The sequence below is a fragment of the Panulirus ornatus genome, chromosome 2 (assembly GCF_036320965.1).
Source record: "Panulirus ornatus isolate Po-2019 chromosome 2, ASM3632096v1, whole genome shotgun sequence".
Lineage (NCBI taxonomy): Eukaryota > Metazoa > Arthropoda > Malacostraca > Decapoda > Palinuridae > Panulirus > Panulirus ornatus.
The window spans coordinates 88401353-88646099 of NC_092225.1; the positions used below are offsets into that span (position 1 = coordinate 88401353).

General features: G+C 43.0%; 5 protein-coding genes and 1 long non-coding RNA gene across 26 annotated transcripts; 2 read left to right on the top strand and 4 right to left on the bottom strand.

The window, feature by feature from the left end:
• Positions 1-5381: 5381 nt before the first annotated feature.
• LOC139753085 (uncharacterized) lies at positions 5382-24370 on the bottom strand. The gene is made up of 2 exons (XM_071669174.1): positions 23996-24370; positions 5382-8475 (listed from the first exon to the last, which is right to left on the bottom strand). Exon 2 carries the CDS (start codon positions 8473-8475, stop codon positions 5506-5508), a length of 2970 nt encoding a protein of 989 aa, XP_071525275.1. The 5' UTR covers positions 23996-24370; the 3' UTR covers positions 5382-5505.
• Positions 24371-62434: 38064 nt separating this feature from the next.
• Positions 62435-89338, top strand: LOC139758067 (uncharacterized). Its single transcript, XM_071679144.1, has 5 exons — positions 62435-62585; positions 81662-82518; positions 83019-83175; positions 86286-86453; positions 88437-89338. Exons 2-5 carry the CDS (start codon positions 81663-81665, stop codon positions 88636-88638), a joined length of 1383 nt encoding a protein of 460 aa, XP_071535245.1. The 5' UTR covers positions 62435-62585; position 81662; the 3' UTR covers positions 88639-89338.
• Positions 89339-90356: 1018 nt separating this feature from the next.
• On the top strand, positions 90357-239482 carry LOC139758180 (uncharacterized). 3 transcript variants are annotated; one of them, XR_011714783.1, is made up of 3 exons: positions 90357-90742; positions 238226-238330; positions 238583-239482. It is a non-coding gene; the product is annotated as an uncharacterized lncRNA (long non-coding RNA). The 3 variants fall into 3 exon arrangements; XR_011714786.1 differs by lacking the exon at positions 90357-90742 and adding an exon at positions 227687-227760; XR_011714782.1 differs by lacking the exon at positions 90357-90742 and adding an exon at positions 227762-227900.
• LOC139758074 (uncharacterized) lies at positions 101616-126671 on the bottom strand. The gene is made up of 5 exons (XM_071679157.1): positions 126353-126671; positions 109605-109721; positions 107751-107858; positions 106588-106683; positions 101616-106243 (listed from the first exon to the last, which is right to left on the bottom strand). The coding sequence occupies exons 2-5, from the start codon at positions 109713-109715 to the stop codon at positions 105908-105910; spliced, it is 651 nt and encodes a 216-aa protein (XP_071535258.1). The 5' UTR covers positions 109716-109721; positions 126353-126671; the 3' UTR covers positions 101616-105907.
• Positions 134749-172920, bottom strand: wupA (wings up A). 18 transcript variants are annotated; one of them, XM_071679184.1, is made up of 14 exons: positions 172799-172893; positions 166141-166197; positions 161656-161704; positions 158868-158912; positions 156099-156224; positions 155698-155821; positions 152068-152168; positions 147626-147669; positions 144659-144800; positions 143068-143112; positions 138817-138840; positions 136957-136987; positions 136181-136489; positions 134749-135171 (listed from the first exon to the last, which is right to left on the bottom strand). In XM_071679184.1, exons 2-14 carry the CDS (start codon positions 166164-166166, stop codon positions 135161-135163), a joined length of 1077 nt encoding a protein of 358 aa, XP_071535285.1. In that variant the 5' UTR covers positions 166167-166197; positions 172799-172893; the 3' UTR covers positions 134749-135160. The 18 variants fall into 18 exon arrangements, with proteins under 18 accessions (XP_071535285.1, XP_071535278.1, XP_071535270.1 ...); XM_071679177.1 differs by lacking the exon at positions 152068-152168 and adding an exon at positions 152597-152697 and having other exon boundaries at positions 172799-172892; XM_071679169.1 differs by lacking the exon at positions 152068-152168 and adding an exon at positions 153393-153493 and having other exon boundaries at positions 172799-172890.
• On the bottom strand, positions 232555-240745 carry GatC (glutamyl-tRNA(Gln) amidotransferase subunit C, mitochondrial). 2 transcript variants are annotated; one of them, XM_071679370.1, is made up of 5 exons: positions 240596-240745; positions 239503-239635; positions 239197-239362; positions 237129-237197; positions 232555-232909 (listed from the first exon to the last, which is right to left on the bottom strand). In XM_071679370.1, the coding sequence occupies exons 2-5, from the start codon at positions 239585-239587 to the stop codon at positions 232738-232740; spliced, it is 492 nt and encodes a 163-aa protein (XP_071535471.1). In that variant the 5' UTR covers positions 239588-239635; positions 240596-240745; the 3' UTR covers positions 232555-232737. The 2 variants fall into 2 exon arrangements, with proteins under 2 accessions (XP_071535471.1, XP_071535482.1); XM_071679381.1 differs by having other exon boundaries at positions 240579-240626.
• Positions 240746-244747: the final 4002 nt, after the last annotated feature.

Here is a 244747-nt window from a genome sequence, read left to right on the forward strand (position 1 = left end):
CCGGGTCCTGTCGAGGATGTATGTGTTGACGAGGAACTCACACCTGAGTGTGGGTGGTGGGAGTTGGAAGATGATGCGGAGGGAATAACCTGCAAATTCGTTTGACTGAGAAGGTATAAGTAATATCAGTCGTGGAACTGAAGCGAAAGTATTTAGCAAATATTTCCGAAATATATCTGTGGTACTTAGGTACTGCTTTGAACCACATTGCTTCGTAAATCATTCCATGTGTTTACCAGACTCGAAGAGAATGTACTTTTGCGTCAGTCAACGTAAACATTTTGCCCCCGGGTTTGTATCCATTACTACGAATGACATCAAACGACCCCCGTCCTTAGGAGGTGTTTATATCGAAACCGTCGAAGTCGGATTATTCTAAGCCCCTGCGTCAGATCACCTCTTAACCTTCTTCTCTATTCAGATTTCTATGAGGGTGTGAGCTCTCTCCTTGAAGGGAAGGATGGATCGATTGCATGTTCCTGGACTGCATAGATGGCTGGTGACGATACTGAACCTTCAGGCAGGAATGAGGAAGAGATGTCTTAAGGTACGAGACGTCGTCTGTGGCCAGATGATTAACGTAGTGGAACAGAAAACGTACGTCAGGGTGGTGGGGAGACTTCTTGAGATGGACTCATGCGATCACCGTCACAAAGATCCGTTCTGAGTTCATTGTTTCTTCCTTTCACATGTGTTTGTTATTACTCTCGTGAGCGTGGTAGCGTCAGGAACAGAGAGAAAAAGAATATCCTCCCTTGGCTCCTTCCTGCGTCCCTTCTTTTGGAAAGAAACAAAAGACAAGAAACATTCCATCCATCCCCTATCCACTCGCTCAAGGCTTTCCTAATCACTGGAAATATCAACAGTATCCCCAACGATGATTCCTCTCCTTGGTCTACATAAACCTACATATGTTTGCAGATGATGCTTAGGTCATGAGTGAAACAAAGAGTGACGGGGATTGCATCAAATTACAAGGGGACCCAGACAAACAGGAAAGTTGATCTGATATTTGGTCGATGACGTTCAACTCAGGTAAATACAATGTGGCGAGGATGGAACACGGTTGGAGAAGAACTCTTTGTAAATATAAAACTAGAAAGAAGGAAGTGACGTGAATCTGTGTGAGAGATGTTTGCAAGTCGACATTTTACCTAACATGTCTCCACAGTTTCACCTTAGGGGAGAAAGTGAAGGTAATAGTCTGTCTACTGGTAGATGGTAGACTTAAGTCTAAGTACGAGGATAACTAAATGTTCAGCAAGTAGTTCCTGGCCTATATCAAAGCTAAGACTAGAACATGCTTCGCAAGTTTGGTCACTGCACTTAGAGATGCTGGAAGAAATGATAGAGGATGTACAGAGGAAGGTAACAAAGATGGCACCAGAGATAAGTTATAATAAGGTGTTTGTGAACAGGTATTTAAGGTGAGCAGCTCTGTGATAGATACAAAGATTGAGACGCCAAAAGCCATAGAGAGACAAAAAAAAGAATGTAGCAAAAAAAAAGAATGTAGACAGGTATTTGACTAGTTCCAGGTTAGTGAGAGTTTGTTTTAAGTGATGATTTTGTAGATGTTCACAAGATACAGAAGTTTATAAAGGATTATATGACGATAGAGAATGGTCAAGACATGAGACCCACGAGTCTACAACACTCCCTCCCTGTATTGTGCAAATTGGTGGGTGATTACACACACACACACACACACACACACACACTCACACACATACACACTCCCACACACACTCACACAAACACATACACACACACACACACACACACACACACACACACACACACACACACACACACACACACACACACACACACAAACTTAATAAGAAGTGAAAAATCGAAATGAATGAATGAAAAATGCATTCGATCAGTTGTGAATGCTTCGTTCTCTTCCACTTTAATTCTCTACTACACAGGTGAAAAAATTGTCATACAAAATCCTTTGATTTTGATTCATCATTTAATGCCCATCTAACATCCATTGTAGATATCTAGTTAAAACAGTATGTGAATCCTCTCAACACCTGTGATTAACAATTAATATCTAAGGTTAACAACTTATGTAGCATTTGAAATGTAAGATTAACACGTTTTACAATGATTAACATCTAAAGTTAAAAAGTTACATAGGAATTAATATATAAGGTTAGTGGCTTACACAGAAGTTAACAATGAAGGTTAAAAGGTTTTGATATGTTTACATTTAAGGTTGTGTAAAATAGTAATCAACACGAAAGGTTAACATTTTACACAGCAATTAACAGTTAAGATTAACAGCATATGCAGTGATTACATAGCAATTCACATTTAATGTCAACAAGTTACATAGCAATTAACATTTAATGTCAACAAGTTACATAGCAATTAACATTTAATGTTAACATTACATAGCTACTGATAGTTAAGATTAACAGATTATGCAATTATTGACATTTAAGGTTGTTACATAGAAATTAACATTTGATGTTAACAAGTTACATAACAGTTAACATTTAAGGGTAACAAGTGTTGCAATTTTAAATGTCTAAGAATAAGTTACATAACAGTAAACTTCTAAGGTTAAGAAGTTAAACGAAATTCAATTTTCAAGGTTGACAGGTATAGATATTCAGGGTTAACAAGTTACAGAGCTATTAACATTTAAGGTTAACAGGTTACACAACAATTAACATTTAAGATAAGAGAGCACACCTAACGTTCTTGGTTCTCTAAATGTGATAAATAATTGATGATATCAAATTACGTGTTGGTTTATTTCATGTCAGGTAATTTTTGGCGAAACTTAGAATCATCTATTCTCTTTTCTTTTTTTTCATACTATTCGCCATTTCCCGCGTTAGCGAGGTAGCGTTGAGAACAGAGGTCTGGGCCTTTGAGGGAATATCCTCACCTGGCCCCCTTCTCTGTTCCTTCTTTTGGGAAATTAAAAAAAAAAAAAAATGGGAGAGGGGAGGATTTCCAACCCCCCGCTCCCTCCCCTTTTAGTCGCCTTCTACGACACGCAGGGAATACGTGGGAAGTATTCTTTCTACCCTATCCCCAGGGATAAAATAAAGAGGTATGTTGAAAAAATAATCAAATGTTTTGCTAGCTCAAGCATCATAACTGATTCAGAGCATAATTCTTCCTTTTAAGGTTCATGTTTAGCCAAAGATGGTCAATGTTAAGGGCACCTCAAAGCCTTGTTCCATCAGTAAAAGAATGCTCTGATATTCATAAGGAAGCCACAAGGAAATGCTGAGCATTAAGTATGTCTTTGAAGAGTCTATGCATGAACCCAAATTATGTATAATCTACAAACAGGAAAGAACCCCTTTAGGATTCACAGAGTTAAATTCACTGACCACAAGTCTTTTTTACTCACAAATACTTTCTAAATGTAAATATATGTATATATATATATATATATATATATATATATATATATATATATATATATATATATATATATATATATATATATATATATATAAATATATATATATATATATATATATGAAAAGTTTTTATCGAGGATGTCAGGCATGTGTACGTGTAGGAAGAGAGGAAAGTGATTGGTTCTCAGTGAATGTAGGTTTGCGGCAGGGGTGTGTGATGTCTCCATGGTTGTTTAATTTGTTTATGGATGGAGTTGTTAGGGAGGTAAATGCAAGAGTCTTGGAAAGAGGGGCAAGTATGAAGTCTGTTGGGGATGAGAGAGCTTGGGAAGTGAGTCAGTTGTTGTTCGCTGATGATACAGCGCTGGTGGCGGATTCATGTGAGAAACTGCAGAAGCTGGTGACGGAGTTTGGTAAAGTGTGTGGAAGAAGAAAGTTAAGAGTAAATGTGAATAAGAGCAAGGTTATTAGGTACAGTAGGGTTGAGGGTCAAGTCAATTGGGAGGTGAGTTTGAATGGAGAAAAACTGGAGGAAGTGAAGTGTTTTAGATATCTGGGAGTGGATCTGTCAGCGGATGGAACCATGGAAGCGGAAGTGGATCATAGGGTGGGGGAGGGGGCGAAAATTTTGGGAGCCTTGAAAAATGTGTGGAAGTCGAGAACATTATCCCGGAAAGCAAAAATGGGTATGTTTGAAGGAATAGTAGTTCCAACAATGTTGTATGGTTGCGAGGCGTGGGCTATGGATAGAGTTGTGCGCAGGAGGATGGATGTGCTGGAAATGAGATGTTTGAGGACAATGTGTGGTGTGAGGTGGTTTGATCGAGTAAGTAACGTAAGGGTAAGAGAGATGTGTGGAAATAAAAAGAGCGTGGTTGAGAGAGCAGAAGAGGGTGTTTTGAAATGGTTTGGGCACATGGAGAGAATGAGTGAGGAAAGATTGACCAAGAGGATATATGTGTCGGAGGTGGAGGGAACGAGGAGAAGAGGGAGACCAAATTGGAGGTGGAAAGATGGAGTGAAAAGGATTTTGTGTGATCGGGGCCTGAACATGCAGGAGGGTGAAAGGAGGGCAAGGAATAGAGTGAATTGGAGCGATGTGGTATACAGGGGTTGACGTGCTGTCAGTGGATTGAATCAAGGCATGTGAAGGGTCCGGGGTAAACCATGGAAAGCTGTGTAGGTATGTATATTTGCGTGTGTGGACGTGTGTATGTACATGTGTATGGGGGGGGTTGGGCCATTTCTTTCGTCTGTTTCCTTGCGCTACCTCGCAAACGCGGGAGACAGCGACAAAGTATAAAAAAAAAAAAAAAAAAAAAAATATATATATATATATATATATATATATATATATATATATGGCTTTTCCCTTGTAAGGAGCTTCTCGATTGCTTACTTTCATGATAATGCCCCAGACACCTGCAACAAGACGATTTCAGTGTACGAAACGACAACACATGTACACGACGGATACACAGGGTTGTGTGTGTGTGTGTGTTGAGGAAGCTGTGAAGAATATCTGCGTCTCTCTGATGTAAGTCAGGGATGACGTCAGTTCAGGAAGCAGCTGTCACCATCTGATAATTTCCCCGATTTATGACCTCTCTTTCGTACGATGTGTTGATCACACACCCAACCATCCATATTGAAATGATCAGCGGCAGATCTTAGATGAGGCTTGAAGGAGAGAGAGAGTTTACAGTTCACTGAAAGGAGAAACACATCTTTGGTAACACATTAGAAACCACAGACCGAACCCTGGCGTAGAACATATCCTCGAACCCTGGCGTAGAACATATCCTCGAACCCTGGCGTAGAACATATCCTCGAACCCTGGCGTAGAACATATCCTCGAACCCTGGCGTAGAACATATCCTCAAACCCTGGCGTAGAACATATCCTCGAACCCTGGCGTAGAACATATCCTCAAACCCTGGCGTAGAACATATCCTCGAACCCTGGCGTAGAACATATCCTCGAACCCTGGCGTAGAACATATCCTCGAACCCTGGCGTAGAACATATCCTCGAACCCTGGCGTAGATCACTTCCTCGACTGGCATCATCTGCGCCGAAACCGTGTCAGACGAGTCTGTGGTCTCCGTGCATTAGGTGAGGGGCTTCAGAGGCACGTTATCCACGAAGGCAGCTGTGCGCGGCGGGTCGGTCTCCGGGTTATGGTGGACGTGCAGACGGTTATTGAGGATGACTCGTTTCCTGGCCGACGGCAGCTTCTCCGTCACCTCTCGAACTGCTCCTTGCCGGGTCCCCGTGCCTGTGAAGGTGGTGAGGCCTTCCTGCTGCGAGGAATCGTCGTCTGCCACTTGACTCTCCAGTTCTGGGTCGCTGAGGACTGCGGTTGCTTCCTCCGATTCTTGGGAATGCTTCTGGTTCGTGGAGCTTCGGTCTTGGCCCTCCGGTTCGTTCGGGAGCGATTTGCTATTATTTTTCAGTTCGTGGGAACTCGATTTCTCCATTTCTTCGTGGGATCCGATCGATTGATCTTGTTTCTCGATGCTCGGTGGAGGAGAGGGAGACTTCAGCTGTGAGATGATACTCTTAATTGCTTTATTGTTGATAAGAGAATTTAAGAATGAGTTTGCGACTGATGTAAGGCCGAGAGTTGGCCGTATCACAGACTCGTAATGGCTCACATTTTGTTTGACTTGTGAGGAATTGAAATCATTTGCCTCCTTCTTGCTCGTTGGCATTTCCATGGCGTGTGGCTCTCTATTCACGGCCTTGTGTCCCTCCTCACCATATCTTACTAAGCCGCTCATGACCTGCACCTCTGGAGGGACGATTGTGTTCCATATCCTATGCAGGATGGTGGGGATATCCTCCTGGGTCGTATCATTATCCTCGATGTGGTCTTCATCATCACTTTCTTCCTCCTCTTCGTCCAGATGGTCTTCGTACTCGTCAAGTCCCTGTAGGAGGATGTATAGACCGTTTTTGGCCTCATCCACTGCTTCCTTCAGTGGGGGGAAAGCCCCTCTGGACTCCCTGGACGTCCCTGAAGCAGAATAAAGGAAGTAACCACAGAAGGCCAACAGCAAAGCTAAGCTGGACAAGGCCACGAACTGCCCACCGCCGCTGAGACCCTCGTTCACCTGCTGATGCATACGAATCCTTTCCAGTGAGTTTGTCCAGGGCTCACCCATTCTGTCTACGGCTGGTTGCCGGTACCTCAGGCGGTCTTCACGGATATAGTCCATCACCTGGTCTCTCCTGAAGACCTCGGGTATTCTTCCGGTGTTGATCATCGACTGTAGACTCATCACAGATTGGGGAACGGATTCTACCTGCGACGGTTTATACTTCGTGCTGACGAAATCCAGAAGAGGCCCAAGTTCCTGAGATTGCCACGCGAGAATGGAAGGATCTTCAAGGTCCCGTTGTGCTGCAGGTTCTTCAGTCGTCAGGAAGTGAAGAGGATCTCTGGAGTGCCTGTAAGACTCGGGGGCTGCCGTGATCATCACACGGGTCTGGCCATCTGGGGCCTGGATGAGGGCGGCCGGACGACCGAAGATGATGTCATCAGCAGCTTCACTGTCCAGGATGATGTCCCCACCGCCAGCTTCCCTGTGCTCGGGACCCCTCTGTTGCTCCTGCACGGGGATAGAGTGACCAACCTGAAGCAACAAATCGCCTCCGGGTGACCTCTGCGTCGCGAGGGCGTTGGATATGACGTCGCTAGCTTGAGATACTACAACAGGATGATACGGTCTTCGGGTTGTAGTCCACGAAGTAGGGTATAAGGAATCCTGTCGTGCCTCAGGAGGCGTGTGGGCTTGGGAGACATGAGTGTTTTCTTGTAGACTTAACTGTGGCTGGACATGATCGCTGGGCATGAATCCGTAAATCGGCAAAATTCCTGAGAAAACATCCAACGGTTGAGGCGAAGTGTTTCCATGATGGACACTCTTCATGGAGGAAAGCTCACGCTCATCGGTCTTCGCGGCCTGGAAGATACTCTGGATGGAGTCCAGGATTTCCTTCCCATCTGGTGAGGCTCTTGTGATTGAACGTTTGGTTGGTAAAGGCGTCGTCTTTGTGTGGTCTGTGGTGAGCCAATTAGTTGCTGAAGTCCTGGCAGTCATCTTACCGGAAGACTTTCTGCCCTTTGACTTTTTCAACGCCTCCTCCGGTACATCACCAACTCCAGGAGAAGAGTCGTTGACCTTTTTAAAGTGCATGCTGGTCATGTCGTGTACAGAAGGGATGCTCGCTGTACGAGGAGATACGTACGGGAGCTTTGGCGCTAGATTCTGCGAGGGTTTCTTACTTGTTGTTGTGGCGGTGGCACGAAAGCTGCTGTGGCCCGACTTGGGCAGAGAAGCTGATGTCTGTGAGCCAGTATTTTGGCTCTCACCCACTGTGGCCTCCTCTGTGGTGGGCTCCTGTTCGTCAATGTTGTCTTGAGCTTTGGTTTGACTCCTGCTGTAGGAACTGTGCCACCCGGAGAGGAAATCACTCTCCTTCGACTGAGACGTGGACGACCAAAGAACCGCTCCGTTTTGCAGCGTAGCCCCGTTGTTTAAGACCACGGAGGCGTTCCTCCACTGGTCAAGACTCATCAACGACCCAACAGGACGCCTCCTACGCTTCGGTAGAAGAGGCCCTCCGCTTAACCCAGCCATGCCAGGCCGCAAGCGACGATTACCCACGTTCAAACCTCCCGCGGCTTTCCTCCAGAACCCTGGTCTTCTTCCCTGCATCTGCTGTCGCAGCCTCTGTCTCATCAATCTCGATCCGTTCAGAGGACGGAGATGAGGCGTGGGTCTGCCTAAATGAGGAGTCTGGAGGAGGGCCGCTGCCGTGGGCTTGTCTGACAATTCGTCCTGAGAATTTGAACTTGGGTTAGAGACAAAGACGGGGACGTTCCTGTTGTTTATCCTGTCTGAGGCGGCTGCGCTCACAGACGGCGAGGGAGTGGTCGGTGTGGGCTCGACCAGGACTGCTTGTTGCCACGAAGTGTTGATGCCAGCGTAGCCACGGACGGGGTCACGCACGGGGGAGACCCGGCCAGCCAGGGTCGCCACTAGCGCCACCGTCAGCAGCACCTGACGCCGCATCTGCAACACAAACAACGCTTGATGACCGGGTCTTGGGAGCAGTACATTCTCCTCTGAACAAACACAACATAAACAAATAATACCTCCAAATTCAAGCACAAATTACATTGGGATGTATATATGTGTGTTGCTCCTAGTCTCGTTTCGTATATAAATCATTACACAATTTAGCATTCAATAACTAATAAGTATTCAAGACCAAACAACATATTCTTATACGAAATAGGACAGCCACTATATCTTTCATATAAGATTATGTTCTTAAGTTATTACTTGAACTATTCTTAACTATACAGTAGACAAGAGACTACCCACATCATGACTGTCTAGCAGAGTATATACAGGAATGTCTGGGTATACAGGGCTATGCTTATACATCATGGTATACATCATGTATGTCATAGACGAATGTATCTCTGTTTTCCTCGTTATGTAACACAACGTTAAGCCATCAGACTTCACATTAAACAATGACTTGGGACCAGAAATCTGGCATCTTCGTATTTGTAAGTACAAGTTAAGACGTTAGTTATAATCCTCTGAACTAGACGATGGAGGGAAAAGTGAGGCCTTTCTAGGTGGAATATATATATATATATATATATATATATATATATATATATATATATATATATATATATATATATATATATATATATAAACACTAATGTATATATTTGATTTAATGGGGAGTTGTATGGTATTCTTACCACAACAACGATCATCAAACTGAGAAACCAGAAATATATTCAACTCTGTAGTTTATACTGACACATGAAATGAATGCAAACCCCTGAAACTGATCATAAGCCACTACATGTTCCTCGATCATATTCAAAACCATTTGAATGATATACTCATCAATACATCATCCTGATGCTCAAATAATAGATTCTTGTTTTTTGCTTTTTTTTTTAATTGCCTCTTAGTTTAATTGATTGCACTTGACTGGTGGATATTATGAATTTCATGACCTGTTACTGAATTATCTATAATTTGTATTTCACGTTCATACCAATATGTACATTACTGCTGGCAGAAATATCAGTACAGGGAATACTGAATGAGAAAGGCGAGGAGGAGAGAGAAAATGGCTGTCACAGTGTTTGATAAAATTCTCTCTCTCTCTCTCTCTCTCTCTCTCTCTCTCTCTCTCTCTCTCTCTCTCTCTCTCTCTCTCCAACATGCTCTGGAAAAACCGTAAGAGCAAGCAACTTGCGTCACGTTCTCCTTTTTCCATTTCCAGAACAGTAGATGATTTGAAGCACCATGAATCACACAGTTCGTTGTCTATGAATCACAGTGAATCAGATGGTTTGTTGTGTATAAACCGCAATGAATCAGACGATTATGTTGTCTATGAACCACAGGGAATTAGTTTGTCAAGCGCGACCCATACTGAATCACACGGTTTGTGTATGAACCACAGTGAATCAGACGGCTTGTGTATGAACCACAATGAATCAGATGTTTCGTTGTCTTTGAGCCACAGGGAATCAGACAGTTCGTCGTGTATGAAACATAATGAATCAGACGGTTTGTTTGTGTATGAGCTACAGTGAAGCAGACAACTTGTGGTCTGTAGCCTTCCTGTCCGTCTCACACAGACAATGGAATATTGTTGATGTGTGGAGAGTGTTGTGGCGATGGTTGTGATCCCGTCACCACGTCTCTTGAAGGATCACCTCCACTGAATGGTTTCCGATCCTGAGAATATAGTAATTGGATTAGATTGATGAATATATCATTTATTTTTATAGATATGATCAGAATAAGTGCAGAGGCTGGCTGGAGCATACCTTGGCTACCTCGGTAGGTTCTGAATGGCAGCTTAACACACACACACACACACACACACACACACAGACACACCTGAGGTCACCAAGGGTCAAATTATAATGTTATCGTCTATAAAACAAAGTGGACAGCTCGTACCATTAACGCAGTTAAGAATTCATTGGGAGTGTAGTCCCTTTGAGAAAAAATAGGAATATATATAAATAATATAAATAATATATATATATATATATACATATATATATATATATATATATATATATATATATATATATATATATATATATATATATATATATTTGCCGCTGTCTCCCGCGTTTGCGAGGTAGCGCAAGGAAACAGACGAAAGGAATGGCCCAACCCACCCCCATACACATGTATATACATACGTCCACACACGCGAATAAACATACCTACACAGCTTTCCATGGTTTACCCCAGACGCTTCACATGCCCTGATTCAATCCACTGACAGCACGTCAACCCCGGTATTTCACATCGATCCAATTCACTCTATTCCTTGCCCTCCTTTCACCCTCCTGCATGTTCAGGCCCCGATCACACAAAATCTTTTTCACTCCATCTTTCCACCTCCAATTTGGTCTCCCACTTCTCGTTCCCTCCACCTCCGACACATATATCCTCTTGGTCAATCTTTCCTCACTCATTCTCTCCATGTGCCCAAACCATTTCAAAACACCCTCTTCTGCTCTCTCAACCACGCTCTTTTTATTTCCACACATCTCTCTTACCCTTACGTTACTTACTCGATCACACCATGCCACACATTGTTCTCAAACATCTCATTTCCAGCACATCCATCCTCCTGCGCACAACTCTATCCATAGCCCACGCCTCGCAACCATACAACAGTGTTGGAACCACTATTCCTTCAAACATACCCATTTTTGCCTTCCGAGATAATGTTCTCGACTTCCACACATTCTTCAAGGCTCCCAGGATTTTCGCCCCCTCCCCCACCCTATGATCCACTTCCGCTTCCATGGTTCCATCCGCTGCCAGATCCACTCCCAGATATCTAAAACACTTTACTTCCTCCAGTTTTTCTCCATTTAAACTTACCTCCCAATTGACTTGACCCTCAACCCTACTGTACCTAATTACCTTGCTCTTATTCACATTTAATCTTAACTTTCTTCTTTCACACACTTTACCAAACTCAGTCACCAGCTTCTGCAGTTTCTCACATGAATCAGCCACCAGCGCTGTATCATCAGCGAACAACAACTGACTCACTTCCCAAGCTCTCTCATCCACAACAGACTTCATACTTGCCCCTCTTTCCAAAACTCTTGCATTCACCTCCCTAACGACCCCATCCATAAACAAATTAAACAACCATGGAGACATCACACACCCCTGCCGCAAACCTACATTCACTGAGAACCAATCACTTTCCTCTCTTCGTACACGTACACATGCCTTACATCCTCGATAAAAACTTTTCACTGCTTCTAACAACTTGCCTCCCACACCATATATTCTTAATACCTTCCACAGAGCATCTCTATCAACTCTATCATATGCCTTCTCCAGATCCATAAATGCTACAAACAGATCCATTTGCTTTTCTAAGTATTTCTCACATACATTCTTCAAAGCAAACACCTGATCCACACATCCTCTACCACTTCTGAAACCACACTGCTCTTCCCCAATCTGATGCTCTGTACATGCCTTCACCGTCTCAATCAATACCCTCCCATATAATTTACCAGGAATACTCAACAAACTTATACCTCTGTAATTTGATCACTCACTCTTATCCCCTTTGCCTTTGTACAATGGCACTATGCACGCATTCCGCCAATCCTCAGGCACCTCACCATGAGTCATACATACATTGAATAACCTTACCAACCAGTCAGTAATACAGTCACCCCCTTTTTTAATAAATTCCACTGCAATACCATCCAAACCTGCTGCCGTGCCGGCTTTCATCTTCCGCAAAGCTTTTACTACCTCTTCTCTGTTTACCAAATCATTTTCCCTAACCCTCTCACTTATATATGGAGCGGATTCCTCTCTGTCATTAATATGAGTAATTATGGTGCCACTAATGAAGATAATTATCCAAGAGAAATAATGAGAGAGAATCATTCTACTGGACAGATGGTCATACACAATCCATTAACTTCCCATCACTGCTCAAGTTTCCGTGACCCAACCCAAGTTCCCGTGACCCAGCCTAAGTTTCCATAACCCAGCCTAACTTTCCGTGACCCGGTCTAAGTTCCCGAGACCTAACCTAAGTTCCCGTGACCCAGCCTAAGTTCCCGTGACCCAGCTTAATTTTCCGTGACCCAGCCTAAGTTCCCTTGACCCAGCCTAAGTTCCCGTGACCCAGCCTAAGTTCCCGTGACCTACCCGCAGCCAGTGATCAATCTTTGGTCTCGTCGACAGAGGAACCCACGTCTTGAGGGTGTGTGTGTGTGTGTGTGTGTGTGGCTATGTTAATCAGAAAACCATAACGTACAGGAAACACTATAAACCGTGCCGGGACTTGCTGTGTTCAGAGCAATGTACCAGAGTTTAGCAAAGAAAACGTAAATACATATCCGCTTTATCTATCTATCTATCTATATATATATATATATATATATATATATATATATATATATATATATATATATATATATATATATATATATATATATATATATTACCCTATATATATATATATATATATATATATATATATATATATATATATATATATATATATATATATATATATATATTACCCTACCTCGCTGACGCGGGAAATGGCGAATAGTATGAAAAGAAAAGATATATATATATATATATATATATATATATATATATATATATATATATATATATATATATATATATATATATATATATATATATATATATATATATGAAGAATGTGTGGAAGTCGAGAACATTATCTCGGAAAGCAAAAATGGGTATGTTTGAAGGAATAGTGGTTCCAACAATGTTGTATGGTTGCGAGACGTGGGCTATGGATAGAGTTGTGCGCAGGAGGATGGATGTGCTGGAAATGAAATGTTTGAGGACAATGTGTGGTGTGAGGTGGTTTGATCGAGTAAGTAACGTAAGGGTAAGAGAGATGTGTGGAAATAAAAAGAGCGTGGTTGAGAGAGCAGAAGAGGGTGTTTTGAAATGGTTTGGGCACTTGGAGAGAATGAGTGAGGAAAGATTGACCGAGAGGATATATGTGTCGGAGGTGGAGGGAACGAGGAGAAGTGGGAGACCAAATTGGAGGTGGAAAGATGGAGTGAAAAAGATTTTGTGTGATCGGGGCCTGAACATGCAAGAGGGTGAAAGGAGGGCAAGGAATAGAGTGAATTGGATCGATGTGGTATACCGGGGTTGACGTGCTGTCAGTGGATTGAATCAGGGCATGTGAAGCGTCTGGGGTAAACCATGGAAAGCTTTGTAGGTATGGATATTTGCGTGTGTGGACGTATGTATATACATGTGTATGGGGGTGGGTTGGGCCATTTCTTTTGTCTGTTTCCTTGCGCTACCTCGCAAACGCGGGAGACAGCGGCAAAAAAAAAAAAAAAAATATATATATATATATATATATATATATATATATATATATATATATATATATATATATATATATATATAATCTGGGGGTTTTACTACTCTAAGATGTTGTGTCTATAATTTCCTTGTCATTTCTTGTCAGTATATTTTCTCGTGTGTATCATTACTTCAATGTAGCAATTTGTTTTGATCGTTTTCTTCAATAACCATCAGGAAGTTTGTTCTGTTGTGGAAGATGTGTGGTCTGTTCTCCTATCACTCTCACTTCGGTCACTTTCGTACTGTCACCTGCACGAAGTCACCTTCATGTCTTACCGTCACCCTTCATAGTTATCTGCATTGTACTCATCTTCATGCTATCACTTTCACACTCGTACCTTTAGACTGACACCTTCATACCCACCTGAACACTTCCGTATTCATACTCTCACTTTCACATGGTCACAAATGCGTCATATCATTTTCACTTAGCCACATCCGTACGATCACCTTCACCCAGTTACAACCGTGCAATTACCTTCATACTTCTACATCCATACGATCACCTTCAAACACTACCTCAGCCATAGGATCACCTTCACACACACCTGTCACCAACCCACCATCACCTTCATACCTCTACATACTTACGATCACCTGCTGGCTGACACAGGATCACCATCACACAGCTGTACATCCTCACCATCACTACACCATCAGGACCGTCACACAGCCTCCCACAGACCGTGAACCACAACAGAGCAAACATGAACAGCTTCCCACACACACACACACACACACACACACACCGTCAACAGTTACGTGGTGTCTGGCATGTAACGCATCTCCTCCGTCCAGTGTACACAGGAGCCCGTACAGCGTCATTTTCCCTCACCGCTCCATTACGGGCGATCGCTTAAGCAAGCGCCCTGTTTTACCTCCCACGAACTCCGCGCCGTAACGGGTCTTCCCCCGTCTGTTATACTGTTATTAAGATCCCCTCTCTCTCTCTCTCTCTCTCTCTCTCTCTCTCTCTCTCTCTCTCTCTCTCTCTCTCTCTCTCTCTCTCTCTCCCTTTTGGTTTTCTGTGGACACACGACGTTTTGAGTACCACGGAGTCGTCTGAATGAGGAACGATGTTTCCAGGCGACATCTTCACTAGGTGTTTTGATGAGGTGGACTCGATCTACATCATCCGCTCGTTTAACAGCTCGGTACAAATGGTTTCGTTGTCTCGTTCCCTCCACCGTGGGTGTAACTGTACCTCAGCTCAGCTGGTGAGTATAAGCGAGTTACCTGCCGGTCTGTTATGGTACTGGCTTGGTGTCCCGTTGCCTCCACACCTCCCACCGGTGACTGGTTCACTCTGTGCACCTGCTGGGGTGTAGGGTGGGTCAGTGAGGCGTAAGGTGTGGGGGAGGGTTGCTAGGGTGTATGGTGGGTTACTGAGGCTTAAGATGGATTGCTAGGATGTAGGGTGGGTTGATAGGTTGTAGGGTGGGTTACTAAGGCGTAGGGTGGGTTGCTGAGGTGTAAGTTGAGTTGCTAGGGTGTATGGTGGGTTAGTGAAGCGCAGGGTGGGTTCCTAGGGTGTAGGATGGGTTACTGAGGCGAAGGGTGGGCTGCTGGGGTGTAGGGTGGGTTACTGAGGTGCAGGGTGGGTTGCTAGGATGTATGTTGGGTTACTGAGACACAGGGTGGGTTGCCGGGGTGTAGGGTGGACTGCTGGGGTATAAGGTAAGCTTCTGTGGGTGTAGGATGAGGTGGTGGGGCGTAGAGTGACCTGCTGGGGTGTTGTCGGGTGGTAGAGTGAGTTCTTAGGGTGTAGTGTGAGATGTCAGAATCTGTTAGTGTGAGGGTACGGGATACAGGTCAGCTGCTGGGGTGTAGTGTGGACTACAAGGGTGTACTAGTGTGAGCTGCCGGGGTGTAGTGTGAGTTTCTGGGGTGCAGTGTGAGCTGGTGGGGTGTATCTAGTGTGCGCCGCCGGGATGCTCTTGGTAGCGAAGTTTACTAAGACGGAACACTGCATTATGTTGTCTGTTGTGAGTATAATAACTGGAGTCTTGTGGTCTGTGTCTGGTAAAGCGTGTGTGTGTGTGTGTGTGTGTGTGTGTGTGTGTGTGTGTGTGTGTGTGTGAGTGTTGTGGTTTAAGTGTGGTAATGACTGCTCTCTGTTCTGGGTCCAGCTGCTGATTAGATCTTGTAATTACCACACACAAGATTACAGTTCCTGGCCCACCTCCCCGTTCTCGTGTGAACACATGATATCCTATGGTCTTTCACAGAGTTACTGGATCGTGTCTGCTTGTGGCGAGGAGATGGTGTGTGTGTGTGTGTGTGTGTGTGTGTGTATGGGAACCACTCCGCTGAGAGAACGTTCGAAAAACCTGGACACCACTCGTAGTTCGATCCTCCTCCTCCTCCTCCTGTGACGTTCATCATCATCCTGGTGAGCACAAGCCATTAGCTTCTCCCATGATGTGTACCACAGTCATCCCTTGAGAAGGTTTATCTGCCTGACACCCTGCAACATGTGATGGGTTCGTGCACCCAAACTGCTTCCTTAATGCTGGTGTTTGATATATGTATCTCCAGGGTTTGTGTGGCATGTTGAAAAGTAGTTATCATTCGATGTCTTTTCCCCTTTTATTTTTGGTGTTTGTCTCGTGTATATATGGGTGCTTGCCCCTCATATTTGCCCCGTATACTGGTACTTGCCCCGTCTGCTCGCCCCTGATATTTGCCCCGTATATTGGTGCTTGCCCCGTCTGCTTACCCCGTATATTTGCACTTGCCCCGTATATTGTAACTTGCCCCACATATTTGCTCCGTATATTGGTACTTGCCTCGTCTGCTTGCCCCTAATATTTGCCCCGTATATTGGTGCTTGCCCCGTCTGCTTGCCCCGGCGTTTGCTTCAGTACATTTTCTGGGGAACGGATGTCTAACACATCGTCACCAAGTGAGTGTGTATGTGTGTGTGTGTGTGTTAACCCTGGCGACGAGCGGCACCTGCAACTCACGTGTGTTGCTAGTATCGCTCAGTGATGCTGGGGGTGTGTCTGGTGGTCGTACTCAGGTCTCTCGTCTGATTTTAGTCGAAATATGTGTTTGGAGATTGTGTATATACCTACAAGCTGTTCAACACACACACACACACACACACGCACACACACACACACACACACACACACACACACACACACACACAGTATGCTGTGCATTACCATTTATATTTGTGTAATGAATTTACTGCTTCACACACTAACTTAGAGTCATATTGTTTAATGGTGTTTGTGTTTACTCTCTGTATTTTTACCTCTGACTGATGTTGATTCTGTCATACGTTATCATTTTCGTTAATAGTGTTATCATTAGTAGTAGTAGTCGTACTTTATCATAATTATTATTGTTGTTATATTAATATTGTTATTGTTATCATTATTATTATTATCATTATTATTATTATTATTATTATTATTATTATTATTATTATTATTATCATTATTATTATTATTATATGGGTATCTGGCTAAGGCTTTGGTATATATATATATATATATATATATATATATATATATATATATATATATATATATATATATATATATATATATATATATATATATACACACCCGTAAGAGTAAAATCATGGTACAAATACACGAGGTGAAGAGACGGGGCAACACAGGAGTAGAACTCTCTCCTCGTAACAGACAGCAATTAACCCTACGTCCACCCCCCCCCCCCCACCCCCCCCCCCCACCCCCCCCCACCCCCCCCCCACCCCCCCCACCCCACACACACACACACACACATGCTATTACAAGACCAGTGTGTCACATGATGGTCTACACGAACCACTTAACAGCAGACGGTGATCTTGTATCGGTAACACTCGCTGGATGGCAGCTTTCCCACCGCCACTGAGCCAACACGTTACCTCACCAGGGAGAGCGGGCCGGACGCCTCGGTGACCAGACTCGCGTTGATGACTGATTACGCGGGTGTGGGAGGGAGGCTCCGGCGTAATGGATGGGTGGGAGGGAGGGAGGAAGGGGGGTAGCTGGTGGTGTGGGTAAACCGGTGGGAAGAGAAGGAATAGGCAACAGGTGGGAGAGGAAGGAACAGGTAACAGGTGGGAGAGGAAGGAACAGGCAACAGGTGGGATGGGAAGGAACAGGCAACAGGTGGGAGGAGAAGAAACTGGAAACAGGTGGGAGGGGAAAGAACAGGCAACAGATGGGAAGGGAAGGAACAGGCAACAGATGGGAGGGGAAGGAACAGGCAACAAGTGTGGGAGGAAGGAACGGGCAACAGATGGGGAAAGACGAGTAGCTCTGCCAGAGGGACGAAGAGGATGAAAAGGAGTGGGATGGAACTGAAGGAACAGAGATTGAATGAAGAGACGAATGGAAGAGGAAAAGGGGATGGAAGGGAAAGAAAGGAAGGATGTTTGCAGGTGACGGAGGTGTGAATGGTAACAAGGGTGAGGGAGTAAGAAGAAGAAAGAGGGAGAGAGGATATAGAGGGAAGAATAGGGATGGAATGAGGAGGTTTATCATACGTGAGTCATAGTGAGGGATCCCCTGCAGGGTGGAGCAGGAGACACACACACGGTGAAGGAGAGACAGACGAGAGTGAGGAACGTTAAGTGAGGTGGTGAGAGCGAGGTAGTGGATGTGGCGAGGGAAGGAGCCGGGAGAGAGGGCTGGGTAAGATGTAGGAATGGAAGAAGAGGTACCTGACGAAGCTCGATAACAGACCTGATGGTGTATATAGCATGTTTATCTGCTGCTGGACAGTGTCAGTATCATGCATTGCCAGTACATATAGATTAAGACGAAGATAGTAAGGTAGGAAAGCATGCCAGTATGTATAGATTAAGACGAGGATAGTAAGGTAGGAAAGCAAGTTTTGTTCTTGAGTGGTCTCAATCTGGTAGCTTGACGCTCCCTTGTCCCCACGGGCAGTGTGGGTGTTGGGTAAACAGTATAGAATTCTTGGTGTGATGGATGGGCCACCCGGCGGCTCGTGGGCTGTCAGGATTAATGTTGTTAAGTCGTTGTTAATGACCCGCAGGTACAGGGTGATGCCCCACCTGTGGCAGGACTCATGGGATACGAATTATATTCTTCCCTTCAAAATAGGAAACTAATTTACCTTTCAAAACTCTGAAAATTGTTTAGCGTCTAGTTCTCCAGTGGATCAAAGCTTCTAGAACAACGGTGTTCCATCGTTTCACTTATAGTAAGTTAAATTATTGATTCGAATGGCTTTGTTTTGGTTATTTTTCTGGAGGAACAAAAGATACTACTTATGCTGATTTGTTATTCATCTGCAAGTTGATGATGGTCACCTAAAACTGAGTTATATATAAACTAAAGGTACACGTGAAACATACGTATGTATATACCTTATAGTGTGGGATAACCGTTCATCTACGTTTTCAATGTCCTTCAGGAAGACTAAAGTAAATGTTTCGGAAAGAGGTGGACTGTGTGACTAGAACAAGAGGACAAATATGAGCATCACTGACGGGAACTTATGGGATTATGCCATCAAGTAAAGATCTAAAGAGGAGTATTTTGAAGGACTGTTGAATGCGTTAGAGGATAGCAGATGTAAGACGTTTGAGATGTGGAGGTATACGGAGAGAGACAAGTCTTGGCAAATGGTTTTACAGAAAGAAAGTAAATAGTGAAAGCCTTGCAAGCCTGGCAAGGTAGCTGGAGTGGATGGGATTGCAGTTGAATTTCTCATGAAAGGTGACAGTGTTGTTGACTGGTTAGTTTGGATTTTCAGTATATGTATCGCTCCTGGTGAGGCGTCTGAGGACTGGCTTAATTCCTATATAAAGAATAGTAGAACAAAAATAAATTTTCGAAATCCAGAGGTATATGTCTGTTGAGTATACACAGTAAGTTGTTTAGGAGAGTGGGGATTGAAGGGATGTTGACATGAACTGAGCATTAGACTGGATAAGACCAATGTGGCTTTAAGAATGGAACAAGATTCTACTTTGAAGAATCTGCATGAGAAACATTGAAAGAAAGAGAATGATTTGTACGTAGCATTGTTTGATCTGGAGAAAGCGTAAGAAAGAGTTAAAAGAGATTATTATCGAAAGCGAAGTTAAACAATAAACTAAAGGTACACTTTGTAGAATGTGTCTCTAATAATTGGTGTGGGGGAAAAACTGATGAGTTTTTTCAGGAGGGTAGGGCATGTGTGCAAGTAGGAAGAGAGGAGGATAAGTGGTTCTAGGTGAAGGTAGTTCTGAGACAAGGGTGTCTGATATACTATCGTTGTTTAACCTTCTCATGGATCCGGTGATGAGAGAGGTAAATGCAGGGGTTGTAGAAAGAAGGAAAGGTCCTCCGTCAATTGGGGATGGAGGTGATTCGAAGCTAAGTCAGTTGCTGTTTGCAGCTAACACTCTTCTGGTGACAGACTCAAGTAATTCAAATTAAAAACTACTGAAGATTTTCTGAGAATGAGATAGGATGCGAAAGGAGGAAGGAAAGAGTTGATATCAATCATAGTTAGTCAATGAGATTTACCAAAGGAGAGAGACACATCGATTTAAGCGTGAGTTTGAACTGAGTGAACCTGGAGGAATAAGGGTATACCTGGGAGTGGACATAGCAGCACATTCAACAATGGGAAGGTTGAGTGAGGGAGGGCAAAGGTCCTGGATGCGCTCAAGGGTATGTGGAAGAAGTCACTGTATGTAAGGGCAAAGATGGTTATGTTTGATAGTATAGTAGTTCCGATGGTGTTGTTTGAACGCGAGGCGCAGACTTAAAATAACTAAGTATGAAATAGAGGCATTTGGACGATTTTTGCAGGGAAAAAATGCAGTTGAGTGGGAGATGTATAAAAGAAAGAGACAGGAGGTCAAGAGAAAGGTGCAAGAGGTGAAAAAAAGGGCAAATGAGAGTTGGGGTGAGAGAGTATCATTAAATTTTAGGGAGAATAAAAAGATGTTCTGGAAGGAGGTAAATAAAGTGCGTAAGACAAGGGAGCAAATGGGAACTTCAGTGAAGGGCGCAAATGGGGAGGTGAAAACAAGTAGTGGTGATGTGAGAAGGAGATGGAGTGAGTATTTTGAAGGTTTGTTGAATGTGTTTGATGATAGAGTGGCAGATATAGGGTGTTTTGGTCGAGGTGGTGTGCAAAGTGAGAGGGTTAGGGAAAATGATTTGGTAAACAGAGAAGAGGTAGTGAAAGCTTTGCGGAAGATGAAAGCCGGCAAGGCAGCAGGTTTGGATGGTATTGCAGTGGAATTTATTAAAAAAGGGGGTGACTGTATTGTTGACTGGTTGGTAAGGTTATTTAATGTATGTATGACTCATGGTGAGGTGCCTGAGGATTGGCGGAATGCGTGCATAGTGCCATTGTACAAAGGCAAAGGGGATAAGAGTGAGTGCTCAAATTACAGAGGTATAAGTTTGTTGAGTATTCCTGGTAAATTATATGGGAGGGTATTGATTGAGAGGGTGAAGGCATGTACAGAGCATCAGATTGGGGAAGAGCAGTGTGGTTTCAGAAGTGGTAGAGGATGTGTGGATCAGGTGTTTGCTTTGAAGAATGTATGTGAGAAATACTTAGAAAAGCAAATGGATTTGTATGTAGCATTTATGGATCTGGAGAAGGCATATGATAGAGTTGATAGAGATGCTCTGTGGAAGGTATTAAGAATATATGGTGTGGGAGGAAAGTTGTTAGAAGCAGTGAAAAGTTTTTATCGAGGATGTAAGGCATGTGTACGTGTAGGAAGAGAGGAAAGTGATTGGTTCTCAGTGAATGTAGGTTTGCGGCAGGGGTGTGTGATGTCTCCATGGTTGTTTAATTTGTTTATGGATGGGGTTGTTAGGGAGGTAAATGCAAGAGTTTTGGAAAGAGGGGCAAATATGAAGTCTGTTGGGGATGAGAGAGCTTGGGAAGTGAGTCAGTTGTTGTTCGCTGATGATACAGCGCTGGTGGCTGATTCATGTGAGAAACTGCAGAAGCTGGTACTGAGTTTGGAAAAGTGTGTGGAAGAAGAAAGTTAAGAGTAAATGTGAATAAGAGCAAGGTTATTAGGTACAGTAGGGTTGAGGGTCAAGTCAATTGGGAAGTGAGTTTGAATGGAGAAAAATGGAGGAAGTGAAGTGTTTTAGATATCTGGGAGTGGATCTGGCAGCGGATGGAACCATGGAAGCGGAAGTGGATCATAGGGTGGGGGAGGGGCCGAAAATCCTGGGGGCCTTGAAGAATGTGTGGAAGTCGAGAACATTATCTCGGAAAGCAAAAATGGGTATGTTTGAAGGAATAGTGGTTCCAACAATGTTGTATGGTTGCGAGGCGTGGGCTATGGATAGAGTTGTGCGCAGGAGGATGGATGTGCTGGAAATGAGATGTTTGAGGACAATGTGTGGTGTGAGGTGGTTTGATCGAGTGAGTAACGTAAGGGTAAGAGAGATGTGTGGAAATAAAAAGAGCGTGGTTGAGAGAGCAGAAGAGGGTGTTTTGAAGTGGTTTGGGCACATGGAGAGGATGAGTGAGGAGAGATTGACCAAGAGGATATATGTGTCGGAGGTGGAGGGAACAAGGAGAAGAGGGAGACCAAATTGGAGGTGGAAGGATGGAGTGAAAAGGATTTTGTGTGATCGGGGCCTGAACATGCAGGAGGGTGAACGGAGGGCAAGGAATAGAGTGAATTGGAGCGATGTGGTATACCGGGGTTGACGTGCTGTCAGTGGATTGAATCGGGGCATGTGAAGCGTCTGGGGTAAACCATGGAAAGCTGTGTAGGTATGTATATTTGCGTGTGTGGACGTATGTATATACATGTGTATGGGGGGGGGGCCATTTCTTTCGTCTGTTTCCTTGCGCTACCTCGCAAACGCGGGAGACAGCGACAAAGTATAATAAAAATAAAAAAAAAAAATAAAATGAAATAGGGTGGAACTGTTGAAAATGAAATGCCTAAGGACAATATATGTTGTTATTTGGGCTGTAAAGTAAGAAACGGCAGGGTAAGAGAGAGGTGTGAGTGAGAGAGATGAAGAGCTTGTGCCGATATGGTTTGGACATATGGAAAGGATGAGTGAGGAGAGACTGATTAAGAGAATATATGTGTCAGAAGGAAACGGAACAAGGAGGAGGGGCAGACTGAGGGCAAGATAGATGGATGGAGTAAAGGATGCTTTAAATTTTCGGAGCCTGAATATACAGGAAGGTGTGAGGCGTGCATTGGATAGAGGAAACTGGAGCGATGTGGTATACAGGGGACGACTTACTATCGGTGGACTGGACAAGGGTATATAAAGCGGTCAGAGTTTGGCTATCGATGAGGGCCTTTTGTTTTTGTTCGTTATCAATAACAGTTACAGAGTGGGTATGAGAAAATTAAGCCGTTCTTCGTCCGTTCCTGACGCTACCTCGTCACGAGGGGAAATGGTGAACAAGTACGAAATTGAAAATACTTCTTTTCACATAGTTCAACCATGTCGGTAAAGTCTTGGGAGCACAGAAGGTTGTGTGTGCTCAAATCAACATTGCTTCTTAGCTATTAAGATAACAATGAAATGTCTAAATGATATCTTTACATGTGCTGGATGATCATTGGCTTTATCAGACGTAATCATGGTTTTTTTTCTGCGCCATTACTGAAAACATTTTCAAGATCATTTTACGTATGAAAGAGGAAAGTATAGAGAGGCTCTCAATGTGTCTCACGGGATTTTGACTTCAGTCTCCTGATATTGTCCTCAGGTGTGATGCAAGACACTGGACGTCACGAAATATATTATGCCACAAATTTCGGCCACTGTAACGAAAAATGTATTGTCTGTGTTCAAACTTTGCCTCCACATGAGCCAGTACCTGACTGACCAACCTCCTCCGGCCTCACGCACCTCCTCCTCCTCCTCCTCCCTCCCTCCCTCCGCTCTGACAACACTGAAGGTGACACAGTTCAGGACACCACTAGTGTCAGGGACGGACGTCCTTGAAGCCCAGATCCTCCCTGAGATTCTGCTCCGATATTCAGACAATATCAGGATGTCCTCGTAAGAAAACTGGCAGATTACATAGCGGCTATATTGTCTTTTTTTTCCGTGTAATTCACCAACTTTTTTTTTTTTGAAGTGTTTGCTGGAAAAAAAAAGGATAGATCGTCACTCACCCTTAGGTTGAGGGAACAGCCCTCAGTAGAGTTCGTCGGCCCCCAGTAGAATTCGTCGGCCCTCAGTAGGGTTCGTCGGCCCTCAGTAGAGTTCGTCGGTCCTCAGTAGAGTTCGTCGGCCCTCAGTAGAGTCACCAGCACAACTTGATAATGAGTTTATATCCTCGAGCACAGATTACCAGCACGGAGGTCACGTCACCGAGCACAGGTATGAATCACCAGTTGTCATGAATCACCAGCAGTCATGGATCACCAGCAGTCACGAATCACCAGCAGTCACGAGTCATTAAAAGTCATGTATCACCAGCAGTCATGAATCACCAACAGTCATGAATCACCAGTTCTCATGAATCACCAATAGTCATGAATCACCAGTAGTCACGGTACTGGGCCGTCACTGACGCAGGCCAGACTCAACACTCAGAGGAGGAGCAGCATCGACGCCGGTGCTCGGGCTGGCCTCCCACACACTCACGAGGTCTGCATCAGACTCCTGGCGGCTGGTGCCTCGCGTCGCGTCCAGCAGTGTGTGGGACTGGAGCAACGGGCCTTTGGGGGGGGGGGGGGGGGGGTGTCATGTGAGGACCATCCAGCATGGGGGGAGGGGAGATGGGTGGGTCTAGTTAGTGGTCTATTAAGCAATGAGGTAGTCAGTCGTGAACTGTTCCCAGGGAACCATCGTGGCGTCCGTTCATCGTTCTTCACACCTGGGTCTTCGTTCACAGGTCCTGAGGTCTTTGTGACCTTTCAGGCGACGATGTGTGGCGTTCCTCAACACATCATATGTTCCTCCAGAAGGTAGAGAGTCTTCTAATTGCATTTCTTTTGTTCTACCTCAAGAATATTAATATTTCTGTCGCTGGTTTTGAATAATCAACGAGTCGGTGGTGATTTAGAGACCGTGACGCCAAACGTTGGTGATTGTCGATGTATTTTGAATATTTCTTTCTTGCTGTGGTTTGCTTCTGTTGGCGCTGATCTTGCAAGCTCATGGTCTTGTATTCTACAAAACTATCGTCTCGAGTACACGTCTCTGAGAATAGGATTCTCATGCCAGCTGACGGAATCACTCAGGCTCACTTCCCACACACGCCTCAGACCCACAGTAGCCACTCCTGTGGAAACGAACGTTCCGTCAACATTGCCCTGTTGCTACATCTGCTCTTCCTCCTCCTCCTCCTCCTCCTCCTCCTCTTCTTCCTCCTCCTCTCCTGAACCTGTAGTGGTCACGCCGAGCAGCGGCAACATGCGGTGTTCTGTCACCTGCCTCCCACACACAAGGGGCAGCAGCTGCGGTAAACGTGACGGGAGGGACGCCGATAACTGTATTAAGCCTCAACCTCCATAGCTTGTGCACCGATCGTCGGTGGCTGGCGGTCCCTGGGGAGTACGGGGTCCAGGCCTGTAGGTCAGTCCCGCCCTGGCGGTCGGTGGCTGCTCACTACTTGCTGACTCGTTGATGTCACCAAGAGGATCAACGTCATGGATCATGCTCGTTTAATGGGATGTATTACACTGTGGTATGTATTGTGAAGAGTTGCACCTCGTGATGTATAAGAGATTTAGTATCTGATATCATCTGGGTGTTGACTATGGTTTCCGATCTCGTCTCGATACGTGAAACAAATGTAAAACCGACAGATTGTTTTTGTCTTGTTGAAGCTGACAGATTAGCTTTGTTGAATAGATTTTCGTGAGACGGAGACGTGATGATCAACATCCCTCAGCTCATAACCAGTTCCAGTCAGCTCATCGTCTCGCTCTACTTTTATCTACAAGATGTTGATGAGATGAATGTGTCAAATGTGTAAGCCAAGAGCCCCGCACTTGTCTGAGGTAGGCCTAGAGTGCCAACCAATTCATGTCACCCTAGACTACTACAAGATTACTTCCCTCACACACACTAGTGACACGAGTAGCATCCGTCACTGGCACGTCCAACACTGTTACTAAAGAAATCTTGAAAATATATATTAAACGTGTTTGAAACCGAGCCGTTAGACGTGTCCCCAACGGCCTTCGTGTTAAACAGAACTTCATACAAAGGTAAAAAAAAAAAAAAAAAAGATTGTAAGATGATAAACTCTTCGCTTACCCACGACTCAGACGTTTTTTGGGGGGCTTCCTCTTGAGTTTTACAAGATATCTTCAAACACGCGCGAGGTATGTAACCGTGGAGGCAACAGGTCGTTTCCCTCCTATGTATCAGTAACGGTCAAGATTTATTGATAAGATCTTATCGTGAGGCAAGGTCCTCCCCAGTGTGTGTGTTTGTGTGTGTGTGTGTGTGTGTGTGTGATATCATCCATAACATATTTTGACGAAATATGTGGGTAATCAACAGACAAATATAAAGGACTTAACCCAGATACGAAAACCCATTGCCTATCACAGGATGATAGTTGTTCTGTAACAAGTTATGTCAAGTACCGTCACATATCACAGTTACATTCCCATATACGTCGTTCTCAGTGTAGGGATGTTTACGTGTCCTCACCTGTGTACGACGGCTGACGGCAGACGCGAGTCGTCTCCAGGAAATGCTTCTGTATTTGGCTTTTTGGAAATAGTATTACTCCGTCATATGTAGACCGTCGCGAGGGTCGACACTCGAGCAAAATCAAGATAATTTCGTCTCATTTGTGAAAATTCAGCCTCGAACACTGCCGCAGATTTCTGAGGTACGAGGTGATAAATGTATTGTGTTTCTTCATGCCATAAACTCTGTCTTATATGGCATCTTCCAGTCATTCTTCAGCTTGCAGTACAGTGATGTCAGTGTTCATACACGAGTAGTTAGGTTCCCTTCACCGTGTGGGAGGAAGGTACCGTAATGCTGTGGTGGCTGAAGAGGCAAGAGTATGAAGAGCCGTGGCCAGTAAAGACGATCACCTGCTCCACATGCAAGGACCACTGGACCCCTAAGAACATCACTACAGAGCAAGTGTGACTTGCATCTCTTATCTTCACTCAGACGTGGCACGTCACGTGACCGTCAGCCATGACCCCTCCAGCGCGCGCGCACACACACACACACACACACACACACACACACACACACACACACACACCTGAAGCCCCTGCTGAGGACACCGTCTCTCGGATGACCTCCTGAGGGAATCTGCTGATTCATCCTTTCCGTCTGATGATCCTAACATGGTTATATATATATATATATATATATATATATATATATATATATATATATATTCCTATGAGTCCACGGGGAAAATGAAACACGGGGACTCATATGAATATCTTGATCACGCGCAAAATTGTGATCCTTTCCAATATATATATATATATATATATATATATATATATATATATATATATATATATATATATATATATATATATATATATATAAATATATACCCTAGCATGAGCCAGGTACCCATTTTATCGACCGGCTATTAGTGGTGGATGAACAGCTGGGTTTACTCTGGACCGACTGTGGGATTACGATTCTTAGGTGGGCGGGATATGGTCACCCTCCCTGAGGTGGGTGGGACACACCCTCAGGGTGGGCGAGCCTCAGGTCACCCTCCCTGAAGTGGGCGGGACGTGGCCAGCCTCCTTTAGGTACTGCTGCCTTCTTTCCAGCCCCAAACACCAGCTGAGTTTAACACAAAATCTGTCCTCTCTCTCTCTCTCTCTCTCTCTCTCTCTCTCTCTCTCTCTCTCTCTCTCTCTCTCTCTCTCTCTCTCTCTCTCTCTGTTTCTCACTATCGAGCGTAAGTTCTCAGTCTTCTCTTCAGAGCAGGACCGTTAACGTTCTCCTGTAATATCACCTACTAACCCTCACCTCCTCACCGCTGCTGCTTTAACGCAACACATATGGCGCTTGTGTGTGTGTGTGTGTGTGTGTGTGGAGGGGGGAGGAGAGGTATATCTGCGTTCGCTTGCGACGTTCTCCATCCACCGCAGCCGCGCGCTCATGCAAGGTAGAGCAGTGTGTAGGGAGACCACACGGTGGTCGTACGTCTGGAGGTTAAGACGGGAGAGGCCCGTGCCCGCTGGCCGCCCGTGTCATGGGTGACGGTGGCGTCATGGGCGGCGGTGGGGGAGGAGGACGGGAAAGTAGAAGAGAAAGTAGGCAAGAAGGACGGGAGACTGGAGAGAGTAGAGTAGGAGAGAGAGAGAGAGAGAGAGAGAGAGAGAGAGACAGACAGACAGACAGACAGACAGACAGACAGAAAGACAGAGGGAGAGAGAAAAAGAGAGGAAGAGCCAAACAGACAGGCAGAGGGAAGGGGGAGAGAGAGAGAGAGAGAGAGAGAGAGAGAGAGAGAGAGAGAGAGAGAGAGAGAGAGAGAGAACTTACTGTGTATTAATCGCCCAATTATATTTTAAGCCACCTAATCATTGTGTATCAGCTACCCAGCTATTATTGTGTATCATTTACCCAGTTATTATTGCTCGTCCATTTTCTATGTTTTAGTCACCTACATCTTGTTGATCCATCCAATTACTGTGTAATAATCACCCAGTTATTGTTCGTCACCCAAGAATTGTGCATTGATCACCCCATTATTATTTTCCCATCTAATTATTGTGTACCAGTATCATTTATGTAACCAGATGTTTTTTTATCAATCACTCATTGTTTGTTCAACCATCCATTTATTGTGTATCATTCACCCAGTTATTGTTTACTTATCTAGTTATTGTATATCTGTCACCTTATTCATGTTTATACATGCAATTATTGTTTGTCAGTCATCATATTGATGTTTATCCATCCAGGTATTGTGTATTCATCATCACATTATTGTTTACCCACCCATCTATTGTGTATCAATCACAGTTATTGTTTATCCATCATCCACTTATGATTCATCCATCTTGTTATCATCACAGTGAAGGGTAAGACGTGTGTGATCACCTCACATCCCCCACACCAGCAGTCATGCTTACCTCGGTCTGTGTTGACGGCCACGGAGACGAACCATCTCCCCCACACCCCATCACAAGCTGCCTAACACGCACCCGTCACAAGCTACCTAACACCCCCACCACAAACTACCTAACACCCCCACCACAAACTACCTGGCACCCCCGCCACAACCGCCACCAAATGGTAGTGACCTCCATTACATACGCTACCACGCTAACCTAACCACCTCAGGCGACCCATCACACAAACGTAGAACCATATACTTGGTGATCAAGCCACTCCCTGGCACTCTGGTGAGGTCTGAAGGTGACGGCCGCGACAGCGTCACACCGTGACGGAGGCGTCAACAGTTACGCTAGACGTGACGCTTGAAGACGTCAATAGAGGGAGCCGCCGTGGGAACCGTGGTATGAACGCTGGTAGTGTGTGTGTGTGTGTGTGTGTGTGTGTGTGTGTGTGTGGAGGATGAGGAGGTGGGAGGCAGGAACTGATGACCAGCCCAAACCTGCTCTGCTACACACCCATCCTGACTGTTATCTGCCTGCACTGGCCATGTTGTTACCTCTCTCTCTCTCTCTCTCTCTCTCTCTCTCTCTCTCTCTCTCTCTCTCTCTCTCTCTCTCTCTCTGTATGTATGTCTGTCTGTCCATCTGTCTGTCTGTTACTCTTAAAAACTTACGTGGTGTAATGTCTTCCTCCTGTTTCTTCATTTGTTTGAATAAGTTCTTTATCTTGTTTTTGTTTTTTCTTAAATTGTCGTGTTGATCATATGTCTGACCGTATCGATACTCACTTACATCTTCGACCTTTAGATGTTGTATATATCTTCTCATTTGACATTTTACGATGTATTCTATTTATTCTCCTATTCCTTCCCACACCTTTTTTTTTTATTTATTCATAACAATCTATTGGGATGATATCTGATCTTATGTTTTTGTCACGTGACTTAATTTCTATTGTTGTACTTTTTCTAACCTCACTTTTCGTGTGGATGTTGTAGTCTGTGTACATATATCTTCCTCCCTCTGTGTGATCATATACCCACAAGTCTATTCCTACCCTGATAGATGTCCAGCATTATCTATTCCTCTCGTATTTCCTCAACTTCCTTTACTCGTATCATATGTTTATTACCCTATACTTGAGTACCCCACACTAATGTTTCCGTGTCATATTTTTTATTACTTTATCTACATCCCAGTTTCCCCCACACTCATGCCTCTGTATCATATTTGTTACATTATCTACACCTCAGTTTCCCCCCCACACTCATGCCTGAGAAATCCAATCCTCTACATTATCCTCAACTTCCCCCATAACTCCTCCACAGACACGTCCCGCTCTGAACCTTCCCTAATGACAACGAGTAACCTCAGCCACCTACGTCCACACCAGCAGCGACGTCCTCCGCCATCCATCCATCTTAACACCTCCCTCAAACTTGTAACTTCTTTTCTTTTTTTTTCCTATTTTTCCCTCCTGCCTCATCGTCTCATCTCCCTCTCTTCTTATGAAAGAAATGTTTACCTACAACTCCGACCCACACATACACACACACACATACACATACATACATACATACATACATACATACATACATACATACATACATACATACATACATACACACACACACACACACACACACACACACACACACACACACACACACACACATACATACACACACACACACACACACACACACACACACACACACACACGACCTATGCCAGTAATGGCCCACTAGAAAACGGGCTGTCACCGACAGAACCCCGTACCAGACACAAACATAACCAATAAACAATAAAGAAACATGATATTCTAGACCTTATATAAATAAAAGTGACACATATATATATGGTCTTAGATTCACCTTCACATCTATCACAGGGTGTTCAATACCACTCGACTGATGTTTATAACCTGACGTTAGAGGACTTCCTGCCTGGTAGCCGAGGGGGGCCATAAGCCCAGGCAATCAAGGAAACAACATTCATTTCCCTCAGGGACCAGCAATACAGCGAGGACCTGTATGGTTTTACAATTACCTTCCACACCTGCCGAAGGTGTTGTCGATCCTTCGATGACCGGGTATATCTTGACGCTAACGGCCTCAAATGAAACCCCTGGTGGTTGAGAGGCGTCTAAATCACCAACCCAACCAAACCCACCACACTCCCTTCCCGAGTGACGACTAGTACAGCCCTCAGCCCACACACTCGCCTGCTCACGTGGGTGTCTTAGTTATTCTTTTTATTTCCTCACTTCCTCGCCGTCGATCACGGCTCTTCCATTGATACCTTTTATTTCTATTTTTTTATATATATATGCTGATGATTGTAGTTATACGTATAGCAGTTATGTACCGTGTCTAATCACGTCATTGCCTCATTCATTGCTACGCAAAACTCTGGATATTTTATTGTCCTTTTAGTTTTTGAAATTGCTTTTTATTTTACGTATTAATTGTATCTCTTATCATTTACCTTTATCACTCGCGCATAATGTTTCTTATGTAATATACTTTCTTCTCTAAAACTCTCTCAGCTGCTGGGAAGTGAGTACATCTCAGAACATATTCATACTTTTACTCAGCTAATATATATATATATATATATATATATATATATATATATATATATATATATATATATATATATATATATATATATATATATATATGTGTGTGTGTGTGTGTATGTGTGTGTGTGTCTGTGTGTCTGTGTGTCTGTGTGATTTTGAAATGAGTAGATTTAAGAAGGAAGTAACATAAAAAGAGTAGAAAACATGAGTGTAAATAGAAAGAAAATTATAACTTAAGACGTGACGCAGACAGATGCAGTTGGCCGTAATGTATCGTGAAAACGAACGACACAATTTTCTTATATTTCCCTATAAAGCTTACATTATTGACGTAACCCTTATCTTTCGATTGTTGTTTAACCTATAAACACATACATCATGCGTTGTGAGGTGGAGAAAACAAGGAACAAAGAAAACAGGAAGAAGAAGGCAAGAGAACAAGTATATGAACTCAGAGGAAAAATAGATAATAAAACGGATACAAAGAAAAACAGGTGGTGGTCAGTACCTGTACAACGATAAACAACAGAGAGAACGGAGCCGGAGAGAAACCGAGGAGAAGAGAAAACGAGGAGCGAATCAGTGCTGGAGACGCTGCAAGGAACGGGAGCGGGTAGGGAGAAGGTAGGTGTGTGGAGGCATCCAGCAGCCCCACCCACGCTCCTCCACCCCACCCGCAGCGTCAGCAGCGGCCGGTCCCTCCCACCATCACCCGTAGTTCACACGCGTCTCACAAAACACATGATTATCTTCTGCTTCACCAACTTAAAAGATCTTCACACATTGTTCCCATGATATCGTTCCTTAGTGGGTGTGGTGGAGTGTGGGCGTGGTGGTGGGTGGAGTGTGGGCGTGGTGGTGGGTGGAGTGTGGGCGTGCTGGTAGGTGGAGTGTGGGCGTGGTGGTGGGTGGCGTGTGGGCGTGGTGATGGTGGTGGTGGTGGTAAGGAACAAGGCGCGCCAGTGATGGCTGGTCCAGTAGTTCAAGGGATGGTGGCGTTGGCTGTTGCAAGGCAGCCAGACACTAGAACTTCTCAAGTGCATATTATCTGTAAACATCTATTCTTCTTTACTTCTTCTTCTTCATCATCATCTTCTTCTTCTTCTTCTTCTTCTTCTTCTTCTTCTTCTTCTTCTTCTTCTTCTTCTCCATCATCATCTTCTTCTTCTTCTTCTTCTTCTTCTTCTTCTTCTTCTTCTTCTTCTTCTTCTTCTTCTTCTTCTCCTCCTCCTCCAATGTGTTGTCTGTAGACCATCATAATGACTGGCATACAGTTATATATATCTCAGATGCCTCATTAAGTGTCTAATCTCGGCGGTATTCAGTGCTGGACACATATCATCATGAATGTGTCGTTAGTCAGTTTACGACAGTAACGCATTGTTCCAAAACATTTGATCACATACGCTTTTCGTTATACTTATATACGAACAATTTACGCATAGGAGAGACTGCTCGTAATGTCTGTACATTGAAGTAACTTTAAGTTAATCTACACTGGACTAAGAGGAGATGATCAAGTATCTTGGCACCATATGTGATGTTTCTTGATATTGAACGATTGAAACATTCTGATCATAGCTTCTTAAGATTTATTTGAACTATATGTATGTATATGTAGATATAGATGGATACATAAACAGATGAATAGATAGATGTAAAAGGCGCAAATCAAACAGACGTGATAAACCATATTTAGAATTCTCAAGTCCCCGATTTCTTTGATACGGTGTGTGCGTTTTCTTTGTATTCCTTATGACAGGGACTTTCATAAAGACACACACACACACACACACACAGTGTGTGTATATATATATATATATATATATATATATATATATATATATATATATATATATATATATAATGATATGCAGATTACATATCACACTGGTGGTAGGTTGAGTGTGGGCGTGGTGGTGTCTCATAACATCACATTCCGTATCAAAACCTTTTATATCATCCAACTTATAGTGTTCTGTAGGTGGAACTCTCGTAAAATACTCGTGATTACGGCGCTAAACAAGTGGAGAAATGGACTCTGTTCTAAAAAAATATAAAAAAAAAAAAAAAAAAAAAAAAAAAAAAAAAAAAAAAAAAAAAAAAAAAAAAAAAAAAAAAAAAAAAAAAAAAAAAAAAAAAAAAAAAAAAAAAAAAAAAAAAAAAAAAAAAAAAAAAAAAAAAAAAAAAAAAAAAAAAAAAAAAAAAAAAAAAAAAAAAAAAAAAAAAAAAAAAAAAAAAAAAAAAAAAACATTTGAGGAGGAATTGACTATAGTCCATAAAACGAAGATGAATAGAATCTATTCTACACTCCGGGCTACAGCATACCGTGCTGGGAAGGGACTTCATACCGAAAAAGAAAACGACTGTTTCCATTTTCCTCCACGTACCTGCTGCCCCAATCGGACCATGAGAGGTCATGATACCATGTGCGGACCATGAGAGGTCATGATACCATGTGCGGACCATGAGAGGTCATGATACCATGTGCGGACCATGAGAGGTCATGATACCATGTGCGGACCATGAGAGGTCATGATACCATGTGCGGACCATGAGAGGTCATGATACCATGTGCGGACCATGAGAGGTCATGATACCATGTGCGGACCATGAGAGGTCATGATACCATGTGCGGACCATGAGAGGTCATGATACCATGTGCGGACCATGAGAGGTCATGATACCATGTGCGGACCATGAGAGGTCATGATACCATGTGCGGACCATGAGAGGTCATGATACCATGTGCGGACCATGAGAGGTCATGATACCATGTGCGGACCATGAGAGGTCATGATACCATGTGCGGACCATGAGAGGTCATGATACCATGTGCGGACCATGAGAGGTCATGATACCATGTGCGGACCATGAGAGGTCATGATACCATGTGCGGACCATGAGAGGTCATGATACCATGTGCGGACCATGAGAGGTCATGATACCATGTGCGGACCATGAGAGGTCATGATACCATGTGCGGACCATGAGAGGTCATGATACCATGTGCGGACCATGAGAGGTCATGATACCATGTGCGGACCATGAGAGGTCATGATACCATGTGCGGACCATGAGAGGTCATGATACCATGTGCGGACCATGAGAGGTCATGATACCATGTGCGGACCATGAGAGGTCATGATACCATGTGCGGACCATGAGAGGTCATGATACCATGTGCGGACCATGAGAGGTCATGATACCATGTGCGGACCATGAGAGGTCATGATACCATGTGCGGACCATGAGAGGTCATGATACCATGTGCGGACCATGAGAGGTCATGATACCATGTGCGGACCATGAGAGGTCATGATACCATGTGCGGACCATGAGAGGTCATGATACCATGTGCGGACCATGAGAGGTCATGATACCATGTGCGGACCATGAGAGGTCATGATACCATGTGCGGACCATGAGAGGTCATGATACCATGTGCGGACCATGAGAGGTCATGATACCATGTGCGGACCATGAGAGGTCATGATACCATGTGCGGACCATGAGAGGTCATGATACCATGTGCGGACCATGAGAGGTCATGATACCATGTGCGGACCATGAGAGGTCATGATACCATGTGCGGACCATGAGAGGTCATGATACCATGTGCGGACCATGAGAGGTCATGATACCATGTGCGGACCATGAGAGGTCATGATACCATGTGCGGACCATGAGAGGTCATGATACCATGTGCGGACCATGAGAGGTCATGATACCATGTGCGGACCATGAGAGGTCATGATACCATGTGCGGACCATGAGAGGTCATGATACCATGTGCGGACCATGAGAGGTCATGATACCATGTGCGGACCATGAGAGGTCATGATACCATGTGCGGACCATGAGAGGTCATGATACCATGTGCGGACCATGAGAGGTCATGATACCATGTGCGGACCATGAGAGGTCATGATACCATGTGCGGACCATGAGAGGTCATGATACCATGTGCGGACCATGAGAGGTCATGATACCATGTGCGGACCATGAGAGGTCATGATACCATGTGCGGACCATGAGAGGTCATGATACCATGTGCGGACCATGAGAGGTCATGATACCATGTGCGGACCATGAGAGGTCATGATACCATGTGCGGACCATGAGAGGTCATGATACCATGTGCGGACCATGAGAGGTCATGATACCATGTGCGGACCATGAGAGGTCATGATACCATGTGCGGACCATGAGAGGTCATGATACCATGTGCGGACCATGAGAGGTCATGATACCATGTGCGGACCATGAGAGGTCATGATACCATGTGCGGACCATGAGAGGTCATGATACCATGTGCGGACCATGAGAGGTCATGATACCATGTGCGGACCATGAGAGGTCATGATACCATGTGCGGACCATGAGAGGTCATGATACCATGTGCGGACCATGAGAGGTCATGATACCATGTGCGGACCATGAGAGGTCATGATACCATGTGCGGACCATGAGAGGTCATGATACCATGTGCGGACCATGAGAGGTCATGATACCATGTGCGGACCATGAGAGGTCATGATACCATGTGCGGACCATGAGAGGTCATGATACCATGTGCGGACCATGAGAGGTCATGATACCATGTGCGGACCATGAGAGGTCATGATACCATGTGCGGACCATGAGAGGTCATGATACCATGTGCGGACCATGAGAGGTCATGATACCATGTGCGGACCATGAGAGGTCATGATACCATGTGCGGACCATGAGAGGTCATGATACCATGTGCGGACCATGAGAGGTCATGATACCATGTGCGGACCATGAGAGGTCATGATACCATGTGCGGACCATGAGAGGTCATGATACCATGTGCGGACCATGAGAGGTCATGATACCATGTGCGGACCATGAGAGGTCATGATACCATGTGCGGACCATGAGAGGTCATGATACCATGTGCGGACCATGAGAGGTCATGATACCATGTGCGGACCATGAGAGGTCATGATACCATGTGCGGACCATGAGAGGTCATGATACCATGTGCGGACCATGAGAGGTCATGATACCATGTGCGGACCATGAGAGGTCATGATACCATGTGCGGACCATGAGAGGTCATGATACCATGTGCGGACCATGAGAGGTCATGATACCATGTGCGGACCATGAGAGGTCATGATACCATGTGCGGACCATGAGAGGTCATGATACCATGTGCGGACCATGAGAGGTCATGATACCATGTGCGGACCATGAGAGGTCATGATACCATGTGCGGACCATGAGAGGTCATGATACCATGTGCGGACCATGAGAGGTCATGATACCATGTGCGGACCATGAGAGGTCATGATACCATGTGCGGACCATGAGAGGTCATGATACCATGTGCGGACCATGAGAGGTCATGATACCATGTGCGGACCATGAGAGGTCATGATACCATGTGCGGACCATGAGAGGTCATGATACCATGTGCGGACCATGAGAGGTCATGATACCATGTGCGGACCATGAGAGGTCATGATACCATGTGCGGACCATGAGAGGTCATGATACCATGTGCGGACCATGAGAGGTCATGATACCATGTGCGGACCATGAGAGGTCATGATACCATGTGCGGACCATGAGAGGTCATGATACCATGTGCGGACCATGAGAGGTCATGATACCATGTGCGGACCATGAGAGGTCATGATACCATGTGCGGACCATGAGAGGTCATGATACCATGTGCGGACCATGAGAGGTCATGATACCATGTGCGGACCATGAGAGGTCATGATACCATGTGCGGACCATGAGAGGTCATGATACCATGTGCGGACCATGAGAGGTCATGATACCATGTGCGGACCATGAGAGGTCATGATACCATGTGCGGACCATGAGAGGTCATGATACCATGTGCGGACCATGAGAGGTCATGATACCATGTGCGGACCATGAGAGGTCATGATACCATGTGCGGACCATGAGAGGTCATGATACCATGTGCGGACCATGAGAGGTCATGATACCATGTGCGGACCATGAGAGGTCATGATACCATGTGCGGACCATGAGAGGTCATGATACCATGTGCGGACCATGAGAGGTCATGATACCATGTGCGGACCATGAGAGGTCATGATACCATGTGCGGACCATGAGAGGTCATGATACCATGTGCGGACCATGAGAGGTCATGATACCATGTGCGGACCATGAGAGGTCATGATACCATGTGCGGACCATGAGAGGTCATGATACCATGTGCGGACCATGAGAGGTCATGATACCATGTGCGGACCATGAGAGGTCATGATACCATGTGCGGACCATGAGAGGTCATGATACCATGTGCGGACCATGAGAGGTCATGATACCATGTGCGGACCATGAGAGGTCATGATACCATGTGCGGACCATGAGAGGTCATGATACCATGTGCGGACCATGAGAGGTCATGATACCATGTGCGGACCATGAGAGGTCATGATACCATGTGCGGACCATGAGAGGTCATGATACCATGTGCGGACCATGAGAGGTCATGATACCATGTGCGGACCATGAGAGGTCATGATACCATGTGCGGACCATGAGAGGTCATGATACCATGTGCGGACCATGAGAGGTCATGATACCATGTGCGGACCATGAGAGGTCATGATACCATGTGCGGACCATGAGAGGTCATGATACCATGTGCGGACCATGAGAGGTCATGATACCATGTGCGGACCATGAGAGGTCATGATACCATGTGCGGACCATGAGAGGTCATGATACCATGTGCGGACCATGAGAGGTCATGATACCATGTGCGGACCATGAGAGGTCATGATACCATGTGCGGACCATGAGAGGTCATGATACCATGTGCGGACCATGAGAGGTCATGATACCATGTGCGGACCATGAGAGGTCATGATACCATGTGCGGACCATGAGAGGTCATGATACCATGTGCGGACCATGAGAGGTCATGATACCATGTGCGGACCATGAGAGGTCATGATACCATGTGCGGACCATGAGAGGTCATGATACCATGTGCGGACCATGAGAGGTCATGATACCATGTGCGGACCATGAGAGGTCATGATACCATGTGCGGACCATGAGAGGTCATGATACCATGTGCGGACCATGAGAGGTCATGATACCATGTGCGGACCATGAGAGGTCATGATACCATGTGCGGACCATGAGAGGTCATGATACCATGTGCGGACCATGAGAGGTCATGATACCATGTGCGGACCATGAGAGGTCATGATACCATGTGCGGACCATGAGAGGTCATGATACCATGTGCGGACCATGAGAGGCCATGATACCATGTGCGGACCATGAGAGGTCATGATACCATGTGCGGACCATGAGAGGTCATGATACCATGTGCGGACCATGAGAGAGTACGATAGCTCATGTGGACCATGAATGGCTACGTTATCATATGTCTTGCAGGCCACGAGAAACCATGATAACTCATGCAGGCCACGAGAGACCATGATAACACATTCAGACCACGAGAGACCATGATAACTCATGCAAACCACGAGAGACCATGGTAACATATGCGGTCCACGAGAGACCATGATAACACATGCAAACCACGAGAGACCATGATAACAGACCACGAGAGACCATGATAACACATGCAGACCACGAGAGACCATGATAACACATGCAGACCATGAGAGACCATGATAACATATGCAGAACACGAGAGACCATGATAATATATGCAGTCCACGAGAGACATGATAACACATTCAGACCATGATAACACATGCAGACCACGAATGACCATGATAACACATGCAGACCACGAGAGACCATGATTACATATGCAGACCACGAGAGCAGATCAGGACCTGATGACGGGGGGGGGGTCTATGATGACGGCCCTCCATACACCCACCTGGTTCAGTCGGCCTCAGTCTCGCCAGCCAACAACACCTTCTTTCAGACACCTTCTGCTCACCCTCCTGGTGGTGGGAGCAACGCGTCGCCTTATGGTAAGTGTAAGTAATATCCATCCATGTTTCACCATAAGAGAAGGGAAGGTGTGTAAATAATAATGTAGGGGTTGTATCATTTACCGTCAACAATTGTTTACTGTTTAGTGCTGATTTGCGATATTACCTGATGATGTCATGACTTGATAAATGGGTCATAAGTGTCCTACAATCTTTAGCGTATAGTGAATTATGGTGGACTGATGATTGACGAGTTTATATATATAGATAGATATCGGTCAGCATTCCTGATCGTGACGCATTCACGGGCACCCCAGGATCGAGCGCACATGTTCGAATCTTTGTTGAGGTAGTCGGCTCACAGTCAACCCAGCTGTTCATCCATAATCATAGTCTCGAAGACTCTTTATGAACATTATTGGTCGATCGAGAAGTTTTAGATGGTTTATCATCTCTCACCCTCGAAGTCCTTGCTTGGTAGATAACACACAGACTTCTGAAGGGGTTTACAAGTTGGTATCCGTCGAATGGATGGCAGGTCGTACGTATAACATTGTCAGCCGTGTTGCAGAAGCATTCCTTCTTCTCCATAGGTTCGCTGTGCCTGCCCGACAGTCACATCTACCAGCGGACGGGAGCCAGGAACACTCGAAGAAACCTCTTACCTCAGAGAGCAGCAGAGGAGGCCCTCGACTCCGACAGCAGACGGTCAAGGAGGACTACAGCCACAGCAGTAGACAGTCGAGGAGACCATAGCTACAGCAGTAGACAGTCGAGGGGACCACAGCTACAGCAGTAGGCAGTCGCGGGGACCACAGCTACAGGAGTAGACAGTCGAGGAGACCATAGCTACAGCAGTAGACAGTCGAGGAGACCATAGCTACAGCAGTAGACACTCGAGGAGACCTTAGCTACAGCAGTAGACAGTTGAGGGGACCACAGCTACAGGAGTAGACAGTCGAGGAGACCATAGCTACAGCAGTAGACACTCGAGGAGACCTTAGCTACAGCAGTAGACAGTCGAGGAGACCATAGCTACAGCAGTAGACAGTCGAGGAGACCATAGCTACAGCAGTAGACACTCGAGGAGACCTTAGCTACAGCAGTAGACAGTCGAGGGGACCACAGCTACAGCAGTAGACAGTCGAGGAGACCATAGCTACAGCAGTAGACACTCGAGGAGACCTTAGCTACAGCAGTAGACAGTCGAGGGGACCACAGCTACAGGAGTAGACAGTCGAGGAGACCATAGCTACAGCAGTAGACACTCGAGGAGACCTTAGCTACAGCAGTAGACAGTCGAGGGGACCACAGCTACAGGAGTAGACAGTCGAGGAGACCATAGCTACAGCAGTAGACACTCGAGGAGACCTTAGCTACAGCAGTAGACAGTTGAGGGGACCACAGCTACAGGAGTAGACAGTCGAGGAGACCATAGCTACAGCAGTAGACACTCGAGGAGACCTTAGCTACAGCAGTAGACAGTCGAGGGGACCACAGCTACAGGAGTAGACAGTCGAGGAGACCTTAGCTACAGGAGTAGACAGTCGAGGAGACCATAGCTACAGCAGTAGACAGTCGAGGAGACCTTAGCTACAGCAGTAGACAGTCGAGGGGACCACAGCTACAGCAGTAGACAGTCGAGGAGACCTTAGCTACAGGAGTAGACAGTCGAGGAGACCACAGCTACAGCAACAGACAGTAGAGGAGACCATAGCCACAGCATTAAACAGTAGAAGAGACCATAGCCACATCAGTAAACAGTAGAGGAGACTCACCTTTACCATAACAAACAGTCAAGGAGACTCGTCCTACAGCAGACACAACAGAAGGGTTACGACTCCAGCAGGCAGGAAAATAGAGAGAACGAAGAGACCTCCAGCAGGATGCAAGGATCTGTGACCGCCCGAGCGAGAGACCTGGTCCTCTTGTTAATGGTGAGGCATAATATGAAATATCATTATACTTTCTCCTAAATGTTCTCGCCATCATCTCTGCTCACACTTAACCAGAGGTCACCATGTTCCGTTCTTTCTGTCTACACATTTCATAGTTGACTGAGTTTTGTGTTGATGAAGTTGTGCGACCGTCTTATTTTAATTACTTTTATAGTGTTGGTGTATGACGAAGACTGGCTATAAGGTGGTTGCTGTGGTGTAGGGGTTACAAGTGTTGCCATTCCATTCCTTGTTAAGGTGCTACAACAAAGCTGTGTCTTCCTGTCGCAGGTACTGACGGCGGAGGCGACGAAGAGAGGTATCGAGTCTCAACATTCCCCACCCGAAGTACATGGCGTGGACGTGACTGACGGAGACCTCTGGAGGAATACAGCGAGCGCTATGCGCGGCCTCAACTCCGAGGATTACAGAGATTCCCTTACAGACGCTGGGGCAGGAGCCGTCCTTCTGCAAGGAGGGTTCTCGCACTGTTGTGTTCGGCAGCGACCCTATCATCGGCTTCATGATCCTTACAGCGATTCGTTCTGGCCGCACTTGTGGCTTGGCTCACTTACCACCTCATCCTGTTCGCCGGGAGCTCCTCGCGCAAGCTGACGGAGCTGGCGCCGGGGATGTCCCTGGACACTACCGTATCTGTATTGAGGTGTCTGACGGAGGCGGAGATGCGGCTTTCGTGCCTCGCCTGTATCGCCTCAGCCACCAACCCTGACAGCTGCGGGTAGTGGGAACTTGTGTATCTCCTCTGTTGCCACGACCACACCCCAGCACCCAGCAAGTTGGGTCGTCTCTGTTTGAGAGAGCAGAAGAGGATGTGTTGAGATGGTTTGGTCACATGGAGAGAATGAGTGAGGAAAGATTGACGAAGAGGATAAAATTCTCATCCCATGTGCTTCTGGATTCATATGTAGAATCTTATAGTCTAACCTAGGTTTATGATGTATTGTGAATGGTAACTTGTTAATTAGTTCATATATCTTCTTGTTTGGCGTGTGTATGTCTTATATGATATATGTATATTCACATTCATATATATTCTCTTATTTCATAGCAAAGACCTTCTGTGCGATCTCATTTCACTGGAATCCTCCCTAACGTCTACTTTCCATTTCAATCGTGGATGTCCTTCCCTGTGCAACATCAATGTTCTTCACCTCAACATGAAATTGTATTTGAATGATATTAGTCATATTAGCGTTAACGTTTACCTCCTCTGTCTTGGTATCCGTTTATTCTTGTATGATCCTTTGTCCCACGTGCATCTCCTCTTGTTTGTATGTTTCTTTGCTTCACGTACTACATCTCCTTTTGTTTGTAGGTTGCTTTAGTTGTCTGGGTTTTATGCCTATCGATTACCAGGTTCATTAAGGTCGTCAACGTAAGTTACATCTACCAATCGACAAATCTTTAACACCTTCTTCAGGTGTTAAAGATAATTCTAAGACCACATAATACACTGTCACTGCGCACGTAGCCACGGAGATGTATATGATTGTCATTATTTTTGTTTGTATGTTTCTATGCCTAATATATATAGTATTTGTGTCTTCCTTTATTGTAAATGTCTTTGCCACAATCCACTGCTATGATCGACCATGGAGAATAGTTTTAGAATTTCACTTGTTAAATTTCTTGTTTTTTTTCATATAATTTTGTTCTAGTTTTTCCTGTTGTTTATCGTATGTGACCAGTGGCGGGTGTACCACAGCCGTGTGTATGTACCTGTGTATGAACGCTGTTCATAACACATATCAGGACAATGACACTTTTCTCAAGTCTGTACATTTCGATCCTCTATGTATGCTTCGAAATTCATCATTTGTGATGAGTATTCACAGACTATCGATAGGCTACGTATATACACATGTATGTCTCGACCAGTGGGAGAACTGGAGTGAATGTGATAAACACAAATATGTAGAAAGATTAAGAGTTAGCGAGAAAGGCCCTGGAGTTTGCAGGTCAAGAGTGAGGAGAGGTTTAGAGGTCAGTCCAAATGTTGGGTTCCTGTGATAGTTGAGCCACAACTGAACCAGGGTGATGGGAGGTACGTGTTATTCCCCAGTGGATACATACCACTGAGGAAGAATGAGAAGGTAGAGGTGGCGGAAGACGTGATCCTCCCAACATAGACACAACGGAGGAAGTTTGGAAGGAAAGAGAAGACAGGGGTAGGAGAAGGTCTGGCCCTCCTACCTTGGGGTAACCTAAAGGTTAATTTACCCCTTCTTAGCTTGGGGTAACCTAAAGGTTAATTTACCCTTACCAGCTTGGGGTAACCTGAAGGTTAATTCACCCCTCTTAGCTTGAGGTAACCTAAAAGTTAATTTACCCCTCTTAGCTTGGGGTAACCTAAAGGTTAATTTACCCCTCTTAGCTTGGGGGTAAATTAAAGTCCCAGGAGACAGTGGTGGACGACGGTTCTTTTAGACAGTATATAATCGGGGAGGAGAGGGGGAGCTGTGCTGTGAGAGATGCAGACAATCCCTGGAAAAGATGTCATGACGCAGATCTTATACCTGATGATGAGAATGAAAAGTTACATTCAGTTTGGTGTGGGAAACTCTTAAGAAAAAGGCCAACTCCGTGGTAGATCTTTTTTCATAAAGGATTCAGATAACAGGGAAATCGACCAGGAATGTCTAGAAGCGCGATTTCGGAAAAGAAAACTGGAAGAAGAAAAAGCTCTTAGAAGAAAATGGATGGTTAAGAGAAAGTTCTTCGACCAAGAAGTCAGTGAACACACGAGCCAGGAAGGACCAACACATCAACAGTACTGGGTCTTGCCTTCACGTACGGTGTCCGTTTGATGTACCCTGTCCTTTGTACGTTCGTTATTCTTTTTACGTTTATACGGACATTGTACGCTGAACGTCTGTGTTCCATTATGAGCATGCTGTCAGCACGTTGTGCGTATGCTGTACGCATGTTTGTACGTCCATGCATTATCCGTTGTGGGTGCGTTGTGCACTGTCCGTTATCCGTTCTACGCACGTTTTCCGGTGTGTATATATATATATATATATATATATATATATATATATATATATATATATATATACACGTTGTCTGCTATACGCACGTTGTCCGTACCACGTACGCTTTAGTACGGTGCCCACCCTGTTATGTACGCAGTTTTGCACCAGATACGCATCTTTGTGCCAGTTTTTCTGACTTTCTACAATGTTCAGTTCAGTTCATCAAACGTCAAGGGTAATTGAGGGCGAGTTGATGATATGAATCTCTGTGGCGGACGATAAGTTAATAGTGGTTGTTGGAAGAACACTTGTGGTTGGTTCGAATGCCTGGCGAAATTGTTGGGTTTAGAAAACGAGAGGCGGTGTTGATGTAAGATTGTTGGATGTAGAAAACGGGAGGGATGGTGTTTCAAGGTGTATGGAGTTCTTGGAAGTTTGTTTGTTTTTTTATCATGAAGGGTTATAGTGATGCTTATGATTTATGAGGGTATATGTGTATGTGTGTGTCTGTGTGAAAAATGAATAAATAAAGAACAGTTTATTAAATATAAGCAGCAATTCGGCTGAAAATGTGCAGTTGAGGTGTTACAGATACTACAAAACTTGGATGACATGATTGTTACTTCTCAGGTAATCATACGAGAGTTTTAGAGATTAGGGCGAGCTGGATAGATCCACACTTTGGATAAACAGATGAATGAGATGTTGATAGACTGACAGGGCTGGCGGAATAGATAATATGGTTCATACTTCATGCACTTGTGTGAATATTTAAGTGGTGAATAGTTGTAGTCATACAGTGGTTGACGCACCACACGGCTTAATCAATAGAAAACTGAGCTGTTCGCTCGCAAGCCTCTGAACTTGTTCATGGATTGTGTCTGACGTTCACGTTGGTAGGTACAGGACTGATCTTATATCTGTGTGGACGGGGTTCCTGAGTGCAACAAGTCGATTGTGGTGACGAACGGCGGTCCGTGGTGGAGGGCCGTAGAGGTGGAGGAGGTCTCGGTGACTGGGTGTGTGTGTGTCAGTAGTTTACGGCCAAGCTGCCGTGTGAGCTGCCCACCGCTGATGGTCGGAGAAGGTTGACAGGTTGAGTAAGGTGAGGGCCTCGTAGTAGATGGTGTAAGAAGGGCCAAGGATGATTATGCATGCCCATTTCTGCACTTTTCTGGCTGGTCCCTCTGTGTAGCTGTTAGTGAGGAGGACCAGGCTGGGGAGGCGTAGGTGAGCTTGAGTAGAATGAAGATGTGTATAGACATTCCTGAGCTCAGCTGGTGACCGCCTAGTGATTTCATTGTGCGGAGAAGGTACAGACGGTACGAGGAAGGTTTGGTGATAATCCTGACAGGATTCGTCCAGTTCAAACTGTCGTCTAGAGTGACACCAAGAAGTTTGAAGTCTCTGGCTACCCGGAGGATGTCAGGGCATTAGTGTGATGTCAAGGGGGGGGGGGCAGGATGTCGACCGCATCCAAGTCAATAAGAATCACCACAACCACAGTCTTGGTGTGGTTGATCCTGACGTCGTTGGCCGTAGTTCACTCCTGAAGGTTGTTGTCGTTGAGGTGCTGAAGGGCACTGAGGTCAGGAGAGTTGTTGGTGATGGTGATGCTAAAGGTGGAGTCGTCTCAGTACCTCTAGCAGTGGTTTGTGTCTTTTAATGGCGTCATTGATAAGGATGAGGAGGGAGAGCAGAATTTTGTTCCATGACTGGAGTCTCAAAACGTAAAAAGATAAAAGGGGAGAAACACAAATGTAATACCGTCTTCTTGTATCTAAAACACAAATAGTCATCTCGTGCGCTCACGGAGCAGTAACAAAGTAAACACGCACATACATTCATAAACAATCTTGTTTAGTTGTTTGGAAACATGTTTTGCTGTACTTTTAGATTAATGTACAGATATTTATACAGTACATGACATGTATATAATAACCAGTACATAACCCTGATGGCTTCACTATGACAGGTGTCTGGAGGCGTGCCAGTGTTGACTCTTGGTTTACCATCTGTCATACAGTGAGGCTGCTATATGATAGAACCACTCCGGTCAACGGTCATCACTGGTCAGGTCGTGAAGGGTCATCATGTGAGGCTTTGTATGGCCAGTTTTGAGGTTCCCATGTAAACATATGTCTGAACAGTACGGCCGACCAAGCTTGTGTTTGTGGTATGTGGGTTGGTGGCCGCCCAGGAACCAGACCCATACAGACATTCTGACACCGTTAAACACGAACATATGTGTCCAGGGAAGACTCACGGTGGAACCAACTTCAAATCTCGAGCTGAAAATACCTGTATCGTCTCAGTATTTGAAAAAAAAAAGATGACACACTATCATTGCGCTATTTAGAAACCGCTAATATAAACCTGAGTATTCGTGATTGTATGTTTTATTAGCACTGATGAAGCGTTCATGTACTTCCTGCCACATTACCTTGCGCTGGTGTTACGTGATTGAATAACGCCACCACGTTACTTCTGTAGTAAAATGTTCGTCTTGCATTTTAAGGCTTAAGTTGGGATTTTACAGAGGACTCAGAGTTGGTTCGGATCTCATAAGTGACTCGGTTCGAATCTCACAATGGATGTAGTGTCGGTTCGGATCTCACAAAGGATGTAGTGTTGGTTCGGATCTCACGAGTGACTCGGTTCGGATCTCACATTGGATATGTAATATTGGTTTGGATCTCACAAGGGAGGCAGTGTAGGATATTTATCTCCCAACCACCAAAAAGGTTAGTCATAAGGCAATCCTGTAAAAATTTACGGTAAGAAGAGCGATGATTCCTTTTATATGTTTCTTCAGTTATTCTATTCAAGTGAAATCCTACTTTATATCTCACCAAGATCCAGAAACCAGAAATTTCCTTCGTGAATTAAACCTAAATACAATACCTTTAATCATTTTTCCGCTTATACATATTTTTTGATAAACTTCTTGAATATTCATAGGATTTTTTGCATTGACACTTTGTTTTACATTCATATATTTAGAAATATTATTTTATCCTCTATGTTATATTCATGGATTCCATTTTTTCCTTTTTATTTCTAGTTTTTCTTTGACCAATTAGTCTTCATCGTATTTATTGCCCAGGTCGGCCATTTATTGTCCATGTACAACAGTATATCCTGATATATATATATATATATATATATATATATATATATATATATATATATATAATTTTTCAGTGTAACATCATTTAAACTTGGTCAAATTTACACTTTTTTTTCTACAAATGTTTCATGTAATATCCGATTTTGATCGATGCACGTTGAGGCATCTTTGGCATTCATCTCGCAAAGAAAAAGAGTCACACACCTGGTCTGGGAAACCTTGACATGACATCAGATCCTCCGGAGTTGAGGTGGGAAAGGTTTATAATCTCTTATCTACTAAATGATTACGACTCATTTGCATATTGTTTCATCACTGGCCACCACCTTGTCGCTACATTAAAGATGCCAAGGACGGGAACAACATCAGAAAGGAAAATAATACTAATTTCAGTAAAACATCGCAGTCATATTATTGTAATAATCTGTATTTCTGAAGTGGCAGAAGAATTACATCAAGAGTTCCCATTTTCTTTCAATGCATTCCAAGAGACCTTTCTTCAGACGCATGTTATTGTATCTCTTCCACTTGTAGCGCCCTTGTTTCATATGGGAAGAAGGGGTGAACATCCTGACCCATAAGATATACCCAGTTATTGACCAGACCACCACCGTTAGAGGTCCTGATCATGAACCGGATTCCGTTTTCTGTCGTTTTTTATCGTTCCAAGCAACTACCGTTGTCGATCTGTGTTTACATGATAAAGTTTCAGGGTGAGACCAGGATTTCACTATACATTTGGTTTACACCAGTGTGCCTCGTTATTATACCTTCATACTGACGCTTCGTTCACATTCGCTCCTTTTCCCTCGACACTGTAGAGAGAAAGGAGACACAAGATCACTTTACTGTCACTGTTAAGATTACATTGACTCATGGGGGTAACGAAATCTACATATGTCATTACGTTCGTGAGGTAAATATAAGACGAATATGCACTGACAGATTTCTTGGATGATAGAGACAAGATCCAACACGGAGCAAGTGACGTGATAAGACTCTCACAAGAATTCGAGAGTGTTTGAATTCATTTTGATCGAGTTGTCTTCTAGCATTAAGTAAATGGATTCACTAGCAGTCATCTGAGTTCCTGAGAGTAGACGCTGAGGCTAGCCATGCAGCCAACGTGCAAAGACCAACATCTGGTCAGCGCGGGTAAGGTCAGGCGTCAAGAGAGGCCATACATAAATTCCTAAAGACAATAAGTATTCTGCGGGGGTGAAAAAAATTTACTGCCTGAAGAAGTGGTGCATCCGTGGCAGCCAGCCAGCCAGCCGGCGAGGTGACCGTGTGGGCCAGGAGCCGACTAGGCCATGACTAGCGGACGCTCACACCATAGGGTCTCCTGCTCCTGCCGTCAGCGAACGTTCCTCCTGCCGCTCACCTCCTCCTCCTCCTCCTCGTCGTTCACTTGCTCCCGCACGCCTCCTGTCCCTTCCTTCTCCACGTCCGTATTATTCTCTTTTTTCCCACGTATTCCTCTACTTTTTCCTCAAATTTTATCTCCTCTCTCTCTCTCTCTCTCTCTCTCTCTCTCTCTCTCTCTCTCTCTCTCTCTCTCTCTCTCTCTCTCTCTCTCTCTCTCTCTCTCTCATCCCCTGGCTGCACCGTTTGCCTCCCTCACTCCCTCCCTCCGGCCCTCACTAACCTTGTGAGGTCGTTCGCCTCACCTACCTCCCCCTCCGTGCAGAAGTGTCTGTCTGGCTCAACACCTACCCCCCCTCACCGCTCACCATTTCCCGCGGTGGCTTGGCCCGTGTGAGCCATTAAGGCTTCACGTGTGACTAAGTTAACTGTTGGGGGGGTGGTCTGTGGTGACCGTGTGACGTCTTCCGGTAGTGAGTCACAACGAGGACGTGTTTACCGTGTAAATGATGTAAACCACGGACGATGGAGAGCAACAGTGTGTTACTATCATCGGACCTCCTCCAGTTGGTTACATGCACGTTGCTCTCATTCATCTAGTGTTGACATTATCATAATGATAATGTTTATTATTGTTATTATTGTTATTATTATTATTATTATTATTATTATCACTTATTATTTTATGATCATTCCTGTCAATTGTTATTTCTAATTATTATTCTTATCATTATCAGTTATTAATCACTGTTATCAAGATTATTATTATTATTATTATTATTATTATTATTATTATCATTATTATTATTATTATTATTATTATTATTATTATTATTATTATTATTATTAAGTATTATTTCTAATCATCATTATTATTCCTATCATTATCAATTATTATTATCAAGATTATTATTATCATTATTATTATTATTATTATTATTTTGTGATTATCGTCCTCAGTACTATATTATACTGATTATCATTGTTTTCATTGTTGTTTTTTATGATCCCTTTGTTCAAGTTTCCAGAACACATACAGTTCCTGTATGGCGTGTGTTGTCTGGTTATCACCTCACAGTTATGACCTCCTGACGCCCTCTCTCTCTCTCTCTCTCTCTCTCTCTCTCTCTCTCTCTCTCTCTCTCTCTCTCTCTCTCTCCAGGCGGAGGAGCAGGTCGTGTGGCAGCCCCACCTGCAGGAGGCTGGAGTCTGGTGCTCATCACCTCCCTTCATCATACTGACTATCTATACAAAAATGAATAAAGTTTAGCATTTTAAAATTTTTGAAGATATTCCGATTACAAGTTTGTAAATTCATGATGTTTACTCCTTTTTTGTGTGTACAGATGTAGGAAGTTGTTATGCGCCTCAAACGCTGTCGTGGCAAGGAAGTCCACCACGTCTCCGGTTTCAGTTTTCAGCATACGATGGCCAATAGGAGTGACCTCTCTCATCCAGGTGCTGGGGACATCCCACCCCTCAACCACCTGGATCATTTGTCATCTTATTACCAGAGAATTGTTGTTATGGATCATATGATACACGCGCCCACTGACCTCTCGTGTGTTCTGATACATACTGACCTCTGGTTCATCACACTCGTCTCTGTCCATACTGGCTTCTGGTTAATCATAATGGCCTCTGGTCCATACTGGTTCATTCAGGACTCTGATTCATACAGGCGTCCGGTTCATATAAGTTCATATTGATCTTTAGTTCATATTGGCTTCTTGTTCATACTGGGATTTGGTTCATGCGGGTTCATACAGATCTATGTTGCACAACGGCCTCTGGTTCATATTGGCCCCTGGTTCATACTGGGTTCTGGTTCATACTGGTCCCTGGTCCATACTAGGTTCTGATTCATACTGGCCCTGGTCCATACTAGGTTCTGGTTCATACTGGCCCCTGGTTCATGCTGGTTCATACAGATTTATGTTCCACAATGGATTCTGGTTCATACTGGCCCCTGGTTCATACGGACCTGTGGTGGTTCATGTATGGTAATCTGGTGAATCTCGAGCGTTGACAGTATTGCCTCTACACCACAACTTCCGGGATCGTGTTTCCCCAGCCAGTCATCATGAAGCAAACGAAACGTGAAAGTCTCGAGCGTCACTGGAAGTTATTTGCTAACAAGTCGCCGAGATAATTAGACCCCTCCCCTCGTCATCACAATGAGGGGGCTTGGGTCTGGCGTCTCCCGTTAACATCACCCTCGGCTCTGTTGTTACGTTTCGAGTATGACTTGCGCTTTGGTTCATCGAACTGTTCCAGTGTTTTTTGTGTCGCCCAGGCGGCCAGGGCCGCCCCGTGGTTGAGGGGTGGAAAAGGAGGGGATAGCTGTGGTAGTAACTTGCGTTGGGTCCTCTCCCTCGGGCAGACCCTAGAGAGAAGAGAGAGAGCACACACCTAAGACGAGATATTGCCAATGGCAGGATTTGTACGTAACACTCACCACATATTTTGCTGGTGTTGTTAAGCCAATACACTTCCTTTACCATAAATAACTTTCGTAGGGAGGGAGTCCCGCATGAAGCCAACACAATCTATGGTTAATAATACAGATTCAACGTCTCGTTCAGATTCATTCACCTACAGACCTGGGTGTCCCTTCTATCAGCGCTCAGAGGCACTGGAATCAACAGCCAATTATCCAGCGTTTGCCATTTCCTCTCTTCGTAATAAATCAAGCGGGAGAATGAAACATTAACAACTGTAGCGCGTGACCCAGACCTTCAGGGCGCGCGGAGCTAACGTCTTCGCTGAGGCGTAACAATACCACCCCTGAGGAAGTGGGCGCTGGTGGAAATGCTCGCCAGCTGAGGTTATTATCCACTGCCGAGATCGTAGAAAACGGGAATAAGATGCCTTGAGTACGTCGGGCCTCCGCTAGGTGACGTGTGGGTGGGAGCGACACTTCCATATGTCCGATGTAGATTTCTTCTTAGATTATATGTATACTGTATCTTAAGCTTGCAGGAAATAAGATCAAAATTATAATGGAAATTCGCCATTTTCATTTACCAGTCATCGAACTTCTCGGGAGAGGGGGTTGTGTGAGCTTTCAAACGGTTTAGATACCAATATCCAGACGGTTGATCTCGTACTCCGGACCTTACCTGGTGGAAGCATCGTAATGTGGGCTTAATTTCTCTCCCCCCAATTCCTTTTGATAGACCACAAAACATAGTGCGACCTCATGATAGACATGGTAGTCGTGCATTTCGTTTTCTACCGTTGTGTCCCCCGACGCTGCCCAGTAGCTCGATAACGCAGATCTCCCGTTTTCGAGACGTTTTCTTGAACGACTTTCAATTCAAAACTGTATTCCTTCCATATTGGTAAATAAATGGTGAAGTTAACTGCCTTAATGATGACCCTGAAGCTCAACCAACCAACGGCTGAATGGTTGTACCTTAGTGCTCATGGCGGGGGGGGGGGGGGGAGTTGATGAGGCAATTACCGAACATGAGTTACCGGTATAACAACGGTAAGTAAACAGGTTAAGTTGTGACGGGGAAAAAGTACGTATCGTAACTTACCCATTTTCTATGAATTTGTGGCCAGTTGGTAGCGGGGCGGTGTGTGGTGTGATGACCCACCATGATGTTCAAGGATGACTTGGGGGAGACGATGTCTCCCTGACAGAAGTGCAGGTCTGGTCGCCAGCTGCGGTATTTGCCATGTCATTGTACCTGCCACACACACACACACACACAGTCTCTCTCTCTCTCTCTCTCTCTCTCTCTCTCTCTCTCTCTCTCTCTCTCTCCTAACCAAACGGAGTCATTCGTTTGTCCCAGCGATGGCGCTGAGAGCTCCAACGGTCACCGACTGAGGGAGTGATCCAACGTTCGAACGGCATTTGATGTGTTCTGTGTCACTGATGTAGGTATGTGTGTGTGTGTGTCTGTCTGTCTGTCTGTTCCCAGCAGTGAATTAATGGCCTCAATGAGCCTGGCTTTGATTGATCCATTACGTATAGTAATGTTCAGTGCGTTCACGTATGAAGACATTGTTGCCCTCGTACATAAAACATATCTAAATTATCATGTAAGTTGTACAGAAGGAAAGTACGAGACGCAGTGTGGTTTGTCGTGGTGGGGTGAAGACTGACGAGTGTGTGTACTGTGTGGACGAGCGTAATTACCAGCTGATGAATCTGTTGGCGACGATGTTTGGCAATCGTGCGCTCGCCAGATGGCAGCACACTGAGATAGCAAGCTGATACTTAGATATTACAGGCGAATTCTGCGAGTCGTGAAGAAGGAGAAATAGCAGTTGGCGCGTAGAATGAACTCGTTTGATAGATGTTTATGTAGCGATAGATGAACCAGAAGTGGTGCAGTTACTGTATTTGAGTTGGGTCTTAACATGTGATGTTGTTTTAGTATGCCTGTGTTTCTTGGTAAGCCTGGGGCTGTACACCCAACAGCCCCAAGTCTTCTTTACAATTGAACGTTGGTTATATATTTCAAGTTGAAAAGGATTCCGTCGTCGAAATGTTGTTTAGGGACCACTAAGTCCTGTAATTAATCCCTGAAATGATTACTGTACATGATTTAGATATTTTATGATTACTCGCAATATAGTTATATAGCAATATAGTTATAGCTATGGGCCAGCCCAAAAAAAGGAATTTGATTATGTTTTACATTATGATTTTCAATATAGAAGGCTTTCATTATGTTACAGTCTCATTTCGAATTACTTTTTTTTTTTTTTTTTTGCATTCAAATACCCCGTCAAAATGTTTGTCAGATATTCGTATTATAGATGTGCTTGAAAACCTTCAGTATAGCTCAAAGTTTTTCATGCTGAATGAGAGTCTATGGTCGAATTGTGGATTTGGAGCCATCAGGTCCTATATTTAGGCTTTGAAATGTATAATGATTATTTGTCTTATGATCAATCGCTGTCTGTCGGCCCAAGGAAGCATTATAGATTATTAAACATCATGATTTCATATAAAGAATCCTTTCAATACTTTCTATTCCAATTTTGAACTAAAGTGATTTGGCCTGAATAAATACTATGTATCTTATATTTTTCTGTGGAATATAGATTTGTTGTCATACCGCATTCATTGTCAGATTTTCATACATCGTAAGATTCTGGGGTTGTGGTCCTGTTTGTTGGCATTAGAGACTTGCAATTAAGTTTTGAACTGATTACATTTGTCAACAAAACCTTATTATTCGATTCATAGTTGTTCACGAGCAATTGGCCCACGAAAGCAGAGAATATTTTACGACGACGGTTAGATTTTCATATACAGATTTAATGTTAATAACGATAATTGTCGTACCACAAGTATCAGCAGTGGAAAAATGAAATAAAAAACACAAGAGAAGTTGGTGACATCTGGTTTCGAAACGTAGTTGCAAGAACTCGCCACATCAACTTTTTCTAAAACTTTCACCTTAAAAATCAATCAACTCTGAATGAAATGTACTTTCATTTAAAACGTTAATATTAGACAACATGTAAGTAAAGAAGAGAAATCATATCATAACATATAACACAAGAGAGGTTCATGTCACCTGCTGTGGGGTCTATACGTTATGGCAGACGACGCCGCCACTCAACCGTCAGACGGGCGGGGAGCCGTCTCTCCTCGCGGCCTCTCCCAGTGTCAAGGTCGATCTAAAGACACCAACAGAGTCTTGGACATCAACAAAAAGATCTGGTACGAATAAGATTCGACAAAATAATGTTACTTTGATACTGGCTGGGCAGTGTTCACCCTCCCGTGCGTATTTGTACTGTAGTATTCTGCGGTCATTTATCTCGCAGGTCAAATTTTTCGTCTGGTTGGGACCATGGCTGCTGGTGAAGGACCATGGCTGCTAGTGAGGGACCATGGCTGCTAGTGAGGGACCATGGCTGCTAGTGAGGGACTATGGCTGCTGGTGAGGGACCATGGTTGCTGGTGAGCGACCAGAGGTGAAGTACTGAGGTGAGGAAGATGACTGGGTGAAAAAGTGGATGAGGTCAGCGTGGGTGGAAGGAGGATGATTGTTCACACCTCTCCCTCCCTCCCCAGCCTCTCTCTCTCTCTCTCTCTCTCTCTCTCTCTCTCTCTCTCTCTCTCTCTCTCTCTCTCTCTCTCTCTCTCTCTCTCTCGTTGTGGACGTTGACCTGATGGTTAACTAACGTTCCTGTTTCTTCCTTTCTTATTGAACCTGAGGAAGAAGTTCGTCCCGTCCAACATCAATGAACTGAAATTTCCATGGTCCACTACGATGGAAGAAAATGGATCGCAACAGCAAAAACATGAACTAGACTATAGTGATAAACAAGAACAGGTAACTTATACCATGGTTTACTTGATCAGAATAAAAAAAAGGAATCATTGTATCTTTGTTTTGCTTGTTAGACCAATCTTCAGTATAGAGATTTTTTTTTTGCTTACACTTGTAAATTATAAGTGTAATTCATGTAGTGTTATCATTTTCCGTCTTTCTGCCTGTCATTCTCCTATTTATGTCAGTCTTCTTCATCCTACCTTTATACACTTGTCATTCTATTGTCTTTTTTCATATGTGTGTGTGTGTGTATATGTGTGTGTGTATGCGCGTGCGCCTCTCCTTCCAATCATCGACCCCAGACGGAGCCTGAATGACTTGCACTTGACCCACACACAGCTCTGTCGCCCCTACACAGTCACTGACCCACAAAACCAGTTTTCTTTTTAGTTAACTCTTGCCTGAGGGGGTGGGGGTCAGACCACACGACAGCCCACTTTACGCTGTGTACACCTCTCGCTACACCCTGCCCGTTACACTCTGGTTGCTGGATATGATGTGACTACGGCGAGCATCAACCTTGTGTCCCACGTCCCGCGCCAACACACACACACACACACACACACACGGCAAGAATGACAGGGTTTGATTCTGTTATAACAACAATTGTGTATTGTATTCTTCAGCTTAATGAATGAACTTGGAAGTGTCCGTAAGCCGTTGTGGGTATGTATTTGTAATATATGTTTTTTTCCTTTCGGTATTATGTCTTTTTTAGTGAAGACGCGCCTCTCCACAATACGTACACACGCACCCCCTCACTCACTCCTGTTTCCGTACACTTCTTCCTCGTTCTTCTCCAGAACTCTCACACTCTCCCTCTCAACCTTCGACACACACACACATGTAGCTCCCGTCTGTCTCCTACCTGATATTTTCTTTTCCTTTTTCTTGATCTTGCTTTTGGTTGGCTGGAGAGAGAGAGAGAGAGAGAGCTGGGGCCAGCGTGAGGCTCAACGACTAGCTGCTTGGCCAATGCCCACCTGACGTCATAGGGTCCTCTGATATGACGAAAGGATTTCTGTTTACATGTTTTTCAGGTGGTTGATCGTCGTGAAATGACTTGATGAAGTGGTTGCCAACAGTGGACTGTCATGGTTGAGGCGATCTTGTCACACAGGACAAATGTTTGCATGTTATTCTTGAGACGCTTGACGGAGGGAATGGGTTGGTCTTGTTCTCTGTGACTGCTCATACGAGTCTCCGACACGGTGGAATCACAGTAATTTTTTTTTTGTCGTACAATTTCAATCTGCGCGACAGTGCTTGTCGCTACCTATCATCACACAGTCAGGCAGTGGAACTTTATTATTACTTTTATCTTGTCCCCATATCTCTGACACTCAGAAATCGAGTCTACAGATGTACTGAGAATCTTAAATTTTTATCCCTTTTTTTTTTACATAATTTATTTTGCCAATTCGACCGACGTAGCTTCGATTGAAGTATGATTTTATTATGATGGCTGTTGTACATAAAAAAGAATACGATTGAATCCTTCTTGAATTACTTGTATTGTTCCTATTGCCTGTAAGCGAGTAACACTGTGACTGAGCGATGCTACATTTCGGTAATATGGGTAATGCTGCACTTTGGTAATGATGCTTTACTTTGAGAGAATACTTAACGACCTCGTTCTGTAGTACGTGTGATGCCATCATGATACTGGTGAACATTCTTTAGTACTGCGGTGGATGACTGGGATTATCCAATAATATGGAGGGAGGTTTAGGTACCAGACCTAGTGTAGCATTACAGTGACCTGATGCTGGAAATGCAGAAGATTCCTTCGTGTAAAATCTCAGGTAAATGTTACCAACTCAAAGGTGGTGTTACTACCAATTTTACCGTACCAAAGATCTGTGTTCTGTGAAAAAGACACATTGGGTGAAGAAGGTAGTTGCTAGGGTGTGAGAGAGGGGGGTAGGTCTAAAGTTTGTTGGAGAGAGAGAGAGAGAGAGAATATGATAGGTAAATCAGTTGCTATTTGCGGATGACGCTCCTCGAGAGAGAAATAGCAGAAGTTGGTTTTTGAGTTTGGAATCGTGTGTAAATGGAGGAAATGAGAGTTAATGTAAATGTAAGTAAAATCACGTGGTTAACGAGGCGGAGACAGGTCGATATTAGTGTGAATTTCAATGGAGAGAAATGGAATGATTTCGATACATGGCAGTGGACTTGTCACTAGTAGATGAAACTACCGAAGCTGAAGTGAATCATAAGTTGGGTGTATGGACACAGGTCTGAGGCGCATGAAGGAAGGAGTGTGTGGAAAGAGAGGTCACTGTCTGTCAGGGCAAAGATGAGGACGTTACATGGTAAGGTAGTCCCGTCGGTGCTTAATGGTAGGCGAGTCGTAAGGCCCCAGGTCTAAAAGTACGTGAATGTGTTGGACATATGATGCTTGAGGACAATGTGGTGTGTGAGGTAGGTTGATCGTGTGAGGAGTGAACTACGTTAAGAGAAAGGTGTGGTGGTAAGCTCAGTGTGGCTGAAGGAGCTGATCAAGGTGTTGAAATGGTCCGGACATATGGCAAGGATGAACGAAGAGAGACTAGCCAAGAAGGTGTATGTGTCAGGAATGGATGTAGCAAGGAAGAAGGGGAAGCCGAGAGAAAGATGGAAAGATATAATGAAGGAAGCTTTGAGCTATAGGGGCCTGAACATGCAGGAGGGTGAGAGGCGTGCACAGGATAGAGCAAACTGAAGCGATATGGAATTCAGGGGGCGACTTGTTGTCAATAGACTTAAGTAGGATATATGAAGAGATCAGGAGAAACCTGCAAAGGTTTCTAGGGCTTAACTGTGGATACGGGTCTCTAACAGCTGGAGAGCATGTAGACAAATAAGATGCGACCTTGCTATGCAAGAAACGGCGAACTTGTGTGTGTGTGTGTGTGTGTATTACAAACCCTGGGCTCCTCTCCGTATTATATTCTTATATGATGAAAAAGGTATTGATTCACGTAATGAATTAGAAAGTAAATATCATGAGGCTGTGACTGAAGAGTACCACCACAGGCGGTGGAAACAGAGCAGATCAGAGGTAAGACAGCAGGAGTGAGGTACAGTGTGTGTGTGAGAGCGGGATGATGCACGTGTACCTCACACAGTGGAGAAGTGTATCTTGCCGTAGGTGTGGGAGGTTCATCCAAGCGTCCAGTGACGTGTGTGGTAACCTAGGTGTTAAGGACCAGGCTACTACGTGTGGCCAGCTCGATCCCCACAGACCCACTGGAGGTCGGTATCGACGGTGTCTCTGTGAGACGCACACACAGGCAGGGGTGGGTGCAGGTGAGACGCACACACAGGCAGGGGTGGGTGCAGGTGAGACGCGCACACAGGCAGGGGTGAGTGCAGGTGAGACGCGCAGTTGTGGTTGCTGGGGTGTAATTGGGCAGTTCCTGTTGAAACCAGTTGGAGGGAGGGCCATTTTCACCCGCAGACACGTCAGGTCACTTTCTTCCCCCGAGGCGGAAAGCACAGTGGCCTCCGGCTGGTGGAGCCGCAGGCAGACACTCCGCCATGACGAGATAATGTGTACCACAGTCCCGACCTACGTCTCCCACCTCCTTACTTCCTCCCTTCCTTTGTCTTCTCATCTCCCCTTCTTTTACCTCCGTTTGTCTACCCCCCCCCCCCCCTTCATTCTCTTCTCCCTATCTTCTCTTCTTCCCCTTATCTCCCCCTACTCTGCTTCCTCCTCCTCCTCTTCCTCCACTTCCTCCATCTCCCCCCAGCACCAGGATGACGTCGCCCATATATCCGGTACGAGGACCCGCGTCCCCCGGCTCACTGAGGCAGCTAATGACCCGCCCCGAGGCGCCGCTGGTGACACACATACGAGGACGACTTATGGGGCTTTCTTCCCCGTGAGTCGTCATGGGGGACGACTTATAGGGCTTTCTTCCCCTTGAGTCATCCTGGGGTACAACTTATGGGGCTTTCTTCCTCGTGAGTCGTCATGGTGGACGACTTATGGGGCTTTCTTCCCCGTGAGTCGTCATGGGGGACGACTTATAGGGCTTTCTTCCCCGTGAGTCATCCTGGGGTACAACTTATGGGGCTTTCTTCCTCGTGAGTCGTCATGGGGGACGACTTATGGGGCTTTCTTCTCCGTGAGTCGTCATGGGGGACGACTTATGGGGCTTTCTTCTCCGTGAGTCGTCATGGGGGACGACTTATGGGGCTTTCTTCCTCGTGAATCGTCATGGGGGAATATGTGAAAGACTTTTTTCCCCCGTAAGTCGTCGTAGTGTCGTTGACTCCACGACACATTCCACTTCTGGACGTCATACTTTTCGTTATACTTTCCACATTTTCACTAAATGTATTTTCCCACCACATCTCCCGGTGTCTGACGGGTGGAGAGCAGTGTATACTTTACGTAATGGCACATCGTCTGTAGTGTGCGATTCTTTTTTTTTTTTTCGACAGCGTAACAGACGATCAAATACTGTAGCTCAGTGGGAGAAAATATAATTTTTATGTTGTTATGTGCCGGTATATATTTCACTGCTTGATTTCACTTGTCTATCATGTTTACCTTACTATTGTGATCATGATTAGTATTTGAACCTTCGTATAAAGACTATATATATGTATATATATATATATATATATATATATATATATATATATATATATATATATATATATATATATATATATATATATATATATATATGTCATTATCATTATTTTGCTTTGTCGCTGTCTCCTGCGTGTCTAAGGTTATGAAGCTCTTCTGTATCCCCGTTACAAAAGCATCCTCGTTACAAAAGCAGTTGTCCTCCCTGAAGTCAAGACTCTTCGTATGTATAGAAGATGTGTTGATATAACTCCTACTTCTAGGTCTTCTGGTTCTAACCCAAATGTATCTCCAATAACTTGTGTGATCTAATCTCTCACCTTATCTCTTCCGAACCAATTGTACGTCACCAATAATAAAGCCGCTCTTTGCGATGCTTTGTTCTGCTCTAACTCAACTTTGAATGATTTCTTGTATAGTGGCGTTCCTCCGTCTCCTCCAACAAAACTTCTCCTCTCATAGTTTTCCCTTTGAAGGGTCCCCCGAGTACTTTCCTAGCCTCAGCTGGGCGAGATGTATCGCCCAAATGACACATCTCGAGTCCCAAAAGAGTGTTGCCCTAAGCTCGCTCCGAGCCTTACTAACCTGTTTCGTTTCTGTTTGAAAACCGAAAAGTTTCCCTTCATCTTGGAGGCATCTCCTGGAGCAGCCCATCCGTGGGAGAGAAGATCGTTCTAACTATTGGCCTAGAGCTCTCACTTTTCCTATCCCCAAAGTCTTTGAGACTCGTCTTAATCTCTCTTCATCAAGCACTTAGAATCCCATAGCCTTCTTTCCATTCACGGATAACGCTTTCGCGAAGCATGACTGAAGATTTCCTTTGTGTGATTCGCCTCACTTCTCTCTCTCAGGGAGTTTGGTGAATCTCCTCATGTGGTCCTCAACATCTTCAAGGCATTTGTCAGGTCGAGGCAGAAGTCTTTGGCTTCTGTGTTTTCCATCCTTTGCCTTTTCTGCTTCTATCTCTTCTCTGTCGGATGGCTTCCTCTCAGCTCGGTCCATTGGAGTGACTTCTCTCTGTAATTCCTATCCACAGTTGTGTTCCTCAAGGTTCATCTTATCGACTGCTCTTCGTCTTTTCTATGTGCTTTTCCACTTTGAGGGGGGTGTCATCAGCCACAGTTTGGAGTATTACTCGCATATGTGAGATGGGCTCTTCCTGCACCTCCTCCTCTGCCAGGGGTGGAATCAGAAACCTTATGTCTCAGTGATTCTCCAGGTATCTCTTCCCTCCAACCATCACATCCTCTCAGTCGTGATGTTTGCTGCCATCACCATGCTCTGAAAGCGTTCTGTCAGCCACTGTTCGCGTGACCTGCCGATGTGTGTGTGTGCATGTGTGTCCCTGTCATTAGGGCTTTACCCCGTGACTCGAGTTTGGCTCCTGCTTCCCATAGTTTCCTTGTAGGGACCAGCCACACGAGAGCTGACCGTTATCATATCTCCTTTTCCTCGAAGCTGCTGAATTCTCTTCCTTCTCTTGTCTTTACTTCTTCCTCGTTGAAGATTTAGTATTTCTAATGAGCCCTCGTGATTATCAACAAAAATATTTACTAGAACGCACACATCACTGCGGCATACTGCAATATATATATATGGAGAGAGAGAGAGAGAGAGAGAGAGCGTTCATGGGATGACCTTGATTTAGGCCTCAGATTTCCGTGCCGTCTTAGCTGACATTGTAAAGAAAAAAAAAACGAAAAAACGCATGACTATCCTGGTGTCACGAGCCTTTACAACGACCTTTCCCCAGCGACTGACTGTTCTTGCCGACACCCGGAATTCACACCACGATCAACTGCATGACTTCCCGTTTCACACTGATGCGCTACGTACGTGTGGTGAAGTTATATTGTTCATCAAGGGTGCACCAACCGACCCTCACGCTTATGTTATGGTAAAATCATCATGCTCGATATTTTGAATGTCTTCCAAATATCAGTTATGGCAAATTGTTCATATGCTCTCAGCATTCCTTTGAGGAGGATGAAAATCTAACGTAGATTGCAAGACTAGAAATTTCTTACATTTCTTTTAATATTGCTTTATTGAATGACATCGTTCGTTAAGCAAAGTTTTCATCTTTTTTTTTTCTTTCATTTTCATCTCTTGTCACATACCTGGTTCTTGTATTTTTTGTTCGTACAGCTTTTTAAAACATCTCTCCTAATTCATAACAAAGAATTTCATTTTTTTTTCCAATCTCTATCATGCATGTAGAGTTTAAATGACTTAACTATATTTTAGAATATCATTGATTTTAATCTTAAATTTGAAAGTAATTTATTGTTATACAGCACTGCGGTATTGATTTCATTTATATTCTTTTGAAAATGTTTTCATTTTCATTTGTTAGTTTTTCCTATATATTTTGGTATTTTATCTAGAAAAATAACTTTTATAGTTTGGTACATAACCTAAAGAACCGTTACCTGTTCCATATCTTTTTTTTTTTTTTTTTTACCTCCACTTAGGTCATGAACGTGAGCTCTCTAATGCGTCTCTGTTCCTGATGTTCAAGTCACGATTTCTTTGCACCCCTTTCTCTCCATTAAGCTGAAGCTCCAGCATTTTTTCCCAAGCATATCCACTATCTCCCCGGGAGCGTCGGTGCGCAGGTGGCGATGCGCAGGCGTCTGTTGGTACTGCCGGTGCAGCGTGGTCAGTTGTGGCTCAATCGCTGTAGTGGTGACTTTGGTGACGGGAGGCTCCGTGGTTCACTGGCTCTAGCTCCTACCCGTACTCGGTCAGCAGGTCAGGCCCCCGTGTCTCTGGTGGCATTGTGTATGACAGTAGATTGTGCGTTCTGTGGATCTTGCATATTTCAGGTAAAATAGCAGTGATTTCTGTACATTTATAGACTATTATTGTTCTTTTGTGTTTACACCATCATGAAAGTTATATACATTATTTATCTTTTTCCTTACTGGAACCGCAAGGCTTTGTTTATTAAGAACTGACATGTCTGACATAGCTTTACCATACATTTTTGGTCATCATTCGGTTTTAAGTATGTTGTACGGTTTTCGAACGTTATTTTACGAATGCGAAAAGATACAAAAATACAAATCAGACTTGGTTTATCGTCTGTATAGTTGTATTATGTTTAACAACAATGTAAGGACGGTTGTTTTGCGAACTGTAATACTATAGATTGTAATGATCCATGTCTGCCAAAATCCCCGACGGTTCTGATTGGTACGGCAAATACGGGAGTGCTTTAATGAGCGAGAAGTGATCCCTTGGAAATTTGATTGCAGAAAATATATATATATAAAAAAATACGTTCCCGTTAGAAATTCTACTCCGAATGTAGGGAATGAGGGAACACTCCAGTTGTAGGTGGAGTAGCAAGTGATCAGGAGGACCTCCTGGTGCGGTAAGGCACAGCGATCACCACCAGCAGTAGGACCTGGTGCGGTAAGGCACAGTGAGCACCAACTGCGGTATGACTTGATGAGATAATTCACAGCGAGGAGCACTTGCACCAGTAGTAGGAACTGCAGCTAACCTACTTATCCGCATGTTGCTAAGCACTCGTTCGTTCCACACACTACCATCACCCACCCATATCCCAACGCACACTATCATCCTCAGTGTAGTGCTGCACTAACACCTTCTTTACTACTCCTCTTACTCCTTCAAACTCTCTGATTCATACACTCTTCCACTCACATTTACTGTAGTGTCAGTTACGCTCAAACATTCTCTAGTATACAAACACGTAGTTTCCTCACTCACTAGCCAGTGCACTTTAAACTTCCAGCAGATATACTTGGTGTGACCACGAATTCCCAGAAATTCATAATTCAGTCTCAATCATTCCCGATACTTATATTGAGCAGAGTGGTTACATTTTTTTTCCATAATTGCTCTAATTCCCCTTTTCCTGCAACTCAAAGGCTGAACTATGAATTGCAGGGAAATGATGGACTATGTGGAGTGGGGGGGAGCGGGGAAGTTCTTTGACGAAACTGCTGTCAGTGATACAGCCTCTTCAAAGTGCCTTTTCATTCGTAGTGTAGCCCCGTACCTCATGCAGGTAGAGTCCAGTATCAATCACCATGTACTCGCGCTCTCTCTGTCTATACATGTATCTGTCTATCTATCTATCTATCTATCTATCTATCTATATATATATATATATATATATATATATATATATATATATATATATATATATATATTATCCCTGGGGATAGGGGAGAAAGAATACTTCTCACGTATTCCCTTCGTGTCGTAGAAGGCGACTAAAAGGGAAGGGTGCGGGGGACTGGAAATCCTCCCCTCTCGTTTTTTTTTTTTTTTTAACTTTCCAAAAGAAGGAACAGAGAAGGGGGCCAGGTGAGGGTATTCCCGAAAAGGCCCAGTCCTCTGTTCTTAACGCTACCTCGCTATCGCATGAAATGGCGAATAGTATAAAAAAAAGATATATATATATATATATATATATATATATATATATATATATATATATATATATATATTACTGCAATATCCACACTATCTCGGATACCCAACATCCAGAAATAGTCAAGTGTGCCTTTAGGAAACTGGGCGTCTGTTTAGATATCGAAAATTGCGTTAATATAAAAGATTGATCACTCCTTCCAAAGGAGTACTGTTCTCACATCTGGGGTTTGGTTCTGGCTCCGCACCTGTACTTGACATAGTTGAGTCGAAAGCGCTCCAACTTAGCTCTCCCAGGCTAACTTATGTTCTTGACCCACTTGCCCTACGCCGTAGTGTTGGTTCACTTTCCCTCTTCTGTAGGTATTACATTGGTTTTCGCTCCTGAGAACTGGCTGCTTGTGTGCCCCCGCCACAAGCTATGGTTTTCGCTCCCGGGAGCTGGCTGCTTGTGTGTCTACACTACAAGCTAGACCACGCAATACTCGGCAAGCTGCTGCGTCACATGATTACTGTGTGGCCATTGGCAGCACAAGGGTGGGCCATTTTGATAACTGTTTCTTTTCCTACACCCCGAAGTTTTGAAGTTCTCTACCTACTCGTGTCTATCCCAATATCAATGAGCAGGAACATTTTAAAAGACAGGTTTTTCCCTTACTCCAAAATTCGTAAATACTTTTCCTCGTCTCCTTTTCTTTTCATTAATCTCTATATTTCATTTAAGGCCCGGCCTTGATGTGGACTTTTGTCCGTGGCTGGAGCCTCCTAAGTAGAAGAAAAAGGAAAAATGTACATATATACTGTCCAGTACTCCGAGGGCGCCTTGCATGACCTTAAGTTCTGTTACTGTTCAGCCGTGACACTGTAGAGCACTATATATATATATATATATATATATATATATATATATATATAGAGAGAGAGAGAGAGAGAGAGAGAGAGAGAGAGAGAGAACGATGTAGTACACAGCGAGAGACGTTCTGTCTATGGACTGAACCAGGGGATGTGAAGTGGCTGGGGGAAACCGTGAAGAGAGGTTTGTGGGGCCTGGTTGTGGATTGCATCTGACAGCTAGAGCATAGATGTGAGCGAATTTGGCCTTTTGTCCGTTCCTGGCGTTACCTCGCTAATGTGGGAAAATGCGAACAAGTATATATATATATATATATATATATATATATATTTACCAGGAATACTCAACAAACTTATACCTCTGTAATTTGAGCACTCACTCTTATCCCCTTTGCCTTTGTACAATGGCACTATGCACGCATTCCGCCAATCCTCAGGCACCTCACCATGAGTCATACATACATTAAATAACCTTACCAACCAGTCAACAATACAGTCACCCCCTTTTTTTTATAAATTCCACTGCAATACCATCCAAACCTGCTGCCTTGCCGGCTTTCATCTTCCGCAAAGCTTTCACTACCTCTTCTCTGTTTACCAAATCATTTTCCCTAACCCTCTCACTTTGCACACCACCTCGACCAAAACACCCTATATCTGCCACTCTGTCATCAGACACATTCAACAAACCTTCAAAATACTCATTCCATCTCCTTCTCACATCACCGCTACTTGTTATCACCTCCCCATTTGCGCCCTTCACTGAAGTTCCCATTTGCTCCCTTGTCTTACGCACCCTATTTACCTCCTTCCAGAACATCTTTTTATTCTCCCTAAAATTTACTGATAGTCTCTCACCCCAACTCTCATTTGCCCTTTTTTTCACCTCTTGCACCTTTCTCTTGACCTCCTGTCTCTTTCTTTTATACTTCTCCCACTCAATTGCATTTTTTCCCTGCAAAAATCGTCCAAATGCCTCTCTCTTCTCTTTCACTAATACTCTTACTTCTTCATCCCACCACTCACTACCCTTTCTAAACAGCCCACCTCCCACTCTTCTCATGCCACAAGCATCTTTTGCGCAATCCATCACTGATTCCCTAAATACATCCCATTCCTCCCCCACTCCCCTTACTTCCATTGTTCTCACCTTTTTCCATTCTGTACACAGTCTCTCCTGGTACTTCCTCACACAGGTCTCCTTCCCAAGCTCACTTACTCTCACCACCTTCTTCACCCCAACATTCACTCCTCTTTTCTGAAAACCCATACTAATCTTCACCTTAGCCTCCACAAGATAATGATCAGACATCCCTCCAGTTGCACTTCTCAGCACATTAACATCCAAAAGTCTCTCTTTCGCGCGCCTGTCAATTAACACGTAATCCAATAACGCTCTCTGGCCATCTCTCCTACTTACATAAGTATACTTATGTATATCTCGCTTTTTAAACCAGGTATTCCCAATCATCAGTCCTTTCTCAGCACATAAATCTACAAGCTCTTCACCATTTCCATTCACAACACTGAACACCCCATGCATACCAATTATTCCCTCAACTGCCACATTACTCACCTTTGCATTCAAATCACCCATCACTATAACCCGGTCTCGTGCATCAAAACCGCTAACACACTCATTTAGCTGCTCCCAAAACACTTGCCTCTCATGATCTTTCTTCTCATGCCCAGGTGCATATGCACCAATAATCACCCACCTCTCTCCATCAACTTTCAGTTTTACCCATATTAATCGAGAATTTACTTTCTTGCATTCTATCACATACTCCCACAACTCCTGTTTCAGGAGTATTGCTACTCCTTCCCTTGCTCTTGTCCTCTCACTAACCCCTGACTTCACTCCCCAGACATTTCCAAACCACTCTTGTATGGGAGGGTATTGATCGAGAGGGTGAAGGCATGTACAGAGCATCAGATTGGGGAAGAGCAGTGCGGTTTCAGAAGTGGTAGAGGATGTGTGGACCAGGTGTTTGCTTTGAAGAATGTATGTGAGAAATACTTAGAAAAGCAAATGGATTTGTATGTAGCATTTATGGATCTGGAGAAGGCATATGATAGAGTTGATAGAGATGCTCTGTGGAAGGTATTAAGAATATATGGTGTGGGAGGCAAGTTGTTAGAAGCAGTGAAAAGTTTTTATCGAGGATGTAAGGCATGTGTACGTGTAGGAAGAGAGGAAAGTGATTGGTTCTCAGTGAATGTAGGTTTGCGGCAGGGGTGTGTGATGTCTCCATGGTTGTTTAATTTGTTTATGGATGGGGTTGTAAGGGAGGTAAATGCAAGAGTCCTGGAAAGAGGGGCAAGTATGAAGTCTGTTGGGGATGAGAGAGCTTGGGAAGTGAGTCAGTTGTTGTTCGCTGATGATACAGCGCTGGTGGCTGATTCATGTGAGAAACTGCAGAAGCTGGTGACTGAGTTTGGTAAAGTGTGTGGAAGAAGAAAGTTGAGAGTAAATGTGAATAAGAGCAAGGTTATTAGGTACAGTAGGGGTGAGGGTCAAGTCAATTGGGAGGTGAGTTTGAATGGAGAAAAACTGGAGGAAGTGAAGTGTTTTAGATATCTGGGAGTGGATCTGTCAGCGGATGGAACCATGGAAGCGGAAGTGGATCATAGGGTGGGGGAGGGGGCGAAAATTTTGGGAGCCTTGAAAAATGTGTGGAAGTCGAGAACATTATCTCGGAAAGCGAAAATGGGTATGTTTGAGGGAATAGTGGTTCCAACAATGTTGTATGGTTGCGAGGCGTGGGCTATGGATAGAGATGTGCGCAGGAGGATGGATGTGCTGGAAATGAGATGTTTGAGGACAATGTGTGGTGTGAGGTGGTTTGATCGAGTAAGTAACGTAAGGGTAAGAGAGATGTGTGGAAATAAAAAGAGCGTGGTTGAGAGAGCAGAAGAGGGTGTTCTGAAATGGTTTGGGCACATGGAGAGAATGAGTGAGGAGAGATTGACCAAGAGGATATATGTGTCGGAGGTGGAGGGAACGAGGAGAAGAGGGAGACCAAATTGGAGGTGGAAAGATGGAGTGAAAAAGATTTTGTGTGATCGGGGCCTGAACATGCAGGAGGGTGAAAGGAGGGCAAGGAATAGAGTGAATTGGAGTCATGTGGTATACAGGGGTTGACGTGCTGTCAGTGGATTGAATCAAGGCATGTGAAGCGTCTGGGGTAAACCATGGAAAGCTGTGTAGGTATGTATATTTGCGTGTGTGGACGTGTGTATGTACATGTGTATGGGGGGGGGGGGGTTGGGCCATTTCTTTCGTCTGTTTCCTTGCGCTACCTCGCAAACGCGGGAGACAGCGACAAAGTATAAAAAAAAAAAAAAAAAAAAAAAAAAAATATATATATATATATATATATATATATATATATATATATATATATATACACGAATAAAGTGCATATGAACGCGCACCTTCATAGAACATACAAACCTCCAGCAGCCAGGATCGAATCCGGGACCCCTGTGCAAGAGGCGGGAATGCTAACCGATAGGCTATGGGCCCAAAGCCTATCGGTTAGCATTCCCGCTTCTTGCAAAGGGGTTCCGGGTTCGATCCTGGTTGTTGGAGGTTTGTTTGTTATACATATATATGAAAGATAGATAGATAGACATAGGTGTTACTGGACTCCTGTCCGAGTTAACACCGCGAGGGATGTCATTTTTGGCGAGTCTGTATCTAGGAGTACAATCTAGTCAAAAGAAAATCTCGCTTTAAAGGAGTCTGCATTTCCCTGCCACAGAGAGTAGCGCGGCTTTGGGCAGCAGGAGCCTTTATAAAGAGGTCGTATGTAACACCAGGACTCACTATTTTAAGACTGTGTTTCATTCATTTGTGAATTAGTGTTACCAGGTTGGACATCTTGATGAAGACAAAAGAGACTTCTCATCTGTTCCTTGCACGTCAGGAACCACAGATTATTGATTGTAAGACACTCATGCAAGGTACACATGGACTACAGTCAATAAACAATGTTAGACAGTCAGTACTATTTACTGTATTGAGAGTGAATATTTATTGTGCAATGTTCAATGGGTATTCGTGTATACATTACGGGATGGCTTGGCCGCAGAGGTCAATGAATTCTTTTCAAAGTATTTTCCGGGGACGTTAAGGTCGTCAGAGGACGAATGTGTGTGTGTGTGAGCGACGGCGTCACTAGAGAGGGTAGGGTGGGGTGGAGAGGAGGGGAGAGCCTTCCATGGTCACGGCCACCAGAGGTAACGGGTCAGGACTTCTCCACTCTCTCTCTCTCTCTCTCTCTCTCTCTCTCTCTCTCTCTCTCTCTCTCTCTCTCTCTCTCTTCTCTCTCTCTCTCTCTCTCTCTCAACAGTATCGGCCGACCTTTCTTTGTAGAGGGACGAGGGGGATGGGGGAGGTCATTGACACAGTGGTTACACCAGGTTTTTGTAGAGGTGTTGCGAGGAACCAACGATTATTTCTGAAGAAGAAACCATTGTATGGACACCCATGATTGGCAAGGCGTAAAGTCGAACTTCTGCAGAAGCTTAACTACGCTGGAGCAGCCAGAAGGTGAAGTTTGCTGTGTCGTGTGGGACTAGTAGGGAAGCAGAGGCCTTTCCTCTGGCAGGTGAAGGTGACTAGTAGGTAAGCAGGAGACCCTCCGCCAGCAGGAGAGGTACGTGTTGATATAGCGGAAGTTTGGATCGCCAGACGTGGTTCTTGCACGAGCTGAGCTGCGCCACCACAGTTATTGCTCAGGAATGGCACAGCTGTGTCACTGCAGTACAGCTAAACCATAGCTTTACCGCAGCTGTGCCACTGTAGTACACCGAAACCATAGCTTTATCACAGCTGTGCCACTAGCTGAACCATAACTTTACCGCGTTGTAGTACATTGAGACCATAGAGTTAGCTGTACCACTGTAGTACGGCTAAACCATAGCTTTACCACAGCTGCAACTTCACTACAGCTAAACCATACTTCTACTGCAGCTGTGCCATAGTGACACATTTATCAGTGCAGCAGTCTGCATTTTGTCTCACATTAAGCTTACAATTCCACCACATATGTACCAAATTTATACTGTAAATACACCACAGCCACACTACAGGTGTACCAGAACTGTTTATGTACACCAGTTTAAAAACATCACTGTGAATGGAACAACGACAGATCAACTACAACATAGCTCATAACTTTCCCGCAGTCACACAGATTATAATATAGCACCAATTGCACATCAGGGTTGTGGCAAAAACCACATCATGATCACACACCACACCTGCACGTACCGCGCTCCAGCCGTCACAAGCGTCCGTTCGCGGAAGTCCAGCCAGACCGACCCTTGCCTCCCTCCCCATCACGATGCGAACGCGCGTAGTGATTCACGCGGCGATGAGAATGCACGTTCTGACTCTCCTCATGCGGTGAGGAAGTGGTGGTGGTGGTGATGATGATGATCAGTCCTTACGGTATGGGCTAGGGCGGAGGTGATGGTGCTGAACGGGACTGTGGTTTAAGAGTGTTAATTCCCTATAGAGATGTTGAGAGGTTTTGTTACCTCCTTGGCCAGACGAGTGATGAACTCGTGAACGTGCCAGAGCGTGACTGGCCAGGTATTTCAAGGTCTGTTCGTATGCTGCTGCTTTTCAGTGGAGTCTATCCATGCGTCTGTTGACCTGATTGCCGGTATCAGTCTTGTTAAAATCCATGAATTTCAGTGATATCACTAGCTGTTTATAAATTGTTTATTGTTCAGTGTTGAACTAAGTTCACTAATTCTATGTTAAAGTATTTGCGTTCATTCTTGCCGACTATTTGAGGAGTAAAATATGCGTATTTCATTGTTTTTTGATAGCTTTTGTATGGCTTTCTTCCAATACTTGTCATACGTTATTTTTCCTAAAACACAACAGACGGCATCAAACTACCATGATCGTGCGCGCGCGCGCGCACACACACACACACACACACACACACACACACACACACACACACACACACACACACAGTGCTGCTGCTGTATCTCGTTACAAACGCAAGTGTATGATGGCACCGATGAATTTGGACAGCAGTGTCTCGTGTCTCGTCTGGCAGCTTTGCTATCGTCACCACACCTGCTTCATGTATACAGGAGTAGTGTCGTAACACTTCCCAACCAGCCTTACCTGGCCTCCCTGACCACCACCTCAACCCATCTGACAACCCTCCACTACCTCAACCCACCTGACAACCCTCTACCACCTCAACCCACCTGACACCCCTCCACCACCTCAACCCACCTGACAACCTTCCAACCCACACCCTCCTATATGTCTCCTGCCACACACGCAGCACATCACCGGCTGCACGGCAGCTGTCACTCTCCTGCAATGGCATGTCTCACACTCTTCGCCATGTTCATGGCCATAATCTGTCCCCCGGGAGATTACACCTTACCATAATGTCTTTCTCACGCGCGTCAGTTTCCTCAGTGGCCCATATCTCTCAGCCGCCTCTCCTGCACCAATCGTCATTCCATTTATTTCCGTTCATAATAATTACCCATCATCATTCCATCACCTGTCACTATGACTCATCGTTAACTCGTCCCCCATCACACCTAACCACCACAAACTATGGTCCTCACCACCATTCGTTCTCACCGTCTTCACCTTCATAATCATTACCCTAGCAATCACAGAACTATAAATGTCACAACCAGCTGAGTAATTCACTCGTGCGTGACTCACAGGGGGATGTAGTGAGAAGCGGGACGTAGTGAGAAGCGCTTGCATTCCTGTCCGTTCCTCTTGCGGTTGGCAGAACAGAGGTAAGACCTCCCTGCAGGCACGGTGCGCGCTATCCCGCTGACCTACATCGGTGCTCCCGGGGCGACCAACGGTCAGGTGCACACCAGTCACTACGCGAGTCGCAGGTATACACAGCCTTGATCCCCCGCAGACCACTAGTCAATAATGAGGCATGTCACCCATTCTGTCGCTTGCCCAAGACAAACCGACCAACATTTTACCCAGACAGTTTAACAAGTCAGTTCCTTCATCTAATATAAACCTACATATCAACCAGCCCACATCTCTCTCACCCTGGACAAAAAATATAACCATACCACAGACAGATCATTCTAGTCAACCTCTCATCACAGATATATCAGCGAGGGGGACGGTAATTGTGGAGACAGAAGTAAGAAAGAGCAAATGGTAGTGAAGACGTAACTGGGAAGCGTTGTTGGTGAACACTGAGGTATAGGATATGATCGTGGTGGGAGAGACAGGAAGAAAGTGGTAATTGACACGAAAACACAAGGTGGCAGTAGCGTTGGAAGCGATGGTGTTGGAGTGAGTGGTTGTCACCAATGGCTTGGTAATAGAAGCAGTTCTGAATGACGTGATGTTGTCAGCTGGTCATTCCAGACCAGACTGAGTGCAATATTTTGGTGATAGTAGATATACGTTGGACGCACTAGATGTAGAGTGTCGTTAATTCAGAAGCCATTTGTCGCTGTAACGTCAGCAGTTGACGAAGTACGGGTCAGGAGCTTCGACAGTGTTGCTGGAACGCACATCACAATATTTGTAACTCATAATTACCAATTCCACAAATTGATTTCATAAGGTCGTCGACCCTTGTGCGTACTGTACCTTGCAAAATACTGCACTGGTACCAGTACATTGGTTTTTAGTGTATTACCAGTTTATATGTATTTACGAGGCCATGATGTAACTCCTACCCTGGAGAATCGAGACTGGGTAAGTTGCCACCACTATTGTGTGTTGATTTTTCGTAAATCCACGCGACTGTAACGGGTAAGAAAACTGTTCGACACTGGCACCTTTAATCCCGCTATTATCTCGCGGCTTTCAACAAATACCTGTAGTTAGCTGTTCATAAGAACAAAAACACGTGAAGAAAATTACGCGTCTTTGTTTCTGTAAGATATTATCGTGTGGCGCGATCTCATGCCACAGTTCTCGCCCAGCCTCTAAGAAACAGCATCTCGGCTGAGTCGGTCTGTAACGTGAAGATGATAAGGCCCAGTACAAGTTTTCCGACGTACACTTTAATTAGCGTATCTGTCCTCAGTCGTCTTGGTGAGGAATCTGCAACGCATGCAGTGTTATTACCTTTATAGACACATCAGGAACAAGTTATATTAGTTGCTACTACTAATCAGGCTTAGAATTTGAAATCAATTAAAAAAAACTACAGCTCCGTATCTCATCAAAAAATTGATGAAATTACTAGAATATACAGATGAATAAGCTAAGTACTTGCTTGTAGGTCGCGTTTACGATGGTGAAATAAGACGGACGTTCACATATGAAGAATGAATAGAGCGTGTTTAAGTGAATAGTATTTAGACTAGCTAGGCTGTGATTCAAAAGACCAGACAAACACTAGAGTGTAGTACGCAGTACTACAATAAAGTGGCAGCACTAGAGTGGATTAAGCAATACTACAATAAACTGAAAGTATTAGTGTACTACGCAGTACTACAATGGACTGGACAGTACTAAAAGTAATTAGAATGTATTTACGCTTTGCTACAATAGAACTGACAGCACTGGAGTGTTCTAGTCAATACTACAATAAACGGGAACAATCAGATTGTAGTACGCAGCACTACGATAGATTGCACAGTACTAAAGTGAACTAGGCAATACTATATTAAACGAAGTTATTTTTGTGTATTGCGTATTACTACTATGGACTGACAATGCTATAGTGTTATAGTTAGAGCTAGGGTTAGGCTGTATGGGACTAGGATGTACCGAATAATACTAGGTGAAGAGGTCACTACAAGATTCTAGTGGACGTAGCCTAGCAGTACCCAGTTGGACTCGACGTAGCGGAACTCCATCCAGCCGTTGCACCCGGCTAACGGCTCCCCTATACCCCGCTACTCGGACAGGTCTTACTTGCTTCCAACTCCGGTAACTTAACACCTACCTCGTCGAATGTTGTTCAGGGTCACGTATGGTGGTGTGTGTGTATACTGTAAGTGGTACAGATTCTTAGCTGTATTTTCATAATTTGTATTAGGATGATTTAATTCTCTGAGCTCGATGGTATAACCCTTATTAAGCACAAAGCAACGACTCCTAAACAAGAGAGAATGGCACTAAAGTGCGAGGGTACAGCTTGAGCAGGAAGGTACGACCTTGCAGCACAGAGGCATGACCTTTGAGTAGATGGTCTGACGAATGGGTCTGTGCCTTATGAGGTCAGAGTTAACCCGTCTTCCTCAAGAGTTGTACTATCATACTCAAAGGTCGTTTTGCCATGCTGTAGGATCGTACCGTGCGTCTTGCTCATGATTGTGAAGTGTACAGTGAAACACAAGTCATGATAAACAAAAACAAAAAAATCTCGTGAGTTTAGGAGTGGTTATTGACAAGTTCATGATTAATTCATTTATCCCTTAACCCCAGGACCCCTTTTACGGGAATCCTAGGGCTGCGCTACAGTCTGTAGCAGGGAAATGATGGACTCCTTTATCGTGAAAAGTTCATCGAATGTACTTATTTTAGTGTACTTACGATGATACAACCTCCTGAGTTGACTTTCCACTCTGTTTATCACATGCAAGCGGAGTCCTGTAACACCTCATTTCAGGTGCAGGATTGTAATGATTCATTCGTTTAACAAGATATGGAAACGTAAATACATCAGTGATAGGACGAACACATCTATCAAGACATTACATGACGTAAAACTGATGTAGCATGGGAACATCGTATAGCGTAGTAGGTTAGGCTTCGTGCAGCAAAATACACTCGACTGTAAGATGCTTTTTGTTATTTGTCTAATGAATTTATATACTCCATAACGAAGGCAGTGATATAATGTAGAACAACGAATTCGAGGCAGGTTTAATAACCTGTATATTCATTCGAAGACCAAAACTGCTCATCGCCCTGGGAACTACAACTGTTTTAGATATCTGTGCATTGCAGCCACATATCTGTAGTCATGGCAAAAAAAAAAAAAAAGCCATACTGCAGTCATGGTAAGAATAGAAAAATTCCGTGGCAGAACATATTGAAGCTGTGTTGATGAAAGTTTTCAGTAGTTTTACAAAATCATTCTAAAGGAAGAAAGAAAAGTTCTGATTATTCTTCTGAATTATTTTCCTCGTATCGTCTTTACAAGAGAAATAATGGCGGAGCGGCAACACATCGCTTCTCTCTTCTTTCTTTATAATCGAGTATTCGGGAAGTGGGTCATTGTTCAGTGCAAGACCTGAAGGATAATTACAAGAGCTCTCTTGCACGAAGTTTCTTGTCACCGACATTTAGCCTCATTCCTGGGAGGCGCCAGCTGAACCTGGTGAAACTTTCCTCACGATTTCAGTTCAGTTCCTCAATTAACATCGGCTGATTTATTGTTGTGTCTACGTTCATCCTGTGAGCAGGGGCACCGGAGGATTACAGAGGTCGCGTAGGTTCTTTGTCTGGGTCTTCATTGATTGAGTAGCTGATTCTTTCCCTTAATCGTAGGCATTATCTTCATCATGGTGTTGAAGAACTATATCAAAGGGAAACCACAGCAGGATGACTTGAATCTCGTTATCAGGAATGCACGCGTATGTGCATCTGGCCTCAGATGATCATATATTATAGAAGTAGTGAGTATATTATCCAAAAACTCAAACTGTCTGCGAAATAAATATAGGGTGGGGGAGGGGGCGAAAATTCTGGGGGCCTTGAAGAATGTGTGGAAGTCGAGAACATTATCTCGGAAAGCAAAAATGGGTATGTTTGAAGGAATAGTGGTTCCAACAATGTTGTATGGTTGCGAGGCGTGGGCTATGGATAGAGTTGTGCGCAGAAGGATGGATGTGCTGGAAATGAGATGTTTGAGGACAATGTGTGGTGTGAGGTGGTTTGATCGAGTAAGTAACGTAAGGGTAAGAGAGATGTGTGGAAATAAAAAGAGCGTGGTTGAGAGAGCAGAAGAGGGTGTTTTGAAGTGGTTTGGGCACATGGAGAGAATGAGTGAGGAAAGATTGACCAAGAGGATATATGTGTCGGAGGTGGAGGGAACGAGGAGAAGAGGGAGACCAAATTGGAGGTGGAAAGATGGAGTGAAAAAGATTTTGTGTGATCGGGGCCTGAACATGCAGGAGGGTGAAAGGAGGGCAAGGAATAGAGTGAATTGGAGCGATGTGGTATACCGGGGTTGACGTGCTGTCAGTGGATTGAATCAAGGCATGTGAAACGTCTGGGGTAAACCATGGAAAGCTGTGTAGGTATGTATATTTGCGTGTGTGGACGTATGTATATACATGTGTATGGGGGGGGGGGGGCCATTTCTTTCGTCTGTTTCCTTGCGCTACCTCGCAAACGCGGGAGACAGCGACAAAGTATAATAAAAAAAAAAAAAAAAAATATATATATATATATATATATATATATATATATATATATATATATATATATATATATATATATATGTATATACTGAGGTAAGTGTAATGAACATGAGCAATTCAGTTTTTCAGGCATATACCCAATTATTTATTTTACATTACAGTGGTATGGCTTCAAGTCTTACCAGAGGCAGAAACGAGAGAGAAACTCCTTTATAAGTATTGTTTTACGTTGTTTTCTTCACGACAGCGCTGATATTGGCAAAGATTTGACTTATGATCCTGTGTAAATAGTGTCTTGTGATTGCTGCAAGATAGATGCAGTACGATAATGTCAAAAGGAGTTATGAGCTAGGATGGCAAGAAGTGCTGTTGCTTCCTAGTTATAAAGAGTGGACGTAATAAGAACTCTTTCATGAGTGTCTTTATTTGGTACATTTTTAACAATTATTTTGAAAAAAAAAATGGTTACCAAACAGAAGGTTCAGTCCTATCAGATATTTCAAGCGTTCAGTATTTTACGCGAGATATGTTTAGTATTTTCCTTATATAGTCTTTCAGTATTTTCCGCATAGCAAGCACTCAAGTGGTACTGGGACAGCCATTTAAATTTTGTCGGCTCCATGTTGCGTTATTTGCATTTTTGTCAATATCTTTAATGTTCCCCAAGACCGGATTTGGTGCGGGCTTATCTGTCAACGACTTTATGTCGGTTGACTATATTTCAACCATTCCACAGTTTACATCATGATTAGCGTTGTACCATGCCCCAGTGCTGAGAGCTTTGATTTTATCCACACATTGTATTGTCGGGTTAGTTTCTTCCTTTTTATTTTTTACAGCGGTTAGAGTTCGTGAGACTGAGCTGCCAAGATATTCAAAGGAGAAACATTGTTAGTAGGTTTAATGCTAATTGTTCAGTCGTATGTTGACTTTCTTGGCTTTCTCTATAGATATGATTGATTAAGGTCAGACTACCACAAGGTGTTCATAAGCAGTTACGAATGGTTTGCATTGATCATAGTAATGCATTGATCAGCACCTTCTAAACAATGTGGGACCCAGTATTTTCATCTTGAGGAGTAGCAAGTTGTGCATCTTTGATCACACTTTAGCATCTTTGAAGCCATGTAGCAGATTTGTGTGAGATAATCAAGTATCTAGTGCGACTATTCTGCCCCTCATGTTCCTTTCAGCTAGTTCACACAATATGGCTCGCCTGTTAGCGGTGTCAAATGCCGTTCCCCAGCCAAAAAATAAAAATAAAATAATGTAAAGAATTGTCTGGAAATCCTCTGTACCCATGACCGAACGACAGGTAGTTCAGTTTCCGTGTCCAATCTCTTTGTGTCTCGTAATTCTAGGCCATTTATGATGTAGAGGAAACTTTCCCGAACAGATGACAGTTATGAAAGCAGTGAATAATGTGGAACTGGACGAAAAACTTGCCGTTTTATTACTTCCTATTCTAACGCTATTATAGACTTGGAAGATGATGGAAGCCTTGGGGACAGTAACATATGGATTCCGTAATGTAACGAGTCGTGTTTATCTCTGAATTCATTACAGTAACATTAAAAAACTTCGTTTCAAACATGGACATGAGTTCCAACTCGGACCAATCTACATAATTTCATAGATTTCTCCGTAGACCCACTCGTTTGAGAGAAGACACTAACCTTGTCGTCTCTTCTATTCACATGGTTTAGCTAAAGTCTGGTAACCGTGAGAGACAGAAGTGTACATTCCAGTCCAAGCTGGAGAGATCACTTTGGTGTACATGTTATTCTTCAGCAGAAATTTTTGGTAAGACTTGACGTCTGGCGGTTGCCTGATTAACGTTTTCTATGCCTTTGTTCCTGGCAGTTGTTCTTTCTTGTATATTTATAAAGCTGTTTTCTGACTGGGTCATCTTTGTATAGTGACTCGTTTTTTTGATGGTTAGTTTACGCTTACGTATATTCGATATAATCTTTAGTTGTGTTTTATGTTTTGTCTTTTTTATTTCGGTATAAAATCGCAGTAAGCTGACGAATTCATCAAAAGTAAGAAATACAGAGCAGTTTTTCCTTAAAAATCGTTAAACTTTAATAAAAAGTGATTGTTATGGTTGGAACACACACACACACACACACACACATACACATTGTTTGGTTTCCCTCAGATTATAATGAACGTAACTATCAATTCGTATGGACTTCCGTGGTGTAGCGGTTAACGTCACTGGCCGTCACGCACGTACTGGTCGCCTGGTATGAAAACCCACGGGTTCGAATCCTCGTCGCGGCAGCCGGTTCACAATCCACCTAGCTGCCCATCCTACCCTAGGGGCTGGTCGATGGAATGGGTGCATGTCTGAATGTGTATACATCTGTGGAAGTAAAAGACGTTTATATTCAAGGTTAAGACGGGGCAACACGAGCGTAAAGCACTCTCCCCAAACAACACAGATGGTAATCACCCACTTGGCTTAAGCTGTTGTGTGTGTGTGTGTGTTTGTGTAAATATAGCATAAGAGTAAAGACGTCGTAGGTTAAGAAATGGGATAACGTAACATAAACTTCGCATCACAAATAGTAATCACATACAAGAAGGTCATTTTGTAGTTTTTTTTTAGATAAAGCGCAATTCATTATATATCTTTACCATTACTAAATTTTGATTCTTATGTTATGATGGTTTTCGTGTCAGAAATAGTCATGATTGACGTCGTTACATATCATTTGACCCGTCGTTTTGAAGCTCAGTAAACAAATGTCTTATTTCTAAGCAATGTGCGAGCTTAATTTTCAGTTCATAAAGCCACCACAGTTTTGAAGGAATAACAGTTTAATTTTTTTGTCTGTTGCTATGCAAGTGCTGTTACTCCGTGGAATGATAATCATTTCCTCACTTCTAAGGTTGTCTTGCCCTTTAGCGGGTCACAGAATTATAAAGCGAAAATAATTCTCTTGACTTCATCTGTGTCAACAGTCAAATTATTGGTTGACATCCACATTTTGGAAGATTTTCCTCATTATGTTTTCCGTGACTTTGTTGGATATACTTGACATATACTGACGTGTCTTTAACGGTGTGTTCACCGGAGTAAGGCAAACCCATTTGTTGCTATGGCCTTTCCCGCTTCCATGGTTGTGCATTTACTGTTAGTTAACCACATTTTGTGCATCTCTCGTTGCCTGCCTGCTCTCATTGTTTATTGATGCTGTCTTTCTGCTTTCGTTGTCCATAGATGATGTTTATAAACTGCCAGTATCTGGGAAACACTATGCCGTTCAAAAATACCGTCGCCATAAAAACTGCCTCTCTGTACTATCGCGGTTTTCGCTTGCTTTAAAAACTGCCGCCGTCACCTGTGACTCTGTTTGCAGTCGCCCGTAGTTGCCAATGCTGTTAAGCCTTTTGAGCGTGACGATACTAGATGTGATCTGTCTGATGTCTGATTGATCGTAGAACACCCCAGCGTAACCAAAGATTGTACCTTCATAGTACAGGATCGCACCTTAGCACTTAGAACTGTACCCTTCGTGCTCAAATATCGTTCAGTTGTACCCAAAAATTTTACGTTGAGCTGAAGAATCGCATCTCGGCGTGTCAAGAGACTGTTAAGAGACTGGCTACTTCATCAGTCGATACTGAGTGTTGCTTTCTTGAGTTGTCTTCTAACCTGTTTTTCCTAACAAAGGCAGAGTAGCGAGACGCCTAGTTCTTTCAGCGTCCGTGTTTTGTTGGATTTGATGTTTCATCACAAGTAGTCATTTAGCCAGAGCTCGAGACAAACACATGTATCAACCAGTCCTAGAAGAAAAGATACGTATTTGGGTAGGCTGTGGGCCGACACCCACGCCGAATTGAACCCGAGACGGCCAGTGCATTTGGCAATGAACACTTTGTGTAAACGTTCGTTTGGTTAGTCTAGTCAGTAGCTTGCTCAGTCTTCAGGCGATGGTTAACGTCAGGGACAAGTTCCGTCTTCTGAAACACTCATCGAACCTTGGCTCAAAATATTCTAACATTCTCCAAAATCACTATTGTCATTTTAGGTAATTTAGTCGAACAATGATTTGCACTGAAATGGCTCATGTCTTAACAACTTCCCCCAATATTTTAGACGTGTGTCAGTGGTTCTCGACTCCTCCCACTAATATATAGACTGGATAAATGAAATTTGAGTGTACCTAGATCGGTTTGGATATACGGATCCAGTGTTTGGTACAAAGAGTTTCCTGAAACGTTTTGCAACACCTGAAATCGTGGTGGCAGTTATTTCGCATGAAATCCATTTTCATTGATGAGAACATCTTAAGTCATTATGGTCCATATCATAAGAAACGGCCGCTTTACAATGACAGTTCTAATTCTAATTAGCGCTTCTTGATTGCAGTCATAAGATGTCTCTGTTCCGACAACCTGAGCATGAAGCGTGTTGAGTTGAAGCTTCGTTGAAAGACGACCCCCTGCTCGGTCAGTCATCCCGTCTCGAGAGCTCCTGTCTATCCAAAAGCCCAGGAGATAACTGAGATTGCCTGCCCGCCAGATTCTCGTTGCCGGGTGCCGTTAGAGAACCGGAGTTGAGAATCACTGAGCATATATGTTTGCTGTCTGGAAGCATTTTATTGAGCACTGTTAGGGCTGGTATCAGAGGAGTGTGTACCTCAGAAAATATTCACTGAGAGCCATTTGTGGTTGCCGTTAGATAAGTTTTGCCTCTTGCGTGGACCAGCCCAGTGGGGTCAATGGGTACTGGTTGAGCTGCTGTGGGCTGACGGACGGGGTTTATTTTTTTGATGCTTAACTCTGGTTTCTAACAATAGGATGATCGACTGTGCATCTCATAATGGATGTTCTTCGTCCACACGATTTCCTATTGGATTTTTGAAGCTATGGGAACGTAAATAATTTTCATAGACCTCTTGAAACGAAGGCTGTGATGATAATGTATTTGAGTTTGCCTTGGATTACATATGAATAATTTGATATTTCTAGATAACACACATTTGATGTTGAAGTCCCACTCTCTACTTTCCAAATGTTTTTGTAGTTCAACTATTTTAATCCAGTGATTTTTCCTTATAAAACGGGCCTAACGTTTATTACTGTGACAGGTAACTTGGGTATACTTATATTAGACTTGATGTCATTAGCACAGTTTTCGGCTACATTACCTGAATGATTTCCTCTCTCTCTCTCTCTCTCTCTCTCTCTCTCTCTCTCTCTCTCTCTCTCTCTCTCTCTCTCTCTCTCTCTCTCTCTCAGTTTCAACGTTTACTTCCACCCACAGGATGGTAGGCGGCTGGCAAGTACTAGCGACGGTGGCGCTGCTGAGCCTGCCCTCTGCCCGGGCTTTCAACCTCTTCCAGGACACCAGCGACCAGGTGTTCAACCCTATCGACATCGCTGACCCATTCTTCAGTAACTTTGAATTCTTTCCCGAGGAAGAGAGAGACGAGAATAACAAGTTGCACCCACCAGCGGCAGCCACCAGCGCCCACGAATACGAAAAAAGTCACGAAGCTGATTTGTTTGCAAACCTTCCGAAGACTTCCGCAACAGGGGCATCATCATACACGCCCGACTCCTCTCCCCCCAAGTTCGACATCAACACATTCACCTTCAACCAGGAGAATATTCGAAAAGCCGATGATATTTTCAGCTTACTGGCGGATGTTGAGGGCATAAAACACACCAAGAGCGACAAGTACAGCCACATCAAGCCGCAAGATGTGGCATCGACTAAGAAGAAGCCATTGTCAACAAGCACATCTATCCCAGGGGTCAGTATAGCCAACGACCTCAGTAAGACCATCCTCCAGGCGACTAAGGACATGGACAACCTCTTTTCCGTCGTTCGGCGGATGAAGAAGAAAGTCTATGCGAAATTGGGTTCTAACTCCTCCATGCTCCACACCTCCTCATCCTCTTCCTCCTCCTCCTTCTCCAGCAACTCTTCCTCTGCTCTTGTAGACCTCCTCCTTAATGCTTCAGAGCTCCAGGAGATACAAACGGCGGTTCTGACCTCGAAGTCGGAGGAAGAGTTCCTGGATCACCTGACGTCGGTACTGATGGGGGCCGAGACGAGGGGAGGAGGGTCGGCCCTCACCCTGGACCCCGTCACCATCATCGCCCTCCTCACCCTCGGTAGGTGCTACTGCTACACACACCTTTGTAAAGATGGCCTCGCGGAGGAGAACTCGCAGACTCATTTCATGAAAGTTTGTGATCTGAGATTTGTTTGGAAAAATAGTCATCGAAACTTACATTGAGAATGAAATTAATAGACTAAGCTTTAAGTAGTTACACACAGAGGACTCAAAACTCAAACACTAGAGCTGTTAACGTGTCTTGAATGCTATAAAATTCACAGGATTCCGTTACACTGTAACTCAGGATGGTCCATCATCCACACACTTGTCTTAAGGGAAACAGTCATGGCTGGTAAGGTGTTAACGAAAGATAGATTTGAAAATTTGTCATTCCTACGTACACCCATATCCTTGCATCAGTTTCTGGAAACCTCTTCCCCCCCCCCCCCCCTCTCTCTCTCTCTCTCTCTCTCTCTCTCTCTCTCTCTCTCTCTCTCTCTCTCTCTCTCTCTCTCTCTCTCACTCACTCACTAACTTCTAATGTCGTCCCCTCAGCGACCTACCTGATCCGCGCCGTGTACCAGATCTTGACTGTGACGGGTCGTTCCCTTCTTGTGGACGACTTGATGTTGCCTATGCAGCTGTCCGACCTGCCCTCCGCTATGGTCAACGTCCACAACTGGGTCTCCTCCTCCAACCTCGCCCTCGCCAGGTAGGTCTCTGTGTTCCCTTACAAGTGACTCTAGTGGGAAGGATTGCTCTAAGTCGAGCTGGTTTCCTCCAGATCCATCTAGTCATCCTGGTCCCGCTAAATTCCTTGACCTCATCTCAGGTCATCTTAACAAACCAGATTTCAACAGGTCACCTTACACAAACGGACGGTAATCCTCTTTTGCCAGTGTTGTGACGATAGATCAATGTTCAAGTTATTGTCTGAGAGACAGTGAAATAGAATAAGAAATAATTCAATGTCTTGGTTGAAACTGCCAGGTTTAAATATATATATATATATATATATATATATATATATATATATATATATATATATATATATATATATATATATATATATAGCGGTGAAAAGTTTTTGTCGGGGATGTGGGGCATGTGTGCGTGTGGGAGGAGAGGAGGGTGATTGGTTCTCAGTGAATGTAGGTTTGCGGCAGGGGTGTGTGATGTCTCCATGGTTGTTTAATTTGTTTATGGATGGGGTTGTTAGGGAGGTGAATGCAAGAGTTTTGGAAAGAGGGGCAAGTATGAAGTCTGTTGGGGATGAGAGAGCTTGGGAAGTGAATCAGTTGTTGTTCGCTGATGATACAGCGCTGGTGGCTGATTCATGTGAGAAACTGCAGAAGCTGGTGACTGAGTTTGGTAAAGTGTGTGAAAGAAGAAAGTTAAGAGTAAATGTGAATAAAAGCAAGGTTATTAGGTACAGTAGGGTTGAGGGTCAAGTCAATTGGGAGGTAAGTTTGAATGGAGCAAAACTGGAGGAAGTAAAGTGTTTTAGATATCTGGGAGTGGATCTGGCAGCGGATGGAACCATGGAAGCGGAAGTGGATCATAGGGTGGGGGAGGGGGCGAAAATCCTGGGAGCCTTGAAGAATGTGTGGAAGTCGAGAACATTATCTCGGAAAGCAAAAATGGGTATGTTTGAAGGAATAGTGGTTCCAACAATGTTGTATGGTTGCGAGGCGTGGGCTATGGAAAGAGTTGTGCGCAGGAGGATGGATGTGCTGGAAATGAGATGTTTGAGGACAATGTGTGGTGTGAGGTGGTTTGATTAAGTAACGTAAGGGTAAGAGAGATGTGTGGAAATAAAAGGAGTGTGGTTGAGAGAGCAGAAGAGGGTGTTTTGAAATGGTTTGGGCACATGGAGAGAATGAGTGAGGAAAGATTGACCAAGAGGATATATGTGTCGGAGGTGGAGGGAACGAGGAGAAGTGGGAGACCAAATTGGAGGTGGAAAGATGGAGTGAAAAAGATTTTGTGTGATCGGGGCCTGAACATGCAGGAGGGTGAAAGGAGGGCAAGGAATAGAGTGAATTGGATCGATGTGGTATACTAGGGTTGACGTGCTGTCAGTGGATTGAATCAGGGCATATGAAGCATCTGGGGTAAACCATGGAAAGCTGTGTAGGTATGTATATTTGCGTGTGTGGACGTATGTATATACATGTGTATGGGGATGGGTTGGGCCATTTCTTTCGTCTGTTTCCTTGCGCTACCTCGCACACGCGGGAGACAGCGACAAAGCAAAAAAAAAAAAAAAAAAAAAAAAATATATATATATATATATATATATATATATATATATATATATATATATATATATATATATATATTTTGAGTGGAACCCCGCATCGTGTAATTTATCTTCAAGCACCCGCAAGATGGTTTCTCTGATAAAGTGGACAACCTTCTGAAAGTTAGTTGTAAGAGTAAGTGGTAGTCAAGTGGGATGGTGAATGCAGCTAATTTGTCTTGTGGTTATGAGGTGTGACCCATAGAGACGACTGTTGTTAAGAGGGAGTTGAAAGTTGCTGTGAAGTGGAATGAAGAGTCCTTTCGATGCCATGGTTTGAGATGACATAGCGAGAGAGCGTGTGTGTGTGTGATTCATGATTTTCTTTCTATGAAGTATGCTAGAGTGTGCGTGTGTGTGTGTGTCTGTGTCTCTGTGTGATTCATGATTTTCTTTCTAAGAAATATACTTAATGTAAACACAGCGATCACCGCGCATACACACATAGGTACGCGCGTTCACTCCACCACAACACGTACTAAGAACGTTGGTGAGACGAGAGATAGATTGACGTAAGTCACCTAATATCTGGATGAGAAGAAATACGTTTATCAGTTTTAAAAAATCTTATTCACAAAAGGGACCTTATTAACGTTAAGGTCGGGTGACTGCATGACAGCTGTACCAGTTTCTATTGACTTGGCACATACAGGCATCGACTAACAATTTTTTGTTTACGGTATTTCCAAAGGTTAACATTTTCAGAGGGAAAAGATCGCATTCCGGTAATAAAGGAAAGCACAGAGAAGGAAGTACTGTTGAAATGAGTACTAGAAGCTACAGACATGTTAGCTGCAGGTTTTGAGGGAAAAGAAACAAGCTAAATTGGGAGATACAGTGAGCACATGACGGGGATGACCAGCGATGATTACCTTCAGTATGTATGGAGTTGTGTCCCAGAGGGATACATAGGATGAGAAACATGTGAGGAACTCGGAGGGGCTGTCATGAGAGGTGATAGATATAACGGACGGGACAATCAGGATGTTGTAGAAAGCAGTAAGACATGTACTCCTCAGGGAGGATAGAATTCTAGTAATAAAGGATTTCAACAGAAAAAAAAAGAAAATAGATAAATTGGAGGATCATAAATTTTCACGGAGATAAGGAGTCATAGAGAAACAAGTTCTTAAGAGTAGTGTTATGGGTAAATGTTCTAAATCAGTGTGTCACTGAGTTTACTAGAAATCAATAAGTACTGGTACACCATCATTATTAGATCTTATCTTCACACACACACATACAGTGGACTGCAAATTCAGAGTATGTAACGCTTTACTTAGCGGGGGAAAAAAGGACATAAAGCGATCGGAGGGTTATTAATACTTAAACAACAAATACACACACACACACACACACGTTTACAGATACATATATACGCATGTACTTCCCTTTCACACACACACACGTATATAGGTACATATATAAGTATGTACTTCCCTTTCACACACGCACGAACGTACGATGATTCACGTAGAACGAGACTTGCTGGTCTAGCTAACCAGGTACCTACCCCACAGGGAGGATCGGGCCCTTCACGAGGTGGGGTCAATCCTGGACATCCCCGGGAACCTGGCGGCCATCATCAAGCTGCACCGGGAGGGACATCGCTCCTGCGTCAGGCACTTCCTCTGTGAGCAGCTGCAACACAGGACCCAGCCGGAGGTCACGCTCACAGACATATTCGTGTAAGTAGACCCTGCCCGAGATCACTCTCAGATATATTCGTATAAGTATACTCTACCCGAGATCACACTCAGACATATTCGTGTAAGTAGACCCTGAGGGAGATCACGCTCAGACATATTCGTGTAAGTATACCCTACCCGAGATCACACTCAGACATATTCGTGTAAGTAGACCCTACCCGAGATCACGCTCAGACATATTCGTGTAAGTATACCCTACCCGAGATCACGCTCAGACATATTCGTGTAAGTATACCCTACCCGAGATCACACTCAGACATATTCGTGTAAGTATACCCTACCCGAGATCACGCTCAGACATATTCGTGTAAGTATACCCTACCCGAGATCACGCTCAGACATATTCGTGTAAGTAGACCCTGAGGGAGATCACGCTCAGGCATATTCATGTAAGTAGACCCTGCCCGAGATGACGTTCAGACATATTCGTGTAAGTGGACCCTGTTCAGTATCACCCCCACGGACATATTCGTGTAAGTGGACCCTGTTCAGTATCACCCCCACGGACATATTCGTGTAAGTAGACCGTGCCTGAGATATCGCTCACGGACACATTCGTGTAAGTAGACCCTGTCTAAGCGAGCGTTCAGACATTTTCGTGTAAGTAGACCCCGAGATCACGCTGACATATTCGTGTAAGTAGACTCCGTCTGAGATCACGCCCACAGACATACTCGTGTAAGTAGGGGAAACCTTCGAATAATACTTTAGAATGACTTACGTTATGGTTGCATCTCTAATTTCACAATTGTGGTGCGCATAACGAGCAGCCGTCTTTGCCTTGCCACCACACCGTAAGCGGAGACACACTGGTGGTCCAGGGTGAGGGTTGATGTCACCGGCTGGCGTCAGGACTTGAAGGATGAAGGCCATAAATTCCTACTACATAAAAGGTGTGTGGGATAGGTCGAGGCTGCGCACCGTGCGGGAGCAGGGAAAGAGTGTCTCCTTTTGGGGCAGGAATACTAATGTTGACAGGCTACACTTATATATGAAATCCTAGAGCCTCCTGCAGCTTCAAGGTTGCTCTCCAGTCACGAGGAGGGAAGTGTTGGACCCTTGGAATGAGAAGGCCCTCGACGGATATGTACATTTTTCTTCCTCTGATGACCATACAGCCTCGCCTGGGTGACCTGCTTGCTTGCGGTGTACCACATGTGCATTGTACATAACAGCTAGAGAATGATAGATGTGGGCTGATGCTGTTCTGTTCCTGGCGCTACCTTGCTAATACGGGAAGCGACAGACAAGTATGGAAAAGAAGTTATAAGTGTATGTGTTTGTGTGTGTGTGTTTGTAGCTCATACTTTCCCGCATTAGTAAGATATCGCCAGGAATAGACAAAGAGCCGCCTCATTATTTGCTGAACCCAGTCTGTAGTTGTCATGTATGATTTAATTGTGGCGTATTCTTTCATTAATCATTTTTCCGAGTATTACTGAATATTTCAGATGACTAGCGTTGGCAGTTATGCCATCATTCCTGCAATCCTCGTTCTTCAGTTTGTATTATGAGAAGTATTGTAAAAACCGATTTCTGATCTCCAGTTTATCAATTGATACTAAAGAATAGCTAGGCTTTTAATGATTCAGTTGATCCAGTACTCATATATTCCATTAGACATAGCAACATTACTGTTCATTTTGACATTAGAATCCAACCTTATCATTACTTTTTCAAGGCAGAACTTCATACTGACATCGTCCGTAGAATAACATTTACGAGGGACAGAAACAGATGTCACGTCCATGCGATACAGAGGATGCAAGATAGATAGGCAGTCGTGCCTGCATACACGGGGACTTGGGAGTTTTGGACAGATAATTTTAGATCATTGGGAGACATTGCAAGCCAAACCTCCAGAGTATGTATGGGAGGGTAGTACGAACCAGAGGAGTAGAAATAAATCATCCCGACAGGTTCATTTATCCTCTAATCCTCATTCTCTCTCTCCTTCCGTAGCGCTGCCCTGGGCTTCTACTTCGGGGAGACGGACCTGGCCACATACATCGACTCGACACTGGCCCGCCGCTCATCATGTGACGTCCTCCCGGCTGGCTGCTCTCCACACACGGTGCGCGACGCCCTCTATCTGGAAGACCTCTACACCCGCGCCTCCTACAAGTTCTTCAACTTCTTGGTCACCATCAACAACTTCTTGTAGCCCATCCAGCACCCGACAGCTGGCCTTGGCCTTGCATCTATCTATCAATGGTTAAAAAAGAAAAGAATATCCATGAATATTTTCTAATAAGAGTTGGGTAGAACTGGACGGGGAAAACAGTCGTTTAATTGATGTGACAAACTCGTTTTTTTTTTCCAGTCAAATGACTATCCTTCTCTGAGATATTCTTTTGATTGTCTGTAGTCAAGTACTATGCCAGTCGTCTCCTGCACGACTATGTATCATAATGTTTCTTTGTTTATTATGAGTCTCGACATTGTGACCAATCAGCAGTCGACAGCCATCATATCCAGCGACATACTATATATACATACGGACATTGCTGGTATATGATCAACTGTGCTAACTTTTTTTTATCAACAGGTGACGCCGATGGAACTTGCCGAAGCTAGAGTTAACTGACTTTATGATTGGTGTGGATATTTATCTATAGCAGGGGAAAAAAAAGGAAGTCCGTAATGGGGGGGAGGGAGAGGGTCGAGAGGAATGTACATAGACAAATTCTTTTGTAGAGGTTTTATTTATTTATTTATTTGGGATAAATCTTCATTATTTATTGTTATATCTTACTAGTTTCTGTATACTTGAATAGTTGTAGTATCTATTTTTTCATACCTTTTTAGCAGTAGTTATTTATATACCTGATGTAAAGAACTATATATACGAAATTAAAAGCAACAAAACCACAAGGTCATTTTTTTTATCCATCATATCATGAACCATATATATATATATATATATATATATATATATATATATATATATATATATATATATATATATATATCCCAAGTCCGATTTCTACGAGAGCTGTGGTATTATCACCTAGGATATCTTAGGGGCTCCTGCCGCGCTGCTTCCAGTAGCAAGGAAACCCAGCCGCGGTGACTCGAACTACGAGTGCAAACAAAAACAAACAAGAAACAAAAGCGTAAGATGATTCCTTCAATTGATTATCTGTAGGTCATTTCTAGACTTTCAAAAAATAAAAATTATATGGTCTTCAGTTATCACAAGTGGTCAAACGCAGACCACAAAAATAAAAATTATTAACGAAATAAGATACTGTCCGTTCCTAAAAGAGAGTTGATCAGGTATTCATTGGTTCTCTTGATTTTCTTAATATAATTTTTCCTTATTTTCCGATATGAATTTAATCAAATACTTTTCTTCAGTGCCTGGCCGTTTTCTAGTTATCTAAAGACTATTTTGTATTAAACTTCATGTCCAAAGGAAATTGAATTTTACTAAACAGTAAATAAGTTTACGAGGTTTTCATCAAGTCGTATTTTGATGACCACGTCCGTAGCTTGTGTTGTGAAATTCCATGTAATCCACTGTAATTTACAGCAGTTGTCTATGTAAGTAGGTGAAACAGGTGTCTTATGCCTTCATACACTCCTTCACAGATACTCCGTTTGAATTCCAGTGTAAAATAGTAATGGTAAAAGAAATATGCGAAGTCGTTGTCTGCGGATCTAAATTGTCAGCAGAGGTAAATCAACTTACCGTTCATTAGACAAAACAATATTTACAATTTTTCACCGACTCACCGTTAGAAGAGAAACATCTAAAAGAAAAAAGAAGTAACTCAATTTAATTGAAATTTTTTGTGCCACAGGGATTACTGAACATTTGTTAAGTTCATCGGTCAAATTGTGACGTCACCATGCCAGTTGTTGAGTGTCGTTCCGCAGTTAGGGATGTGTTACTCCGCTGGCTTCCCTCAGGGTTCTTTTTACAGTGTATATCATAAATCTTCGGTGTCTCCCATCTTCGTTTTTTGTCCGTGACCGTACAGAACCGTTCAGTAGGTGAGTGCAAGAAGAACGAAACGAACCACTGTGTCGAAAATGAATCTAGAATTATCCAATTACATGCTGAGCTCGCCATCTGCCTTCTTGATGATCAGCTTGGTAAAACCTTCCGACATTTTACTTAGTCTCGTCCCCCCACGTCTAGTGATGATAATGTTATCACAACTCGCTGGGACAGGACTAAGAAAGTGTTGGAGGGAACAACACCTTGCAGCAAAGAAGTCAAGACAGATGGTGTAGACCCAATTCCTAGCTGTCGTATGATGGTAAGTAGAAACATTATTTTTTTTTATCTCAATTATATGTTAGACTTGTCAGTAAAACATCAGTTCTCTTTGGGACTTTCACTGATCAAAGTCAAGAAAAATGGACGCCAGTTTTATAGATTGATCTTACTTGAAATCATGGAATCTTTTTTGCCAGAGGATTTAAATGTGTAGGATTTTCTTTTTGTGACTTAAAACATCTTTCAGTATCAAATAACTCGTTGGTGGTAGGGTTATGCGGCAGAGGGGAAAATCTGAGGTTATGTAACAATGTAAAATTTCATTAACTATATAGGTTCTGCTATTAACGAAATTTCATTGTTATAAAAACGTATTCCACGTATTTCCGCTATGATTCGTTAGGTCAGGAATGTAAACTTTGAATTCACTAGAGATATGAACCTAACTAATATTATGTTGGACAAAAATTGACGGATGCATAAATAGTAAAATAAGAATAGGCATTCATTCACCACAGCAAGTTTTCTTAATTTCTTACAATATCATTAACTGAATATCGATATACGAACTGAATTAAGTTTTATAGAAACAGAACAAACGCAAGGTGAAAGTCATTATTCAGCCGTATGCATTGATTTGTTGACATTACTAAACTTCCTAAGTTTATTCTTTACCAAACTTCCTAAGTGTATTCTTTTTGCTAAATTTTATCGAAGCATTACGAATGCATTACTTAAACTGAAATATTGATTCTGAGTGTTTATAATCTCACAATTTCCCTCAACTTCAAAGCCCTGCCCACTTTACGAAAACTTGAAATTGATGTTAGATTTGTTACACCGGAAATTCCATGCTTTATACCAACTCTACGCATTGCAGGAATCAATCTGTAACAATTTCGTTGAATTATATCGTTTACAAAACTCAATTATTTTTTTTTTTGACAATTACCCATCCAAGCTAGGGGATGCATCTACGGAACATCCCCTTCTTTTTTCTCGATTAATTTGGTTAGACAAGATTTTATAAACTCATATGTATCAGTTATCTATGATTATGTAGATAAATGGTAAGTAATATGGACTCAAACTCTCACGAACCTTAATGTACCTTACCTCTTATACAATCAGGCGGTAAAGGTCCAGTTTAGGGGCACCAATGTGAAAAAATTTTAGGATTTCGCGAGACCGTATATGAATGAATTCTGTATAACTAATGTAGGTGATTTAAATAAGAGGAGCGTGATTTGTACGATTCATTTTTATCCCGTGATATTGAATATGCGATGGGAGGTACATCTGTGATAAGGGTAAACTCTGGTTAGACAAAGAAAAGGTTGCAATATGTGTGTAGAAATTACTGAAACTTACGTTGATATTTTGGTAAGTTACAACGGGTAATTTCTCTTCATTTTTTTTTACCATCTTGTCTGTTTTATGTACATCGTTAAGTGGATGCAGCAATATAGGCTTTGATAAGGATAGATTCATCAACGTATAAGGAAAGGCATTTTATATTTCAGTTCGTATTTTTTTCATGAACTTGCATTGTCTTTTTGTGAGTCGATTGTTCATCAGAAATGTAATTACGTTCTTGTTTTACCGTGGCTTATATGTGTGACATCTTAAGTATAGAGGTGTTCATAAGACGGTAAAAAGAAATTATGATACTTTTGTTTAGGATTTAGTATTGTCTTTATGGTGATCGAAATCTTGGATTAATGGATTAGTATTCATTGTCTTGTTTATTTTCTTTTTTTTTTCTTTTTTTAGTAGGGGGAGCAATTCTTTGTCTTGATTAAAGAACGCGGGTGTCACGGGTAGAACTGGAAGAATTTGGAGATTATCAACCCACAGGCATGTTATCTTGTTTTCTTTCAAAGCTTTTCTCGGTTTGGAAATCGATTTACAAACCGAATCAAATTCCGAAGAATCGCTTAGTGGATGTCTGTTTTCGTCTGTCCGCAGGTGTCCCTCCTGTTTTAATAGATATGTATTAACAACAGTGGTATCTATACAGTATTTACTCCTCGAACAGTTGGGGTAGAGTGCTTTTACACCGCAGGTTTCCCCTACTTCAAAGCCCTTCTCACTTCGTGAATACCTATCCTTGTCACAATGTGGAAGAGAAACATGGTCTCCCCCGCTTTGAATCCACTGCATAGTGTGTCAGGTGTCTATTGATATGAGTTTTACTACAGTCCAAAAGCATTTTCAGTGGTATCCCTTACCTGCAACATTATCAATGTAGCTGGAAAATGTTAGTCTCTACAAAGGGAAATTTAAAAATATATTATTCGCTATGGAGACGGCGTAATATTAATAATTTACTGATTTTTTTTTTTTTCCGACGGCGCCTCAATGTAAGCCTAGCTCGGTACGATTAGCTGAATTGTTGTGATCAATGCACAAATAATCAAACAAATAACCGTGCTTTAATACTGCTAGTTTAATGTTAAGCTTTTCAAATATGATTTTGATAAACTAACAGTAAGTGTGGTAGTTCGCTGGACAAACTCTCACCAAAATTACCATTACTGTATTATGAAAACTAACTGGAATTTATTCCCTAAATATTTTGGATTTCACTCGACTAATTTCATGAATTTTTAGGCTTTGACCACAGACTCATATTCAGCGTACTTTAGCTAAAAGCATCTATCCTGAAATTCTCAAGAAAACCCGTTTTTTGAAAAAATCAAGAATTTTAACTTCAGATTTTAATGAAAATCTGGGTATAGATGTTATTTTACATGCTGATTAAGTATTTCGAGTCAAATGACTGCATTTAGCATTATCATTACCTTTAATTATTCCTTAGATTGATTATAATAAAATTAGTATGCTAATTACTCGACTAATTACACGAATTTTTTGGGTTTTGACCACAGATTCGTATTCAGCATATCTAAAACCATCTATCCAGAAACTCCCAAGAAAATCCATTTTCTTTTTTTTTTTAAATCAAGAAAAATCCAACGCTGTATAGCCTTGCATTTTGATCAGATTTTCAACTTCTTCAGATTTTAATGAAAATCTGGGTATAGATAATATTTTACATGCTGATTAAGTATTTCGAGTCAAATGACTGCATTTCACATTATTAATGACTTTAATTAAACCCCTTAGATTAATTATAATAGTATTGATATGCTAATTATTCGACTAATTACACTAATTTTTTGTTTTGACCACAGATTCGTATTCAGCATATCTAAAAGCATCTATCCTGAAATTCTCAAGAAAATCCATTTTTTGAAAAAAAAAAAAAAATCAAGAGAAATCCAAGGCGTGTGCATGGTAAGTCTTACTAGTGAACAGCTTTCGTAGAATTAATTTAATCTCTACACTCTGTCGTTGCACCTTATCGTAGTCTGTCGTTGCACCTTATCGTAGTATGCACTGTCATTATATACTAGCAGTATATTTCTGACATACCTTATATTCCATGTTTTCTGGTCATGAAAATGACGTAGGATTGATAACATGCCCGTGAATATTGTTACCTATTAACATGGGGTGTTCAGTGTTGTAAATGGAAATGGTGAAGAGCTTGTAGATTTATGTGCTGAAAAAGGACTGATGATTGGGAATACCTGGTTTAAAAAGCGAGATATACATAAGTATACTTATGTAAGTAGGAGAGATGGCCAGAGAGCTTTATTGGATTACGTGTTAATTGACAGGCGCGCGAAAGAGAGACTTTTGGATGTTAATGTGCTGAGAGGTGCAACTGGAGGGATGTCTGATCATTATCTTGTGGAGGCTAAGGTGAAGATTTGTATGGGTTTTCAGAAAAAAAGAGTGAATGTTGGGGTGAAGAGGGTGGTGAGAGTAAGTGAGCTTGGGAAGGAGACTTGTGTGAGGAAGTACCAGGAGAGACTGAGTACAGAATGGAAAAAGGTGAGAACAATGGAAGTAAGGGGAGTGGGGGAGGAATGGGATGTATTTAGGGAATCAGTGATGGATTGCGCAAAAGATGCTTGTGGCATGAGAAGAGTGGGAGGTGAGTTGATTAGAAAGGGTAGTGAGTGGTGGGATGAAGAAGTAAGAGTATTAGTGAAAGAGAAGAGAGAGGCATTTGGACGATTTTTGCAGGGAAAAAATGCAGTTGAGTGGGAGACGTATAAAAGAAAGAGACAGGAGGTCAAGAGAAAGGTGCAAGAGGTGAAAAAAAGGGCAAATGAGAGTTGGGGTGAGAGAGTATCATTAAATTTTAGGGAGAATAAAAAGATGTTCTGGAAGGAGGTAAATAAAGTGCGTAAGACAAGGGAGCAAATGGGAACTTCAGTGAAGGGCGCAAATGGGGAGGTGATAACAAGTAGTGGTGATGTGAGAAGGAGATGGAGTGAGTATTTTGAAGGTTTGTTGAATGTGTTTGATGATAGAGTGGCAGATATAGGGTGTTTTTGTCGAGGTGGTGTGCAAAGTGAGAGGGTTAGGGAAAATGATTTGGTAAACAGAGAAGAGGTAGTAAAAGCTTTGCGGAAGGTGAAAGCCGGCAAGGCAGCAGGTTTGGATGGTATTGCAGTGGAATTTATTAAAAAAGGGGGTGACTGTATTGTTGACTGGTTGGCAAGGTTATTTAATGTATGTATGACTCACGGTGAGGTGCCTGAGGATTGGCGGAATGCGTGCATAGTGCCATTGTACAAAGGCAAAGGGGATAAGAGTGAGTGCTCAAATTACAGAGGTATAAGTTTGTTGAGTATTCCTGGTAAATTATATGGGAGGGTATTGATTGAGAGGGTGAAGGCATGTACAGAGCATCAGATTGGGGAAGAGCAGTGTGGTTTCAGAAGTGATAGAGGATGTGTGGATCAGGTGTTTGCTTTGAAGAATGTATGTGAGAAATACTTAGAAAAGCAAATGGATTTGTATGTAGCATTTATGGATCTGGAGAAGGCATATGATAGAGTTGATAGAGATGCTCTGTGGAAGGTATTAAGAATATATGGTGTGGGAGGAAAGTTGTTAGAAGCAGTGAAAAGTTTTTATCGAGGATGTAAGGCATGTGTACGTGTAGGAAGAGAGGAAAGTGATTGGTTCTCAGTGAATGTAGGTTTGCGGCAGGAGTGTGTGATGTCTCCATGGTTGTTTAATTTGTTTATGGATGGGGTCGTTAGGGAGGTGAATGCAAGAGTTTTGGAAAGAGGGGCAAGTATGAAGTCTGTTGGGGATGAGAGAGCTTGGGAAGTGAGTCAGTTGTTGTTCGCTGATGATACAGCTCTGGTGGCTGATTCATGTGAGAAACTGCAGAAGCTGGTGACTGAGTTTGGTAAAGTGTGTGAAAGAAGAAAGTTAAGAGTAAATGTGAATAAGAGCAAGGTTATTAGGTACAGTAGGGTTGAGGGTCAAGTCAATTGGGAGGTGAGTTTGAATGGAGAAAAACTGGAGGAAGTGAAGTGTTTTAGATATCTGGGAGTGGATCTGGCAGCGGATGGAACCATGGAAGCGGAAGTGGATCATAGGGTGGGGGAGGGGGCGAAAATTCTGGGAGCCTTGAAGAATGTGTGGAAGTCGAGAACATTATCTCGGAAAGCAAAAATGGGTATGTTTGAAGGAATAGTGGTTCCAACAATGTTGTATGGTTGCGAGGCGTGGGCTATGGATAGAGTTGTGCGCAGGAGGATGGATGTGCTAGAAATGAGATGTTTGAGGACAATGTGTGGTGTGAGGTGGTTTGATCGAGTAAGTAACGTAAGGGTAAGAGAGATGTGTGGAAATAAAAAGAGCGTGGTTGAGAGAGCAGAAGAGGGTGTTTTGAAATGGTTTGGGCACATGGAGAGAATGAGTGAGGAAAGATTGACCAAGAGGATATATGTGTCGGAGGTGGAGGGAACGAGGAGAAGAGGGAGACCAAATTGGAGGTGGAAAGATGGAGTGAAAAAGATTTTGTGTGATCGGGGCCTGAACATGCAGGAGGGTGAAAGGAGGGCAAGGCATAGAGTGAATTGGAGCGATGTGGTATACCGGGGTTGACGTGCTGTCAGTGGATTGAATCAAGGCATGTGAAGCGTCTGGGGTAAACCATGGAAAGCTGTGTAGGTATGTATATTTGCGTGTGTGGACGTATGTATATACATGAGTATGGGGGTGGGTTGGGCCATTTCTTTCGTCTGTTTCCTTGCGCTACCTCGCAAACGCGGGAGACAGCGACAAAAAAAAAAAAAAAAAAAATTAACAATATGGTTTTTTAAAACTGACCAATGCCTTGAATACTGTCATACTCAAGACAGACACCCATCTAAAGATAATTTAGTTTACAAGTGTTTGGTGGGCCAGGTTTTGTTGGTGATATGCTGTAATTGAAGACCCGGTTTTGTTTGATGTTGATGTGCTTTGATTTTATCACCTTTGAGATTATTATTATTATTATTATTATTATTATTATTATTATTATTATTATTATTATTATTATTATTATTATCATCATCATCATCATTATATAGATCATTTAACCCTGTGGCTGCACTCCATTGAGGAGCAGGGAAATGATGACTCCTTTGAAAAGTGAAGATCCTCATGAGGACTGTTTCTCTCAGCTTAGCTCAAGCTGACCCAGCTCGCGGTGCAACCACATGCAGGTGGAGTTCAGTAGCACCATAACATTTTCTGATATTAAATGTGATTATAAAGTTTCATATTTTATATTGAATGCAAAATTTGCCCTTTTCTTAAAAGGAAGAAGTTCAGGATAGAAAAGTATGAACATATGGCATCAGAGATTACGATCGAGATATCCGTACCCGTGTCTACGAATCGAAGCCTTTATAGTAAAGACAGGAATGACTTGATTTCTCAAATTGATGATGAACCTCCCGTGGAATATTTTTTTGTCTTAGATACCTGGATCATATCACTAGCCAGATCGATAGGTTCATGCTGTGCTGCGTGCACTGTTCAACTTAGTAATATACTATCACTTCTGAAAATCACTGTAAGGACCCAGAAGGAGTTGTATGTGCAGCCACTTCCATTAGCTGTGTTCATTAGTGTTTTCACAACCCCATTATGTTTTATTCAAGGAACATGCCACATTTTACCATTTACACCTGTGAATAAGAATACCAAAAGTCGACTCTAATCACATTTTATTCAACATACTTGATATTACAACAGACGTGCATCGCAGAATGGGAAGTTATACAGTGATATATTTTATTCCACCAATCATACACCTTACTAATAACAAGTTATTGTAGAAGTTTGTGGATACATGAAGTGGACTTAAAGTACCACCTTACGGCTTCGTGTAGATGGACTGTATTTTATTGCATACTGTGAATTGCATTTTCCTTCAGCTGATTATTGAATTACGTTAGAATGTCAAGATTTAGGAAGAGGCGTCATACACGTAGTGAAAATTTATATGGCCGTAGAATTATCATGAACACCCGAAGGTGTTCAAATGATCTGATTTGCGGTCACAGAATGACCGTGGTAGCCTTAATGAACTTAACAGTTGATAGGTCTGACGGCAAAATAACCAATCAGCATAGAACATAGAACTCAAATTACCAACCAACCACAAGTGATATAGATTATTGATTATTTTTCATCCGTTAACCTAACAAGTTGTATTGAATATTGCACAGTATCATTATTTTTCATTTGTTAACCTAACAAGTTGTAGAGACTTGCATAGTATCAAATTTTTTTCATTTGTTAACCTAACAAGAGGTTGTAGAGACTATTGCATAGTGTCTTATCATTTGTCATTCATTAATTTATCAATAAATTGTAGAGACTATTGCATAGTATCTAATTATAGCCTAGTATTACTGTCAGAATTCATAGCATAGATAATAAGACTTTTCTCTCGATTTAAAACTCTTATGTTGATGTTTCGGGAATTCGTGCCTTAATGTCAAAATATAGATATATTAACCAGAAAACCAGGATTTCACGATGGATACTTTATCAACACGTTTATATTAATATAAAGGATATTTTTAGGGGGAGAAATGTACAAAGGTATTCAGCAGAAATTTCTGGTTAGGTTAGCTAATGTGACAGGTTTTTGAAGACCTGGGGACATGAGGATGAAAATTATGTACAGCATTTAGTGATACAAATCTTGTTGGTTTGGGGTTTCAGGGCAGTAAGGTTGTATGGACTCACTTTCAACAAAACTTGTCTAAGTTGTCATTCTTCCAATAATACAGACAGAATTCTTGTTTTACACCCACATATTTCTTCCTCCTTAGAATAGACTTATCTCTGTTATGCTTTGTATCTTGAATCTTCATCATACTTCTTGATAGGTGTAGAATAATTTTTGTTCATTTGTACTTCTGTATACAATATATTTCTTAAAACTTGTTTCCTCCTCTTTTCATATTTGTGTATGTTCATTCCAAGCTTTTATACAAATTGCATATGTCTGCTTTATATATATATATATATATATATATATATATATATATATATATATATATATATATATATATATATATATATATATATAGTGTGTGGAAGAAGAAAGTTAAGAGTAAATGTGAATAAGAGCAAGGTTATTAGGTACAGTAGGGTTGAGGGTCAAGTCAATTGGGAGGTGAGTTTGAATGGAGAAAAACTGGAGGAAGTGAAGTGTTTTAGATATCTGGGAGTGGATCTGGCAGCGGATGGAACCATGGAAGTATAATAAAAAAAAAATAAATAATATATATATATATATATTTTTTTTTTCTTTGTCGCTGTCTCCCGCGTTTGCGAGGTAGCGCAAGGAAACAGACGAAAGAAATGGCCCAACCCACCCCCATACACATGTATATACATACGTCCACACACGCAAATATACATACCTACACAGCTTTCCATGGTTTACCCCAGACGCTTCACATGCCCTGATTCAATCCACTGACAGCACGTCAACCCCGGTATACCACATCGCTCCAATTCACTCTATTCCTTTCCCTCCTTTCACCCTCCTGCATGTTCAGGCCCCGATCACACAAAATCTTTTTCACTCCATCTTTCCACCTCCAACTTGGTCTCCCTCTTCTCCTCGTTCCCTCCACCTCCGACACATATATCCTCTTGGTCAATCTTTCCTCACTCATTCTCTCCATGTGCCCAAACCATTTCAAAACACCCTCTTCTGCTCTCTCAACCACGCTCTTTTTATTTCCACACATCTCTCACCCTTACGTTACTTACTCGATCAAACCACCTCACACCACACATTGTCCTCAAACATCTCATTTCCAGCACATCCATCCTCCCGCGCACAACTCTATCCATAGCCCACGCCTCGCAACCATACAACATTGTTGGAACCACTATTCCTTCAAACATACCCATTTTTGCTTTCCGAGATAATGTTCTCGACTTCCACACATTCTTCAAGGCTCCCAGAATTTTCGCCCAATCCCCCACCCTATGATCCACTTCCGCTTCCATGGTTCCATCCGCTGCCAGATCCACTCCCAGATATCTAAAACACTTCACTTCCTCCAGTTTTTCTCCATTCAAACTCACCTCCCAATTGACTTGACCCTCAACCCTACTGTACCTAATAACCTTGCTCTTATTCACATTTACTCTTAACTTTCTTCTTTCACACACTTTACCAAACTCAGTCACCAGCTTCTGCAGTTTCTCACATGAATCAGCCACCAGCGCTGTATCATCAGCGAACAACAACTGACTCACTTCCCAAGCTCTCTCATCCCCAACAGACTTCATACTTGCCCCTCTCTCCAAAACTCTTGCATTCACCTCCCTAACAACCCCATCCATAAACAAATTAAACAACCATGGAGACATTACATACCCCTGCCGCAAACCTACATTCACTGAGAACCAATCACTTTCCTCTCTTCCTACACGTACACATGCCTTACATCCTCGATAAAAACTTTTCACGGCTTCTAACAACTTGCCTCCCACACCATATATATATATATATATATATATATATATATATATATATATATATATATATATATATATATATATATATATTCTGTATCTATTTCATAGCAGATCCTTCTCATTTGCCTTTAGAAATATTTCAATGGACCCGCTCGTTTTTCCTTGAATCAGTCGCTCTGAATTGATGATTACATTGAGTGATATTTCTGTTGCATATCTCACAGAAGTGTCCACCCTATCTATATCCAGCCCATTTAACTCTCCCAGTCAGTTCTCGTAAAGAGGTACATAAATGTTTCATAGTTTCCGTTTTGTAAATTTGGTTTCTTTCCCTGGTATAACTGTCTTTTGCATCATACAAGTCATAAACAACTGTAAATCTAAAACTCATTTTATCTCAAACTCATGACAACATTGTCATTTCGTCTCCATTATATATGTTTTACACCATTCTGGAAAGGAACCCTAAACTCAGACGTTTGAAAGTAAGATAAGAGTGCTCGCTTTTTCTATTCATTCATTACGTCATATTTCTATGTGACTGACGGTATACTATTCTGTTTCAAGAATAGCCTTCTCATTTACTGAAGAGAAATGTATTACGCATAGAAACTGTATTTACCCAGTTCAGTAGTACGTGGAGCATATCAGAAAAGTATTACTTAAAAGTCAGGTCGTGAATTGATTTTGTTATTGTTGTTGTCCCCATATCATAAGCTTTAATGGAAACTATGCAGCTTTTTCCATATGTTATATGGAATCATTTAAGATATATTTCCAAGTAGTTTTATTTTGGCATTAATACTAATACTGTAAAAAGTATCCGACGCAGCGTTGGAATCAGTAATATTATTGTTATCCACTATTATCAAGTCTGTTTTCTATAGCCGTGCATTTTGCATCATAGAAAATGGCAGTAGATAGCTCTTGTTATTAGGATGACTATTATAAATATTCAAATGTATAAAACACCATTTCTGTTGAAATTATAATTCCTTAAGTACATAAATGTGACCCTAATAAAACTATTAGGATCTATGATATGAGTGCTTTTATTTCAAAGGGACAGACATACAAATAATTCTTGATAGTTTCTAAATAATTCTTGATAGTTTCTATTTCATTAGTGACTGCCAATTTGATTAATTTATTCGCAGTGGTTGAGTGTCTGGTCACGCACATGCAGTGCATCACAACCGCACAAAACAGACACGTCCACCGTAAACCTCCCGCTACCCTCACAGTCACACACGGTCAGACCTGTGCCAGTCATAGCGCCTCGAGAACACACATCTGACCTGTTACGGTAATGGCACACCCGTGAACGGGCTGTCATTGGCATGTTCCCGGGCTAGGCTTAGTTTTCTTAACACACACACACACACACACACACACACACACATGCGGTGAGAGCGTGAAACGATTTAGACTTAAGTCATCTGAAGAAGATGACGGCTTCAACGACCCTTGCACTCGATCGGCCTGAAGTCCAAGGACCACCTATCCAATTAAATTACTCCTCCAGCGACACTCAGGCTGATTGGTGGAACTCGACGACCTCATGTAAGTTTCTATGGCTTACTGACAAAAACGGCTGTAGTTAGTAAAGACTTGTTGTCTGTAGGGGAAAGATTTAATTATTTTAGAGATGCTTGAACCTTTAGGTAGAAAGTGTTCATAATGCTGCTTTGTGAGAGGCGTCCATTTCGTCATTATCCATCGTTCAGGACCGGTGGTAGACGAAGGCGACATCCATATGAACGACTGTAAACATTGAAAATAAAAGTAAATCTCTGCCACTTAGGTAAAGTTTTCTTAGGTTTGGTTAGACTACGTGAACTCTGCGTCTGAGATTTACTGTGTTATGTAACTTGACTTGCTTTAAGTGTTCTTATATACCGTAATGTAGATGCGAATGCGTAACACTTTCATATGAAGCTCATTTGACCTCGTTATATATATATATATAATCATCCAGCCGACCAATCAGCGTGAGTGCATGACACGGAACCATATTAGTTGTCCGTGATCGGACAAATAACCAATACTTCATGTATTACTTATAATTAATTTGCATAATAGTACTATGATCTGGAGTAGTATATTCATCTGTGGCACACTGCGGAATGCATACACTGACTTGATATTGCTGAGACTTATTTACATTCTCGCTACCAACAGTTTTCAGAAATATTTTGCATACGCTCTAAGACCATATATACAGAGTGTATATGGCCTGAGTATCATATCCAACACATGGAGAAGATTCATGTGTTCATATTTGGTTGGCGGTTATAATTTGAAAGATCATGGCCTTATTGACCGTGGCAGTCGATAGGCTTTACCCAATTAAACAACCAACCTACATATTTGACGACCGAAACACTCATGATCAGTAGCATATTTGGAAAGGATTTTAGAATCATTACAGATAGAATGTATAAAGTTTGCATTGACGGCATAATAAAATGCCCATGCACGCTTAGACAATTGTGTCGTGAGCGGTATGAGAACCCGTTTATAGTTACGCTTTGTTAGGTTGCCTATGTTGACACTAAAGATAATTGTGTTAATTTTCTGTCGTTATTTGTACAGTACAAATGCAAGGTTGTTACTGCATTATTTGTTTGCCTGTGTTGACACTTCTTAAGATAACCACGTCAGCCGTTATTTATGTAGTACAAAATTGCAGGTGTAATTACAGTACACAAACAGCTAGCCCAGTACGTACGCCTCGGCATGACTAAAGAATACGCCTGAAATGATCGACGCGCTAGAAACATCGCTCTGAACGTGCTTTTTTTTTTTTTTACCCATTTTTCTAACGGAACATCCTGCATTTGTAAAATGTTCAGATGTCACGTGAAACAAAAGTTTTTAGACATAACAAACTATGCGTAGTGATTTTATTTCTTTAGAAAATGTAAATTTTAAACAAGGGGCAAAAAAAAAAGATAGCTTGAAAGATTAATCCTTTAAATCTCAAAAAGTGAGAGCAGCTGGACCAAGTCCTTAAGGAAAAAAGAAAAATATATCGGTTGTCGTCTAGTTTTGACATCTTCAAAGTGGGGAAGAATTTTAAAGCATATTCTTATAACTTCACATTAAGTTGTTAAGGAAAACGATATAGTATTTTTTTTTTCCCTGATACTTTGACTCAGGTCGGTCAATACCGTCTTTTGTCCCTTTGAATAATAAATACGTCGAATCTTCTTTAAACATTCCGTCACCTTAGGCAACGAGTCTGTATCCGATATGGTGGGAGTTAGAGTGCGCATGAAGATGTAATTTACAGTTACACGCCACCATAATCAACTGTATACGTGTAACATACCGACGCTATTACCTTATACCATCTTGCGCTATGTGCATTTGTTTTTCCTTGTAGACGCCGGTATTCCTCGTCTTTGTTTTTGACACCCCCAAATATTTTGAAGGTACATAAAGCATTAGCTGTGAGTATTTCCTCTGTTGTAGATATCTTGTAGTTTTCTTTGTTTTGATAATTTGCTCTTGACCGTTGCCAACACGTGACATTTTTCCATATCACTATTTTGTGCTATATAGTGACAAGCTGTTCAGGGAATATATGAAATTATGAAGTGTAAAACACAATCATTACCCGAAATACATAAAAACTTGAGATGCGTTATTAGACGGCACTACTTGTGTATGCTAGGATTAACATTGTTGACTTTGAGCGTATTTGTGTAATGAAACTTGCTCCCTCTTTATATAGGTCCTTGTTCATAAGACATCGATCTATTGTTTCCAGCCCAAAATTTGATTGAACATACTCTAGTTCACTTGTTAGTTATTTTCTCTTTGTGTAGTGATATGAGTAAAATGATGTCATTGGTTTCTGATCTTGTGCCGACTAATATGTACATCTATGTGCATTCCAAGATGATGTGGAGTGATATCCGCATCATAACTATAAAACTTGTGATGTGTTAGCATCGTGTTTACTTTTTTTCATATATAACGTATTTGCTGCTTTTAATTACAGTGGACGTACTCAAACCAAAGCCTGCCGTCCACAGCCAAACCCCGCAGACTAATTCATAGTGTACCTTGACCGCCTTATATGCTATGGTGCAGCCCAGTGATAGCATGTATCCCCCCCATATACCACATTGATCAAATTCACTCTATCTCATGCACTCCTCTCACTCTCCTGAATGATGCTCAAGCCTAAGTAACCCAATGCCGTATGGAAACGAAGAAATTGTTAGATGGTTCATGACGTCACCTCGCGTAAGCGGGAGAAGCAGTTCGATATAAAGTGAGACGATTTGTGGCAACATTACTGAACCTCACTGCAATATGCTTCGTGAAGAACCATTACCTTCGCTCCATCTTTGGTGTACCTGGTAATCGTTCGGTGTTAGGGACACCAGTGCGAGCAGGTTACTGGCTGGCTGGCTGTCTGTGGACGGGGCACGTATAAGGTTTATCACACATGCATACCGAACTCCCTCACTGTGGTGGCGGGTTTCTAAACCGTGGCCACGGAATTTAGGGTGCTAGTCTGTGGTGTGGTGATTAACGCCTCTGGGAACCAACCATCTCTACCCCTGAATAGCAGACACACCTGCCATACGTCTCAAACATAGATCATTCTCTCTACTATATACACAAGGTTGATGAATCATGTTTGAATCAGGCTATCAAGCTACTTTACTACGGATGCCTTAGAGTTAAGATTTTGAGTTAAGATCTTAGATTCATGAACCAAGAATACTAAGGTAACATTACACGAGTTGTCTCAGATGACAGATGGATGTTACCTCTGATTCTATTGTACTTAGTTTCCAGATGCCACTGTACTTTTTTTTTTTTCATGTCTGTGCAGTTGACTTATGACAAACTTTGAACAAGGGTAATAAATGTACCCCAGGGGACTGGATGTCCATGCCCTTTGCCAGCACATGTGGGGTTGGAATCCCCAATTCTCCAGTATTAACTACCACAAACGTTGCATTGTCTGTATGTAGGTAATGAGCCCAATTGGAAATGATGATGAGAGTTTCTGAAAAGATGATAATAGTTTTGGAGTAATCATATGTGCATTGTGCTGTTATTGTCTTCTGTAAGATACTTCACGTAAGTATCGTAAAATCATACCCTTGTGTTTGTGTCAGATACTAAAGTAAGTTTCTGGTGTAGATCAGAATAGTTTCTGACGTCCTGTTCTTAACGCAAAGCACGTCTACGTCATACCATATACCATAGAACAGACTGAAGCTCCTTCAGAGCACATGGTAGGACTGAACAGCAGATCACCTCGTGTGTGTGTCGTGTCTTCGGTTTCTGGTCACCAGTGTTAGTCGAGCAGCATGGGGTCGTGATAGCAGTCGTGGCAGTTGTAGACCCTGTGGAGGGAGCAGGTCGGGTAAGGGTAGTGGCGGTACAGGTTGCGTAAGGTCATCTGGTGGTTCTGCTTCTCCCGAAGTAGGGCGTGCTGCAGGCGGTCCAAGTCGTGGCGCAGGTGTTGCTTGTCCATGTCGTGGAGGGAGTGAGCCCGTCGCAGCTTCACGTGGCATTTCCTCTCAGCGTCGGCCAAGTCCCGGCTTAGGGACACCTCACTTGACACCCGCCGCCGATGCTCCTCCTCGGCGTGAGTTCGAGCGTTTTCCAACTCCTCCCTCATGACTCGTACCTGGCCGGGTGTTGAGGGCAGAGGCTAAATCCATATATCGAGAAGTATTGAAAGCACAAAACTGTTATCCCAAACACGTGCAATTCCTAAATATTAGGGAACAGGAAGGGCTGTTATAACACATGATATAAGAGAACTGAAATATTGATGTCACGTAAGACACCACATAACACTCTCGATATATTCGTGCATCATCGAAAAACTTATGTACCAGATTTCAAATATCTGCTCACAGCTTATGATTTAACTCTGACTTAGTTATCTACAAAGTAAAACATTTTTTAAAGAGTTTCTGGCAAGTGTAGTTTGGTCACATGTGATATAAAGCTTCGATGGTTACTTACATCCTCCTCTAACTTCTCACAGTTGGTCCTTAGTCGTCTGTTTTCATCCACGAGGTCAGTAGAGTGGTCCTTAAGCCTGATGGTCGTGTCGTTCACCTGGAAGAGCGAGTGAGGTCACCAGGTATCAGGCCAGACTGGCAGCTGTTGCCGCAAAAAAACATGAATATTTTTTCGACTCATAACATTAGATTATCAGGTATCGCACTGACATCAATGCATACTAGTTTCCTAATTAATGGAAAATGTACCGTATTGTTTATTCATTTTGCAAACCTCTCTAAGCGAACCGCACTGTGTCGGCAGAGTGGAATAATGACGCCCAGAACCACAGACTTCGTGGGTTCGAAACGGCGTCAGATTTCTTTGGTTCGTTTTGATAACCGTGTGATCACATTTCGAAACTTTAGCGGAAATGTAGATCAGTTTACTCTAGGATGATTTTGGGTCGACATCAGTGCTTCACTTAGTGGCAAATTGTCGTTGAGGTGAGAGACCTTATGAAATATGTGCATACAAAATGTTATGAGAATATTAATGAACCAGCGATTGACTACGAGAAACATTGATTGGAACTGAAGAATGGGTTGATAAGATATCGAGTTATGCAATCAAGGATTAGGGGATGGATACAAGAATATTTTGAGAATCAGTTAATAAACTGAAGACTGAATGAAAATCTGCGTGTGCATGATAGAATTGCTGATTGAATGAAAAAATTATTTTGTACTGAATAGCGGCTGATTAAACACGGGTAAGAGAATTAAAGAACAACAGAATGTTTGGAACCATCAATTTAATGACAACATGCAAAGATTAGATAAAACTTACGATATCGTTCCAAGAAACAATTATTGCAAGAAACAATTGCAACTATATGAAACAAATGTCATTAAACATTGCTTCAGTGTGCAGAGAAAAAAAACATAAACAACTGAACGAAATACCAAGGATGATGAAAGATTGAGCGAATGAAAAATTATGGAAGTAATTATTTAGTACATAAAAAACTAATAAACGGATAAGATAGATCATTTACAAAAAGAAAAACAACTTAGGTTGTTAGTTCATACATGTATTTAGTTAAATAAAATGGGTGGCAAGAATGAGGTAGTGGTTGTGTTCTTAATGTGTGTGGCGACAGCGGCGGCGGGTGGGAACCTTACCTCATCCAGGGAAGCCACTGTGGTCCTGTATCGTGCCGACAGGTCAGAGTAGCGTCGCTCCAGCTCACCCACTGTGGAGTGTAGCGTCGACAGCTCGTCCCGCAGCTCCTGTGGAGGCCAGACGCGTGACGCTGAATTGTTTTTTAACTAGTTTAATCATAGAATTGAGAAACATGCTTAACTATTTCCCGGCTATATAAAGGGCAGATATGCTTACGTGAAGCTACTAAATTACTTGTCTTGAATTAGCTGAACAAAACAGACGGCAAGCATTTACTTATTTATGATCAAAATCATCTGCTGTCATTGTAAAAACAGTAACTTGGATATAATGTTGGTAAGCAAAGAATAATGATACTTGATATTGGCAAATCCTTCATCTGACATTGTTACCGTCGCGTCTTAAACATGCCACGTAGAACATACTGGAGATACTGGCTAGGATATCACGCAACTGATATAGAGTTAGTACTGTTATTAAGAGTTTGTCGCACTTCCTTTTATCAAAGGACGATATGTCATGAGTTTCATAGTCGAATTATCCATATAAAGATATGTTTCCACTGAGTATGGCTTTAATGTCTCGGGAATTTGCCTGAGGACAAAATACAGCTACTACTTTTGTACCGAACAGTATAACAGGGTTACGTGTCATCTTCAAGAGAGTCTGTACCATGTTTTAAAAGTAGGTGTTCTTTATAGATATCACAAAACGCAGCAAAACTAAGCAAGGACTGAATATGCTTTGATTTCTCTTCGCAAAAGTTGTAAACACGACATGCAAGCTGAACCAGGTTGATTGATTACTTACACGTCTGGCAGCGGTTGGGTGTTTGGTCTATTTTGGCCTTCGTCTATCAAATGCCGGGGTCATTAAGGCCGTCAACGTCAAGCGTAGCTACATCCATGAACCGAAAAATCCGTAGCACATTCTTTAGGTTATATGGATAATTCTAAGACCTTATTTATACCCTCAATATTATCCCAATATGGTCCATGTCTGGCAGTGGCTTTACGCCTGACGAGTCGGTCGCGTGTGTTTCCGGCTGTATATATCATCGGATCTACACAATGTTCCGTGTGTTGTGTCTTATAAGGGTAGCTTATGTACCATATTGTCGCCTGACGCAGACATTTTATTAGGTAGTTGTGGTGGTTGCCAGGAAGGAACCAGGAAAACATCACAAACATGATGCATTCAGGATCACCACTTTGTAATATTTTCAAGATATTATTTCTGATTTACGTTTTTCATTTATACTACCAGAAAATGGCATCTAAACAATATAGGCTACGATTGAGGAGTTATAAAGGCTGAGGGAACTTAAGGGTTGTTTGTTCCTGTACATATAATTACCTGTTAATCCGGACATAATACGTGATTTATGTAGACCTGGTCACGACAATAATCGTTCGCATTCATGTACAGCTGCTGTCCATCGTCCATGGTGTTCATGTCTGTTTACATTACTGTCGAATCGTGATGTTGGTGAGACATTAAAGGCATTCTTTGTAGAAGTAGGTTGGAGAAAAGACGGGCGTGTCTCTACAGCAAGTGATCAAATGATTTATTTTTTTTTTCTTGCAGTTGAAGTTTGGAGCTCTCTCTAGTGATGTGGGATGACCTTGAGAAAGTAGACTCGCTTGTCTAGACCTGCATGTACTTCACTAATTTCATAGGATGCAGAATCACTTGTAGCCTGAACTTACTCCTGTTGGTTGTATTTAATGACAAATGACCCAAGGCTCGACGTATAGTGATACTGTATAACGTAGCTGATGCTTAGACTATGATATGTGGCGCTCGACTTACCTGTTACACGATTTCCCTGACCTGATATGACCTGGACTGACCTCGATGTGCCTCTGGTAGCGGGTGTTCTCTTCCAGGGTGGCCTGGTGGCGGGCCCGCTCCAGCTCCAGCTCGCTGAGCGCCCAGCACCCGCACCGCCGCCCGCACCCCATCCCCGCCTGCAACGGCAAGTGAAGTACAAAGTTGTCATAGAAGTCACAGGAGGATGGTAATTAAATTCAATTTATTAATGAATTATCCAGTAAGTTTCAAGTTGAGGATAATGTTACACATGTATTGAAGAAGGATTCACAGCACAATGATCGCAGGCAAGGGCCAAGTACATGGAGTGAATGTAGTCTAATGATTATTTCTAACGCCTGAAGAAGGCGTTGCAGATTTTCTAGGTGATGGTTATAACCAAACACAGACAAACTTCATTGATCCGTAGCAGTTGATGGGTATAAAACCCCAAATAACCAACCAGCCAATATGGATCGATGATATGTAACTCAGACGAGTAAAAACATTGTCATACGTTTGTACATAAGTCTGGGATCATTTGACGTTTGCTTAACTCGTAGCCCAACAGACCATTGGTATGTACCGTACGTCTGGCAGAGCAGCTTTAGTCGCCGCTGCCGGGGAGGGAGCTAACGGTCTTGCATATAAAAAAGTGTTACTGTTAACGGAATCACGGCCTTTGGTTGATTTGTACATGTTTACCTGTGGCCACAGGAAGATACACCGACCTGTAACACATCCCACCTCCCTAGGGTCGAGATACTGAATGCTAGATAAATGTGTGTACAACAAAAAATGAGTAATTAAAGTAATTCAGTGATGATTTTGACCCAAAAAACACAAAGAACGCTGAAAGTGGTTGGGTAGGTGCTCCTTGCTTGCAGCTGTGGATGAATTTTGCACGTATACCATTACTATATGGTACATGCGTTCGTGAATCAGAGTGCTAAATTAATGATACCGGAGCGTTAGATTGTTTTCGTTAATCACCACAGAACAGAGATTCAATAGTTTGTTGTAGGACTAAGTTGTGGTCATTTATCAGAGCAAGAAGACTGCCCATGAATCACACACTGTGGTAGAAAGATGTTGCGAATCATTGCATAAAGACAGTGAGGTGTGTTCGTTAAACGATGTCTTAAAATACTGTAGTTGTATTCGTTATGCCCAATACTTGGGTCGCTGTCTGCGATATTTGCAGCCTAGGAGTGATGTATTCGGTAATAACATTGCGATATCCGTTCTTATTTTCATTACAGCACAGATGTAGAGTAAATTTGTCGAATAATCACATTCAAACCACAGCCGAATTCTTATATGATAGCAAATACTCAGCTCTTAACTAACTCACATTTCTTTGAAACAAGCAAAATCTTCAGACTTATTTACCCACATTACCATCTCACACAAGGAACTCTTAGGTGATACCTACCCACGTATCATTAACTCATAGAAAGTTCTTTGGACTTAACAAGCGACGTTTCAAAAAAAAAAAAAAAAAATCCATATCCTTATCAACCTTCCTAACATTAATGGGTTGAAAGTATACGGACTAACCCACGCACAGACTAGTAATACATCAAAAATTTTTATGGTCACGAATCATCAAAAAGTTTAGGGACACCACCTCACCTCATGCGTAAACTTCATTAGTGTCTCGCCACTTGTGTCAGTATCTTTACTTTGAAGTTCTAGAGTGAGGAGAAATGGATAGACTAAATCTTATTGGTAAGCTGCGCTTTATGGTCACTTGTGGATTTCAAAGAAACTCCCTTAAGCTCTTCCATCAAGTTTAAAAGCCTTGCAAGCGCTTATCCTTTACTGGGCCATCTTTTTATGTGCATTGTATAAGATCTCTTCCATGGCTCCAGTAAACTTCAGTAGGTCTTTAAAAAGCCTAAGATGTAAGGCTGTAAGACAAATTTTGATTTTGATATATACGACATGTCCAGGATCAAAAAACTCTTGCCTACAGACCTTAGTGATGATTGGAACGATTGACAGGTAACGAATTCTGGGAAAGCATTTTTTTTTTTTTTTTTTCGTATGGAGGGCAAAGAATCTACTTCACCGGTCTGCCACTACAGTTGCCCTATCAAAGGGAAAAGACGCAGCTTCTTACGAGACGTCATGATAAGCTCCTTCAATCGCCCCCCCTCCCCCCCCCCTCTCTCTCTCTCTCTCTCTCTCTCTCTCTCTCTCTCTCTCTCTCTCTCTCTCTCTCTCTCTCTCTCATAAGCAATAATTATCAATAACTCTAACCTCGAGACCACACTGACCACCGTCTTTAATGGTTTAGCTGGGGGAAGGGTGTCCGGTGTGTGCGTGGAGTCAGACACATGTTTATAAACCTCGCCTAAGCTGATTTTGTATGTGTGCTTCCATCATTTGCTAGACCTAGCAATGCTGGGGCAAGCTGTGTATCACATTATTACTGTGTGGCCAACGACGACTCAAGGATGGACCGTTTTGATAATTGTTTCGTTCCCAACCCCTCGAAGCTTTGAGACTCTACCCTATCATATCTTTCCGAATAACGTTGACCTGACACTTTTTAAAAGGCGGGTTCTTCATTTCCTTCAAAACTCTCTAATACTTTTTGACTTTCCTAATTATATTTTCATTATGGCCCTGCCTTGATGTGGACTTCTGTCAGTGACTGGAGCCTCCAGCGTTAAAAAAAAAAAAAAGAATGTCGCAATGTTATTAGCTCACTTTGTTACAGAGCTACCAGACATTCTTATTATTTCTTTCTTTAATTATATGATGTCCCAGTTAGTTGCTAGACTTTCATTGAGAAATCTGAGCCACGCATCATCATAACCTCTCAAAATTTTGTCATTGAATATATATATATATATATATATATGTATATATATATATATATATATATATATATATATATATATATATATATATATATATATATACGTATATATATATATATATATATATATATATATATATATATATATATATATATATATATATATACGTATATATATATACGTATATATATATATATATATATATATATATATATATATATATATATATATATATATCTCACATACAAACCTCCAACAGCCATGGTTCGAACCCGGGACCCTCGTGCAAGAGGCGGGAATGCTAGCCGGTAGGTTAGGCTAGGCCCATAGCCTAGCGGTTAGCATTCCCGCCTCTTGCACATGGGTCCCGGGTTCGATCCTGGCTGTTGGAGGTTTGTATGTTCTATGAAGGTGCGCGTTTCTATGCACCATGTTCATATATGTATGTATATATACCTTTCTTAAGTCTGAACAGAGTTGAAATGAGCTGCATAAGTGTTGTTCTTCAGTTTTACTACAGGTCTTGTAAAACTGATTACTGGGTGGTTACTGTAACTTTTAATCACGTCACCTCGTTCCAGTTAACAGAGTTTATAGAATAATTGTCGTCAAATATATGATAATTTGTGTGGAAATGCCTCACAGGATTATATTTCTGTGGCATAGCAGCACAACTGAAGCATTTTCTTTATCGTCAGGGACACAGCTCCATTGAAATTGAGCATTTATTCATTCCTTCATGGATTGATTAATTGATGTACTTGTCAGTTACTGAAAAAAAAAACTTGTACAGTCAGGATCGTACAGACAGCTAAGATAACCTGTTGCTGTGCAAGTGCATCTGTAGCACAGTCGATCATGATCGCTGGCAGTAGGTAGTGAACGAGTGCAGTACACATTTTCCTACTTTTATGAGAATTTCCAACATTTTTTGGTTTGCTTCTGCGTATATTTTCACCATATTCTGTTTTTTGTTGTAGGTAGTATTGTTCATACTGACATATTCTGTATATTTGATGGTGAAATTGGAATAAGTCTCGAAAGCTTAAATTTCTTTTTTTCTATTTTAGTAACTCCTTGGGTAGTATGGTATGACGTAAGTACGATGGTTCGATCTTTGAGTATGATGGGGTGATCTTGGACTTGATGCTTAAGGATCAGGTCTTAGGATATACCATCATACCATCGTACTCATGAGGATGATGGAAATGTGTGTGTGTGTGTGTGTGTGTGTGTGTGTGTAAATAACAGGCAAGCGACTCGTAAGAGCGTCGAGTGCGTGTGGTCGGCGGCGACCACCTAGTTACAGGGATCGGCGCCTGACCCCCCGGTGATGATGTGAGGCACCACTGCTGGTGTGAGGGGTTGCTGGCAAGAGTAAACATCATCAATAGAGGCCTTTGGTCCTCTTGTGCCTCACGAGAAACGGGTCAAATGAAGACTATATAAGATAAGAATGAACCTACAAGCCTCAACGTCTGCTTGTGTTTTGAAACACCACCTCTCTTCATTGTGGATCATTCCTTCAGTCTCACTGGGTTGTTCCAAACCGCTCTCTTGATATTATGGTCTTCACCGCTTCCACCCTGCTTCCTAACCCCTACCTTCACTTCCCCCCTCCCCTTCCCTACCCCGACAGCGCACACAGACCTGCACTACATCATGTTAATTTGTACGGTCCCCGGTTGTCGCTGTTGATCGTGCCATTTCCCGTATACTAACCACGGATTATTGTGGCCTCACGTCACCATCAGAGTGGCACCAGTGGACCCCTGTCTTTCCCTCAAGTAACGCGGGGACGTCACGCCACCAGTAGAGGCAGACCCCGCCTCAGGGTCTGGAGTGGGTTTCGCAAATCAGTTGTTCACGACGCACACGGGGGGTTGATCCGTGTGTATTTATGGCGTGTACTGCGTCCGAGGCGCGCGTCCTCCACCGTCCAACTGCACCGAGTTTGGTCAAAACCTCTTCACCTTCTCAACGAGCATTTTTCAACCTAATTTCTCTTTGTCTTAATGTTACTTCCCTTGTGTCTTCCTCTAACATGTATTACTTTGGCTTTTCCTCTCAGGGTTTAACTTTTTTTTCGACTTTAGTCCACCTCATGGTCGGACCTACATTGAAATAAATGGAAAGATTAAAGAGAGGACGAAATACAAAGATGAAAAATGTTTTAGGATATTTGGAGGAGGTATAAATTCTGCTTTTCATAATGCGGCAGGACATAGTTTTTTGGTTTTTTTTTCGTAATGATATGAGGGGGTGATGAGCTCCAAGAGCTTGGCGGTGTAAGAAAAGAAAGAGGTACCAGAACGAGCCTACCCTGAGTTTTCATCTGCCACACAGTAACCGTATGACGCAGTAGGTAGCTGAGTATTACGTGGTCCACATAATGACGGGAGCACAAGCAGCCACCTCTCGGAAGCAGTTACCAAAGAAATATCTATGGATGAGGTACTTTGAACCACCACTCCAACGTATGGCAATTGGGTCGTTTCGAGGTCCGACTGGGAGAATTGTTCAAGTCGAATTGCTTTGGACTCGACTGTTTGGTAAAGTATGTTGGCTAGAATCTCCCTAGATGTGAGAGCAGAATTCCATACAGGGACAGATCTCTCCTACAGATCTCTCCTATAATCGGAACAACTGTTCTTACGAAAGTTTACGGCGCCTAAACAGGACTAATTGTTTGTTAGACAGATTTAGGTATTTGTGTGATGCGAGGTTTGTAAGACAGTTGATATGTTCAGCGATACTAAGAATATTTATTGTGTAGAGTGGCGGAATTACAGGTCCATCATAAGAGATAGGGCGGTTTTGAGGGGGTTTTAGAGAGATGGGTCCAAACTGAGTTCCGTAGGCATTAGACTTAGCGAGGGTTTGATACCCCTCTGGGAAGTCCTGTCCAAGTCTGAGTATATTTGACGAAGGTGTGCTATAACGAGACGCAGGTCGAGTAGGAGGAGATGTAGTGGATGTGAAGGAAGTAGCAGGAACTTAAAAGTGATCCTGCCTTAGTTTTGCTGAAGCAGGGGATAACGATGCTGTTTCCTTGTTGGGAGGGTTAGCGACAGGAATAGATGAAGGCAAGCAAGTATGAATGTGTACATGTGTATGTATGTAATGTCTGCGTATGTATGTATATGTTCATATGTATATATGCGTATGTGGGCGTTTAAGTGTGTATATGAGTGGATGGGCCATTCTTCTGTTTCCTGGCGTTACCTCGCTGACGCGGGAAACGGCGATTGTTATGATGATAATAATAGTTACATTTATATATGGATGCTAAATAGCACGTTATATAACACACCGAGGAAGCTACTGAACCGCCAAGGTTACTTGCTGGTACCCGAGGAGGCTGTGACACACGTGCCACAACACCATTGTCCCATGTAAATGTTGACCGACAGCATGCGAGACACGCTGTCTTCTTGATCAGCCTGGCCACGCTCCGTGGCACGTAGCGGGCGGCCACGACCTCCGGCACACACACAAGAGGGCCGAGCACCCACCCAGCAGGTGTCCATGGTCCCAGGGAGGTGCAGTGGTCCGGCAGGTCGGGTGATCAATACCTCACCAGGAGGTAGGTTGTGGAGGGCGGCGACCACCGGTCATCAAGTGTAGCGTCTCATTAATTCACCATCACTCCCCACCGCCGCCACCCACCCTCGCCCTTCCCTGATACTCCCTCCTATTAGCCTCTCCTTTCCCCTACTCTTCTTTCCCTTACTCTTCCTTCTCGGGTGATCTTTCCCTCCTCCTCCTCCCCAGCTCACTCCTTATCAGGACACCACCTCCTTCTCCCATTCTACTCCCTCTTCCTTGAACTTCACCTTCCCTAACTTGTATCTCGCCCTCTTCCTTCCCTCCCCAGGTGTCCGCTGCCCTCCCCACTGCCTACCTCAGCGAGCGTTCTCTCTCCCCTTCCCGAACCTCGTTTTAGTCATTGATCTTGAGGTGTGGGAGGGGAGCGGCTGTTCAGATTTGGGTACACCGTCTCGAGAGCTGGGGCCTCCCTCCTGGCCACAGCTCTCACCCTGGCTCACGGATACGTCCGGTTCCGTCTGGGTGGAAGAGCTGGAACGAATTGGTGTACTTTTTTTTTTTTTTTGGTCGAGTGTGACGTAAACCTCCTTGTGTCCTGAGCCAGTCATACATACAGTATAATTTCCTAAATGCTTTAAAGAAATAAATGTCAGCTCGTATGTCTAAAACAGACAAAGCGGAAGTAAGACACGGCACCCACCTCAGCGTGATACGCATCGCATGTTTGTTTCGTCCAGTTTACCCTCCGTTTATGGTTGGAATTTTGTTAGCGTGACGTTGCCATCGTGAGCTCCAATTATTTCCACCGTAATATATCCGTTTTAGGTAATTTCACGTCATGGATTTCAACCCCCTTCCCCCCCTTCTCCCAAGTCTTTGTTGTATGGTAGCTGTTTATCATTACGTCGGCACGGATTTTTACGGTGGTCGGTTTAATCACCTGTTTAATGTGGTCATCATTTCGGTAACGCGAGGCACGCCGGGAACTCCATGGAAAGCCCACAACAACTTGCCTTACACAGATAACATTACCTGCACCGTATCACGAATCAGACCGTCGCCTGTACGGGTCACGAATGAGAACGTTGCCTCCTCTGGTTCACGAATAAGAACGTTGCTTGCACTGGATCACGATTGAGAACGTTGCCTGCATCGAATCACAAATAGAACGTTGCCTGCATCGAATCACAAATAGAACGTTGCCTGCATCGAATCACAAATAGAACGTTGCCTGCATCGAATCACAAATAGAACGTTGCCTGCATCGAATCACAAATAGAACGTTGCCTGCATCGAATCACTGATAGAACGTTGCCTGCACTGGATCACGAATAAGAACGCTGCTTGCACTGGATCGCTGGATCGCTTCTTCATTTGTTCATGATTTTCACCATGGTAAACAATGATTAGCATGGATGTGTGTTGCTCGATGTGATACAATGGTTAGCAACTCTGAGGTATGTATCAAGCTACAATCCAAATCTCAGCTTATTTTTGATACGTATGGACGGGTTAAACGTGAAGCATAAATCTTGTACCGTAGCCTCCCTTTCACAACACAGATAAAATAGACGTACATATTACACCTTAACAGCATGTTTCAGTATCGGTTCCGGTCCCGGATCTAAGGAAGTCCCCACACGGCCATTCGTGTCAGATGGCCACAAGCAGCAGACTTTTACACAGTTGCTTCTCCAACCGCCCACTCCCCTCCCTCGTCCAAGCCCTCGCCACTAGGCTAGCGTTAGTAAAGATCCAGACATCCCTCCAACCCTTCTTTTTCTTATCAGAAAGATCATTATATATATATATATATATATATATATATATATATATATATATATATATATATATATATATATATATATATATATATATATACTATTGTATTTTATTCGTTGAATCGAATGTTAAAGCATCACTAGTACCCCTGTTTCTGTTGACATGAACCCTTCATTTAGCTCCGATATTTTTAGTCTCCTAAAATTAGCAGCAGCAATTACATGAGGGTTGTTGAGTTCCCCCCTGAAGAAGGAAAGTAACTTGTGCGTTTGGAAACTCTTACCAGACGGACCATATGTATTGTTCCAGTTTTTGTCATCTTGCTGCTTTCATTTTTAGTATCTTTTGACCTGCTGTAGGCACGAGTAAGTCCTCAGTCCGGCCCGTGGTGACAGACTAGTGGTACGTGCTCGACCAATATAACCGGCCGCCATCCGGGCTGTCGAGGTGGACGTGCGGCCGAGGTGGAGTTGTGGGTTATAATCACGGCTCGCGAGGTGGGGAAGGTAAGCTATTTTCGCATCGGTGCCACAGGGAATGGATATTAAGAATGTATGTGTGAAACTGTTGGGTGATGAGACAGAAACAACAGTTTCATTTTGCATTTTAAGAAAAGACATGATTTGTAATATATCCTTTGTTTTTTATATCGATGCTCTTGAATTTACTGAACCAATAGCGTAGTCAAGAAAATACATGATGTAATACATCCTTTGCTTTTCTATCGATGTACAGTGTACTGAACAAGTAGTTTAGGAGACGGCTTTTTATATCGGCTCAATATACCAGTAACCCAGTATGTTCGGTTTAATCCGATCCACTGAACAAGTAGCCTAGTTGCCGTTGGTTTTAATTCGTTCCGGTGTTTTTATAGATCCATAGAACCAGTAGCTTTTTTCTTTTTTTTTTCATCGATACGGTGAATCAGCAGTAGCCTTAATTTTGAAGCTCACCATTGAACCAGTAGCCATTTTCTATGCATCTTTTTATCGATACAGTGATTCAAGCTTCTTCTTTTAACGATACAGTGAATCAGTAGTCTAGTCCAGCTCAACACTGAACTCTTCACGAAAAGCAGGGAACACTGGGTTCTCGTTTTTCTTTTCTAGATCAAGATAAAGTTAGGCCTCTGGGTTGGCTAGGATTGTGGATCAGTCATCTAGTACTGCCACTCTCCGATCCTAACATGCCTCAGAGACAAACTCTTGGTTATCACGACTCTTGTTGGTCATACGTAAAAAAAAAAAAATAAAAGAAGAAATACCAGTATTAGATAATGAAAGGCTGTGGGTATCCGGTACGAGAGACATGGAATGTCATAGGGATTACTTGAACCATTAAGACTGGTAAACCATTTGGACACGTACATAGCCTCTTGTTTTGGTCCAGGCAGGGATGTGTGGCTTATGGTCGGTTGACTTGGGCTGACTGGCTAGCCGGTCGATTGGTTGCCAGACCGTTGGACTGGTTGATTGGTCGGCAGACTGTTGGACGGACTAGTTGGTTGATGGGTTGGGTTGTTAACAGACCTTTGGACTGGCTGGTCGATTCACAGACTGTTGGGCTAAGAGGATGATGACTGGTTGGCTGGGTGACTGTCCCTTGAAGTGTTCCTTTCGTTCAAAAGAAACTCTGTGTAGTTTTGTGTTGATGTTAATGAGGCCGCTTCGTCGATCACGTGTCTGAGGACGACTCTGTCGTAGACGACCAGTGGATTTTTGCGTTGCCTTAATGGCTATGTTTTGCACGAGACGTTTATGGAGTCTTGGTCGAGAGAATGCTATCCTTGACCAGGGACAGTGTACCTGATTCATATATCATCACACGAGGGCGAATATCCGGACTGCTTATTGGTGTCTCGTGTGTTAGTGATTGTAATGGTTATCGACAACTGAATATGAAAATAAATAGATAGATAAATAGGTAGGTAGGTAGAGAGAGAGAGAGAGAGAGAGAGAGAGAGAGAGAGAGAGAGAATTACCCAACGACCTCTTCCGAAAGGCTCCTGTATCCTGAGGCAGCGCTACTTCCAGTTTCAGGGACATGTAGACTCCTTTGGAGTGAAAAATTCTTTGATCTGGGCCTCAGCTGCCCCGTGCCGTCTCAGCTGACATGAAAAGAAAAGGTGGTAGAAGAATTATCCCCGATATTTGAGCAGGACTTCGAACGAATAAATTCCCTAGTGGATATGAAGTAGCTGCTCGAAAGGAAGATTATTAAGGTGTCTATAGAGCATCCCAGGTTTTGGTTATGATGTTAATGATGTGGGATTTCCATGATAGAATGTTGAGTATGGTTATTTCCATGAAGTTTATGTAATTACAGGGTTGAATTGTGGTTTTGTAAATTGAACAGAGGGAAACGAATGATACTTAGAAAGGAGATGTAGAATGAAATCGCGTTTTAGCACCACTGAATTTAACCATGTTACTGATACCCTACCTTGAGATGCTGCACAGGTCGGAGATGAAAAAGAAATATGTTCACTGTAAGAGAACGAGTATTAGAACGAAGAGGGGGAAGGGACATTATGTTGAAGGGTGTAGAGTGGAAACGGTAAAAGTGAACTGGATGAAAATTTGATATTATTTTTTGGGAAGAAGAAAGAGAATAGGCGTGAAGATAGAAGAACCCTGAGGGGTCACACATAGTAATAAGATCAAAGGGAGATGACGCTGTGTCAACCCTGCAGTGAGTCAGGCCGTGAGGAAGCTATGCGTTAGGGAACAGAGAAACAGAAGAAGAAAAAGACTCGTGTCACTCGCTGTCAAACGCATTGAAGACTTCAGGGGTCACTGTATACAAGAGTTTCGCTAGATTCCCGTAGAGGAGGGGACCAGTGTTCACTCAATCCCGTGCACGGCTTTCAACTTCTCCTCCTCCTCCTCCTCCTTCTCTTCCCGCACCAGTGTTCACTCAATCCCGTGCACGTCTTTCACCTCCTCCTCCTCCTCCTCCTTCTCTTCCCGCACCAGTGTTCACTCAATCCCGTGCACGTGTTTCGCCTCCTCCTCCTCCTCCTCCTCCTCCTTCTCCTGCCGCACCAGTGTACACTCAATCCCGTGCTCGTCTTTCACCTCCTCCTCCTCCTCCCGTGTACGTCTTTCACCTCCTCTTCCTCCTCCTCCCGCACTCAAAATATTTTTAACACCATCCCTCCACCTCCAGTTTGGTCTTCCAGGTTTCCCTTGTCCCCTCCACTCTCCCTACACACAGATCCTCTTTGTCAGCCTTTCCTCTCTCATTCTCTCCATATGTCCAAACCATTTCATTACACCCTCATCAGCTGACTCTTTCAGCCACTCTCTTCTCATTACCACACTTCTCTTTTACGGTTTCATTACTTACTCTCCACACATTTTTTTCTCATTGTTCCCCCACCCACCCTATGACTCACTTCCGCTTTCATCGTTCCATTTGCTGCCATGTCCACTCCCAGATATCTAAAACCACTTCACTTCCTCAAAAACAGATTTTCAGTTCAGACTTGCACTGCAGTAAACCAATCCTTCTGCCTTGCTAAACCTAATTTCCCCTGTTTATATTCACACTTACTTTAGTCTTCCTCTTTTCATACACTCTCCCAAACTCAGTGACTGACTTCTACACATTCTCACTCGAAGCTGCCACTAGTGCTGGGCCATTAGCATACAACTAACTCGCTTCCCAGGCCGGCTTTACCCCCTACAGGGTACATCGAGTTGGCCGAGCGTCCACCACAGCAGACTTGGGTCAAGATCTATGTTAAGGAAACTAAACAAAAATAATGGTTCAGGGAGGACGTACAACTTTTGACATCACCAGGTTCCGATTTTTTTTTTCGGCGATTTTTACCATGTTGATGAAGAACATCATCCAGGTCTGATATGAGGGGGTTCTTGTCACCAGACCCGCGCATGACGTCAACCGCGCCCTTAAGGGTGAGGTCAGAGGCCAAGCTAGCGTACCCAAGGGTCGTTAAGGGTGAGGTCAGAAGCCAAGCCAGCGTACCCAAGGGTCGTTAAGGGTGAGGTCAGAAGCCAAGCCAGCGTACCCAAGGGTCGTTAAGGGTGAGGTCAGACGCCAAGCCAGCGTACCCAAGGGTCGTTAAGGGTGAGGTCAGAGAGGCCAAGCCAGCGTACCCAAGGGTCGTTAAGGGTGAGGTCAGAGAGGCCAAGCCAGCGTACCCAAGGGTCGTTAAGGGTGAGGTCAGAGAGGCCAAGCCAGCGTACCCAAGGGTCGTACTGTTGTTGTTGCTGCTGTGTGGCACTACCGTCTCGAGGGATTGGTAATGATAGACTGCGATATATCTCCCTTGTGCAAACATATCTGGTATTATTTCTCGGTAGAGAATATAAATCATAATTTACGCACGCACGCACGAAGGTACGTAGGGTCGCTGTGTGGGGATGGATGGTAGAAAGAACGGTAGACTGATTAATTTATGATGAAAGTTTTTATTTTTTCCGCTAAACTACTTGTTATTTCAATCCGGATTACCTCAGAACCGTAAATCCAACGGGAACTAAATGTTATACAGTAGACTCTGGCTACAGTGACGGTACATGTCTACAGGGCAGTGGTGAGAGATAAGAATCCAGCTAGAGTGACGGTATATGGCTACAGGACTGTAATAAGAGGAAACATCTAGCTACACTGAGTCAGTGACTACAAGACTGTGGTACGAGGAAGAGTTTGGCCTCCCATTGGGCGTGAGAAAGTACTTGGCTAGTGACGTCATTCACTGCCTTGAGGTGACGTCACGCCACGAATGCAGATGGATTGCAACTTGAGGCCCGGGTAAAGCGCTCACCACACCCCTCCTCGACTTCCCGACTATTCACACGTGAAGTTCTTGATCTGTAGTCCATATAAGAGCGTCATCCATAAACTGAGGAGCAGAGCTACAAGAGCTTGTACGAGATAGAACTTTTTACCTGGAATCTTCAACGTACATGTACGTTCAAGAGCAGTTTCATCGATGGCTCTCGTTCCCGTGACACAGACGTTCATTTCCCTCTGAAATACGGATAGGAGACCGGTACACAAGGTTGTGAGGGAGTTGTGAGTGTGGAAGCTTGGAGTCACGTTCCCCGCAGACCAGGGAGGTGGAGGACGCCTTCAGCTGCTAGTAAACAAAGACGCTGACCTTCCGCGAAGCGGAGGAGGATGAGCTCTCGCCTTGCATTGTTGCCACATATCGTCAGGAGTATTGGCTGCCAGTGTGAGGCTAGATATATGTCTTCATTCATTTACAGTCACTAACAGGATCTCTTTTCCAGTGAGTTACCTGGAACCCATTTTTTCCAAGGGCTCCTACAGCTCCAAAGGTGCGATATGCTCAGTTGCAGAGAGGGGATGGACCTCATAAAAGCGAGTGTTCTCTGGCGGGACTGTTTACACTCCTTTTCGTCGACTGACAGTGATCCAGCCTGGCTCAAGGTTACTTTTCATTCGCAGTGTAACCACATGTAGGTGGAGTCCGGTAACAGCAAAGTTTTGAATAGAAAGAGAGAGAGAGAGAGAGAGAGAGAGAGAGAGAGAGAGAGAGAGAGAGAGAGAGAGAGAGAGAGAGAGAGAGAAACTCATAGGAGAGTTTGGTAATGTTTCTTGCTGAATTGCTACCTTTTCTTAGCACGGTGAGTGTAGTTATTGATGCTGGGAACAAAAGTACACTTCACACTGGAAACGGTTGGGGAACGTGTTGCATACTTCATATTGTGGGGAGAAGAGCTTTTTTTTATTGGCGGAGGGGGAAGTGCTAGTTACCATGATGGATAGGGGCGAGGCTAGCTAAGGTAATATAGATGAGAGGGATAGTTATGATGGAGAGGGTCTGTGCTAGTTTGTGTAATATAAAGGTGAGTACGGTTGATATAATGGAGAGGGTTAGTCCTAGTGTAATATAAAGGTAAGTGCCGGTTATAATGGAGAGGGTCAGTACTAGTGTAATATAAAGGTAAGTGCCGGTTATAATGGAGAGGGTCAGTACTAGTGTAATATAAAGGTAAGTGCTGGTTGATATAATGGAGAGGGTCAGTACCAGTGTAATATAAAGGTAAGTGCCGGTTATAATGGAGAGGGTCAGTACTAGTGTAGTATAAAGGTAAGTGCCGGTTATAATGGAGAGGGTCAGTGCTAATTAATGTAATATATAGAGTGAAGTGCGAGTTAATATACTGTACAGAGCTTGGTAATTTAATAACAGGGGAATTGCTGATGAGTGCTCTAGGAAGGGTGTGCTAGAGAGGGCTGTTGGACTAGAAGAAGTGAGTACTTGGCAAGAACTATAAATTGTAAAGTGGAAAAAAGAAACAGACGAAAATAATCCCAAAGAGGAAGTAGAGAGCCAAGTGGCGAAAAAATGGTGGAAGATGGAGCAAACGACGTTGCTCACGAGGAATTAATGTGATCAGGTGCATGATGACAAGCTAGCGACTGGAGTATACGAAGTGTGATGGCTGTAGTGAAGCAGGAGGCTGGAAGGTACGGGTCGGTGGTGACATTTGGGCTGGACGAGGACCACACTCGGGTCTCGTGAGGAGAGGACAGATGAGGGAAGAAAACAGAGACGAGAACATCTATGAGCAACGATCATTGGAAGAACAAGTTCCTGAAACCGAGCGAAGTAAACAGACTACGAGGATATAGAAGTGATAACGACATGAGAAGACTTGAAAAGGTGTCTTCCTGAGCGGAATACGGTATCGACCCAGGCGGTGTTCAGGCTCGTACTGAACTTGCACGTAATCGATTAGAAAAAACAAATCTGGTTATCCTTTGAAGGAGGTAGACCACTGGATGACCCCATGACCAACAAAAGCAAGGAGGCAAAAAGAAGAAGGAAAATGGAGCCATCAGAGACTAGACCATTCATTACAATAACAAGAAGAGGCCAGTGTTGTCACAGTGGGCGAGCAGGTCTGACCAGTTGTGTTATACGAAGGCAGTTGCATCAACAGGAAGAGACAGAGGTGTGGAGTCACCAGGAACTGCAGAAGGTATATCAAACCAAGGAGGCAGACTCACCCCTGCTGGCTCGCAGAGACTTAGACACGTGTCGTCAGAAATAACTGAAAGTTTCAGGAGCTCCTGCTGGATGATGATGCCTGCACACAGTGAGGAACGGTAAACGTAACAACTATAAACTAATTTCTCGTTGAGAGTCCAGGATCAAACGAGAACATTAAGCCATGATAGAACGGCGAGGATGGTACATAAGGCAGTGAAATAATTCCAACTTGGTGATGGGTCACTACTGACAACGTCCGATTTCGACTGCACCTGGATTACCTTGGTATGAACGAGGTTATGAACGTGGAGGAAGGATTTACAAGAATGGCGTCAGAAGAAGGTCCTGATCATCAGCACGTCACGGTCGACACAGAAGCTCATGTGGAACCATCCCTTTCTTGATCTTATCTGCTCGTATAACCGTCTGGAAGCAGAAGTTTCTCATGTCTTTTCCCATAACTGTGATCTGGCACATTTCAAAAGACAGGTCTTTCACTTCCTCCAGAGTTCGTAAACACTTTTCCTTTCGTAGTTCTCCCTAAATTTCAATGAAGGACCGACCTCGATGTGGACTTAGTGTCCATGACTGGAGCCTCCAACGTGAAAGAAATAAATTCCACTTGAGAAAAGCGATCTAGGATTACTCGAGCTTATGTGGCTACTGAAGGAACGGGGAAACGAGAGCAGAGAAGAACTCAAATGCCAGTGTGAGGCACTAGGCCAGTACCAGATACTAGGTATGAAACTTTACAATCCTGAACACCATCATGAGGTACAGTTCCAAGGAACACGGAGTTCCAGTCAGAGTAGTGAAAAGTGTTACCAGTGGTTCGATGAAATCTGCCATAGAGGAGTCAGTAGATTAGATATCATGGATAGCATGTGGAAGCTTATGGTCACAGAGGGAAGATGCAACGCTCAACACATGTCACGAAGTCGGTGGAGGTAGAGATGCACTCGGGGAAAGACGGTACTGTTTTCTTTCGTCGAAACTTAACCATAATCAGTCGTGAAACCTTGTGAACGAATGAGCTCTTACTTAACAGAATATATATCTTTTTTTTTTTTAAGTATGGAGAACTGTGCTACGTTGACTTGGATCTTCTGGTTCCCCTCTCAAGTAGTCAGGTATGTTGTGTTCACTCCAGAGGGATCGGTCCTCGTCTGTCATTTTCCGAGGAAGCGTCATACATTGGGGGGAAAAGTTTCCTGACTCGGGTATTAATAAAACGATCAGAGTTTACACATCGTTGGAGCTATTCTGAAGATTGTATTCTCTTGAAGGCACAGGCTACAGGATGCTTCCAGTATCACGTTCCAAAAACAGGAAGAAATATCCAAACAAACGAAACATTACACGAGTCTTGTGATATGTCATGGTTGACCTTGTGAGTTGGAGCCACGTACTTGTACTAAGATCCTTCAGATACCGTCTCATCCTCAGTATAAACCTATGACAACATTGGATCCGACAGCAGTCGTATGTTATTCCTCTGTACCACCACCGTGACCCCGCCAGGCAAACCTACAGTCCCAGAGGGCTCATTCAAGGCTTTCCTTCCTCCGCCCCACACCAGGTGAACCCACAACCATTATCCTCTCACAGCCCACCACCACGACCCCACCAGACTTACCTGGGCCACCTGAACTTTCCCCAGTGGAGGGTCTTGTGTCACTTGCGAATCAATGGGTTCTCATCACGCATATTACTGGCCAGCCTGACGGCGGATCTTCAGTGGCTAGCTGGACTCACACTCTCATTTCAACATTGATCTACCGATTAGAAACTGGCTCGCATTTCCCTTATGACTACACGAGACAGTGGTAGGTGCCGTCGTCTCCTTTACACGAGCATATCCATAAACACAGTCAGGATGGGAGGGAACGGTGCGTCACCGGTGTACCGCAAGAGGTATCTTCCCCTCGATCGACAAGATTACACTAAGGCAAGAACTCGCCGCTCTCCTCAGGCCCGTCCCTTCTCCCTTGGGCTTGCGCAGGCGCGTCTCGCCTCCTCATGACGTATGTCAGGAGGCGGAATGTCAGCGGAAGTGAAGCTCTGAAACCCCAATTAATTTTGCACATCAAGTCGGTGGTTGGAAACCTCTCTTGTGATCGTGTTGAACACGGTCCCCGACCTCCCGTCACGGTTACCGACGAACGCCGATATTCCTCAGATAACAGACGCCACCTCTCATCGTCGTCGGTCACCCGTCCCTGGCTGGAGTTAATCACTTTATGAGAAGAAACTTGAAATTGCCGTGTGATTATCGGTGTTTAGTAATTACGCGTGCGTGTGGGTGCTCTAATGAGTATCCTGCGCTGGAAGAATTGTGGGATTAACTCAGGTTTGGTGGCTGCCTCGGGGTATTACGTGAACAACCTTAGAGCGCGACGGTACGATTCTTTGACATAACCCCTCGGGGTCAGGTCAGAGGCCAGGCCATCATACCTACGGTTCCTGGCCAGGGGTCATACCGCAGTGCTCAACCCCTCGGGGTCAGGTCAGAGGCCAGGCTATCATACCTACGGTTCTTGGCCAGGGGTCATACCGCAGTGCTCAACCCCTCAGGGTCAGGTCAGAGGCCAGGCCATCATACCTACGGTTCTTGGCCAGGGGTCATACCGCAGTGCTCATGGGATTAATAGCTTTGGTAAGGGATCAGCGACGAGGGCAGGGCCATGGGTCACAGGCGTGGCACCCTGTACGTGTTGTGTAAGCCATGATCTGTGGTGTGTGGTGGTCCGGCATGAGAGTAATGACACACTTCACCGTCAGGAGGAGTGATTCTCCACTGGTCCCCGCCAGTAATGCAGGAGGAAAGGTATGTACATACCTGGACGACAACGTGTTCAGTATTGATCGTGAGGCATTTTTGTTTCTCTCGAGTGACAGGTTTCACACACACACACACACACACACACACACACACACACACACACACACACACACACCACACACACACACAGGAACGAGCAGACTGTACACCGTGTCAGAGCTGTTCTTTCTTGGGTTTATTCTCATAAAGGCATAGGCCAAGGGTACGACAATAGTACTTTCCAAAAACCTGATGAACTTGTGACCCAGCGTCTCGACCGCAATTTCCTCGTGTTACCACTGGTGTTAACACCATGGCATTGACAGAGATACTAGCACCAACACCATACACCGCCAAGACTTACCTACCTCCGCTCGAACGACTACATTGTGAATGTCATAAACTATCCATGAACAAAGCGCACAGGTAAACGAAGTGATAACTGAGTCTTCCCATAGTTATGTCTGCATCAGTGCTATAGTCCTGTAACGCAACCATGGTGAAAATATTCATCACTTAATACTCACAATTCAATCCATACGTCAACACAGTATTACTGGAGTTCAACAGGTATGTGACTTGATATCACATGGTGTTCACCTTTAAATACATAATGTATGTCAACACAATACCAACACAATACTACAGCAATTACGTAACGTTACATCAGTTAATGTTGAGCTGATCACAAAATGTATAATGTATAAATCATGAGATTTGCTCTGTAAAACTTCCTGTGATATTTAGATAGACTTTATTCATTTGCTAATCCCAAGAGTAGACGTGTCCAGCCCCACCTTGATGATCTAAGCTCTTTTTGTAAGTCATTAACGCTTTACTATTATGACCCGCCAATTATGCAATTCTTTAACTGTATATTCTACCCCCACCTGTGGCCTCGACCCCGGTGTCGAGCGAAATATCTGATCTGCGAAATAAGTGACCACAGACCATATGCACAGGCACACGTGAGGGGGTGTGAGAACTGCCCAGTAAGTCGTATTTTTCTCAAGCTGATCAGCTTCATAATGGGTTCAGGGATGATATTTAAGTAAGGAGTCGTTCAGCGCATTTTTGTTGTTGTCGTTCAGCGCATTTATTTTGTCCTGTCGAATTTTGTGTCTGTATGTGTTCATAGCAGAGGTTCTGTTGGTGGCTATTTAGTATCACTGACACTAGGGAAGGCTTTAGAATGATGAGCGATGGCTCGCGTTCCTTGAAGGCTGTGGGTGAGTCTGAGCCACACCATGCTGTTGTGTTTGTCATCAGGAGTTTCAGGACTTGTGTATACATCATACTCTGTCTGATGTACCTTCTCTCCTCGTTGCTTCCATGTCGTCTGATATAGTTTGAGAAGAATGTGGAATGGAAGTATATTTCATGCATATGTGATAGATTTATGAGGTGAGATATCTTCAGAAAGTATATTTGGACATGAATAAAGACGTCTGGAATTACACAAACATCGTGAGGGAACGCTTGTTGTGAATGGTGTAGGTATATTTGGCATTGAAATTGACACTGAACATCATCACTAGCTAGTAATATACAATATAATTCCTCATGAATCATTTAATAAAAATGTATTTTATTGATGGTCATTTATTTCGCGCACGCTCATGTATTTTAGATATTTTAGTCCCAAAATCTCGCAGAGTCAACTGACGTAATACGGCAGGTCAGTAACTTCGACTCCCGCCCCGCGTTGTCTCGACTCCAGCAGGATCTTTGTACTGTACCACGCAGCCTGGACCTCTCTGGCCTCGACCCTGTGGCCCTCTCTCCTGCCTGTCCTATACCCTTCCCCATATACTCCCGTCTCAGTTACTCATATTTCACCTACTCTTTGTTCATTCATTTCATCCTGACTTCTTTCCGTTAATCTCTTATTTCAACGCTCACGCCTTTCTCCTGACAATATACTTCGCATTTTGACGTTTTCTCCGCATTTCGTTCCGTCCTTCCTTCCTTCCTTCAACCATTTAAGTGTGAATCAGACTGAAAACAGTGGTGGTAGTAACTAAAGCCTCACTGTATAATAACCTTCCTGTTGCCCCGCATCCCAAGTGACCCTGGTGACCTTCCCCTAAGCCGTTTTAATGACGCTCCAAGACGCAGGACGATCAAAGCAATAATAAGGCACGAGATATATAATGTATTCGTAAATACTCTTACCCAGTCTTCCACAATATTCATGTGAATACACTCTTCACGTATCTGAATATCCAGGTATGGTGGTATCCAAGTGAAGTGTCTCTAGACTACACAGGATGGTATATGTAGACATGCAAACATGTACACAGATGCGGTGAGGTGTACGTGAATTGGGGCACGCGTGACGTAAGGTGAACCACGCCATGAACGCCCGTCATGCGATGACAGTAACGCGTATGTGACTTTGGCTTCGTGGAAGAACTATATATATATTTTTCACTTATTTTTCACTGGATTGAAGTCTATCCTTTTTTTCACAAATCATTCAGCACTGGATTTAGAAAATAACGCTTTAATATGTCAAAATTTCTCATGCAGGTTTATGTAATTATGATTTGAGTTTGCATCGGGATGATAACCCTAAAGTATGTGGCATTGACCTTTTTAACATTTTGAATGATTTCTGTCGTAAGAACACGTAGTTACTTGAATAATGATGATAAAATAATAAAAACACAGCCTGAAATACAAGAATTCGGTCAGATGTGATCGAAGCCATGATTCGACGAATCGGACACGGTATGATCCCCAGCTGATCAATGTTTTCGTTTTTACCTTGTAGACGACCTCTTGCTGACCTGGATCCTCCCCAGCAGGACACGACATGTGATGGATGAGTTGACAGGTAGAGGCAAACGTCCTTCGTCCCTAGGAAGGATGTAGATGGATAAAAGCTTAATGAGCGAAGCCTTCGTTCCGGCAAGAGAGAGAGAGAGAGAGAGAGAGAGAGAGAGAGAGAGAGAGAGAGAGAGAGAGAGAATGTTTGGCTGGTGGATCGAAGGTTTAGAATGAGGACGTGTCATGCAGATGAAGAGTTGTCCACTCGGTGACGTTGTGTGAGTGTAAGATACTAATGTAGATGACGCAACATACAACAAGGTAACTTGTGGTCCAGGTACCGATGCATTGGAACTGACATGACATGCACGCAGGGTTTGGGAAGTGTATTTAACTATGCGTGTGTGTGTGTGTAGCCCAATACGTAACGTTACATTTGCGTCATGTGATGTTCAGATGCGTCACATATGAGCGGTGTCGTGCAGGTCGCATTGCGTGTCAGGTTTGTTGCCGAAGTGGATAGGTAAGGCTATTCGTGCGTTGCTGTTGTTTAGGTAACGTCGCGTGATGGTGATTTGACGTAAAGGTAACGACCTTTACAGGTTGTTTATGAATTTTGGGTTGAGTCACGTGATGCCCTTGGGTAACTGCGTGGTTGACGTGGCATGGGGTAACATTACGTTAAGGTAAGAGCTTTCGTAACAGGACATTCCGGTAACTTGACGTGTGAGTGATGTGTGAGACAAGAGGGTGAGTGAGTGATGCGAAGTTTATGATGTAACAGTGTGAGCGGCACGACGTGTTGTGTGTGTGTGTTAGGTAATGTGCCCTCGACATGGCACGAATGCGACGCTGCATTTATACAGATGACGACGTTTGGGTGACGTTTTTAGTGGCCTGACGTGGAAGTATGGTGATTTTTATTCAAGATGATTATTAGGTAATGTGAAACTTTGTTGTGTGGCTCGTGGTGAGCTGGTGACGTGGGTTAAGGGTAAATCTTGTCACGTTCACAGTACGTGAATGCGTGGGTGATGTTTGGAAACCCGTGACATGTGAATGATTTGAGAGATGTGAAATATAACGTGAAAGAAATGTGGCGTGACTGTTGGGCCTCATTCCAGGTCGTGACCGTGACCAAACGACGAAATAGGTGTGGTTGCAGTTGGCTGGCTGGCTGGCTGGCTTCAGTGCTGGCAGCCGCGAGGTGGACTACTCTTGTAGAAAACGAGTTACTTCGGCTGATATTTAGGCTATTCCATGTGTCACGTTTTTGTGCATCACGGAGTACGAGGGTGTCAACAACCAATAACTCCAACGTAGTCATATGGTTGACGGTGAGGGAAATTCGGGTTTTCGTGTTGCAGACGCAGCCAAACAATACCTCGCAGATTTTTACATTGAATGAAAGAATAAGGAGCAGAATTGAAGGATATGGAGGAATGCAGTGTTGAGTGGTCAGAGTATGAGTACATTTGGTTGCTTGTAAAAGAAAGGAAGTCGTTTATAAGAAGGAGAAAAAGTGTAGGAGACAGGACAGAACCTTGGAGGACACAGCTGTTGATGAAGAAAAGGGGAGAAGCTGATCCATTAATAACCACGGAGATAGATCGGCCAGAAAGGAAGCTAGATAAGAGGGAGCAAAGGGAGAGAGGGAAGCTCAAAGATGAGACCCCGATGCCACACCTTGTCAAAAGCTTTGGATATATCAGCTTATTATCAACCCATTGGGATCTGAGTTAGACCCATTGTGACATCTGTAAGTCTTTAACTCCACCTATGGGTTGAATGTAGGGTGCACAGTTTTTGCTCCCGAAACCTGGCTGCTTGTGTGCCCCGACCACTAGCTAGACCACGCAATACTCGGCAAACTGCTGTGTCACATGATTATTATGTGGCCTTCGGCAACTCACTGGTGGGCCGTTTTGATACCTGTTTCTTTCCTTACACGTCGAAGCTTTGAAACTCTCTACATTCTCATGTCTTTCCCAATAACTGTGACCTGGCACATTTCAAAGGAGAGGTCTTTTCACTTTCTCAAAAATTCGTAAATACTTTCCCTTGTCTTTTCTTTTTCCGTTTCATTTTTATTTCCATGTTTCAGTTAAGGCCCGGCCTTGATGTGGACTTCTGTCCGTGACTGGAGCGTTCAGCATATAAAAGAAAAAAAAATCAGCCTCTGATAGAGGCAAATTCTATGAAGGATGAGTATATAATTCATTGGTTCTTAATTCCTGAGAAGACCTGCCATTTTTATATAACGAGTGTGAAAACCTTATGTCTTTGTTTCTCCCCTGATTTGCTCGAAACTTATTGGGTAATTAAGTCCAGTAAACCTGGATTGTCGCTGAGGCATATACGACTTGTTCTCAGCTAAAGTTACGACAGATATCATCAGAAGTGCAAGCTCGTCATGTCCAGCTCGTAAAGATATAACTTGACAGAAAAACTTAATCGCATTGTTTTATGTCTACCTGTTAAGATTACATGGTCATTTAGTTGATTATACCAAGTTTTACAAATGGATTTGATAATGAAAGTCCAGATAGAAAAAAAAGTAAACCAAAATATTAGATTCGTTAAGTTCTTTGGTTCAGAAATGTCTTTGCCACGCCTAGTAATCGTTGACATTCAACCAGTAGAGAACAGCGTAGATTACGGGTGATTTGCTCTACCAACATAGATGACAACAAATGCTCATACGTCAACGGTGTTTAGTTGAGGAATGATCGAGGTTGATCAGCAGCTGCGTGTGGGCTACGCTACTGTTATTGATCGTCGTCCGCCGGAGATTTCTCCTGCAGTAGCTACACTTGTATTTATCTATGCAGTTGTATGTATCTGTCATTACCCCAGGACCATTTTCTAGAAGAAAAATTTAGTCTTGATGTTAACAGTGAATAACCTGAACTTGTCTAGAAATGGGACTTACTTCCCTGCTGGTCGTCTCATCTCATGTATAAACTTGGAGCATATATTGTCGTCACCATGAAGAGGGATTGGTGAAGTCAGAGCCATACATTCTTTTCATAGAATGTTCTCCCAGCATTTGTTATTGTTATCATTATTATTATTATTATTATTATTATTATTGGAGGGATGTATTTCTGTCTTATTTCAAGTACGGTTTTTGTCGTTTTCATCTTGGTTGAGGGTATCCCTTCTATGTAATCCATTTTCTGTATTACTTGGTGTAACATTTCTTTTTTCTTTTCCCAAATGGCTCAATGATCGCCGAGTGAACCCAGACAGTTGGCTGCCTTTGTTTGACGTCTCAGGTGTTGTTGCAGCGGAGTAAAGTGTGTTACGTTCAGATGTTGCGCATATGACTTCATTCACAGGATAGTTTATGGATTTTTCAGTCTCGAGTGTTGTGTGTAGGTTAGGTGAAGCGGTTAGCGTTCCTGACCGTGACGTCCAGGGTCGAGCGCACAGGTTCGAATCTTGTTTCCGGCAGTTGGTCCACAGTCAACCCAGCCGTTCATCCACCCTTAGGGGTGGTCGATAAAATGGGTGCCTGATCACCATAATCATAAAATGGGTATATATGTTGTATGGTTGCGAGGCGTGGGCTATGGATAGAGTTGTGCGCTGGAGGATGGATGTGCTGGAAATGAGATGTTTGAGGACAATGTGTGGTGTGAGGTGGTTTGATCGAGTGAGTAACGTAAGGGTAAGAGAGATGTGTGGAAATAAAAAGAGCGTGGTTGAGAGAGCAGAAGAGGGTGTTTTGAAGTGGTTTGGGCACATGGAGAGGATGAGTGAGGAAAGATTGACCAAGAGGATATATGTGTCGGAGGTGGAGGGAACAAGGAGAAGAGGGAGACCAAATTGGAGGTGGAAAGATGGAGTGAAAAAGATTTTGTGTGATCGGGGCCTGAACATGCAGGAGGGTGAAAGGAGGGCAAGGAACAGAGTGAATTGGAGCGATGTGGTATACCGGGGCTGACGTGCTGTCAGTGGATTGAATCAAGGCATGTGAAGCGTCTGGGGTAAACCATGGAAAGCTGTGTAGGTATGTATATTTGCGTGTGTGGACGTATGTATATACATGTGTATGGGGGGGGGGGTTGGGCCATTTCTTTCGTCTGTGTCCTTGCGCTACCTCGCAAACGCGGGAGACAGCGACAAAGTAAAAAAAAAAAAAAAAAAAAGATATATATATATATATATATATATATATATATATATATATATATATATATATATATATATATATATATAAGAGAACATAACACGATAATGAAGTCCATATTGCTTTGTGAAGTATGTCATTGCTGATGCGTGTGTCATTCATTTGTTTGTCTGAGGGGGAATATCTCAGAAACAGTACACAACCTTAATGTGATGATGTGCCCGATTGCGTCATACACATTTGACACGCGAAAAAGAAAAAAAAAAAGATAAGCCTTTCAGTGAGGTCAGAATAAAGCTATGCCTCAGTAGTACAAATTTATTATTGATATTAAAGCATTTATATAGATGTTCACAGTCAGTCCAGAAACTCTCAACTCGAATGGTAATAATGCTATATGTGAGTTACTTGAGCTCGATCCTCTAATACGAAAACTTGTTCGAACACACCAATACTTGGACACGGAGTTAATATATGTAGATGAGTAATTCGTATCTGAAACTCGTGCATTCACTTGGTTTAATTGAGGGTCGCAATAAGTAGCTAAACAACAAAATTCACTTCCAGAGTTCAGAAGATATGAGAATATACACTTTGGCTGGACACGAAGAGTTACGGTTGACGCGAGGTTCCACAGAAGACAACGACACGTGACACAGACACCTTCCCCTCCTGTTGCTGCTGCTGTTTCTCCTGCTAGTGGTAGGCAATCCATCTTACGCAGCGACTGTAGGGGGAGACAGTTGTGAGGTTAGCGACGAGCGGCAGACGGAGGAAGGCTGGTAGGGTAAGGGAGGTGGGTGGAACATGCAGGTGGAGGTGTTGGGAGGGTCGGGTCGAAGTCTTGAAAAGGTAAAAGATTCTTCGTTGGTTGGGCAAAGATGCGTACGCGTCTGTGTGTTGTTAGCTGATGTGAAGCACATGATCGTTCTGGATTTGTAAAAGAAAAAAAATAGATTTAAGATCTTTTTGTGGTTGTGAGACTTTAAAGAAATTGTTTGGTGGTGCAGAGATAACGTTCAGCGGTTATGATTGTGATGTGAAATAGATTATGCGTTAGTCTGTATCCGACAGCGAAGTACGCGTTTTAAAGGTGTGAGATAAGAAGACTGAAGTGATATTCTCCGTTGCTGTGTGTGTGTGTGACGATCACGTGTTTCACGCAGGTATTCTTTTCACTCGTGCTTCAAAATAAGAGTTTGTTTTGAATGTTTTGAATGCGGGTCATGTCGTAGGAACGGATATGTTGATGACTGCACTCTGTGCAACGATGTGTGTTTTAGAGTTGCGTTAAGGAAGTGTTGACAGTGTAAGGAGGGGAATCTCCTGAACAGTAGGAGGTGTAGGCATAACAGGATCTTAAAAGTTAATCCGGGAACTTTACTTGGGGGATCTTGTGTTTGGGCGGGAATTGGGGAACCTCGAAAAGATATTAGAGCAACAATTTTCTATCACATTGAAAGCACTAATAATAATTGTCGTTAAATAAAAAGAGAATAATTATTATTATTTTGTTATGTAAGTTACGTTAGACATTAGATTAATATAAATGAAAATATTGCCTGTTGTTAGGAATTGTTTGCTTTAGAAACTTGAACCAAAAAGTGGATTTTAGAACATTTATGATAATTAAATAAGAATGTGGCAGAGGTCCGTGTGTTGGGGGGCGCAGAGACCAGCATGGCTGGCCGTGGGCGGGGGCCACAGGCGTCGTGTGGGCGTCCAGGATACTTTACCTTCCACGGGGGGCGGAGCTTCACCTTCAGTAATCGGGGGGACCTCGCCCTCGGCAGGGGCGGCCTCAGAGGGGGCGGCTTCTTCGGGGGTCTCTGCAGGGGTCTCTGCAGGGGCGTCAGCTGGAGCATCCGCTGGGGCCTCCTCGGTAGAGGGGGCCTCAGCGGGGCCCTCTGCTGGAGCCTCTTCTGCCGGGGCCTGCTCTGCTGGAGCCTCCTCGGCCGGTGCCCCCTCTGCTGGCGCGGCCTCTGCGGGGGCTTCTTCAGCGGGAGCCCCTTCTGCCGGCGCCTCGGCTGGGGCACCCTCACCACCTGTTAGTAACAGGTTAGTGAAGGGAAAAAAAAGAAATTGCGACATTATTACCAAAATGGGCTCGATGACATTTGAAATCATACATCTACTACAACCAAATACACCGAACAAGAACATGGACGGACGCGACGCTACAAGACAGTGAACCAAGACAAGAACACTTGAAATCATAAGCCTGTTAGCCTGCAAGAAAAGCGGTTTAGCCCCGTACGGGGAGGTTTGGATGACAGCCGCAGGGGAGCGGAAGGGGTAAGGACCTCCTCTGCGGCTGCGACTTAAGTTTAATGTGATGACGCAGTCGGGGACGTCGTCTTAGTGCCCCTTCCATCTATCCCGAGACACACATACACACGCTCATCACCCACCCCGCCACCCTCGTCTTTCCTGCCTCACCAGACGACGTCTCCGAGCTGGGGGTGAAGCTATGAGGTTAAAGGTTTCAACACCAAGGGCGGCGCTCACTCACCTTCCTCTGCAGGGGCGCCCTCACCCTCCACCTGTGGAAAAGATCGTTCATTAGTAACAATAAAAGCATCCTTGTTACGGGGACAAGGAAGGCCTATCGTCTTTTAGGCTCCAGGATGATAGGATATAAACTACTGGTATCTTTTAAGACTCAGTTTCTGCATCCTTCGACACATGAAATTCGCCTTAAAGGCCCAGCAGTTATGCCTATGATGCCTGCAGCCTTCAAATGCCTTAGCATGTTGACAGAGGTCTTACTTTTGTTTACAGTCGGCTCACCTCGGTCGTGATTGGCTGGACGTGCATGCAGGCAGCAGTGTGGCATACCCGCCAATCACAAAACGGGGATTCACCCAGAAAAATAAAATGCCTCTTGCCACAAAACTCTACTTAAGAAATATTTAAATTTTTCAAGTAGAAACTGTGGCAAAATAGACCTCCCTGTCCATTGATATTTTTTTTTTTTTTTTTTAAGACGTCAAACTTCTAGGTCTGGCATCATGAAGGTTACTTGAAGCTACATAAATCTGTTATACACCAAAACATTATGCGATAACAAAACCAAATAGAACAATAAGATACTTATCCAATGTTTAAGGAGAAATCTTGAAGGTAAAAGAAAAAAAAAATGAATTCATGACTTTGAAAAAACATCCTTAATATCAAGTTCAGAGGAGCGTCGTGGAGTCTGTCTCTGAGAGGTACACTTAGTTGAATTATTTTATAGGCTTACTATAGCAGATGGGATATAGCTTCATACTCTTAGTTACTTGCATGGGAGCTGCGTAGAATAATGATAACTGCGAACACATATCTCTTACAAAAGAGAGAGAGAGAGGATGGGTGGGTCTCTCGTCTACTAAGAAAAAAGAAAATCATAATTTAGCAAGGGATGATAGACTTGTGGAGTCTATCAACAAAAAAAGAGAAAAAAAAAAAAGGAAAAATGCAAAACTGGGGCAACTCAAAGCGTTATCTAAGTCTACAGCTGAAGAGGGGAAAAAAAGATCTTTGCTGGAAATGAATAACTTGGCAGCGCCTTGCAGTCGTGTGTGCAGCTTGAGGGTTCAATAAAACTCATGCAAGTTCATAACTGAAACGGTCCTTCAAATATCAGAGGGATTTTTGAAAGTGGAACTGAAAGTCACATGCAGACTCTTATTAAGGAAAAAAAAAATATTTATTATTTTAGGCGATTTAGAATCACTGGAAATTTAAGATGTCATATTCTTTTTGGGGCAGTATTTACAAAATTGAAAAATAACCAGGTAGACAGTAAGCAAGGTGAGTTGCAGGGGAAACAGACACATTTCTCGCTCAAATGGTATATCAATCATTGCTCAAAAAAAAAAAAAAGTGAAAAAAATATCTATTATATTCCTCTACGACTCTCCCTAGTTCTACTAATTCGGCTGTTGCCTTCGTCATACTACTACAGGTATAAAAGGACTGATCTCTGCTAGCAAAACAGGGATGATAAATCATTCTCCTCAAGTGAAAAACCGTAAGAGAGCAAAAAAAAAAAAAAAAAAAAAAACATATCAAACTAATGTACCGGCAACCCAGCCTCCCAGGACGTGAGCTGTGGACGGGTTAACGCGGCATCATTATTCAACATGGGACAGAGGCAGAGCTCATAAAAGTTAGAGGAGTCAGGCCCAGCTCTGTGAACCGATCCTTCACCAGCCGTGGCATGATAGTATTATCTTGTATTGACTGTTAGGAGCGAGAGTCGTCTTTTAAAGATCACTCCGCGTCGTCTTTATTGTGATTGGCTGGTTTTTTTTTGAAAAGGAGGCGTTCAGTGAGAGAAGAGCCTGACTCACCCTGGTCTTATGAACCTCACCAGAGAAGCACTTACCGGAGCTTCGCCCTCTTCCCCTTCCTGGAAGAGGGAGAGAGGGAAAAAAAAACACGTGTTATTTGCAACATCTGTACACAAACACATGTCCAAATTCTGGAACAGCACTTAATTGGTTAGTAAGAAGCTCGTTTAAAAGTGGACACATCCTGCGATAGAACGGGCCATCTCAAAAGTCACTGCGCTCGCTCTCATTACCGGAGGTCCGACCTTCTCGAGATGTCAAGTGCTTTTCCAGAATACGGACGATCTAGTTAAACTTACAACACCTGATGGATTTCCAGCCACTCCACTTTGCCCTGCCCCCAGTACTCAGGACCTCCACTGCTATCTACATGTTGTGCACTGTAGCTATCCAGAGTATAGCTGATTTATACGGGTCTGTGAATCTACATTGTACAAAATAATGAGATAGCGGCATTCACTGTGTGTAACAGGACCTAATGAATATATTACAGGTGTCGGCGACTGTAACGTGTGAATTCCTGTCATACATACTGTAACTGTAAGCTGCATTGCTTCTTTTTCTTTTCTTTTCTTCCGTATCACAAATGAACATGTGTTGTACTCGCACTGAATGGATGGGAAAGTATCACAAGCGAACTCGATCTGGCAGGATTACTGTGTTTCTCTCTGATCGCTTATTTTTTAGGCAGATTATCACAAGAAATAGAGCTGTGCAGTTCTACCGAAGCTGAAGAGTTTTAATATTATTATTATTTTCTAAAACATGAGAAATAAATAGATGAAAAAAAAATAAGAGAATGCTTTCGCGTCGCCCTAGTGGATGCAGGAACTGAAAGTATTAATATTAGTGCATCGTTAGCTAAACCATAAGTCACCAAACGTGTCACCAGATGCAGTCGACATTCCTGAGCTAGACCCTAACGGTCTGCTCTGACGTGTTTGTATTGCCTTGATGTCACTGTGATAGATTTAATTAGTTATTTCATACATACTCTTATTTAAAGATAGAAACTGAATGGTTTATTTATAATTTCATCTATCATGACAAAAAAAATGACTAAGTAGCATGAAAAGCTCAGGAAGTGTCGACATGACATAAAAATAGTCAATTAAATACTCAAAGAGGAAACTTTGGACAAACTGCCTCGACCTTCGTTAGCGCACCAGGTAAGAATCAGGATTTCCAAACGAGAGTAATGGTGCTAGTACAGTGAGAAGATGTTTTGGTTTCAAACAAGTTAACGTTAGCTTAACAGTGAACAAGCAGACTGCTTTTGAATTATGAGGAAGAGTGCAAAGTATGCATGGTAGCGTTAAAATTCAGGAATGTATTCCAGGGTTTCGGACAGGGGGCAGTTAGGGTTTTCTTGAACTTAAAGCTTGGCCATTCACGAACTTATTATCCAGCTGGAGTTGAAATATACATATACATACAATCTTGAGATGAAGGCTATTATACAACTCTGTAAGAAATACGATTACGATTTTTTTTCTGGCAATAATAAAACCGACGATGAATTTACTCGGGAACTGACCAACCCCTGCCTTCGACCCTGACGTGTGTCGTACGAAGTGACAAAACAGTGACAGAACAACACATATATGACACAATCAGCAAAAATGACCCTAAGGTAGCAGCTAAATAAGGGTCATTACTCCTTATTGCCGACACTGATAATGAGCCCCTCTGCTGGACTATCTCAGGCACAAATTTAACTGAGTTTGTCATATATAAATACAGAGGGAATAGTGTCGTGACTGGAGAATTCTAAATATGGTTCCTAATCCTAATTATTTCCATAATATATATGAAATTTATAAGCCTAGTAATCACAAATAATGATATAGCCTGTCAGTTAAAACTGGACTTTTGACTGATTCTTATTCAGTCATATATTTGACTAGATATGGATGAGCTAAGTTTTGCATGATCTGATTATCAATGGCTATCCTATACTCTACAGCCTAGATAAAAAGGTCAAAGGGCCTTTTACCCACTTGTCAAATGGGCATCACAAGTGGGAAAAATTTCCCTTTATGAACATAGTTACAAATTATTTTGGAATTGGATTCATGCGCAAATGATAGAAAAAAAAATATTATTCTTATAATTAACATATATGCAGGTTTAAGGTAGTGAAGCAAAGTATGTCAGAATATATTTACGTTGATGAAAAGTTTACGCTAAAGGAAGCCTAACTTAAATAAAGCCATTAAGTCACATGCTGCTCACCTAATTTTTCTACGAAACATTTCAGTCCTGCATGCAGTTGCGCTATTCTAAGAATCTAGAAGACTAATGGATACATACTAAGCTAAAGAGCGCTAGCTATTCCGACGGCTATGATCGCTTTTTGGCTCTATGTTCTACGAGCTGTTTTGAAGACAACACACAAAGATGGAGGTGTTACTCTTTCTTTGTTGGTCAGGATAGCCTTCAGAATCATTCATAGAATTATATGTAAAAAAAAAAAGAACTGTGTGTACATTTTTACAAAGTACATAGGAATTAGTATAAAAAAGCGCCTGAAAATGTGAAATGAAGCACAGGAGTGTCGACTTGACGCGGTGGTGGCCCAATGCAGACGACCGCCGAGTTGATAGGCTTGGCGCCGCAGTTGCAGATGAGTAGGTGTAGCGACACATTGTCATCTACATACCTGGATGACATCTACGATCTACATGAGCCACCGAAGACTGGTTAGAAGTTACTACGAGGCCATTTAGCAGCCGCTAAAGTGGCGTGTAGTCGTAAAAGTTTGTCCCCACCAGACGTTCATGCCGTTTAGCATGACGTCAGGGAAAGAGGAAACTTGGAGTGCGTAAGTTGTGATTATTGTGAGGTGAGGTCTGTGTTATTTCTTTGAAGAAGTAGAAGAACAGTCATGGAAGAGTTAGGAAAAGTCTTCAGGATCTTAAATATAGTTTTTTTTCTCTTTTTTTCTTATTTGGCAAAGACTGCGATCCACAACAGACTGCAGTCACTATCGTAACAGTTGCCGGACACTTCCCGTGAAGTGATACAAACAATGCGATATTTGAATGATAAAGTGTAACCTTTGGTGGCAACAGTGGCTAACATTTATGGATGAAATGTATCATAGTAATCTTTCTTTAATTGTCTGTAAACTGGTGCCGACCTTGAAAATTGAAAAGATTAATGCATAAAGTAGTAATTTTATATAAATTCTTAAAAAAAAGTATTTAGTAATTTCGTTCCTTGTACATTAGATGCTTTTCCAAACTCATCCATATAATGTGGTGTTAATTTTAGATCCCAGTGTGTGTAGTGGGGGGGGGGAATAAAGTTGTATTATGATCATATGCGATTAATTCAGTAAACTTTAATTTATAAGGGTAAGTTAAACTCACCGATATGAAGCTTCATGTATTAATGAGTTAAGTGTCTGAACTCATCGCATACCAGTTTTAAAAACCAGAGCGAGTATTATTAATGAAGCTATGATCATGTTAACAGCTAGTAAAACTTTATTGCTATTACTGTAAATGTACTACGTTTATGCGAGCAGTTACCCACAAACAGCAGAAGCTGACAAGACAAAAAACTACCGTAATCAGTGTGACGTAATGGTGTTAGTGGTATGTATAGCTGGTAGACCTTGACCCCCTGGAACACTATCAGTTCCACGAGGGTCAGTCACTCAGCAATGGCAGAGGTGGTGTGGTAGTTTGTGGCCAGTTTGGTATAATGTATGTGGAACAGGATTGTGATGGTGACTGAACTGCAAGAGGGAGAAATGAGAAGTAAAGTTTTGAGAAACTGTATTGGAAAGATGGGAGAAACTGAGGGTTGGTCTGGCAGAGCCTGAAACAGACGGTATGAATCCAAGGAATTACATACAGGAAAAGAGAGAGAGAGAGAGAGAGAGAGAGAGAGAGAGAGAGAGAGAGAGAGAGAGAGAGAGAGAGAGAGATTTGACACCATGAGACTATACATCAAGAAGTGGAAGCGCAAAAACAAGACTTAGAGAATTACACAGATGAGCACCGAGACGGAGGTATGGATGTAGCATGAAGAGACCTCAGGATTCACGTCAAGATACGAAGTAGGAGAGGAAGTGCATATAGCGTGAGACGCGTCTAACCTTGAGAGTTGAAAAGTGAGAAAGATTGAAGTGTAAGAAAGAATACGAAGGCACAGGGGAACCTTTCTGAGTTCGGCTGAAAGTATGTAAGACCCAAGTGCTTCGTGCTAAGTGTGAGTGTTAAGTGTAGTGCGAGTGTGTGGTCGGCGTTGAGGGCCTCGGCACCCCTGTTGTTTACCTTCTTTGTGGCTCCGGGACCGCCAGCCGCCCAGTCAGGCTTAGTCTGTACCACGGAAAAGAAAAATGGCGTGATAAACATGAGGCGTATATAAGGGGCAAAACAGATGAAGACGTTGACTGACTCGGACAGATACAAGAGAAAACAGATTTTCATTGGAATACAAAAAAAAAAAGAAAAAAAAAACATTTTGGCGTTGACTGGGATAAAAGACATATATAGAGAAAGATATCTCATTGTGCGAGTTTAGTCTTTCATACCTTGTACTGTTTCAGGAACAGCTGTGAAAGGGCTTTTGTCGTATGTTGCTGAAACTGGTTGTTTGTGAGGCATTTTATATGGATAACTGAATGTAGAAAATATAAGGATTTATATAAGTGGTCCTTCAGGCCTTCGTGTGAAACTGAATATATATATATTTTTTTTTCAATGTGTTCGACCCGGAGCAGTGACCCCGGCTCACTGCTCCGTCCAATGGTGATCTCTAATTGACTGCTGAGGGACGGAGCAGGTCACGTCAGGCAGATTGTGTCAGTAATGAAACCCAGGAACGAGAAACCGATAGGCCTCAAGAACAGACAGCATTTCGAAACATCACAAATCGACGTTACAGCTGATTCGAATAGACAACGCTCTGGAATCAACATGAATGATTATATTACCTAAACGTAAAAGATTTCTTGATGGAAGTTGTCATTGTGTACTTCAGTTGATTCCAACAACGTTTCGAATCAAGTGGAATCATTTTCGGAACTGATTCGAAATCCTGTCCGTTCTTTTATTATATTGATTCCCATTTTAGGGTTTGGATTACTTTCACAAACTGTGACGGTTATGAAGACGAGAATGATAGCAGAAGGTAATCTCATCAACATAATCTATTACAGTCGTTCGTAAGCTTCTCAAACTTTAGGGAATGACAAGAACCTTATCTCGTGAGGGGGATACTACTGAAATGATGTCACTCAACTAGGTGGAGGGGTGGGGGGGGATGTACCTTGTTCCCTTGTGTGGGACTGGAGTTCTTTGCCCAAGAAATGGACAAATGAGACGTAGGTCAAGTTTACTTTTGGGGGGGAGGTTTGGAGGGAGCGTTCATCTATTGTCTGCAGGAAGGACGGCGTCTTACCAAGCCCTTTCACACTATATACTTTATCTCAGTATTACTAAGGCAAAGGGTTGCATGGGTTCAGGTCTCCATCTGACGGCTTAGATGTGCCTTCTGGCTCTTATTATTTCTATTGTTGTTATTATTAAGTGAAAAGTTGTCGTGGTTAATACTCATAATCACTTGAGTCTGATGCCAGGATGCAGTCTACTGATATCATTGGAACGCTAGCATATCCAGTGATACTATTTATGTGGATGATGTTCCGATGGAGGAGAGCTGAGTCTTAGCAACGGATTGCACGGAGGAATTCCTCTAGAGAAAATAGTCTCAAATATAAGCATTATAAGAGTAACAATGACACACATATATATATATATATGTATTCACTCTAATGTTCAAAAGGTATTGCATCATCTACATAGAGGAGCCAAAGAGCTCAGTTGCGTAAAGCTTCTTGTGTGGTTCTTTACTAGTACTCACCGCGCCCTTATCATCTTCAAGCTCAAACTCCTTCTTCTTAACAGTCTTGAGCTGGTTCCTGAAGTTGAACTCGGCGGCCTTCTTCTGCAGCTTAGCGAATTTGTTCTCGTACTTTGATACCTTCTTCAGGGTGGGCTTGATGCTTTGTTGGTGTAGGAGGTGAGAGGGAGGGTGAGTAACACGGGCCGAGTGAATGGACAGTTAAATAAATGAATAATCAGCTAGAATGAAAATAATAATAATAGTAATAATGATAATAACAATACCTGTAGAGGAGGAGCTGCAAGGTTAATAGGGCGTGTTGGTTGATGCAGGGTTGGGTGGTGTGTTGGGGGTCACCGTTGGTGGTGGAGAGGTGAGTGGTTGATGTGTGGGGGCGTTGTTGGTGGTACAGAGGTGGGTGGGTGGTGTGTGTAGGCGTCGTTGGTAATGGAGAGGTGGGTGGATGGTGTAATAGGGTCTTCGTTGGTGGTGGAGAGGTGGGTAGGTGGTGTGTATGGGCGTCGTTGGTGATGGAGAGGTGGGTGGGTTGTGTATGGGGTCTTCGTTGGTGGTGGAGAGGTAGGTGGGTTGTGTATGGGGTCTTCGTTGATGGTATAGAGGTAGGTGGGTGGTGTATGAGGGTCTTCGTTGGTGATGGAGAGGTGGGTAGGTAGTGTATGGGGACGTCAGTTGGTGTGGGTCAGGTACTTGGGTGGTGTATGGAGTGCAGTTGGTGGAGAGGTGCATGGGTGGTGTATGGAGGCGTCGTTCGTAATGAAGAAGTAGGTGGGTGGTGTATAGGGTCTTCGTTGGTGGTGGAGAGGTGGGTGGAAAGGTGGTGTCTGGGGACGTCGTTGGTGATGAAGAGGTATGTGGGTGGAGTATGAAGGCGTCGGTTGGTGTGGGTCAGGTAGGTGGGTGGTGTATGGGGGTGTTGGTGATGGAGAGGTGTTTGGGTGGTGTGTGTGGGCGTCGTTGGTGATGGAGAGGTGAGTGGGTGGCGTATGGGGGTGTCGTTGGTGATGGAGAGGTGTGTTGGTGGTGCGTGGGGGCGTCGTTGGTGATGGAGAGGTGAGTGGGAGGCGTGTGGGGGCGTCGTTGGTGTAGGTCAGGTGGGTGGGTGGTGTGTGGGGGCGTCGTTGGTGTGGCTCAAGTGTGTGGTTGGTGCATGGGGGCGTCGGTTGGTGAGAGTGAAGTGGGGTAGTTGAGGTGGAAAGAGAGGCTAAGCTCCGTGCTGGGAACCTCCAGAAGTAGATTAAGATATCCAGGAAACCTTTACGTAGTTTTAAAAATATAACAATTAAAGGAAAATGCCTCAAATTTTCCGTTAAAATAGAAATTTGATACGTGTTATGTACTAAGTTGTGGATGTAAAAGTAATTTCAATAGACTCTCGTTGCCTTTTTGATTACCTCTAAATTTAAGTTCATTAGATCATGGCATCCATGTCCGGTAGGCTGAAAAATTACAAAGAAAATCGGTGCGAATTTGATGACCGTTACGTTTAAAAGGACAGACCACAAGTTCCTACATTTCAGTGAATACTGACTATCCTTGTCCATTTGTCCTCCTCTGGATTCTGTGGATAGTATGAAATAGAAATGGTTCTGGATTGGGCCGTTGAAAGGACTCGGTGATCTGTTGTTTGAATCCCTCTGTATGATTTTGGAAGTCTTTGGTTCCCAGGCGAAATCTTAGCCGTTGTAACTCTCCATGTGTAAGAGGGTCATATGAGTATATTTGGGTTGTCTGTATTTGTAGTGGTATTATGTTAGAGGGTCATATGAATCTACTTTGGTTGTCTGTATTTGTATATGTATTTGCTTGTTTATGCATAGTTATGTATTTGTTCCAGTATTTCTGTATGTTATGTTGTGTGTTTGTCCTAATGTATGTGTGCTTGCGCGCGCGTTTGTTTATATATTTTAGTATTTCTGTTTCTTTACGTGTGTGTGTGTGTGTGTTGATGTGAGGTGGAACTGTTTGTGGAATCAGTATGCTAGTTTGGAATTATTGAGGAGGAGAGCTTCAGTGTACCAGGTATCATATATTTATATATATTTTTGTTTCTATATAGTATAGAAGAAGTTTGTTTAGATAATTCATGAACCAAATATAATTACTAAGCATTGATTCAAACAGTGAAGCAGTGATTAACAAAGTATAAACTGTGAAACCAAGATATTTACAACAAGGGACACTTAAAGAAGCAAATATGACGGAAATTGGAAATTATCAACATTAAACACGAAAAAGCCATAAATTAATAACATTGTGCGCCAGACATAATCACTGCCAGAAAGTTCCACGCCAGATGTGTTCGCTCCTGATTTTCGAAATATCGTGCAGTGTCGACAGACAACGAGGGATAGTGTGTTGTTGCTCAACGGTGGTCTGAGAGTTTCACGCGCCCTCATATCTGCCTGGAGATCTGGTGTTACCGATCGTGAGGCAGAGTTCGAACAAAACTTCAAAACAACTGTTGGAAAAGAGCACGATATTCCTCGCGATCCGTAAGCAGACACCATACGGTGGAAAATACAGCGGAGTGAACACGTGGAATTTAGGCGTTGATTATAGGGCCTGGCGTACCAGCTTGGAATAATAACCAAAATATGAGAAGAACTCTCAAGTCATAAGGGTGTTATTACGGTGGAAGAGAAACGTATCGACACCTTTATCACCAAGAGGGAATAAAAACAGGTCCGTCCGCACAATCAGACGTGAAAATAATAAAATCAGAAGTAAGCATTTCCTCAAGCATGAGAATATCACACAAGCAGAAAACTAAATAAAAAAAAAGAATGCCATTATCTTTTATACTTTCGTCAGTTACTTTTTTTTTGTCCAAAGTCTTTGATCCTGTTAGAGAGGACTTTGATCATTTGTTTACCACTGACGTCGTCAGTTTACCATCTGACGTCACTTGTATGTCATCTAATTACACGAACGGACCAAAAAAAAGAAGCAAATGCAGATACTTACAACTTTCCACGCAGATCGTTGACCTGAATGTTGAGCTCGTTGATCTAGAAGATGGTGGAGGTCGGTTAGACATGAATTGAGTTTACGTGGAAATCTATGATTTATGTCCTTTGTTAAGTTTATGGTCTGCTGAAAGACTTTTTTTTGTTGTTGCTGGGAATGAATGTTTTACTGATAACGCAATCAGGACTGTGGAAAACCAGATGCGTTCTTGTGCTGATTTTAAAGCTACTATTATTTCATAACAGTTCTTTTAGACATTTAAGATGAAAACTTGAAAAGGAAAATAGTATATTTGGACATATGAACTAATATCCATTCAACTGTGTAAATGTATTACGGTGTAGGGAAGTGGGTGGTGGAGGTGAGTAAGAACATATAAAAGCTCTGGCAGAGCCTGCGTCACAGAGTTTGAACGCCAAGCATCAACACTTAACAAAATTTTTGTTTTAAGAACACTGCATGGAAGCGATTATTTTGGCTTAATATAGTTATTTAATCTTAATTTGCTTTGAGATATTCTTTGGAAACTCTATATCAAGTGAAAATATGAAGAAAAAAATGCATAAAATAAATTTGACAAATGAAATAAATTCATATGAAATTAAAGTAAATTAAAAGACTATTATAATAATAATAATAATAATAATAATAATAATGATAATAATAATAATGATATAAGACAAAACACCAGTACACATAATGGGTATTAGTTGAGGCGGACGATAGTTAAAAGATACAGAGGAGGTAAATATTGAAATAATATTTCGAAACGGAACAGACTTTGTGAAATTCAGGAATTAAAAAGAAAAATTGAAAGGGGCCACGAACATGGGAAGGAATGGAGGGGTAGATGGGTGGGTGGGGAGGTAAAAGAAAATTTTCGTCCCACGTACAAAATACAGAAAAAATAGGGGGAGGAAAAAATATATCACTTGAGAAACTTTCTAGAAAAATTTAAAAAAATCTTTTCTCTGTTTCAATACTTTTTCTGAGCTGATTATTTATTTTCTGTATCTTTTAATATATTCTTGGCCAAAAGCTCTAACGTAGAGCCTAGTCTACATGTAGGCTAGCGCAAGAGTTCCATATCTCGGAAGCACTACACTCACTAACTACAACAAAAATTTTATACTCCTCCCCAGTCTTGAAAATAAAGAAAATAATAATAATAATAATTCAACACAAAAAAAATACTAAGAATATAATAAACCTGAAATATCAAGGGATGAAAACAAAAGAAATGAGAGAATTTTGTATCTTCAGGCCTATATATTTTTACTCGACTTGGGATCAAAATGAAGTCTTCAAGTTTCTTTGTAGGTTTCGTACCAATCTTTCCTTCAAGATTGGGGACAGGAGGACGCTAGGGCAGTCAGGAGAGGTTAATTCGACACTCGAGATGATCCAGTTTGCCAAGCTTTATTTATGGTCGTTCACTAGCCATTAGTAGGTAGTTAAGGGGAGTTGTAAAGGGTCTCTGTTTGATCCACTAGTTGTTCCAGTTGAGCTAAAGAGCTTGACCGTCCCATAGTGTGGATGATCTGCCAGTCTAGATTAATAAATCGGGTAAATTTATTGATGGAAACTGACTGACATGTGTCGAATTAAGGTTTCCTGACCGAATTAATAACTACGATGTGTTTTACTGGCGCGTGCTAAAAGAGGGCGCGGCACGTTGGGTCATTTCCCCCCTTTTGGCCCACTCTGCCCGTGTGTGGTCCACGCCTCTTTTTTTTTTATTTTTTCAGGGGTAAAGAGATATCTGCTCCAAGCGGTCTGCAAAATCTAAATTTCTGCTGTTAGTCACTCCTTCTGCCACCAGGTAGGAAGTTGCGCGTTCGGATTAGTGGCTCTAAAAATGTTCGTGGTTATTTGAGGTTGGGTTTGCTGGGACCAACAGCGGCCGAGGAAGGAGCGGATGGCTTTTCCTCATCACCGTGTCCATAAGAGATAAGAGCACTGGGATTTGAGTGGCCGCTGCTCCATTACCTTAATAGCCCTATTTGTAGGTAACTGTTCCTCTTTTATCATTATTAATATTATTCTCTGACTCCAAATTTGAATATGGGGGGGAGGAGGGGAGGTTCATTGCGAGCCATCTGTGGGGATGATGCTGGGCGGTATCAAGTATGAACACGGCATGTGTCGTCTGCTGGTCCGGACACAAGTCCCCAGGGAGGCAAAAACCAAACAGTTCCTAGGCTGGCACAAGAGCTAACGATACCCAGGCCTGCTTCTATGGAGGAATTCAACAGTGTATGGCACTTCCTTTTTGTCTGTATATTTTACCTGTTGTCTGGTTGGAGGTGAATATCTTACACGACTTCCATTACGGAACAGGTAGGATAATGGTAAAAAAAAAAAGTATATATATATGTATATATATATATATATACTGATGTGCCCATACCGGAGGTAAAGGTCAGCAAAAAAAGAGGTTTTGCAAAATAAATGCAATCAAATGTCATTCAAAAATAAAAAATGCAGGTGAGGAAAATCTATAGATAGAAAAAACGAAGAAAGAGGGTAATGCTTGAAAGTGAAAAAATGAAAGTCGGCCTTTGGCGGATGCGCAGTATGAAGTGCCATACATGGGATGCTGGGTTGACCTCAGCGGGCCACGTGCTGCCCTGGGGACTGCGGGGGTAGGGGCTCACACGGGGCCAGGTCAGGTAAGGTCACGCTAATAAGAGGTTAAACGGGGGCTCAAGAGGTGCCCCCCGGCGCCCCAGGGGGCAGCGGGGGACTCCCTCCCGCTAGTTGGGGTATTTTGGCATGCAGTGGTTACGTGTGGTCCGGTTAGGAAGCGGGGAGAAGGCTTGGAGCCCATTTCCGAAGGCTCGTCCTACACCTAAGGACTTTAGCTATACACTGGAGGTTGTGGGAATTAGTAATGCCCTCCACAGCTAACTTTTTTTTTTTTGTTTTGTTTTGGTTCATTAAGCTCAACAAACGGTTTGGCCAGCCCTGGACAAATAACAAGAAAATGGGAAGCAAAACGAAGATACTTATAGAAACTGCAATTATACTGTTTGCGCCAAGCATTGGTAAGTTAGTTAAATGAAATTAAATGAAAAAAAAAAACAAGAGAATTGATGCCTCTTTTCTAGAGAGAACCGTGCGCCATGTGTGTTTCCCTCTAGGGAAGCTTTGTTCGTCCCAAAGACCACGGGACACACAGATCTACACGCACACCGCCTCTGTGTTCCGTGGTGGTGAGGCCACACCGGGCCCCTGGGAGGAGCCTCACCACGTGAGTGTGGGGTCAGGAGTAGGCCGCCCCCAGGGCGGAGGCGGGGCGGGCGGTTAGGTTCCCGAGGCCACGCCCACCCTAACCCTCGCCGTGACCACACTCTATTCTCACAGATTATACCACCATCAACTTGTGGGACTTTGTATCTAGTAACAGTGAATGTTTTTTAGTGTCTAGGAAAAAATACATAGAAAACTAGAATTTAAAAAAAAAATGTACAGCGGATTTTAGAAAATTTTAGGAAAAAAAAATTATAGAAGAAACTTGCCATGGAAGATGAGGCATCTCTCTAACACAGGACAGTCAAGGCAGCAGCTACGACAGCATTCCGTCCGGTGGAGTTAATGATAAGCACACGTGAGAGGAACTAAGAAGCAGAACACAAGAGGGAGAGAAGGAGAGAGATATAGTGGTCACACGCAAGCGCTCAGGGTGAGGGTGTCAACACTGGGAGGAAGCCACACATCCAGCCTGTAAATCATACGTACACCGCTCCACTGTACAGCCACTGTTCGGTGCACACCGGGACCCTGTACTGGCCACAGTGTGCACGCCAAGCTGCACTGTACACTGGACGAGTGCACACGACCAATCACTCGCGCCACCGTACGTCAGACAGCAACGTTCAGGACAGCGAACTGATTGGTTCCATGTTTACAAGCGTGAGTGTACCAAGCTTTGGTGTGTCGGGACGGTGAGGCTGCTGGTGAGAGGGGGGTCCGTGCACCCCTGTGGCACCCTTGCCGGCCCGACGACAACAAAAGCAGTAGCAGCAGCAGGAGGAGCAGCAAATTGTGGTGGTCAACCCTTGCGTCCGATAAGAGAGCACTTCATACAGGTCATGCCATTGCCGGGGGTCTACGCTACCCTCTACTGCACTCCTCACTACGCCATTCTACCCGGCAGCTACAGCAAGGTAACAGTAGCGTGTTGGCAACATTGTGTCACGTGTGAGGAAAAGTGAGCCAAACTGAGTAGGTATAAGGAGTGACTGTTGGGTCTAGAGCGAGGTATTGTAAGCTCGGCAGTGACTTGCGTCGGGCGCGGGCGGGCTTGGGAGGCGGCGGCGGCGGCGGCGACGGACGTGGGGTGGAGGGACGTAACATTATCCAGGGCTGGTCAAGCCGCAGTAGTCACACAGTACTACTAGCACTCCCGACTGGTGTAGGAGGTCGGGCCACTGTACCTCGTAATCTCTCCTGCGAACCTCATACTCAAGATCCCATTTCTGGGACTCGCAAAGGAACAAACGCTCGTGGTATTCCTTGCAGATTTCCCTAAGTGTGTCTATAATAGAATGTCTCGTTAAGGTATGACAAGTACGAGCCAGGAGGCTCTCGGGAGAAAATGAAAGCAGTACAACAGGTAAAACATACATACATATGAATATCGAATTGAAATTTAGCCATAACTAATGGGTAGCTACCAGTAATAACGATGATTTCTGGGTGATATCATGAAAGGGCTAATCTCTCAGAATGATTTAGACTATAGATATGGATGAAGTGAGGCCCTCCATAAGAAACAGCCTGCAAGGGAAGAGAATTACTACAGGACACTGGCTGAGGTAATGCCCTTGGACAGTAGGCCGAGAGCTACTACTATAGCGTGGCCGCAGGAGACCAGCGACACCCTACAGCCAGCCAGCCAGCCTGCAGCCGGCCGTGCACTAGCGAGCAAGGCAGCGTGCCGGCCCGCCCAGGGGCCGCTGTTACCTGATAGTCCTTCATTTTGATCTGGTGCTCCAGATCCCATTTGTCACCCTCAAGGCCTTCAATGCGGTTATGGAATTCCCTACACAGTTTTTGAAGCTCAGCTATAAACAGAAAATAAAAATAAAATTAGGGCGAAATCCCCCGTTTCTTAATGGAATGATGAGAACATAAAGACGTTTCTTCAAACACCTCCGACGCGGCGGTCTCTGCAAACACATAGAGGGACGGACACACACACACACGCACACACACATAGAGTTCGTGCTAAACAAACATGTTGGAGTTTTGATGTCCAGTGCGGGGTGGAGTGAATGCAGGGCCTGAGGAAAAACGTTAAATACAAAAAAAAAATAGCTTCTCCGCTAATTGGATCACTCGAACTAAAAAAATTAGGCCAAAAAATAATCAGAAACATGACATCTGTAGTACATAGCTACTAAGGCAAGAGAGAGAGAGAACTGCACTCGCAAATCTCACACGGTGAGTGACACGGTCATCGTTCAGCAGTCGGGTTACAAACGGAGAAAAAAAAAAAATCATTAAAAAGAAAAAAAAAAAAGAAAAAATGTCAACAAAAGTGAAAAAGAAAAAAAAATAGCATTCGGCGTTACAAGTGGATCCAAGATTGAATGAAGGTTGGTGATGGTAACATTCATATCAATCCCCCCCTTTTCCCTCACGACCAACCATCCAACCATACGACGTAAGAGCTGGTTGGGAGAGGTATAGACACCGGTTGTTTTGGTGGAGGGTGGTTGGCGGAGGGTAATTGCTGGGGGCAGTCAACCATACAAACCTCGTAGTCCTTCCTCATGATTTCCAGCTCGACATCATATTTTCCACTCTCTATCTCAGCGACGTGACTGTAGTATTCTTTAATAATAGCGCGCAGTGTGTCTGTTGAGGGAGAGTTAAGTTGGCATTTTCAACATCTGGCTGCTTTCTCTTATAGAGGCAACTTCCATGAGGCTCAAAAAGAAAGAGAAAGGAGTAAGTGACATCGGAGAAGTGTGCATCGTGTTTCTTTTGGTTGAGGTGTCATCGAAAATTACTGATGTGAAAAAAAAAATTGTATCAGTTGAGTGAAAGACATGTTCTTATAGTCATCTGAATGAGACAATCAGGACTTGTTTGATGGCAAAAACTTTCTTTTTATCTTTTTTTGGAAATTTCAATTTGGAACTTATTTGCAATGTTTTCAACACTGTGATGAAGGTTGTGATAACTTTTTTGAGTGGTTTGTGGAGACTGGGAGGACTCATTATCTTACTCGAGCTGTTTGGGCTCAGAACTCCATCTGAAAAACAAAAAAAAAAAGCAAAAAAAAAAAAGATTCATTGGTTAAAAATCGACAGTGTGTTTATGTTGGCGAGGCTTTGGTGTCGCTTGCAGAGCGCCAGAACACAAGCCAGCCGGAGATATGGTCGTCCAGCACTGAAGACTCTTTTCATTGTAACTTTGATCATTTGACTGATCGTTATTTTTTTCTTTCATTTTTGTCTCAGTAAACAACTTGTTGGGAGACTGAGCCAGCCGTGAGGTAGGATATGTATTTCTATATATATCTCGCGTACGTGTAACATACGTTCAGTTATAGTGACCATTACTGATGACTTTAAGTGTGTCAGTTCTTCCCCGGTGTGGGCTAAAGTTGTTGTTAAAAGTTATCAGAGAGATGGAGTCGTGTGTCCTTCATTGGTGTGAGATCGTCATAACCACCCTCAACCACTGTGACTGTCGGGTGTACTTGTTCCAGGGTGTGAGGTAACGTGTTCGTATGTGTCTCATCTACGAGGCTACACATGAGCTACCTACTACGTTACTACACATAGAATACAACACATAGCTGCTCCCATAGACGTCCAGATGCTGCACAGGAACCTGTCTTGAGGGGAAAGAAGTTTACATTTGCATTAAAGATAGATAGCCTACGTTACCCTCCCCGGATACCCATGCTGTCCTCTGCCACAGTTAGATAACTACATATCGGCCTCATATATAGAGTTTCGCCTACACAGTTCCCAATCTCCTCTGCTACTGACTGTACTCTCATCCTCATGCCCCACCTCCAGGTAATATATTTTTTCATCAAATTCATCACCACTCATTCCCATCTGTCTGTCTAACCTCCCAACATTGTGTTTACATTTTTCCTCTGACGTATAGTACTTCTGGCTCATTGACATCTCCCATTTCTTCCCACATCCCGTATTCCTCTGTATAAAAAAATATTTTCCATAGTCCTCATCCTACTCGTCTTATTCCCATCACACTTCACTTTGTTATTTCCCCCTAACATGTGTGTACCTGCTCCGCTCTGTCTACCTTCCCTCAGTCTGCACCAGTCTTTTCCTCGGGAATATAAATATATTTCCCTCCTGCGAGTCATAACTATACCGCCGCCTCAGTCCTCCTCTACGTCTGTTCTCCCCTCGTCGCGCCAATCATCCAGTATGATATCCAGTATGGCCTTCATTCTCTGTGGGCTTATACCTTTCGCTCATCCAGAATGATATCCCATATGGCCTTCATTCTCTGTGAGTTTATACCTTTCGCAAGTTAGAATCAGGTTACCGCACTTTCCCCGTGGTAGGGGTGGTTGCGTCTCCGGGCGAGATTGAACCAACCGATCCGGTTCTCACCACTAGCATAGTCGGGGACCCAGCGGACGGCAGCTCTGGCCACTCCCACATACTACCCCTCTCATTCTGTGATGCTTTACACTTGAACCCTCGCTAGGTATTTACCCGGTTTTCCTTCTACTCCGACCATGTCCCTTCTATCATCTATTTTTCTCCTTTTCTTTCGTCTTTCCCCCTCGCCCACGTATCCACCATATTCTTCCTAACATTAATTCTTCATACATTCTCTTCCGTCCCTTCTCCTCAGTCGAGACCCAGTTTCCCTTTGGCATTCGTGATTTCGGAGGTCCGGCAATCTATCTCCCACATTCACTCGGTATCCTTACTCCTCTCCCTACTCCTCTTCTTTCTAACCATGAGAACATTCTTGTCCCTTGTCTCGGGTCGTGGCTGGCGAGCGACCTTCCTCCTCCCCCTGCCCTCCCTCCCTCCCGACTCTCACCGTCTGCCTCACTATACCTTCATTTGCACCATCGAGGTTCTTGGGCTGGCCACAGCGTTGGTCAATGATCTTGCGCCTCTCAGCAGCCTTCCTCTCCTGTTCCTTCTTCAGTTCCTCAGCGGCTTTCTTACGGAGGAGCAGCTGTTTGGGGGAGGAAGTTAGTAGATCAAGTAGAGGTCATCCTCGAGCCTGCATGTTATATTGAGCAGCTTAGATACCCTCAAATTTATACATGGTCGAATGATCCGTAAATGTTAAAGGAATGAATATATCAAGTCTTTCAGCTAAAGCCTCTTAATCTTTAGAAGAAGAAAAAGATTGTTACTCTGTGTGTGTTGGCCAAGGTGGTTTTATGTAATACATTATTTCAGATATACAGAGTGACACTGGGAGCCTGTGAACATTCGACACAACTCACCCTGAGCTTCTTCTTACGCTCGGGAGTCATGAAGCCCTTCTTCTGCTTCTTCTGACTCTGCTCCTCCAGGCGCTTGCGCACCTCAGCCTTCCTCCTGTCGATTTCATCTTGCTTCCTCTTGGCTTCCTGCGGAGCGTCTAAGGGAGTCAGTGGCTGGTCGTGGTGGCGGGGAAATAAGGGCAGGGGGCTTAGGCCCCGACTGATTATCTTACACTCTACCGGGGGACTGATATCTGATATACCAAACATTGAACTTGTAGCAGTCCTTTTGAGGAATATTATTACAAATCAGTTAAAAGAAATATTTAAACTTTAACTGAACAAAAGTTCTTTGAAATTTGAGAATGAATCTGAATTTTATATATATACTTTTTCTCTACTTTTATTTTGGCTTAGTTATTAGTTCTGCTGTGTGTACCGGCCTCTAACGAGAAACTATATCTGTAAAGATGCAAGTACATTTGTCTCTGTCTGCTGGACGACTTGGGGAATGACTTGAATGGTCTTCAGTAAAAAAAACTATTTTGTACATGGTGTCTATAAATGTATCTGGGGGAAGGGGGAGGTTTTGTAAAATAAATTGAAAATAAAAGAAACGGTAAATAAAAGAATTAGTGATGTTGACATTATAACAGTTATTGCATTCGAGGGTTAACAACTTAAAAAATAGGGTAAGAGAGGGATTTTTTTTCTTTTTTTTTGAGGGAGGGGGAGGGGTGAAAATTATCAGGGAAAACAAAAACCGGGAAATAAAACCGTGCAGAAAGAAACAAAGTTTTTTTTTCGTAATCCATTAAGGTTTTTAGGATACTAGACTAAGGTGAAAAGTGTTAAGTGTACTTCAGAACGCCACCGTTCACTGTACAGTTTGGTCCAGGTCGATCTATTCCTTACTTCTTGTATCACTCTCCTATAGAACAACCATACTTAGTGTTTTTAAATACAAGAGCGGAATTTTTATATTTTGATTTCTTGTAGATTCATCACCGAGATATAGAGCTGATTAATCCAATGATCAGTAAGATACTTGCATGAAATTTACAGTAACACTGCTGAGATAATGGATTCCTGAACCAAGAATATAATGCGGCAGAATTTTGACATGAATGTGATCTCTTATATTGTATTATATATCATTTACTTTGAACATACATGTTCAAGGGGGAGGAAAAAATCCATATGTTTATCTATTGCAATTCTTTCACCTTATGTAAAGATCAAAAGAAAAAACATTGAGGACAATTCTGGTCTTCATGATAAAATTTTGACTGAAAACAAACAAGAGAAAATTGGACTTCTGTCAGTGCTATATATTCTTTTTTTTTTTGGTCATTTATTTTGGATTTGGTTGAAGGCTGTGATGAACGAGAGGCCAAAATTTATGTGTACAGAGTGAACTTTCCAACTGACCGTGTGACGGTGGCGCTCTGACCTCCTGTGCCCCTGCGAGTGAGAGGGGCTGGTGTGACGTCGACCTCTGGTGACCTCGACACAGCCCCCCACACTGACGGAGGGCCGAGGGGCTGACCAACTCACCGCCGTTGACCTCTGGGTCTTATGAGTTGGGCCTGGAAATAGTGATTATGGCCCTTTGGAAGGTTCCCGTCAGGAGTTGAACCTGGTGGGGTCTCTCTCTGTATATACAAGGTGACGGAATACGGGAGAGGAAATAAAAAAAGAAAATGGTATAATTATTGTGGGATTTTAACATAAAATTGACAACAAAAATCAGTATTTAGGAGGATCAGTGAAGAGGCAGTTTGTAAATACACTGAGAATGTTGACAGACAATCGTGGAAGGCGTCTTAGCATTGTCCTTCAGAGGAACGATGCTAAAAACTGAGAATGGCGACTGTATTCTCAAATGCAACAAGTGCTAGGATAGGACAGATGTAAAAGGGGGTGGTGAGTGGTAGGTGGTGCCCCGTAGCCGCCCATCGCTCGCGGGCCGCTAGGGTTGGAGGGATGTGGCCCGGGCCACACGGCACATTGCGCCTCCCTGGCCATCCCGGACATCACCACCGTCATCCTAGTATGGTTAGCATTGTCTGCCACAGCTGATCTAGAGTTGCGTTATGCTCGCTCCTGGGCGGGGAGGTCGAGATAATGACAACCTGCGGTGATCAGCTGAACGATGATGGTGTTATGCTCGCTCCCTGGCACAGGTTTGAGATAATAACATCGCCTGCAGGTCAGCTGATTGATATTGTTATGCTCGTTCCCTGGCACGGGTGTTATGCTTGTTGCGTGGCACAGGTCCTGAGATAATAACATCACAGAAGGAATCAGCCGAGGGATGAGGCGGGCCGGGAGTGGTGGCGAGGACACGATGGGCGTGGGTGGGTGTGTAGCGTGGTGAGCAGGTGCCACGCCCAGTAACGAGGCGGGCAACCTGCCGGTTACCAAAACTCGGGGGTGCTGGCAGGACGGCCATGACCTCACGTGGAGTCACATGACCTCAGTGTGACGTCACGTGACTTCAACGTGGGGGCAGGAGAGGCGGTCCTCGGATCTGATATTCCTGGCTTGGCTGGGTTAAAAATCCTTCAGCGTCTGAGAATTGACTGTTTACCAACTCTCATATTCATGAATATATGTATATCACCACTTGACACGTGAATTTACTTCTGTTAATCATGAACGTCATTGATCGTGAGGTAAAATATATATATATCAACATATGACCATATGGGAGATACTTCAGAGAGTATTGAACATGTATAGCCAGTTTTCCCCGCATGCAGTTAGTAGGAGACACTCATGACATACTTCCAAAGCGCGTTGTCTAGCTAGTACCTCGAGCGCCTTTGCCTTCTGTGGAGAAAGAGATGGTGGGGGTGGTGTGAGAGGGTGTGTCTGGCAGGGGCGGTTACTTGCAGCAGCCTCGCCCTGTCCACACACGCCAACGCATGCCGGCACAGACAGAGAGTAACGGACAAACGGCAAACAGGGTATGCAAGAACACACAGACGCTCGCGCGCGCTCAGACCGGCGACGACGCGAGGCGTCCGCAGACCACCAGGTGTAGACGCGCGCACAGACAGATCTTTGGACGCGCATATACACTGACAAATTTGACGCCTTCACATACAGGAACACGTAAACTCATGTACAGATACATAATGAATATGTTCACCAACACATACACATCGGCAACATCGTCTGTGTCTTGTTTTGAAAAGAGTAGAACATTCGCTGATCGTTCACCCATTCAGAATATATATATATATATATATATATATATATATATATATATATATATATATATATATATATATATATATATAATGCTTCTGGCTTGCTCTTTTAACTCATCAGTTAATTATGTATATACTTGTTCTATGTGATTGTGTAATTGTGTATCTGTAAATGTATATGTACGTGTTGTGTTTGCTTGCATATTTTTCTATGTGCGCTTGTGTGTGCGTCTCCAAATGTTTAATTGACTAATTAGTGTTGCTTACACACACACACACACACACACACATTTGATTCATCGATGTTACCAGACAGCCAGACTTGAGTCGCATATTTGTCTTGCAGGAGGTCGTCACAGGTCAGACTTGGACACACAAGACGGTGAAGTAACTGACAGGATCAAGCGAAGGGTCGAACTCCTTTTCTGTAGGGTTCTGGTGCCCACACATTAATAATGGTAACACGGGAAACATATGACTTTGTCTCTGGGTCATTTGCTGGGTGTTAACTGCGATCCAGAAACATTTGCTGGCGAATGTTTCTGTCACACGGGAAATGTTATACCGAGTAACTTGCCACCAGTCAAACGAACTTCGTGAAGTTAAAAAAAGATAAAATCATAAACAGAAAACGGTTTAGGGGGGTTAAACTTGAAATGTTGTAGTTTAGGGGGGGGGTTAAATTTGAAATATTGACATTAGAAAAACAAAAAAGAAAATACTTTCAATGGTGAAAATAAAAGATAAATAGTTATTAAAAATTTTGGGTGAGAATGGGATTATAATATAAAGAAATATATGTTAAACTAGCATGTAACTGATCATGTAACTGTGACTGCTTGGAAACGTTCAAATGTCGTAGGTTAACAAAAATTGAAATTCATCCATCAAATAAAAGATTTAATGAGAAAAAAAGAATTTCCGTCAAATATTTTTCATCCGAAATTGACGTGGCATCATCCCATTTGAATTACTCCGGGGAAGACCGAATATTGAGACAAGATTTTCTTCGTTCTAATGGAGAGAAAAAAAACTTGAAAGCGACTGGTGAGTACAGGTGTTCTTGATAATATATATATATATATACTGTCGAGACTGACGGGAAAATAAGTCGAAAATTTGAACTAAATGTGGACTAGATATTTCTTCTTTTTTTTTCCACTTATGATGAAACATTAATTAATTTTCATAAATAGACCAACACGTTCATATCAGTGTACACATCGGAGCTTGAGTTTGTCAGGAAACCGGCATGACGGTGGGGAATGGTCGACACTCTGGATGTGCATGACAAGTAGTGAGACGGGACAAGGGAAGAGCGGCCTGCTGTAAAGAACCGCTAATTTAAGATATATATAAATATATTTGCAAAAAAAAAAAAAAGATACTAAGAGCAAGTTGCTAGAAAAATTATTGTCGTCAGAAATCTAATAGGGCAAAATGCCACTGACAAGATTGCTAAAATCTACGTCTACCTCTACTTTTTAAATGTCTGTTTCAGGCTACTTCTACTGTCATACAGTTACCATGGTTCATCTCATGTGATAACTTCCTGTAATATATAAAACTGGTTATTACCATTAACAGGAACCTGTTATAAACTACTTGGCTTGGAATGGAACATAACTGTCAAGTTGAATAATTTCAGAATGCAAAAATCTACTTTATCGTAACTTTCTTCTTATGCATATATTGACATATATACACATATGTATACTTATATAAAACTATATTTTAGCTTCAGGTTATAGTTTTGAACAGACAAAATTCCGGATCGCCACGACCCTCCTCCAGACATGAAAATGCAAATTAATCTTCTTGTGAAGCCAAAGAAATGCATGGATTGAATCCGCTGCTCCGGAGAATTAGAAAATAAAGACATTTGATCATTTTGATGTGAACGGATGATAGGCTGATGATGTTCGCTCTCGCGCTAACTCCAAAGGGAGTCGTCAGCCTTGTAGGGGACCACGGTACCGTCGTTCGCTGCAGTTTTACGCCGATGCGTTGGAATTTGATTTTCCACATAGCGATTAACTCATTCATCTGTGGTAGACTTCATGGTTAAATGCTAATCTGTTAGTAGCAAAGTGGAGTTACCCTGTGTATGTGTAAGACATATAAACAAGGGCTACTCTCATTTTGAAAATATATATAGTGAGAAAAAGAAAGTCACTGGAAACACTTATTGTTCAGATATTAAAGTATTAAAAGTTGAAATATAGTACAGTTAGCAGCTGGCGAACGGCGGCCGTGTCCCCGAGCCATGCCCTAGGAGGAGCGTCATAGGCCCCGGCATTGACTTGGGTGAGGCCCATCTAGTGAGTGGTGTTAGTGGGTTAGTGACTTCAACAACTTACGGCCTCCTCGTCTTCCTCCTCGTCCTCGTCAGAAGTTTCCTCCTCACTGCTGCGAGAACCATCACAACATTCCAGATTAGCTTCCAACATGCATCAGCGTATCATCATCCCCTTGCATATATATATAAACTCATCACAGTCACAGCAACACGTCCGTAGCCCTTCTACAGGAGGGGCTTTAAGTCAAGCAGTGCTCTCATGACGTCATGTTACTAACCGGTACAAACCCATCTGGTGTTCCACGAATGGGTCATTTACGAACAGACCCAAGAAACACCAGATGTTGTAAGTGTAAAGGTAAGTAACAATCCGTCCAGAGTGCAAAAATATATGACTTAAAACGAGTCCTTCAAGCAGGAGCTTTACTCCATTCACCCTCCCAAGGGTCTCCAACAAGACCTTGGACGGCGCTGGTGTTGGACTGTTGTCGGTAAAGATCAGCGGTCTTGTCTTTCTCGTGCTTTTAATGATGTAAACAACGTTCAAGCTAGTTTAAACACATGACACCAAACTTGATTTGCAAAGTCTTGCGTTATTAGGAAGGAAGGTAAGGTGTCAACAGCAAGAGCTTGCAATTTCTTGATTTGAATCATAAAGCACGAGGACCAAGACAAGACCACGCAAGGAAAGGGTAGCCGGTGTGATAGGCTTGGTTGTGAGACGATTTGAAAACCACGAAGCCAAGAGCTTGCGAGAACCACATCTAACGGTTTGAAGAGTTTGAAAAGGACCTGCCCCCATATTGGGTTCTCTTCTCAGCTGAGTACTGACGAAGTGCAACAGATTTATGTTATTCTTGTACCGTCATCCTGACTGGCTCTTGCAAGTCTCAGCATTTTTGGTTTCGAAAAGTAATTGAGCATTATGGTTTCCACGTGGGAAGCAAAATCATTAAGACGTAAAATGTTGCCGTAACCTGGGCATTGCTAATGAGACTAGGGCATTCTTATTGGTATTTGGTGAATGATTACAGGAAAAGGATTTATCCCTCTGTACAATGTACATGCTGACATTTATGGCAACATTTATGTTCTTATCTGTAAATAAAATATTGCTGAACACAGTTGGAATGTCGCACTGCACGAATAGATTAATATGAGTCTTGGAATCGGAGAGGTCGGACGATTTCGATTCCCGATCTGGCGATAAGATAGCTTCAGCTCTTAACTCTTACCTATTGTATCTTGACCACCATCAAGACGTGTTAGTAGACAGAGACTCATGTTGATTTATTGTGCAGTGGGGAGGCACAGGCTAGGAATCTGCGTAAAATAAAATAGCGCTATTGCTTGCTGCCTGAGGTTCATCCTACTCGTTGGCCGCTAAAATGTTGTTACCCATATATAAAGCACCTAAAACGAGTTATAAACTTAAAATAGATAATCTATCAAATTGCACGTGTATATGTGGTTGCACTGATGATATATTGTAGATTTTTTTTTTCTGCCTACACACTCATTGGTGAATGTGCATCTGGTGTGTAGAATAACACCGTGTATAAGTGCTAAATGAATATTGTGTGGCTATCCAGTGTAAACCGAAAGAGTCTCAAACATTCGGTAAGTTTCATACAGGATTATAATATCTAGAAGGAAATGGAGCGCTCGCCTTCTGTGTAAGAAAAAACTAACAAAATATAAAGAAAAAAATAAACAAAGGAAATAAGGAATCGGTTACCCTAATATTTCCTAATTCAGGTTAGCGTAAATCTAGCGCTGCTTGGCAGAGGTAAGGTATCCAACTGTTGTTATTTCATTACTACACTGAAAAGTATTACTAGGATTGTGAAAATTACTCGCAGTATCTTGCAAAAACACTAGTGTGGGAGGTTGATATATATATATATATATATATATATATATATATATATATATATATATATATATATATATATATATATATATATTCCTATGAGTCCATAGCTACGTTTCTTCGTTGCATATCAACTGACTTATATTTCTCTCCTGTGTTTCCCCTGATGATGTGATTATTACACGAAAGTGCACTTGGGAAGATATCGTATTTCATTTTCCCGTGGACTCGTAGGAATATACTGGATCACGCGCAAAAAAAGAGAATGTGATCTTTTCCTATATATATATATATATATATATATATATATATAAAGAAAAAAAAATCACCCTCCAAAGTAGTGACGTGCTAATAAGTAGTAGGGTGAGGGGCATGACTTGATGGGTAACACACAGGGCGGAACCATGGGAGTAGGTGTTGCAGTCGCTTCCTGGCCGTCAGGTCCTCCCAAGAGCGACCCATCCACTTACCCCACAGGAACGCCCGCACACCTACTTACACCTGTCTGGCGACTGGTCCACTAGAGGAACACTGTACCGCTAGCTGGGAGTGTTGTGTTTTATAGGATGATCCATCACGGGACGTTCGTGCCTTGCTCAACCCCGGGGAAAACACAGTGGAAGGCAACATGACCGAGAGGCCAGAAGTGTGATATGTATCCCCTTTCCCTCAGTCTCATAAATAATAAAGAATGACTTCTGAATTGTTGATGAACTTGGTGCTGTCATAGGTGTGTTGACTAGGATCAGAAACTTGCAATGTCAGAAACGAAGCGGTTTGATTTCCGATCCTTCAGTATGTCAGAAACGAAGCGGTTTGATTTCCGATCCTTCAGTATGTCAGAAACGAAGCGGTTTGGCTATCTTTTAAACGTTGTTGAAGTCACCGAGTTCTTTTATTCCCGTGCTTAACGTGTCTTCAGAGTCTCCAGCAAATAAAAGTCCCGTTGAAGTGAATGAAGAAGGTTGGTAATGTTTCCCTCCTTGATGTTTTCCCAGGGGTGATCGCACCGGCAACCTCCCATCCAGGCTGGAACCATCCTAGGCTCAGTTATCATATGTAGCCTTGCCATCCTAGGCTCAGTTATCATATGTAGCCTTGCCATTCTAGGCTCAGTCATCATATGTAGCCTTGCCATTCTAGGCTGTTATCATATGTAGTCTTGCCATCCTAGGCTCAGTTATCATATGTAGCCTTGCCATTGTAGGCTCAGTCATCATATGTAGCCTTGCCATCCTAGGCTCAGTTATCATATGTAGCCTTGCCATCCTAGGCTCAGTCATCATATGTAGCCTTGCCATCCTAGGCTCAGTTATCATATGTAGCCTTGCCACACATCTTACTTCATGTTTTCTTGTACACTTTTTATCTTTGAATGTTCGTGTGACAGGTGAATAAAGGCGCAGTACGAGGCAGAGTCTGTGAGGGGTGGTAAAGTTGGCCCGGAACACGACCATGTACCTACCGTATATTGCATCGTCTGTGCTGGTCACGTGGAAGGCAAGTACAGTGGATCTAACCTACTGCCAGCCAGTGTCGGCTGGTCACCTTAACGTTATTAGCATTGTGAGTGTTAAATGAAAAAAAAAATGTTAATGTTTAATATGGAACATCTTTGTACCTCGTCTGCCATGGTGTCTCCTTCCTCTTCTGAACTGTTATTTGGGGGAGAAAATGAGATTATTAGTATATATATATTTACATTTTCCGTGCACATACACCAACTCGTCGATTTGCTTTTTTTTTTTTTTCACCTAAAGGAAGAAAGCTGGATCCACGCATTGCTGTAGATCCCTGATGTGGATTTCTTACTTATCTTTTTCTACTTCTCATAGTGGCCACCTCTTCTACATCTCCAAGCTTGCTAACCACCGTGGTTCGTATGTGTTTGTCTGTGTACAGTCACCTACGACATAATTGTGTAAATCATCCTTATCAATAAACAGTGGGTATCTAGATTTCGTCACAACTCGTCTATATAATGATACCTGCTGTTACTAACACATGTAACCAGAGTATGATTTAAAACTGTGTTATTGGCTTCATATAGATTAGACTGGACTAAGTGTGGTATTCAGAAAATGCTAGTAATTTTCACTGCATAGTAGTGAATTCATGCCGAATTAATTCTTGTCATCCTAATCATGTCAGGTTCTTAAAGCCTCAAATATCTGGAAAATCCTGTTGACGTCCTGTATCAAAAATCCCCGCCAACTCTCACCATCCCATGTTTAATAACATCTGCTTTGCCTGTGTTGTGAATACTGTCACTTGGTTTGTGAGGGGGGGGGGGGGGGTGCATATGACGTAGCTAGGCTAGGCTGAGTGAATTTTCTACTTTAGTTTAAAAAAGTCTGTTTTTGTGAGTGCTTACTCCAGTATTTAATGAGTGTACTTGAAATCCTCTACCGAAGAGTGGACGAGGGTCCTTGGCCTCCCTGTTCTAGTATAAACGTGGTTCTAGACTGAGTTCTCATCTCTGTATAATCAATGCTGCCTGAGTTTTTTTTTTTTTTCTATCATATTTACTGGTTCTTGTCCCTGATATCCCAAAATGCTACCGTCAAGTTATTGTCGCAGTCATGTCGGTCAGAATGGAATGCCAAAGCTGAACACCGGCACTATGTACGTATGTCATTTGGGTGTTTCGTAATGTTTCAGGGTGCAGCTTACCTGTACTCCTCCTCATCAGAAGACATGGTTGTGGAAGGTGGGGGGGTTTTTTAGGAACTGGAAATGAGAGAGAGAGATGATGGTGTTAGTCAAATTATAAAATCATAGCTTGTCGAAATAAATCGTAAAAAGAATGTTAAGATAAAAAAAAAACCAGAGGTAGATGTGACAAATAGCTAATGTGTAAGTCCACGTCGTGGAGAGACTTATATTAATGCAAAACTTGGCGAATTGTGATTATTTTTAAGAAACTCTGGCACTGGTTCGCTTATGAAAATTGTGTACAGTTTTCATAAGCAACACTCAAAAGTAAAATATATAAACTGAAATTCTCTAATGTTATCTAAATTTGAAAGTAACAGAACCATTTCATGGATTATTTTGAGTTCGATGTTTATATGTGAAATATTTAATTTAGAAATTGATATTTTACATAATATAAAAGTTGTTTATATTTCAGAGGGTTCGTCATGCAAAAACGATGTATAATGGACAAACTTATAAAGGGATTATGAACATTTGGGTTGTGGAGCTTGCTAACAGAAAACAAGAAGGGCCCACAAGGGAGAGCGGACACAAGCAAATATTTCCAGACATTTCAGGGATAGGCTTGTATTGCTGACTTCATGAAAGACGAACCTTAAAACTGACTCGGATTTTGCCAGGTGATCAAGATTAGAATCATGTTTTAAACATTTTATCTTCTTGATTTTATTTTATGCATTATTAGAAATAAACAAAATGCACAACATATAAAATGTCAAATTTTCTTTCGAGTTAGCAGTTCTACACCACAGACTGGACAAGGACAATGAATTTTATCCACTGTCTGTTCTTGAATATCATTTGTCGCGTCCAGCCTTTGGTGAGGCAGCTAACCCAAAATACAAGAGTCAAAACAAGCTGTTCTGAGCAATGGTTATTAGTTCCAACAGGTCTGTTTTCTCCCTCACTGTATATTAGGGGAGGACCTTAAATATATTTCTGCAACTCAGCATCAGAAGAGCATTTCCGTGGCCCAGGATAGGGTAAAAGAAAGGAATTCACAAGAATTGCACATCATAAGATTTGAGGGCAAAAAAAAAAAAAAAAAAAAAAGAAAAAAATGTTATCCCAGTGAATTCAAATTCCGATAAATCAAAAATAACTCATGGTTGTAGTTAGGTAAAATATGATAATGGAATATAAAGGAAACATTCTAAAAACACACCGGAATGCTCAAAATGAAATAAAATGAAACTTTCATTTAGTTTTGAGTCATTCCACACTGTAGATGACGTCACCACGACTGGCAAATTTAGCATCAAGATGCGCAAGTCGATCCACAGACTCGAACCCAGCTGTGGATCTGTTGATCTGAGCAGTATTGAGAAATTGTATTTGAGACATGCTGTGATGTGAAACTTTAGAACTTTTTAAGTTAACATTTGCCAGTTGAGGGTGCTTAACCGAGCAGGAAGGGGGAGGGGAGAACCACCACCACCACTGAGGCTTCGTCACCTAAGTCTACTTACTAGTAATGTTGAGGCTATAGTAGGCTAGCCTGATGGCGTTAACGCTCACAGGAAACAAGAGAAAAGTGTTTAGTTTTTTGCTTTCTTTCTAAGCGTCACAAGGCCAGTATGGGTTTGTGTACCTAGGGAGGTAGTCCCATATATATATATTTTTTTTTATTGGGTGTTGTGAACTTTGTGCTTGTTGATGCCATAATGGATGCTGCTACTACTGCTGCTGCTGCAGTGTATGTTTTTGTTCGTAACTCTGAAACACTAAAGCTGTTTTATCTACAACATACGTACATACGAAGTGGCAACTATGAGAGTAAGTATTTACTGTTCTAGTATTATGCTTACTGTAGCTACTTCAGTACCCAAATATCAACAATGAGGTGGCAATGATACCCTAAAAGTACTTTAAAGCATGGGAAGTGTTATCTATAGACACTTAAGATTATTGTTTTCTTTTCAGAATACTAGTCTATTTGCTATAGCTACATCTTACTTGACTAGTCTATTTGCTATAGCTACATCTTACTTATAAGTTTATAAAGGCATTTCTATGCTAAAGTGAAAGCCAAAGTTGCAGATACATCTACATTACTGTCAATGTTATCTGTGGTTAATCATGTGAATCATGATTAAACTATACTGCACAATGATAATGACATTACTAAAACATGAATACCTTCCATCTACAACAAACTACTTTATGACAGTTAAGGCAAAATACAAAAGCTAAAGTGCATCTCAGGATACAATTATCTAAAGTCACATATATCTGTAATAAACTGGGTAATATTAGTATACCTGCTACCACGTCATGGAATAACCGCACGTTTTTCATCAATTCCAGTTCTCGTCGTGGGACGCAAGTGTCCTTCAAAGATTTTGCAAGTATGCCGTTTCATTTACTGTTGTGCCTTTTCATTTAATGTCGCTTTAAAACTGAATCAATTGTGCCGTTTCATTTAATGTTGCTCTTGAACTGAATCAATTGCGGTTTCATTTAATTTTGCCCTTAAACTGAATCAATTGCGGTTTCATTTAATGTTAACTGAATTAATGTGCCGTTTCAGTTAATGTTGCTCTTAAACAGAATCAATTGTGCCGTTTCATTTAATTTTGCTCTAAAACTGAATCAGCTGTGCCGTTTCATTTAATGTTGCTCTTAAACCGATCAATTGTTTCTCATTCACTTGGTTGTGGGTAGAAAAAAAATTGAATCGGCATTTTCATGAAAGTTCTTGACCTCTCACACGAATTCGATGATGCAATGACAAGTCTCTCATAGTAATAGACCACCAGGCTCTTTTTTTCTTTTTCTTTTTCTTTTTTTGAATCTTCAAATAATCAAGTGTTTGCGGAGGAAGTGTTGGCAACACGGGGAGGTTAGCGCGCCAGCACCAACAGCGCCTCTCTGCCAGACCATAAATGGCGCTTGACACCCGACACTTGCCAAACAAGGTTCTAAGATATACATTTTCCCCACCAAGTAAGACTTGCATCAACCATACATGTTTCAGTTGTGATTCTTTTAAAAAGTTGTTCCTCAGCCGTGCAAGTAGTGTCTATAGTTCTAGGCCCAAGTTGGGCAATCCTGTACAGATTCGATGTTCTCAGTTTTCATTTCTTTGTTGACTTTGTTTTACTTTTCTGTTCGAACCATCTGATGCCAACCTTTGCTGATGCTAAATCATTGTATATGTACGTGTGTGTGTGTGTTCTGTATGTTTAGATCACACACACAATATATATATATATATATATATATATATATATATATATATATATATATATATATATATATATATATATATATATATCACCATTTTTTTTTAGTATAACGTAGGTATCCAGGCCAGCGCTTCGGATCATTAGAAACCTCGATAAGCAACGCAGAGGACAGAGGCGTCATTCTATATGACTGTAAGCGTCAGTATAGTTGTCATATAAGTTTACGACGTGGGTGTGCAAGTCAGATACAGCGTCGGGTGAACGGCATCGGTATCCGGGGTATTTATACTGTGGTCATCCTACCGGCTGGAGTCCATTAGTCTTTCAAGCTTCGCGTACCCGACCAAAAGCTTAACTTTGGTTTTGTGCTTTGACGGATCACGTCTCCTGCCAGAAGGCATTTGATGTAGCGTGCTCATTAATGGCATGAATATTTTTTCTCATTTTTATATTCATTTAAGATGCGAACGAACGGGCTTTTAATTATCGTGCCTCCACCTTTATTGTTATTTAAGAACATATGTGGAAATTAGGAACGAGAATTCCGAGACTTGAGAATTAGAAGACAGATGGGGAGGAGGAGGAGGGGGAGAGAGATCGGTGTTGGCTGTGGGGGTAGGGCGTGTACACGTGCCAAAGGTGCCGGCTCACGCCTGCCAACCGCAGCTATTCTGGGCACTGCCGACACAAGCGGTGGGGAGGGGGATGGTTTGGATGGTGTCAGGGCAGGACTGATACCCCTCGTGTGCTCATCTTCTTTTCCCCCGTTCTTACGTCGTCAATTTATCCTCATTAAGAATTAGCAATGCATTATGCCTCATTTCAAAACAGCCTTGTATCATCTTGCAACATCCATCGTTCCCACCAGGAGAGAGCTAAGCTCAACCCTATAATTCCTTTCAGTGATCTAGACATAAACGGTGACTTAACCTTAGGTTTGGAGTAACCCTGTTTCCATTGTCGTTGATATATCCTAGGTATTTTGCTGGCATCCGATACTGGGAATGTTACAGCTATTTTTATGTTAGTCAATGGAATTAGTTCAAAACGCAATGAATATGCTAAATGTTCTTTTCGTATGCCCCGAGTGAATAAAGAGGCCTTTACATATATATATATATATATATATATATATATATATATATATATATATATATATATATATATATATATCTAGTGGTCGAAAGTATATCTTCCTGAGGAAGTAATAAGTCTGAATTAAGTTATGAAATCCTAGGATCTCGTTTATGGAGTTCTTGCAGCTGCGTTCCTCGCGGGAGCAGAATGATGTAGGTTCCTTTAAACCTGGAAGTTCTTCGACGACGCTATCTATACTCTTTTGCGTCTTTTTACAGTGTTTCAGCTTGGCCGCCGTTTTACGATATATAATATATATATATATATATATATATATATATATATATATATATATATATATATATATTGTCCATTTCCCGCGTTAGCTAGGTAGCGTTTAAGAATAGAGGATTGAGCCATGGAGGGAACATTTGTAACATGAAAGCTGAACTTGGGTAAACGTTGTTGAGTTGCGGGCAACAGATATCATTACTGGCTCCTTAAACGACCCGGAAAATTGGCCTGATGGGCATAATAGTTTCTCGGAACTGACGTTCAGTCCTCGCCATTTAGAAGGCAACACCTGTCACACCTGCCGCTTGCATACTAACATTTGGCCTCAATCTCCAACCACTGTGCTGACCTCTTGTCATAACTAGCACCCTCGCCTTCACGTGTCACACACCCGTTTTATGTCGTATCAGATTCGGTCTTTTAACTGACGTTCGGGAAACATCATGGCACAATAACTGTCACATCTTGAAATTTACCTGGCAATCGTTTCAAGGGTGAGGTAAACCTCACATATCCACACGCATTCCTAGTCAATTTTTTCAGAACACGGAAAGCCCTACTTCGATCGCAGCATGGCCTCATGAAGAATGGTAAGTATAAGGCCTCACTCGTGTATATGGGGGTAAGAATTATCTTGAGCATTTCCAGGAAATTCATGCGTTCAAACATATTCGATTGAAGGTTATTATTGGAAAATTGATGATGGCCTTATTGATCCTAGCGATCGTTAGGTCTAAAGCTCAAATAATTAACCGATCGTAACATAGATTCAGAATTTATAAGTGCTTGATGAAAACTCAACTCCTTCAATTTTCTAAAATATTTTCAAGGTTTGATCATTTTACTTTGGCCATGATCTGGACGCGCCATTGAGAGGTGCTTAGGAATGTACGAAACCAGTTGAAAGGCTCGTTTCAACCAGACCTTCCCCTTCCCTGTTGCCAATTATACCATACGCGGATCTGCTCTGTACGCCTTCTTCACCTGACTTACTTTTGTTATACTTTTCAGTCTTTCTAGTGATAGTTTTACCCATTTTTTTTTCTCATAATACCTCTTACGGTGATTGGTGTTATCTCTACGTATACCTTACTTTCTAACCAATCCCCTACATAGCCTTACCTGCTATAATTCCCACTTGTAAGTGCTATAAGACCTAGCTGAACTTTTATTGATTTCCACTTTAACGTATAAAAGAAAGATATTTCTCAGCGATGCTAATGAAGTTTCCTAAAAAGCATTCCTTCCTCCCCTTTCCTCATTTTTCCTCCATCCCTCCGCTCAAATCCCTGGAGCCGGCAAACCTGATCCCAAAATACCCTAGGGCAGGCGCGGGCTGGCAGCTTGCTCACTTGCTGATAATGCTATTATAGTAAGCAACAGGAAGGCCTGTCGCCGCGCTAGCCTAGATGGCCTGTCTAATCCACGAGTTAGCTACAGTATATTTGGGTCATAACGAACCCTCCACTGTTTTCCGAGGAACCTGTCAAGCATGTTAAAAAAAAAAAGGCGTAATCTACTACTGAGATTCTGTTCATATGACTGTAATTTGAAAGTTTATAGAGTATAATTTTAATGCATTCAGCGAGGCTTCTTTCAGAAAGTATATTTCAGAATTCATTTATCATTATTCAATTTAGCTTTCACCTGTTGGACAAGCTTTTGCTGAATTATCCGCAAATTTTGGGAATTTCATAAGAAAGTTTCAGCATGGTTAACACAGGTTTTTATCTGATCGCGAAATAACCATCAGAAAAGAATTTCATACATAACTTTTGTTCACACGTGTGGATGAAGAGCTGCTGGTGTTAATGCACGGCAAAGCATGCTCGACCTTAAGACCAAGTTATGGCTGGCGATTATTTTTCACACGTAGATTTCTAGGCACTTCTTATATGATCACTGACACACGCGTCACATTAACGGCGGTATCACGATGCTTTGATGACGTGTGCGGACACTTTTAAGCTTGGCAACGGCTCTTGTTCACGGTAGTCCACTGCACTGAGTTTCACTCGTTGGAATCCACATTATCCTCTCGGTCTCGGACTTACCTAAAAAGATTGGGCGTGAGAGACGCGGATTGCGTGTGCAGTCAATTCGCCCAAGGGACTGACTGTACCGTTCCTCAAACATCATCTTACGCCCTCGCTTCGCCTGCTCGCCCATTGGTCCATTTGGATCACGTGACTTGCGCATCTCGGGTCATGATTGGCGGAGAATATCACGTGACCTACCATCACTTGCCCAAATAGGAGGGGGCCAGAGCTCCCTGGGGTCCCGGCTGCGGCCTACTGTTACCTCCAACCAGCTTTCCACTGCTGCTCGTCCCTCAATATCTTTAATTATGTTGACACTCAGTGTCAAACTGCATATTACTGGAATTTCATCTGTAATCGTATAACACTTTGAAATCGGACAGGTGATGGGATCTGCACACTGTAGAAAACTGATGTGCACCGGTCGAGGTTGTATATTTGGCCCTCCGAATTTAGTCATTTATGTGATATTCTTTGCCGATAGCTGTACGGAATCTCTTGCCCTTGGATTTTATAAATAAAACCTTTTTGTATAGTTTGAGAAGGAAAGTATTATAGATTTGGAGAGGGGAGAGAGAAAGTAGTGCTTTTACCCTCTTAGTCCGGCAGCATAAGCTGCATGAAGGATCACATGACCTACATCTTTACGGTGGGAAATGCCACGAGGTTCTGCATGACGGCCAGGCGTCGTCTCAGGGAGGAAAAATTCGTTGGTTGCATGAAAGTATGCGTGTCACATACCTATCTCTCACCACTTTAAAGGTTTAGCTTGCTGCTCATTTACATGTTTTAGTACATTGTGTTATTTGTTGCGTTTGCAAAGTTTAGACTGCAAAGCTTTTATTATTTTTTTCGTTGTGAAAGTCGCTTTTTTTTTTTTTTTTCATTCTGATCATTGCTTGGCAGGAGATCAGATTTCTTTCATGTTTTCCCCCTTCCAATAAAAATGAATAATCCGAGAAAGATCGCAAGGGTCGTTAGTCATGATCTTAAAAAATTAACCTCTGCCCTGTCTAAGAATGAAAATTTTTTTGTGGCTCATGACGGGAATAAATAGCTTAACCTCATACCCTCGACTTTCTGATGCCAACACCACAGCTGCAGCTCCGACTCTGGTTCATTATTGCGGCTTCACACAGTAGACTAGATGTTGAATTCTCCTTTTTGCGTGTTAGACTTGTAGCTAAGCCAGTGAGAGATCTTGCTCGTAGTCTATCATCGCTGTAGGGTAGCTCTTTACATAAGAGAATTGGAGTTAACCTACACCAACGCTTAGCAAAGTGATCAGTTGAGCACGTACCAGCACAGTCCGGCCGAACCTGCTTTTATAACTGTGCACAAGAGAAAGGTGTCAGGTTGAGTCTGTAATGTACAAGGTGCTATGATATCCCATAACTCATTATTTCGTGTAATTCTGATATTTTTGTTTTTTAAGTATCTGCAGTAGGAGCTCCGTATGTCACCTAGGCAAATCGTTTCTTATGTCAAGCTAAAACGAGTATTTATTTCTATTGAACTGACATAATTATGGGACAGAGAAGACAACTTTGGAACTCTTTTAGCTTGCACTCATTCTTACTTGTTGGTAACTGAATCTCAGTGTGAAATTATATTGGTAGATGCATCAGAAAAACATCTCCCACAGATATAAATTTTTTCAGTTTCTTGAACTTTACTATCATACAACTTTTTAAACTTTTATATGCTTCGTAGTCTTAGTTTCGTGACTCAGTATATTCCTTTCCTTCATAGCTCTTATGATATAGACGTACTAATTTACGTCTTTTCCAACACATTTTTCCTTAAATTCGAGGTATGGCCTAAAGGTTCTGTATTTGCATTTCGAAGAACTACTATTTAACGTCATAAAACTGGTTTGAAAACCTAAAGGCTGTGATCATGTCACCCTTCACTCTTCTCTCTTCCATGGTTAACAAATTCATGGCCTCTAATCTCTCACTGTAACTCGGCTTTCTTAATCCTGGTACCTTCTTTGTTGCCCTCCTCGGAACCTGGTGTTCTTTCTGTGTGTGTGTGTGTGTGTGTGTGTGTGTGTGTGTGTGTGTTTAAGTGTGGTGACCAAACTTGAGAAACACATTCTAGTTTTGGCCAAATATAGAATGCAGACAGCTTCCTGTGTATTTCCTCAATCATGTACTTTAATGAGATCTTACATTTCCCAGGCTGACAGTTCGTCTCTTTGTGGTAACAGTTCTCCCGGGCTGGCTGCTCTGGTGACGGGTGAGGTACAGTATCAATTTCCAGTCTCTCTCTCTCTCACACGTGTATGGTGCATCCTCTGACAATAAGTGTGAAGTATTGATATTTTGAGTGGATGTGGTATTTTTTTCTGTATTTAGTTAATAATGTCTTCATTAGAAGATTTTTCAAACTTGATTAATGTTTTGGCTATTCTTAGATATGATTTTTTTTTATTCATAATAAGATTATTCATATTTGTTTAATACTTTCCTTCACTACAAGATTTTATTATTCTGCATGATAAGGTTTTTCGTATTTGTTTAATAGATTCCCTCGTAGTTAGTTTTGACACTTTTTCATAAACAGATTTTTCATATTTGTGTAATAATTTCCTCCATTATAACATATTTTTTTGTCTTTATGATCAGATTTTTTTTCATAATATAGTTTCGTACTTGATTGATATTTTGCTTCATTATAAGATTTTTCAAGCGTGATTAATATTTTGATTCATTTAAAGAAAATCAAAACTCCAGCCACAATTAATTTGGAATCGAGGGAACACTGGATGGTCGGTGATGATGTTCGTCAGACCAACAGCGCCACACCAACAGCTGCTGGCCCAGTGTTGCTTACTTTGGCTATAGATGGAAATATTTGATTTTTTTTTTTTTTTTTTTTTTGGACGTGGGGGGATGCCATTTCATGTGTGGCGGGGTGCCGGCGGGATTGGATGAAGTTAGCATGTATATATATATATATATATATATATATATATATATATATATATATATATATATATATATATATATATATATATGATAGAGTTGATAGAGATGCTCTGTGGAAGGTATTAAGAATATATGGTGTGGGAGGAAAGTTGTTAGAAGCTGTGAAAAGTTTTTATCGAGGATGTAAGGCATGTGTACGTGTAGGGAGAGAGGAAAGTGATTGGTTCTCAGTGAATGTAGGTTTGCGGCAGGGGTGTGTAATGTCTCCATGGTTGTTTAATTTGTTTATGGATGGGGTTGTTAGGGAGGTGAATGCAAGAGTTTTGGAAAGAGGGGCAAGTATGAAGTCTGTTGGGGATGAGAGAGCTTGGGAAGTGAGTCAGTTGTTGTTCGCTGATGATACAGCGCTGGTGGCTGATTCATGTGAGAAACTGCAGAAGCTGGTGACTGAGTTTGGTAAAGTGTGTGAAAGAAGAAAGTTAAGAGTAATTGTGAATAAGAGCAAGGTTATTAGGTACAGTAGGGTTGAGGGTCAATTCAATTGGGAGGTGAGTTTGAATGGAGAAAAACTGGAGGAAGTGAAGTGTTTTAGATATCTGGGAGTGGATCTGGCAGCGGATGGAACCATGGAAGCGGAAGTGGATCATAGGGTGGGGGAGGGGGCGAAAATTCTGGGAGCCTTGAAGAATGTGTGGAAGTCGAGAACATTATCTCGGAAAGCAAAAATGGGTATGTTTGAAGGAATAGTGGTTCCAACAATGTTGTATGGTTGCGAGGCGTGGACTATGGATAGAGTTGTGTGCAGGAGGATGGATGTGCTGGAAATGAGATGTTTGAGGACAATGTGTGGTGTGAGGTGGTTTGATCGAGTAAGTAACGTAAGGGTAAGAGAGATGTGTGGAAATAAAAAGAGCGTGGTTGAGAGAGCAGAAGAGGGTGTTTTGAAATGGTTTGGTCACATGGAGAGAATGAGTGAGGAAAGATTGACCAAGAGGATATATGTGTCGGAGGTGGAGGGAACGAGGAGAAGAGGGAGACCAAATTGGAGGTGGAAAGATGGAGTGAAAAAGATTTTGTGTGATCGGGGCCTGAACATGCAGGAGGGTGAAAGGAGAGCAAAGAATAGAGTGAATTGGAGCGATGTGGTATACCGGGGTTGACGTGCTGTCAGTGGATTGAATCAAGGCATGTGTATGGGGGTGGGTTGGGCCATTTCTTTCGTCTGTTTCCTTGCGCTACCTCGCAAACGCGGGAGACAGCGACAAAGCAAAAAAAAAAAAAAAAAAAAAAAAAAAATATATATATATATATATATATATATATATATATATATATATATATATATATATATATATATATATATATATATATATGAATATGTCTATATATGTATACGTTGAAATGTATAGGTACGTATATGTGCGTGTGTGTGCGTTTATGTATATACATGTGGGTGGGTTGGGCCATTCTTTCGTCTGTTTCCTTGCGCTACCTCGCTAACGCGGGACTCAGCGACAAAATATAATGATATATATATAGTTAGTGAAAGAGAAAAGAGAGGCATTTCGACGATTTTTGCAAGCAAATGGCGCAAATGAGTGGGAGATGTATAAAAGAAAGAGCCAAGAGGTCAAGAGAAAGGTGCAAGAGGTGAAATAGGGGGCAAATGAGAGTTGGGGTGAGAAAGTATCATCAAATTTTAGGGAGAATAAAAAGATGTTTTGCAAGGAGGTAAATAAAGTGCGTAAGACAAGAGAACAAATTGGAACATCGGTGAAGGGGGGCAAATGGGGAGGTAATAACAAGTAGTGGTGAAGTGAGAGGGAGATGGAATATTTTGAAGGTTTGTTGAATGTGTTTGATGATAGAGTAAGAACTATAGGGTGTTTTGGTCGAGGTGGTGTGCGAAGTGAGAGGGTCAGGGAGAACGATTTGTTAAACAGAGAAGAGGTAGTGAAAGCTGTGCGGAAGATGAAAGCCGGCAAAGCGGCGGGTTTGGATGGTATTCAGTGGAATTTATTAAAAAAGGGGGTAACTGTGTTGTTGACTGATTGGTGAGGATATTCACTATATATATGGTTCATGGTGAAGTGCCTGAGGATTGGCGGAATGCATGTATAGTGCTACTGTACAAAGGCAAAGGGAATAAAGGTGAGTGTTCAAATTAAAGAGGTATAAGTTTGTTGAGTATTGCTGGTAAATTATATGGGAGGGTATTGATTGAGAGGGTCAAAGCGTGTACAGAGCATCAGATTGGGGAGGAGCAGTGTGATTTCAGAAGTGTTAGAGGATGTGGGATCAAGCGTTTGCTTTGAAGAATGTATGTGAGAAATACTTAGAAAAGCAGATGGATTTGCATAAAGCATTTATGGATCTGGAGAAGGCATATGATAGAGTTGATAGAGATGCTCTGTGGAAGGTATTAAGAGCATAGGTGTGGGAGGTAAGTTGTTAGAAGCAGTAAAAAGCTATTATCGAGGATGTAAGGCATGAGTACGAGTAGGAAGAGAGGAAAGTGATTGGTTCCCAGTGAATGTCGGTTTGCGGCAGGGGTGCGTGATGTCTCCATGGTTGTTTGATTTGTTAATGGATGGGGTTGTTAGGGAGGTGAATGCAAGAGTCTTGGAGAGAGGGGCAAGTATGCAGTCTGTTGGGGATGAGAGGGCTTGGTAAGTGAGACAGTTGTTGTTCGCTAATGATACAGCGCTGGTGGCTGATTCGGGTGAGAAACTGTAGAAGCTGGTGACTGAGTTTGGTAAAGTGTGTGAAAGAAGAAAGTTAAGAGTAAATGTGAATAAGAGCAAGGTTATTAGGTTCAGTAGAGTTGAGGGACAAGTCAAGTGGGAGGTAAGTTCGAATGGAGAAAAACTGGAGGAAGTGAAGTGTTTTAGATATCTGGGAGCGGATTTGGCAGTGGATGGAACCATGGAAGCGGAAGTGAGTTACAGGATGGAGAAGGAGCGAAGGTCCTAGGAGCGTTGAAGAACGTGTGGAAGGCAAGAACGTTATCTCGGAGATCAAAAATGGGTATATTTGAAGGAATAGTGGTTCCAACAATGTTATATGGTTGTGAGGCGTGGGGGATAGATAGGGTTGTGCGATGGAGGGTGGATGTGCTGGAAATGAGATGTTTGAGGACAATATGTGGTGTGAAGTGGTTTGATCGAGTAAGAAACGAAAGGGTAAGAGAGATGTGTGGTAATAAAAAGACTGTCGTTGAGAGAGCAGAAAAGGGTGTATTGAAATAGTTTGGTCATAGCTAGGTAAGCATCCTAGCATCAGGTTTCGGTTTAGTATCCGGTACGTGCTGACAGCATGACCATAAAACCGAGAGCGGTTGTAAAGACTTAATTCTGAACATTGTCGAGTTTAATCAAACCACGTCTCACGGATCGTAATTCTAAACATTGTCGAGTTTAATCAAACCACGTCTCACGGATCGTTGGTTCGATCCCTTCATATGGCTTTTTTTGTTTATGTTTTTTTTTTCTGATGATTTTCACTGTTGGTTCAGGTATGGTTTACCGCGTTTCATGTTCATTCAGATATCTACCCCAACGCCCTTGTTAACCTAAGAACTCTCTCTTGAGGTGCCGTGGGGACCATCCATAGTGTGTACAGTGTATATCGCGTACTTGCCTCGGGAGTAAATGGGGGTTAGTGCCAGCCGCTGTGTGAATCCTGACAATTTCTCTCCTTGATTTGAGTTTTACAGGTTTATACATAGTTTATTACCTGTATACGATAGTGCCATTCTTTAATAAATCACTTTGAATTACTCTTGATCTTTATGAGACTGGGCTATGGATGTGTACCTCAAAATCACACAGCTGTACAGACAGTCGCATGTCAAACATCTAGACGCTGCTTCCGTTAGTTTCTATGTAGAGACCGGCCATATGAAGGTTAATGATCCATTTCCTCATACAACGATACTGGAGAATTCTTTTCCGCGTTTTGTCTTCTCTTTCTATAATTTCTCGTCTTCAACAGACATGCCTACAAACCCTGTGTGTGTATTTTTTGTGCTTATGCCTTCTGCTTCATCTGTGGGGCATGCTTTCGCTAATGCTGCGTCGCGAAAAAAAATAAGTAAGGAAGAGTATCTTATGATATCTGATATTAACTGTACGAGCAGAAAAGTCCGAGCATTATAATATTAACCCAGAGCTGAACCGCCAGAAGCAGGAGGGAAACAGCTGTAAAAGTGTCGGGCATGGTCCACGAGGATCCTTCACCCACCACACTGCCGTATGCCATTCTCAAATTACATTTGTTCTGTCATATATATATATATATATATATATATATATATATATATATATATATATATATATATATACACTTTTTCGCTCTTTTTCACTTTAATTAAGTGATGCTAAGAACGGATGGACGAGTGCCGCATTTGCTCTACCCGTCATGTATGATGCACAGAAACCAGAGCCGCCCATCCACATCCATGTTCACAAACCCGTTGCGTGCTGTTCCCTGACCACTTCATAATGACTGCCAACGCGTCGCACCCAAGGAGCACGTTGCTCCCTCACCCTCCTGAATGTTCAGATGGCGTCACCCCAAAGCTCCATCCTTACACACCTTCCATCCATCACCTCAGTTTTCCTTTCCCTCTAACTCTCTCCACTTCATCCACATAAGATCCCCTTTGTCAGTCTTGCTTCACGTATCCTCCATACGTGCAAAACTTATCCCAGCCTACCCAGGTCAGCTCTCTTCATCATACTGCGCGTACTACCCTCACCTCGCTCTTACCCTGCCCTTATTAGATAATCAACCCACCTCACAACACACCACATATTGTCGTCAGACATTTTACTCCGAACACATCGGCTCTCGTCCGTTCTTTTGCACTGATGGCCCAAGACTCACACCCTCGCAACACCGTTGGAGCTCTGTACCCCTCACACATCTTCCCATTATTTTCTCTCGCCGTATTATCTGCTGGTCACCCCTGAACCGAACTGAAAACAAGATGCTCCCTGATGAACTTCCCGTACAGGATATAATGATTTTTCTGTCTTGTCTTCCTTATAAAAATCATATCGTGTGTGTGTGTGCTGTGCCATCCCATTGTCTCCAGAATATCCCCCCACCAAACAACCTTCCCTTAAGCATTAAATCCCATATTACTTTTTTTTCTGAAGATCTTCGTAGAATCCGTCGTAAATAGAACATATAATTCCGTTATGAAAAAAGCATCATTTCATCTGGGACGTATATTTTGTTCTTCATATTGTTCTCCCGCAGCCATCTTGATCCTCGCTCTCATCATTTAGTGATCGGAGAAGGTGAGCGGAACATTTTATGAGGCTCGGATTATTGTGCGAACGTAGAGAACTAGTCCAGTTTTCTCATATGTTCTTTCTCTTGCTCCTCTGCTAACCTCTCACAGCTCGGGGGCTCCCCGCATATTTCATCAAGAAATAAGACCATTTATATTTTTAAGTGGAGTCTGGCAGGCCTGTGCCAACTAGGGGGGGGGGGGGGGGGGGGGTTAGCTTACACACACACACACACACACACACACACACCCTCCCAAACTATACGGTATGCAATAAACTTATTCACTGATCATGAGGATTTATTTATGTATTCTGACTCAGGTAGTCAGTCTCTCGGGAGGAAAAAAGATAGATATATCTACATGTTCACTACGTCTACTTGACTGATTCAGCGATTCCCGCTCACGATTGTGACCAAAGGAACAGCCATGTTAGCTCCACCAGCTTCCTACAACACTGACATGTTTATAGCAACGAAGTTTTTCCTGTATATATATATATATATATATATATATATATATATATATATATATATATATATATATATTATATATATTATCCCTGGGGATAGGGGAGCAAGAATACTTCCCACGTATTCCCTGCGTGTCGTAGAAGGCGACTAAAAGGGGAGGGAGCGGGGGGCTGGAAATCCTCCCCTCTCGTTTTTTTTTTTAATTTTCCAAAAGAAGGGACAGAGAAGGGGGCCAGGTGAGGGATAGTCCCTCAAAGGCCTAGTCCTTTGTTCTTAACGCTACCTCGCTAATGCGGGAAATGGCGAATAGTTTGAAAGAAAGATATATATATATATATATATATATATATATATATATATATATATATATATATATATATATATATATATATATATATATATGAGGGTGAAATCGCACTTTAGTAGGAGTTCATATGATTTTATTTAACACGTAATTTGTTTATACATGTGGGACAACATGGTTCATGGAGGCAATCCACCGCCTCAGGTGCCAATAATTACTTAAGCTATTTAAATCCCAACATCACAACAGTAGTACCGTCTACTGTCTACCATCATATATATATTGCTATATTTTAGGGGACAAAGTTCCCTTAACTATTGTCATCCCCTTTTTTTTTCTTTTTTTTTTTTTTTGTAAGTTGACATGTCACGGGCTATAAGTGGGTTGATGATATTCAATCAAGGAATTTAGGACCGAGGTTGTTTGTTAAGTGGAGGTTAGGAAAATATTTGGTGAAACAGGAGGGTGGTGAGCTTGCGGAAGTGAAAGCGGAAGGCGAGGTTTGGATGGATTGAGTGGATATAAAAGGGGGTGGATTGTTGATGGTGGTAGGTATTATGTAGTGAGGTGAGGTGCTGGGATGCGATGGGCATAGGCCATGTACAAAGGCAAGGGATAGAGTGAGTGCTAATTACAGATAATCTGTAGCTATTCCACGACACAACCCTCAATATACGGTATGCATAATTATCACTGATCATGGAAGGATTAATGTATGATCTGATGGTAGCAGTCGCGTGGGGTTAAAAGAAGTGAATATAGATGTGTACTAGTCTATTTGAATGTATTGCAGAATCACTTAGACACAAAGATCTGTATGCAGCATTATGATCTGGACAACGATACAGTTTATAGAAGAAGTTTTTCTGTATAATATATTAAAATATATGTGTACAATATTTATAACATAAATATATTTTATATATGAATCTGGGATAGTGGTACAGGAATGAGAGAAGTATTCGTCTCAGTGTGTAGGTCGAGCAGGGGGGGAGTCCAGGGTTGTAAATCTCCTCTGGATGGTTTTTGGTTGAAATTCAAGAAGGTCTAGGAAGAGGGGCATTTGATGGATTTCCCTCGAAGGTACAGTCCTTTGTCTAATGCAGCTCGCTTATTGCGGAAATGCGAATAGGATGAAGGATGTATTATAGTGAAATATAAATATATTGATTGTAATTTAAAGAAAATAGTATAAGATAAATATGGGGAATAAAGCAGTTTAGTTAGGTTCATAGGTTGATCAACGTAATTGGTGATAAGTGTGGGAAAATGTGAGGAGAAATGTTTATGATAATTACTAGGCTGGATCGAATGAACATGAAGCAAGGTATGGGAGGGGCAATCTGACTTGAAGAATGGAACGAACATTACTCGAAAGCAAATGTATTGAAGAATAGTGTTCAACAAGTTGTAGGTCGAGTGGGCATGGATAAGTTGTGCGCAGGAGATTAATATTTGAGGCAATGTGTGGATTGACGAGTAGTAAGTAAGAAGTGAATAAAGAGTGTGAAGAGAAAGGTGTTGAATGTTGCACACTGAGAATATGAGAAATTACAGAGGATATTGTCATGTAGACGAGAGAGTGAGACCAATTGACGTTGGATAAATATGAAAAAGATTTTTGTGATCGTCCTTACATTTGTGTGTAAAGGGAGATAGACGTGATTGGCTAGTATGGTATAAGTAGAGTTATATCATGATATGATATTAGATTGAATATGTTTTTTTTTATGCTTTTTGTTTTTTTTTATTCGATAGCACTTACGATTAGCGATGGAGTTAAGAAGGGGTGAGCCTTTAGTTCGTCTTGTTCCCCCTCTCTCGTTCCTTCTTGGGAAGAATTAAAAACGAAGAGAGAAGAGAAAAATTACCAGCCCCACCTCATTTAGTCTATTATATAAAGACATGGAATACTGAATATTCTTTTCCCTATTACCCAGGCATATACTATATTATATAGAAATATAGGATATATAATACTAGACTATATATTAGATATGATATTGCCTGACTTACCCAGATTAACTAAGCCGCCCTGGATTGAACAGTGGGTTGACTTGGACTGACTGCGCACCAGAATTCGACTATGTTCGACATCGTATAGATTCATAATCAAACATTTTGTTCTAAGATATATGTTCTTAATACACTTTGTTCTGAGCTTATCAACAAGCACAGATATCACACACACACACACACACACCACACACACACACCCCCACCCCCCACCCCTACGCCTGTTGGTGAAGAGTCCTAAAAAGGAAAACAAAATACAGAGGTTTTCAGAAGTAAAGTCAACGTGTCTGTTTAGTGTATCAGTAATAAACCAGAGTGCGTGCTGCCTCAGTGGGTCATTATATATCCACCTCCACTGCATCTCATCTCAGTGGTTCATTATGTGCACCCCCGGTACATGCTATCTCAGTGGTTCAGTATATGCGCCCCCGGTACATGCTATCTCAGTGGTTCAGTATATGCGCCCCCGGTACATGCTATCTCAGTGGTTCAGTATATGAGCCCCCGGTACATGCTATCTCAGTGGTTCAGTATAGCCACCCCGGTACATCATATCTCATTAGATCATTATCTCCACTATCAGTACTTGCTGTCAGAGTGATCCGTCGTAATTATCACCCCTCAGTAGGCCTACATGCCGTCTCAGGGGTCAGCAGCAAGCGCCACCTTCCACCAGGCCTATATTACTGACTAATCAGTGGGTCGTGTACCTTCGACAGGGTACCATGTTGCCTCTGTGAGTCAGGTATGATCATCTCCATAACATTGGTATATTTTTCATGTTGGTAGTTAACCATTAGCGCGTGAATGGCATGACGTTATGGGAAGGAGATGCTCGCTCAACAGCGACAGCATACGGTGAGGAAGACCCGTGGTGGTAGCCTGGTAGTATTGTCAGCCGCAGTCACTCTTGAACACGAAGGTACGAGCCCCTTGGGGGTATGATGGCCTGGCCTCTTGGCTTGATCCATTGAGGGTGAGGCCAGAAGCCAGGTCGTTATGACTAAGGGTTTGTTCTGTTATGATCAAGGATCGTGCCGTCGTGCATAAAAGTCGTTCCGTCGTGCTCAAGAGGGAGAGTACCTTCTTACGCACGATACTTTCCTCTGAAAGAAGATCGTCTTTACGGAAAAGAAGAATGAATGGACGGGAGCCATGTTCTTGGCACTTCGGTGTCTTGGTGTTTCTGATAATTCAACGTATTGGTGTTCATGGTACTGCGATATTTTGGTGTTCTTGGTACTTCGGTATTTTGGTGTTCCTGATGATCTGACGTCTTTGTGTTCCTGGTACCTCGATATTTTGGTGTTCTTGGACTTCGATCTTTCGGTGTTCCTGGTGCCTTGACGTCTTGGTGCACCGGATACTTCGAGGTCTTAGCGTTCTTGGTACTTCGATGTACTGGCGTTCCTGAAAGTTTGACGTCCTGGTGTTCCTGGTACTTCGATGTTTTGGTGTTCTTGCTCCTTTGACGTCTTGGGTGTGTTCCTTGGTACTTCCACGTCTTGATGTTCCTGATGCTCAGGTGCCTTGATGCTCCTGGTACTTCGACATCTTGATGCTCCTGGTACTTCCACGTCTTGGTGTTCTTGGTACTTCGATGTCTTGGCGTGCCGGATGTGGGAGCGTGTGAGCTGGCCCACTTCCCTGACGTTTGGTTGACTCCTGTTTGATATGGTTGTATCTCTCTCTCTCTCTCTCTCTCTCTCTCTCTCTCTCTCTCTCTCTCTCTCTCTCTCTCTCTCTCTCTCTCTATCTCTCTCTCAAAGTCCTCATTGGTCAGCCCTCCTCACGTTCTTCTCAGCCATCCACTCCTGGCCTGTGCGTCTCATCTCTCTCTTACCTCCCTGCCTCTCTCCCAGCTCTGTCATCCTCCTGCTGTACTCCCTCTCCACACACACACACACACACACACACACACACACACACACACTGACGTGTCTCATGTGGCCGCCCACACACACACACACACACACACACTGACGTGTCTCATGTGGCCGCCGCTTCTGGTGTCACTGCTACGACAAACAACTACAGAGTGTGGTGGTGGTGGTGGTGTCCTCCATCCTCCTTCAGGCATACCTCACCCAGCGCCTGGCCACGCTCGTCTAGCACACACACACTCACCAGCACCCGAGTACACCGGTTTACCACACACTTCCAACATTACCTGAGTACACTCGGCTTGCACACAGTCTCAGCAGCACATGAGTACACTCTCCAGCACACAGTCTCAGCAGCACATGAGTACACTAGTCTAGCACACAGTCTCAGCAGCACATGAGTACACTCTCCAGCACACAGTCTCAGCAGCACATGAGTACACTCTCCAGCACACTGTCTCAGCAGCACATGAGTACACTCTCCAGCACACAGTCTCAGCAGCATTTGAGTACGCTCGTCTTGCACACAGTCTCAGCAGCACATGAGTACACTCTCCAGCACACTGTCTCAGCAGCACATGAGTACACTCTCCAGCACACTGTCTCAGCAGCACATGAGTACACTCTCCAGCACACAGTCTCAGCAGCACATGAGTACACTCTCCAGCACACTGTCTCAGCAGCACATGAGTACACTCTCCAGCACACTGTCTCAGCAGCACATGAGTACACTCTCCAGCACACAGTCTCAGCAGCACATGAGTACACTCTCCAGCACACAGTCTCAGCAGCACATGAGTACACTCTCCAGCACACAGTCTCAGCAGCACATGAATACACTCTCCAGCACACAGTCTCAGCAGCACATGAGTACACTCTCCAGCACACAGTCTCAGCAGCACATGAGTACACTCTCCAGCACACAGTCTCAGCAGCACATGAGTACACTCTCCAGCACACTGTCTCAGCAGCACATGAGTACACTCTCCAGCACACAGTCTCAGCAGCACATGAGTACACTCTCCAGCACACTGTCTCAGCAGCATTTGAGTGCGCTCGTCTTGCACACAGTCTCAGGAGCATCTGAGTACACTAGTCTAGCACACAGTCTCCGCAACACCTAAGTTCAGTACAGTCGTCAAGCTTACACTTTCAGCAGCACCTGAGCACAGTCTGCCGCCACTCAGTGGTCCGTACAGTCTACCGCCACTCAGTGGTCCGTACAGTCTACCGCCACTCAGTGGTACGAACAGTCTGCCACTCAGTGGTCCGTACAGTCTGCCGCCACTCAGTGGTCCGTACAGTCTGCCGCCACTCATTGGTCCGTACAGTCTGCCGCCACTCAGTGGTCCGTACAGTCTGCCGCCACTCATTGGTCCGTACAGTCTGCCGCCACTCAGTGGTCCGTTCAGTCTGCCGCCACTCATTGGTCCGTACAGTCTGCCGCCACTCAGTGGTCCGTACAGTCTACCGCCACTCAGTGGTCCGTACAGTCTGCCGCCACTCATTGGTCCGTACAGTCTGCCGCCACTCATTGGTCCGTACAGTCTGCCGCCACTCAGTGGTCCGTACAGTCTGCCGCCACTCAGTGGTACGTACAGTCTGCCGCCACTCAGTGGTCCGTACAGTCTGCCGCTACTCAGTGGTACGTACAGTCTGCCGCCACTCAGTGGTCCGTACAGTCTGCCGCCACTCAGTGGTGGGACTGCTCACCAACCTGGATATTCTGGTCCGGTCCACAGTGTCCCCCTCAGGTCTACATACCTTCCCTCATGCCTGTGGTTGCCTCTCTCTCATCCCCTTCACCTCTTTCCCTCTTCCCCTTTCTCTCTCCTCTCTCATCCTATCTTCTTTTCCATACTCCACCCTAGCGCTCTCTCTCTCTCTCTCTCTCTCTCTCTCTCTCTCTCTCTCTCTCTCTCTCTCTCTCTCTCTCTCTCTCACACACACACACACACACCAAACCAGCTTCTGCAGTTTCTCACATGAATCAGCCACCAGCGCTGTATCATCAGCGAACAACAATTGACTCACTTCCCAAGCTCTCTCATCCCCAACAGACTTCATACTTGCCCCTCTTTCCAGGACTCTTGCATTTACCTCCTTTACAACCCCATCCATAAACAAATTAAACAACCATGGAGACATCACACACCCCTGCCGCAAACCTACATTCACTGAGAACCAATCACTTTCCTCTCTTCCTACACGTACACATGCCTTACATCCTCGATAAAAACTTTTCACTGCTTCTAACAACTTGCCTCCCACACCATATATTCTTAATACCTTCCACAGAGCATCTCTATCAACTCTATCATATGCCTTCTCCAGATCCATAAATGCTACATACAAATCCCTTTGCTTTTCTAAGTATTTCTCACATACATTCTTCAAAGCAAACACCTGATCCACACATCCTCTACCACTTCTGAAACCGCACTGCTCTTCCCCAATCTGATGCTCTGTACATGCCTTCACCCTCTCAATCAATACCCTCCCATATAATTTACCAGGAATACTCAACAAACTTATACCTCTGTAATTTGAGCACTCACTCTTATCCCCTTTGCCTTTGTACAATGGCACTATGCACGCATTCCGCCAATCCTCAGGCACCTCACCATGAGTCATACATACATTAAATAACCTTACCAACCAGTCAACAATACAGTCACCCCCTTTCTTAATAAATTCCACTGCAATACCATCCAAACCTGCTGCCTTGCCGGCTTTCATCTTCCGCAAAGCTTTTACTACCTCTTCTCTGTTTACCAAATCATTTTCCCTAACCCTCTCACTTTGCACACCACCTCGACCAAAACACCCTATATCTGCCACTCTGTCATCAGACACATTCAACATATATATATATATATATATATATATATATATATATATATATAAACAAGTGAGACTCCAACATATCCTTAGATGTTATGTACTTACACTTTCGTAAATCTTTCGACAAAGTACCTCATTAAGAATTTGCTAACACCACAGGTGATCAGATAGCGCCCGTACTGGCTCACACACACACACACACACACACACACACACACACACACACACACACACACACACACACACACGTAGTAACGTGTGGTATTATAATGGGAGCAGCGTCTGAGTGGCCTCACGTGAGGTCAAGCCGGATAATATGACGCTCACCTCCAGGCCCCATACTTAACCATCATCTACGTCATCCACCTGGAGACAGGACTCGCTGATGGAATTTGAGTATTGGTGGATGACACAACATTAGGAATTATAGCCAAGTTAGAGGAAGACTAGCTAAAGACTCAGGGTGATTTAGAGTGGTCGAAGGTATGACGAGTAGACGTTAATGTAACTAGAGGCAAAATGATGCATTTTGGCTTCTCGAAATGCCAATAATGAAATGCTCGGTGAGCCATTGTTAAAGAAGAAAACGATCTTGAAGTAATTATGATCTGTAACCTAAAATGCGAGGAAAAGAAGATATTCTTAGCTGCATACAGGAAAGCCAACAGGAAGGCGAGGTTTTATAACCAGAAATACAAATTATGTACACTGATCACTCCCTCTTTTTAACGGTCCAGTCAAATGAGATTACGACCGCCATTAACCTCGTCTTGGACCGTCATGTCCCATGTTATCTCTCCTTCCCGTGTACTCCCGCCATGTTATCTGTCCTTCATGTGTACTCCCGCCATGTTATCTGTCCTTCCCGTGTACTCGAGCCATGTTATCTGTCCTTCCCGTGTACTCCCGACATGTTATCTGTCCTTCCCGTTGTACTCGAGCCATGTTATCTGTCCTTCCCGTGTACTCGAGCCATGTTATATGTCCTTCCCGTGTACTCCCGCCATGTTATCTGTCCTTCCCGTGTTCTTCCGACATGTGTGTCTAATGAGCTACTACGAGAAGTTCGATCTTGAACTCTTCAGTTTAGAAGGAAGTTGAGGGAACGTGATAATATAGGTCTGGCAGCAAATGCAAGTCATAAATGATAATATTTGTAATCTGAGAGCGATATAGTAAGGAAGATTACATGATTATCAAGTCGAGAATTATTCCTAGGAACACACCTTCAATATTATATCTTCGTTCATGCACTGTTCGCTGTTTCTCGCGTCAACGAGGGAGCGTCAGGAACTTGCGACTGAGCCTTGGAGGAATACACTATTGCTTGGCCTCTTCCTCTGTTGCTATTTTTTGTGGAAAGTAAGTAGGGAGGATTTCCAGCACCCCGTTAATCGCCCCTCTTAGTCACCTACTACGACACGCCAAAGGAACGTGGAACGTATTCCTTACCTCTTCACTTTATATCCTTCACCCAAGATGGCCTTTGTATAAAGGCATGATTTCCCCTAGCCATGGTGGTTATCGTCGAAGCCATACAGTGTGTACCAGGAAGAGAATAACACAAATATAGACAGGGAGCTGATGTTGAAAATGTGTGATTTGTTCATGAAATAGCAAAGCCAAATACTTCTGCCTCGTATGTCCATTTAGGAGACCAGGTGGAAATGAAGATAGGATTCGTGAAGTCTTCACAAGCCAGGTAGAGGGAAGGGAACAGACGATCTCTCATGAGAAGGTGGAACACATCAAACCCTCCACCTCGGATATAAGAAGAGAGAGAGAGACACATCATAATCTTTGCTCGGTAGCCAGTTCATGGCCTCCTGGATCCTGAACGCATCACAACAAGGATAGAACAATACTATTAAGCCTCCAATGATTCCACGGAAGATACCATCAAGATATCGAACGGAAAAGATAAACGAGAGTCCAGCATATGATAGTTGGAATTATATATTGTGGTATTAAGAGAATTATGTTTCAGTAGCAGTTAAAACTAGATGTATGGCTGAAGACATTCCAGGTGAACCCACGATTGGTGATTAGCATATCATATCATATATCATATATATCATGTATTATATATATCATATATCATCATATATCATATATTATATATCATATATCATATCATATTATATCATATGGTGGTGATTATCAGGTATGACTGGTGGCGGAGGGAAACAGTATCATTCATCAAGACGCACGTTGAACCGACACACGCTAGCCACTTGGCTCTCTCTCTCTCTCTCTCTCTCTCTCTCTCTCTCTCTCTCTCTCTCTCTCTCTCTCTCTCTCTCTCTCTCTCCTGTGCCTCCTCCTCCTCCTCGTCCTCCTCCTCCTCGTCTCTGGTAGGGACCTACTTCCGCCTGGGTATCGAGGCAGAGGTAGATGGTTAGTGGCGGCGGCGATGGCGCAGTGAGGCAGCACTAAAGAGGCTGACAGGTTCCCCTCCCTGGCCCAGATTACCGTCTTTGCTTTTTACCTCATATACACGTGGGTTTGCTGGCATTCAGTCCACAAACGCACAATCGCGCCATCTTGTATATGACACATGACGACATATAATTCACACGACTTGTTATTTTTGACCTCAGAGAGTTTCCTTTTGGTGAGCACTACGCGCTCGCCTTGTCTTGTGGGCCAAATCTCATCGTAGATGCTCATAGGTGGATGTGTTCACCCTACCTCCCACAATCCTCTCCTTCTCTCACTCCCCTCACACCTTCGCCATTCCCCTGTGTTATCCTCGAATTAGCATCGTTTTATGTATCCCCTCCTTTGCCATCTCTATTCTACAGTTTCTCTCAAGATCTGAAGTTGGCATTATTTCCTCGTGGCGAACACTTCCTCTGGCGTTTTTCCCTAATCTTTCCCCGCCTCCGAAGAACGTGTTTCCATCAAGCATCTTTTTTTTGTCCTGACCTTTTTCGTCTTGGAGTCTAATATTTACATAATGACACAGGAAGGAATAAAGATATTGGATAGCATCAAACTATAATGTTGATTTGAAGAGACTGATGATTTATTATGGATAGGAAGGCAAAATATATAATGGTTTTCAGGTATCTTTTGAAGGACACCAAAATCTATTATTCATTGTCAAATAGATTTTTACATATAGTTTGAAGGGTATCATTTTTGTCTCTGCTAAAATCGCTGGATAACCAGGAGTTTGTAGCGTTTTAGGTATTCCTCAAAAATCATAATCTTGTGGACGACCCTCCACTTCCTCCTCCTGAAGGGACCCGTTCCCCACCCCCAGTCTGTGTGGGTCTGCCCTGGCGTCTTCACCTGGAGGAGCGCCCCAGCCTCGCGCTATCAGTCATAGCCGTGACGTCGCCTCACCTGACGTCGGCAGCCCACGCCCGCCTGCCCGCGCGCACCGCCCACGACTACCACGTCCTCCTTAACCCATTAATACTTTTTGGTGCTCCCAGGTTCCCGCCACCAGTAGTCCCCCACACCCAACCCCACCATCCACCCGAGTTCCCACATTCCCCAGCAGCGATCCCACTGGTTCAGCCGCCCACACACTCCCACCCCAACCCCTTGCCCTAAACAGGTCTCCTCCTTCTCTCTCTCTCTCTCTCTCTCTCTCTCTCTCTCTCTCTCTCTCTCTCTCTCTCTCTCTCTCTCTCTCTCTCTCTCTCTCCATCACCACACCCAAGAGAGCAACCCAAGCCTCGCGTGGCAGAGGAGGGAGTAGGTAGCGCGCCCCCCTCCACTCCCCATGTCTATTTTCTCCCCTATACGGAAGTCGTAGGCCCAGCCCCCCCAACCTTGGCACCCAAGCTGAGGGAATTCCCGCCAAGCTCAGTATTTACGCTCACCACAGATTATCGTTCGTCAATATACTGTCCTGACAGTCGCTGGCTTAGCTCGCAGTGGACTGTCACCGGCAGGTTCCTGCGGTAGATGTGGACACCGAACGTAGTGTTGCAGTGTCATGGGGATATGCCAGCCGTGCCCTTGGTTGTTCTGGACATAAGTTATCTGTTGCATTATTTTCCGCTGTGTGTGTGTGTGTGTGTGTGTGTGTGTGTCAGCTGCTCTGACACCCTTTTTTTTGTGACGTGTTTGTCGGGCTCTTGGTAGTGGACGACCACCCGAGGTGAGGCGAATCATATGGGCACAACCTTGGTCCTGAGTGGCACCTGCCAACCGTCGTGGTCACATGAGGTATCTATCAGACAACGCGACCAGCAGCGGTGGCCTGCCGTCACGCGATACGCCCCAGCCAGCGGATGGGTCAGACGGGAAATATTTCCCTAGAAGGAGAGGGGGCGCTGTTCCCAGGGCGGCGTCGGCACCGCGGGAGGAGGAGGAAGAGGGGGGCGTGACCTGCCCCGCTCTCTCTCTCTCTCTGCTGTATCCTGTGGAGGTGTGCAGCTGCAGCTGGTGGTATAGTTGGGGACGTGTCTGGCAGGCTCTGCCACCCGGAACTCTCTGGCCCAACGTCCATATAAGATTAAACTTATCGTTTGACATCTTCTTGCCGGCTGAATTATCGGTAGAAAAATATGTTTGCTCGAGATACCAGAGTAGATAACGCACACACGCACGTAGTACACGAGGCACGACAGTACCTCCTTGACGGAAAGATATATAGTTGGGATGTTTAGTCTGGCTCGGGAGCACGGGCGTGACGCGGGAGGAAGAGAAGGTGGGGGAGCTGAGGGAAGGGAGGAGTGGCAGGAAAAAACCAAAGAGGAACCAGGGACGGAGGCAAAACACGCAGAGGGGTTGAGGGGCTTGTGAATGACGAGGGGAGAGACGACCTTGAAAATACGGGAGTGTGAAGTGAAAGACGTAAGCATGAAAGGTGCCGTCATGATGGACGCAAGGGAGATAAAGGTGGAGGAGAGAGAGAGAGAGAGAGAGAGAGAGAGAGAGAGAGAGAGAGAGAGAGAGAGAGAGAGAGAGAGAGACGAGGTATAGAAGATCTATCGCGGGATTGATTTGTGAGATCATTTTCTGTCAAGAGAATACAAATTTTGTCCAAATTACATTACAGCACTGAAGACCCCACCCGACTGAGGCCTTTACAAGAGTCCACTGACTCAGAAAGCCAGACTTATTTTTTCTCTATACATGTATATCGTATCTATATCTATCTATATCTATCTAGTATCTATCTATCTGTATCTACATACATCGTTCATGGAATCCAATCCCAAGCACTTCAACTTATCAACTCTCCCAACCTAACCTCAGAGCTGGACGTACTTGCCCTACGCCACCATTGTGGTTCTCTGTTCCTCTTGTGTAGTTATGACACTGGTTTCGTTCCAGTGAACCAACTGGTCGTGTGACTCACCCATTAGCTCGACCAGTTAGTTGGTCCTCTACAGAGCACTGCGTCACGCGATCACCGTTTTGCCGTTGGCACCTCAAGGGTAAGCCGTCGTGTTGTCTTGTGGCTGATCCTACACCGTACCTAACCTTGGAACACCTGTGATCTGGTCTTTCATAAAGGACATGTTCTCCACTTTCTCCAAAACTCAGATTTTTTTTTCTATTTTTTTCCCATTACTGTCCGGTCTTTTTTTTTTTTTTTTTGCTTCCTTTTTTTTAATACTTTTGTCCGTGACCGGATTATACAACGTAAAGAAAATATTATTATTATTATTATTATTATTTTTATATTATTTTTTTTATTATACTTTGTCGCTGTCTCCCGCGTTTGCGAGGTAGCGCAAGGAAACAGACGAAAGAAATGGCCCAACCCCCCCCCCCCCATACACATGTATATACATACGTCCACACACGCAAATATACATACCTACACAGCTTTCCATGGTTTACCCCAGTCGCTTCACATGCCTTGATTCAATCCACTGACAGCACGTCAACCCCGGTATACCACATCGCTCCAATTCACTCTATTCCTTGCCCTCCTTTCACCCTCCTGCATGTTCAGGCCCCGATCACACAAAATCTTTTTCACTCCATCTTTCCACCTCCAATTTGGTCTCCCTCTTCTCCTCGATCCCTCCACCTCCGACACATATATCCTCTTGGTCAATCTTTCCTCACTCATTCTCTCCATGTGCCCAAACCACTTCAAAACACCCTCTTCTGCTCTCTCAACCACGCTCTTTTTATTTCCACACATCTCTCTTACCCTTACGTTACTCACTCGATCAAACCACCTCACACCACACATTGTCCTCAAACATCTCATTTCCAGCACATCCATCCTCCTGCGCACAACTCTATCCATAGCCCACGCCTCGCAACCATACAACATTGTTGGAACCACTATTCCTTCAAACATACCCATTTTTGCTTTCCGAGATAATGTTCTCGACTTCCACACATTCTTCAAGGCCCCCAGAATTTTCGCCCCCTCCCCCACCCTATGATCCACTTCCGCTTCCATGGTTCCATCCGCTGCCAGATCCACTCCCAGATATCTAAAACACTTCACTTCCTCCAGTTTTTCTCCATTCAAACTCACCTCCCAATTGACTTGACCCTCAACCCTACTGTACCTAATAACCTTGCTCTTATTCACATTTACTCTTAACTTTCTTCTTCCACACACTTTACCAAACTCAGTCACCAGCTTCTGCAGTTTCTCACATGAATCAGCCACCAGCGCTGTATCATCAGCGAACAACAACTGACTCACTTCCCAAGCTCTCTCATCCCCAACAGACTTCATACTTGCCCCTCTTTCCAAAACTCTTGCATTTACCCCCCCCTAACAACCCCATCCATAAACAAATTAAACAACCATGGAGACATCACACACCCCTGCCGCAAACCTACATTCACTGAGAACCAATCACTTTCCTCTTTTCCTACACGTACACATGCCTTACATCCTCGATAAAAACTTTTCACTGCTTCTAACAACTTTCCTCCCACACCATATATTCTTAACACCTTCCACAGAGCATCTCTATCAACTCTATCATATGCCTTCTCCAGATCCATAAATGCTACATACAAATCCATTTGCTTTTCTAAGTATTTCTCACATACATTCTTCAAAGCAAACACCTGATCCACACATCCTCTACCACTTCTGAAACCACACTGCTCTTCCCCGATCTGATGCTCTGTACATGCCTTCACCCTCTCAATCAATACCCTCCCATATAATTTACCAGGAATACTCAACAAACTTATACCTCTGTAATTTGAGCACTCACTCTTATCCCCTTTGCCTTTGTACAATGGCACTATGCACGCATTCCGCCAATCCTCAGGCACCTCACCATGAGTCATACATACATTAAATAACCTTACCAACCAGTCCACAATACAGTCACCCCCTTTTTTAATAAATTCCACTGCAATACCATCCAAACCTGCTGCCTTGCCGGCTTTCATCTTCCGCAAAGCTTTCACTACCTCTTTTCTGTTTACCAAATAATTTTCCCTAACCCTCTCACTTTGCACACCACCTCGACCAAAACACCCTATATCTGCCACTCTATCATCAAACACATTCAACAAACCTTCAAAATACTCACTCCATCTCCTTCTCACATCACCACTACTTGTTATCACCTCCCCATTTGCGCCCTTCACTGAAGTTCCCATTTGCTCCCTTGTCTTACGCACTTTATTTACCTCCTTCCAGACCATCTTTTTATTCTCTCTAAAATTTAATGATACTCTCTCACCCCAACTCTCATTTGCCCTTTTTTTCACCTCTTGCACCTTTCTCTTGACCTCCTGTCTCTTTCTTTTATACATCTCCCACTCAATTGCATTTTTTCCCTGCAAAAATCGTCCAAATGCCTCTCTCTTCTCTTTCACTAATACTCTTACTTCTTCATCCCACCACTCACTACCCTTTCTAATCAACCCACCTCCCACTCTTCTCATGCCACAAGCATCTTTTGCGCAATCCATCACTGATTCCCTAAATACATCCCATTCCTCCCCCACTCCCCTTACTTCCATTGTTATTATTATTATTATTATTATTATCATTATTATTATTATTACTATCATCATCATCATCATCATCATCATCATCTATTGGTAGACAAGGCTTATCTTTATCTTGTCCAAGAACCCCCAAACTTTCCTTTTATCGTGCAAGATGAATAGTTTTAGATTTTTAGATATTTTTTTCATGCCAGTATTGTACATATTCCATTACATATTGAAATCACTATCATTAGGTCTGGCTTCTACCCGTAACACGTCGGCTGCTATAAAGAAATGATGATACTACTAGGAAAGCACCAGGCAAGAGAGGGAGGGACGTAAGTAGCCTCGCATACTTCATCAATATTGGCAGTAACGATCACCCGGGTGCGGGCGTGTTGGTTGATCCCCGTAGCTATATCCGTACCTACATGACTCATCACGTTTTCTTCCCCAACAGCTGCTGTGCTGAGGAAAACCCTGGGGCTCTCCAGGAGGTGCTAATAAGAGAACTCAAGGAATCCGGAAGGTACTCGATAAGAACTCAGGGTCTGGAACGCACTAGAAAAGAACCTGAGGGATTCTGGAAGGTGGTTGGGGGAAAACCTAAGGGCTTCGGTAGGTGAACCTCTGGATTCAGTGAAAATTTTGAAGAACTCCACTGGTTGGGAGGAAACGGGAAGAGAACCTTATGCCACAGGAAGTGCAGGCGTAGATCCGTGGGGCGCCAGGTGATGATGTATGGAAGACTTCGATGCTCTGACACTTTCTGGTGGTTCTCGAATCTCGCGGCATCTAAGAAATGACTCTGAAGAACTGTAGAGATTCAGAAGGTACTGGAGTTAGCCCCTGGTATACAATAAGTTCTAGGTAATAATCCCCGATCTCAGACGGTTACTTGTGGAGGCGCTTAATGCTTCATGAGCCGTATGTGGGAGATCCTCGGACCAGTGGAGGTATTGGGAGAGAATATCATGTTTCTGGGAGATGCTTTTGAGAACCACAGATTTACGAAGGATACTCAGGATGAACGACTGGGATATGGGAGGTGCTGGGGAGGTTGTCAGGGGTGCCGGGAAATACTGAGGTGGCCCCCGAGAACCCAGGAATGTTCTTAAAGAGAATCACGGGGATTCGGAAGGTGCTTGTAGGAAACTTCAGGGATGTGGAGAGTGCTGGAAGATAACTTCAGAGTGGGATGGTGCTTATGGGGAACTTCAGGGCTGTGAGTGAAAGTGAGAGAGAACCTCAGGGCTTTAGGGAGGTGCTAGCGGAGAACCTTAGGAATCCAGAAGGGCCTACAGAGAAAAGCAGGACTTCTGATGGCGTAAAAAAAAAAAAATCAGAAACGCAGGAGATGCTTGTGGGGGAGCTTCAAGTTGTCTGATGAGAATTTCGGGCTCTGAAAAGTGTTGGGGAGAAACCTTTAGGCTTGAAGAGGGTGCAAGGGAAAACCTGTCGGTATCAGGAGGGGAGATCCTTATCCTCCCACGAGGTGTTTGGGAGAATATCGAGGCTCCAGAGGATGTGGCAAAGAACCCCAGTGTTCTAAGTAATGTTAGGGAGATGGTTATAGCTCGAAGAGATGCTGGGAGACAACATGAAGGATCTTGGCGGTGTTTGTAGGGAAGCTAAGGGTTTTCTGGGGGTAAAGGGAGAGAACTTTGGGGTCTACGGAGTGCTGGGGAGAACCTGAAGACTTTGAAAAGTAATGGGAGAGAGCCCCCAGGGCCCAAGTGATGTTGGTAGAAACCCTAAGTGCTCTAAGATGTAAAGGGAAGACTTTCAGGGCTCCGGAGATTTATGAAGGAGAGGCTGAAAGCTACAGGAGATGGGGAAACACTATTTAGCTGTGCCTGGGGCTAAGGATGACTCTGCTCTTTCGGGTGGTGATGGGAGAGTCTCAGGGCTCTGGCAGGTAGCGGGGAGAGAGCCTCAAGGCTCCGGGAGGAAGTGGGAGGGAGGCTAAAGGCTGTGGGAGGTACGGTGGACAACCGTAGGGCTGCAGGACGTTTTTATAGAAGACCCTCGACAGGAGACCGGGAGGCGCTGCTGAGTGTGCTTGGGGGCAGCCCATGTCTCCGACGTGTGCTCGGGGAGAGGTGCTGGTGAGGGTCTCCCAGGGTCTGGGGAAATCATCACAGAAGGAATATGTCTCTTGTGTGCCGTACACACCGTAGGTTTGGCCTGTCGATCTTTTGGTCCGACTCCAAGTTCTATTTTGGTGGAGGATGACTGACCTGCTTCTAACATTAGCCCCCAGCCTTCCCCGTAGTCTGTGAGGTGTGTAGATGAAGCTGCTCTGTGGGCTCATTAGTTATCAGTGGAATATAACAGTACGTACAAATTCTCATATGTGCACCTTGAATGTACATATAGATGACTACATTGTACATAAGGCACACGTATTCTTACATATATAAAAGCTCATGTTCATGATTACACAGATAGCAACATCGATGTACATGCACGGTAGTTATGGTGGTGCTTCGGTAATATAGAACTTGTGAATCACAACTCTGGGAGTCGAACACGCACAAAGGGGACAGTAACGGATCTGTGCCGCTGAAAGAAAAAAGAAATCGGTGATTTGCAAAAAGTTCACGTCAGTTTGATGTCCATCAGTAGAGGACTGTGGCTGACGTGTCTGGTTTGTGATGAGCCCTGATCCTGGTCACTCATGACTTTGGTCCACAGCAGCTTTGGTCGCTCATGTTTGTGGCCCTCTTGCAGCGACATGTCTTTTATATGAAACCAGAATGTGAAGTCAGTTGTTCGCCACTAAATTCCTTCCCCGATATGACAGTCACCAGCGTACACATACGTACACAGTGACCCTTAGTCAGTGTTGGAGAAGAGAAAAGGAATGATTGTCCTTGTGTTGGCGTCCACCAGCGAGAGGCGGAAGGTATACACCATCCGTTAACAAGTCGTGAGTCAACTCTTGTCGTCAACTCAGGAGGCGGGAAGTAGTACCACTGGGGCCGAACCCGGCCGCTTCCGTAACACACTTGGCCGCGTCATCGAAAACCCTATAAAGGACGAGGGTTTGCACTACCCTCTGGGGGATGTTGAGGATCATTGGCCGCCCAGCGGTCCATAACCATTGACTGACATAGCTGCCTTACAAAGAGTTGCGCGGTAAATCCCGATGTAAAGATAACTACACGGATGAATAGATCTGAGTGGGCGGGTTCAGGCAAGAGCCACTAGACTCACGTTCATACTCGAGGTATAGTTGATATCACAGTAGTTACCCGTACTGCTATACAGGTCTCGTGTACCATATATTTCCAGGAGACAAGATTTTTTTCTATCTTGTAACGACGTTACAGTCGTAAGCAAGTCTTTCAGTGTAGTTAGCTCCGGCTTGCGTCATTCTTACGTAACACTTCCGCCGCTAATTTTTTTTCAGTTGCACTGTATTACGTTACTGGTTACCAAGACAGTTTTTTCTGAATTTTATGATTTTAGGGATTTTTCGTAATTTGGCCATTGACTTTATTTCTCGTTTTCCTGTATCTTATATCTTTTTTTTTTTTTTTTTTTGGCATTGCTTATTTGTATCAGCATAACATATAACAATGGCCATTCTCCATAAATGTTGTCACTACCAATCAGTGTTGCCTGTTAAAGTTTGTCATCTTATGACAAGCGTCTCTTTACTGTATTTAGTGACGCTGTTCCCTCTGGTTTTCTATATTCTCTGTCGTTGTATATTTGGTCCATACACTTTTGTTATTAAATATATCTTTGCTGCTGTTCCCTTTGTATTACCATATACGATTTAAAGTATAATAGTTTGTGGCATTTTGTCTCATCTTTTTACTTTCTCAGCTTTTACGAATTCGTATTGATATTCATAATATATATTTCCTTTTTCCTTTACCGTCCTTCATATACATCATAAATTTTTGAAATGATGACACGTTTAAAATACTAATGATTATTCGTTTCACATCATTCGGTATCTGTTTTACCAAGGAAACATTTTTAAGTACTTTTTGATATTATTTACGTAAAAAAAAAAACATTAGAGCCTATTGCTGAATATGATTCCGGGTTTCAATACTGTTTGGGGTCATAATTTCCAGTAATTAACCATTTAAATCATTACAGAAGTAAAGAAAAAATCATAATTATTCGCTTCAGATTAGTTTTGTATCTGTCGGCCGGAGTAAGCATTATTGATTGCATTATATTATCATTTCCAGCTTAGACGACTTTCATTATATTGTGTTTTGATATTAAGACTTTTTTTTTTTACTTAATAATACGCTATTTTTCTTGGTATAAGATCAGCTTCAAATTATCATTCTAAGGTTTTTATACAACTAACTGCAGGATTAGAAGAAAAAATTAATAATTTCATATATATTTAGTATATGTCGACCAAAGTAATGATTATATATTTTACATTACATGCCTTTTTTTCTATTATTCTTTTCCATGTTGAATACGGGTCTGGGGTTGAAATATTCTATGGGGGTCATTAATTCCGGTAATTAAACAATTAATTATTTACAGGATTGAAAATTCGAGAATCTATTCCTCATTTATTTGCTATAAGTCGGCCAGAGTAAGCATTATAACTTATGCTACACTATCTTTTAAAGTAATGAAGAATGTCATGAAGTTATTTTAATGCTAAAACTAAAGTTTGGGTCATAATGTTTATACTTTGTTAATTATATTCACTTCAAAACCTGATTGGGCACATTTTTCATGCACTTCTAATGCTAGAAAGCTGTTTAGGAGACTTTGAATACTATTATTAAGCATCTAAATAATTAGATTAAGAATATATATGAATCATGAGAATTTACACCTCATATAGCGTTTATTCTTCATCCACAATACGATTCTGAGGCTAATGTTTTGTTTTAGGAACAATAAACTCCTGTAATTAAGCATTTGAAATATAACAAAATTGAAAACACTTCAGAGAGAGTTATTTTCATATTGATTTGGCGCTGTCGTCCAGAGGAAGAATTATTACATGTCTTTCATTATATTTTCAGAGTATAGAGAACTTTCATTACCTTATATCTAAATTTCAAAACAAAACATTCTTGCTCTTTTCCTTTGGATATTTGATTTGCTCCAAAACCTTAGTATAAAGCCTGTTCTCCAGTATAAATCCTATTCTATCATCAAACACATTCAACAAACCTTCAAAATACTCACTCCATCTCCTTCTCACTTCACCACTACTTGTTATTACCTCCCCATTAGCCCCTTTCACCGATGCTCCCATTTGTTCTCTTGTCTTACGCACTTTATATACTTCCTTCCAAAACATCTTTTTATTCTCCTTAGAATTGAATGATACTCTCTCACCCCAACGCTCATTTGCCCTCTTTTTCACCTCTTGCACTTTTCTCTTGACCTCCTGCCTGTTTCTTTCATACAGTCATTCCCACTACTTCCTTCGAAAAATCATCCAAACGCCTCTCTTCTCTTTCACTAACAATCTTACTTCTTCATCTCACCTCTCACTACCCTTTCTGATCTCCCCATCTCCCACCTTTCTCATGCCACAGGCATCTTTTGCGCAAGCCATCACAGTTTCCCTAAATACATCCCATTCCTCCTCCACTCCCCTTACGTCATTTGCTCTCACCTTTTGCCATTCTGCACTCAATCTCTCCTGGTACTTCCTCACACAATTCTCCTTTCCAAGCTCACTTACTCTCACCACTCTATTCACTCCAACATTCTCTCTTCTTTTCTGAAAACCTCTACAAATCTTCACCTTCGCCTCCACAAGCTGATTATCAGACATCCCTTTAGTTGCACCTCTCAGCACATTAATATCCAAAAGTCTCTCTTTCACGCTCCTATCAATGAACACGTAATCCAATAACGTTCTCTGGCCATCCCTCCCACTTACATATGTAAACTCTGTATATCTCTCTTTCTTTTTAAACCAGGTTTTCCCAATCACCAGTCCGTTTTCAGCACACAAATCTACAAGCTTTTCACCATTTCCATTTACAACACTGAACATCCCATGCACCCCAGTTATACCCTCAACTGCCACATTATTTACCTTTGCATTCAAATCACCCATCACTATAATTCGGTCTCGTGCATCAAAGCTGCTAACACACTCACTCAGCTGCTCCCAGAGCACTTGCCTCTCATGATCTTTCTTCTCATGACCAGGTGCATAGGCACCAGTAATCACCCATCTCTCTTCATCCACTTTCAGTTTTACCCATATCAATCTAGAGTTTACTTTCTTACACTCTATCACATACTCCCACCACTCTTGCTTCAGGATTAGTGCTACTCCTTCCTTTGCTCTTGTCCTCTCACCAACCCCTGACTTTACTCCCAAAACATTCCCAAACCACTCTTCCCCTTAACCCTTGAGCTTCATTTCACTCAGGTTCCTTTCCTCTAACATACTACCTATCACTCCTTTTTTCTCATCTTAGTTACATCCACACACATTTGGACACCCCAATCTGAGCCTCTGAGGAGGATGAGCATTCCCCGCATGACTCCTTCTTCTGTTTCCCCTTTTAGAAAAAAAAAAATACAAGGAAGGGAGGGTTTCTAGCCCCCCGCTAGAAAAACTCATTATCAGTTTCATTTATGTACGAGTGTAAACAGTTTAGGTTAGGATGTAAATCGTTTACGAAACCCAGGAGCAAACTTGTTCCTTGACTCACCACCAGTCAGAAGATGGGGTCAGACACTCTTCTCCTCCTCCTCCACCTCCTTTTCATTCAGTACACCCTCCTTATACTTCAGTATACCTCTCTTACTCTTCAGTATACCCTACATATACCACAGTATACCCCTGAGAGCCCTGAGAAGAATCATGCTCACGGAGTACAAACGCAAATTCTCTGCTATCAAAAATACACCTCACACCGAGCTATGGTGGCCGCACGACCCACCACGAGTTCGACCGCTGAGCCAGACTATCGTACAAGTCGTCCTTCATCGTTCATAGACCACCAGACGTCTTTGTTATGGATGCGTCCGAAAACTTCATCACAAGTTCGTCGTCCTCCATGCCATCAATGAATTAGCTGATGGTCTTTGAATTACCGCCTGGTGAAGTACAGATACATCTGCCGGTGAATATAACAAACATTTAGTAATAGCTCAGATGAACCCCGCATGCTGAGGTCAGCCGAATCAACCTGAACACGACAGTCAGTAAGGCCTGGAAGATATCCTGGACCTCTGTATAGTTACTGATAACTAAGAGGAAATATGGAACACTGAAGTCCCAAGTGCACTTTTGTGTATTACATCATCCGCTAACGATGTATTTATTACATGAAAGTTCCTCCGGAACCAATCGTTTTCTTTTTTATTTCTCGTGGTTGTCAAGAAATACATATGCGCAATACTGTGAGTTATCTACCTATCTATCTATATAGATTGAAAGATGTATCGCATTGGATCATAGTGAATTGCGTAATCTAGTATTTGCTGATAAGGACGCGGAGAAATGAAGCACGATAAGTTGGAGTGCACTTTAGCGTAATCGTCATGGGAGATACGGGAATAACTATTCTAAGTCTTCTATCTCAATATCTTATCTCCCCTCATGATGTGATTTCACGAAAGTGCACTCCGGCTTATCGTTTTTCATATACAGCGACAAAGTATAATCAATAGATAATATAGATAGATAGCGTTAAGAACAGAGGACTGAGCCTTAGAGGTAATATCCTCACTTGGCCCCCTTCTCTGTTCCTTCTTTTGGAAAATCAAAACCGGGAGGGGAGGATTTCCAGCCCCACGCTCCCTCCCCTTTTAGTCGCCCTCTACGACACGCAGGGAATACGTGAGAAGTATTCTTTCTCTCCTATCCCCAGGGATAATATGTATACAACACAGTAAGAAACTCATGTTGGCCGGGAGCCCCAGGTCCAGTACATTGCATTAGTCAATGGTGGCCGGCGTTCTCCCTCCTTGCCAGTAGTCAGTCGGGTGAATCATGGTAGCCGAAAGGCCAGCTACGACTCCCACGGCCATGCCAACCGCACGCGCACACCGTCACCATACCCAGGCCAGTCGCACACCCTGGCCATACCCTCGTCCAGGCCAGCCGCTCGCCCTTGCTTGCCCAGGCCAGCCGCAGGCTGCTTAAACTTGCCGACAAAGCATGAGGATGTTTATGGCTCCAATAGTGGCCACTGTCAGCTCCAGGTCCTTGGTAAACCGGCTTGTAAACCTTAAGGTTGTATACATCCGCTTCCCTAGGTGAGGAAAGGCTTGTTTACCTACCTACCCACCTGGAGAGCGAGTGGATGTTTATTTGTACAGGCGGGGTATTCCTAGCCCGCGCGTCACACACCCCCGTCATGACCCTTCGATCCTCACGTCAGTTCACTTCGATGATTTCTCTCGTGGCGGCCGTACTCTTGACCCGCCTCGGAGGTAAACATTGAGCACGAGAGCCAAGGGAAGTGACGAGGTTGTCGCAAGTCAGTGGGGACATGTGGAACGTTTTTGGAATCTGTGGGGAAGGGCGGGGAAGACGAGTGATCCCTGCATATGCCTGAGGTGGTAACCAAACACTTGGTGTTGCAAGTGTTGGGTTACGGCCTACGAACAAGAATGACACCACTGCACCATCATTTACCATAAATATATCTTTCGTTTCCTGTGTATTCTTTCCACACACTGGTTCTGGGGAGGGGAGGGGAAGGGGGTGGATTGATGCACGCGTCAAAATGGGCTAAATATGGCCTACCGTTGCCTTTGTCCGTCTCGTCCTTAATTAAGAACATACCGGCTTCCAAGATATGACTGAGTCGGCATGACGTTAACCTTTAAAGAAAACGTAGAAGCTTTAGTCCTCGTCATGATTGTTTTGTGACTGACTACTGTACGCCCGTGATGGACTTCCTGTGTCCACACCCTAATGTCCCCGGTCTTCTGACCATAATCTCCCCCACACTCTACATACAGATGGTTCCCAACAACGAACCATTGGTGCTTGTAACTCGGACTCACGGGTTTTACAGTGACATGGGATTCAGGGTTGATACTTGAGCATCCACACTGCAAACGGAACTAACTATCTGCTCTCCTTATGACCCTTAGATATGTTGAACACTCTGTGTGATCGTCTCATTGTGTGATTATCTTTCATCATTAACTGCGATAAACTCACTTTGTTTTGATTGTAATATGCTTGTGTGTGAAGCACGACACGGGTATTACAAAATTACTCTTAAGTCCACTTTCTCTTGAGGTGCATCTCACAGTACTAGGCTCAGAATAGATGATAAAGCTGACGAGCGCGTCAAAACTTCCTTCCGCCTTGGCCGTAAAACCATCATTCAAAGAGAGCATGAACAAAATGCTTTAGATTTAAGGAGTAGCAACATTAACACAAGCAGTTCCATTTTTACCCCAACTTTATCTTACAAGGAGAGCATATGTACATACGGTTCCACCAACACATTTGTAACACCAATGTTGTTATCGGCCGACTTGGGCTAGGCTGTAGATACTCGTTGGAGTTTGCCCCTCCTGTTGATAATGAACAGACCAAATGTAAACTTTGCCAACAAAGTGATCCCCACACCCTGTACTGAACTGTTGTAGAATTAATGAGTTCAGAGGTGAACTTGCCAGACATTACAAGATATGTGCAAACATTTCATCCATAACAATGTTCTACCTCGGATACTCGAGAATTATCATAACTTTGCTTCTTGTAGAGAGTTCTCTTCTTATCTGTCTAGATACGTAATCCACTCACTGTTGTTCGGCTGTTGTAAACTTCACTCACCATGTAAACTGCTAAATCATTCATTGTGTTGCCCAGACCATGTTGAAAATGTTCTCACTATGTAACCTATAACGTATTTCAATCACTAAGGCTCACCAGTACCCTGGACCTTTTATGCCCTCTGTATCCTCCTTTGCGCCACCGCCCATAGGATGGGTAGGAGAGCACAATAAAATGGCCAATCTTGTGGCAAAAATCAAAATCCGAACCCTCTTACTTCCTCAAATCGACGGTCAGTTAAGTGTCGGGCACAGGCGAATTCTAAAATCACGGATGTTATCGTACATCGCAGTCTGCTTGTTTAATCTTAGTGTTCGTATCTCAGATAACACTGACGGACTTGTGGTCTCACTCGACTTGTCATGTGAGGCAGCTCTGGATGAACTATTGTGAATCCCCCGTAGGCTCACTCTACCCAAGGCATGGCAAGATTTGTCCTCACTTGTCCGGGAGGAATTGATAAGCGCAAGCGATGGTGCCCAGATCATGTGGCATATTTTTCAATTTCTTGTGAGATGAGATATTGTTTGATGGCTTCTTTCAAGAGTAGGCACTTTTGATAACCTGGTTATTGTTGATTCTTGGGGGCAAGTTGATATAAAAAGTTGATATAAAGAATAGATGGACTGTACTTGCGGTGTGGAGGAAGTTCATGTATTAAGACGCAGTATCGTAGACGGTTGATGTGCTGGAGTGCGGCAAGCACTTGGCAGAGCCGTTACTCCCCCAGCAGCAGCCAGAGACCCAGGAATTCCCGTCGTTCTGATGGCAAGCAGAATTTCAAGCAGCCATGATTTTTTAATCACGGTTGCTCAGGTGTGTGATCTACCCATGAAACTAGCTGAAAGAATAAATAAATAAATAAGCATGTGCGAATAACACTGAAATACCCCCTTACTTTATAAAATGAGGGGACTTAACATTCTTAAAACCCCATGTCACATCCCCCCAGTTCTGTCGCAGCATTTTAAGCATATCAGTGTTATACTCACACACGTTTCATTTTTCCTTATTTTTTGCTGGTTCTACGTATTCATTACTCTCTGTTGTGAAGGAAATGCCACTTCACGTTCCTCATGACTCTCTCTCTTCTTAGCTGCGGCCAAATGTTATGTCGTCTTGTTTTGAACGACCGCACTGACTTCAAAAGGAACCGGTCGTGTTAAGATCTTCGTGGAATTTACAGGCCGTTATCATGCCTTCGTTAGCCATATCCCTCCTCCCCACCAGTGTGGGCAGATCGAGCGCTTTCCTTCTCTCTTTGTGGCTCGATCCTCTTAGGTCACACCATCATAGCTCGTTGGACCTTCTCGGTAAGTTTTATGTGTTTCCTGAGGTGCAACCACATTACTGAAGATTGCTTCATTTTCGCTCGTATGTATATAGACACAGCATACATCTTCCTCATCTGTCCATATACTTTCCGGCAGGTTTGACACAACAAATCAAACTTCACCTCCCACACGATTATCTGGTGATGAGCTCAGTGTGATAACAGTTCAAAGGTCCTTTTCTCAGCTTGATTGTCGGAACTTGCTTCCTTCAGTATGATGGTTTCAGTCCGGTCTTCTCGTTCTCTTTCCCTTGATTACTTTTACATTGATCAGGACTGAATCATCTTAGCCTTTTGTTGTCTGATTGATGCTTCATTTTTAGTAGATCTCTGAAATATGTGGGCACTCTTTGTTATGTTACGCTTCTCTCGTAGATGTGGGATGGCCAGAAAGCAGACTCATATATGATTTAAATTCATCTAAGACTTCACTTTTGCGAAGGTGAGAAATAACTCTGGTCTCTACGCCAAGGCCTGAGGGATCCCCAGTGGTTGCCCTCGCTCAGCTAGAAACGGCTTCCGTGACATACGTTCCTCGTCCCCACCGCTGGCTACCTGTCGGGTCTACCCCTCGGTTTCATCTAGAGAGTCAGACTTCGCTGCCAGTCTCTTCTGTGGGGAACGATCTTAAAACATCTAACACCACAAGTTAACACAATCCGTACATCTGTGTCCTATGACACGGATGTTCCTTGCTATTTCGTGTACAGGTCTGATAGACTCGTAGGGCATCTTTCTGACCATGTTTTCTCTCCCTTGAATAGTCTGTGTGTGTGTGTGTGTGTGTGTGTGTGTGTGTGTGTGTGTGTGTGATGACAGCACACCTGGGATGTGGTAGAGCCTGTGGTAATGGTGGTGACTGGAGTGTCTTGTCCTGTACCATGAACAGTAACTCTAGTGTGTGTTGTGCAGCTCGTGGATGAAGTGATGATATCAACGTGTCGTGACCACCTGGTGGCATGGGATGTGTAGGGGATAATGAGGTCATGGGTGTAGCAGTGTGTGGTGGGCTGTGTGGCGGTGATCTGTTGTGGTGGCGGTGCATAAAGATGTTTGTGGTGGTGATGAGGTATGAGGTGAACACTGGAGTTATGCGATGGTGGTAGTGTGTGGTGCACAGTGAGGCGGTGGTGGTGGTGTGTGGTGCACAGTGAGGCGGTGGTGGTGGTGGTGGTGGTGGTGGTGATGTGTGGTGCACAGTGAGGCGGTGGTGGTGATGTGTGGTGCACAGTGAGGCGGTGTTGGTGGTGTGTGGTGCACAGTGAGGCGGTGGTAGTGATGTGTGGTGCACAGTGAGGCGGTGGTGGTGGTGGTGGAGCGCCTTGGCACGAGCACTTGCTGCGTGTCAGTTGGCCAGGTGCCTCTCACCTCCCCCCTCCCCCCTCCCCCCAGGTCACTCTCTTCAGCCCCACGCCTCCCCTCCCCCCTCCATCGCACTCCTTCCCCTCCTCCCCATTCCTCCCCAAGTAAGTACTACGCCACCACTCCTCCCCTTCTACCTTATTCCTGTGCACCCCACCTGTCCATCTGCACCCCACTTCTCCCCTTCTACCCTATTTCTCTGCACCCCAGTCGTCCTTCTGCACCCCACTCACCCTCTTGGCTCTGTTCCTCCCCCTTGACCCCATTCCTTCCCCTCCACTACCCTCCACCCTACTAATTACCTCCACCCAACTGCTTCCCTCCACTCCATTCCTCCCCTCCACCTCATTCCTCCCGTTAACCCCAGTTCACACCCTCCACCGCACTGCTTCCCCCACTCTATTCCTCCTCCTCCCTCCCGCTCCATCTCTCCTCCGTGCCATCCATCCCTCCACCACCATACAAGTGGGCGGAAGAGCATCTATTGGACTTTAACGAAGAGAAATTTCAGCAAATTAAGTCATGGAAAAATTAACAGCATATTTCTGCGCCTCCATACACGGACGCTACGGAGAAAGGAAAAGGTATTACATATATATCGTCAAAGATTTGGGAATGAGCATAAATGAAAATCTTGGATTTAAGGAACATAATAAGATAAGGATCTCCAGCATAGAAATGGTATGATATTGAGAAACCTTTATAACAAGCAAGAGGAAGCCTTATGGTGAAAAATGTGTAATTGTTATATTAGAAGGGAATATGAATACCTCTGAACTGTATGGTTGACAGTTAAGTTAGGGGAAATAAACAAATTAGAATTCAGAAACACTTTATAAGTAATGTAAGTGAACTTGACCGTATGAACTACTATGACTGATTGGAAGAGCTTCAACTCTGGGATTTAGAGAGACGTAGAGAAAGATACATGGTATATATGCCTGGCAACAAGTGAAAGGCATAAAGACAAACATATGTGTGGCGAGGTGGCGATGGGAATGAATAAAGGCAGACAGTATGAATTATGTACATGTGTATATATGTATATGTCTGTGTATATATATATGTATACGTTGAGATGTATAGGTATGTATATTTGCGTGTGTGGACGTGTATGTATATACATGTGTATGTGGGTGGGTTGGGCCATTCTTTCGTCTGTTTCCTTGCGCTACCTCGCTAACGCGGGAGACAGCGACAAAGCAAAACAATAAAAAAAAATGAAGCCTGAATGCAGCTCGGGAAATTAGATACACAGTCATTAAATAAAAGTTACCACCTGGAATATAGGAGACAGGCATCAGCGAGGGAGCCAGAACGTGTCCATAATACATTACTGGAAGACCCAAGAAGAATACATACAGTGACTACAAAGACATCCAGAAGAAGACGATGTTCGTGGGTGAAGACAATTCCAGAGGAAGCCCCGAAGATCCACCAACACCATGAGAGTAGCCGCTGAAAACAGCAGCATAAACAACAAGCTTGGGCTATGGTGAGTGGAGGTCCGGGTACAGCAATTGCTAACAAACGAGTTATGTAAGCACTCGTACGTTGATAACTCATTCCTCCCCTCCACCTCACTCCCTCCCCTCCACCCCACTCCATCCTTCTCCTCCTGCGACAGACACTCTGTTGATAGATATTATCAGTAAACGGGTCTGCTGTAAGTAGACTTGATAAAGATTATCTTGTATAGACTCCAGCTGCAGTGAGGCCGTGTCTGTTTGCAATAGGTAACTTTTCACAGTCACATTTCCTCCAAAATTTCCGTGACAGGGCATTGTCCTCTTTACCCGTGGCGCTTCTTCCCATCTTTTTTTTTTTTTTTTTTCCTGTCGACACATGAGCTTGGGGGAGAAGCGGGTGGGAAGGTGCCATCTGCTGTAGTATCCTGTTTACATCACAATTTTAGATTAAGACTGCAGGTAACGTCATGATACAACGTCAAGTCTCCTTTCATCTCCCCTTCCCATGTACCTCCGCTCTTTCCCTTCATCCCATTCCTCTCTCTCTCTCTCTCTCTCTCTCTCTCTCTCTCTCTCTCTCTCTCTCTCTCTCTCTCTCTCTCTCTCTCTCTCTCTCTCTCTCTCCCCCATTCTTTTCCGTCCCCTCCACACCATTCCACTCCTACCCTCCTCTCTTGGAAACAGCGGCGTGATACTGAATGGAGAAGCGGCCAGCTGATTTTGACGAGTGGGGTTCCACAAGGGTCGGTCCTCGGACCCTTACTTTTCACCATATTAGTCATGTGGTGACAGGACTCGCCAGTAAAGTTTCAGAATTTGCCGATGACACGAAATTAGGAAATATAACCAAGTAAGAGGAAGACGATCTAAAGATTCAGAATGATATAGATGAACTGATGGAGTGGTCAGAACCTTGGCAAATGGACTTCAGTATAAACCCATGCAAAGTAATCCATTCTGGCGAGAGAAATAAAATGAAAAACGTACACAAGATGCTCGGTAAACCGTCATGAAGTTGTTAAGGAGATAAAGCACCTTTCAGGGATCGTCAGCAGTGACCTAAGGTACAGAAAACCATGCCCAGCCGCAGATAAGTAAACAGGTACTAGATTTCATAGATGGAAATGTTGAAGTATAAGATGAACGATACAAGACTCTCTCTGTAACGCTCTGGTCTCATATGACATACAGTGTTCAGTACCGGTCACCACACTTGATGAAAGGCGAAACAGATGTGATGAGTGAAACGAATCCAGAGAACAGCAATAAAACTTATTCCGTGGCTCGTAAATAAATCTTGGTAAGGCTACAGAGACCTAAAATCATTCACTTAAAAACGTTGAGACTCTTCGGAGATACAATAGAAGTGTTCAAAACATGAAACTGTTTTGACAGCATACAAATATTTCCTCAATTGACATAGAATTTCAACGACCAGAAATAATGCTATGAAATCAAAGAGATGTGATGTAATGTGGGCATTAGTTTTATCAGCTGTAGACTTGCATAACATTGAAATGAATTGTCATCTGATGTTGTCAGTGTCAGGACTATCAATACTTTCTAATCAAAGCTTGACGAGTACTTCGTTCATATATCTTATCATTAGATATTCCCTTTTTTTCAATCAGGAACAGAGACATGTCAACTTAATGTCTTAAACTTCAACCCTTTTTTTTTTCCAGTTTCAGAACTGAGCTGCCTCCTTAAACCCAATTGCATTCAGAGTCGGGAATTTTCCCCTTTCATATTTTCCAACAAAATTTCCCAGGCAGTATATCCACACTGCCTGGTGTTCCTTCCCAGCTTTATTCTTGCCGGTTGTTGTGGTTTGGTGGGGAGGCGCCACCTGCTCTACCATTCTTGTCTCTCCCGCTGATAAGATAGTGAGATAATGACCTTAGGACACATCTACTGTCCCCCAGCAGATAACCTCTTCATAAACTATCAGGTCTCCTGCTGTCTGTCCTTCCCATGTACGTCGCTCCTTCACCTGTTCACAACACCTCCCTCTCCACCCCAACTCCACACTTTCCACCCCAGTTCTCTCCCTCCACCACCCTCCGCCCTCAACCCTTCTCCACACCTCCACATCCTCCCTTCCATCCCACTGCTTTCCCCCTCCGCTCGGTCCCATTTCTCCCCCTCAGCGACCCACATAACACGTGACCTGAAACGCTGAAATCAATATCCGGGTGAATATGGTCGTATCTGCTTTCGATGGAGAGATAGAAAATCTGACATTATGGTGCAGATGTTGCATCATGTCGGTGCTCGTCCGAGGCTGACCTAATTTGGAATGTCTTGGGTTTCTACCGTGTACAGTGTGTTGTAGATGACCCGATGTATAAGTTTCCGTAGCGTTTGTTGTAGAGGGACGTGTGGCACAGGACTAACTACATGTGCCTCTGAATGCAAAGCATATTGGAGAGAGCTTGTTGTGTGTGTGTGTACCGTAGAGAAATTCCCTCCTGTGAAGGGCACATAGTACGGGTCAGCTGTGAAGGCTACTAAGGTTCACTCCCTGTTGACCTGTAGCGTATCCTGTAGGGGAGGTACTGCGTCTTGCCGCAGGCACCTGCAGGTTTGTCGTAAGGAAACAGTGTGACCTTTGGCTCAGGTGAGACGCTGCTGTATTTGGCCCTTCGTGAGTCTGCCAAGCCTTCCGCCCCCGCCCACATTAACTCCCACTACACCCCCCACACCCACACTACCCCCCTACACTACACCCACACTACGAACCCCACCACTCCCACACCACACCACAACCAAACTCCACCCCCACCACATCCACACCACACCCCTCCAGCGGACTGTTGTACACCCATTCTACACTGCCACTACACCGCACCACACCCATACTACAACCCTCAACCGCTCACACAACACCTCCACCACACTCCATTGCCCCTCATCACTACACCCCTAACCAAACCACCACCATGCCCACGCCTATACACCCACGCCACTCGACCACATGTATACCCACACTATTCCCACACTCCTCCCATGATCACATAATGCTCGGTGACCCACGACTGGAAGTAGTAGGAAAGGACCAGAGAGTGAGTATCAGTACTGACCTTAAATACGATAGCCAGTGCTTAGCTACAGACGATGAGGTCATTGTGATGTTGGGTGTCACAGCGAGACATATGACGATACACCAAAGGATACGATGCTCCTCCTTTATAATGCCTTAGTCAGGCCTCATTTGGAGTAGCTCTGGCCTCCAAACCTGATTCAGTGATAAGGAGAAACCAGGGCGAGTTCAGGAAAGAGCAACCACACTTATCCCTTCACTCAGACATGAGGTTTTGTGAGGGAAAGACGATTAGATTTATCCTCTCTCTCTCTCTCTCTCTCTCTCTCTCTCTCTCTCTCTCTCTCTCTCTCTCTCTCTCTCTCTCTCTCTCTCTCTCCAATAGACGAAGACTCCGAGATGATCTGACACAAGTTTTTAAGACACAAATGATTTCGACAACGTAACAAACGAAAATGCCTCCATCTTTAGCTGTACAGATTCAGTGACCAGAAATGATGGAATGAAGATGAGAGGAGGATGTAATACCAGTGTAAACTAGCGTTTTTCACTCATAGAGTAGTTGAAAAAACTGCCTCCCGGTGTGGTAAACGTTAAGACTACATGCATATCATTGTTAGACAAATATTTCACAGGTATCTGTTATCAGTGATGTGAGAAGGAGATGGAGTGAGTATTTTGAAGGTTTGTTGAATGTGTTTGATGATAGAGTGGCAGATATAGGGTGTTTTGGTCGAGGTGGTGTGCAAAGTGAGAGGGTTAGGAAAATGATTTGGTAAACAGAGAAGAGGTAGTGAAAGCTTTGCGGAAGATGAAAGCCGGCAAGGCAGCAGGTTTGGATGGTATTGCAGTGGAATTTATTAAAAAAGGGGGTGACTGTATTGTTGACTGGTTGGTAAGGTTATTTAATGTATGTATGACTCATGGTGAGGTGCCTGAGGATTGGCGGAATGCGTGCATAGTGCCATTGTACAAAGGCAAAGGGGATAAGAGTGAGTGCTCAAATTACAGAGGTATAAGTTTGTTGAGTATTCCTGGTAAATTATATGGGAGGGTATTGATTGAGAGGGTGAAGGCATGTACAGAGCATCAGATTGGGGAAGAGCAGTGTGGTTTCAGAAGTGGTAAAGGATGTGTGGCTCAGATGTTTGCTTTGAAGAATGTATGTGAGAAATACTTAGAAAAGCAAATGGATTTGTATGTAGCATTTATGGATCTGGAGAAGGCATATGATAGAGTTGATAGAGATGCTCTGTGGAAGGTATTAAGAATATATGGTGTGGGAGGCAAGTTGTTAGAAGCAGTGAAAAGTTTTTATCGAGGATGTAAGGCATGTGTACGTGTAGGAAGAGAGGAAAGTGATTGGTTCTCAGTGAATGTAGGTTTGCGGCAGGGGTGTGTGATGTCTCCATGGTTGTTTAATTTGTTTATGGATGGGGTTGTTAGGGAGGTAAATGCAAGAGTTTTGGAAAGAGGGGCAAGTATGAAGTCTGTTGGGGATGAGAGAGCTTGGGAAGTGAGTCATTTGTTGTTCGCTGATGATACTGCGCTGGTGGCTGATTCATGTGAGAAACTGCAGAAGCTGGTGACTGAGTTTGGTAAAGTGTGTGGAAGAAGAAAGTTAAGAGTAAATGTGAATAAGAGCAAGGTTATTAGGTACAGTAGGGTTGAGGGTCAAGTCAATTGGGAGGTGAGTTTGAATGGAGAAAAACTGGAGGAAGTGAAGTGTTTTAGATATCTGGGAGTGGATCTGGCAGCGGATGGAACCATGGAAGCGGAAGTGGATCATAGGGTGGGGGAGGGGGCGAAAATCCTGGGGGCCTTGAAGAATGTGTGGAAGTCGAGAACATTATCTCGGAAAGCAAAAATGGGTATGTTTGAAGGAATAGTGGTTCCAACAATGTTGTATGGTTGCGAGGCGTGGGCTATGGATAGAGTTGTGCGCAGGAGGATGGATGTGCTGGAAATGAGATGTTTGAGGACAATGTGTGGTGTGAGGTGGTTTGATCGAGTGAGTAACGTAAGGGTAAGAGAGATGTGTGGAAATAAAAAGAGCGTGGTTGAGAGAGCAGAAGAGGGGGTTTTGAAATGGTTTGGGCACATGGAGAGGATGAGTGAGGAAAGATTGACCAAGAGGATATATGTCTCGGAGGTGGAGGGAACAAGGAGAAGAGGGAGACCAAATTGGAGGTGGAAAGATGGAGTGAAAAAGATTTTGTGTGATCGGGGCCTGAACATGCAGGAGGGTGAAAGGAGGGCAAGGAATAGAGTGAATTGGAGCGATGTGGTATACCGGGGTTGACGTACTGTCAGTGGATTGAATCAAGGCATGTGAAGCGTCTGGGGTAAACCATGGAAAGCTGTGTAGGTATGTATATTTGCGTGTGTGGACGTATGTATATACATGTGTATGGGGGGGGGGGTTGGGCCATTTCTTTCGTCTGTTTCCTAGCGCTACCTCGCAAACGCGGGAGACAGCGACAAAGTATAATAATAATAAAAATACTTTGGCACTAATCTAATCTTTCTTTTTCCAGAATCCAGCCTCAGAGCAGATATTGTTTGACTGATTGGGAACTTTTTCCAATCTTCACTGTCATATAGAATATCCATGGCGGTATCTTCTCCTCGTATCGCATAGACGTTCTTATCTTTCTCCTGCTGGCGGTTGAGACAGAGGGAGAGGTGGATGGGGAGGTAGTGCATTTTGCTTTGCTATCCCGTTTCTACCACTGGTATTAGGTCACTACAGCAGATAACCTCGTTACGGACCATAAGGTCTCTTGTTATATGTCCTTCCCATGTACTCTCACACACCACACCCACACTACACCCAGCCACACACACTACCCCCCACCATACCCACACTACACCCCACCACACCCACACTCCATCGCACCACACCCACGCTTTACACCCAGACTGGAACTGCCACCGCACACACACACACACACACACACACACACACACACTCACACACACACACACTACACCTCTACCTCACCCACACTATTCCCACGCCACATACCACACTCACACTACATCTACAGAACAGTCACTACACCCACAGTACACTACAACTGTTCCCACACACACACACACACACACACACACTGAGTCACTACTCACGCTGTATAACCCTACCCAACATTTAAACCTATGACATCTCCACCCACGTTACTGCTGTGTACATATAGTACACTGCCAGTATATATCTACGATACATGTCACGTCCTACACCAGACATAGGTACACACACCCACGTAGCACGCACATTTTACATGTAAACTTCAGTAGTTCACACCTGCCGGATATCCATACTGCACACGCCTAGCGACACTACTTCTACAATAACAAATGTGCCGCTACTCTTGTATTACATTCTACACCCGTACTACACCTGGTTAAGAATTGGAGCCATGTGTAGAAGTGGGTGTAACGTGATCCTAAAATGGTATTTAGAGTAAGAAATGGACTCACTAGTTTGGCAGAAGACGTCTTATCCCTCAGGGCTACCGTTCAGTACCAAGGGTACAGAGTCTGCCTCCCTCAGGCGTACCACACAGTACCAAGGGTACAGAGTCTGCCTCCCTCAGGCGTACCACACAGTACCAAGGGTACAGAGTCTGCCTCCCTCAGGTGTACCACACAGTACCAAGGGTACAGAGTCTGCCTCCCTCAGGCGTACCACACAGTACCAAGGGTACAGAGTCTGCCTCCCTCAGGCGTACCACACAGTACCAAGGGTACAGAGTCTGCCTCCCTCAGGCGTACCACACAGTACCAAGGGTACAGAGTTTGCCTCCCTCAGGCGTACCACACAGTACCAAGGGTACAGAGTCTGTCTCCCACTGTACACCACACGACACCCATCACAGTAGACCAGTCACACCCGACTCGCTGGCGAATAATTCGGTCGTTATGTGTGTTGTTACTGCTGGCATATTACAGGGAGAGATTTACGTTCGTGTTGTCGCGTCTCTTAGCTTACATACATGTCATGTCAAAGCCTCATGTGTGTATATATATATATATATATATATATATATATATATATATATATATATATATATATATATATATATTAATGGTTTGTTCCGAAATGGCTTGGACATATGGAGATGAGTGGAGAAAGGTTGACAAAGGATATAAGTGTCAGAGGTGTCGGGAACAAGGAGAGCGGGAATACCAAATCGGATGTGGAAGGATGGAGTAAAAATGATTTTGAGCGACCGAGTCCTGACCATGCAAGAGGGTGAAAGGCAGGGACGGGGTGGAGTGAATTGAAACCATGTGGTGTATTAGGATCGACGTGCTGTCAGTAGACCGAACCAGGTCATGTGGAGCGTGCGGGGTAATGGAAAGGTCTGTAGGGCCTGGTTGTGGTTTCAGTGCATCACACATGACAGCTAGAGACTGAGTGTGAACGAATGTGGCCTTTGTTGTCTTTTCCTAACGCTACCGGGGGGGGGATTTCATGTGTGGCGGAGTGGCCACGAGAATGGATGAAGGCAGCAACTATGTATATGTAGATGTGTATATATGTATATTTCTGTGTATGTATATGTATGTATACGTTGAAAGGTATAGGTATGTTTATGTACGTGTGTGGGCGTTTGTGTATATACATGTGCATGTGGGTGTTTCCTTGCGCTACCTCGCTAACGCGGGAGACAGCGACTAAGCATAATAAATCCTACTATGTCGTGCAGATTTGTGTTGTAGTCATCCAGTGGTGTCTGTATTTGCTTCGTCAGAAGTTGTTGCAGGTGTCCACGTCTCTGTTGCTGAAAAAGAGACTTCCTCACCTGTCTGACTTCCTGTTATGTACTCAGATTATGAGCTCTTGCTAACTTCAGTTCGCTGGTGTGTGTGTATGTGTGTGTGTGTGTGTGTGTGTGTGTGTGTGTCAAGATCACAGCATCATGGGATTTCGTACGTCGTTATTGTGCCTCCCATATCATTATGTCCTGCCTTCTTCCATTGTGGGCAGATGGATGGCTTCTCGTCTCGCATCATAACTCGGTTCAGTCAGCACGCCCATCATCTTCGCAGTTTTCTGTTGGACCTTCACTAGGACTAATGTGTTTTCCCAGGCGAGGACACCCCAACTGCTGATGAATATTCCACTTCGGGTGAAATATTACTCGTGTGTGTCTTCGTAAACAACCGACTGCCCGTGTACTGGAGAGGAATTTTGACGCCGACTTAATGATGCTTCCCCTCTCTCTGTTTGCTTTCATAGCGTTTCACCAGTTTGTGTACTTCTGAATAACCTGGGAAGTGGTCGCCACACTTAGCCGGGTCCTCACCACTCGCTACTGTCTCCTCTCGTGTGCTCAACACACAGCTAAAGTAAGGGCGGTGAAAGCGCTCCTGTCTTCTGTGTATAGACACGCCGAAAATTTTGCCAGACGCACGATAGTCGCCAAGAATTCGTCCATTTCCAAGGCAGGAGAGAAATTTCTGGCAGCTCGAGGTGATATATTTACGGAATGATATGTTAATGCTGACCGGAAAGGTTGTGCCGGCAATATGGGAGGTCTGAAGAGGGAAAATGGATAAGGTGAACAATTATACCACTGAGCAATGTCATTCCGCCATTCTCCGACGGAAACACATCAAGAGTTTGTTGTTGGAGTGTTTGCTCAGTTGGAGTCCACTGGTCATCAGCACCCCAGGCAGGAGCGATCAGACTAGGGTCTGGATGGTCCAGATCTGCTTAGTTTCTCTCAAAGTTATCTACCGCCTATGATGTCAAGAGTTATGTAGTTCACGCTCCGTCACTGTGTTTTCTCCTCATATCATCTTCATCACAATACATCGGCAAATCATCTCTGAATATTGTGGTTCGCTGATCAAGATTACATTTGTTACATTGAGTAGTGTACTCTGCCTTCTCTAGAATTTCATGTATTATAACGCTTCCCTCCACCCACCACCTGACTCATTTTATCATTCCCTCTGTGTCGGCCACTTACCCGCTCTACCCTCTGAACGACATTCTTTTTACCTACTGTGTGGTATATGTTTTGGATCCCAGTGTCGCATTTTCCCAGACCTCCAAGTTTCGAACGCACAGTTTCCCAGCACCACAGCCCATCACTCCAGCACCACAGCCCCTCACTCCGGCACCACAGCCCATCACTCCAGCACCACAGCCCATCACTCCAGCACCACAGCCCATCACTCCAGCACCACAGCCCATCATTCAGGCCGTCCATGTTAATGGTGGGGTTCTGTTAACTCTGACGGGACGTCACCCACACGTCTCCCCTCCATAAGTTCCGAGTGAGCCGCCCTACTCTGCCTTGCCCTATCTTGCCCTGTCCTGCCCTGTCTCTCTCTGCCGTGCCCTACACAGGCCTCTGCTATGCCCTACCCTGATCTGCTCTGGCCTGCCCAGCCCCACGGTAGCTGCCGACCGTCCTCGCTGTGACACCTTCTCCTCCCCTCGAATCTCGTAAACACAGTCAGCTGGAGTGCCCGAAACATTCTCCCCTCTCAGGAAATCACCATTTCCCTGTCTGTTGCACATTTTCTTCATTCCCAATTTTTTTCACCTTCATCTGCATTTCGAAGCTTTTTTGTACTTTATAATTACGGTGACGTCTTTTGGTTACGTTCACCGGTACAGTGACATCGTTGTTGTTTTTTTTTTTTTTTTTTTCAAACCACCTCATAGAAATGCTTGTCGATTGAGGATGTTGTGATGTCCAGTGTAGATAACTCTCTGGTCTTGAGTCTCTGCTGGTGCGTAGTACGTGTCCCCCCAGCTGACCCACCCAGTGAGGGCGTCGCTGATACGCCAGTCATCAGACTCTGTCCTTCTTAAGTAGGACGTTACGACCCTTGAACAGGTTGATAACGACCCTTGAGCACGACTGTGCATTCCTTGGGTATGATGGCGATCTTTCATCGTGACCTTTAAAGGTCAGGTCAAAGGACAGATCACCAATGTCTACGGAGAGCACCGTCGTGTTCGAGGATCGCACCGTCGTGTCCGAGGGTCGTACCGTCGTGTTCGAGGGTCGTGCCGTCGTGTTCGAGGGTCGTGCCGTCGTGTTCGAGGATCGTACCGTCGTGTTCGAGGATCGTACCGTCGTGTTCGAGGATCGTACCGCCGTGTTCGAGGATCGTACCGTCGTGTTCGAGGATCGTACCGTCGTGTTCGAGGATCGTACCGTCTAGCTCGAGGATCTTACCGTCATGTTCGAGGATCGTGCCGTCGTGTCCGAGGATCGTGCCGTCGTGTTCGAGGATCGTACCGTCGTGTTCGAGGATCGTACCGCCGTGTTCGAGGATCGTACCGTCGTGTTCGAGGATCGTACCGTCGTGCTCGAGGATCGCACCGTCGTGTTCGAGGATCGTACCGTCGTGTTCGAGGATCGTACCGCCGTGTTCGAGGATCGTACCGTCGTGTTCGAGGATCGTACCGTCGTGCTCGAGGATCGTACCGTCGTGTTCGAGGATCGTACCGTCGTGTTCGAGGATCGTACCGTCGTGCCCGAGGATCGTGCCGTCGTGTTCGAGGATCGTACCGCCGTGTCCGAGGATCGTACCGCCGTGTTCGAGGATCGTACCGTCGTGTTCGAGGATCGTACCGCCGTGTTCGAGGATCGTACCGTCGTGTCCGAGGATCGTACCGTCGTGTTCGAGGATCGTACCGTCGTGTTCGAGGATCGTACCGCCGTGTTCGAGGATCGTACCGTCGTGCTCGAGGATCGTACCGTCGTGTTCGAGGATCGTACCGTCGTGTTCGAGGATCGTACCGTCGTGCCCGAGGATCGTGCCGTCGTGTTCGAGGATCGTACCGCCGTGTCCGAGGATCGTACCGCCGTGTTCGAGGATCGTACCGTCGTGTTCGAGGATCGTACCGCCGTGTTCGAGGATCGTACCGTCGTGTCCGAGGATCGTACCGTCGTGTTCGAGGATCGTACCGTCGTGTTCGAGGATCGTACCGCCGTGTTCGAGGATCGTACCGTCGTGCTCGAGGATCGTACCGTCGTGTTCGAGGATCGTACCGTCGTGTTCGAGGATCGTACCGCCGTGTTCGAGGATCGTACCGTCGTGTCCGAGGATCGTACCGTCGTGTTCGAGGATCGTACCGTCGTGCCCGAGGATCGTACCGTCGTGCCCGAGGATCGTGCCGTCGTGTTCGAGGATCGTACCGCCGTGTTCGAGGATCGTACCGTCGTGTTCGAGGATCGTACCGTCGTGCTCGAGGATCGTACCGTCGTGTCCGAGGATCGTACCGTCGTGTTCGAGGATCGTACCGTCGTGTTCGAGGATCGTACCGCCGTGTTCGAGGATCGTACCGTCGTGTCCGAGGATCGTACCGCCGTGTTCGAGGGTCGTACCGTCGTGTTCGAGGATCGTACCGTCGTGTTCGAGGATCGTACCGTCGTGTCCGAGGATCGTACCGTCGTGTTCGACGATCGTACCGTCGTGTTCGAGGATCGTACCGTCGTGTTCGAGGATCGTACCGTCGTGCCCGAGGATCGTACCGTCGTGCCCGAGGATCGTACCGTCGTGCTTGAGGATCGTACCGTCGTGTTCGAGGATCGTACCGTCGTGCCCGAGGATCGTACCGTCGTGCCCGAGGATCGTACCGTCGTGCTTGAGGATCGTACCGTCGTGTTCGAGGATCGTACCGTCGTGTTCGAGGATCGTACCGCCGTGTTCGAGGATCGTACCGTCGTGTTCGAGGATCGTACCGTCGTGTTCGAGGATCGTACCGTCGTGTTCGAGGATCGTACCGTCGTGCCCGAGGATCGTACCGTCGTGTTCGAGGATCGTACCGTCGTGCCCGAGGATCGTACCGTCGTGTTCGAGGATCGTGCCGTCGTGTTCGAGGATCGTACCGCCGTGTTCGAGGATCGTACCGTCGTGTTCGAGGATCGTACCGTCGTGTTCGAGGATCGTACCGTCGTGTTCGAGGATCGTACCGTCGTGTTCGAGGATCGTACCTTCGTGCTGAATAAGATAAGAAAACCTTTTTACTGTGTAAGCTTTTGGCAGACGGACGCATGTAACATTCAGTAGTGGGTCGAGGACACGTGCTCCAGAAGGCTACGGGAGGGAAACTTGTTGGCGCTACTGTCCACTAGGCAGGTAGTCTGGGGAGACTCTGTCCGGGGACAGGTGTGGGACATACTGCCATACAGGTAGTAGTCGAAGTGGGCGTTGGAGCTGACGGGTGTCGTGGGTGGATACCGTCAGTCGTACAGGCAGTGACCTATCAAGTCAGGAGGATACTTGAGTGGTCGTACTTCAGGCGACCGATGCTCTAGCTTCACACGGTCAGGAGAAATCATCATGGGAATAGGATTCCCAAAGACACAACACTCTTAAGATGGTGTCACTGTGGTAGGGCGGCAGATGACCCACTCTGGTGCAGAGCTGAAGGTGCGAGAGGCATAAGCGGACCTGGGAAAGAGAGGGACACAAAGGGAGCGAGTCGAGCTTTGGAGGCTTTGTTCTACTTACGCTGGCGTAAAGAATGGTTGGTGACAGCGTGTGCTGGAGGCATGCTGTGGGTCGTAAGTACGGGGACGTGGGTGGGGATGATTATTCTGACTTAGTGGGCAAAGCGAATGGTAAAAGAAGAGCTATTGTGTTGACGCACCGTCAGCGCGCGTAAGCATCAGGACATGAGAGTCAGCTGAGAGACTTGTGTTCGACTGATCTGCCCTCCGTGGCTGGGAACCGAGTCAAGATAAGTAGATAGACTGGTCAAAAAAGAGTAGGTGTTTTAGACTCGCACGATACATGTATAGTGACCTGTGAGTATTGTGCCAGGTTGAAAACCTAGACAAAATTCTTTCCTTTTTCTAAAAATGTATTCATTTTATTGCAAAAAGAGATATTTGACTTAGTGGATAACTGAGGTTTCTTGATGACGGTGGAGGATATAAACAACCCAGTACTCAAACACACCCTCACCACCACCGGTACAGTACACATTACCCAATACTCACACACATCCGTACCACCACCGGTACAGTACACATTTAGCACAAACTTCCACTTTAGCGTCCGCTTGGCAGACACTGATGTATTCTGGTACTATAACCGCCGGTACCCCTACACTAAATATAGTGTACACCCACTCCTTCCTTACCTCCCCTCCCACACCACGCTCCCCACGCTGACAGGCTGAGGGCGAGCTGGGCTCTTCCTTGAAATGATCTTCCTTCGCTTGACAGGTCACCACCTTATCACTTTGCTCCCTTGCTCCTCCTAACTTGAACCCCCTTCTCTTCAACGGAGTCTCTCTCTCTCTCTCTCTCTCTCTCTCTCTCTCTCTCTCTCTCTCTCTCTCTCTCTCTCTCTCTCTCTCTCTATCTATCTATCTATCTATCTCTCAATTATTACTTGTGCGTCTGCTCTCAAGAGCTGACCGTCTGTATGGCTCCTTCCCATATTGTAATGTCAGGCTGCACAGGACACAGGCCCACCTCTACGTTGGACAAGTGTTATCTGGTCGTTGGCAACTGGAAGATCGGCTGAGTAAGATGCTCGCTTCTCTCCCTCCACACCCGCGGCTACCGGAACCTAAGCTTCTCACGAAGTAGGTCCTGCAAGCAGCCTTGCCTTCCTTAATGTGGCAGGTCTCTGGTCATCAGGTCTCTCCGGCCTCAGTCAGTGCGCTGGTACTCATGACTGACGCCGTTTTGGAAACACCTCTCCCCCTCCCTCCATAAGCGCTACCCTATCGCGTCAGCCATTTCTCGAGCGTGACACATTCGGGCAGCCATGTTGGTGGCCGGCGGCGATGAGGGCGGACCAGCCGCGGGTACACGGGGCCCCGCCTGGTCCACCCAGCCATGACAGGAATAGCTCGGGGCCATGGCACACAGCCCAGCCGGGAACACCCACCCACCAGCACCACTGGTGGTGCCCGGGACGCTGGCTGCACTGGTCGCTGGCTGGGACTAGCCTCTGGCTAGGACTAGTAACTGGCTACAATAGTCGCTAGCTATGACTGGGAACTGGTTGCGCTATTCGCTGGTTGGGAATGGCCAACGTCCAAGATTTCTAACTGGCTGTACTGGTCGCTGGCTGGGACTGGCCACTGGTTAGGACTAGTAACTGGCTACATTATTAGCTGGTTAGGAGTGTCAGCTGGCAGTGCTATTCGCTGGTTGGGAATGACCATTGACCAAGACTTAATTGGCTGTGCTGATCGCTGGATGGGATTGGTCGCTAGCAGGGACTGTCCACCAGCTGGACTAGTAGGTTGGAACTGTCTCTGACTGGAACTGATAATTATCTAGACTGGTCGCTGGTTACAAATAGTTGGGAAAATAGCAGTATTGTTCGCTGGCTGACACTGGTCACTGATCAGAGTAGTGTCTGGGTAGGGATACTTGTGACTGGAAAGGATCGTTCGTTGGGAGTAAATGCTGGCTGTAATGGTCGCCATTAAGGCGATTCGCAGAGAGTACCAGCGCAGGTTTTTATACGAACCAATTTTCATCATTCGTCGGTGCTCATCGTCTCGATGTGAACAGAGACTCACTTTCAAAATAATTATTTGAAAACCGTGTCATTTACTGTGCTTGTGTATCTTACTTCTGCCCCCCAATGCTAGGCTTGCAGCCTGACTGTGTGAAGCATAGGTGCCACCATTTCGAGACATCTTTGTGGATCCCATGTAGGGAGTTACCGTGCAGGGCTGGCAGGGTCTGCCACCACTACCACTGGTCTGGTTCACAGCTACCAAAGAAACACATTAGCTGGGCTAGGATCCCTCATCCACCAGCCGACAGAAATGCTCAGTATGGAGTACACACCTCTAGGGTATATATATATATATATATATATATATATATATATATATATATATATATATATATAATTTATCCCTGGGGATAGTGGAGAAAGAATACTTACCTCGTATTCCGTGCGTGTCGTAGAAGGCGACTAAAAGGGGAGGGAGGGAGAGGCTGAAAATCCTCCCCTTCCGTTTTCAATTTTCCAAAAGAAGGAACGGAGAAGGGGGCCAAGTGAGGACATTTCCTCTAAGGCACCGTCCTCTGTTCTTAACGCTACCTCGCTAATACGGGATATGGCGACTGTGTATGAAAAAAAAAAAAGAATCATACATGACAGCTAGAGACTGAGTGTGAACGAATGTGGCCTTTGATGTCTTTTCCTAGCGCTACCTCGCGCGCATGTGGAGGGAGAGGGTTGCTATTTCATGTGTGGAGGGGTGGCGACGGGAATGAATAAGGGCAGACAGTATGAATCATGTACATGTGTATATATGTATATGTCTGTATATATATATATATATATATATATATATATATATATATATATATATATATATATATATATATATATTATCCCTGGGGATAGGGGAGAAAGAATACTCCCCACGTATTCCCTGCGTGTCGTAAAAGGCGACTAAAAGGGGAGGGAGCGGGGGGCTGGAAATCCTCCCCTCTCATTATTTTTTTTACTAATTTTCCAAAAGAAGGAACAGAGAAGGGGGCCAGGTGAGGGTATTCCCTCAAAGGCCCAGTTCTCTGTTCTTAACGCTACCTCGCCAACGCGGGAAATGGCGAATAGTTTGAAAGAAAAAGAAAAGATATATATATATATATATATATATATATATATATATATATATATATATATATATATATATATATATATATATATATATACTTTGACATAACCTCCATAATAGTGACAAAATGTTAGGCCAACTTTATAGTTAGCTGCCAATCCAGTGTCACTCACAGAGGCATCACTTCTAAAACTCTTAAGCTCGTCAGTGGACTTCCATAAGAAAAGGTTCTTTCCTCAACCCTTTCCAGTCCCATCCTACATAACCTCCCATTACCTCCAGCAGAACCACGTTATGAAGGAAGGTCCTCTCAAATGATGACAACCTCCCAATCACTTCACGGCACCTTCAGTGAAACGACAAATATACAACAGCAGTAGAATAGTGGCTCACCCATGACATAATGTCTGCTGCTCTACAGAAGTCTGGAGTCAGCCTTTTAACCCTAGACAGACACGAGTCCAACCTGCTTCGTCCCATGATCTTGAACGGCCAATCGCTCCCACCAAGGAAAACACCAGCTGTTCTGGGTATCACATAGCATATGACATCCACTCTCCTCACTCATAACACCATCACAAAATTGAAATTAAAGAATCTAATGCCCTCAGAAAACAAGCTGATAATAGATTTACACAAGACAGAAAATCCGATATTCTTCAAACAAATTTACACCTAAACTACGCCTCACATGCAAGGTCATCCACCCCATCAAAAGCAAATATGATAAAGATGCAAAACCACACAAAATAGTGCACTCGGAACCATCCTAACTGCCTGGCAACCACAAACACTCGATACGTACACAATGAAGAAAAGCTCCTCCCAATATTCTCCCAACCACCTCAGTATGCATGGCACTCAGTTATTTGCAACACCACATAACCCTTCCAGTCCAAACCATTCACTTAAAAACCACCAACTGCCAAGTAGAAATAAAAAGAGTCCAATAATGTTCGAATTTTTCAGGAACATTTGCATTCTCCAGCTGATTTGGTGCATTTTTTTTTTATTGGTCTTTCGTCTCTCTCTCTCTCTCTCTCTCTCTCTCTCTCTCTCTCTCTCTCTCTCTCTCTCTCTCTCTCTCTCTCTCTCTCTCTCTCTCTCTCCTTCCTATGAAGAAGTTAATGTTCCTAAGTAGGGTAAGACGGTACACGGAGCCCAGATGGTACCTTCCGGAAGAGAGCAGCTAAATTAACCTGACCTGAAAGCATTGAGTAAGCTACCTTATACAGCTGTCTTCCTGTTCATCAATTTATCATCCCTACTCCATCTTGATGATCACATCTGTCTGATGAATGAAGCGTTCGGTTCCTTACTTAACTACCTTTTAGGTTAAGCGGAAATTGTGCCACTTAGCTGTAATTCACTATGGATAACCGTTTGGGTTTAAAAAGAATCTTGCTCGTGTACTCATTTCGTTTATGGCTTATTTGGATTATATCTGAAATAGAACATATGCATTGGACCCCCTGAAACTGTGGACGAGCGTCCGTGACTTTAGCAGTACTAGTAACAATTGAGCACGTAAAGTGGCGTAAATAATTGGCATAAAGTAGAAGCCAATATCAAATCAAATGATATCAGATGATATTTATATTCAAGATGTTTTGACACGCAAATGAAATGATATTTTCACACAGCATTGTAAAGTCGATATATATCGAGTTTGATGTCGAAAACTGCGCATTAAGGATTGTCACTGACCGAGAAAGGCGAGGAGGTGGCAGAGGGCCAGATAACGGCGCGGTTGTGGCCCGGAGCCGAGAGGTGTGGATCACGCAACCGTTAGTTGTTTGCATGTCTGATTCAGTGATCAACGATGCTGACCCTCCTTTTGGTGCTGTTACAGTAAATGCTCCACTCTGTCTTTCCACAGTGCATGTATGCACAGTACCTATGTTATACAAGTAAGGGAATTTCGATTTCTTGAATTCTATAGATTGATATTGGGCAATAACCTGATCAGATTTTGACCAGATTTTCGTCATTTTCGTGCAAGTGGATAGCGTCGTTCAGTAGTAAAGCATGCAAGAGATATTAATGTTTCTGATGTCACGTGGATGTTACATAAATAGATAATTACACCGGTATCCGCTATATGAAAATTTTTGAGGGAGAGAGTTGGGAGAGTGTCATATGTCTGTATGTTTGGTGTACAGCCACCAGCTGGTATCCATCAGTTGGCTTATCCGAGATGTATTTCATATAATCCTTTCTTCTTTTTTTTTTTTTTTTTTCGTTGGTCACAGTAGCAATCGAGTACTTATGGTTTTAAGGCGAGATATTTGCCCTAAACATCTGTAATATATTGGCATGAACGTAAGAAGAGGCAGCATTCTTCGTTAATGGTAGGGGGCAGAGGAGACCCTCCCGTATAGGAAAAAAGTATCTATTCTTGGCTAAAGGGATTGTTTGGACTGAAAAGGTCATACTAGGAAATGAAAAATTGGGTCCTATTCTCCCTTAGGTCATTTTTAAAGTTTGGAACCTACCAGTTAGCTTATGTTAATTTTCATATCCACTTTACAGTCACTACACATCCCTTCTGGTTTCTGAAACTTCACTTTGGTACAGTGCATTTAGGCAGAGACCCCGCCCTCGATCTTTTACCCAGTGATCAAGAACTTAAATCGGTACCTGTCCCTGTATGAAACTCAAAGCACTCACGAAACTTTCACATGTAACAGTTTATTCATGAAAAAGTTTTAAAACATTTGTTACACAAATTCAAGAAACTTATGTTTCCTAAATTTTCTCCATCTACTTAAAAGACCTTTTGATTGTTCATTGTCTCACCGTTATGTTCGTCGTCACCACTATCTTCAATGTATTGTAGTACAGCCAGTGTTTAGGTATTAGTATAATCCAAAGACCCTACTTTGGTATGATCAGAAGAAAGCTAAACCATCGAACCGTCCAATGTGTATGTAGTAAAAGTATTATCGAGCTGAGAGCAGTATTTCAGGTTTGTAGGCTCGAGTACCCCCCAACTTTTGTCATGTTCGGTTACCGTAGTGGTAATAGGTTACCGGGAATCATATAACCGATGCATCACAATTGGTAGGACGTGCTAACATCAACAGTGCTACCTTGCTTATCGTTCACAATGGTGTGTTCTGTCCATGTTGGGTTGCAAAGTACTTTCTACAAGAAATGCTTCTGGCTTCACACGTAGGCATTGTGCCTACAGGCGCTTGCTGCAAGATATGGCTTTTGAATGAAAAAGAAAATTAATATTATGGGATGGAAGTTGAAGATTTTGTTGTTGTTGTGCGTGAAAGGGCAACTTTATTATATAAGATATAAAAATAAAGAAAAAGATGGGGTGAAAAATGTGAGATCCTTTGGGGTGGGTGGAAATTTGATTTCAGAATGTATGTTGTGCGTTATGTTACGTAAATCAAGTGATAGATGTAAAATTATCGTCATTGTTTCATTTGTACCTTCGAAAAAAAAAAAAAGTTCAAGGTTACAATTTGGAGAGATTTCAAAAGTAGTTGAGGAAGTGAATCCAGGGGAGAAGTTCATTGTAGTGAGTGACATGAATGGATGAATTAGAAGTAGGAGAGCCTGAGGTATGAACACGGGACAAGGATGAAATAATTTGTAAAAGTATATGTATTACATATGGATTACCATAAGAGAATATTGCACAGTCATAATTTAGCATAATCCAAGAAGGCAACAAAAACGTTACCAGAATTAAGAGATGAGTTATAGAGAGAGGTTAGAGGCCTTAAATTTATCCACATTAGTAGTAGATGAAGAGTACGAGTCTAATGTCAACTTTGAACAGTTCCTGGAAAGATGCAAGGATAGAACAAACAGAGGCCACACCATGAAATTGTACAGGAAATTGTTTGAAAAGATGGAAAGAAGTACTATAAGTACAAGAGAAGTGGACGAGTGGTAAAAAATAATGAGGAAATTGTATGTTTAGACAGCATACAAATGTTCGACAAGTTCAGTAAGATAGAAAAAGTTCAAGAGATGGGGAGCTCATGAGTATAAAATTTCCTACCCATACGATACAAATTTACAGTAAGAAAAAAAAAATGGTAAGAGAACACAGGGTTGGTAGGAATGTATCAAAACGTTTCTGGTAAAAGTAACATAACAGGTTGTGTGCTAATGATATGAGGGCAATGAGATGGTTACATGGGAACTTTATCAGATCATCTGATATCAGTTACATGTAGGTTAGCCCTGTATTTTCATACGAACTGGGATTAGAAATATGTCATCAAACAAGGACAATAATAACAAACTTACCTGCATGAGTAGTTAAATAAGAAACTGAAAGATATTAATGAATAGGAAGAGGTTGAGTGATGTGGGTATTTACAGGATAAGTTGATGAAGGCTGCCGCTGAGGGTACAACACTGTAAGAACAGGATATATTATTTGAGGAAATGTTTGTTGAGATTTGTAAGAATTTGGAAGAAATCAGTCTTTCAGAAAATAACGATGAGAAATTAAGTCTTGAATACAAAATATTTGACAAAGAATATAAGATAGTGTTGCATATGATAAAAAGGAAGCAAATGAACGTGAAAATCTAAGGTAAATAAATTTACTCTGAAAAGAGTAAACGGATGCAAAAGGAAGGCGTGAGGAAGGGGCATGGTGTACAAGATGATTTTGGGAAGTTACCGATAACAAATGAATAAAGTCATTATGCAGTGAACTCATGAATTTATGAAATTTGATAGAGATTAAGGTATGTCCAACACGAACACTGGTACAGTGATTAGAGGTAAAGAGAGTGAAGAAAAACGTTATCTATTAGAGATAAGGAGAGTGAAGAAAAACGTTGGATGACATTACAAATGGAAGAGCAAAGATACACATAAAAAAATAAAAGTTGGCATTGTAAATGATATGGTGGATGGTCAAGAGAGAGGTGAAATGGATATGAAAAGTATGTATAGCAGCATTGAAAGGTAGCTGTATGCCTTGTACTTGAACAAAAGGTAGCGCTTGCTATGCTATATAAAGGTAGATTTAGTAAAACTCTGTAATATTACTATGGAACTAATTTGAGCATAATTAGCAGGACATATGGTAGGACTGAAATTGCATTAAAGGGATTAGTGAAGTCATTGTGGTGAAAGAACATGGATTAAGAAAGGGGAAAGAGCTTGCAAAAGTGTCTCAAAATGGAGCAGTAACTTGATTAAATTCATCTGTGCAAAAATAACTCCTGCTTATACATCCTCCCAAATCTTACTAATTTCCTAAAACTGTACATAATGACCACAAAGTCTGCTTCTGCTTCTCAAAAGCTGGGGTTAATGTGTAGGTGCCTAGTATTCTTTTGAACAGCTATTCTATATCTGCAAGACATCTAATTCACCCCAGTATGAAATACTGCTTATATATCTGTGATGGCTCTTCTTCCACCTCTCTTTCAGCCTGAGTGGAATCAAAAAATTTCTGCCTTATAAATTTTCCTTCTGTTAGCTCACTTCATCCATCTCTTTCTTGTCTTCCATGAACTTGCTTCCCTAGCAATGTTCTACAGGTACTGTTTTGGCCACTTCTTTCATGAACTTTCTGCATGTCTCAAGCCCCTCAGACCTGGATCTGCAGTGTGCAAGTGGATGTTGCTTTTGACAGTTCCTGTATAGAAACTAGCCATGTAAGGATAGGCTATTCTCCTTTTTTTCTTTTTATTCTACCAAAAAGCTTGCCTTTCCCTCCTTTAGCCCTTTCATCCTTAAAAGTCTGGTCTGTAAACATATGAGGAGCTAAGATTAAAACATGTATGTTTCTTTCTTTTTAGTGAGCTCATTAAATGTTTTTTCAGCTAATATGGCTTCATTTAGGGCATAATTTTGTTACTGCCATGTCATGTCATAGAAACAAAAAAAGATTGCACTGAGTAAGATTTTGGTAAAATTTTTTTAACTATATAGTGGAACCATATCATGTGAAAGTGCAAATAGGAACTTCAGTTTTGCTTGATGAATCAGACCAGTGTGCAAAGTGAAGAGGTTAGAGGAACTTACGGTGGCACTGAAGTTCATGTCACTTTAAAATACAATGGACTGGTTGCAAATGTGTGATTGAACTGAAAGGTTACATACACATTCTTTGCTCTGTGTAACTAGGAATGCAGTTTGTGATAAGAGATTGATAAAATAGATACTTTTTACTTGGTAGATACTTTCAGAGCTCAAAAATGTTTAATTCTAACACTGTCGTACAGAAAAGCGTTTTCTTAAATTACCTGAATTACCAGCAGTCTGAATAGTATTCCCTGCCATTAGTAGGTTGGTTCACCAACAGTCTTCTTCATTAACTCCTATATTTTGAAGGTTTCCTGAGAAATGACAGTCTCCTAGATGTGATTTTCTGATTTAAAATGACAGAATAATAGACAATGACCTTGTGTATGTTCACAACTACCACCCAAGACTCTTCCACTCCGAGCTCAGTACTGTATGTTTATACCTCATATTAAGTGAGGATGCTACTGAATAACCCTATAATTCTGTGTTACTAGTCATATTTCAGGGATATTAAAGTACAGTTTTAAGGATATGAAAGTACAGTGCTACTTGTTGGTCCTTGAATTTATTTACAAACATACAAATATAAACAAATTATGCATTTACTCAAGAGTACGCAAGTTTTATAAATGAGTTATGCCTGTTGCTACCACCTTCTAAAAAAAGTGGTAGTTGTGATTATAGACATGTAATTCATTTACTTTTACCACAGAGTACCAGTACATATTTTCACATGTTTTCTTCTTGGTCAGTAAGTTCACTGTAATAACCTTTCTCCTCTGAGTATGGAATGTTTCCTGGTGGCACAACAAAGTAGTCTTCTAGGGTCCTCTTAGAGCAAGCTAGCAGCTCCTCACTAATGTTGCCAGTGGTTACCTCATCCTCTGCCAGAGCAAGAGACCTAAGGAGTGACAGATGAAGATTTATTGGCTAACTTTTTGCAGCAATATTATTCTATGAAGAGAAAGCTGCCAACACATAATCACTGATCAGGAATTCATGAATAAGCTTCTGTGGTAAGACTTAAAAGTTGAGTCACATGGAGGCATTACATGTTACTAAGAAGATAATTTTTTGTTAAAAGGATTTAATATCATCAATGACAAAGCTTGTGGGACAAAAATCACAAGGCTGAACCATGTGATGTTTGTATTGTTCTACAAAGTAAAACATAATGAAAATGAAGAATATTAGAAAACAGTTACCATAGGAGACAAGTTTTTTGGTATAAAAGGAGATAAATCATCCTTCCAAGTAGATATGAAAGGTTGTTTTTGTGTGTGGACAGCTTTTTTTTTTCTTTCTTTCTTTACAATAATCACTGAAAAAAATTTAAGTGCCTTCCTTTTAAGGAAAACCAGTTTGATATTTTTGTGTACAAATTTTTTCTGAGAACAGTTTGCAAGCTATAGACCTGTGCCCTGCTAAATGATTTATGAAAGGTAGCTTGGGACCTATAACACAGGAAATGAAAACTACCAAACAAAATGATCATCCTCTCTCTCATGAATGTGTCTGTCTTATTATACAAAGATTTTCTTAACTACTCCATCCTTCTTATCTTCCCATATTAGTTTACCCAGGTGAACTTAAAAAACAGCCATTTCCCCAGAGGGATGTCTAATTAAAATACAAATCAACAGCAGGAGTATAAAGCATGGCTGTTGCACAGTTCTACAGTTTGTGGGTTGTTCAGCCACAAAAACAAATTAACAGCAGATTGAGTTTCTGTATATGACATTAAACTTAGGAAACTTACACTTTAGATAAATAAATAGTTACATATGATGAGACACTTTACAAAACTGATATTTTCAGTGACCTATTTACTTGGCACTGTGGATCTTACAAAACCCAAAGATTAGAGGAGTGACATCGTCTGTAAGCAGTAAAGTGAGCAAATCATAGAAGAGGCTCTCTTTAAGATAGGCTGGTAATGTACTTTTAGGACATAGCACTGACTCATCATGATTAGCATTACTAAAAGCAGACAACTAAATGTCGGATGAGGTGAAAAATTAATTCTTAAATCAGTATTAGCTCTTTCAGTGGATGATATTCCTAAGAGATGTTACATGTTTGTTGAAGGCTAACATTCAAATGGTTAATCTAGATCATAAAATTCGTGTCTCTTAAAAGACCACAAAGGGTGAGGTTTTGCTCTTAAAAGAGGAGCATAATGAAAAGAGTATTTCTTTGTACAGATGTAACAATTATAGATGCAAGATGCTTCACGTAGAAGCGTGACTTTCACTTGATTCTGGTACCGTTATATTCCCTTTATTTGTGTGATGCAGAAGTTCGCTTTTTGCATGGAGTATTAAGGTTTAAAGCTTACATAAAATATATACTTAAGACTCCAGAACCTGTTGAGTCAGTAATTGGTCTCAATTTGCATACAGAACAGTAACATAGACCCCCCCCCCTCATCCTGAAAGATCAGCCTGTCAGTCAAAGAGTGGACTGTCACCACTAATACCTTTACTGACAGTTCTCAGCCAGCCTAAGCATGTCCCATCCAATCAAGAAATGACTGTCCCACCACCAACACTCCCCAGACCCAACCGTCCAGTCCTTTTGTTAACATCTTACAGTGCATCAGCAGCATTGATAGTGGATTATCATCTTATCATCACTGAAAATCATTTATCAATCTTAGGACTATTAGTTCTGGTGACAGTGATATTCTTGGCCCTTCTTGTGGGAAGAAAAGAGTGAAGAATATGGCCACCTACATGCATGAAACTTTGCCTACTCCTTGACATACAGTAACATTACCCATAAGATGTTGACAAAGATTCCTATTGACTTTTAGACTGATGAAAGGATATATTAACAATGCATCACAGAATGTGACTTTTGTGAATGTCCAGTGCCACATAAACATGGCCAACAAGAGCCTGCCAACAAGTTTGTTGGTATGAAGGTTTAGCATGTTCATGAACATATTCGGAAGCTGCTGACTGTGCCCAGCCACTACAACCAAGCTAAGTCATCGAATAGACTTGTCTGTAATGAGGCTGTTGGACTGGAGAGTGGCTGAGCACCCCAGCTAACCATGTGTGAATTGGCATTATTATCATGATGTGTTCATGAAAGAATTTAACACTGCATTCAAACCACCATATATAACACTGCATTCAAGCCACCACATACTTATATGTGCTGACAGTACAATGCAGTCAAACCTCTTCCTTTTCAACCAATTAGCCTTCAAGCTAATACCACCAGAAAAAGTAGTAGAAGAAACTGGTGCCTGTTGTCACCAAATTAGTCACAATATCCCCTAATTCTGCCGATAAATCTTGACAGGAGACAAAATGAGAAAGGTAAGAACTCCCCTTCATTGCTTAACAGGTCTCCTTGAAGCCGAGAGATCCTGAACAGCAATAATGAGGTGTCATGTAAGTCTTCTTTACTGAGTTATACTCAAGTCAACTTGTCTACAAATATTTTCAATTTCCCTAAATTGTGACTGTGCAGAGGATAAACTGTATACCACAATGCTAACAGAAATATTTGCTCATTCAAATGGATAAGCTTATATACAAGTGAGGGATAACTGTTGTGAGGAGCTTTTACAATGTACATGTTTGTGCAAAATTAACTGATGATAAGTGGCAGTGCACCAAGGATCTAATAGCTTCACAGATGGGCACTACATGAGAGGGCAGTGATATAGATGATCATGGGATACAGTTTATCCATGGTTTTAAAAAAAGAAAGCTCTCATTTTTGTATGCTGATGATCCTGTTTTATTTGCTGGTTTTGGATTTTTGTCAGACAAATATATCACTGATAATGTGCACAGGAAAATGTTCCAAGTAAATAAAAACTTAACTTGTTTGAAAGATAAGGTCAACATCATTGTAACTTGATACTGACAAAGAGGAATCAGATGATGTGAAAGTGATTTATATATTTGTGTACAATGATAACAAGAAGGCAGTAGCAATACAGATGTTAAAAGTACATGTATACTGTAGTAATGAAAGTAGGATGAGAGTTTTGATGAATAAAGAGTAGTAAAAAGTTAGATTGCAAGAAGCCTGTATGATGGGATTTTTTTTAGTTTACATTTAGATATGAAACCTTATTTTTGCTATGAAAGATAGGTGGTGTGAGTCATTAAAATGGCACTGCCATTTTCAGCATAATGATGTGATTTGTGAAGATTTATGATATAATAGTTGCAAGGTTAATGGAAAGAAGCAGATTATTAAGATGGAGAGAATTTAAAGAAACTCTCTATAGCTAAATGAATTACTAATGAGGTCCATGTAACAACTATGAGCATGTGCAGTGGATATATTTTGTGTAGTAAGTGGAAGCATGAATGACTGCAAGTTAACAGGTCAACATAGTAATCAGCTTCAGAAAACTTAAAAGTTAGATTGACAAACTGTGTCCTTAATAAGTATATGAATAGATTAATGAAAATTTTCTACAATGAAAGTGGTGAGCTTGAAATGTATTTAACAAGAAACCAGGAACTCAAGATATGGCAGTGGAGCACTGCAGTTAGCTGATACTTTAAGTTTAACTTCCAGTGAATTCTAGTTCATGTTTTCACAGTAATGCAGGAAACTTTACAACATTGCTGATTTACACCTTTACTGTGCATCCTTTCAGAAATTACGGTAACATTTCTAAGGTATTTTGCAGAGTAACAGATTTGTTAAATAGCACATATTACCCAAGAGCAATACAATGCACACATTTTTCTGAAGAGCAATATAATATTTAATTCAATAATTAAAGTGATTGTGAAATGTTTAGTGTGAAAACTTGTTCTCATCATACTTAATACAAGCTTAGAAAATAAATGAATGGGGTGTATGACTATAGGAACTTTAAACTAACTATACGTAAACAGGGAATAAACTGAGGTCAATAGGAAATTTAAATGAGAATCATGAAATAGGTTTTTTATATCTTAATATCTAAAGAAAATTTGAATAACAATATAACGTGGTAATAAATTAAGGATAACAACAAACAAAAACTTGGGATAGGTATGTAAATCTGAAATGGACTAAAAAATTAGAGCATTTAGAAAAGTCATGGAAAGATGAAGTATAAAGTACTTTGGGAGTATTTCAACCATATTGGCATTTACCTGTCCTCTAGTACTGTCAGCATAGGCTCAACACCTTCAGTATTCACCACACGTAATTCATCTGCCATGCTAGAAGAGAACATTTTATTTCAGTACATATGATGATCTTTCCGATATTATTGTTGGATGACTATGAAAAGTCTATGTTATGAAATAATTGTAGAAAATATAATTAGGTAGGCCTCCATCTTATGAAATACAGAAAGAAAATGTGTATGTTTGAGGGATTACCCATCATTATAATGATCACAAATAGTTTTTGAACTTAATACTGTACTCCCAGTAGAACACCCTCTTCTTCACACATGACTTCATTTACCACCACCTTGAATTCTCAGTTATTTAAAGACCCTTTTCCTTGTTTACCTCTAATATTCTGTCTTGCCTCTTTTTCTAATAAATCTTTAGGTTATTTTGAAATGTGCCATTACAGAATACCTAAAAACAGTATCCTTTATCTTGCAACAGATCTTCATGTATGTCACTGGTGCGTACTCTAGGAGCATACTTAAAAACAGTATCCTTATCTTGTAACAGATCTTCCTGTATGTCCATGATGAGGACTAATTGTGTAGATATTACCTTGCACAAACCAATGCTGGCCCATGTTTATGAAATTATCACTAATCTTATACTGTACTCTAGATACATATATTTATGTATATATATATGTGGGTTGTTGGGCCATTCTTCGTCTGTTTCTTTGCGCTACCTCGCTGATGTTGGGAAACAGTGGTTAAGTATAACTAATAAATTTTTTTCAATAATCTTTATTGATTTTGATAGTATGAAACATCAGGATTATATTGTCATGGTTCTGCCTTATATCCTCCCTTGCCATTTATTTTGTATCTACTGCAGTATAGTAGATAGATTGATGTTTTGTCTTAATAACATCATCAAAAGCTTTGCTGTTGTCATGTCTGTCTTTTCAAAGGAAAGAGCTTTGATCTCATGAGATCCAGTCATAGATCTCTTTAAGTTGGTTTGTTACTTCAGCTACATCTCTTTGTGTCACTTTAATATCTGTAACTACCTGCTCATCATACTAATTAAATATTTAACTGTCTCTTCTTTTTTTTCTGTGCAACTTACAGCTGGACTGTGGACCAACTGCTGCAACCAGGATTCAAACCTATGGGCTCAACTCTGGATGGCCCATGAATGCATTACAGTCAGGAACACTAACCACTACACCACAGGTTTGCTTTCTTATATTTCTCTTACCTTAAACTTTCCAGTCTCCAAAGTTTTGTTTCTTGCTTTATCCACATATGTGAACAAACCTTTTGGATTCTGTTCTGTGTTGTGTTTTACGTTCTCTTCATTTTATATGTTCTCAAAATTAGTTTCCCTATTGAATGTAACAATCGGATCCTATGTATTCCCTACCTGCATTATATTTCCATATTGCTGTTTAACTAATGAAGAAACTCTGTCTCATTTCTCTGCAGATTCCTCCTCTACAATCATCATTTTCTATAGTGAGAAACCTCTACCAAGAATAGTTAGTGCATTTCCTCCACTTACCAACGCCAATTTTAGCATAGTACTCATATTCTACATCATACAAAATAGCTGGTAAAGTAAATGGTATTGTTAATCATTCTTTTCTCCATATAAACATATTGAAGGATGTAATCACAGGGTTTGCATGGATGTACAGACTGATCTATATATAGTATAATGATCTATATATAGTATAATAAAAAAAATTCAGGCCTTATAAGTCAACAAAAAAATGCTTTGAAATTGATATCTGATTTGAATTTTCACCTTAAGCCTAAAGAAAAGTCAAAAGAATGATTATTTTCAATTCAATATTTGTTCACAAGCATTTTTTTAAACAATTTACCATTACAGAGTCAACATTAAAACTGGAAAATATTATTCTTTTACTCTTAATGCTTATAATACAATATAAATGTTCTTAAACACTTGCAACACTTAGTCTTACAAAATGGTTTTAATAGACCTAAAAAAAAAGGTGTGAAATTTCAGCTTTAAGTAAGTGTACAAACCCTGTATATGATGTAGGAAAAATACTGACACTAGAATCAAAACTTACCTTATGGCTGCTTCTAATCTGGCAAGACCTTTCTTATTTGCAAAGTCAACAAGAGACAGTTTTTCTAGCAACTGCACAAGCCTAAGATCCACTTTTGTACTTGGTGGGAGGTCTTTTTCACTGATGTCTGTGACAACTGGATGTTGGGGAACTTTGGATTTCCTGTCTGCAAATATAAAGATATTGGGGAAAGACAACCATGTCAGATTTTACAATAGATGTTTACTAAGAAGGAAGAGTCTCTGTAGATAATGTTTATGTATCATATATACAATTGGAATAAAAAGAATTTTATTTCTTGTTTACCTTTACTGGTGGTGGCAAGATTCTGCTTTTTTGTGATATTATTAACCCTGAGAGACAGTATTCCCCTACTGTGTCTCAGCATCATGCGTTTTATTCAAGAAACTTCAGTATTCCAGTAATATCACACAACTCCCTGCAAATGTTTGAAAAAGAAAACCAAGTTCCTAAACACATTAATCAAATGAAAGAAATTTTATATACATGCCATGAAACTATGAAAAAGTATCAGATCTTTCACCATAAAAACCAATGAAAATATATATTGCAGATTTTTCTCTAGTCAAAATTTCCCTTCCTAACACAAAGAAATCATGTAAATCTAACTTTTTAACATTACACAGAAGAATTAGCAAAGCAATAAAACTATCCTGTGAGTACTAAGATATTTTTCTGAAGGTTACAATGAAAAAATATTTACTCGAGAAGGAAAGTACCATTAAATGTACATAATATGGCGAGTGTTCTTCATTCTGGCATTGTTTTTATTGGTAACTGATACATCAGTCTTTCCCTTCTTTATTTTGGCAGCCATTTGTGTAACAGTTCAATGAGTACTTGCCTCTTTTGACTTTTTGATCAAAATTTCAAAGACTATGAGTCATTCAACCCAAGGAAGAAGAATTTTCAAGTGTGCAGGGCATGTAAGTAGATGTGGCCATTCTTTGTCTGTTCATGGCGCTAAGGGAAACAGCGATCAATGAAATAGTCTTAATTAGAGCATTTAATACCAGTGTTGTACCATAAATATCAGGATATGAGTGAGGTTAACGTAAACATAGGGGAAACACTTTCATAATAAAGTTAACAAACCTTCAAAAAAAAAGTTTTTACAGCTTAAACCCCTGCAGAAGTTAAGAAATTTCTATATGCAACCGACAGATCTGTATTTAAGATGCCACTAACTAGGAGCACTAGCTCAACCTAACCCATGGGCTACGTTAGGTAAAGGTACTTTAGATTAGGATGTATACCATCAGTTACCAAAAACTGTAATATTACCTCAAAAAAAACTACTTAACCTCTCTATCAGCTAAGATCTATTATGATTTTCAAGATTAATGTGAACAAATCCATACAAACACATGAGGTTTACCGTCACGCCAACTGCCGATAAATGTCAACAGACAGACGACAGACCATGCGGCCGTTGGCTTCACCGTCCAGCCTCCCTAAAGACAAGACCATGCGGCCGTTGGCACCACCGTTCAGCCTCCCCACACTGACGTTTCATATTTCAAAATTTTCTTCTCAAGAGAAAATAGACTTCAGCCTCAAATACGGAAAAGCACTGGCACAAAAATATACAGAAGCTAGAGCAATTTAATGTGTGATTCCGTAAGCAAATAAGTTGTACTCATGATTACAGAAATTATAACCAAACCTTCGATAAAGAAATTGCTGGGCGAGCAGCAGAAGGGGGAAAAATTCACACCAGATCATAAGCTGGTCATGGCTGTCCAGTTAAAGCTGTTTTTCGATAATTGACATTCAAATACCATGAACAGCCATCATAATAAGGTAAGAGCACATTTCCTGGAGATATATCTTTCATACTATTCGCCATTTCCCGCGTTAGCGAGGTAGCATTAAGAACAGAGGACTGGGCCTTTGAGGGAATATCCTCACCTGCCCCCCTTCTCTGTTCCTTCTTTTGGAAAATTAAAAAAAAAAAAGAGAGGGGAGGATTTCCAGCCCCCCGCTCCCTTCCCTTTTAGTCGCCTTCTACGACACGCAGGGAATAAGTAAAAAGTATTCTTTTACCCCTATCCCCAGGGGATATATATATATATATATATATATATATATATATATATATATATATATATATATATATATATATATATGTATATATATATATATTTATTTATTTATTCATTTATTTATTTATTTTGCTTTGTCGCTGTCTCCCGCGTTAGCGAGGTAGCGCAAGGAAACAGACGAAAGAATGGCCCAACCCGCCCACATACACATGTATATACATACACGTCCACACACGCAAATATACATACCTATACATCTCAACGTGTATATATATATATATATATATATATATATATATATATATATATATATATATATACAGACATATACATATATACACATGTACATAATTCATACTGTCTGTCTTTATTCATTCCCATCGCCACCCCGCCACACATGAAATAACAACCCCCTCCCCCTGCATGTGCGCGAGGTAGCGCAAGGAAAAGACAACAAAGGCCACATTCGTTCACACTCAGTCTCTAGATGTCATGTATAATGCACTGAAACCACAGCTCCCTTTCCACATCCAGGCCCCACAGAACTTTCCATAGTTTACTCCAGACGCTTCACACGCCCTGGTTCAATCCATTGACAGCACGTCGACCCCGGTATACCACATCGTTCCAATTCACTCTATTCCTTGCACGCCTTTCACCCTCCTGCATGTTCAGGCCCCGATCACTCAAAATTTTTTTCATTCCATCTTTCCACCTCCAATTTGGTCTCCCACTTCTCGTTCCCTCCACCTCTGACATATATATCCTCTTGGTTAATCTTTCCTCACTTTTTCATAGAAAGTTGTGATTCTTAGTTAACGGTGAGGCAGGTGTATATTTATGCATGAAAATCAGGATAAGTATTCTTTTATGAACCAGTCCTCACTGTACATTGTAAATATTTTTTTCAGTCAAGGATTATGAAGTAGCAAATATGCCAGAATTTTTTTCCCTCGATACTCCAGTAAGAGGCTAACGTCAGTAATTCGCGTATGATGATAATATACAAATCATATCACAACTCTGAAGTCACAGGTGGATGTAAAAGTTGGGTAAGACGTTATATGCACAATCTGCTGTACATTGGGATGATGAAATAGTGAGTTCAGTAGAAGCATTGTCACGTACGTTCACTTGATCAAGCAGTCACATTTAACTCAAGCAACCTCATTACGAAAGCGCTACATAACGCTCCCCTCGAACAGCGAAGCTGTGGAATTCTTTACCTTCCGTCTTTCCTTCTTCCCATAATCTTTCAACCTGTTCTGAAATTTTGATTTCTGGAGAAAGCATATGATAGGGTTGATAGAGATTCCTTGTGGAAGGTCTAAAGAATATATGGTGAGGGAGGTAAGCTGTTAGCACCAGTGAGGAGTATTGCATCAACTGTGTAAGGCATGAGTGAGTACGAATAAGATAGAGAGGAGAGTGAATGGTTCCAGGTAAGGTTGGTATACGGCAGTGATGTGTGATGTCACCATGTCAGTTTAGTGATGTCAGTTTGTTTACGGATGGGATGGCGAGGGAGGTAAATGCATGAGACTTGCGGGGAGGGGCTTATTTGTAATCTGTAGGCCTTACAGTGTGGGGCAGGGCTATTTAATTACTTTAGGAGTAGGCCCATATTACTGAACTCAAAATGATGGAAAAAGCCTGACATTTACTTTACCTCCATTTTTTCTCTAAACGTTTCATTCAAATTATTATTACAATTGACCACATTTCATTCAGCTAATCAATACGGTCACGACAAAAATCTGTTTATGTGTAATTTCGTAAGTACTTGAATAGATGTCACGTATTCATTTTAATTCTGAATCTGTCAAAGGGCCAATGAAAAACCACTCAAGGACCGGATTTGGCCCGCGGGCCGCCAATCGAATAGCCCTAGTGTAGGGGATGAGGTCTGGAATGTGAGTCTATTGATGTTTGCTGATGACACACCATTGATGGCATATTCGAACGAGAAACTGAAGAAGTTGGTGAATAAGTTTAGAAGAGTGCGTTAAAGAAGGAAGTTGAGAGTAAATATGAATAAAAGCAAGGTTATTCAGTTTAGCACGGGTGAGGGACAGGTCAGTTGGAGTGTATGTGTGGAAAAAATATGGAGGTGAAGTGTTTTAGATACCTAAGAGAGAACGTGGCAGCAAGTGGAAGTGATTATAGGATGGGGGATAGAGCGAAGGTTCCAGGAGCGTTGACGAATTTGTGGAAAAGTAGGTCGTTATCTTGGAGGGTGAAAATGGGTATGTTTGAAGTTATGGTAGCCCCGGCATGTTGTATGGTTGCGGGGCATGGGCTGTAGATGATGTTCGGAGGATGGCGGATTTGTTGGAAATGAAATGTTTCAGGATAGCATGGTGTATGAGGTGGTTCGATCGAGAAAGTAATCAAAGAGTAAGAGATGTGTGTGGTATAAAAAGTGCGTAAATGAGAGAGCTGAAGTGGGTGTGTTGAAATGGCTCGTGCATATGGAGAGAATAAGTGAAGAGTGGTTGACAAAGAGGATATTTTTATCAGAAAAGAAGACATAGAGAGATAAGGGAAACTAGATTGGAAAATAGGTAAAGATATTGGATAAGGAAAATTCTAGCATAACAAAGTGGGTCCTCGGAATGGCCAGGGTAGAATGCTTGTCATAATTATTCGGGCACTCGACTATCAACTTTGATTTCTTTCAATACGGCCTCTCTTCAAAAGTTTCTGCATTTTTCCCCCAATGTTGTTTCCTACTCTTTCCTTCAGCTTAACTAGCTTATTGTTGACTTCTCCAGATGAATGAACTACGATTTCATGGCAGATGGGCCAGAGGATCGATGTTTTATTCATTCTATATTGGGTGTGAATTATGATTGCAGGAAATGAGAGTCCCACAAGGCACGAAGGTAGTTCACGCCATCTCAAATATGATTTGTGACCGCAGGTGTAGTGTGTGTAACAGGACATAGTAGTCTGATTTTGCTAGGCACCCACTGGGGTCTTTGACAGGAGCCCACTTGACCAACGCCCATGCTCACCAGCTCATTCCGAAAAGCTTATTAATAGTTGTGACTATTATACCTCACATGAATAATAAACTGAACGACTCTCAAATTTGAAAATTTCCGGCCCATCGCCATTGCTTCTGTACCCAGAGGCCTGATACTTGTCTTATTGGACAAATCACGACGTTTCACGAATGTTACACCGATAGTGATTTCGACTTTAGTAATGGTCACTGCAAGAAGATTCGCATTCTTATCCCGTATGGAATTACTGACTTTAAAGAAAAAGACCATTGGCATTATTTTTTCACATATACATAGCACCATTTTTTACAAACATTTTAATTTTTCATGTCCATCTGATTGGGAGGAACGTTTTACCAGATTTTGACTCGTAACTTGATGGAGAAATGCTTTCAAAGAGACTAACAAATTATCTTAAACTGAGCAGTGTATCTATACAGACTATTTGATATATAATTGGTAGGGAAAATATTTAAT

Bases quoted from the DNA above. Each gene is read 5' to 3' on its own strand.
- LOC139753085 (XM_071669174.1), bottom strand. From the start codon at position 8,475: ATGCGGCGTCAGGTGCTGCTGACGGTGGCGCTAGTGGCGACCCTGGCT.
- LOC139758067 (XM_071679144.1), top strand. From the start codon at position 81,663: ATGGTAGGCGGCTGGCAAGTACTAGCGACGGTGGCGCTGCTGAGCCTG. The intron at 82,519-83,018 runs GTAGGTGCTACT...TCGTCCCCTCAG, and splicing joins CATCGCCCTCCTCACCCTCG to CGACCTACCTGATCCGCGCC. The intron at 86,454-88,436 runs GTAAGTAGACCC...CTCCTTCCGTAG, and splicing joins ACGCTCACAGACATATTCGT to CGCTGCCCTGGGCTTCTACT.
- LOC139758074 (XM_071679157.1), bottom strand. From the start codon at position 109,715: ATGGGGTGCGGGCGGCGGTGCGGGTGCTGGGCGCTCAGCGAGCTGGAG. The intron at 107,859-109,604 runs GTCAGTCCAGGT...TGGCCTCCACAG, and splicing joins GCTACCAGAGGCACATCGAG to GAGCTGCGGGACGAGCTGTC. The intron at 106,684-107,750 runs GTAAGGTTCCCA...TCGCTCTTCCAG, and splicing joins CAGTGGCTTCCCTGGATGAG to GTGAACGACACGACCATCAG.
- wupA (XM_071679184.1), bottom strand. From the start codon at position 166,166: ATGTCTTCTGATGAGGAGGAGTACAG. The intron at 155,822-156,098 runs GTGAGTTGTGTC...TCCCCCAAACAG, and splicing joins AGCGTAAGAAGAAGCTCAGG to CTGCTCCTCCGTAAGAAAGC. The intron at 152,169-155,697 runs GTATAGTGAGGC...ATTCTATTATAG, and splicing joins CCTCGATGGTGCAAATGAAG to ACACACTTAGGGAAATCTGC.
- GatC (XM_071679370.1), bottom strand. From the start codon at position 239,587: ATGATGCTGAGACACAGTAGGGGAATACTGTCTCTCAGGGTTAATAAT. The intron at 237,198-239,196 runs GTAAGTTTTGAT...GTTCTCTTCTAG, and splicing joins AGATTAGAAGCAGCCATAAG to CATGGCAGATGAATTACGTG. The intron at 232,910-237,128 runs GTAAATGCCAAT...GTCACTCCTTAG, and splicing joins CTGACAGTACTAGAGGACAG to GTCTCTTGCTCTGGCAGAGG.